We start from the raw sequence: 288358 nt of genomic DNA, 5'->3' as shown, positions 1-288358 counted from the left end.
TCTTCTACTCAATATGGTAGCTGTCACACCCACTTTACAAAGTTTTTTCTAAAGTTATAATTTGCGCCAAAACACAAACCCAATCATCATGTTTCATCCCTTTTTTCATATTTGGTATAGAATTATGGCACTTTTTTCATTTTTCAGAATTTTCGATATCGAAAAAGTGGGCGTGGTCATAGTCGGATTTCGCCTATTTTTAATACCAAAATAAAGTGAGTTCAGATAAGTACGTGAACTAAGTTTAATAAAGATATATCGATTTTTGCTCAAATTATCGTCGTGTAAAAAAAGTGGGCGTGGCTTCAACCGATTTCGCTCATTTTTACAGAAAACAGTTATCGTCATAGAATCTATGCCCTTACCACAAGGATTGGTAAATTTTTGTTCGAATTATGGCATTAAAATTATTCTAGACAAATTAAATGAAAAAGGCCTTAGCCACGCCCATTTTGAAATTTTCTTTTATTTTTGTATTTTATTGCACCATATGATTACTGGTATAGAATAAATTACTTATATACTGTAAAGATATTCAACTTTTTGTTAAAATTTTACTTTTAAAAATTTTTTTTTTAAGGGCGGCCGTGTTCGCCATGCGATTTTGCTAATTTGTATATAGAACACATATAGTAAAAAGATAAACGTTCCTGCCAAATTTCATCACGATACCTTCAGCGACAGCCAAATTACAGCTTGCAAAACGTTTAAATTACCTTCTTTTAAAAAGGGGCGGTGCCACGCCCATTGTCCAAAATTTGAGCAATTTTCTATTCTACGTCACAAGGTCAACCCACCTACCATGTTTCATCGCCATATCGGTCTTTGGTAATGAATTATCGCACTTTTTCGAAATATTCGATATCGAAAAAGTGGGCGTGGTTATAGTCCGATTTCGTTTATTACACACAGCTGTACTTGTACACAGGGTATTATAACTTTGATTGGTTGTAGAGGTATAAAGGAATCGAGATAAATATAGACTTACATATATCAAAATCATCTGTATCGAAAAAAAATTGATTGAGTCATGTCCGTCCGTCCGCCCATCTGTCCGTTAAAACGATAACTTGAGTAAATATTGAGATATCTTTACCTAATTTGATACACGAGCTTATCTGGACCCAGAATAGATTGGTATTGAAAATGCGCGAATCGGATGATTACCACGCCCACTTTTTATATATATAACATTTTGAATGATTTATCAATAGGCCGATAAAAACAAAAACAATTGTTAATAAACCATGAGCACTTGGGAATGTCAAACAAAGTAATTGACAATAAACAAAAATCCAGCATTATCAGTGATTTGCACCAGATGGCGCAACACTGAATAAATATAGTTGGTAAAAAGGAATAGAAGTAGCAAATTTGCCAGTTAAACAAACCACCGCTGTATAGTTAAATGGTTAGCGCAGCATGCCTAAAGCGTACTGATGATGAAGGCTTAGCACCCTTCGAAATGGATCTATCTGCGCAGCTATGGCAGGTTGTCTTACTATTCCAAAAACAAAATACAATTTTTCAAATTTAGAAAAATTAAAAAAAAAAAAATAACAATAATTCTCATTAGAAAAAAATTATTGTTCTGGCCTTGAGCTCGATTCGAACCTTGAATGATTTATCAATAGGCCGATAAAAACAAAAACAATTGTTAACAAAAACAATTATAACATTTTTGAAAACACAAAAACCTGATTATTTAGTAAATTATACACCTAGAATATTGAAATTTGACGTGTGGACTGATATTGAGACTCTTCATAAAAATTTGAAAACATTTTTTTAAATGGGCGTGGCACGCCCACTTGTGACAAAATTTTACAAATATTACTAATCATAAATCAAAATACGTTAAACCTATCGTAACAAAATTCGGCAGAGAAGTTGCCTTTACTATAAGGAATTTCTGGAAGAAAAATTTAAGAAATCGGTTAAGGACCACGCCCACTTTTATATAAAAGATTTTTAAAAGGGTCGTGGACGAATAAAATAAGTTATCTTTGCAAAAAGGGGCTTTAAATCAATGATATTTCATTTCCCAAGTAGATTTATAACAATAAAAAGGAAAACTTCGAATTTAAAAAAATTGGCGTGGCACCGCCTTTTTTATGACTAAGCAATTTTGTATGTTTCGGGAGCCATAACTCGAAGAAAAATTAGTTCAGATTAGAACCATATATATAATCATTATTTCGCAGTCTTGTAACAATATTAAGCACAAACAGCAACAACATTTCAAGTGTACAGCTGGGTTCGGTTCGGTTTCATCCGAACTTAGACTTCCTTACTTGTTGTTAACAAATATTACTCTATTTGTTTATAATAAATAGAAAAAGTTTTTTGTAAATTCGAACAATCTCTTCAAATATAGAAATTTACCTTTCGTGCACAAAAGCGCACCATCTGTAGGACCAATTATGTAAGTGCTCTAAGACACAAACCTATGCGCTGAGTTTGAAATTCGAAAAGCTGAGTAGTCGTGTTGCTCAAATATTTCACCTACATACATATGCGCACGCGCCAAGCGGTGAGATAACTACACCCTCACTCATTTTCAGTTCGAATAAAATATTCAGGGTTGTCATGGAATCCAAGTCGGTTTTGCGTTTTGTCGGAATTACAAACCAATATTTATTGAAATTGGTGTCATTAAAGCGTATTGGTTTTGCTCTTTTCGAATGTAAACAAAAGCGATGTTCGAACCAGCTGTTTTGCAGTGTTATCGGTGCACCGGGAATTTGTATGTAAATTTTTTTTGGCAAAATTTTATAAAATAATTGTTTTGTGCATCTAAACATAAATTTACAAATTTGTAAGGTTCCATTTCGGAACCTTTGGAAAAAAAGGGTTGTTCTTGTGTGCACACACCCTACTGCGCGCACGCTCCACTTATTCACTAAACAAAGTATTTTAGTTCCAGTTTTTGTTTCTTTATTTAGGTATGTATGTTTAAAGTTTCCTTGTGTAAATAAATGTTTTTAAATTACTTTACACTATACTTAGTTCTAATTTATAGGTTATACAATTAAATATTTTAGTTTTACTTTTGCACGCAATTAGTTCACCTTCTTTCTTCTTCGTCCAAAATTTATATTAATGGCCGGTCTTTTTCTGCCGAACCGAATTGCTCTGTTTCCAAGTTGTCCCAACACCTGTTGTTCGTTCACAGTAGACAACGGGCGTTGCAGCAATTTGGAAACAGGGTGACATTTTCATAATTTGTTAAGGCTGCTGTTACATCATCCTTTTTGGGGAAAAGAAGAATTGACAAAGTGATCAGTTTTGTCACATTCTTCTTTGGCCAAAAACTTATAAAAATTGTTGCGAACAAACGAATATATATTTATATTAGGGTGTACCTCCCCTTTTTAATTCGCTGGTTCGGAACCATTTTTATTATTAATTGAAAAAAAGAACTTAGAACTAAAATACTTGAATTTTAGTTACATTTTTGTTTAAAATATTCTGTTTGTTGTTTGTGTTTTTTTTTTTTTTTTTGTTTGAATTTTTCTTTGTACAATATGTATATTTTAATATCAACTTAAAGGTTTTTTTTGTTTGTAAAATATTAATTTGTTACATGTATTCTTGTTTTTGTTTGTAGCTTGGTAAATACAATTTGTTCGATAATAGGCTAAGCTTTTGTTAAAAGTTTTTTTTTTTTGCTTGTACTATAATTTTGATAGATTACATTTTTCATTTGAATGTACAAAATTTTTGTGCTATTTTTTTTTTTTTTTTATATATAATTTGTGCCTTCGTGGCTATTGAAAAATGAAGAAAATGAAACTATTGCTAGAAAGAAATTTTAGATTTTTCTTTAAACCCAATTTAAGGTTTAATCCGGGTATTGAATTAATGTTAATTTACTTTACTTAGGCGATTCTTATGTATTATTTTTTTTTGTTTTTAGCTTCATCGAAAATAGTTACGTTAGGTTCGTTAATTTTAGTTATAATAAACGGACCTTGATAAATATTTTCGTGTTTATGATGTGGTTCTTTCTGTAAAAGTATTTCGTCTCCGATTTTGATAACTAAAGGTCGTGCCGTTTTATTATACATGTTTTTACTTTGTAACTTATTTTTATTAGTTAGGTTTTGTGCCATTTTGTGCGTTTTCTGCATTCCATACTTAACTTCTTTGACATAGTTTTCGACATTATAAATTGGGTAAATTTTTTCTTTTGTTAATTCATTAGGCAAAGTTGCTTTTTTCCCAAAGACCAACTCGTAAGGCGAAAATTGATTGTCGAAAACTGTGCTACTCGTAGTATTATGTAGGAAAGTAAATTTTAAATAAACATCCCAATCAGAAAAAGTATCTTTTAAATATGCACGTAAGTATTCATTAAAAACTCTATGATTACGTTCAATCGTGCCAAAAGTTTCGTGACGGTATGCAGTTGAAAAAGTATGTTCAAAATTTAGAAGTTTAGTTAATTCTTCAAATAATTCATTTTTAAATTCAGTACCTAAATCTGATTTTATGGCATTCATTGTGCCGTATGTTAAAATGAATCCTTCAAAAATTGCTGAAGCGATTGTTTTTGCCGATTTGTCTGGCACAGCGACTGTTACCAGGTATTTAGTCATGTCGCAAATCATGGTAAGTGCGAACTTGTTACCATATTTGGATTCAGGTATGGGTCCTAATGTGCCAATTACTAGTATATCAAATGGTTTGCAATGAGTTGGTGTTAAAACAAGTTTTTCTTTTGTTTTAGGTTTAACCTTTTTTAAAAGACAATCTTTACAACTTTTGATATATTTCGATATATCACGAGTCATGTTCTTCCAATAAAATTTTGTTCGCAGTTTTGCGTAAAGTTTTTCACTCCGCAATGTCCACCAGAAATGGGATCATTATGGTAAACTTTCATTAGTTTTAATTTTGTATCTTCATCTGTGCTGTCTCCACTGGATCTGTTAAGATAATTTCTAATGATTTTAAAATTTTATTTCCAATATTTTTGAAATTTTTAATAGTATAATGTTCGAACATAATATCGTTTTTAGGCCATTCAATCTGCTTAATTTTGCGTTTGCCGGCTTCTGATTCAAGTCTTGAAATTTCTCTAAAGTCATTATTTCGTTAACAAGCTCAAAACTAACTAAATCGAGTTTCTTATGTTTAATATGCGCAAAAATTCATAAATTTGTTGTTTTATTATTTTTATCGTAAGTAATTTCAGATCTTATTCGTGGAATCTTTTTTGAAAAATTAAATGAAAATTTTTCGTAGACATGTAAAATGAGTTGTTTTTCGTCGTTTTTGTCTGTTTTCCTATGTAAATTTTTGTCGTTTGCCTTTTTTGTCATTGCTCTTGTCTGTACTGCCAAAATTTGTTTGTTCGATTCCTTGATCTCATCGATTGTAATACGCGATAGTGCATCAGCACCAACGTTTGATTTCCCTTAATATATACATTAGTGAAATTATATTCAGCTAGTTCTAGTCTTATTCTTGAAAGTTTTGAAGATGGGTCTTTCATATTGAATAAGTATACTAGAGGTCTATGATCTGACTTTACAATGAAATGGTTGCCATAAACGTTTGGTCGAAATTGCTTTATTGCGAAATAAATAGCTAAGAGTTCCAACTCTATAATTGGTTTTTTCTGCTCTGCTTTATTAAATGCTTTAGAAGCGAAAAAATTGGTAAATCACTACCTTGCTGTTCTTGACTTAAAAAAGGCCACATCCAGTTGTGGAAGCATCAACGGTAATAATGAATTGTTTAGTAAAATTTGGATATTGAAGTAATTTTGGAGAAAGCAACGCTGATTTCAAAGATAAAAATGCCCTTTCGCACTCAACATCCCATACAAATTCAACTCTTTTTCTGCTTAATCGGTTTCGAGGCGCTGCCAGAGACGCAAAATTAGGTATAAACCGTCTGTAATAGTTTGCAAACGCGACGAATCGTCGTACCGCGTCTTTGTCAGTCGGTTTTATATACTTTTTAATTGCTTTTATTTTAGAGTCGTCTGGCAACAAACCTTTGGCTGAACATTTGTGACCTAAAAATGTAACTTCTGGTCGTAAAAAGTTGCATTTATTTGGGTTAAGATTGAGATTGAAAGACCTACAAGTATCGAAAACTTTTGAAAGATTTTTAATATCGTCGACGTATAAAAAAGCGACGTTGGGTGGTGTACCCGAAAAAGCTATTGCCATCATTCGTGATAATGAAATTGGTGCTATATTTAAACCGAATGGAAGCATTTTCCATCTAAATGCACCTCGGTCAGTGCTGAAAGACGTAATGTCACGTGAGTCTGGATGCAAGGGGATTTGATGAAATCCCGAAAAAAGATCTAATGTCGAAAACTATTTTGCTCTACCGAGATTATCTAAAATATCGTCAACTATAGCTAGTGGAAATTTATCAGCAATGAGTTTTTTGTTTACTGTGCGAAAATCTACGCACATACGATAAACTTTTTGACCATTAGTATCCTCCTTTAGGACTACAATCAAAGGACTATTGTAATTCGAATAACTGGGTTCAATCAGATCGTTGTCTAACGATTCGTCGTTGTCTAGCGATTTCTTTCTTCGCGTTGAAAGTACGGCAATCGATAGTTTTTAACATATACCGGCTCGTTGTCTGTCAGTCTTATTTTTTGCTCGTAGAAGTCGTTAAGAGTCATTTTGTCCGTGTCAAGAGCGAAAATGTCAGCATAATCTATACAAAGGTCAATTTATTTACTTGGAGCATGTTGAGGTATTTGATTTTTTAAAATTGAAATAAGTTTTTTCGTACGTTTGTCTTCTATTTCTGTCTTATTAATTGTATAAACATTATAATTGGAAAGTTTTTCTTCCCGAATACTGTTTCTTTTCACATACTTGACATCATCCGTGGTGTTTATGACTTTAATTATTGGGTTACCGGAGTTAACAATGCACCTAGCTGTGAAAACACCTTTTTCAATTTCCTGCGAGTCCACCAAAAGTGGCTCGGATGAATCTGAATAATTTAAATTTAAACAGTATATGCCTACTGGTGAAGGAAATTCGCTTACTCGCTTAGTTCGTCCTCCCTCAGTGTTCGCTCCCGAGGGGCACTCGCGTTTAAAGCGCGTACATTTGCATTTCTACCTCTACCGTTGGATGATCTTGCATTGTTACTTCTATTGTTATTATTATTTGGATCTGAGTTTGAGTTTGAGTTTGAACGTGTATTGCTATTGTTACTATTTTGGTATCTATTTCTATTGTCATATTGATATCGCTGACTATTGTTAGCGTTATAGTTGCTATTGTATGAAAATGAACTATTATTTCTATAACCAGTATAGCTGCGATTTGGGTAAAAACCACAATAACTACCACGTGAATTTCTGAATGTATTGTTACCACGTCAACGAAAAGCTAAAACCTGACGCTCTGTTACTTCGTTATTTTGTTCTACAATTAATTTTGCTACCACGTATTTCGGATCTGTAAATGCCGTTGAGGCTAAAATGGTTTTGACTAAATTTGATTTTCCGTTTAAACGACACACGTTAACAGTTTGTTCGACTGCCATTTCATGAGCTTTCGCTTGAGTGATCCCTTCAATAATAAGAGACCGCTCAAGCGAGTCAGCTAAATTTTCAACTTTTTTGTCAAAATCTGTATAATAGTTGTTATTAACGTGCACCGCTGCAATTTTTCCCTGCTACAACTTTCGAGTTGTCTGGTTTGATCCTACTACGTAGAGCTACTTTGATTTCATTGACTGAAGTTACTTGCCTTGGTATTGCTTCGCGGGCTTTATCCCCTAGTTTAGATTTTAAGAATGCTATAAAAGTATTAGTTAAATTTTCATCATCGAACTCTTCAAGTAATTCGATTTTGTCTATAAAAGTCTCAAGTGCTAGAGGATCACCGCTGTAATTTTCTCTAATAGAATTTGCACACATGTTAATGAAGGTTTTCTTTTCCTCAGGTGTTGCCATGATTTGATCGTTAAGATCTTAAGCTGAATAAGAAGAAGGTGAGGCAACGTTTGTACTAATTGGATCGTTAAGATCTGGGTTAACGTTAGAAGAAGGGGTAACTAAGTTTGTACTATTTGAGTCGCTAAGCTCTGATTTTAAAGTAGAAAAAGTTGAAGTTAATTTTGCACTATTTGAATCGTTAAGATTTGAAGCTAAATTACAAGTTAAATTTTTACTGGAAGAATCTTCGAAGCCTGAAAAATCTGTTGACAAAGATAATCTATTTTCCTGGTTTGTGACTTCTTCGGTCGAAGATGAAGCTAAACTTTCGTAGCTTGAGGCTGAATTATCGGAATCGGTTTCTGAGTCTAAATTTCTTTGCACTTTCTTACCACTTCTTAGGTTCATATGTAGTTATCAGAATAGCAAAAATAATTCAGTTCAAACTATGAAATTAATGAAGCACTTGTTTGAATGTCTAATTTTATATTTGAATCTGAAATGTTGAAGAAAGAGAAAGAAAATTGTAAAAGGGAACTGATTTGCAGGTGAATAGTCGCTATAGAAATATTTAACACTTTATTGGAAGAATTAATTGAAACTGCAGTATACTTGTATGAAAAATCTGTAAAAAGTAATTGAATTTAAAGTTTGCACAAAAGTATATAGATATGAGTTGGTAAAAATCTCAAAATTGTGGTACATTTGTTCAAAAAAATTCATTTATATTCACGCTTTGTTCAATAAAATTCGTATATTTTCACGGACGCACCGCTTTATAAAAACAATCTCACTTGGCTTTTCACGGAACCACCGTTTATATCAGAAAACAATTTTTATTGGTTTTTAACGGAACCAGCGCATATTTCAAAAAAAAATTTTAATTGGTTTTTAACGGAACCACCGCTTATATCAAAAAAAAAATATCAATTTTATAGGGTACTTGTAGACTGTTTATCTAGTTCACTCAGTCTTATATGGTGATATTTTGTTGAAAAATGAATGTATTGAAGAAATTCTACCGGGGGTGAGAGAAATCTTTAAATGGAAGATTTGTGAAATAATGATGGATGCTTGAAAATATGAGAATTTGTAAAACGAATTGATAAATTTTTAAATTAGAAATTTGAAAATATGAAAAATTTGAAGAAAATATAGATTTGTAAAAATGAGTTGAAAAATTTGAGGCAAAATAAAAAATTCAAAATTGAAATTGTTGGTACTTATAAAATGGTTTGAAAATTTTTAACACTTGTTGCAAACTGTGGAAGTATTAGTGGTTAAGTTTAGAATTTAGACGCACGCACGGTTTTTAGAAAAAAATCCAGGTGTTTTATTAACAGACGCCCCTTTGTAATCAAAATCCATAATATATTATGCGAGCGCACCGCATTTAATTAAGATTGCAATATTTCGTATACATACATATGTGTTTAATAAAAACAAAAGTAAAAAAATGTAATACATACATAAATATTATATACATATTTCCTTCTGCTGGGCTTTGCTGATTTCTACTGGTGCTTGTGCCTTGAAAATATGCCACTTACTGTGTTGTAGTGTTATGGACTAAAATCGGCATCCCAAAAATATTTGGTAGAATGAATGTAGCATGAATTTCAGTTTAAGTTTGTGAAATGGTGATATTCAGAATTTGATGATATTGTGAAATTGTGAAAAAAATCAGGTGTAATGCCACCATTTTGTATTTCGCGTGGCGTGGTTTCGATGTCACGGTCGCCATATTGCGCCCGGATTCGCTAGCCGAGCAAAAAATAACTCAGCCGTGGTTACTTGGGATTAAATCCCATGGTATCGTTTTAATAGTGCCGATTCTTTCAATAATAAAAATGAGCCCCTTCGTTGGGTCTGATAATTAACTTTATTTAAATATTTTTTATTTAAATTCAAAATCACAGCTACTATAAAAGTTGCCTCTAATCACTTGGTTGTACGAGTATGGAATGATGGTGGTGAAATATACAAAATGCCGATGGCGCTATTGCCAGTCGTCATTTTTATACTCAGTTGAGCAGAGCTCACAGAGTATATTAACTTTGATTGGATAACGGTTGGTTGTACAGGTATAAAGGAATCGAGATAGATATAGACTTCCATATATCAAAATCATCAGTATCGAAAAAAAAATCGATTGAGCCATGTCCGTCCGTCCGTCCGTCCGTCCGTCTGTCCATTAACACGATAACTTGAGTAAATTTTGAGGTATCTTGATGAAAAATGGTATGTAGGTTCCTGGGCGCTCATTTCAGATCTCTATTTAAAATGAACGATATCGGACAATAACCACGCCCACTTTTTCGATATCGAAAATTTCGAAAAATCGAAAAAGTGCGATAATTCATTACCAAACACGGATTAAGCGATGAAGCTTGGTAAGTTAGTTGAACTTATGACGCCGAATAGAAAAATAGTAAAATTTTGGACAGTGGGCGTGGCTCCGCCCACTTTTAAAAGAAGGTAATTTAGAAGTTTTGCAAGCTGTTATTTGGCAGTCGTTGGAGATATCATGATGAAATTTGGCAGGAACGTTACTCTTATAACTATATGTCTGCTTACTAAAAATTAGCAAAATCGGAGACCGACCACGCCCACTTAAAAAAAGTTTTTTTTTTTAATTAAAATTTTAAAAGAAAATTTAATATCTTTACGTTATATAAGTAAATTATGCCAACATTCAACTCCAGTAATGATATGGTGCAACAAAATACAAAAATAAAAGAAAATTTTAAAATGGGCGTGGCTCCGCCCTTTTTCATTTAATTTGTCTAGGATACTTTTAATGCCATAAGTCGAACAAAAATTTACCAATCCTTGTGAAATTTGGTAGAAGCTTAGATTCTGCGACGATAACTGTACTGTGAAAAAGGGCGAAATCGGTTGAAGCCGCGCCCAGTTTTTAAACACAGTCGGCCGTATGTCCTTCCGCTCGGCCTTTAACACGATAACTTGAGCAAAAATCGATATATCTTTACTAAACTCAGTTCACGTATTTATCTTAACTCACTTTGTATTGGTGCAAAAAATGGCCGAAATCCGACTATGACCACGCCCACTTTTTCGATATCGAAAATTACGAAAAATGAAAAAAAGCCATAATTATATACCAAATATGAAAAAAGGGATGAAACATGGTAATTGTATTGGTCTATTGCCGCAAAATATAACTTTAAAAAAAAACTTGGTAAAATGGGTGTGACACCTACCATATTAAGTAGAAGAAAATGAAAAAGTTTTGCGAAATCAAAAGCCCTTGAAATCTTGGAAAGAATACTGTTCGTGGTAATACATATATAAATAAATTAACGGTACCCGACAGATGAAGTTCTGGATCACCCTGGTCTACATTTTGGTCGATATCTCGAAAACGCCTTCACATATACAACTAAGGGCCACTCCCTTTTAAAACCCTCCTTAAAACCTTTAATTTGATACCCATATCATACAAACACATTCTAAAGTCACCCCTGGTCCACGTTTATAGCGATATCTCGAAAAGGCGTCCACATATAGAACTAAGGCCAACTCCTTTTTAAAATACTCATTAACACCTTTCATTTGATACCCATATCGTACAAAAAAATTCTAGAGTCACCCCTGGCCCACCTTTATGGCGATATCTCGAAAAGGCATCCACCTATGGAACTAAGGCCCACTCCCTTTTAAAATACTCATTAAAACCTTTCATTTGATACCCATATCGTACAAACAAATTCTACGGTCACCCCTGGTCCACCTTTATGGCGATATCTCGAAAAGGCGTCCACCTATAGAATTAAGGCACATGCCCTTTTAAAATACTCATTAACACCTTTCATTTGATACCCATATTGTACAAACGCATTCTAGAGTCACCCCTGGTCCACGTTTATGGCGATATCCCGAAAAGGCGTCCACCCGTAGAACTAAGGCCCACTCCCTTTTAAAACACTTACTAACACCTTTCGATTGATACCCATATTGTACAAACGCATTCTAGAGTCAACCCTGGTCCACTTTTGTAACGATATTCCGAAAAGGCGTCCACCTATAGAACTAAGGCCCATTCCCTTTTAAAATACTCATTAACACCTTTCATTTGATACCCATATAGTGCAAACAAATTCTAGAGTCACCCCTGGTCCACCTTAATGGCGATATCTCGAAAAGGCGTCCACATATAGAACTAGGGCCCACGCCCCCTTAAAATACTCATTAATACCTTTCGTTTGACACCCATATTGTACAAACGCATTCTAGAGCCACCCCTGGTCCCCTTTATGGCAATATCACGAAACGGCGTCCACCTATGGAAATAAGGATCACTCCCTTTTAAAATACTCATTAACACCTTTCATTTGATACCCATATCGTACAAACGAATTCTAGAGACAACCCTGATCCACCTTTATGGCGATATCCCTAAATGGCGTCCACCTATAGAACTATGGCCCACTCCCTCTTAAATTACGCTTTAATACCATTCATTTGATACACATGTCATACAAACACATTCCAGGGTTACCCTCGGTTCATTTTCCTACATGGTTATTTTCCCTTATGTTGCCACCATAGCTCTCAACTGCGTATGTAATGTTTGGTTACACCCGAACTTAACCTTCCTTACTTGTTATATTTCATTTTACATAACTACTTTGCATACTGTCTTACACATTGTATTACAGTAGCTGACTTATTAAATTACGATTGAACATGTTTCTTACTCTTTCTTACAGAGTGAACCATTCACAATGACACATCTTGCCTTGTCAGCAATGGCGTTGCCAGATGTGTCGCTATGTATTAAATTGGGGAATTTTATCACTACAGACAAATGGAGAACCAAAAAGAAATAATGAATAAGAAAATAATAACTGGACGACTATGACATATACTGGAAAAGCAACATATAAATTGGCAAACTTCTTTAAAAAATACATCGAACAATCTAGGGCGAAAATTAAGAACTAGCACTAACTCAGAGATCCGTTTAGCGGCCACGGCGTATAAAAGCTTACCTCCGGATGCCAACATAGTTACATAGGACAAACAGGATGGCAAATAAGAACGAGGTTTAGAGAACATATTAGAGATTACAACAAAAAAGTAGGGAATCCAAACATTATACCAGAGTCTAACTTCGCGAATCACATAGTCGATACAGAATGATCCTCAGCAAACATCAATAAAACAGTTAGGGTTCTTCACATACAAGCAAAAGGCCGACGTGTCAACGTAATCAAAAACATGGAAATCTACACACAGAAAACATTCGACGGTAGAATAATAAACGAACAGATAAATACAATTTCTGACAAAATATTCGAGCCTTTAAAACTTTTTTACAAGAAGCAAAGTAATAAAAAGTACAACAGACAAACACACAACAACAAATAAACACAAAACAATTAACGCACCATAACAACAAACCCACAAAGAAGGTAAAACGACTAAAATTACAGTCAGCCACACAAATGGATCAGTAAAACCACCCTCAGTTCTGAATGAACACACAGCACACACACATAACTAAATATACACAAAGCATCAATTTTGACAATACCTGCTCATGTATCTACGAACTATAAATGCAGGACATACGACAACAACAGATCAGAACGAAAATCGACACTGATGATGGCACAACGCCGAAACCGGTTTGTCTCAAAACCAAATTTGACAAGGGATGACGGAAAATCGTTCCAATATACACCGAGGTAAGAATCTTTAAGTCAGAAAAAAAATCTAGTCATTCGACAAAACGTTTAAGAGTTTTGTAAGAAAGTTCCTAAATTCAGCAGATCAATAAATAACCTTGTTTGTACTATAACACAAAAATTTTTCGATTTTAGCTCATATGCTAAACAAATTATAGGTTACAAATATTTGGGACTTTTGAACAGTGACGCCCTAGTATGTTGTATAGGTTCAAAATTAGCTGAATCGGTTAAAGTGAGAGGTAGCCTTCGTAACCACACCACGTCCGTGTACACCGCCGACTGAAATAAACAATTTGTATATGGAAAAATTTATTTGAATATAAAGTTCGAGTAAAAATAAGAAATTATAGAGTTTCTTTTTGTCCCAAGTATGAAGCAGTAAATTATTCTTGGAGCAGAGTTTTGGGTTAAAGTCAAAGTATTACCTCAGGTTATATCCGAGATTTCTTTAGATACAAAGCTAGATAAAAATTGTATTTCTTTCAGTAAAGAGTAAAAAAAAGAATTAGAGCGAGTGAAGAATAGGTTTCCAAGTTTTGAGAAACAAGGGCTGTGAAAAACTTCACTTATGGAGTACCAGACAGAACTCCAACCAGATGTCCGTCCGATCAAGCAGCGATACTTCCATATATCTCCGGCCGTAGAGAAACTTGTTCAAGCGGATATAGATGAAATGATTAAAATTGGTGTAATCGAGGAGGCTCCGGATAATCCATGATCTAGTCCGATCGTCTTAGTTAAAAAGCCTAACAAAGTCCGTCTGTGTCTAGACTCACGAAAAGTTAATAGCGTAACCATTAAGGACGCTTACCCGCTACCTCATATTGATGGTATTCTCAGTAGAATACCAAAAGGCTCAGTTTATAAGTTCTCTTGAGTTTCGACGTGCCTTTTGGCTAATCCTCCTCGCAAACACTTCTCGCGATTACACATGTTTCACCTTGTGGACGGTCTTATAGATATTGCGGTCCGCTTTATAGATATTGTGTTATGCCATTTGGCTTATGCAACGCCCCACAAGCTTTATGGCACTTGATGGATCGCTTAATTCCACCTAAATTGAAAAATCAAGCTTTTGTTTATTTATATGACTTATTAATAGTGGCTGAAGAATTTAAAAGTCACATGGCCGTTTTAGCCGAAGTTGCTTACCAATTAAGGAAAGCTGGTATTACTATCAACAATCAAAATACTAATTTGTAGTTTTCTTTATTTAGTTGTAGAATGGTTTATTTTTTTATTAATGTAAATATTAACAGAAATTATTCAAAAGAAAATATTATTGATATCTTTATGATGTAAAATTGAATAATTAATAATAATTTTTGAAAATTAAAAAATCAATATTGAAAATTAAAATATTGATAAAACATTTACAAAGTTTAAATTAACTCATACACAAAATTAAATAAAAATATTTTAGTCAATATAACTTAAAACCCTACATTACTCCCCCTTTCATAGAATTAACATTAAATAAATTAAATGTGACTTTCTTTGTTGTTCCAATGTTATTGTGATAAGAGTTAGAGTTGTTAGGTAACGTTTCAATAATCGCTGATTTTAGCCTCTCAATCGCAATAGTTTTGATTTCATTATCAATTGCAATTTTAAAATACTTCTTTTTTTCAAGTACTTTGTATTTACCTTCACCTTGTTAAGAACGCTTATTAATTAAACGAACAAAAACATATTTACATGTTTATAAATCTCTCGGAACGTAAATACCAACATTGGAGTTCTGATGATTTAAACTCGAAGGAACATTTCTAAATTTTTTACGTAATTTACCCAAAATTTCATTTGACGATGAATTTTCAGATGTTGGAACAATAAGCTCACCGGGCAACCGTAAATTTTGTCCAAGAACCATTTCAGCCGGTGTAACCGAAATATCTTCTTTAAATGTTGTTCGCAAGCCTAACAGTATTAGAGGTAGCTCACCATACCAATCTCTGGTTCCATTTTTAGCCATTAAAGAAGATTTCAATTGCCTATGAAATTTGACGGCTACCCAATAACTTTGTTAATTCTGTAAACAATTTTGAAGTAAATTGAGCACCCTGATCAGGAGTTATTTCTAGAGGTATACTAAGCCGAGGTATAGATTCACGTAAACATTTATTTGCAATTGCTTCTGCAGAAATTTCCCTTAATCCGAATGCTCCTGGCCAACGTGGGATAATAGTTAAAACGTCGATAATGGTTAAAATAGAGCGATGTTCCTTTAAAATAGGTAAAGGCCGTATAATATCTAAATGAATATGTTCGAATCTCTTGTTCGGTATTGAAATTTTACTAACTGGTGACTTCGTATGTCAATAAACTTTAGATTTTTGACAACTAATACATTTTTTGGACCATCTATTAATTTTTTTTTTGATGTACGGCTAAAACTATTTTTTTATAATTAGACGGCGAGTAGCTTTAGTACACGGATGCACTATCCCATGTAACTTATCAAATACTGTTTCGCGTAAATTATTTGGAACGAACGGTCTACGACAATCTTCGGATGATTCACACCATATATTGAAATTTAAAACAGGAATTTAACTAGTTTTAAATTTTGAAATGATTGTTGAGATAAAAGATTGCTTAGTACACCATCTTGTTGCTGTGCTTTTCTAAAATTTTAAAATTAAGCTCTAAATTTCGAATTTCCTCTATTTCAAATGCCCTAGATAAAGTATCGGCTACCACATTTGCTTGACCAGTAATATGCTGAATATCACTTGTAAATTGTCCAATAAATTCAAGATGTCTAGTTTGTCGTGGACTACATTCAGTTTTTTAATAGAGAGCGAAAATTAAGGGCTTATGATCAGTAAACACTGTGAATTCTCGTCCTTCTAATAGGTATCAAAAATGTTTAATATTAAGAAAAATTGCTAATAATTTTCTATCAAAAGCACTACATTTCATTTCAGCTGGAGAAAGTTTCTTCGAATAAAATGCGAGAGGCTCAGACTTACTGTTAAAATTTTGTTGTAGAACACCACCGACTGCCGTATATTCGATGCATCTACAGTTAAAGTCAATTTTGCATCTTTGCTAAAATGATTTAACACGACCTTAGATGCATTCAAATGCTTAAATTGATTTATCATCTCAAAATAGAGTTTTGTCTCGGTTTTTACTTGATTTACCATACCAATAAACTTTTGTGTTTGTTTAATGGATTTTGGTAGTTCAAAACCTCGAATTCATGAGCTTAAAACCGGCTTATAATAATTTAAAATTTAATTATTATATTTTTCTAAGAGAAACTGAAAGGAAAGAAAGAAACATTTACTGAAACTGCAGTTGCCTTAACCATGTGATTCGAAGGTCGGATCTCGGTGAAACCTTTGATAACATTACGAAATTGCCTGATGATGATTACGTGGCGGTTTTCGAAATGGTACCATCGCAGTATGTCAGTAAATGTTTCTTTCTTTCCTTTCAGTTTCTCTTAGAAAAACATAATAATTGAATTTTCAATTATTATAAGCCGGTGTTAAGCTCATGAATTCTTAATAATAAGTATAAATTGAGCACACCATTAAAACAAACAAAATCTAATTCACCTAAAAGTTCATTGATGAATCTTTGAAAAGTTTGTGCTGAGTTCCTCAAGCCGAAAGGCATTCGAATGAACTCAAACATGCATAAAAGAGTAGTTACCGCCATTTTATAAATATGTTTTTCTGCCATTGGAATTTGGTGATACGCTCTAACAAGATCTAATTTTGAAATTAACTTTTTATACTCAGCTGAGCAGAGCTCCCAGAGTATATTAACTTTGTTCGCATAACGGCAATCCGTAACGGCATAAAATAATCGAGATAGATATAGACTTCTATATATCAAAATAATCTGGGCGAAAAAAGAAATTTATTCAGCCATGTCCGTCCGTCCGTCCGTAAACACGATAACTTGAGCAATTGTGAGGTATCTTGATGAAACTTGGTACGTATGTTCCTGGGTACTAATCTCAGATCGCTATTAAAAATGAACGAAATCGGACTATAACCGCCCACTTTTTCGATATCGAAAATTTCGAAAAATTCAAAAAGTGCGATAATTCATTACCAAAGACGGATAAACCGATGAAATTTGGTAGGTGGGTTGATCCTATGACGTAGAATAGAAAACTAATAAAGTTTTGGACAATGGGCGTGGCATCGCCCACTTTTGAAAGAAGGTAATTTGAAAGTTTTGCAAACCGTAATTTGGCAGTCGTTGAAGATAACATGAAGAAATTTGGCAGGAACGTTACTACTGTTACTATATATGTGCTAAATAAAAATTAGCAAAATCCGATGAGGAACACGCCCACTTTAAAAAAACAAGTAAGGAAGGTTAAGTTCGGGTGTAACCGAACATTACATACTCAGTTGACAGCTATGGTGGCAACATAAGGGAAAATAACCATGTAGGAAAATGAACCGAGGGTAACCCTGGAATATGTTTGTATGACATGTGTATCAAATGAAAGGTATTAAAGAGTATTTTAAGAGGGAGTGGGCCATAGTTCTATAGGTGGCCGCCATTTAGGGTTATCGCCATAAAGGTGGATCAGGGTTGACTCTAGAATTTGTTTGTACGATATGGGTATCAAATGAAAGGTGTTAATGAGTATTTTAAAAGGGAGTGATCCTTATTTCCATAGGTGGACGCCGTTTCGAGATATCGCCATAAAGGTGGACCAGGGGTGACCCTAGAATTTGTTTGTACGATATGGATATCAAATGAAAGGGGTTAATGAACATTTTAAAAGGGAGTGGGCCTTAGTTCTATAGGTGGATGCCTTTTCGAGATATCGCCATAAAGGTGGACCAGGGGTGACTCTAGAATGCGTTTGTACAATATGGGTATCAAACGAAAGGTGTTAATGAGTATTTTAAAAGGGCGTGGGGCTTAGTTCTATAGGTGGACGCCTTTTCGGGATATCGCGATAAAGGTGGACCAGGGGTGACTCTAGAATGTGTTTGTACGATATGGGTATCAAATTAAAGGTATTATGAGTATTTTAAAAGGGAGTGAACCTTAGTCCTATAGGTTTTCGCCTTTTCGAAATATCGCCATAAAGGTGGACCAGGGGTGACTCTAGAATGTGTTTGTACGATATGGGTACAAAATTAAAGGTATTAATGAAGGTTTTAAAAGGGAGTGGTGGTAGTTGTATAGGTGGTCGCCTTTTCGAGATATCGCGATAAAGGTGGACCAGGGGTGACTCTAGAATGTGTTTGTACGATATGGGTATCAAATTAAAGGTATTAATGAGTATTTTAAAGGGAGTGGACCTTAGTCCTATAGGTGGTCGCCTTTTCGAAATATCGCCATAAAGGTGGATCAGGGGTGACTCTAGAATGTGTTTGTACGATATGGGTATCAAATTAAAGGTATTAATGAGTATTTTAAAAGGGAGTGGACCTTAGTCCTATAGGTGGTCGCCTTTTCGAAATATCGCCATAAGGGTGGACCAGGGGTGACTCTAGAATGTGTTTGTACGATATGGGTATCAAATCAAATGTTTTAATGAGTATTTTAAAAGGGAGTGGACCTTAGTTCTATAGGTGAGATATCGCCATGAAGGTGGACCAGAGGTGACTCTAGAATGTGTTTGTACGATATGGGTATAAAATTAAAGATATTAATGAAGGTTTTAAAAGGGAGTGGTGGTAGTTTTATAGGTGGTCGCCTTTTCGAGATTTCGCTATAAAGGTGGACCAGGTGTGACTCTAGAATGCGTTTGTACAATATGGGTATCAAACGAAAGGTGTTAATGAGTATTTTAAAAGGGCGTGGGGCATAGTTCTATAGGTGGACGCCTTTTCGAGATATCGCGATAAAGGTGGACCAGAGGTGACTCTAGAATGCGTTTGTACGATATGGGTATCAAATTAAAGGTATTAATGAGTATTTTAAAAGGGAGTGGACCTTAGTCCTATAGGTGGTCGCCCTTTCGAAATATCGCCATAAAGGTGGACCAGGGGTGACTCTAGAATGTGTTTGTACGATATGGGTATAAAATTAAAGGTATTAATGAAGGTTTTAAAAGGGAGTGGTGGTAGTTGTACAGGTGGTCGCCTTTTCGAGATATCGGCATAAAGGTGGACCAGGGGTGACTCTAGAATGCGTTTTTACAATATGGGTATCAAACGAAAGGTATTAATGAGTGTTTTAAAAGGGAGTGGTAGTTGCATATGGGAAGGCGTTTTCCAGATATCGAACAAAATGTGGACCAGGGTGACCCAGAACATCATCTGTTGGATACCGCTAATTTATTTATATATATAATACCACGAACAGTATTCCTGCCAAGATTTCAAGGACCTACAAGTATCGAAAACTTTTGAAAGATTTTTAATATGGTGTGCTTCACTACAACCGATGACGATAATATCGTCGACGTACAGAAATGCGACGTTGGGTGGCATACCCGAAAAAGCTATAGTCATCAAATGCACCTCGGTCAGTGCTGAAAAAAGTAATGTCACGTGAGTCAGGATGCAAAGGGATTTGATGAAATCCGGAAAAAAGATCTAATGTGGAAAAATATTTTACTCTACCGAGATTGTCTAAATTATCGTCAACTCTAGCTAGTGGAAATTTATCAGTAATGAGTTTTTTGTTTACTGCGCGAAAATCTACGCACATACGGTATGCTTTCTGACCATTAGTATCCTTCTTTGGGACTACAATCAAAGGACTATTGTAGTTCGAGTAACTGGGTCCAATCAAATCGTTGTCTAACAATTTATCTATTTTCCTTGTTTGTGACTTCTTCGGTCGAGGAAGAAGCTAAATTTTCGTAGCTTGAGGCTGAATTATCGGAATCAGATTCTGATTTTTTTTGCACTTCCTTACCACTTCTTAGGTACATATGTAGTTATCAGAATAGGAAAAATAATTCAGTTCAAACTATGAAATTAATGAAGTACTTATTTGAATGTCTGAATTTATATTTAAGCTGAAATATTGAGGAAAAAGAAAAAAATTTGTAAAAGTGAATTGATTTACAAGTGAATAGTCGCTAAAGAAATATTTAACAATTTATTTGAAGAATTAATGAAAACTGCATTATACTTGTATAGAAAAATCTTTAAGAAGTAATTGAAATTAAACTTTGCACAAAAGTATATAAGTATTAATTGGTAAAAATTCCAAAATTGTTGTAACTTGTTCAAAAAAATCCATTTATATTCAAAAGCGCACCGCTTTGTAAAGAAAATTTCACTTGGCTTTTCACGGAACCACCGTTTATATTCAAAAATTTTAATTGGTTTTTAACGGAACCACCGCATATTTCAAAAGATTTTAATTGGTTTTTAACGGAACCACCGCATATTTCAAAAAAATTTAAATTGGTTTTTAACGGAACCACCGCATATTTCAAAAAAAAAATTTTTAATTGGTTTTTTTTTTGTTTCAAACACCGTTTATATCAAAATTCCAAAATTTAAACGTTACAAACTGCTTATCGAGTTCAACAGTCTTATAAGGTGAAAATTAATATTATGCTTGAAACCGAAGTAGTTAAATGTAGAACGCACCACTTTAAAAAAATCCAAAATGTATATATTATTATAACGCACCGCATAAAAGGAATTTACTGTTTTCTATGCATACATATATATGTGTTATAAAAAAACCGTAAGCAAAAATTTGTTAAATGCATATATATATATTATACTTATGACTGCTGCTGCTCCAACCGTGAATGCAGCTGCTGCCGTAAACGCTGCCGCTGTTGTCGCCAATGCTGCTGATGCCCGAGTTGTTTCTGGTGGTCTTCGCTGGCGCTGCCGCTGCTGGTCTTCGATGTTAATGCTGGTGGTGGTGGTGGTTAAAAAAATGGCGATGATATGCCGTTGGTTAGTGGCGTGGATTATATACACATATATATATGTGCCTTTATTCAATGGCGTTGTTATAATCGTACACAATTTTCTGTTTTTGACTTTATATTACATTTGTATTATATCTGTACCGTTTATTTGTAGTTTTAGCACATTTTGTTATTTAAAAGAATTGTTGTATTATTTCTGTTTAATTTAGTCGTAGAATAAGTTTTGTTGTATTAAAGTTTTTCTTTTATTCAATTATATATTTTCACTGCCACTGCCACTTTAGACCACCACTCTCGCCCAAAATGTAAAGTGACCGGGCTCCGTCCTGTCACGGTCGCCATGTAAGGTTCCATTTCGGAACCTTTGGAAAAAAAAGGGTTTTTCTTGTGTGCACACACCCTACTACGCGAACGCTCCACTTATTCACCAAACAAAGTATTTTAGTTCCAGTTTTTGTTTATTTATTTAGGTATGTATGTTTAAAGTTTCCTTGTATAAATATATGTTTTTAAATTACTTTACACTATACTTAGTTCTAATTTATAGGTTATACAATTAAATATTTTAGTTTTACTTTTGCACGCACTTAGTTCACGTTCTTTCTTCTTCGTCCAAAATATATATTAATGGCCGGTCTTTTTCTGCCGAGCCGAATTGCTCTGTTTCCAAGTTGTCCCAACACCTGTTGTTCGTTCACAGTAGACAACGGGTGTTGCAGCAATTTGGAAACAGGGTGACATTTTTATAATTTGTTAAGGCTGTTGTTACAAATTTATTGACATCAAAATGGTATCAGCAGTTATAGCATTTATGTTATTGGAAGAATAAAGTTGCGAGAAGGTCAAAAGGAAAGTTTTGAGAGATCGCAGCAATCCATTTGAGTTGCCAGAAATATTTCTCAATGTGGGTTTCTAAATATGTATTTAAAGTGTATTTGCAGTTGAATTGCATACTATCGCATAAACAAAGAGGCTTTCCGAATATTATTGGGCACCATTTAAGGACGCTTACCTTGCTCGAATGTTCTGCCAGTGCTGCAACAACAGGTACGTTACGATTTTTAGCTGAAGGATCCTATCAAAGATCAGTTAGCAAGGATTCTAGCATGAGTGTAGGTAGAAGCACATTGCCAACGATTTAGAAGCTTCGTGAAGCCCTTCGCAATATCTGGATGTTTCTCCATAAACTAAAATAAAATACTATTTTGCATTGAATTTTTATGCTTTCCCCTGTTATGAATGAAAATATATTTATTTATTTATTTGTAGTCATACATGACGGGAGTGCACTTATAGACTAACGACAAAACTTTGTATTTTTTTTTTTTTTTTGCTTAGTATAAATAATAAATGTTAAGTGATCAATATAAATATTACGTGATTATACAATTACAACATTAATCAAAACTTACATGTAGTGAAGCTACAAATTTGGCTTTAGAGCTAAATAAATCAGAGGTAAAAGAAGCCGATGGAGTATTAAGTTCCCTTAAAGCTCTATAGATAGGTGCATTGCTAGCATAAGTACTTCTGATTTGTTTTAAGAAAAAAAGATCGTTATTCCTAAGACAATGCTGCGGGACATGGAAAAATATACGTTCAAGTAAAAGAGGGCAATCTATTATACCATTTATAATATCGAACACTTTAGAGAGGGAGAGAATAGTTCTTCTGGAGTTTAACAATTTCAGGTTAATTAATTTGCATCTGGCAATATATGGTGGAAGTGGGTCTATAAAATTTAATGAGCGTAGAGCATAGTGTAAAAACACCTTTTGAACACGTTCAAGTGGTTTGATATGACAACCAAAATAAGGTCTCCAAATGAAGACCGCATATTCAAATTTTGAGCGAACAAGTGACGTGTATAAGAACTTCAGCGTATACGGATCACTAAAGTCCGAACTAAACCGACGAATGAATGCAAGAATGGCATACGATTTTGTTATAGTGCTGTTGATATGGCTCAAGAATGAAAACTTAGCATCGAAAATAACACCCAGGTCGTACATGTAAATTTACATTTATTTTTATAAACTAAACCTTTATTTACTTACATTTTTAGGAAATATTCAACTGCAAGAGAAAAACAAATATGAAAAAATGAAATCCAACGGCATTTAACTGATTGGTTTGTTTCCGATAACAAAATCGATATTATCGGATTCTGTGACATTTAAAACCGACACTAATTCCAATTCGAACATTAAACAGATAACATTGGATTTCATGACACCAAAGTAATTTTTTTGTCGTTTTTACATCCGATTTCGACAACAATTGGATTCGATGACAGCCCTGATTGTTTCCACATTGTTGCCACTTACTTATAGTGGCCTGTTCCAAAATCGCAAAAAAATTGTTCCAAAATAATTTGTAGCGTACAAAAAAACTTAAATAGAATTAATTTTTGATCGGCCCATTCTTTGCGACAAATTTCACTTACACGTAAAAACATAGGCCTTTATTTAACAGATTCTTTGCATTTTAATTTTAGTTGCTTTCAAAAAAAATTAAATCACAAATAATGAGTTAACTTTTGTTTAAACTAATTAAATTTTACACTAATTAAATTTATTTATAACAATTAATGGCAAATTTGTCGGAAATTGTTTTTGCACTTGCAGATGTAATCATCATTTTAGATAAAGTACGTCTTATACTGAACAACAAAAATTTTTTTTGCTACAAAAAATAACATAAAATTTTTTATATTGTCTTTTGTCCTAATTTATTTTATTTCTTATTTTTTTTTTTTATTATATATTCTTTTATTTCGGCCACCGTGGTGTGATGGTAGCATGCTCCGCCTATCACACCGTATGCCCTGGGTTCGCACCCCGGGCAAAACAACATCAAAATATTAGAAATAAGGTTTTTCAATTAGAAGAAAATTTGTCAAAGCGGGTTCGCCCCTCGGCAATGTTTGGCAAGCGCTCTGGGTGTATTTCTGCCATGAAAAGCTGTCAGTGAAAACTCATCTGCCTTGCAGATGCCGTTCGGAGTCGGGCCAATTTGTAGGGAAAATCAAGAGAAGCACGACGCAAATTGGAAGAGAAGCTCGGCCTTAGATCTCTTCGGAGGTTATCGCGCCTTACATTTATTTTTTTTCTATTTTATTCTTTTATTTCAACTTAGTTTATTATTTAAATGCAACTTGACTGAGTCGGAAAATTTGACGTTGTATATTAAACAGAAAAAAAACGTCCCAAAAACGTTTTTGATTTTAGGTCAAAACGGTATCATAGCGGCCGTATTGCGTATCGTGTGTTACCTACTATCTATATATAAATACGCTAACAAAATTTCCATACAATCAATTGACAGGCAGTTTCGCATACTTAGCATACGTCAAATCATATACGTATGGATCAGCCGCAGTGCATAGGCCTATTTTTATTAACAAATATTACTCTATTTCTTAATAATGAATAGAAAAAGTTTGTGGACAATTTAAGAAAATGCAATCAAAAAGTATAACGTCTTAGGTCAAATTCAAACTTTTAATGAAAAATTTAAGCAATTTAGACTAGTTTGCTATATTTCCAGGCACTGCTTAACTATAAACGCATTATTGCACTACCCCTAACACTGGATGCATATAACGAGTTGAAAAAATACAAGTTAGTCGAATTTCGACTACAGGCGATACTAGTATTTATTATTAGCCTAACTTTGTTGGATTATATACTCATTAATCGGATGCTTAGATCCCATAACCCTGATTTGTTTATGTCGTTTAAAGTTATGAAATTAATTTTATTTTAGTTAGTATGTTGGCGTTAATAATTTCAATGTTTTTGTTTGTTCTTCTTTTCTTTCTAATTTATTCTGCTTTGTTATATCTTAGTACTAACTTTATCGTTCACAGACGATATTTTATGGCAGATATGGTCATATATATTAATGAAATGGAGTGTTTAGTAAATTTAATATAAATTAATTACGTACATAGATCTCAATTGGAGTTCAAACATTAAATATTCGAACATCAAATATCCGGAAAAATTCTAAGTACACTTATTGCGTTTTTATATGGAACTATTTATTCATTTCACTTAATTTTTTCGCACTTTATGTACTTTATTTTTTTTTCTTTCATTTTAGTTTTTTTAGTAAACTCTGCCTTCTTTCCAATTACATAATTTTTTATATTTTTATTTTATTTTTTATGAAGGTATCCTCTATTCTCTTCGAAATTTTCGTTTTGTGTCACACTTACACATTACATAGGTATTTATACAAAATTAAACTAGGTAAAGCGCCAATTGTATACCTAACGGGTGTTGTGAAATAGGCTAAATTCCTTTAGCACATTTCTTCGTTTTTAACTAAAAGTTTTTTTGTTTTTTGAATTATGACACTATTGAAGTAAATGGGTGATATATGTATACTGAAAGAAATGGTGCTAGCAAAATCAACAAATCTGTTCTGTTGTTCTTGACTTAACGGAGATTCGGTGAAATTGATCGAACTACGGTTAATTCGGCCGAGTTCTTTGTCAAGCGAACAAATTAGTTTAGTCACTTCAACAGAACAGAAATTGTCGCTCTTAAGTTAGCAGAATTCTGTAAAATTGACAGATTCCTAATCAATTTAACTGAGTTTTTTGTTAACACAACTGATCTCACTGGTCATTTCAACTGCGATCAACAGTCAATAGATGAGCAAACTTCAAAGAGAATTTTACGCTCCCTACGCTCTCTACTTTGTATTTATGACGATGGTGCCACTTGTTAAAAAAAACACCAAAATAAGAAAACCACCAAATCGAAAAAAACACACAAAATGAGAAAACAACAAAATACTAGTTTTTCAGATATCAATACAAAACGAAAAACCCATTTTTGAATTTATTGTGCAAAAAATTATGAGATACCGGGACACCTATTTATCGGGTACAATTTTGCTACTTCTCCTCCAAGCGAAATGCAAAATTGCGCCCTATTGTTGGAAAAGTTTTGTTTGTACGAACAAACAGTAGTAACATTTTGTTCAAGTTTTTACGAATTTTCACTCACGCGAACGCATCTAATAAGATAATAAAAAACATTCTTTTTTAATGTTGATTTTTCCGCCAATAAAAAAGTTTGAGTTGCTTTGGAATCGTTTCAAATTAAATTGTTACGAAAATTAAACTTGACGAATTACATGTAAAGTTACTGCAGTGGTGAATTACCTTCCAGCTATTTGATTCTTAACTTTTCTATAACTTACAAGTTCTCTATTTAAAATGTTTTGTCAAACATTTATACTAAAAAATTGGCCGGACGAGACCTACATGTTTTATGCCGACTCCGAACGGCATCTGCATGGCAGATCAGTTTTCACTGAGAGCTTTTCATGGCAGAAATACACCCGGAGCGCTTGCCAAACACTGCCGAGGGGCGACCATGCTTAGACAATTTTTCTTCTAATTGAAAAACTTTATTTCTAAAATTTTGATTTTGCTTTGCCCGGGGTGTGAACCCATGGCATACGGTGTGGTAGGCGGAGCATGCTACCATCACACCACGGTGGCCGCCAAGCAATGAAGTGAAAAAGAAAAAAGTTCTTAGTTGCCCAAGCGGTCAAAATTGAAAGAATAAAAAGTGCTTAATAGACCAAGAGGTCAAAAGTGAAATCCTTTAATATTAAAGGAAGTGAATAAAGAGACCAAGCGGTCCAAATTGAAAATTAAAAAAGTTCTAAAGAGACCAAGCGGTCCAAAGTAGGAAATTGACGAAGCCGTTCTCAGTGAACGCCCGGTCTATATTTGATAATAAGAACTGTCGTGTATTTACACTAGTTTCCGTCTTATTAAAGACAAAGACGATTTTTAAGGGTTTAAATAAATATGAATACGAATGTTTTATTCATTGAACTATAAAAGTATGTAGTTTGTTTTAAAATATATCAATTTTCCAAAGCATCGTCTTTTCACTCCGCCGTTCACTACTCTCTACGGGTTGCCGTGTTAATCAGCAGGGCTGTACTTTTGTGATGGTGGGAGCGTTGCCATCTGAGGTGACAGTCCGGCCAATCCTGCAGGTAAATCGACCAAGATTTCATCAACGAGACCATTTTCGTCAAGTTCAGGTGCGCTACTGCACCAACGTTTCATTTCAATACAGAAAAAAATTTCTTTTGAACTGCTCCCCGGTATATCCTCGATAACATAGCGGTCATTGCCGAGAACTTTGGCTACGATGTAAGGGCCACGATATATCGGTTCTAGCTTACGAGATTCACCTACAGCGGACGGTTCGTTTTCGATTACTACAAGGTCATTCTCATTGTAGACTTATGGCTTAGCGTGTCGTTGGTAAAATCGCAATTTCCATTTGGCTCGTTCATCGTTAATATTCATTGCGGCTTGTTCGCGTCTCTGCTCTATCGGTATGGAAATGCTTGAGTCAGTTACGTCGCTTTAAAAGGCGGCAAGTAATCGATTTTGCACAGTATCACGTAGATTAAAATTGAAAACTAATTCATTCGGACAAAATCCTGTAGTTGAGTTTCGTTGCGTATTAATTGTCCATTGAAGGTCTTTTGGTTTGAGATCCCAGTCTTTCGGATTTTCCGTGGTTGTACAGAGAAAATTTAGGATAATCTGGTTGGCGCGCTCAACTTGCCCATTAGAGCGCGGAGTACGGACGACGGTTTTGGTGTGACGTGAATGCGCTTCCTCTATCTCTCACAATTTGGTCGGGCAAACCAAAATAACTCGATACTTCATTGAGCGCGTTAATAACCGGCGAAGTTTTAGTATAGCGCACGGCTTTTACGATTAAAAATTTGGAGAACGCATCAGATACTGCAAAAACGTTACAGTTACCACATTTACTGCGATATGGATGACGCGGAACGGGATTGGCTCGATCGGACTGAAATGCATACTACCTTCAATTTTTCAAGGCCGATGCTTTTGATAGCAACGCGGTATGCACGTGGTGATATAACTTTTTACATAGCGTCGCAAGTTAGGGAACCAATAAAGTTTTTTTAATTCTTTCGATTGTCTTTTCAAGCGCGGGATGCTCGGCGCCATTGTGGCGGCATGATTTAACAAAACTCTAGCGCACAGCTTTTGGGACAGCAATTGCTAACGCATCCACTTGTTTTCGAATTAAGCGTTGATTTTTAATTTGGTAGTCGGTACGGATTTGTTTTTCGCGTTCGTATTTTATTTCACCATTAAAATTTTAATGATCTCCCGAAGACCGTCGTCTTGTAGTTGCATCGCTAAGAGCCAGTTGCGCTGATCGGCAGTCACATTTAGTACGAACCCAACAGGTTCTATTTCTTTCGGCGGTTCTACTGGCATGCGACTAAGCGCATCCACGTGCGACACAGAGCTACCCTGGCGATGGACACACTCAAAATCAAATTCGAGTAGCCTTAGCCACCAACGCGCAATATTCGGTTTGAGTTCTTTATTTCCTTTTACTTACGCGATCGCGGAATAATCTGTTACGAGGCGGAACGGTTTACCGAGTACGTATATGCGGAAGGTCGAGCGTTTCAACAGCGGCGAGGGCTTCCAACGGGTAACAATGATAGCGGTTTTCTGCGTCAGTATAATGTCGGCTGTAGTAAAATACTGGTTGCCACTTCTTGACATCAGCTGATTGCAAACATAACTCCTGCAAGTGCAACATTTGAAGCATCGGAGTGAAAGAAGCGGTTCGTTGCATAACCTTCATATTAATTACGTAAATGATCGTTGCTGCACTTCACCCCATACAAAATTTGTTTGTTCCTCTTTACGTAAAAGTTGCGTTATTGGTTTCGCGATAAGCGAATAATTAGGTAAAAATTTTCGGAAAAACCCGGTAAGTCCTAAAAAGCTTCGGACTTCAGTAACGTTCTTAGGGGGCGGAAAATCGGCGATCGCGGCTACTTTTCCTTTACCCGGCGTTATCCCGTTTCTATTAACTATATGGCCCAAATATTCAATTTCAACTTTAAGAAATTTACATTTGCCCATGCGCAGTGTAAGTCTATTTCGTTTTAATATTTTTAAAAATTTTCGAGTCGTTTTAGCCCTTCATCGACGTTTTGCTTTGTTTTTGATAACATCATCCAAGTAGGCTAGCACTTTCCCACGCGGCATTTGTGCAACTATTTTGTTCATAATACATTGGAAAACAGCAGGCGCGTTTACAAGACCAAACGGAAAGCGGTTGTATTCGAAATGTCCGTCGGTAGTTACGAACGCGGTATATTTTTTTGAGGATTCGTGGATTTCAATACGATACGAAGGTCAAGTGTTGTAAAAAAATGTTTCCCGCAAGTTGCGCAAATTGTTCTTCGATGATCGGCATGGGATAGGGTCTTTTTACGGTAACCTTATTAAGACAGCGATAATCAACACATAAGCGATGTTCGCCATTCTTTTTCTCGACAAAAACTACTGGCGCGGCGTATGACGACTCACTTGCTCGAATTATATTACTCAATAACTCTGATACGATTTCCGATACGATAGGGCGTTTCGCAAACGGAATGCGGTACGGTTTAAGACAAATTGGTATATCAGTAGAGAGTTCGATATTCATTTTAGAAATGTCACACTTACCAATTTCGGATAATTTGCGTGCAAAATGTCAGAATGTTGTTTTAATAACTCTGATAGATTCTGGCGATCGGTTGGACTTTACTCATTGGTAACGTCAATTTTATTTATTTATTCTATACGACACTTATCTTGTTCAATAACTAAGCGATTACCCGCGCGGCGCAATACATCTCTTCCTAACAGCACGGATTCATAAAAGAAATCATCTTCGATGACAGATATATCAGTTGAATTATTATTCCCGTCAATCTCTATAATCACACTTACAACTTCGGTGCTAGTATATTGTCCACCCGCGAAGCTTCTTAATGTGGTAAGATGTTCACACATTTCCCCGATTTCCTGCGCGAATGTTTTTCGAATGAGAGTACGACTGCTACCGGTGTCAACAAAAGCTACTATTTCTATTCCATTTACTTTAATGGCTTTTAGAATCTTGTCGTCACATGCGCGTTGATCGATTTTATTAAGGCAGTTACAGTTGTCGCCTTACAGTCTGCGGTTTTATATATCGCGGATTTCGTTGCTGCTTGGTACAATTTATGGAATAATTTCCAAGTTTAAAACAGTTATAACACTTAGCTTTTTCGAGTGGTACCGATTTCGACGAATTTTCATTTTCCACGACCGGAGATTCTCGATTAGGCTGTTTTTCTATCGGCGCGTTTACTTTAGTTATCGGCTTAGGCGGTGCGCTTTTCACATCGATATAAGTGCTGAAATTTACAATGTCACACAGTAAATCTTAACATCGCGTATAGTTATAAGAAATTTTTTACGTAAATCCGAATCATTTATGCCGTTTATAATATGGCGCGCAATACTTGAGTCAGATAACCCCCTTTTGCCCCCAGCGCGAGCATACGGTAGTAAAATTCTTGAGTGGATTCGTTGTTTAAACGTTTCATTTGTGCCATGTTGAGATGTACATCGGCTTCGTTTTCGATACACGGAAACTTTGTTATCAATCGTCTTCAATAAAACAAAAAAAATAATAGAAAGAAGAGTACAAACAACAAAAGCAAAAAAAAGTGACAATAAATATCTAAATTATTAATAAATCTGTTAGATACATATTTGCCCCCAATAACTTAAAATACAGAATCATGAAAAGAAAAAGCTGATCGCTTTGATCCAACTAAAGTTGTTTGTGTAAAGTGCAATCGCATTTCTCAAGGCTTATGTGTCAAAATAACTGCAGCGGAGATCGAATATATGAAAGCCTCGAATGCTAAGTATCCGTGCGATTCGTGCTCCTCTGCGCGCAGAAGCTCTTTACACCGAGATGCTTTGCCGTCAACTCAGCTTTTACAACAACAATTTAAACCCGCAAATCTCAACCTGCAGAACAATAGTAAGCCAAAGACACCAGGCACAATCAGCTTTCCAAATGATCTGCAACAACAACAACATAACACCGTGCAGAGCAATGCTGATAACATGTCTAGCAGCAAATACTCGGAAATCGAAAATGCAGTAAATAGCGTGGAGAGTGATAAAGTAATAACTCTTCAACTCTTGTATAAAGAGATCATTAACCTTAAAGCAACTAACACTGACTTTTTGCCGAAAATAAATAGTCTAAAAGGGGAGAATGATGCGTTAAAAGAGAGAGTCGCTAAGCTGGAACATAAGCTGAATTGGAGTGAGCAGAAACACATGGAGAGGGACATTGAAATTGTTGGTTTGCCTAACTTAACTAACGGTAAAATTGACGAATATCTTGAACAAACAGTTGTGAGAGCGGTAGGTGTTTCTGTGTCGCCTGGCCAAATCGAGAGGCGATACATAAAAACGGTCAATGGCTCTTCGTCATCACCACGTAAAGTCGTCTGTGTTCGGTTCTCTTCATGGAAGTAAAGCGCAAAGTAATGAGTTCAAAATCTAAGGCAAAGAATAAACTCGCTACCGGGTTGTTTTCAGGCACCAACAATAAACAAAAAATTTACATAAATAATAGCTTAACGAACTACAATAGAACATTGTATGCTGCTGTTAGCAAAATTAAAAAAGAAAAGGGTTGTAAATATGTTTGGTTTAGCAATTCAAGTATAATACTAAGGAAAGCTGATAATGATAAGGTTGATTTTGTGCGTTCTTTTCATGACTTGCCTGGGATTCCAGACTAGTTTTATTTTTAAATATTATTATTATTAAATTATTATCTTTAAACCAATGGAAATTAACGACATCAGCACCAACAACCTCATCATTAACAACCCTTTAAATTCTGTAGATCAGGTTATTTCTGATAGAAATGTTCTTTATATTATTCATCAAAATATTCCTAGTTTACGGCAGAACTTCGACTCATTACTGTGTAACTTAGAAACATTTCCAGTCTACCCAGATGTAATATTTGCATCAGAAATATGGATATATTCCCATGAGACGAATTTTTACAATATTCCTAAATACGATTTTTTTGCTAATTATAATGATGAATATTCTGCAGGTGGGTACGCAATTCACTGGATTGTAAATTTTTTAAATATATTTTAGCGAGCGCAGATATCTTGAAAGTTTCAATAAAATATGATAAAAAGATTTTAGCCCTAATTTGCGTTTAAAGGTTTCACTCTGAATCTAGTCAATCCTTTCTGGAGGAATTCTCATACCTTTTAATTAATGGAAAATTGAGTGTTGCAGTTATACTAGGTGTTTTGCGTTTAGATATTTTACAATTAAATGAAAGTTCTGAGAACTATCTAGCATTAATGGCGAGTTACGGATTTATTTCCTATTTAAACGAACCAACTAAGATTTCTTCTGGCACTTGCTTGGATAATATTTTTTGCCGTTCCAACAGTTTGTGCGCCTTCACTGGTATTAATCTGGATCTGAATAGTACAGACCACTTCATAACTGGTGTCAAGATAGGATTTCCCTTTCAAGAAATAAAAGGAGAAGCCGAAAATAACAAAAATTAACTATTCGCTACTAAATGAAAAATTACGTCAAGAGGATTGGGTTGATGTTTATTCGGAGACTGATATGTCCAAGGCGTACTCTACATTTTTAAATTTGCTTCACAATTATATAAAGTTTGCTAGCTTTACCCGCGTTTCACGAAAAAATAAAATTAAACTTAAACCTTGCATAAGTTTTGACCTTATCAAGAAGACAAAGATAAAGAATAGACTGGGTGCAAAGTGTAGGAACACCCAAATAATCAAGAGCTCCATTCCAGGTATAAAAAGTTGTGTAAGCAATTACAAAAAAATATTAAGTTGCAGCGAGATATTTATTTTCGTAATAGGTTATTGGAATGTAGCGGCAACACCAAGAAGGAATGGAAGATTGTTAATAGTATTATCAACCAAAACGGCATCTGTGGTGAGAAGACTATTGATCTAAGTGATCATGGCAACATCATTGACGACTCCTCTGCTGTATCTAATATATTTAATAATTTTTTTGTTTCGGTCGGGCAATCTAATGCCTCTCCCTGCAATTGTGTGATATCAGGTAGGGAAGGAACTACTTCGGCAATAGTTTTTTGTTTGAACCTTTCTCTGGCTTTGAGATCCTAACAATAATAAAACAAGTTAACAACTCCGGTTCTTGTGGTTATGATGCTAATTCCAACCAATTGCTTAAAAATATAGCCCTTAACCTACCAGACATTCTGAAACATCCCTTCAATGCTAATGTTACACAGGAACTTTTCCAGAAGACTTGAAATGCGCGATTATTATTCCTCTATTCAAGAAGGATAACAGGGAAAATAAAAACAATTATAGGCCCACTTCATTAGTACCTTCCATTTCTAAGGTTTTCGAGAAAGCCCTTAAAAGCCGTATTTTATTTTTTCTTGAAAGCAAGACCTTTTTCAGCCCAAGGCAGTTCGGATTTAGAGTCAACCGGTCAACCGAGAATGCTCTATTAGATCTATATATATAAAAATGAATGCCATTTATCGTTGTGATTTTATAACTCAAGAACGGGCTCACCTATCCAAACCAAATTTTTAGGCTTTGTTCTGACTATTCAGTAGATGGTTTGTGTTTTGAAATTTTAAGAATCGGATACCAGGACCTCGAGATATAGGCCAAAACGTGGACCCGGGTAACCCTAGGATGTGTTTATAGAATATGGATATCAAATTAAAGCTGTTTATGAGTGCTTTAGTAGAGGGTAATTTTCATACCCCTGGGTAACTAGGGTCTCGAGATGAAGACCAAAACGTGGACCCGGATAACCCTAGGATGTATTTGAACCACACGAGTATCCATTGTAAGGTGTTGATAAATGCTAATGAAAAGAGGGCTTTTCTTTTCGCTAGGTAGCTAAGGACTCGAGATATAGACCAATTGGGAACTCGCCTTCAGGTTAAGAGATTGCATTCTTATGTACTACAACCAGTTAAAATGGTATATTCAATCACATAAAAATATAATCTTTTTACCTGAAGGTGCTGAAAAGCGCTCAATGTATGGTGAATTTATTTTGAAAAACACACCAAAAACCCATTTGTTGGTAAGATTCATCCCACTTAGCCAGCGGATTATACGTTTTCATATTAACATACATACATCAATAAAAGTTTAATCATTTACTAAACGATTTGTTATCTACTTAGCTACGCTGTTTCGCTCTAAAATTTATGTACTTTCGTCTTAACTAGCTTACTTATTATTCCCACCTACAAACTTACTTGCATTATATTTATATCAACATGTATGTATGTAGCAGGCAGATCGACAAACAAAGTAAGCTTTGAAAAGACATCGAACAATATTACAGTGCATTTTTTTTGCATAGAAAAATAGATGAATATTTTGTATAGATAGGTATATAGAGCTTTGGACCTTAGCATTAAGAAAGTTCAAATTAGGAGAATAAATAACATTGGAGTGTAAACATCGCTGGAGCGTTTAGCAGAATAAGCGAAGCAGCCCAATACGTTCAGTAGTGTCTGAAATTACCGCGGTGCAAATTATTACTTAAAAATGCAAATAATGTTTTTGTTTAATAATTATTGAAGTTTGTGTGAATTTGTGAAAAGAAGAAATATAGCGCAAAGCGAATTTCCGAGCAAAAAACGGTAAGTTTTGAACTGTTGAAGTGAATTACACGAATGCATGTGTGTTTCCATATTTGAAAAAACATATGATGTACCACTATTAATGTAGACATATTTTAAATTAAATTTATTCTTTTTTAATTGAAAGAAAAATGCCACGACCCACACGAGGAAATATAGGTCGCCGAACGCGTCATGCAAATGCTGCGGCATTACAAAGGCGATCACAGACTCCAGATGAACGAGCACAAGGTAATGCGTCGCAGCGTGAACGTAATGCACGAAATAGATCTGTTGTCCCTGAAATTATGCGTGCTGCTTTTAATTACAACAGTCAGATGGATTACAGTGTGTACGGATATATTAGAATAATGGACGCAATATGTCCACATTGTGATGCGGCTAAATTTCCAGGTGAAACGCCCAGCATGTGTTGTGCTAATGGCAAAGTGAGACTGCCAGCTTTAGAAACTCCACCCGAACCATTGTATTCATTAATTTTTGGGACTTCTGAAAATTCGAAGCACTTTTTGAGTCGTATTCAACAATACCATTCGGCATTTCAAATGATTTCTTTTGGTGCTATTAACATTATTAGAGATAATTTTATGCCGACGTTTAAGGTAAATACTTAAACAGGATTGTACCATTCAATTTGAATCATAAAAGTATTCTATAGTTTTAAAAATTATTATGCAACATATTATTATGCAACATATACATGAAAGTCTGCCAAAGAACCTGAGGGAGGTAATGACTCATGCATCGGCACTGAGACGGCAGAAGCAGTTACCGTCGGTGTTTTCTATCCGTGGCAAAATTTTTGTTAGACATAAACAAGGGGAAGAGTCGAAGCTAGTAAATAGCAAAGCTGAAGTCAATGCAATTATTGGAAGAGGAGCGCTGATATAGTCGTAACATATTATTTACGTACATATGTTTGTTTTAGCAATGTTTTGTTCTTTGCATATGTATTTTAGATAAAATGTTAACTTCGCTATAGGTTTCTCTTTTTGCCTTACTCCCTTAATTCTAAACCTATCGATTTCTCTTACTATGAGTTTCAAACTAAATATTAATTGTTATTTGTTTAATTATATCTTCCTACTTTTCTCTCGCTTTCTATATAATGTAACTCGTTTTTGCATGAAATTGCATATGCGTTGCAGTTTTTGTGCATTTAGCATTTTTTGTGTTGTCTCCTTTTCCAACCTATGGTATTAAGCCCCTGTGAGAAATCTGCCTTTAGCATTAGCGAATGCCACAAGACTTTAATAAATATTTTATGCAAGCAATCGTTTGGACTTAGCGCAGTGCACTTTAATGCTTGAAGGATATATTTTCGGAATCAGATGTTGATGTTATCTGTGTCTCAGAAACCTGGTTTTCCTCTGACTTATCTGATGCCTACTATAGTATCCCTAACTATAGACTAACACGTGTAGATCGATTAGCTAGAAGGGGAGGGGGGGGGGGGTTGCAATATATTGCAAGGCTTCCTTAAAGATTAATGTGTTATCAGTGTCTAAAAATAGTGAGACAGAGTTTATTATAGCTGGAATTTCTGATAACATAAATAAAGTGCTAGTATCCTGTGTATATAACCCAAATAGATGTTACTTGTTAGATTCCTTTTTTGCTGAGTTATCTTCGTTTTTAATAGACTTCGAATATTTTGTTATTTGTGGTGACTTCAATGTTAATTTACTCTTAAATGACTTATATGTAAATAAACTACTTGACCATATTTCAACTGCTGGCGTTACTATAGTCAACAAACATGTACCAACACGATACGCACATAATTTGACTCCATATTACAAAATTTGACCAAATCAGCTTTATTTCTGACCATGATTTAATTTTTTGTTCACTAGATGTTACGTTCAATCGTCCTGTTGACACTGTTACCACTGTTTATCGTGATTTTAGGGCTGTTAATGTGGATGCTTTGTTTGTTGATTTGTGCAATGTTGATTGGTCTTTGTGTTGGTTTATTATTACTGTGGACGGCAAACTTGAATTTCTAAATGAAAACTTGTTTAAGCTTTATGAAAAGCATGTCCCTTTACGTAGAGCTCGGGCTGATATCAATTCTGTTCCTTGGTATAACTTTAAATTCAGGTCTGCTATAAGAGAACGAAATAGACTTTACGCGAAATGGAAGAGGAGGCAAACTGAGTCTGCTTGGTCTTTATATAAAATCGCCCGAAACAAAGCCACCGATATCATAAGAAAATCGAAGCAGATGTATTGCAATTATAAATTAAACCCGTCACTTCCGTCAAAAGATATATGGCGAAACTTGAGGAGTCTTAACGTGCATGGGAAGTGTCAAAAGGACTGTCAAGTCGACCCAGATATCCTAAACGATTATTTTATTAGGTCAAGTGAGTGTCGAGACAGTCATATACCTCTGGACATTATAAGTCATTTTGAGCCAGTGATTAAATTTGAATTTAAAGCAGTATCAGAATTAGAAGTTTGTAAAACAATTATGACCATCAAATCTAATGCTATTGGGGATGATGGGATCTCTTTGAAGTTCATCAAACTCGTTCTGCCATTCATTTTAGGAACTCTCACGCATATTATTAATCATTGCTTCACAACTTCTTGTTTCCCTGGGGAGTGGAAGAAGGCGTTAATTATTCCTGTCTCCAAAACATATAATGCTCTTGAACCTTGCAATTGTAGGCCAATTAGCATCTTAGCTGCGTTTGCTAAAGTGTGTGAGTCCTTGATGGTGGGTCAAATTTCAGCTTATGTTAAGGAGAACAACCTGTTGAGTCCAGTGCAATCTGGATTCAGACCCAAGCACAGTTGCTCTACTGCAATGATCAAAATATTTGACGACATAAGAACTAGTTTTGAAAAGTGACCTAACCCTTTTGTGCCTCCTTGACTTTTCTAAGGCCTTTGACTCAGTGCAGCACAACCTCCTTTGCAAAAAACTGGAATACTACTTGGGGTTCTCCACTACATCTGTTGAGCTTATGGCCAGTTACCTGGAGGGAAGGACCCAGAAGGTAGTTTGCAAAAACTCTGCATCCAAATGTCGTGTTGTCCCTACTGGTGTGCCACAAGGCTCTGTGCTTGGTCCTCTTTTGTTTAGTCTTTTTGTCAATGATGTTTTCTCAGTGTGTCAGCACGTAAATGTCAACGCATATGCTGATGACATCCAGTTATACCTATCTAGTCGTGTTGGCCTTGTCGAAGATTTATGTTATAAAATAAATAGTGACTTGTCTGCAATCTGGAAATGGGCTTGTGAAAACTGTCTATGCTTAAATGGTGAAAAGTCATATGTGTTGCCCATAAGTAGTAGCGTTGTACATGTTGAAGATATTCCAAAGCTCTTTGTTGGAAATAGTGCCCTCTCGTTTACTGAAATGATTCGAAATTTGGGTTTTGTGATAAACTCCAAGTTGACCTGTATTGACCATGTTAATAAAATTCTAAGCAATGTTTATTCTATTTTGCGCCGTTTAAGAGCTTCTGCTTCTTTTACACCTTTGGAGACCAGAAAAAAGTTAGCTATACAATTGATTGTGCCGCACATAACATACTCTGAGCTTGTCTACAGTCAATTAGATTCTGCTTCGAGCCATAAAATTGATGTTGCATTTAATAATATAACGCGTTATGTCTATGGCCTTAAAAAGTATGACCACATCTCCACATGGAGGTGTAAAGTTCTAGGATGCAGTATTTTTGATTATATTTGTGGTTATATGAAAATATGTTGTTTAGACTTTCCGTGTAACCACTAGGCGTATACGCAACTTTCTCGTACTGAATGTACAGATCTGACTAAATTAATAAATTTCTATTTAATATATATTGTTTTATAAAATGTAATTTTTATTTTGATAGATATTTATCTTTTATTAAGTTTATATTCAACACAATTTCTTTTTGTAATGAAAATTTTTGATAATCACAAAATCAATATTGAATATTAAAAATTGGTAAAACATTTCAAAATTACAAAATTCAAAGTAACTTAAACACAAAGTTAAATGAAAATAATAAGAATCCTACATTACTCCCCCTTCCAGAGAATTAACATTAAATAAATTAAATGTGACTTTCTTTTTTGTTCTAATGTTATTGTGATGAGTGTTAGGGTTGTTAGACAACGTTTCAATAATCGCTGGTTTTAACCTGTCAATCGAGATAGTTTTGATTTCATTATCAATTTCTTTTTTAAAATACTTCTTGTTTTTTCAAGTACCTTGTATGGACCTTCATACGGTTGTTGTAAAGAACGCTTATTAATTAAACGAACAAAAACAAATTTACATGTTTGTAAATCTTTCGGAACATAAAAACCAACATTAGAGTTATGATGATTCAAACTCGAATGAACATTTCTAAATTTTTCACGTAATTTACCCAAAATTTCAATTGACGATGGATTTTCAGATGTTGGAACAATAAGTTCACCGGGTAATCGTAAATTTTGTCCAAGAACCATTTCAGCCGGTGTAGCCGAAATATCTTCTTTAAATGTTGATCGCAAGCCAAACAGTATTAGAGGTAGCTCTCCATACCAATCTCTGGTTCCATTTGTAGCCATTAAAGAAGATTTCAATTGCCTATGAAATCGCTCTACCATGCCATTCGCTTGAGGATGATAAGCTGACGTTGTAATTTGATGATTGCCTAATAACTTTGTTAATTCTGTAAACAATTTTGAAGTAAATTGAGCACCCTGATCAGTAGTTATTTCTAGAGGTACACCAAACCGAGATATATATTCACGTAAAAATTTATTTGCAATTGTTTCTGCAGAAATTTCTCTTAATCCGCATGCTTCTGGCCAACGTGTGAACCTATCGATAATAGTCAAAATATAGCGATGTCCCTTTGAAATAGGTAAAGGTCCTACAATATCTAAATGAATATGTTCGAATCTTTTGTTCGGTATTGAAATTTTACTAACTGGTGATTTCGTATGTCGATAAACTTTAGATTTTTGACAACTAATACATTCTTTGGACCATCTATTAATTTCTTTATTCATGTTTGGCCAAAAATATTTTTTTATAATTAGACGTCGAGTGGCTTTAGTACCCGGATATACTATTCCATGTAACTTATCAAATACTGTTTTTCGTAAATTATTTGGAACGAACGGTGTAGGATAATCTCCAGATGATTCACACCATATATTGAAATTTAAAACAGGAATTTTAACTAATTTTGAATTTTGAAATGATTGTTGAGATACAAGGTTGTTTAGTTCATCATCTTGTTGTTGTTCCTTTTGTAAAATTTTAAAATTAAGTTCTGAATTTTGAATTGTTTCTATTTCAAATGCCCTAGATAAAGTATCGGCTACCACATTTGCTTGTCCAGTAATATGCTGGATATCACTTGTAAATTGTGCAATAAATTCAAGATGTCTGGTTTGTCGTGGACTACGTTCAGTTTTTGAATTTAGAGCGAAAATTAAAGGCTTGTGGTCAGTAAACACAGTGAATTCTCTTCCTTCTAATAGGTATCGAAAATGCTTAATATTAAGATAAATTGCTAATAGCTCTCTATCAAAAGTACTATATTTCATTTCAGCTAGAGAAAGTTTCTTCGAATAGAATGCGAGAGGCTCAGATTTATTGTTAAAATTTTGTGGTAGAACACCACCGACAGCCGTATTGGATGCATCTACAGTTAAAGTCAATTTTGCATCTTTGCTAAAATGATTTAACAAGATCTTAGATGCAAATTTATCTTTAAAGCATTCAAACGCTTTAATAGATTTATCATCCCAAACTAGAATTTTGTCTCTTTTTTTACTTGATTTGTTAATTAAATCATATATAACTCCAGTAAATTCTGCTAATTGTGAAATATATCTATGGTAATAATTAACCATACCAATAAACTTTTGTGTTTGTTTAATGGATTTTGGTAGTTCAAAATCTCGAATAGCTTTTATTCTATCTTCAGATGGACGTATTCCTAACTCAGAAATACTATACCCTAGAAAATCAATTCTAGTAACACCAAAAATACATTTATTTGGTTTAACATTCAAACCATATTTAGACAAACGTTCAAAAAGTATACGTAGATCTTTAAAATGTTGCTCCTCACTCTCACTTGCAACTAAAAGATCATCAATGTACGTGAAAACAAAATCTAATTCACCTACAACTTCATTGATGAATCTTCCTCAAGCCGAAAGGCATTCGAATGAACTCGAACATACCAAAAGGAGTAGTAATCGCTGTTTTGTAAATATCTTCTTCTGCCATTGGTATTTGGTGATACGCTCTAACAAGATCCAACTTTGAAAATATCTTTTTATTTCTTAGATTCATATTAAAATCTTGAATATGTGGTAAAGGATAGCGGTCAGGAACAGTAACAGTATTAAGTCTTCTAAAATCACCACAGGGACGCCAATTATTACTCTCTTTTTTTGGTACTAAATGAAATGGTGATGCTACAGAGTTCTAGTTTTAGCTACATTAAATTTGATTGGGTCTAAACGTCTGGGTTTTGAGAAAGGAAGATTACCTCCTGTAACTAATCTATGAACTGTGGTATGTTTAACTGGTTTTGAATAATTTGGCTCTTCTATAAGAGAAGGAAATTCTTTCAACAATTTTGTGTATTGATTTTCTACTGAAAAAAATATTGTAAGAGAGATGTTACAATAGTACGAAATTGTGTTAACTGATAAATTTGTTAATGGATCTATTAAACGTTTGTTTTTAATATCAATAAGAAGTCCATATTTGCATAAAAAATCTGCACCTATAATTGGTTTTGCTATATCAGCGATCAAAAATACAAAAGGAAATTCTCTCCTTAAACCTAAATTAACATTTATAAGTTTTTTTCCATATGTAAAATCGTTGAACCATTAGCTGCTGTTAAGATAATATCAGAAGATTTTTTTGTACACGAGAATTTTAAAACTGGAAGCACTGAAATTTCTGCTCTACTATCAATCAAAAAATTTAATTTATTTTCTTTGTCAAATATAAATAAACGACGAGTTGATACTTCTGAAATTCCATTATTCGTCGCTGCAACAACGGAACATTTTAGTTTTTTGGAGTACTATTTTTCACAAACGCACACGGTTCTTCACATGTCCTAGCTTTATTTCCTAATTTGTAGTGATATCTACATAACCAGTTGGGATTATCACGAGATTTTGAACGATATCTAACAGGACTTCTATAACTATTTCTACTTGTTGAACGTGATCTTGAATAATTCTGATTAATTTCTTTCCTAATTTCACTTAATTCCAAAGATAATTTTTGAAAATTTTCACAAATTAAAGATGTTGTCTTTACCAAATTAGTAATAATAGCATTTTCTCATTTAGAATTTTTAGAATTGTTTATCAAAGCAACTTCATTTTTACTGATAACTTCCCAAACGTTATCAGCTAATTTTGTTAGATCATTTATGTCATTGGAATTTGAACTTGTTAAAATTACATTCAAGTTTTTGGGTAATTTTCGCATCCAAAGTTTCTTTAAAACTTCTTGGCTAAAATTAGAACCAGAAAGTAGAACTAAAGATCGGTAAAATTCCGAAGGTTTGCGATCACCCATTTCAGAATCAGGCAACACTTTATCTAATTTCGCATTCTCACTTATGGAATGCCTTTCAATCAAAATTTGTTTTAATGCAGAATATTTATTTGTTTCTGGTGGATTTTGAATAAAATCTAAAATGGTCATTATGACTTCCTGAGGTAATGCAGTAATAATATACTCATATTTAGTTGTTTCTTGAGTAATTTTTTTGGTATTAAACTGCATTACAGCATGTATTAACCATGCTTCAGGACAATTTGTCCAAAATTGAGGGAGTTTTACTGAAGTAGAAAAAATTTCATTATTGTTTTGATTCGCATACGGATTTATTAGATCACTTTGTGAAGAACCATCTTCTAAATTGATAAGCGAATCGTTAATTTGATGTGTTGATGTAGATGAATGTCCGTGGTGTGTTGGTGTATGATACATAATAAATTATATTAATTGAAATAAATTCTCAGAAATAGATGTTATTGGTGATAATTAAAAATAATATTTAAGATCTCTGGAAAAGAGCGTTTACAATTTAAAAATTTTTACCAGATAAAAATAAATAAATCTTTATTATTGACCAAAAGAAAAATTAATAGTATGTAAATTTATATTTGAGTAATTGAATTACGCAGAAGTGATATTAAATTAGAAAAAGAATAACATTAATACATAAATGATATTATAAAACAATATTAAATATGAATACCAACGTTTCACTACCACCAATCTTTTACGCAAACAACGTTCAATGTTTGTGTTTCTTTTTCTGTGTTAAATGTAATTTTTATTTTGATAGATATTTATCTTTTATTAAGTTTATATTCAACACAATTTCTTTTTGTAATGAAAATTTTTGATAATCACAAAATCAATATTGAATATTAAAAATTGGTAAAACATTTCAAAATTACAAAATTCAAAGTAACTTAAACACAAAGTTAAATGAAAATAATAAGAATACTGTAGGAATCTTATTATTTTCATTTAACTTTGTGTTTAAGTTACTTTGAATTTTGTAATTTTGAAATGTTTTACCAATTTTTAATATTCAACACAATTTCTTTTTGTAATGAAAATTTTTGATAATTACAAAATCAATATTGAATATTAAAAATTGGTAAAACATTTCAAAATTACAAAATTCAAAGTAACTTAAACACAAAGTTAAATGAAAATAATAAGAATCCTACAATATTGCTGCACGAAACTGTATATTTATGTTCAAACTTATTGAATTCAAAACACCAAATTATCTTAATGAAAAACTAAAATTTTCCAAGTCTTCTAGACACCGCAAGCTAATAATACCACGATATTTATATTTGTCCTCATCGAGGCTGTTTTTTTGTTAATGCTGTAAGGCTCTGGAACTCCATTCCTGACTCTCTCAAGGCTGATATGGGTAGGAGCAACTACAGGAAGCTAATTCATAGTTACTTCAATTCAGTGTGATTAATGTGGTTACAACATAATTTCATCTATATTCTATTCTTTCTTTCTTAGTATACTTAAGCAATTTCATGTTCTTATCAAACGTGTATTCTAGGTTAGGTATTAAAGTTGTTATAACAACTTCAATTTTAAATTATTTATTTTGTTTTTAAAACTTGCTGATGTACTTAAAAAGACGTTGTCTTACAGATACAACCACTATGTCAAATAAATAAATAAATATACCTAAAATTGCATACATGTTGCAGATTCAGGGCCAAATTTATCATCAAGCTGGTTCGTTATTGCTATACCCCGTCGCTGATTATACATTTTTGCAAATTTATTTTATTGGTAATGAAAATCGTGAATTGGATCAACGTTGTGCAATTGCTTTGAATACAAGACGAGAAATTTTGTGAGCTACAAAGGTTTTTCCATCAGCATAACGCATTAGTTCAATTGTTCAAAATTGCTCTCGATCGTATGCCATCTGATAATCACAAAATCGTAATAAGGGCTGATAGAACACCTTTTTGAGAGCATGAAAGGCGATTAAATGCACCGACAATTGATGAGGTTGCAATTATAATTCTTGGTGATCAGTTTATATCCCGTGATATTATACTTTATCGCAGAAATGAGCAACTGCAACGTGTTTCGGAACTTCATCGTAGTTACGACGCATTACAATACCCGATATTGCATTGGAAAGGTGACGATGGCTACCATATCAATATACCAGTGATTGATCCACGAACAGGTAAATAATATTTTCAGTGTGTTGACATTTCATCATTTGTATAAATTTCTTAAGTCACATTTTGCACTTATTTTCAGGTCTACATGTACAGAAAAAAGTTAGTGCCATGAATTTTTATTCGTATCGATTGATGGTTCGTCCACAAGAACAAAATTATATATTGAGATGTGGTAAACTATATCATCAGTACATCGTTGATATGTATGCCAAAATAGAAACAGAACGTCTTAATTTTATTCGTTTCAACCAAGCAAAATTAAGATCTGAACAATATATTCATTTGCAAGATGCGACAGTGAATGATGCTAATATTAATGACATCGGACGTTTAACTATATTGCCATCTTCGTATATTGGTAGCCCACGGAATATGAACGAATATGCACAAGACGGAATGTGTTATGTACGAAAATACGGTCGACCAGATCTGTTCATTACATTTACATGTAATCCGCAGTGGGATGGCATCAAAAATAATTTATTTGCAGGACAGTCGACAACCGATCGTCATGACATTACTGCGCGTGTTTTTCGGCAAAAATGTAAAGCAGTTATGGATTTAATTATGAAATTATATGTGTTTGGGGAGGTGCGTTGCCATATGTACTCCATCGAATGACAGAAATGGGGATTGCCGCACGCACATATACTAATTTGGCTGGTACATAAAATAACTCCGGATAAAATCGGTAACCTTATATCAGCTGAAATTCCTGATCACACTGCTGATCATGAGTTATTTCAAGTTGTCGTTAAAAATATGATACATGGACCGTTCGGTGAACTAAATGTGAACTCACCATGTATTATTGATGAAAAGTATTCGAAACGATACCCAAGGCAATTTACTTCAGACACAATAACGGGCAATGACGGATATCCGTTGTATCGACGTATATCACCTAATGATAATGGCAAAACGGCAACCATTAGAATGCATTACCAGGAAGTTGAAGTTGATAATCGTTGGGTGGTTCCTTATTGTCCATTATTATCGAAAATATTCAATGCTCATATAAATGTGGAATATTGTAATTTTGTCAAATCTATTAAATATATTTGCAAGTATTAAATATATTTGTAGTATGTATATGTGGCAATTTTCGGTGTTGCTGGTGATAATACAAATGATGCAATTACTCAGTATCAAATGGGGCGCTATATCAGTAGCAATGAAGCTGTCTGGAGGATTATTTCGTTTCCAATGCACGAAAGACATCCTGTGGTTGTTCACTTGGCTGTACATCTTGAGAATGGTCAACGTGTTTATATTAATGTAGCAAATGAGTGGAAAGAGCAGCACAACCACCAGCAACTACGTTAACAGCTTTTTTCAAATTATGCGAAACTGATACATTTGCGATTACTTTGTTATATTCTGAAGTTCCTCAGTATTACACAACAAGGAACAGCAGTTCATGGGCATCCTGGTATTTTTCAAACAGATGCAATTGGGAGAATATATACGGTACATACAAACACTGTTGAGTGTTTTTATTTGAGATTGTTATTAGTTAAAGTGAATGGCCCAAAATCATTTCAAGAATTGAGAACAGTCAACGGTCATTTGTGTCAATCATACCGTGAAACATGCCAACTTTTGCATTTGTTGGAGGATGATGCACATTGGGATTCAACACTTCATGATGCATCTATTTCGGCTCATCCTCAACAAATACGAATGCTATTTACCATTATATTATCAATATGTATGCCATCAAATTCACTTGAATTATGGAACAAATATAAAATTATATTGCAGAAGATATTTTAATTCGTATGCGTCATCATGCAAGAAATTCTGATTTGTTGATAACTTTGGAAATGTACAACGAAGATTTGATAATAATTGAAGATATGTGTATAACGATTGCAAATAAAACATTAGTACAGTTGGGTATGATCGCACCCAATCGTGAGATGCATGATCTGTTTGATCGTGAATTGCAACGTGAGCAGGAAGTCAATTCTAATGATTTGCGTTTATTTGTACAATCGAATATAACCAAAATGAATATTCAGCTAAAACATGTATATTACACAATCATGCAAGCCATTTCCAATAATGCAGGTGGATTATATTTCTTGGATGCACCTGATTTTAGCGACTATTCGATCGGAACAGAAAATTGCATTGCACTTGCATCTACGGGAATTGCTGCTACATTATTAGAAGATGGTCGGACAGCACACTCTGCATTAAAATTGCCATTGATTGTACAGGTGATTGAAATTCCAACTTGCAATATTTCAAGAAATTCTGCTATGGCAAAAGTTCTGCCCTTAAAGTCAATTATTTTATGGGATGAGTGTACAATTGCGAATAAAAAATGACTAGAATCATTTAATCGAACAATGCAAGATTTACGTGGTAATCAACAGGTGGTGCTTTGATATTACTGTCAGGGGATTTTTGACAAACATTGCCTGTCATTCCTCGATCAACTCTTGCTGATGAAATAAATGCATGTTTGAAGTCATCAGTTTTTTGAAGATATGTGCAAATATTGACGCTGAACATTAGTATGCGTATTCACCTACAAAATGATCCAGCTTCCCATGAGTTTTCAAAACAATTGTTAGAAATTGGTGATGGCAAAATACATATCGACAGAACCAACGGATTGAACAATTTTTGTACAATTACGAAATCAATAGATGAATTGATTGAATGTGTTTTTCCAAATATTCTTCAGAATTACAGAAATCATGATTGGTTGAGAGAACGCGCCATTTTAGCACCGAAGAACATTTATATCAATGCCATTAATTTTCAAATTCAAGCAAAACTCCCAGGTGTAAACACGACATATAAATCAATTGACAGTGCTATGAAGCGGCTGGTATCCCACCGCATTGTTTGAATCTGAAAATTGGTTCTTTGGTTATATTATTTCGAAATATTAATCCACCAAAACTGTGTAATGGCACCAGATTGGTAGTGAAAAATTTATTGCCAAATTTGATTGAAGCTACGATCTTAACTGGTAAATCAAAGGGAGAAGTTTGTTTAATATCGCGTATCCCTATGATTCCAACTGATATTCCATTTGAATTCAAACGATTACAATATTATGTGCCTTTATCATTTGCGATGTCCATCAACAAAGCCCAAGGCCAAACACTTAACGTTTGTGGTGTGAATTTGGAAGAATCATGTTTTTCACATGGCCAAAGTTATGTTGCCTGTTCCAGAGTCGGTACCCCCAGCCGTTTGTTTATTCATGCTCAAAATGGAAAAATATAAAATATTGTTTATCCAAAGCGAAGCACGTACCGGGCCGCTAGTTTTTGTATATTTATTCACCAAGAGTTGTAAAAAAAATTGCGTGAGTCTTTTCATTGACATCACAAAAGCTTTTGATACTGTGGATCATGTAATTCTACTTGATAAATTATATCATACTGGCTTTGGAGGATTTATACATGAGTGGTTCAAATCGTATCTTACTGGAAGAGTACAACGCGTTAAAGTTTGCGGAACCCTCAGTAGCTCTAAACCAATTAAAGTTGGCGTTCCACAAGGTTCTGTCCTCGGTCCTATTTTATTTCTGGTTTACGTAAATTAAATTTTCGACAAGCCATTCTTGGGGAAGGTCACTGCATTTGCAGATGATCGCTAGGATAGCTTATGGCTCATCAAATACGTTCGACTTGATAAGTAGCATAAATCATGATGTACATATTTTAAGAACGTGGTTCGCTAAACACAAGCTCATTGTTGGCAATAAAACCAAACTAATGTTTTGTAGCTTGAATGCAAAAATAAGACCAGACATAGACATTGTTTCCCACTCCTCTAGTTGTGAGCGTCTCGCTCTGCACGATAATTCGTGCCACATGGCTCAGTATGGTATTTTTAATCTGCTCGCTACTTGTAATAACGAGTGTTTTATAATTGATGTTGTTCAATTTCGGTATCTAGGTGTAACTGTAGATCAAAATATGAACTGGGGCATACACATATCCCGCCTAAAGCATTATTCCAATATTCTTTACGTTGTTTCTATCATCTCAGAGTTTGCTGCTATAACTATACCCTTAAAATAGTTTATTATGCACTTTTTCATTCTAAATTGTTATATGGTATCAGCTGTTCTCCTTCAATAAAATTCAGTCTATATTAGTTTTACAAAAATTTGTTATTCGTAAAACATCTAATGTAAATCGACTGCATCCCTCAAGAGAGCTTTTTAGAGGTCTAGTGATTCTTCCAATAAGAAACCTTTATTATTTTGAAGTTTTACAAATCTTTTTCATTAGGTGTGGTTATCTGCATAGTATGAGGTCGGAAACTTATACCTCAGGATAAACTTTCATCCTACAGTTATTGTACCTCCTTCCAGAACCACCCATTAAACAAATTTTTATACCTTTTTATCCAAGAAACTCTTCAACATACTACCCTCCGAAACTCGTGCCATGAGGATTTTTCTACAATTTTCAAAACGTGTGAAATCCTTTTTTCTGAGTTTCTCACATAATGAAATCGAAGTTTTGCTACGACCTATTCAATAAGCAGCTTAATAACAGAGACCAAAAGAAAATAGTAGTCGTAACTTTCTTTATTTTATTTTATATACCTACACCATTATTTCTTCTTTCACTTAATTTTAGCTTTTCCAATAGTAGCATCTTGTAAGTAGGCTAAAAATCATATGTAGGTTTTAAAAAAATTATAAATAAATTTCAATATTTAGCAGTCACCCCACTGCAATAATGCACTAATGGTTCAATATTTTTGATAGATATGACATTTGTCACTATGTTAAGCTTAACATAAAAAATGTCTAATCTTTTTCTTATATCTACACGATCTCATACACATATGTATTATGCATTCGTTAGTTTATACTTCATAATGTTAAACTTTTTTATTTTTATTTTGCTATTGTAAATTTGCTACATATATAAATATGTAGGTATAAGAAAAATGCTCAATAAAAACTAATGAATGAAAATGAAATCTATCAAACATTTTTTTTTAACGAATTCTGGCCACGAAATAAATACACTGCAAATAATGCTCCCAGTATTTAGCTGGTCCCCGCATCTTTTGTTGTACGGCAAACAAAAGTGTATCTCTCCATCCATATACATTTTTAAGGTTTTCGACTCGTTTTACGAATTGTTGCGAATTTAGCGAGCGATCGGAGGATGGATCGAAAAACGGCAAGAGTTCAACAATATCGCGCACATTCTCGTATGGATTATAATACTACCGGCGCGTCGCAGCGGCGCGCGAATGTGATCGAACGTATATGGTGTGGATGGATTATGGTACGTTGTATACGGTGCGGCCGTCGATGGCGGTACGAATCTCGGCGGCACGAAGGACGGTGGTGGTTGCGTGTGAGCTTGCGAAACATATGCGTTTGATTGTGGCACAAACGCGACAAGTCCTTGTTGAGATAATTCAAGAAAATTATTTACGTTGCTGTGCTCTTGAGCAGTTGTCCACTGCGAATTTTGATTATTATACGCGGTCGGTACGATTTGCGGATGTACTACTGTATACGTACTAGTTACAGTGGGAACCGAATTTTCTATTGTCCCTAAATTAACCGGCGAAGACGATATTGGCGGTCCAAAATTAATTGATGTGTGTAATTTCTGTTTTTGCAGCGACACTAAATCAGAAATAGTTTTTTCTAATGACGATAAACGAGTAGCACGACAGTTTGACTATCACTTTCGGAATCGGACAAATCATTTTTATTTCATGTTACTGGTAAACCAGCATCCAGGCACTTTTTGTTTAACTCACATACTTTTAGGCTGCGAAATGGCATTTTGATTCATTCTAATTTTCGACTTCGAATTTTGGTGAGACTTTAAATTAAACGTATTCTTTGTTCCCCTCAATCTTGGTGTTTTTTTTCCTTTCGGTGATTCACGAGCCGACGTGTTCGGCTATCACTTTGATATTTTCGAATTGTGCAACAACAAAAAACACACGGAGTCTCAAATTTGTGCAAAAACCAAACAAACGCACGAATAGCAACTTACGATTTTAGCGGAGTCTTAGGCGTTTGTTCACATTCACTTCTGAGAATTGTCGTGTGCTTACAACCGTTTCCATTTAATTAAAGACGAAGACGATTTTTAAAGGTTTAAATAAATATGAACACGAATGTTTTATTCATTGAACTATAAAAGTATGTAGTTTGTTTTAAAATATATCAATTTTCCATAGCGTCGTCTTTTCACTCGATCGTTCACTACTCTCAACGGGGTGCCATGTTAATCAGCAGGGCTGTATTTTTCTGATGATGGGAGCGCTGCCATCTGAGGTGACAGCTCGGCCACTCCTGCAGGTAAATCGACCTCGATTTCATCAATGAGACCATTTTCGCCAAGTTCAGGTGCGCTACTGCACCAACGCTTCATTTTATCTGAACTAAATACAGAACAAAATTTCTTTTTCGTGATCTGCATCCCTGGTATATCCTCGATAAGCGGTCATTGCCGAGAACTTTGGCTACAATGTAAGGGCCACGATATCTTGGTCCTAGCTTACAGGGTTCACCAACAGCGGACGGTTCGTTTTCGATTACTACAAGGTCATTCTTTTTGTAGACTGATGTCTTAGCGTGTCGTTGGTCAAATCGCAATTTCCATCATTCATCGTTAATATTCATTGCGGCTTGTTCGCATTTCTGCTCTATCGGTATGGAAAGCTTGAATCAGTTACGTCGCTTTGAATGCCGGCAAGTAACCAATTTTGCACAATATCACGTAGATTAAAATCGAAAACTAATTCATTCGGACAAAATCCTGTAGTTGAGTTTCGTTGCGAATTAATTGTCCATTGAAGGTCTTTTAGTTTGAGATCACAGTCTTTCGGATTTTCGGTGGTTGTGCGGGGAAAATTTAGGACACTTTGGTTGGCGCGCTCAACTTGGCCATTAGCGCGCGGAGTACGGACGGCGGTTTTGGTGTGACGTATTCCGTTTTCGTCGCAATAGCTCTCAAGCGTTTTGAACATGAACGCGATTCCTCTGTCATTTACAATTTGGTTTGGCAAATCAAAATAGCTCGATATTTCATTGAGCGCGTTAAAAACCGGCGAAGTTTTAGTATCGCGCATGGCTTTTACGATTACAAATTTTGAGAATACATCAGATACTGCAAAAACGTAACAGTTACCACGTTTACTGCGAACGAATGGACCCACAAGATCGATATGGATGACGCGAAACGGGATTGGCTCGATCGAACTGAAATGCATACTACCTTAAATTTTTCCATCCGGTGCTTTTGATAGCAACACGGTACGCACGTGGTGATATAACATTTTACATGGCGTCGCAAGTTAGGGAACCAATAAAGTTTTTTAATTCTTTCGACTTCTGTGTGTATTAGTGATCACATATGCGGGTGGTAGTAAACGAAGGAAAATAAACTAAAGAAAATTATGTTAGGAGGGGGTGGGGGGCAATTTTTAGGCCTGTGACCTAAAAAGAAGTTATTAAATATACGTACGTGGATTTGAATTCCGTGCATATTTACTTAAATACATATAAGATGGCGCATGTGTGAGGCGTGAAAATCGGATACCTGCGTTAGAATTGCGGATCTGCTAGCCGCATGAATATAAGGCGGACTCAAGCGATAGGGGCCTTTGACCACTGCGGCTTGAGTAGTGACATGCGTCGATGACCCGAACATGCCGCGCAGAATAAGGGTGCATTTCCCTGGTCCTTGGCGCTCCAATTGTAAATCGCGTACCAGCTCTGCATGGACGATTGTGCTGGTGGCACAGGGATCGATGATGGGACGAACTAGGTGTAAATGCCCACGCGATTCGATGCGCACGATGGCCGTCGGCGCAATGGGTACGAAAGGCCGCATGATGGGCGATGGTGTAGCCTGAAGAAGCCGAAAAGTCGGAAGCCTTCCGGAGTGTCGCGCGATATTGCTCTTGCGTCAGAAATATATGGCGTCGATTTCTTTCGCCGTTGCTGCCTTGCGAGTTTGAACGATTTAGTGGAGCTTCGATGGGGTCCGACGTCACGGTGCCGCCAATTATTTTGTTGGTTTCGAGCTTTTTTACTTCCTCCGCATTCCGTTCTTACTGCAACAGCGGCCGGAAACTACGCATCCCATTCCTGCTCGTTGAGGGTCTTATTTCCGTTTTTGCTCGCTCTTCCTCCGCTTTCGCTCTCTCCTCTTCCATTTCCTCTTCCTCCACCTGCTGAGCCCAGGACTTTGTCGGCCCCATTAGGTGGATTGACAACGTGTCGTCTGCAATGGTTCTTGCATCATCAGTTCAGATTAACGCTCATCTATATGGATCGTGGTGTGGTGCTTTTGCTGGCACCGTTTGCAGCGATATTTACTTTTGCACTTGTCCACGCGATGAAAGGGCGACAGATAATTCGGACAATATTTATGTATAAGCACGGCTCGCAACCTCTCCTCTGGGGATTTCTTCCTATATTCTGCGCAGAGTCTAAGGCTATTATCCCTGCCACAGAGCTCGCAAGCGACGTCGAAGCGCTTTTTGCCTCCCTTTGACTTCGCCAGTAAAGTTCGGTAACGGGTCATGATCTGAGAGAATATTGGTATCATTGATCATGCCCAAATTGAGGTTGGCGGAATGTTGTTTGGGTGACGTAAACAAAAAAATATTAAACTAATATATTTTTGCAAAAGAAAAGCAGGAAAATTTAATTGAAATAAAAGATTAAACGCCACAAGTAAATGCTTATGTGCGCAAAGAATGAAAAACTGATTTGAGCTTTGTTTTCACAATAAGTGGCCTGCTACCACACGTAACGGTTCGCAACTTGGGTCAAAGGGTATAAAATGCAATTGCCTTTTCACCATTCAACATTATTTTCGACGTGTATTGTCGATAATGTTGAAATTCGTGAAACTAAGTATCTCAAGTCTCGACCCAATGAGTGATGGGTAGAGATATGTATTGCGAGACATGTGTGGCGTGCAGCGCGTGTAATTCGCATTGCGCATGAGGCCTAATGTCGGTATTACCTTGCATTGACTGTCAGAAGTAAAGTGTAAAAATTTGACATTTGCTACGCTTTTTCACTTCCTGAATGAAAAAAAAGTCATTGATATAAAACACGCGGCGGTGAGTACGGAAGTTAATAAATTGTACTCTTTGTTATTAATTCATTTTTGTCTTTTTATTTTCAGGAAATCCACAGTTAAAGGCGGTTTATATTTATATGTTTGTCGTATTTATGTACGTCCAGTGTGGTACGTCAATTGCAAAATCTCCGGCAAATCGTTGATGCTGCTCGTCAATATGAGATTGAGGAATATAAGCGTGAGATTAAGATGATATTGATCTAGTACCGTAATACGCGTAATAATGGTATTGGAATTGGTAGAATTTTTTTGTTTTTACCTTGCGCAATCAAGAATTTGTAGGAGTGAAATTGCTGCACAACGGAGTGTTAAGTACTTCCGAAAGCTAAAATGTTTAACTACTGAGGTTTTTAGCAAGTTTCTCTCTATTTTTTTCTTTTCTGCGGCACTGAGCTGCCTATAAGGCATGAAATCGTTCCACCGCATTTTATATGTGGCTGTCTGGCGTTATATCAAGAATCGGCATATGTCACCTGGCTTTACGTTTATTGTTGCAATTATCAATTTTTGTTTTACTTGGTCTTGCTAAACTTGCTTCATATAAATATAGTCGTGTTGCATGCGGATGCCACAGATAGGAACCAAACGTTTTCATGACAGCACCAAACCAAAATGTGTGATTATTTTTAACTTCAAAAATTGGCGAAAATTTCCTCATAGTTGGACATGGGTTTTGCGCCGAATAAATGCTCTTGGTATGGTAGTGTTGCTGGTGATACCTCTAATATATAGTAATCTATTAACGGAGGGCATCGCGGGGAACGTATATAACTACCAGGATTTTTACCACCCAAACTCTTATAATTTGTCGATTAATCAGGATGGAAATGGCACTAGGGGCGCCAGTATGATTCGTGTCTTTAGGTTTCAAAATTTCGAGCCGCGGTTTTTGAATGAACATACTTGGTCAGTAACAGAGGACATTAACATGATCGACAGTAAGAAAAGTGATCGTAGGGAGCAGAAATCTACGTCCGAAAAACGAAAGGTGCATGGCATACACTTCAAAGCTGGCGGAAAAGATCTTTCTGTAAATTTGGAGTTCATTGTACCATTCTTGCGTGTGCCCGTAATTCGCAGTTTTGAACTTACACAAACAGTTTTTCGAAAGTTGGCAGATCTTAAGGTGAATGCCATACTGTTCGGAGGTGGCGTTGTGATTGCCGCGGCTGTGGTTGTCGCTTTAGTAAAAACGGTGAGCGCACCCACATTTTATGATTATGGCAAAAAAAGTACGCGTCCAGAAAATTTCGTGAACGATATCGATTGTATGAGCTCTTCTCCATTGGTACATGACGAAAATCGTAAAGCGGCAAAGCCCGTAACTCTGGAAAAAAGACTGTATGCGGATAATATAAATGTAACATCTTGAGCGCAGCGTGGCGTCTGCAATTATTTTCAGAGAACTACAAAATTCATACAGATAGGAAAGAAAACGCCGACTGAACGCATTATCGATGGACTCACCAACTTTAATGTGATCAAAGTGGTTTTGAATGGCACGGCGTTGGTGCATGCTATAGAATCCGGACGAGATAAGGACGCGAGTGGTTGTGAGTATTGTTTAAGCCGCCTCCAATAAGAGTGTGCGGCGAGTGGAAAGGCGCAAATTCACAAGCACTGCCATCGTCAGCAACGATCCTTTTTTCAACGAATTAGTCAAGTACTAATAGCCGGCAACCGCGGACGCGCCCCTTTGCATAGTTATATACGAATACTTTTATATACATTTTTTGCATACAAAGTTTGTGGAAAGTTATTGTTTAAACTCAAAAGTTCAAATAATAAAAAAGGTGCATTTTACAACGTTTTATGAAAAAACTAAATAAACATCTTTTATTGGTGCGTTTGAGTGTAGCGAAGAGAGACCACCATTTATTCAGGGTCCTTCGCAGCTATCCTTGGCCCACCCTTAAATTAATGTAAAACAAACAATTTTTCATTAAATCGAATATTCGTTCGTACAAAAAATAAAAAAAATACACAAATGTGCAAACAGTGGGTGTTCAAAAATATACAAAGAAACATATAAATTTAAAACAAAGGAAAACTGGGTGGAAAAAATATATATACATATATAAATTGGAAAAAAAATTTTTTCCAACAAACATAAGAAATAAAAAATATACAAACTTATGGTTTGAAGGTTTTCAAGTGACAATACAAATACAAAAATACAAAAAAAAGGAGAAAATACATACATATATAAACAATTTGAGTGCTTCAAAAAACTTAAATAATCAAAAACAAAGTTTGAAATAATTTAAAGAAAAAAAAGTTTTTGAAAATTGTGGGCGCACTCATCATAAGTGCCGTTTTGGTAAAAATTTGTCAAGTGTCACAGAATTCTCAGCATCATACCTTGCGTGGGTGCATTTATTTTTCAAAAAATTCTTGTATACTTATGTACAAGAGATACAAACATATATTAATACAAACACTTATATGCACGCAAAAATTGTTTTTGAAAAGAGAAGAAGAAATTTTTTAAAATCAAAAAATAAAAAGTTTAAAATCATCTTTACCCAGCAACAGCCAGCTAAGCAGCAACATCAACCAGGTTATCATCAACAACAAGCGACCAGGCAACAGTAGCAATATAAAGACCAACAGAATACAGGAATCGGTGAGTAGGCAGTTTTTTTATTTTTCATAAAAAACAGAAAGTACTTACATACATGTACAAATAATTTCAAGTTGCTTTTCCAATATTCATACTTCTCCACTCTGAGAACATCATGCTGATCTGATTCTCGTGCATACGTTCGCACAAACAAATATATACATGCACGTACATTTGTACTTATTCTGGCGTACAAAACTAAGTTGAGATATTTTCGTCCCTATAGAAACTTTCAAAAAAATATCCATACAAACTTCAAGTACATATTATTATTTTCTAATATATACATACCTATATATACCAGTAATTTACAAATACACGTTTATTTCCACACGTACATTTACACGTATATATAATTGAAAAGTGTTTGTGATTTTTTTTTATTTTATATTTTTTGTTTTTACAAAACATTATACATACTATTAAATTCCGAATTTCGCGGATTTAAATCATTTAAGGAACGTCCCGTTGTCCGTGCTTGACTCTATTATTAAAAAAAAACAAACACAAACACCGCCACCAATTTAAATTCCCTTTTTTAAATTTCTGTGGCACCAAGAGTTTTCCATGTTCGAATTTTGCGAACGTTCTCTGAGGGGACAAATATTTTATTCGGTTTTTTTTTGGTGAAAACCCAAAAGTTTGCATAAAATACCTCTCAGTCCCCCAAAAACGTCCGAAACCGGGACAAAACCAAAAGGTGGCCCAAAGGAAGAAACGGCCAAGGAAAGGTCAACATCCCCCGCCGGAAATCCAAATCAGTTGACCCATCCTCGCAAAAGTTCATCGCGGAAAGTGACAATCTAATGAGATACTGTGCAAAATTCAACGAAGCACCGATTCAAGATCACACTGTATCGTATCTCATGATAAAGGACAAATCATTAGATGATTATTGGGCACGACTTCAATCGGTATACGATCTGGTATTTTCGAAACCAGACGAAAGTTTCCCTGCAGACTTTAAAAGTTCAGTACAAGGCAAACAATGCGCCTGCCTTAATACGTATGAAGTGACAAAAGCAAAGATTGCCGATCAACTTTCGTTGATCAAAATGATGGCAACGCCGAATCCACCACCCCGCGTGGAACAACCCCCGGCTGAGGCAAATATTTACCTCAAAGTCCCAGCATGCGACACGGAGACCTTTTATGGTGGCTATGAAGAATGGCCCGCTTTTCGTGACATGTTCACAGCGGTGTACATTAACCACCCAAGGTTCTCCCGTGCTCAGAAATTGTACCATCTCCGGTACAAAACGCAAGGCAAAGCCGGCTCCATCGTCAAACAATATGCGTTGAGCGATGATAGCTTTGACCTTGCCTAGGAAGCTTTACGGTCACGATACGATAACAAGCGTATCTCGGTTGACAACCAGATAAAATCCTTACTGACTCTTGCCACTATTCCATCCGAAAACAGTGAGCAACTTCAGAAATTGCAAAATACAATCAACAACTGCCTATCCGTACTTCACTCCCAAGGAGTTATGACAGACAGTTGGGATCCGATTCTGGTGTACATTTGTTCACCAAAGCTCCCAGAAACAACCCTGTCACTTTGGGAACAATCTCTCTCTTCTCGAAGAGATCTACCCTTATGGTCACAAATGAACGACTTTCTCACCTCGAGATATGAAGTCGTTGAAAGGGTCAATAGGCTTCAACCAAGCAAACAAAAACGAGTCGCTCATCAAAATTCTGCGCAAAACAAGTCCTTCAACAGGACGCAAACCCTTGTGGCAGAATCTAAAAAGGAAACTTGCCAATGTTGCAACTCCCCGCACCTTGTTAGATTCTGTCCACGTTTCAAACGAATGTCTGTGCAAAACCGGACACAATTCGTAAAACAAGCTAAGCTGTGTACAAACTGCCTTAGCAGCACTCATATCATCAATGAGTGCACGAGCAAGTGGTCATGTTCGACATGTCATCAACGGCATCACACTCTGTTGCATGCGAGCCCACAAGCTCAACGTTCACCCCGCGAACGAATGCATCAAACGTGCAGCACATAACTGCTGAGTCAACATCTCCCGTTCGACAAACGCAGAATAGCTCCGATTCTAGCGAGCTACCGTGTTGTTCAAAACACGCACCGGTTCAATCATTGCATGCAGCCAATGATAACCAAATTCTCCTTCCTACTGCTATGGTCGCAGTCGAACACGAAGGGGAATTATTTCTACTGAGAGCCCTTATTGATCAGGGCTCGGAAAGAACTTTCATTTCCTCGAAAGTTCAAAAACGGTTGAAACTTCCATTCGAACATTCAAAGTTCGAAATCTATGGCATGGGTTGACAAGTCGTACAAACGTCCTCCAAGCTTTGTCCTTTGGCACTGGTTGCATCCAAGGCCATGAAAAGGATAAAGGCTCATGCCATTGTGTTGCCGCAACTGACAAAAAAACTGCCAACATCCACCATTAGTCGCAAAATCTGGCAGCAGTTCAAACTCCTTGAGCTCGCTGATCCCAGTTGCCACAAACCGGGTCAGACTGACATGGTCATTGGCAGCGGCATACGTCCACAAATTCTGCTGGAAGGTATAAAAAAGGTCTGCGGTAGCATACTTGCGCAACAAACCATTTTTGGTTGGATCCTCAGTGGTCCAATAACTGAAAATGTTATGTCATTCTCGACGCAAGTCCAAGCGTCAAACGAGACACTCAGTTCTCAACTGAGAAAATTTTGGGAAGAGGAGGAAATTGCACAACCTCCACAGATATCCCCCGACGATCAAGCGTGTGAGCAGATATACGTAACAACCACGACCCGTGCACCAAAGGGTCGATACATTGTGCGACTTCCATTCAAGGAAGAGTTTCCTGAAAAACTCTCCCTCGGCAAATCCCGCCCGACTGCTCTGCAGCAGTTTTTCAGCATGGAGCGATCGCTTCAGAAAAAGGGGAGTTAGGTACAATGTACAACAATGTGTTGCAAGAATATCTCGACCTTGATCACATGGAATCTACCGACCCATGCGAAATAACTTCGAATGGCAAGGTCTTCTCATTTTACTTACCACATCATGCGGTAGTCAAACCAGATAAGGTCACCACCAAAGTTGGTGTGGTTTTCAACGCCTCCAAAAAATCTGGGTCAGGCAAATCCCTGAATGCCGTTTTATACACTGGTCCAACTCTCCAACCAGATCTCATGCTACTAATTCTACAGTGGTGCATGCATAAGTATGTGTTCAATGGAGACATTGAAAAAATGTACCGTCAGATCCTTATACACGAGGACGACAAACTCCAATGTTAGCGATTTCAATCTAAAAACGGTTACATTCGGCGTCAATTGTGCACCATATCTCGCTATTCGTACGTTACATCAACTATCCGATGACACGAAAGAGACATTCCCGTTGGCTGCAACAATTCTCAAGACGCAGACGTATGTCGACGACATCCTATCAGGAAGTAACACCATCGATAACGCCACTGAATCACTCGTTCAAGTGATTAGAGCCCTAAAATCAGCTGGTTTCATACTAAAGAAATTAACGGCTAATCATCCGGCCATATTAGAACAGTTTCCGAAGGAGGATCTTCTAGACTCCAACTTCTTAAAATCTGAGAGCACTTCCAACACCAAAACTCTTGGCATTCGATGGAACGCGCTCACGGACAAATTTTCATACACCATTCTGCCGGAACACACCCAAAATGCGGTCACAAAGCGACAAATTTTATCCTCTGTTGCAAAACTTTTTGACCCGGCAGGATGGCTGTCGCCAGTTATGATCCAGGCCAAGATGCTTCTCCAAGAAATCTGGCTGGATGGCAGCGATTGGGATGAAAGCGCCAAGCCCGCAACATTATCAAAATGGCAACATTTCGCAGAAAATCTGCCAGCCATTTGCCACATCGAAATCCCTCGATGGGTTAATGTCGTTCCAGGGCAAGACACCCAAATCCACGGGTTCTGTGATGCCTCGGAAAAAGCATATTGCGCAGCGATTTACATCCGCACACATGTGGGCAACCAAATAAAATCTTCAAGTTTGGTTGCGAAAGGCAAAGTTGCCCCATAAAAACCGTAAGCTTACCCCGCTTAGAGCTATGTGGTGCAGTCCTACTCGCCAAACTGGCTTCAACTGTTCGAAAACAGCTCGACTTACAAGCATGCAACACATTCTTATGGTCAGATTCTGAGATTGTACTAGCCTGGCTAGAGAAATCTCCATCGACCTGGAAGACTTATGTGGCCAACCGTACCTCTCAAATTCGAGAATATCTTCCCAGCGGCACCTGGCGCCATGTATCTAGCCAAGACAACCCTGCTGATCTTGGCACACGTGGTTGCAAGCCGCATGATTTGATAGGCTCTTCCCTTTGGTGGCACGGACCACAATGGCTGTCTTGCCACATTTCGGCATGGCCAAAGCGGAAAGCAGGCAGCGCTTCTCCACCCGAGAAACGCAAGGTCGAAGCATATCACGCACTCGAGGAAGAGGACGACATTCTTCAACGTTTCTCCTCATACTCTCGAACTCTCCGTGTGATTGCATACGTGTTCCGCTTTGCGAACAATGCCTGCAAGAAATCCAAATCGGTGGCAACAACACATAATCCCCATCTGACGTTCAAAGAGTTGCAACATGTGAAAACGCGGCTTGTGGCAATGGCACAATCTCGCCATTTCGGGACGGAAAAGAGCGCCTTACAAAACAATATGCCAATAAGCAAAAAGAGTTCCCTTCTGGCTCTTGACCCATTTCTGGATGGATACGGGCTCCTACGTATCGGTGGAAGATTGGAACATTCCACAATGCAATACAACGACAAGCATCCAGTAATCCTTCCTCCGGATTCAAGGCTCTGCCAGTTGTATCTGGAGTTTTTACACCGCCTGCTTCTTCATGCAGAAACGCGGTTTATGCTCCAAATGGTGAGGCAAGGGTACTACATACCAAAACTAAAGCCTCTCATTAAAAAATGCATTTTTCAATGCAAATCTTGCAGGCTTTTCAAACAGAAAACGCGCACGCAAGTAATGGCAGCTCTACCACCTGAGCGCTGCAATTTCTCACTCCCCTGTTCCACAACAGGAGTAGACTTTGCAGGTCCATTCCAAATAAAAGCATCGGTTCTGAGGTCGACCACTATCATAAAAGGCTACGTGGCTGTATTCATCTGTTTTTCCACAAAGGCAGTACACCTTGAGCTATGCTCGGACCTTACCACCGAAGCCTTTCGCGCAGAATTCGCCCGATTCGTTGGCAGACGAGGTTATACCTCAAAAATGATGAGCGACAATGGTAAAACGTTCATTGGCGCTCAGCGTGCACTCGAACGCGACTTCGTTAAATTTCTTAACGAATGCTTCGCGGACATTGTGCAGAAATATGCCCCCAGGGAATAAATTGGCAGTATATTCCACCCAGTGCCCCTCATATGGGCGTCTTGTGGGAATCCGCAGTAAAAAGTTGCCACAGTTGCCACAAACCGGGTCAGACTGACATGGTCATTGGCAGCGGCATACGTCCACAAATTCTGCTGGAAGGTATAAAAAAGGTCTGCGGTAGCATACTTGCGCAACAAACCATTTTTGGTTGGATCCTCAGTGGTCCAATAACTGAAAATGTTATGTCATTCTCGACGCAAGTCCAAGCGTCAAACGAGACACTCAGTTCTCAACTGAGAAAATTTTGGGAAGAGGAGGAAATTGCACAACCTCCACAGATATCCCCCGACGATCAAGCGTGTGAGCAGATATACGTAACAACCACGACCCGTGCACCAAAGGGTCGATACATTGTGCGACTTCCATTCAAGGAAGAGTTTCCTGAAAAACTCTCCCTCGGCAAATCCCGCCCGACTGCTCTGCAGCAGTTTTTCAGCATGGAGCGATCGCTTCAGAAAAAGGGGAGTTAGGTACAATGTACAACAATGTGTTGCAAGAATATCTCGACCTTGATCACATGGAATCTACCGACCCATGCGAAATAACTTCGAATGGCAAGGTCTTCTCATTTTACTTACCACATCATGCGGTAGTCAAACCAGATAAGGTCACCACCAAAGTTGGTGTGGTTTTCAACGCCTCCAAAAAATCTGGGTCAGGCAAATCCCTGAATGCCGTTTTATACACTGGTCCAACTCTCCAACCAGATCTCATGCTACTAATTCTACAGTGGTGCATGCATAAGTATGTGTTCAATGGAGACATTGAAAAAATGTACCGTCAGATCCTTATACACGAGGACGACAAACTCCAATGTTAGCGATTTCAATCTAAAAACGGTTACATTCGGCGTCAATTGTGCACCATATCTCGCTATTCGTACGTTACATCAACTATCCGATGACACGAAAGAGACATTCCCGTTGGCTGCAACAATTCTCAAGACGCAGACGTATGTCGACGACATCCTATCAGGAAGTAACACCATCGATAACGCCACTGAATCACTCGTTCAAGTGATTAGAGCCCTAAAATCAGCTGGTTTCATACTAAAGAAATTAACGGCTAATCATCCGGCCATATTAGAACAGTTTCCGAAGGAGGATCTTCTAGACTCCAACTTCTTAAAATCTGAGAGCACTTCCAACACCAAAACTCTTGGCATTCGATGGAACGCGCTCACGGACAAATTTTCATACACCATTCTGCCGGAACACACCCAAAATGCGGTCACAAAGCGACAAATTTTATCCTCTGTTGCAAAACTTTTTGACCCGGCAGGATGGCTGTCGCCAGTTATGATCCAGGCCAAGATGCTTCTCCAAGAAATCTGGCTGGATGGCAGCGATTGGGATGAAAGCGCCAAGCCCGCAACATTATCAAAATGGCAACATTTCGCAGAAAATCTGCCAGCCATTTGCCACATCGAAATCCCTCGATGGGTTAATGTCGTTCCAGGGCAAGACACCCAAATCCACGGGTTCTGTGATGCCTCGGAAAAAGCATATTGCGCAGCGATTTACATCCGCACACATGTGGGCAACCAAATAAAATCTTCAAGTTTGGTTGCGAAAGGCAAAGTTGCCCCATAAAAACCGTAAGCTTACCCCGCTTAGAGCTATGTGGTGCAGTCCTACTCGCCAAACTGGCTTCAACTGTTCGAAAACAGCTCGACTTACAAGCATGCAACACATTCTTATGGTCAGATTCTGAGATTGTACTAGCCTGGCTAGAGAAATCTCCATCGACCTGGAAGACTTATGTGGCCAACCGTACCTCTCAAATTCGAGAATATCTTCCCAGCGGCACCTGGCGCCATGTATCTAGCCAAGACAACCCTGCTGATCTTGGCACACGTGGTTGCAAGCCGCATGATTTGATAGGCTCTTCCCTTTGGTGGCACGGACCACAATGGCTGTCTTGCCACATTTCGGCATGGCCAAAGCGGAAAGCAGGCAGCGCTTCTCCACCCGAGAAACGCAAGGTCGAAGCATATCACGCACTCGAGGAAGAGGACGACATTCTTCAACGTTTCTCCTCATACTCTCGAACTCTCCGTGTGATTGCATACGTGTTCCGCTTTGCGAACAATGCCTGCAAGAAATCCAAATCGGTGGCAACAACACATAATCCCCATCTGACGTTCAAAGAGTTGCAACATGTGAAAACGCGGCTTGTGGCAATGGCACAATCTCGCCATTTCGGGACGGAAAAGAGCGCCTTACAAAACAATATGCCAATAAGCAAAAAGAGTTCCCTTCTGGCTCTTGACCCATTTCTGGATGGATACGGGCTCCTACGTATCGGTGGAAGATTGGAACATTCCACAATGCAATACAACGACAAGCATCCAGTAATCCTTCCTCCGGATTCAAGGCTCTGCCAGTTGTATCTGGAGTTTTTACACCGCCTGCTTCTTCATGCAGAAACGCGGTTTATGCTCCAAATGGTGAGGCAAGGGTACTACATACCAAAACTAAAGCCTCTCATTAAAAAATGCATTTTTCAATGCAAATCTTGCAGGCTTTTCAAACAGAAAACGCGCACGCAAGTAATGGCAGCTCTACCACCTGAGCGCTGCAATTTCTCACTCCCCTGTTCCACAACAGGAGTAGACTTTGCAGGTCCATTCCAAATAAAAGCATCGGTTCTGAGGTCGACCACTATCATAAAAGGCTACGTGGCTGTATTCATCTGTTTTTCCACAAAGGCAGTACACCTTGAGCTATGCTCGGACCTTACCACCGAAGCCTTTCGCGCAGAATTCGCCCGATTCGTTGGCAGACGAGGTTATACCTCAAAAATGATGAGCGACAATGGTAAAACGTTCATTGGCGCTCAGCGTGCACTCGAACGCGACTTCGTTAAATTTCTTAACGAATGCTTCGCGGACATTGTGCAGAAATATGCCCCCAGGGAATAAATTGGCAGTATATTCCACCCAGTGCCCCTCATATGGGCGTCTTGTGGGAATCCGCAGTAAAAAGTTTTAAAACCCACTTCAAAAAAACCGCTGCATCCCACAAGTTTACTTTCGAAGAATTCACGACGCTGTTGGTGCGTATTGAAGCAGTTCTCAATTCGAGGCCTCTGACCTCACTATCCCAGGACCCAGCTGACTTCACAGCGCTCACTCCTGGTCACTTCCTTCGAGGTGCACCGCTATTAGCCATTCCTGATCCAAACGCGGAAGACCTCTCCTAGATAAATCGATGGGAAAAACTTAAATCGCTTCATCACCAATTCAGTCGGCGCTGGAAAGAGGATTATCTAAAGGACCTTCAGAAGCGCTATAAATGGTAAACGCCACAGCGAAATACTCAACCAGGCGACCTCGTCGCAGTTAAAGAAGATTCGCTCCCACCCACCGAGTGGCGTCTGGGACGAATCGAGAACGTTCGCCTCGGACCTGACAACCATGTACGGGTTGTAGAGGTTCGCACCCAAAATGGGCTTGTCATGCGCCCCTTAGTTAAACTGTGCTTCCTTCCAGTGGAGCACTCTTCGAGCACAGCGCTCTAAACTGATATAAGTTTCCCCTGTATAATTAAATTTCCGTTTATCATCCGCTGTATCCAACTACTTCTCGTTTCTTTGTCTGCTCTTATACTTCCAGGACGACATCCATCTGGCTCTCACGGCAGAGACCGACAACTGCCTTCAGTGTCGGCTCTGCCTCCACTACCACGCGCAGCGGACCGATCGAAGAAACCAGCGGCAACCCCTAAACCGGAACATATGGCCAAGCGCACGATCACGCGCACCCCACGAGGCCTGCCAACGACGTAATATAGCCAGTCGCGCCTCAAATATCACCATCCGCGCCTTGCAGGAACTGCAGAAGGTCCTTACAAGCACCTCCCTGCAGGGCGGGCAGGATGTTTAAGCTGCCTCCAATAAGATCCAGACGGCGGCGAAATTCTTATGCGCAGCCGTGCGCGGCGAGTGGAAAGGCGCAAATTCACAAGCACTTCCATCGTCAGCAAAGATCCTTTTTTCAACGAATTAGTCTTGCACTATCAATCGGCAACCGCGGACGCGTCTTCTGATATATACGTTTATTTTGAGTTTACCTCTTGTATATAATTTTAAAAGTTAATATCGCGAAGTTGTGAAGAGCGAATATCTAATTTCAATATTTATGAAAACTAAAAGGATAACCTTAATTATTAAATAATATTAAAGAAATTTATAACGTTTTAAGAAAAACCCTAAATCTTTTATTTAGTGAAGAGTGTAGCGAAGAGAGGCCAATTGTTCAAGGATATTTATAGAAGCTGTAACTGGAATAGATTCTCTTTTTTTGTAATGTTGTACTCAAAGTGGTGGAGCAAAGCTTTTCCAAGACCGTCGAACAATTGACTATCGTAACATAGAGGATAGCCGAATTAGTCGAACTGACGGCGGTCATTCATGATGAGCTTTTATATCATAAAACCGGAAACGGAGATTATTGAAGTCACATTATTTAATTAATAATTAATAGATTTATTTGTGAAGGTAAATGGTAAATGTTTATAAAGGAGAATGGTTTGTAAAACGGCGGAAGGGGAATTTTCTTCACAATATAGAAACCTTTGTCTCTACGCGATGAGAAAAAAACTATAATGTACTCAAAAAGATAAAATGAAACGCTTCTTGTAGCTAACTCAGAAGAAAGCAAGGAATTGCTTTCTAGTATTTTAGTGGCGAAGGGGAATTTTTTTATTGGGAACATTGCTGTATATATGGTTGTTGTTTTTGCTGATTCAATGGTATTCTTGTCCAAAGAGTAAACACATGACTCCAAAGGTAATTTTAATGTATAATCATTTTCCATTCAGTTTTCCGAGTCTTTTCTTATTATCTTTGTTGACTGAATCGTCAGTATTCTACTTGTTAAAATTTTACTTCTCATTGAAGATCTTATTTTGCACGATATATGAAGAATAAATACACATAATCGTATCCGAAGATCATTCATAAATTTCAACCAAAACAATTGAAATATGTTCACGAATATGATCTGAAAATGACTGTGAAAAGCAGTCAAATATTATTCCAAAACGATTAAAGTTCACCTTTACAGTGATATTACTTATGACTAAAGCGTATCGAAATATGAATCATAAATGATTATTCGAGAATAGTGACATTTAAGGTACATTTTCCTCCCGGCGATACATTAATTTTTTAATCGAAAATACTTTAAAATTTGGACGTTTAGTTCATATGGGATATGCTATTTGGGGGATGTAATTGCTAATTTAATTGCATATTCTGTGGCAGATAAAGAATCTGCGTTAGGGTATGTTGGCCCCGTTCAGAGGAACGAGAGCAGGGTTCTCGGTGTTGGCCTCCTTTGGGGCGAACGAGAGGTGGGTTATTTGGGATAGGGGAATATGGACATTAAGAATATTAAAGTTCGTTTTCCTTGTCGTTGGGCGGAAGTAGTACCAGTTTCGCGATTGGTCTGGTAATTTGTCCCTTAATTGTATTGACGTCAACAACACGTACACGGTTATCAGAACCTGGATGTGTGTTAACGATTCTCCCCATTCTCCACTCGTTTGGTTGTAGGTTATCCTCTTTTATGACGACTAGGTCCCCGGGTTTTAAGTTGGACTGTGGATGTTTCCACTTGAATCGTTTTTGGATTTCCATGAGATATTCCGATTTCCATCTCTTGCAGAATGTTTGATAAAGGGCTTTCATCTTTTGCCATCGGTTTACGATTGAGGCAGGATTTTCACTACAATCGAATTCAGGTGGGGCTAAAAGATGTCCACCCACGAGAAAGTGGCCTGGAGTAAGCGGCTCCAGGCCGAGGGGTCATTGGATGAGGGACTGAGATGCCTGGAGTTGAGGCAGGCCTCAATTCGACATAAGAGGGTCGTAACCTCTTCAAGAGTATATTTATGATCGGCCGCGATCTTTTTAAAATGGGTCTTAAAAATGTTTACCACCACTTCCCACAAACCTCCCATGTGAGGAGCGCTTGGCGGTATAAAATGCCATTCTAAAAGGAGATGGCTATATGTATTCAATGTGTCGTCCCTTGCTTCACGCAGAAATGCCTTAAACTCGGATCGTAAAGATCGCGAAGCTCCGAACAAATTAGGTCCGTTGTCGGAATAAACGTTTTTCGGACAGCCTCGTCTGGATACAAATCTGGCGAAGGCAGCTAGGAAGGACCCGGTACTAAGGTCGTTTGTCGCTTCTAGATGGATGGCTTTCGTCGAAAAGCAGACGAACAGACAGACATATCCTTTTGAAATTCGACATCCCCTCCCTCGGTAGGACTTTATATCGAAAGGTCACGCGAAATCTACGCCAGTGTTGGTGAAGGCCGGTGGTGGGCTCTTTTGAAAGGATTCCCATAAGTTGCATTTGTGTCCGCTTCCTGTAAATAGTAGAGACCTTTCCGTTGTGGATAACAGACCTTATCATGATTTTAATGCGTGGGATCCAGTACTGAGTGCGGATATGACGTAGCATCATCTGGTTCCCTCCATGCAGGGTGGCCTTATGGGAGGATTGAACTATAAGTCTGGATAGGGAGCGTTTCATTATTCTGTATTACAAAATTCTGGGTGACGAAATTCTGTAAATTGCGAAAAAAATCTGCTTAAACAAAATTCTGCTTTTTTAAAATTCTGCTTTTTAATATTCTGCTTTCTAAAATTCTGCTTTTTCAAAATTCTGCATGTTTAATTCTGGAAGTCAAAATTCCGGAATCATGGCATGGCGTAGCCGGTGTTGGATCGGGTAAGGGTTATTTTTTTAAAGAGCGGCCGAAGGCCGCCTACGCAGAAGGACATCACCGTGGCGGTAGCCACGGTTATACCACACACCCGGACTTGGCATGGCGTAGCACAGGGTTATTTTTTATAAGCGCGGCCGAAGTCCGCCTTTGCAGAAAGGTGTTCTACGCAGAATTACTGTGCATGGCGCACTTTTTAAAAATAATTACATGACCTCTTTAACATTGTTAACATTATATTTTAATACAGAATTTTGTAATACAGAATTTTGTAATACAGAATTTTGAAAGCAGAATTTTAGAAAACAGAATTTTGTTTTTAGAACTTTTGTACATACAGAATTTCGACACCAACCCGTCTGGATAACCTGCAAGTGTAATGGGATGACTTTCGTTATGGGACATGTCTTTGGATGCCCCAGTCCGGATCCAGGGGTAGAATCTCACTCTTAATGTTTATTAGTTTTCCTGACTTCAGATTTGCGTACTCTTCTTAATAGTGTTGCCTTTGGCATATTTTTATCAATCTTTGTGTTGTTTTTTCTATTTCGTCAGGGGCTTTCGAATGATATTCCCTTTTAAAAGAGGCTTTAGTTTTTGGGTGCGTTTTTTGGAAAAACCGAAGAATATAAGATATAACCCGCAAAGTCCTTGATAAATCGGAAAACCTATCCAGAATATTAAAGTTATTTTTGACTGATGTTGTATGAACTTTCACCCTCTTTTCCAAAATATTCGTATTGTAATCCATCTCTTGAGTTGGCCAAATTCCTTGTCTTCTTGTAACCAAGAAGGCCCCTGCCACCACAAAGAATTGTGGACTAGATCCGGAGCGGAAGTCCTCTGCTCGCCAAATCTGCCGGATTTGACGCTGAGTCTACGTGTCGCCATACTTTACTTCCCACTTTATCCACAATTTTTGTTATTCGGTGTGTCGCGAAGGTTGATCACGAACATGGTGGCTTTCGGATACAAGCCAGCACGATAGTCGAATCTGTCCCGAGGGTGACCTTAATATTAGAAAGTTGCATATTTTCAATGGTCGACTCTATAATTTCGGCAAGTAGGACTGCGCCGCAGAGTTCTAGTCGTGGTAATGATATAGTTTTGACCGGAGCTACTCTTGTCTTTGCAATTAACAAATTGGTGAATTCTCGATCCTTTGTCTGAAACCTCAGGAAAACAGTGGCGTCGTATGCTTTTTCCAAAGCATCACTGAATCCATGTATTTCGACGCTGTCCCTTGGAGTAAAATGATCCCATCGCGGTATGCGGATCTCGTTGGTTTTTTCTTGCATAAATGCTGTCCAACCGTCTAGAGTAGTTTGTGATACTTCTTCGTCCCAACCTGTGCCTTCCAACCAAATATTTTGCATTATAATCTTGGCTACAATTATCACTGGTGCCAGCCAGCCAAGAGGGGCGAAAGCTTTGCAATCGCAGAAAGTATAGCCCTTTTTGTGATGGCGTTGCTGTTTTTAAAGGGTTTAGCGGTAAAATAGAAAAAGTCGGAATGCGCGTTCCACTTAATACCTAGAGCTTTAACCATACTAGTATCTTCAAACTCTAGAAAGTCCTCTGTTAATAAATGTTGCTTCGGTATACCCTGCAGAATTTTCTTACAGTTGGACGTCTACTTCCGTAATGGAAAACCTGCCGATTGTAGTGCTTCTTCTATTTCATCCCTGGCCTGAGGCGCAGTTTCGATGATGTGCCCCCCTGCGAGTACGTCATCAACGTACATGCAGTTTCGGAGAATATCCGCAGCCTTTGGATGTGAGGTTTCCACGTCATCAGCTAGTTGGTGTAGTGTCCTAATCGCAAGGTAGGGAGCGCAATTCACTCCAAATGTTACTGTTTTCATTTTATAAAGGTTGATTGGATCCTTGGGGCAGTTGCGAAATACGATTCGCTGAAATTTTGTTTGATTTTCATTAACCCATATTTGGCGGTACATTTTTTCTATGTCGCTGTTAAATACGTATTTGAACAGCCGCCAACGTAGTATAAGGATTGTTAGGTCAGATTAGAGTATTGGACCTGGGAATAGGGCATCATTTAAACTTTTTCCGTTGGTGGTAGGACATGATGCATTAAATACGACTCTGACTTTTGTCGTTATACTTCCCTCCTTTATAACAGCATGGTGAGGTAGGAAGTAACAGTCGGTTGAGTCTGGCGGGATATTATTGAAATTGTTTCATATGCCCTAAGGTTTCATATTCAGACACAACTCTATTGTATTCTGTTTGTAGGTCGGGATTTTTAGCTAATCGTGTCCATTGCGATAAAATTGAGAACACGCACTTTTTAGAGAGGCACCTAAGCTACATTCTTTCCTAAAGGGTAAGGAGACTACGTATTTGCCATTTTTGTTCCGATCTGTTGTGGATTTGTATAGCTCCTCGCAGTAAGTGTCATGGTTATTGATGCTCCTCTTCTTTGGAATTTCCTCTGCCTCCCAAAAAGCCGCCAGTTGTTTGTCTAAAGTGACCTCGTTGAAATATGAAACTAGGGTTTATTTGTATCAACAGCATCGGTACGGCCCATCATAATCCAGCCGAACACCGTTTCCTGTGCTATTAATGTGTTTAGCACATCTTTTATAATACCGCCTAGCATAATTTGGGGGTAATGTCTCCGCCCAGAATTAGATCGACTGGCACATTGACAAAGAATCTTTTGTCAGCCAGTACTAAGTCAGGGAATCCTTGCCTAGTCATTGCGTTTATTTGGCAAGTTGGGAGGTTCCCTGTGTGAGCGACGGCAACTTTGCCAATACCACACCAACTGGCAGCGCTACCACAACTGTCAAACAGCTGGATACATAAACGAGAGAAGAAGAAGAGAGTTAATATTTGGATAACGAACGTGTCATACACCACGCCTTCAATATATTTCTTTTATTTTATTAAATTTATATCTATATTCATGTAAATTACAAAACTTTAATCAATAAAACTAATTTTGGATATCGCACAAACAATTGTATGCCTACAGTTTCAGAGTGGGATCAGAATCCACTTGCTTCGAATTAGAGTCGTGCATGAATGCATTCACACGTGAATGTACAATGAGACATACTGATACTGTCTCAGTATCCATTGTACTACACGCCAATGAGTTTGTATTGTTTGAGTGATCGTATGCAAAGAGAAGTTGTATGTACCCGCATTTTTTCTGCGTTGTACATCCGCGCATTCATATCATTTCCAAAGTAATTCATACATACACATGTCTCATCGAGAAGTACAATGAGATAAACGTTGTACAAGTTCCCTACAAAAATCGTTGGATCATGTGGTCCACTGGAGTACTTACCATTATACTCCACTGTAATGCAGCAATGGACCAACTATGTTTCTACACGAGCACATTGTAAGCCGATCATTGCTCGTTTTTAACGATTGTAATCACTACACGATGTTTATTGGACTGTGGGTACTCCATGGATTACTCTGATGTAATGCGGAGCTGGAGTATATGGTCCAGTCCTAGGACATCGCAATGTTAATTGGACCATATTTTTTGTATGAATTGTGGTTAATTTTGGAGTACTCGGTTGGTCCATAGCGAGTACTCCATACATGCATGCATGGGGTACTCGCGATTTTTGCAGGGTTGTACCAATGAATATACTATGAGTACTAAGTACCTACTGTTTTCGTTCTAAAATGATGTGTGCATTTATGAAAAGTTAAATGTTTGCGTTGAAACTATGAAAAACGTAACAAAAAATATGGATATTTTTAAGTGGCGAATGCAAAATTTTTTTAATAAGAAATAAAAATACTAAATATCTTTTCTTAAGAGCTAATAAACGTTTACAAATCAGCCATTCTGGAGAAATTTGCAATCCCGCCTTTCATACAAAAATTTCAAAAATTAACAAAACCTCAAAATATATATTGCGCCGTTATCTCTAATCCTAAACACCATACATACACTTGTATGATGATAGACACTTGCCTGCCTGAAGGCCATCGATTATGGCCTTAAAAATGGGTTAGGATATATTTATGTATATACATATTGCATTGTAGAAAAATATCATTATATATTTCTTTAATTATTTATATAATTAAACGAACTTCAGTATACATAGAATACATGTACATACGCTTTGAAATAAAGCGCGGAATAGAACTATATAAATAGAGAAATTAACTGAAGAACGATCATACCAAAGGAATAACTACATTGGAATATCACCAACTAAACCACAATACATTTTCTGAAGCCTTTTAATATTTAGTGCACAAATATATACATATATCATGGACCAATTAACATCAGCCAATTCACCTATGTCCGTAAAAAATCGCCAGTTTGCCGAAATAAAAGAAAAAATTGTCAAGCGAGACTACAAAATCATTGTAACTGCCGAAAAAAGCAAGCTTTGGAATATTTTCGGCAAAGTAGATATTGGCGGCAGCTTTTTGGACAAAGTAGTAGCTTGCAAAAACTGCAGTAGCGTTTTAACCTTTACAAAGAGCACATCGAATTAAGTCAAACACAAGTGTTACAAAACTTTTACAGATCGAGTTGACAATAGGCCCCGAATAGATGTTGATGACGAAACAAGAAAGGACGTTGTCCGATCTGTTACAGGATGGGTTGTAAATAATTGCCGATCGTTTCAAATTGTCGAGGATGAAGGCCTGCAGGAATACACAGAGCTAATGTTGTCAATAGGAGCCAAGTATGGTCCAAATGTAGACGTCGAAAAATTGCTAACACACCCTACCACTGTATCCAGAAACATAGACAAGCTCTAAAATTGCCTATGATGAAATGAGAACAGAACTAAAGGAATTAAGTGGCGGATTTCTTGGACTCACTTCGGATATATGGACAAACATTGTTTCAAAGAATTCCTACTTATCTAACGGTGCACTTTATCACAAATGAAAAATTAGTCACAAAATTGCTTGCTTTTAAGTCCATGGACTCTGAGCCCAGTACCAGTAAGAATTGCCCATTTCAATAACCTGCTGAATACACTGATTGTTTTTTGACGAACTTTTTCACAATAGATCAAAGAATTCTGCAAAAAGTGACGGAAGCTCTGGACGAATTTGATTGCTCCTTGGATAAAGCCATTATTGTTACGGATAGAGGAACTAACATGAAAGCCGCTTTCCAACATCATAACCACATATTTTGTATTACCCATTTATTGCACAACATCGTGGAAAAATCTCTTAACGAGTCAGCCGATATTAGCGAAATGAAAGAAAAATGTTCGCATGTCGTCAGGTATTTCAAGAAATCTGGAGCCAATGCACATTTGGCAACAACCCTTAAAAGTATTTCTCCGACAAGATGGAACACAGTTTACTACATGCTACAGTCTCTCAAAAATAACTGGGTTGACGTTGGAAATATTTTGGAGGAAAATCGTCAACTGGGCCGTATTAGTGGAATAAGCTTAAATACCTTAACAGATACCCTTAAAGTGCTGGTTAAATTTGAGGAAACATCAAAAGAGCTGGAAGGCGACAGCTATCCAACCTTACATTTATTAATAGTACATGTTTACTACTTAATGCGGCATTGTGAATCAACAAGCGATGAGTCAGAAGGCATACAAGATTTGAAGCTACGGCTGCGCACATTGCTTAAGGACACTGTACTTAGTAATTTAACAATGATTCATAAAATAGCTCTATTTCTGTTCCCACCGACTAACAATCTCTCCCAGTTTACTGCTGTTGAGAAAAATGGAGTCAAAGAACATTGTAAAACTTTGCTCGGAAGGCTAATAAATGAAGACAGTTTGATAAACAATGAAAACTGTCAACAGAATTCTCTTTCAAACAAAAAAGAATGCCTATTTTCCGGATTTCTCCAGCCTCAACACATTCCTAGTAGCATTGACCGAGTACAACAAGAATTGATGCTATATGAAAATATTTCTGAGGTCATGCACAACGATTTTGACGTTCTAAAGTGGTGGAAGTTTAATAAACTTAAATATCACCTGTTATTCCAGCTAAGCCGAAAAATATTTTCTACTCCTGCTAGTAGTGCCCCTTCAGAAAGAGTTGTCAAGCATTCGTGAGAGGTATACTAGATTCCGACACGAAACGAGCAGCGTACTCAACACCGAAAGGAACGTTTGCTGAAACAGTATCTTTTTCATTGACGCAAGAGACAGCAGCTCTTCTGAGCAAGCCAGCACACAAAGTTCATCAGATTGAAATTGAAAAGTCCAACTCCTTGGAGGCAACCATAAAAGATGTAATACAAGAGACCTTATCTAAGTTTAACCGGCGCAGCAGTGCGGATATCAAGTGCTATAACTGCGGGATGACTGGCCATATTGCCCGATATTGTAGTACAACACGAGGCCAATCCAAGGTGTGCTTGGGGGAAAGAAGACAAAGCGGTGGAACTAATAATGGGGATATACCAAAACAGCAGCCGTTAAACTGAAACGAACCACCTCAAAGGAGCTTGAGTTGGTTCCCACAACAGAATGCTCCATAGTTCCCGTTTCGAATATTGGACGGGAAAGCAATAACTTGTCGGTGAGGGGAACTGTCAATGGTCGATGCATGGTACTTACTTTGGACACAGGTGCAACGAATTCAATCATCCGGTCAAATATGGTAAAGGGTATTGTACAACCATTAGTTGGGTTCAAGCTCCGAACTGCTACAGGTGAGGAAGCTGCAATTTCCGGTAGGGTAGTTTGCAATATTATTATTGGAGCTTTGACAGTTTATCACACATTTTTAGTAGCTGAAATTGTGGATGAACTTATAATTGGCGTAGATTTTATGCTGCATATACATTGGATTTGAAAAGGAAACTGCTATTGTGTCAAAATATTGAGATACCTCTTATAACCGGGTGTGCGCACAGTGTTCAGGCACGGAAGGTCAGCCTAAGTCATCGTCAACGGATTCCCCCAAAGTCCGAAGCAGTTGTATGGACTAATGTGGAAGGAAGCTGCGGAGTGGGCGAAGTTTGCGTTATTGAAGCTGCTGAAGGAAACACAAGTGTAGCCATTCCAAGAACGCTGGTGCATACTGGAAACGGTATTCGGGTTCCGGTAAGAGTACTAAATAATTTTAATTCAACAGTTATATTGAATAAGGGGATTGTAATTGGGAAATGCCAGCCTGTGGAAGCCATAGTGAATTGCGAGAGCCCTCAAACAGGATGCGACGGATTCCAGGAAGCAAGCGGAGAGGCTTCTAGCTTTTTAAAGACTTGGCTGCTTGGTTTGAAAGAAAATTATAGGGTAAAAGCTAAGGGATTGTTGGAAAAATACAGCAGCATATTTGCTGTAGGCAGTGGGAAACCTGGTAGAACTGCCATTGTGAAGCATCGAATAGATACAGGAGATTCAAAACCAATTCGCCAAGCTCCACGTAGAGTTCCACTAGCAAAACGTGAAGAAGCAAAACAAATTATACAGGACATGCAGGAAAATAGAGTAATTGAGCCATCAGTAAGTCCCTGGAGTTCACCTGTTGTGTTGGTTAAAAAGAAAGATGGTAGCACTCGGTTTTGTGTTGATTACCGGAAACTTAACGAGGTCACGAAAAAGGACAGCTACCCTTTACCACGGATAGATGATACTCTCGACACATTATCCGGCGCAAAATGGTTTTCAACACTGGATCTAAAAACCGGTTACTTGCAGGTGGAGATTGAGGATTGCGACCGTGAGAAGACAGCATTCAGCATTGGTGAAGGGTTGTGGCAGTTTTCCGTAATGCCATTTGGTTTATGCAATGCCCCAGCAACCTTTGAGCGCCTGATGGAGAACGTGCTGAAGGGACTCCATTGGAAAACGTGCTTAGTCTATTTGGATGATATCATCGTTATGGGTAAAAATTTCAATGACCATTTGGAAAAGTTAGAAGAAGTTTTTCAGCGCATAGCATCCGCAGGACTACGATTAAATCCGAGGAAATGCTCATTTTTCCAGTCAGAGGTCACGTATCTTGGACATAAGGTGACAACTGAAGGTGTTCAGACAGATCAGGATAAGATACAGTCAGTAAAAGATTGGCCTCGACCGGAAAACGTGCATGAAGTTCGAAGTTTTCTAGGACTGTGTACGTACTACCGACGTTTTGTAGCTGGATTCGCCAATGTTGCTCGAAGTCTTCACAATCTCACTAAGAAAAATTGCACCTTTGTTTGGCACAAGGAACAAGAGGAAGCATTCCAGCGACTGAAAGAACTACTTTGTACCGCGCCTATGCTAGCTTATCCGGTGCATGGAGAAATGTTCGTTTTGGATACAGACGCTAGCGCATATGGGATAGGAGGAGTATTATCCCAGATAATAAATGGTCAAGAAAAAGTGATCGCGTATTATAGCAGGGTTCTTGGAAAGGCAGAAATGAATTATTGTGTGACTAGACGGGAACTGCTAGCTGTGGTGGACTGTGTAAAACATTTCCACAAATACCTTTATGGACAAAGATTTCATCTTAGAACGGATCACGCAGCATTGAGATGGCTACTCCAGTTTAAGCAACCAGAGGGACAAGTTGCACGTTGGATTGAAAGGCTGCAAAATTATGAATTTGATATTGAGCATCGTAATGGGGAACAACATGGAAATGCTGATGCGCTATCGCGACGACCGTGTGCCATAGAGTGTAGGCATTGTTCCAAAGTTGAAAGGTCCGAAGGCAAAATAGACATAAGGCTAATGCAAATACAACCCGATGATGAATGGACTTTCAGCGCAATAAGAAATAGTCAACTGAGTGATGTGGACATAGGAAAAATGATGGAAGACAAAGAAGCTAGAGATAGACCATCTAAAACTGCAATTGCACCACAAAGTTCTGCGGCTAAGGCATACTGGGCCCATGGGATAACCTTAAAATAATTGATGGAGTTCTTCATCGCGTATGGGAAAGTGAAGACGGAAAACATACTCGTAATCTCATCATAGTTCCAAAATCCAGAGTTAAAACCGTATTAGAGGAATTCCACAACGGGTCTAGTGGAGGTCATTTGGGTGTGACTAAAACCCTGGAGAAAATTAAACAGCGATTTTACTGGGTAAACTGTAGAAAATCAATGGAAGAATGGATTCGAAACTGCGCACGGTGTATGGTAGCGAAGGGTCCACACACCAGAAGTCGAGGTAAATTACAACAATACAATGCGGGGGCACCGTTTGAGCGAGTGGCAATGGATGTTGCAGGTCCGTTTCCAGTTAGTGACTCTGGCAACAAATATGTATTAGTCGTTATGGATTACTTCAGTAAATGGCCGGAAGTTTACGCGTTACCAAACCAGGAGTCAAAATCCATTGCAGAGGTTTTCGTGCAAAACTGGGTAGCCAGGTTTGGAGTGCCAATTGAGATGCATTCAGACCAAGGAAGAAACTTTGAGAGTGCAGTATTCAGTGAGATGTGTTGTTTGTTGGGAATTAAGAAAACGCGCACAACACCTCTGCACCCACAGTCAGATGGAATGGTTGAAAGATTTAACCGTACTTTTGAAGAACACTTACGAAAGGTAGTGGGGACGTGTCAACAAAATTGGGACAAACACATCCAAATATTCCTATTGGCTTATCGCTCCGCTGTGCACGAGACTACCGGACAATCGCCTGCAAGAACACTTTTTGGTAGCGATTTTAGGCTTCCGTGTGATTTAGTATTTGGGAAAGGTGTTGCCCCTGCAATGGGAGATAACAGTTATTGGGAAATGGTGCAGGGTAAAGTGGATGAGTTGCATCGTAATGTGAGGGAACATATGCGGATAAAGAGTGACAGGATGAAAGATCGGTTTGATAGAGCTGTAAATTCAGATGGGTTCAAAGAAGGTGACTTGGTACTACTGTATAATCCACAGAGAAAGAAAGGCATTTATCCAAAACTGCAAGCATCGTGGGAAGGTCCATATAAGGTTATTAAAAGATTGAACGACGTTGTGTATCGTATAAATCGAAGCCAGCCCGGACAAGGAAAAGCCAAAGTAGTTCATTTGGAAAGATTGGCACCATATGGGTCGAAGAATTGTATGTCTAATCGGGACGATCAGACTTAAGTGGAGAGCAGTGTAACAAACTTTGAATAGGGCACTACTACTTGCAGCGTTAAACAATTTTTTTTATACTTTTAAATTTTTATACTTGTTATAATTGTATTCGATTATTTTAGTGCTCATAGATTTTAAATAATTTGTAAAACGCTTTTTCTGAAATAAATGTCAGTTAGAAAATAGATATCGTAACAATATCTAACAAAAGAAAACGCATTAATATGAAAAATCCTAAAATGGCACATTTATGCACTTTGTTTTGTTATAATAAATGGGTTTTACACGGGCAACTAGTGTACATTTTTATAATTCCTTAAAATTCACCAAACTGTAGCTGTATATACAAGTATACCTGCGATACAAGAATATACTGAATATACAAGCTGTACTAGTGAATATACAAGTTGTACTACACACATGGGTTGACGCCATTGGGTGTAATTGTGCTGCATGAGACGAGACCGTGCAAGTACTTGTATATTTTGCTACTCACAGCCTTTTGTACGCATACACATAAGTTCTCATGCCAATGAATTGAATGAGTGCTTGTACAAAATTTGTGTGAATGTATTCATAGGCATATTTTTGTGCATTCATGCAGGGGTCTACTTCGAATAACAAAATCAAAAGCGTATGATTTTGTGGCAGCGCATGTGAGTACATGCAAAACGGCAAGTCACCTTTATTTTCTTGCAACGAAATAAGAAATGTGCAGCGACTGCGCATAGTAACTGCGACGCAGCAGTGACGGAACGAATAATAAGTACCACTTACTAACGTAAAGCAGTGGACTTAAAACGAAAGGAATGGAGGAATCATCTGAAATGTTAACGATATCCCAGCTACAGCAAGAAATGAAGCATCTTCGTGAAATGAAGGCGCAGTTTTTGCAAACGCGAAACGCCAACGCTAGTAAAAACACCTCAAAAGTAGCAGAGCAGCGCGCAGAAAGTGACAGCACGGTAGCAGGCGGCGAGAATGCAAACGAACGTAATAGAAACGAGGAGATTGTTCTAGAAGACGATGACAGCGCAGTGTCAACTAATGTTGGCGCAACACTACGAAATCAAGGAAATCCAAATTTTTCAAACGGAAATATGAGGCAAGCATCGGTCAAAGAAATTTCGCATACCCTGCCGGAATTTGATCCGACAAACAACGCAAGCATTACCGTAGAGGAATTTATAGATAGGGGCAATAAAGTTGTACAGGCCTATCGATGGGATGAAAGAATTTTGTTATTGGCTGTATACACCCGATTAAAAGGTGCCGCACGTATGTGGTTGGATGCATCACCCACAATGCACACACTTGGAACGATTTTACCAACTCTTTGCAATGCGAGTTTGGCTCAGTAAAAGACGAAGCGGATATTCACTTTGCCATGGCTAATGCGACACGACGACCACAACAGACCGTGAAGGAATATTGTTTCCATATATCAGGACTAGGTATTAGGTACAAGCTTAGTGAAGCAGCAGTCATCAGATACGCTAGGTCGGGTTTGAAACACCGTGAGCTCCAGCACAGTATAGCAGCAATGAAGTTTGCAACGATGAAGCACATGCGCGATGCAATCGAGGATTATTTCATTAATCGTGGCGAGGCCAGTGAGCCGCATGCAAATCATGTAATCAAACGATATGAAGCAAAAACAAAATTGTACGCTGTAGAGAAAGGCAACGAGACGAAACCGCAGCTGAAATGCTACAACGGCAACGAACCGGGGCATTTCTCAAACAATTGTCCACTACCACAGAAACGTCATCGCTATACAACGTGCAACAAAGTACATCCAAATGGAGGAAATTGCGATAAAACGACGGCAGCTACAAGACGACTTGGAGCAAATAATTTAGATGGATGTTTCCACAAAACAATTCACATACAAACGCTCCTGTATATCGCCAGTGCAGTATCATACGTAAATCAGTGGCAAATCTTATAAATGCAAAACGTAAAAAGTGTTGCATGCAAATAAAATATTTGTGGGGCAACACGAAATTTTCAAACTTTTGTCTAATTTCAGAGTTCCAACTGAGCAAGTTAAAATGCAAAATCTTTTGACGAGTTAACAAGATGTTTTCTTTAACGGGTTAAGTGGCATCGGCAGAACTGACGTGGTCGAAGCGAGCATCGAACTGGAGAACGGTCAGATTGTATCCCAACCTCCATATCGAATTCCAGAGCCGAAAATAGGCATCGTCAATATTATGATCGACGAGCTATTAGAACATGACATCATCACGAAATCCACATGCGAGTATGCTAGCCCAGTCGTACTCGTGAAAAATAAAAATGGAAATGATCGATTATGTATCGATTACCAACGCATCAACAAGTTAACGAAAGAGGAGAACTTTCCGGACTCACACTAAACGTTAATAAGTGTGAACTGTTCAAACAAACTTTCACATTCTTATGACATCAACCACATCCTACAGGCATCAGTCCAGGAGAAGTTAAGACAAATGCAATCGACAACTTTCCGCCACCACGAAAAGTCACCGAAGTACGCAAGTTCTTAGGTCTTAGCTAGGCTATTTTCGCAAGTTTGTCGTCGGCTATTCCATCATATCCGAACCGTTACGTAAGTTACTACGCAAGAATACAAAATTCGTATGGGGAGAACAACAAGAATCAGCTTTTAACAAATTGAAACACATGCTCGTATCAAAACCGACAATGGTGAGCTATTGCATTGATGCCGATCACGAACTATATACGGACGCCAGTTTCATTGGCCTTGCAAGCGTCCTAATGTAAGCAGAAAAGGGCAACTCCAGCCGATTGCATACTTTGGTCGATCCACTACGGATAACGAGAAGCGTTTCCAAAGTTATGAGCTGGAAGCTTTGGCGGTCGTGGAATCATTGGAAAGGTTCAAGTATTACGTATATGGATAGAATATTGGAGTCACTACTGATTGTACCGCTCTGCGGACTACAATGGAAAAACGAGAACTGATACCACGTATAGCCCGATGGTGGTTGAGAATCCAGGAAATCGACGTTGAGATCATTCACCGACCAGCTTACCGTATGGAACATGTGGATGCACTCAGCCGTATGCCATATGAGTGTGCCCACGAGATGGAAATCGCTGATCTCGAAATTGCTAAAACAATCATCAACAAGCCGGATTGGTTGTTCAGAATCCAATTGCAAGATGATAAACTCAAGAACATCGTCGACAAGATGAGGAATGGTACAAATCCAGAACACTCGGATTATGTCATCGACTTAGGACGTTAGTACAACGACAACCTTCTATGGGTAGTCCCGAAGCAAATACGACATGTGGGGCTACATGAATGCCACGACAAAGCAGGTCACATGGGCGTCGACGAGAAGGCCAGTACCATTACGACAACGTTAAACCGATACCATTTACTATAACTCACGTCGACCATTTAGGGCCGTTTCCGAAAAGTTCCAAACGCAACGAGCACATATTGACCATTGTCGAGTCATTCACGAAATTTACCATAAGACGCGCAGTAAAGAGGACAGCAAGAAGTCACGAAATCCAGGTGTTATTAGAAGTAACGAGCTACTTGGGAATGCCTGAGCGTATCATCTCCGATCGCGGAACGGCTTTCACGTCGAAAACGTTCCAGAAGTTTTGCAACGACAACAACGTCAAACATGTTCTCAACGCCATCCGTACTCCATGGGCAAATGGTCACGCCAATCGAATGAACCGCATTATACTATCAATGCTATTACCGACAACCGAAAATGAAAACCTATGGGACGACGATCTACGCCGGATCCAATGGTGCATCAACACCATGCCCAACAAGAATACCGGTTGTGCCCCATTCCAGTTACTCTATGGGTATACGCCACGAGATATCCTGCACAACCAGCTCATCCCAGAGCTCCAAGATGATTCCAATGACATGATGACCGACACCGAATTACAGCAGCTACGAGGAGATGTAGCTAATCGCATCGACAATATTCAAGCACACGCAAAAGCTCTGTACGACTCGCAGCACCCCAGGCCGAAGACGTATAACGATGGTGATCTAGTGCTTATCACGAATGAACCCATGAGCACGGGTACATCACTTAAGCTGGAACCTCGATACAAAGGTCCTTTCATTGTTAGCAAGGTATTACCAAATGACCGCTACGTGATAGAAAATCTCCCTCATGCTGAAATAACTCAACGCCACTATACGTCCGTCTTTGCATTTGATCAAATACGGCAATGGTATCAGTTACCACCTGATGATCTTGATGACGTCAGTGACAACGAAACCAGCATTTCGAGCGAGGGCGCTACGAATGGTCAGGAAAGCCGACTGTGAGCGACGGCAACTTTGCCAATACCAGAAACGGTATAATATAAAGACATTGCATGGACGAAAAATCGTGTGAGGCAAGCTTCACAAAATTCTAGTAGGTCACATTCACCACTTACCACAGCAGAATTTGTTAAACTACCACTGTCTGTATTTGTTATTTAACAATTATTTGTACACTTTTTATTCAGCTAATGTGTTCAGAATTCACATTTTTACTCTCCAAAACTCCAAACAGTGTATTTCGGTGCTTAAATTGTGTTAAAAGTTTTGTTAAAGTTTTTGGTGTGGTGAAAGTGAGCTACTAGAATTTTGTTACGCTCCTCTGCTTTCGCGCATGCAATATCTTTATATTCAAAAATTTTTGCCAATACCACACCAACTGGCAACGCTACCACAACTGTCAAACAGCTGGATACATAAACGAGAGAAGAAGTAGAAGAGAGTTAATATTTGGATAGCGAATGTGTCATACACCACGCCTTCAATAAATTTCTTTTATTTTATTAAATTTATATCTATATTCATGTAAATTACAAAACCTTAATCAATAAAACTAATTTTGGATATCGCACAAACAATTGTGTGCCTACACCTGCTATTTGTGGTAAAACCAGCATGATCGTATCGATTTCGATTAATGGGTCTATTGGTGACTGCAGTTGTATGTTGCACGCTTCTTTTACTTGTGCATACATTGTATTATTGATGCCCGAATCTTGGGCATGCAGGTGTTTGGATGGCCCGCTTGAGTTTCTTGGTAATGAATGAACATTCAGATTCTCCGCTTGAGTTTCTCGGTAATGAATGAACATTCAGATCCCAAGTCTATTAGGATTCTCGCCGAATATTCAACACCATTAAAATGAATATTAACCTGAGCTGCCCTAGTAATACCCCTTTACTTGTATTAGCAAAACATGAGTTCACATTATTAATCGGAGCATTTTCTCTTTCAGCATTGCGTCATAATTAAACTTCTCGTTGTGGGTTTTGGCTGATTCGAAATACAGTGAGTGTCACCTTATTTAATGCAGCCACAAAAATTACATTTAAACGCCTATAACTTTTGAACCAATAAAGATATTTGGAACAAGTAAGGAAGGTTAAGTTCGGGTGTAACCGAACATTACATACTCAGGTGAGAGCTATGGTGACAAAATAAGGGAAAGTAACCATGTAGGAAAATGAACCGAGGGTAACCCTGGATTGTGTTTGTATGACATGTATATCAAATGAAAGGTTCTAAAGAGTATTTTATGAGGGAGTGGGCCGTAGTTCTATAGATGGACGCGATTTAGCGATATCGCCATAAAGGTGGATCAAGGTTGACCCTAGAATTTGTTTGTACGATATGGGTATCAAATGAAAGGTGTTAATGAGTATTTTAAAAGGGAGTGATCCTTAGTTCCATAGGTGGACGCCGTTTCGAGATATCGCCATAAAGGTGGACCAGGGGTGACTTTAGAATGTACTTGTACGATATGGGTATCAAATTAAAGGTATTAATGAGGGTTTTAAAGGGGAGTGGGCCTTAATTCTATAGGTGTACGCCTTTTCGAGATATCGCCATAAAGGTGGACCATGGGTGACTCTAGAATGCGTTTGTACGATATGGGTATGAAATTAAAGGTGTTAATGAGGGTTTTAAAAGGGAGTGGTGGTAGTTGTATAGGTGGTCGCCTTTTCGAGATATCGGCATAAAGGTGGACCAGGGGTGACTCTAGAATGAGTTTGTACAATATGGGTATCAAACGAAAGGTGTTAATAAGTATTTTAAAAGGGCGTGGGGCTTAGTTCTATAGGTGTAGGCCTTTTCGAGATATCACCATAAAGGTGGACCAGGGGTTACTCTAGAATGTATTTGTACGATATGTGTATCAAATTAAAGGTATTAATGAGGGTTTTAAAAGGAGAGGTGGTAGTTGTATAGGTGGTCGCCTTTTCGAGATATCGGCATAAAGGTGAACCAGGGGTGACTCTAGAATGCGTTTGTACGATATGGGTATGAAATTAAAGGTATTAATGAGGGTTTTTAAAAGGGAGTGGTGGTAGTTGTATAGGTGGTCGCCTTTTCGAGATATCGGCATAAAGGTGGATCAGGGTTGACCCTAGAATTTGTTTGTACGATATGGGTCCTTTTCGAGATATCACCATAAAGTTGGACCAGGGGTGACTCTAGAATATGTTCGTACGATATGGGTATCAAATGAAAGGTATTAATGGGTATTTTAAAAGAGCGGGGGCTTAGTTCTATAGGTGGACGCCTTTTCGATATATCGCCATAAAGGTGGACCAGGGGTGACTCTAGAATGTGTTTGTACGATATGGGTATCAAATTACAGGTATTAATGAGGCTTTTAAAAGGGAGTGGGTGGTAGTTGTATATGTGAAGGCGTTTTCCAGATATCGACCAAAATGTGGACGGGGGTGACCCAGAACATCATCTGTTGGATACCGCTAATTTATTTATATATATAATACCACGAACAGTATTACTGCCAAGATTTCAAGGGTTTTTTATTTCGCCCTTTTTCTAAAGTTATATATTGCGTCAATAAACCAATCCAAATAGCATGTTTCATCCCTTTTTTCGTATTTGGTATAGATATATGGCATTTTTTTCGTTTTTGATAATTTTCGATATCGATAAAGTGGGCGTGGTCATAGTCGGATTTCGGCCATTTTTTACACCAATACAAAGTGAGTTCAGATAAGTACGTGAACTGAGTTTAGTAAAGATATATCGATTTTTGCTCAAGTTATCTTGTTAACGGCCGAGCGAAAGGACAGACGGCCGACTGTATATAAAAACTGGGCGTGGCTTCAACCGATTTTGCCCTTTTTAACAGAAATAAGTTATCGTCCCAGAATCTAAGCCCCTACCAACAAGGATTGGTAAATTTTTGTTCGACTTATGGCATTAAAAGTATCTTAGGCAAATTAAATGAAAAAAGGCGGATCCACGCCCATTTTGAAATTTCTTTTATTTTTGCATTTTGTTGCACCATATCATTACTGGAGTTGAATGTTGACATAATTTACTAATATACTGTAAAGATATTAAATTTTTTGTTAAAATTTTACTTTAAAAAAATTTTTTTTTAAAAGTGGGCGTGATCGTTATCCGACTTTGCTAATTATTATTAAGCTTATATATAGTAGTAGGAGCCAAATTTCATCATGATATCTTCAACGACTGCCAAATTACAGCTTGCAAAATTTTAAATTACCTTCTTTTAAAAGTGGGCGGTGCCACGCCCTTTGTCCAAAATTTAACTAATTTTCTATTCTGTGTCATAAGTTCTACTCACCTACCAAGTTTCATCGCTTTATCCGTCTTTGGTAATGAATTATCGCACTTTTTCGGTTTTTCGAAATTTTCGATATCGAAAAAGTGGGCGTGGTTATAGTCCGATATTGTTCATTTTAAATAGCGATCTGAGATGAGTGCTCAGGAACCTACATACCAAATTTCATCATGATACTTCAAAATTTACTCAAGTTATCGTGTTAACGGCCACCGTGGTGTGATGGTAGCGCGCTCCACCTACCACACCGGATGCCCTGGGTTCAAACCCCTCAAGTCGCTTGCCGGCAGCACATGGGGAAAAGATAAAGAACCGTTTCTAACCACATACAAAGCAATTGGCCGGCCGCTCATGAGCTACGCGTCACCAGTCTGGTCGCCTGGTCTTAAAAATACACACTGGAAAGGCTACAGGCCTGTCAAAATGCCGCTATCAGAACTGCCACCCGATGTCTCCTTATGACTCCCGAACACCATCTACATAGCGAGGCCAAAAAGCTCAATATCAAAGGGCACAATGAAATGCTGAACAAACAGTTCTTGCTTAATTATCACAAACCAGGACATCCTAGCAAACAACTGCTTGACTTAGCACCGCTTCCACGGGGATTAAGGGAGCATTTCCTAGAGCACTATGACGAGATCCGGCACCTGCCAACACTGCCTTTGATCCAGGCAAACATAAGCATGCCCTTAGCCAAATACACACAGAATCGGTAAACGCCTTTGTCAGGACGCGCCCGGTGAACCCCGTTATTAATATACAATATCCCACCCTTTCAGAAGAAGAAAGAACACTACCAAGGGAAACACGAGCTACCCTGGCCCAACTTCGTTCTGGATACTGCAACAGGTTAAACTCTTACTTGGCCAGAATCAACCCCGACATACGTAATGTATGTCCTGCATGTGATGTGTCCCCACATGAATTAGTTTCTATACCAACCATCTTTTAAATTGTAATGTGGAACCTACGCTTCTAACACCCTATATCAACATTCAAGTTGATATTTTAAAAAAATCTTTTATTTTCGGTTTGAAATATAAAAATTTATTTTTGTTTATTTTTGAGTTTAAATATTTTCAAACTAATAAGAAATTTCTTTTTTTGAAGTTATTCAAAAATTTTAAGTTAACACGAAAACTCAATTAAAAATTATTTTAAAAATTCAAGTAAAGCATACAAAGTAGTTAACACTATATTTACTCCCCCTCCAAGAAAATTTGAAACAAACAAATTATTAATTAATATTAAATGTAACCTTTTTTTGTTTTTTGTTGTTTAATGTATTTGTATTTAAATTAGTGTTAATAAGTATGTTTGCTGGTTTAAGTAAATCAATTGAAATATTTTTAATAGTATTTTTGTATTGAATTGTAAATGTTTTTTGTTTCTTAGAGATAACTTTAAAAGGTCCTTCATAAGGTGATTCTAAATTAGATTTACGAAGAATTTTAACAAAAAAATACTCACAATTTTCTAATTTTTTAGGAATGAAAAAGTTTTCTTTGTTATGATGAGAAACTTATTTCTTATTTGTTGAAGAAAGTCATTAGAAAAATTATGATCATTATTACTATTTGAAATTAATTCACCAGGTATTCTAAGTGTTTGGCCATAAACAAGTTCAGCAGATGAACATTTTAAATCTTCTTTAATAAAAGGTCGTAAACCAAGTAGAATGAATGGTAAAATGTCAGACCAATGAACCGAGTCGTTTGATGCTATAATTGCTGCTTTTAAAGTTCGATTAAATCTCTCTATGCTGCCATTTGCTTGGGGTTGGTAAGGAGATATATGAATTTTATGAGAACCTAAAAGTTTAGTTAATTCTGTAAAAAATGTTGATGTGAATTGTGAACCTTGATCTACTGTAATATTTAATGGTATACCAAATCGTGGTATATAATTTTGAATAAAAGTTTTACTATAGTATTTGTTGAAATATCTTTAAGTGGATAAGCTTCAGGCCAACGTGAAAATCTGTCAATAATTGTTAAAATATAACAATTTCCATTTGAAACTGGAAGAGGTCCAACAATATCCATATGAATATGTTCAAAACGGCCTGATGGTATTTGAATTTTTTGGATAGGAGATTTAATATGTCTTGAAATTTTGGATTTTTGACAATTGATGCAAGATGAAGCCCAATCGTTAATCTCTTTACGCATGTTAGGCCAATAATATTTATTTTGAATTAATTTTCTAGTTGTTCTTATACTTGGATGAGATAATGAGTGAATTTTGTCAAATATAATTCTTCTCATAGAATGTGGAACATAAGGTCGAAAAGGTTGTAGAGAAACATCACACCATATGTTTAAATTAATAACTGGAATATGAATTTCTTTTAAATTATTTTTAGAATTTGGATCAGAAATGGTTTTTTGTAAAAATGTATCAGTTTGTTGTTCTTTATATAAAGTTTCTAAATTTATATCTTGAGTTGAAATTGCATTTATTTCTGGAATACGGGAAAGTGTGTCGGCAACTATGTTGTCTTTTCCACGTATATATTGAATATCATTTGTAAATTGAGCAATATATTCAAGATGACGTAGTTGACGAGGAGATCTATCTACTTTAGAATTTAGAACATGAATTAAAGGTTTATGATCAGTATAAATTGTAAAAGTTCTACCTTCAAGAAAATGTTTAATTGAATTATAAATTGCCAAAAGTTCACGGTCAAATGTTGAATATTTAGTTTCTGTTGTAGTTAATTTTCTTGAAAAATAAAGGTTCTAGTATATTATTGCTAGTTTGTTGAAGAACTGCTCCAATAGCAACATTTGATGCATCTACTGCTAATGATAAAGTACCATTTTTGTCGAAATGTGTAAGTAAAGTATTTTTAGCAAAAAGTTTTTTAACATTTTCGAAAGCTGTTGTGGTTTCATTTGTCCAATTTAATTGTTTGAGTTTGTTTTTAATTGCATGTGTTAACATTTCATGAAGAGGATTAAGTTCTGTTGCTAACATTTTAATATATCTGTGATAGTAATTTATCATACCTAAAAATTTTAGTAATTTATTTATAGAAATTGGTTTTTCAAAATTTGTTATGATTCAATTCTATCTAAAAATGGTTTAATACCTTCGCCTGAAATTTCGTAACTTAAGAAATTTAATTTATTTACACCGAGAGTACATTTTGAAGGTTTAATATTTATATTCTTCAAGTCTTTTGAAAACTGATTTTAAATGATTTATATGTTGATCTTCATTATCACTGGCAATAAGAATGCCATCAATGTATGTAAATACAAAAGCGAAATCAGAAAATACTTCATTAATAAAGCGTTGGAAAGTTTGAGCACTGTTTCGTAAACCGAAAGGCATTCTTGCGAATTCAAACATTCCAAAAGGGGTAGTTATTGCAGTTTTATAAATGTCTTCTTCTGCCATTGGAATTTGGTGGTAAGCACGCACGAGATCAATTTTGGAAAAAAATTGTTTGTTTTTTAAATCAATTGTTAAATCGTGAATATGTGGTAAAGGATACCGATCTGGTGTAGTAATAAAATTAAGTCTTCGATAGTCTCCGCAAGGTCTCCAATCATTTGGCTCTTTTTAGGAACGAGATGAAGTGGAGATGCAATAGGAGACTTTGAGGGTCTGCATATACCCGTTTTAACTAAAAATTCAAATTCAGTTTTAGCAATTTTAAGTTTGATTGGATCAAGACGTCTGGGTTTCGAAAATGGTAAAATACCTTTTGTTTCTATCCTGTGAACCGTATGGTGTTTAACTTTTTTAGTATAATCTGGTTCGCAGGTAATAGATGGAAATTCATTAAGTAATTTTGAAAACTTATTTTCGACAATAGGAATTTTGAGTGAGAAAATATCAGAAAATCCAGAAGATCCAGCAACTTTAATTTTTGTAGTAGAATCCATTATTTCTTTATTTTTAATATTGACAATAATTCCGAATTTTTCTAAAAAGTTTGCTCCTAAAATTGGTGTATCAATATTCGCAATAATGAATGGAAATTCAAAATCTCTTCTTAAACCTAAATCAATTTTAAGTAGTTTTGTACCGAAAGTTTCAATTGAAGAACCGTTTGCTGCAGTCAAAGTAAGATCCGAATTTCTTTTATAAATTTTAATTTTAGAAAAGGGAATAACTGATACAACTTCACCGGTATCGATAAGGAAATTAAGTTTATTGAATTTATCAAATATGAATAGGCGACGAGTAGGTTTAATAATAGTTCCATTATCCGTCACCGTCATAATGGATCGTTTCAGTTTAAATTTTGTTCGTAATTTGAATTATGATTTTGATTGAAATTGCATGGGGGTATAGATTTGAGAGCGTTATTCTTAAATTTTTTGTGATACCAACAAATAGTTGTTTGTGAATTAAAATTACGATTGTTTGAAAAATTTCTTGATCCTGAAAAATTTCGAGATTTAGATCTATTTCTATCTTTAGATCTTGAACAGATTTGTAATTGATTAATATCATTAGAAATTCTATTTAAATTTTGAAAAATAGCTGTGGTTAATTCAGTTAAATTTTTAACGCATTGTTCTAAAATATTATTATTTATACTTGAGACTACAGGAGATTTGGAAAAATGAGGATTATTGATTAAATCAAAAAGTTTGTCAGCTAAAATAATAATTTCATATCTGTTTTGATTATTATTGGAAGTCAAATGAATTTGTATTTCTTGTGGTAATTTACGAATCCACAATTTAAAGAGTAATTCTTGGCTAACTATGGAGTCAGAACCTATAAGTGATTTCATAAATCTTAATAATTCAGATGGTGAACGATCACCAAGTTCAGTTTTTGAAAATAATTGTTCTAATCGTTTTTCTTCGTTAAGAGAAAATCTTTCACATAGAATTTTTTTGATTGTATCATATTTATTAAAAAGAGGAGGAGGGTTAATAACATCTAAAATTTTAGATATAGTATCTCGTTGAAGAGTAATTAGAACATTTTGAAATTTTAAATTATCATCATTGATATTGTTAATTTCAAATTGTCCTTCAACAAGCAAAAACCAGGCATCGGGAGATTTTTGCCAAAATTGTGGAATTTAATAGATTTAGTAGAAGAAATATTTGTAAAGTTATCTTGTGTTGAAGTATCTTGTGTTATATTAGAGATGTTGTTTTGTGTTGTATTAATGTTAGAATTTTGAGTTGTATTGTGAGTCATTGTGTTATTTGAATAGTTGTTGTTTTGATTTTCCGAATTTGTAAACTTACGGGTTCGTATTTGTGAACGTAGAACCATATGAAAAAAAAAAAAAAAAAATTTAATGAAAAATTTGAAATTTAGAAAATATTTAAGATTTTTTTTGGAAAGGGAGTTAACAATTTAAATAAAATATTTAATTTTATATAAAAAATAAATAAATTTAAATAATTTATATTAAAATTGTTAAAATATAAAAATAATCTTAAATAAATTTGAAAGTTTAAAAGGTTTAAAATTTTAATTTAAATTATAATTGGAAAATTTGTAATATGATATTAAAATAAAAATTATACTTACATAAAATTAAATTAGTAAAAAAAAATATTAAAATTAATAAGTATTTGATTGATGATTGTAGAGGTTTTGAGGGAATAAATGGCGTTTTTTGGACGTGATAACAATTAAATTCATTGCTGTTGCTGTTTATGCAATGGCTTTGTTGTTTCCTCTATAAATCTCATCATTTTCATCGTGATGTCTTATACTTTAAATCCGTTCTTGTGTGTATTTTGCGTAAAATTGTTGTAATAGCTCTTGTTGTAGTGAAGTGGAAAACTTAACCATTGTTTTAAGCGTATTATGTTGTTTTTAGAGTTCTTTATTAATTAACGATTCGTAGAAAAATTTTATTTTTATTTATGTTGCATAAAATTTATAGCATGTCTACTAGTAAATTTCTGCTATAAGTACTTTATATTTTTATTTGATTGTCTGCACTTATTTTTTGTTTTTGTTTCGTATATAGAATTTACAGCGACTGTTATATGCAATTTGCGCAAAATATTGTTTATTAATTGAAGTATATTTAAGTAAAATTTTTTTTTTTTAAATCGATGTGCGATTTACAATTATGGTAGTATGATTTTACTTTTTAATTTTTTTATTGTTTCTTTAAAAGTTTTAACAATTGGTTAAACTATTTTGTTCATCAAATCTGCTAAAATTTTGTTTCCGTTTTCGGGTGTTTCCACACAGTCACATCTACGAATGTCTATGGACTTTCACTTATTTTCACAATAGTATATGTTTTAGGCACTTTCAAAACGAAATACTTTTAAAGTTAATTATAGCTTCGTATTATAATCACTAAATTCATAATTTTTTGTTTCTGTTTTCAAGTGTTGATTCTCAAATAATTTTTGTTTTTTTTTGATGCCGAATGTATTTCCAAATTGGATTTTAAGTAAACAAACTGATAGCTGTTCGTTTAGTCTGTTTCGCACAACTATTTAAGTCGTTGTAAATATGACGGGGTAGTTACTTTAAAATTGCGAAATTTTTTGTTCAAAAAATCATTTATTACAAGCACGAGGTATTATATATACAAGCACGGACAGATATGGATTCAGATAATAAAAGCATTTTAATTAAAAATTAGCGAATGGAAATTTTCGTAATCATTACAATCATTAATAAAATAAAATATTTGCGCAGGATCGTTGGTAGGATCGTCAATATATCAACATTCAAGTTGATATTTAAAAAAAATCTTTTATTTTCGGTTTGAAATATAAAAATTTATTTTTGTTTATTTTTGAGTTTAAATATTTTCAAACTAATAAGAATTTTCTTTTTTTTAAGTTATTCAAAAATTTTTAGTTAACACGAAAACTCAATTAAAAATTATTTTAAAAATCCAAGTAAAGAATACAAAGTAGTTAACACTATACACCCATCTCCCTATGGTCCGCCCCTGTTGAAACAGCCAGTTTCCTTGTACTCTCGTTAGAGGATTTTGACGACAATTTGTGAGTAGTCATGCCCATTGAATGGGGCGAAGCACTGTTAATACAACAACAACAACAACATCCGACCCAATTTACAGCAAAAGTTATCTTTATCCCGCATGCATGAGAGAAGAGGTCGATAGACAGATGAACGAATTACTTAAGGAAGGTGTTATGCGGCCATCAAAAGGTCCCTACAATTCCCCAATATGGGTGGTTCCTAAAAAACCTAAACCTGATGGCGAGAAACAATACCGCATGGTCATCTATTACAAAACATTTAATGCCGTCACGATCTCAGATACCTACCCAATTCATGACATAAACGCAACTTTGTGCAGTTTTGGCCAATCCAAATACTATACCACTGTTGATCTGACATCTGATTTCCTCCAGATACCTATGAAAGAATCTGACATCCCCAAAACTGCGTTCTCGACGATGAACGTGAAATACGAATTTTTGCAGCTTCCCCTTGGGTTGAAAAACGCCCCGGCAATCTTCCAACGAATGATCGACGATATGCTCAAGCAATATAATGGCAAAATTTGCTATGTGTACACCGAAGACATCTTCTGTTTGGAAAGGACATGGAAGACCATATACAAAACATAGAAAAAGTATTTTCAAGATTGCGCGAGGTTAATCTGAAGGTTAACTTGGAGAAGACGCGTTTCCTCGAAACTGAAGTCGAGTTCCCCGTATATATTATTACACCCGAAGGTGTTCGCCTTGACCCAAAAAATGTTGAGGACGTGAATTTAATTTTGCCCCCATTTAATTTGAAAGATTTAAAAAGTTTTCTAGGAATGGCATCCTACTATCGAAAATTCATTTGCGACTATACGAAGATAGCCAAGCCACTGACGAATCTAACCCATGGAGAAAATGCACAGATTAAGGCTAATGCATTGAAAAAGGTTCCAATAACACTTAACTCTTCAGCTTTGCAAGCCTTCAAGGATTTGAAGAGGATGATTACTTATGCTGATGTCCTCACTTTCCCAGACTTTGAGAAGCCTTTTAATCTGACAACTGATCCTTGGAACTAAGCAATTGGCGCTGTCTTGTCCCAGGGGGACATAGGTAAAAACAAGCCAATAGCATTTATTTCTCGCTCGTTAAACAAGACGGAGGAGAATTAGGCGACAAATGAAAAGGAGATGTTCGCAATCGTGTGGGCTCTCGATAATCTAAGAACATATTTGTATGGGGCGAAAAAAATCAGAATATACACTGACCAGCCTATAACCTTTTTCTTGAGTTGTCGGAACTACAACGCCAAGCTGAAGCGCTGGAAAGCTCGCATTGAGGAATATAATTGCGAAATCGTATAAAAACCAGGTAAATCAAATTTAGACGCGATGCCCTTTCTCGACTCAAACTGAGTGTAACATATTGACTGATTCTGTTATCGCTCAGCCTCCTTCTGTCTTAAGACAAGACACTCATACAAATGCTGAGGATAAGGTAGGCCGAAGTTGACTCAGCAACAAGGCATTCTGCTGATCAGGACAGTTCGGATCTAGTTCCACATGTAGAGGCCCCATTTAATTTGTTTAGGTTAGGTTAGGTTTAAGTGGCCGCCGTCTGCATGAGCGGCACACCTGGCCTTTATAGGCCCATTGTGAAACCACAAGGATTTGTTCCTACTCTTCTAATCAAACCAGTTCGTTGAGTTTGTGTAGCTAACTAAGCGTCGTGTATTGACCTCAGCAATATCAGTCAGATCAACGAGAAACATCTTGCCCATAAAACGTTGTCTTCTTCTACCGAGCGCTGGACATTCCCAGAGTAGAAGCCTAACAGTTTCAGGCTCTTCTTCGTTGCCGCAGCTTCTACAATAATCACTAAATGGAGCGTCAATCCTTTCCGCATGCGGTCCAATACAAACGTGACCAGTGAGAAGATCTACAACTAAGGAAAGATCCCTCTTGCGGAGGGTGAGAAGCTCTCGCAATCTCTTCTCATTCCATTCCGGCCATGTGAGTTTTGCCGTGTGGCATCTATCATGATGCTTCCACCTGGCTTCCGCTTCCATTAGTAGAGCCTTCTTTATCTTGAGCTTGCAGGTGCAGAGCGGCATGCCCAACCTCTTCCAGGATGGCGAAAGTGGAAAGGAGGTACCCCTTCATGCAAGCTCATTCGCCATCTCTTTACCTGGTATGCCCTTATGTCCCGGAACCCATACCAGATGCAGAGTAAACTGTTCAGTCATCACGTTAAGTTATCTACGACAGCCTACTACAGTTTCAGAATTAGTTGTGAAAGAGTCAAGGGCTTGCAGTGCTGCTTGACTGTCTGAGAAAATATGAATGTGCTTCTGAGAGACTGCCTTCTGCCTATGGATGAGGTAGACGAGTTGTAGCCGTCCAACATATCCGGCTCACTCCCATCTGCCTTCATATCTACGTCCTCGTCGCTCTCTTTTTCTGGCTCCACCACGGCTGCCAAATTTCTAGCGGCATTGACGTCATTACTATAGATCTTTATGATGACAGTGTCTAGACCATAGTTAATTTCTCCTCCGGTTTTCTTCAATACCGATAGCGATTCCTCGTTCAGTAGGAGGACAGCCTGACGTGTGGCTCTGTCCCCTTTCTCCACCTTCCAGTTGGCGGCTGGCAGCGTCGCGTTGAGGATCCTTATCCTTATCCAAGATAGACTTCACCCACGGATTCTATCGCCTCTTTGTAGATAGATTCGGACCTCTCGTCTCCGCATACCACAACCTTAATGCTGCCATGGAACCACTCGGCATCCTTGCATACCGGTGGTGGTTCAAGATGTAATGTTTGAAAGCTCGCTCTTCATCCATTTCCATTTGTCCTTGACTGCGCCGTCTCTCTAATTTTGTCCTTGACCACTTCTGCAAAAGAGAACCTATGCACCTTCGGCTTCTTTTATTTGGCAGGCACTACTTCCGCCGATCTTGCCCATTTGGTTGCGCTTGTGGCTCCCTCCCTTCTACAAGACGAAAGTCCGGTATCACCTCTTTCGCCCATTTGATTTCTGTCAGGATTTCTCCCACGTTGTCGCTTTCCGCTCTACTCACGAGCTCTGGAATTCGTGCGGATCTGGTTAGAATCCTTGCAGCCGCTCTCCTGTGTTTGTATCCAACGTCACTGGAGTGTGTCCGCTCATTTGGCTTTGTGAAGGCGGTGGGTGTAGGGGGTGGAGCACGCGGGCCTGCTTCAACTGAGGCTGAATTATGCACACCTACTGTGTCTCTGCACGTGCCAGGAGTATCCCGGAAAACACCCCTGCCTCACTGCCGCAAGTTTTGTTGAGGAGAGGGTTCTGACCCAGCATCGCCACTGGTCCTGAACCATCCCCTTTTTTGGCCATCGTCTGGCGGTTAGAATGACCCTGCATCGCACTGGTCACCGTTGTGGTGGGCAGAAGCCCTCTCGGCTTTTGAAGAGCGCCGGTCTCTATTTGTTTTGTTGCGTTTTTTTTTTTTTTTGTTTTTGATTCATGTTCCCACGAGTAGCGGGGAAAGGAATGTCCACCCGCGCAGAGATCCGCAATACCCGGGTAAGGTCTTCATACAACCTGGTACGATCTGGTACCAGGAGGGCTCCATTCGCGACTGGGCTATTTAGGGGCCCAGCCGGGCTGATCCTCGGCACGGAAACCCATAACGCTTTGATCCAGCCCGAGAAGGAAAGGAAAAAGCAAAGAAAGAACAGAGAGAGAAAAGTAATAGAAAGAGAGAAATATATCCCAGAGACCATGATCAAGAATCATTTACGTATAACCAGGCCATTAATGAGTCAGGCATACAGCACTGATTCCCTGATCTTAGCTGAACACCGTCCTGGCATCGCACAGGCTTAATACGGTAGTGTCCATTACCAGTCGGCACCCTCTTGGAGGGTTCAGTTGGGGATGTGTGCCAACCACTTAGCGTGTTTAGAATTCAAATAATTTTCAGGGACGGGGATCGCCCTCAATGCCTCGAACATCCTCATTCAGGTTATAATAGACTTTACGTCTCATTTCCTGAATCAGACAACGCCTCATTGGTTTCTATTTTGAGAGAATGTCTCAACCCTAATAAGATAAACGGAATAAAAATTCCCAAAAGGTTGCTTGCCTCTTTACAGGATGTTTATATAATGTTATATAACTGGCTGTTGGGGTAAGGCAGAGGTGGCATGTTGCGTTGTGGGAAGCCCCTGCTAGATCGTCGGGTGGGGTGAGTTTTTGCTCACCAGCCTTACCTACAGCTATTAACAACATTTGAGTTCATGCCAAGAAAAGGAAACCGTGAAGAACTAGGGAAGGAAAGCTACAAGGAAAGGCCTGTCCATGTCAGGTGGAGACATCCCTGCCAATCTGCATAAAAACTCAATGCAGCCTTGCACGCCGCTGTGACTCCTAAATTTAGCAACATCCCCTTAGCCTGATATGTGTCCGTCCGTCAATGTCCCGTGTCCCTAATCTGGAACACCTACACCAATTTTATGCCTAATTAGCCTGACATTTCGAAATGACTTCAACCCATAAAATAAGGTTTAAATAAAAAAAGACTGGTAAATTCAACTTGTGATTCAATAATGTTTATTTAGAAAAACGAAATTAATTGGCCAATAAAATTCAAGAAAAGAGGAAATCCAATAAAAAAATATAATAAAAAATATTTACAATCCAAACAAAAACTATGTTTATCAATGAAATTTATTTCTAATACCTAATTCAATTTCAACAAATTTAATCTAAATAATTCAAATAAAAAAAGAAAATAATTAAACTAGAACAATTTCTATATATACGTATATGTAGGTCCGACGAGAGGGGGGCGGGAATGGGGGATTCCCCCGGCCCGGGGTTTCTCAGGGGGCTAGAGATTTAGAGGTACTAAGACATTTTTTTTAATTCAGGAGAGTTTTTAGTTGTTCCATGTGCAAATTTTAAGCCGAATTTCAAAAGTAGCGAATATTGATAATGATTTTTTGCCTGCGCCTGAGGAGAAAATAAAACCATCAAACAAAAATGTATGTTTATATGAATCCGAAATCGTAAAGTTTTCGTGGTGACACTGAAGAAGGTTCATCTTCAAAAAGTCTTCCAACAATACCACCAACTTTGTATCAAAGTCCAGATTATTTAAACGACTTCGATATCGGTACAGTGAATAATGAGTTTTTGCGATCTGAAGAAGTCAACGAAATAATTCGGCGAGGTCATCAAATGTGCCCTGTTATTTTTCCACGTGATTGTCATGACGAGGCATTTCCTACCTCGTTGTTAAACAGAATCTTGCCAAATGGAGAGAAAGTGGAGCGTGACTAGTTAGTGTGGAGTGCCAGTAGCAGGTCGTAGCAACGGAAGAGGGGGGAAGGGGGGGGGGGGGGGAAGGAGGAGTGGGGTTTAAACCCCCGCCCCCTCCCTCTTGCCTCAGGATCATTTGATTTTTTAGGTCGTTACAATTCAAATATTTGATGTTTTTATGTCTATGTTAATAAATTTCTTTATAATTCTGCTACGTATTTACTCTGTTGGCGATATTATATTTTTAATATGCAAGCATATGTATGTACGAAGTGAATACTTATATTTTAATCATATTCTGTTTCATAATAATTCTGCAATTTATTAAATATACAAATGTACCTGTTAACTTTTACTATAATTTCATAAAGAAGTTTCCTTGTAAACTAGTCTAACGACCATCTACATACATATCAGAGAACAGCAAAAATCGAACACAACAACGTTCGATTACATTGGGCAACATGATCGTGTTCAATGATCAAACTTGCTTAAACGAACATAATCGACATTGATTTAAAATCAATTCAGGCATTTGCTCGTTTGTCTTAACCGCGATTATATTCATCGGAATGAAGGGCGAATTAATGGTGACTTATGAACATAAAGCCTTAACCAGATAAAACAGCTGATCACACCTACCTTATGGAAATCAATGTATCGATTTAGCGTTATGGTATGGCACCATTAATCGATTACATTGATTTCCATAAGGTAGGTTCGATCAGCTGTTTTATCTGGTTATGGCTTTATGGTTATAAGTCACCATTAATTCGCCCTTACAAAGACAAATATAAAAACTCCTTGCGTCTGAATATTTGCATGATTCTTCTGCCCTTACGTCACGGCGACAAGCTACATATAAACATATATATAAACATTGATTACGATTCTGTTTGTTTGCCGAATTAACGATACTAATTCTCGTGCTTTGATTTTATTCTCCACATTTAAATAATGTTAAATTTACAGCATTTTTTCGAAGTACACATTTCCTATTTTGAAATATAATGCAACTTTGACATTTCAAAAATGTAAAATTCAAATTATTTGATAAATGAAAAAAATAAAATGTAAAAAACACATTACTGCTTTTTCCGTGTAGATATGAATTTTTTGAATCAAATTTTTTTCTATTCGATCAATTAGATCTCAAAAAGCATGTATTCTACTTATTCCTGAAGGAGGTACTTCGGTTTTTTTTTTATCAATTTATATATGTGTACGCTTCCATTAACAACGGCAACGAACGAGAGATCGTTTTCAACTCTTAGGCTGATTAAAAACTATTTGAGAAACACGATGAGTGAAAATCGATTGAATGGCTGTACATCACTAAGCATCCACCGTGATCAAAATGTTACCGTTGATGAAGTTTTAGATGAAATGGCAAAAAAAAGCCAACGCATGCGCTTGAGTTTTTAATGTAAACTTTTTCATATCATATTCTAAATGCACGTACTTTAATGTTAAAGAAACATTTTTTTTTTTAATTATTTAAAAAAAAAACTGAAAAAAAAACTAGTCATCAACCTACAAATTCCTCCGATCGTGTTAAAAAAGTTCTTTCACTTCAGCATCATCATGTTTAAATGAAACAAGTTTGGAAGAATATCACTCACACGATTTAGGCTTTTGTGTTGGACGATTATCACAGATATCAACTACTGATGAGATAGAATTACCGTCAGAAAATTACAATTTTAATGACGGCGTCGAAGATTTAGGCCAAAAATTTAAATGGCTGAAAATGTATTCTCCTTGGCTTCAGTATTCGAAAAAACTGAAGGGCGCATTGTGTTTTTATTCAGACCAATTCTAAATATTCTCGCGGAATTTTGTTCTCGCGGATTTTTTTATTCCCGCGGAAAGATTCCTCCAATTCTTTTCTCCTAGTGAGAAGAATAATTGGGGAATAGGAGTTTCGAATTTTCGAAGTCAGCTGTGCTGTCAATTGAAATTTCGTTGTGCATTTCTTATTTTGTTTAAAAAATTTTAAAGTTTAATTATTGTTGCCAATTTGTTTGAAATTAAGAAATAAGGTATAAACAATGCACATTATTGCATTTCATGTGGTATTCACTGAAATGAGTAATGAATTGGTGCCACAGCAACATCAACAGAGGAGCATAAGAAGAAGACCGGTGGGATAACACAAATCCGCCGGAGTTGCCTGCATTCATTCTGCAAAGCAATTTTCTGGCGGCCAAGTCGAGTTGAGTTCCCCTTTCGCCATATGCCAAATCTATTTAAACCTTCTTAAAAAATCCTTGCCCAATTTCTGGATGGCTGCATCAAATATGCGAAGATCTCTTCCGTTGCTTATGATATACTTTTCGACTTAAAATAAAGAATATTGTGGTTGTCGTTGTTGTTGTATTAACAGTGAGAATATTGTGGTAGAATGTAAATACATATTTTAGCACAAATTTGTACAAGTAAGTGTTCTTTCTTAAAATAACCAATTTCCTTTAACCATTTTGATGCATTCCCTTTAATTTAACTAGTGAAAAAACTACTATGAAATGGCAGAGAAATCTCCCTCTCCCTACATTCATAATACCTACTTTTCTCCCATAACCGTTTGCTTTTTCGAACATTGTTCAGAACAGGAGGAAAGGGAGAAGTGAAAAAACTCACAAGGAATTTTTATTTAGAACACGAGGAATGAGGGAAGGGAAAAAACTCGCGCAGAATTTTCGTTTAAAATTGGGCTGATTGTGTTCTTTTTCCGCCGAAAAATGTTGAAGGTGTTCTAGGATCATTGATAGAAAAACCTTTCCAACATTATAAAAACATGCATGAGTATTGCAAAAAGCACTCTACATGTCAATGGTACCTGGGAGTAGTCAGAAAAGCAAAGAAAATTTTGGAAATAACACCAATCAACTTGTCATTACAAATTGGGTACGAGAAAATAGTGGAGGAGAATAGAAAATTCATATCGTCTATTATAGAAACTGTTATATTCTGTGGCGTCCATGATCTGCCACTGAGAGGAAAGAGCAATGATGATATTACCTTCACATTGTGAATTTTATGTAGAAGGTAGATGTATTTATTTTTAAACAAGCACCAGTTTTAAAATCATATGTAAAATTTTGATTGTGACAATATTCATAAGCACGCCTCTCGCAAGCAAATAATAATACAAGTATCATTTGAGACTTGGTCGTTCTAAATTAAGCGCATTTGGATTATCCTGTTCAGTAATGCGCACTTTGCAATGCATTTGAATTATGGAGATCAAAACTCATCCAGTGAAGCTTCGTAAATTACAGATTTATATAGAATTGTGTAACTTCACTTCAGCTAAATATAACTTTTCATTTTCAGTTGTGATAGAATAGAAGTGTTGTAAATAAGACAAATCTGAATATTACTGCTCAAAATATATTAAACAAAGTAATAGTGAACTTGACAGTTCTTCCTTATGACTTGTTGTTTCAAATGAAAAAAATATTTAACACGTTGACTTCCGAAAAATTAAATTTTTTTTGTAAACACACAAAATTTTCAATCTGAATACTTTTGTTGAAAAAAAAAAACAACAACGGGCCTTCGTAATAAGTGATATCCTGGAATAAATAAGTGTGGGAAGACATTCATAAGTTGTACTGTTTACGGAGTTACTCAGAATATCAGTTGTTCAATTCTTTAAGGCATCTAGTTCAGATGAAAAGCGACTCCATGGGGCTCACGTTAAGGAAGTTTTCTCATATTTCCGGCCAAGCTGGTTATATTTTTTTGTGAAACCTGGTTGCCAAAGTGACGAAATATTTAGTTTGAAATCTACAATTTTCTGAAAACCTACTCGTATTTACGAATTTGCTAGCACTACTACTACTACATACTACTTTAAGCCCTTTTCTATTACAATTTCTGCTGAGGAAGATATAATTTCTCCTCCTTTTCCATGCTAAGTAAAAGCAACCCATACTGATTTTTGATTTCGAGTGCTTCAGTTGTCAATTCTACCTTGTTTAATTTGCCTTGTTACTGCTTATCGTTTCAAAACTTTTACTTCTATCCTCATATCTCATGATTTGGAGCAAACTTCGAAAACTATTTTATGCTTTAAGGTGTATTTTATGACCTAATCGGCCTCCAAACCAAACCAGGTGATCAGCATCTTAAGCAGCATTTTTAAGGGAAAAAATGCTACTTACACTTCGCCCCAAATCCAGAATGAAATCATCACTTTTTGTTGACAGCTTATTCAAGATGACATTATAAACGATGCAAAAAAAAGCTACAGGATTCAGTCTTATGGGGAAAGAAAGCCGTGACATAGCAGGAAATGAACAATTATCAATTGGTATCAGGCTCTACGATGAAGAAAAGCAGTTATTCGAGAAGAATTTGTAGGTTTTGTTGAACTAGACGCTATGGATGCCAAAACAATTTCCAGCGCGATAGATAATTTTATCACTGAAACAGGACTTGATCCTATGAAACTTAAAGGACAAGGGTATGACGGTTGTTCAACAATGTCAGGAAAAGAAAATGATGTGCAAGCTATTTTGAGGGAGAAATATCCTCAAGCTGTATACTTTGAGGAACCATTGGGAAACAATTTTAAACGAATGCAAAACAGTTGCTTTCCAATTGAACATCTCGCCAAAGTTTCCGGACATTCGAAAGAGAAACCCCAAAAGAAGTTCTGAAGATAATTTAAATGAGGTGATTACGGATGATTCAGAGTCTGATTTTAAAAACAATACATTCCTGGTGATCGTTGATTCGGTAATCACCGGCATTACTGAACGATTTGCAGCTATGAGAAATTTGAGCGAGACGCTTTCCTTTTTGTGGCAATTTGAAGACATGGATGAAACTTCGGTTCGGGCGAGCGCAGCAAAATTTGTCGAAAAATACAAGTCGGACATTTCTCAAAGCTTAGAATACGAAATAATTCACTTGAAACACATCTACGAAGCAAATTTTGATAAAGGTCTGTCACCATTGGAATTGCTAAATGCCGTCTACATATGTTCAAAATCTATATTCAATTTTCCCCAACATTTGTGTTGCTTTACGTATCTTTTACACTATACCTGTCACTGTAGCTAGTGCAGAACGTCCCTTCAGCATCCTTTCAAGAATCAAAAACTTTCATAGATCGTGTTCATCTCAAGAGCGAGTTTCAGGACTTGCCACGCTTTGTGTTGAATCCGTTTTGGCAAGACAGTTAAATTTTGATATCATTATAAAAATTTTGCAGCGAAGAAAGCAAGTAATCAAGCAAGCCACCCTTTGATATCCGAACTTTCTATATTGAATAATTAAAATTTATAATCATTAAATTTATCAGAAATGTAGGTATTAAAATGTTACCAAATAACTAGAAAAGATTATTTGAAACAATATGTGGCTGTTAAAAGAGAATTGTATTTCTACGTTACAACAAAATAATATAAATAGTAAATATTCTGTGTAATTTTATTGTAAAAAATCATTTAGTTGATGTGGCAAAAATTTTTGCTGATGTAATCCATCAATAATGATTCCTGAATGAGATGTCATTAATTCAAGTTAATCAAATGTATTAGTGGGTTTTTTATAGGGGCCCGTAAATTGTTTAGTCCCGGGCCCGGATTTTCTCTCTACGGCCCTGCGTATATGGGTTAGTATATGTATGTATATACAGCTTTGTACTTTTATATATGGAAAAAAGTTCAGGATAAAAATATAACAAACAAAAAAATAAAGGGATTAAGATAATAAAAATTCCAGGGTAAATGTTTAATAGGAAAAGGAAATTGCCAAAGAACCAAAATCAAATGTCGGAATTATCGTACCGCCACTGTTATGCAAACACTCAGTTGTATGGTATATATGTGTTTATGTATATATACATAAACATATATATATATATATATATATATAGATATATATATGTACATATACATAGTGTAAGAAAACATTAACATAATTTAATAACTAGCACTCATCGATCTCTCCAGCAACGAAGGCGCCTGCGTCGAAGAAACTGGCTGAAAAGTTAAAAGTGCATACATAAACTGACATATACCTATGAGCGGATTCTATGTTGGAAGTTTTTCCAACCTACCAGTGATAGTGGGAGAGGAGATATTTTTATACTTAGTTGAGCCGAGCTCACAGAGTATATTAACTTTGATTGGATAACGGTTGGTTGTACAGGTATAAAGGAATCGAGATAGATATAGACTTCCATGTATCAAAATCATCAGGTTCGAAAAAAAATTTGATTGAGCCATGTCCGCCCGTCCGTCCGTTAACACGATAACCTGAGTACATTTGAGGTATCTTGACGAAATTTGGAATGTAGGTTCCTGGGCACTCATCTCAGATCGCTATTTAAAATGAACGATGTCGGAATATAACCACGCCCACTTTTTCGATATCGAAAATTTCGAAAAATTGAAAAAGTGCGATAATTCATTACCAAAGACGGATAAAGCGATGAAATTTGGTACGTGTGTTGAACTTATGACGCAGAATAGAAAATAAGTAAAATTTTGGACAATGGGCGTGGCACCGCCCACTTTTAAAAGAAGGTAATTTAGAAGTTTTGCAAGCTGTAATTTGGCAGTCGTTGAAGATATCATGATGAAATTTGGCAGGAACGTTACTTCTATTACTATATGTATGTCTAATAAAAATTAGTAAAATCGGAGAACGACCACGCCCACTTTAAAAAAAAATTTAATAACTTTACAGTATATAAGTAAATTATGTCAACATTCAACTCCAGGAATGATATGGTGCTACAAAATACAAAAACAAAAGAAAATTTCAAAATGGGCGTGGCTGCGCCCTTTTTCATTTGATTTGTCTAGGATACATTTAATGCCATAAGTCGAACAAAAATTTACCAATCCTTGTGAAATTTGGTAGGTGCTTAGATTCTAGGACGATAACTGTTTTCTGTGAAAAAAGGCGAAATCGGTTGATGCCACGCCCAGTTTTTATACACAGTCGATCGTCTGTCCTTCCGCTCGGCCGTTAACACGATAAATTGAGCAAAAATCGATATATCTTTACTAAACTCAGTTCACATAATTATCTGAACTCACTTTGTATTGATATAAAAAATGGCCGAAATCCGACTATGACCACGCCCACTTTTTCGATATCGAAAATTACGAAAAATGAAAAAAAATGCCATAATTCTATACCAAATACGAAAAAAGGGATGAAACATGGTAACTGGATTGGTTTATTGACGCAAAATGTAACTTTAGAAAAAAACTTTGTAAAATGGGTATGACACCTACCATATTAAGTAGAAGAAAATGAAAAAGTTCTGCAGGGCGAAATCAAAAGCCCTTGGAATCATGGAAGGAATACTGTTCGTGGTATTACATATATAAATAAATTAGCGGTACCCGACAGATGATGTTCTGGGTCACCCTGGTCCACATTTTGGTCGAAATCTCGAAAACGCCTTCACATATACAACTACCACCACTCCCTTTTAAAATTCTTATTAATACCTTTAATTTGACACCCATATTGTACAAACACATTATAGAGTCACCCCTGTTCCACCTTTATGGCGATATATCGAAAAGGCGTCCACCTATAGAACTAAGGCCCACTCCCTTTTAAAATACTCATTATCACCTTTCGTTTGATACCCATAATGTACAAACGCATTCTACAGTCAACCCTGGTCCACATTTATACCGATATCCCGAAAAGGCGTTCACCTATAGAACTAAGGGATACTCCCTTTTAAAATACTCATTAACACCTTTCATTTGGTACCCATATCTTAAACAAATTCTAAAGTCACCCCTGGTCCACCTTTATGGCGATATCTCGAAAAGGCGTCCACCCATAGAACTAAGGCCCACTCCCTTTTAAAATACTCATTAACACCTTTCGTTTGATATCCATATTGTATAAACGCATTCTAGAGTCATCACTGGCCCACCTTTATGGCGATATCTCGAAAAGGCGTCCATCTATAAAACTAAGGCCCACTCCCTTTTAAAATACTCATTAACACCTTTCTTTTGATACCCATATCGTACAAACAAATTCTAGAGTCGCCCCTGGTCCACCTTTATGGCAATATCTCGAAAAGGCGTCCACCCATAGAACTAAGGCCCACTCCCTTTCAAAACACTCATTAACACCTTTCGTTTGACACCCATATTTTACAAACGCATTCTAGAATCACCCCTGGTCCACCTTTATATCGATATCCCGAAAAGGCGTCCACCTATAGAACTAAGGCCCACTCCCTTTTAAAATACTCATTAACACCTTTCATTTGATACCCATATCGTACAAACAAATTCTAGAGTCGCCCCTGGTCCACCTTTATGGCAATATCTCGAAAAGCCGTCCGCCTATAGAACTAAGGCCCACCCCCTTTTAAAATACTCATTAACACCTTTCATTTGATACCCATATCGTACAAACAAATTCTAGAGTGACCCCTGGTCCACCTTTATGGCGATATCTCGAAAAGGCGTTCACCTATAGAACTAAGGCCCACTCCCTTTTAAAATACTCATTAACACCTTCCATTTGATACCCATATCGTACAAACAAATTCTAGAGTCACCCCTGGTCCACCTTTATGGCGATATCTCGAAAAGCCGTCCGCCTATAAAACTAAGGCCCACCCCCTTTTAAAATACTCATTAACACCTTTCATTTGATACCCATATCGTACAAAAAAATTCTAGAGTGACCCCTGGTCCACCTTTATGGCGATATCTCGAAAAGGCGTTCACCTATAGAACTAAGGCCCACTCCCTTTCAAAACACTCATTAACACCTTTCGTTTGACGCCCATATTGTACAAACGCATTCTAGAGTAACCCCTGGTCCACCTTTATAACGATATCCCGAAAAGGCCTGCGCCTATAGAGCTAAGGCCCACTCGCTTTTAAAATACTCATTAACACCTTCCATTTGATACCCATATCGTACAAACAAATTCTAGAGTCACCCCTGGTCCACCTTTATGGCGATATCTCGAAAAGCCGTCCGCCTATAGAACTAAGGCCCACCCCCTTTTAAAATACTCATTAACACCTTTCATTTGATACCCATATCGTACAAACAAATTCTAGAGTGACCCCTGGTCCACCTTTATGGCGATATCTCGAAAAGGCGTTCACCTATAGAACTAAGGCCCACTCCCTTTTAAAATACTCATTAACACCTTCCATTTGATACCCATATCGTACAAACAAATTCTAGAGTCACCCCTGGTCCACCTTTAAATCGATATCTCGAAAAGGCGTTCACCTATAGAACTAAGGCCCACTCCCTTTTAAAATACTCATTAACACCTTCCATTTGATACCCATATCGTACAAACAAATTCTAGAGTCACCCCTGGTCAACCTTTATGGCAATATCTCGAAAAGGCGTCCACCTATAGAACTGAGGCCAACGCCCTTTTAAAAAACTCATTAACACCTTTCTTTTGATACCCATATCGTACAAACAAATTCTAGAGTCACCCCTGGTACACCTTTATGGCGATATCTGGAAAAGGCGTCCACCTATAGAACTACGGCCAACGCCCTTTTAAAATATTCATTAGCAACTTTCATTTGATACCCATATCGTACAAACAACACATTCCATGATCAAATAAAATAAAAACATGTAAGAAAGGGGTGTAACTCTGTTTGCAGACAATATAAGGGAAAATCTCCATGTAGGAAAATTAACCCTGGAATGTGTTTGTATGACACGGGTATCAAATGGACGCCTTTTCGAGATATCGCCAAAAAGGTGGACCAGGAGTGATTCTAGAATTTGTTTGTACGCTATGAGTATCAAATGAAAAGTGCTAATGAGTATTTTAAAAGGGAGTGGGCCTTAGTTTTATAGGTGGACGCCTTTTCGAGATATCGCCATAAAGGTGGACTAGGGGTGACTCTATAATATGTTTGTACGATATGGGTATGAAATGAAAGGTGTTAATGAGTATTTTAAAAGGGAGTGCGCCTTAGTTTTATAGGTGGACGCCTTTTCGAGATATCGCCATAAAGGTGGACCAGGGGTGACTCTATAATATGTTTGTACGATATGGGTATCAAATGAAAGGTCCTAATGAGTATTTTAAAAGGGAGTGATCCTTAGTTCTATAGGTGGACGCCTTTTCGAGATATCGCCATAAAGGTGGACCAGGGGTGACTCTAGAATGTCTTTTTACGATAATGGGTATCAAATGAAAAGTGCTAATGAGTATTTTGAAAGGGAGTGGGCCTTAGTTCTGTAGGTGGACGCCTTTTCGAGATATCGCCAAAAAGGTGGACCAGGGGTGACTCTAGAATGTGTTTGTACGATATGAGTATAAAATGAAAGGTTTTAATGAATATTTTTAAAGGGAGTGGGCCTTAGTTTTATAGGTGGACGCCTTTTCGAGATATCGCCATAAAGGTGGACCAGGGGTGACTCTATAATATGTTTGTACGATATGGGTATGAAATGAAAGGTGTTAATGAGTATTTTAAAAGGGAGTGGGCCTTAGTTTTATAGGTGGACGCCTTTTCGAGATATCGCCATAAAAGTGGACTCTAGAATTTGTTTGTACGATATGGGTATCAAATGAAAGGGTTAATGAGTATTGCAAAAGGGAGTGGGCCTTAGATCTGTAGGTGGACGCCTTTTCGAGATATCGCCATAAAGGTGGACCAGGGGTGACTCTAGAATGTGCTGGTACGATATGGGTATCAAATGAAAGGTGTTAATGAGCATTTTAAAAGGGAATGGGCCTTAGTTTTATCGGTGAACGCCTTTTCGAGATATCGCCATAAAGGTGGACCAGGGGTGAATCTATAATGTGTTTGTACGATATGGGTATAAAATGAAAGGTGCTAATGAGTATTTTAAAAGGGAGTGGGCCTTAGTTTTATAGGTGGACAACTTTTCGAGATATCGCCATAAAGGTGGACCAGGAGTGATTCTAGAATGTGTTTGTACGGTATGGGTACAAATGAAATGTTTTAATGAGAATTTTAAAAGAGAGTGGGCCTTAGTTTTATAGGTGGACAACTTTTCGAGATGTCGCCATAAAGGTGGACCAGGGGTGACTCTAGAATGTGTTTGTACGATATGGGTATCAAATGAAATGTGCTAATGAGTATTTTGAATGAGAGTGGGCCTTAGTTCCGTAGGTGGACGCCTTTTCGAGATATCGCCATAAAGGTGGACCAGGGATGACTCTAGAATGTCTTTTTACGATAATGGGTATCAAATGAAAAGTGCTAATGAGTATTTTGAAAGGGAGTGGGCCTTAGTTCTGTAGGTGGACGCCTTTTCGAGATATTCACAAAAAGGTGGACCAGGGGTCACTCTATAATGTGTTTGTACGATATGGGTATGAAATGAAAGGTGTTAATGAGTATTTTAAAAGGGAGTGGGCCTTAGTTTTAGAGGTGGATGCCTTTTCGAGATATCGCCATAAAGGTGGACCAGGGGTGACTCTAGAATGTGTTTGTACGATATGGGTATCAAATGAAAGGTGCTAATGAGTATTTTGAAAGGGAGTGGGCCTTAGTTCTGTAGGTGAACGCCTTTTCGAGATATCGCCATAAAGGTGAAATGAAAGGTTTTAATGAGTATTTTAAAAAGGAGTGGGCCTTAGTTTTATAGGTGGACAACTTTTCGAGATATCGCCATAAATGTGGACCAGGGGTGACTCTAGAATTTGTGTGTACGGTATGGGTATCAAATGAAAGGTTTTAATGGGTATTTTAAAAGGGAGTGGGCTTTAGTTTTATAGGTGGACAACTTTTCGAGATATCGCCATAAAGGTGGACCAGGGGTGACTCTATAATAAGTTTGTACGATATGGGTATCAAATGAAAGGTCCTAATGAGTATTTTAAAAGGGAGTGATCCTTAGTTCTATAGGTGGACGCCTTTTCGAGATATCGCCATAAAGGTGGACCAGGGGTGACTCTAGAATGTGTTTGTACGATATGGGTATCAAATGAAGGGGCTAATGAGTATTCTAAAAGGGATTGATCTTTAGTTCTATAGGTGGAAGCCTTTTCGAGATATCGCCATAAAGGTGGACCAGGGGTAACTCTAGAATGTGTTTGTACGATATGAGTAAAAATGAAAGGTTTTAATGAGTATTTTTAAAGAGAGTGGGCCTTAGTTTTATAGGTGGACGCCTTTTCGAGATATCGCCATAAAGGTGGACCAGGGGTGACTCTATAATATGTTTGTACGATATGGGTATGAAATGAAAGGAGTTAATGAGTATTTTAAAAGGGAGTGGGCCTTAGGTTTATAGGTGGACGCCTTTTCGAGATATCGCCATAAAAGTGGACTCTAGAATTTGTTTGTACGATATGGGTATCAAATGAAAGGGTTAATGAGTATTGCAAAAGGGAGTGGGCCTTAGATCTGTAGGTGGACGCCTTTTCGAGATATCGCCAAAAAGGTGGACCAGGGGTCACTCTATAATGTGTTTGTACGATATGGGTATGAAATGAAGGGTGTTAATGAGTATTTTAAAAGGGAGTGGGCCTTAGTATTAGAGGTGGACGCCTTTTCGAGATATCGCCATAAAGGTGGACCAAGGGTGACTCTAGAATGTGTTTGTACGGTATGGGTATCAAATGAAAGGTTTTAATGAGTATTTTAAAAGAGAGTGGGCCTTAGTTTTATAGGTGGACAACTTTTCGAGATATCGCCATAAAGGTGAAATGAAAGGTTTTAATGAGTATTTTAAAAAGGAGTGGGCCTTAGTTTTATAGGTGGACAACTTTTCGAGATATCGCCATAAAGGTGGACCAGGAGTGACTCTAGAATGTGTTTGTACGGTATGGGTATCAAATGAAATGTTTTAATGAGTATTGCAAAAGGGAGTGGGCCTAAGTTTTATAGGTGGACAACTTTTCGAGATATCGCCATAAAGGTGGACCAGGGGTGACTCTATAATGTGTTTGTACGATATGGGTATGAAATGAAAGGTGTTAATGAGTATTTTAAAAGGGAGTGGGCCTAAGTTTTATAGGTGGACAACTTTTCGAGATATCGCCATAAAGGTGGACCAGGAGTGACTCTAGAATGTGTTTGTACGGTATGGGTATCAAATGAAAGGTTTTAATGAGTATTTTAAAAGAGAGTGGGCCTTAGTTTTATAGGTGAACAACTTTTCGAGATATCGCCATAAAGGTGAACCACGAGTGACTCTAGAATGTGTTTGTACGGTATGGGTATCAAATGAAATGTTTTAATGAGTATTTTAAAAGAGAGTGGGCCTTAGTTTTATAGGTGGACGCCTTTTCGAGATATCGCCATAAAGGTGGACCAGGGGTGACTCTATAATGTGTTTGTACGATATGGGTATGAAATGAAAGGTGTTAATGAGTATTTTAAAAGGGAGTGGGCCTAAGTTTTATAGGTGGACAACTTTTCGAGATATCGCCATAAAGGTGGACCAGGAGTGACTCTAGAATGTGTTTGTACGGTATGGGTATCAAATGAAATGTTTTAATGAGTATTGCAAAAGGGAGTGGGCCTAAGTTTTATAGGTGGACAACTTTTCGAGATATCGCCATAAAGGTGGACCAGGGGTGACTCTATAATGTGTTTGTACGATATGGGTATGAAATGAAAGGTGTTAATGAGTATTTTAAAAGGGAGTGGGCCTAAGTTTTATAGGTGGACAACTTTTCGAGATATCGCCATAAAGGTGGACCAGGAGTGACTCTAGAATGTGTTTGTACGGTATGGGTATCAAATGAAATGTTTTAATGAGTAGGTGGATGCCTTTTCGAGATATCGCCATAAAGGTGGACCAGGGTTGACTCTATAATGTGTTTGTACGATATGGGTATGAAATGAAAGGTGTTAATGAGTATTTTAAAAGGGAGTGGGCCTAAGTTTTATAGGTGGACAACTTTTCGAGATATCGCCATAAAGGAGGACCAGAAGTGACTCTAGAATGTGTTTGTACGGTATGGGTATCAAATGAAATGTTTTAATGAGTATTGCAAAAGGGAGTGGGCCTTAGATCTGTAGGTGGACGCCTTTTCGAGATATCGCCATAAAGGTGGACCAGGAGTGACACTAGAATATGTTTGTACGATATGGGTATCAAATGAAAACTGCTAATGAGTATTTTGAAAGGGAGTGGACCTTAGTTCTGTAGGTGAACGCCTTTTCGAGATATCGCCATAAAGGTGAAATGAAAGGTTTTAATGAGTATTTTAAAAAGGAGTGGTCCTTAGTTTTATAGGTGGACAACTTTTCGAGTTATCGCCATAAAGGTGGACCACGAGTGACTCTAGAATGTGTTGGTACGGTATGGGTATGAAATGAAAGGTGTTAATGAGCATTTTAAAAGGGAATGGGCCTTAATTTTATCGGTGAACGCCTTTTCGAGATATCGCCATAAAGGTGGACCAGGGGTGACTCTATAATGTGTTTGTACGATATGGGTATGAAATGAAAGGTGTTAATGGGCATTTTAAAAGGGAATGGGCCTTATTTTTATAGGTGGACAACTTTTCGAGATGTCGCCATAAAGGTGGACCAGGGGTGACTCTAGAATGTGTTTGTACGATATGGGTATCAAATGAAATGTGCTAATGAGTATTTTGAATGAGAGTGGGCCTTAGTTCCGTAGGTGGACGCCTTTTCGAGATATCGCCATAAAGGTGGACCAGGGGTGACTCTAGAATGTCTTTTTACGATAATGGGTATCAAATGAAAAGTGCTAATGAGTATTTTGAAAGGGAGTGGGCCTTAGTTCTGTAGGTGGACGCCTTTTCGAGATATCGCCAAAAAGGTGGACCAGGGGTCACTCTATAATGTGTTTGTACGATATGGGTATGTAATGAAGGGTGTTAATGAGTATTTTAAAAGGGAGTGGGCCTTAGTATTAGAGGTGGACGCCTTTTCGAGATATCGCCATAAAGGTGGACCAAGGGTGACTCTAGAATGTGTTTGTACGGTATGGGTATCAAATGAAAGGTTTTAATGAGTATTTTAAAAGAGATTGGGCCTTAGTTTTATAGGTGGACAACTTTTCGAGATATCGCCATAAAGGTGAAATGAAAGGTTTTAATGAGTATTTTAAAAAGGAGTGGGCCTTAGTTTTATAGGTGGACAACTTTTCGAGATATCGCCATAAAGGTGGACCAAGGGTGACTCTAGAATGTGTTTGTACGGTATGGGTATCAAATGAAAGGTTTTAACAAGTATTTTAAAAGAGAGTGGGCCTTAGTTTTATAGGTGGACAACTTTTCGAGATATCGCCATAAAGGTGAAATGAAAGGTTTTAATGAGTATTTTAAAAAGGAGTGGGCCTTAGTTTTATAGGTGGACAACTTTTCGAGATATCGCCATAAAGGTGGACCAGGAGTGACTCTAGAATGTGGTTGTACGATATGGGTATCAAATGAAAGGTGCTAATGAGTATTTTGAAAGGGAGTGGGACTTAGTTCTGTAGGTGGACGCCTTTTCGAGATATCGCCATAAAGGTGAAATGAAAGGTTTTAATGAGTATTTTAAAAGGGAGCGGGCCTTAGTTTTAGAGGTGGACGCCTTTTCGAGATATCGCCATAAAGGTGGACCAGGGGGGAGTCTAGAATGTGTTTGTACGGTATGGGTATCAAATGAAAGGTTTTAATGAGTATTTTAAAAGAGAGTGGGCCTTAGTTTTATAGGTGGACAACTTTCGAGATATCGCCATAAAGGTGGACCAGGGGTGACTCTAGAATGTGTTTGTACGGTATGGGTATCAAATGAAAGGTTTTAATGAGTATTTTAAAAGAGATTGGGCCTTAGTTTTATAGGTGGACAACTTTTCGAGATATCGCCATAAAGGTGAAATGAAAGGTTTTAATGAGTATTTTAAAAGGGAGTGGGGCTTAGTTTTAGAGGTGGACGCCTTTTCGAGATATCGCCATAAAGGTGGACCAGGGGTGAGTCTAGAATGTGTTTGTACGGTATGGGTATCAAATGAAAGGTTTTAATGAGTATTTTAAAAGAGAGTGGGCCTTAGTTTTATAGGTGGACAACTTTTCGAGATATCGCCATAAAGGTGGACCAGGGGTGACTCTAGAATGTGTTTGTACGATATGGGTATCAAATGAAAGGTGCTAATGAGTATTTTGAAAGGGAGTGGGCCTTAGTTCCGTAGGTGAACGCCTTTTCGAGATATCGCCATAATGGTGAAATGAAAGGTTTTAATGAGTATTTTAAAAGGGAGTGGGCCTTAGATTTAGAGGTGGACGCCTTTTCCAGATAACGCCATAATGGTGGACCAGGGGTGACTCTAGAATGTGTTTGTACAGTATGGGTATCAAATGAAAGGTTTTAATGAGTATTTTAAAAGAGAGTGGGCCTTAGTTTTATAGGTGGACAACTTTTCGAGATATCGCCATAAAGGTGAAATGAAAGGTTTTAATGAGTATTTTAAAAAGGAGTGGGCCTTAGTTTTATAGGTGGACATCTTTTCGAGATATCGCCATAAAGGTGGACCAGGAGTGACTCTAGAATGTGTTTGTACGATATGGGTATCAAATGAAAGGTTTTAATGAGTATTTTAAAAAGGAGTGGGCCTTAGTTTTATAGGTGGACAACTTTTCGAGATATCGCCATAAAGGTGGACCAAGGGTGACTCTATAATATGTTTGCACGATATGGGTATCAAATGAATGGTCCTAATGAGTATTTTAAAAGGGAGTGATCCTTAGTTCTATAGGTGGACGCCTTTTCGAGATATCGCCATAAGGGTGGACCAGGGGTGACTCTAGAATGTGTTTGTACGATATAGGTATGAAATGAAAGGTGGTAATGAGTATTTTAAAAGGGAGTGGACCTAAGTTTTATAGGTGGACAACTTTTCGAGATATCGCCATAAAGGTGGACCAGGAGTGACTCTAGAATGTGTTTGTACGATATGGGTATGAAATGAAAGGTGTTAATGAGTATTTTAAAATGGAGTGGGCCTAAGTTTTATAGGTGGACGCCTTTTCGAGATATCGCCATAAACGTGGACCAGGGGTGACTCTATAATATGTTTGTACGATATGGGTATGAAATGAAAGGTGTTAATGAGTATTTTAAAAGGGAGTGGGCCTTAGTTTTATAGGTGGACGCCTTTTCGAGATATCGCCATAAAAGTGGACTCTAGAATTTGTTTGTACGATATGGGTATCAAATGAAAGGGTTAATGAGTATTGCAAAAGGGAGTGGGCCTTAGATTTGTAGGTGGACGCCTTTTCGAGATATCGCCATAAAGGTGGACCAGGGGTGACTCTAGAATGTGCTGGTACGATATGGCTATCAAATGAAAGGTGTTAATGAGCATTTTAAAAGGGAATGGGCCTTAGTTTTATCGGTGAACGCCTTTTCGAGATATCGCCATAAAGGTGGACCAGGGGTGACTCTATAATGTCTTTGTACGATATGGGTATGAAATGAAAGGTGTTAATGAGTATTTTAAAAGGGAGTGGGCCTAAGTTTTATAGGTGGACAACTTTTCGAGATATCGCCATAAAGGTGGACCAGGAGTGACTCTAGAATGTGTTTGTACGATATGGGTATCAAATGAATGGTCCTAATGAGTATTTTAAAAGGGAGTGATCCTTAGTTCTATAGGTGGACACCTTTTCGAGATATCGCCATAAGGGTGGACCAGGGGTGACTCTAGAATGTGCTGGTACGATATGGCTATCAAATGAAAGGTGTTAATGAGCATTTTAAAAGGGAATGGGCCTTAGTTTTATCGGTGAACGCCTTTTCGAGATATCGCCATAAAGGTGGACCAGGGGTGACTCTATAATGTCTTTGTATGATATGGGTATGAAATAAAAGGTGTTAATGAGCATTTTAAAAGGGAATGGGCCTTAGTTTTATAGGTGGACAACTTTTCGAGATGTCGCCATAAAGGTGGACCAGGCGTGACTCTAGAATGTGTTTGTACGATATGGGTATGAAATGAAAGGTGTTAATGAGCATTTTAAAAGGGAATGGGCCTTAGTTTTATAGGTGGACAACTTTTCGAGATGTCGCCATAAAGGTGGACCAGGGGTGACTCTATAATATGTTTGTACGATATGGGTATGAAATGAAAGGTGTTAATGAGTATTTTAAAAGGGAGTGGGCCTTAGTTTTATAGGTGGACGCCTTTTCGAGATATCGCCATAAAAGTGGACTCTAGAATTTGTTTGTACGATATGGGTATCAAATGAAAGGGTTAATGAGTATTGCAAAAGGGGGTGGGCCTTAGATCTGTAGGTGGACGACTTTTCGAGATATCGCCATAAAGGTGGACCAGGGGTGACTCTAGAATGTGCTGGTACGATATGGCTATCAAATGAAAGGTGTTAAAGAGCATTTTAAAAGGGAATGGGCCTTAGTTTTATCGGTGAACGCCTTTTCGAGATATCGCCATAAAGGTGGACCAGGGGTGACTCTATAATGTCTTTGTACGATATGGGTATGAAATGAAAGGTGTTAATGAGCATTTTAAAAGGGAATGGGCCTTAGTTTTATAGGTGGACAACTTTTCGAGATGTCGCCATAAAGGTGGACCAGGCGTGACTCTAGAATGTGTTTGTACGATATGGCTATCAAATGAAAGGTGTTAATGAGCATTTTAAAAGGGAATGGGCCTTAGTTTTATCGGTGAACGCCTTTTCGAGATATCGCCATAAAGGTGGACCAGGGGTGACTCTATAATGTCTTTGTACGATATGGGTATGAAATGAAAGGTGTTAATGAGTATTTTAAAAGGAAGTGGGCCTAAGTTTTATAGGTGGACAACTTTTCGAGATATCGCCATAAAGGTGGACCAGGAGTGACTCTAGAATTTGTTTGTACGATATGGGTATCAAATGAAAGGGTTAATGAGTATTGCAAAAGGGAGTGGGCCTTAGATCTGTAGGTGGACGCCTTTTCGAGATATCGCCATAAAGGTGGACCAGGAGTGACTCTAGAATGTGCTGGTACGATATGGCTATCAAATGAAAGGTGTTAATGAGCATTTTAAAAGGGAATGGGCCTTAGTTTTATCGGTGAACGCCTTTTCGAGATATCGCCATAAAGGTGGACCAGGGGTGAATCTATAATGTCTTTGTACGATATGGGTATGAAATGAAAGGTGTTAATGAGCATTTTAAAAGGGAATGGGCCTTAGTTTTATAGGTGGACAACTTCTCGAGATGTCGCCATAAAGGTGGACCAGGCGTGACTCTAGAATGTGTTTGTACGATATGGGTATCAAATGAAATGTGCTAATGAGTATTTTGAATGAGAGTGGGCCTTAGTTCCGTAGGTGGACGCCTTTTCGAGAAATCGCCATAAAGGTGGACCAGGGGTGACTCTAGAATGTCTTTTTACGATAATGGGTATCAAATGAAAAGTGCTAATGAGTATTTTGAAAGGGAGTGGGCCTTAGTTCTGTAGGTTGACGCCTTTACGAGATATCGCCAAAAAGGTGGACCAGGGGTCACTCTATAATGTGTTTGTACGATATGGGTATGAAATGGAAGGTGTTAATGAGTATTTTAAAAAGGAGTGGTCCTTAGTATTAGGGGTGGACGCCTTTTCGAGATATCGCCATAAAGGTGGACCAGGGGTGACTCTAGAATGTGTTTGTACGATATGGGTATCAAATGAAAGGTGCTAATGAGTATTTTTAAAGGGAGTGGGCCTTAGTTGTATAGGTGGACGCCTTTTCGAGATATCGCCATAAGGGTGGACCAGGGGTGACTCTAGAATGTGTTTGTACGATATGGGTATGAAATGAAAGGTGTTAATGAGCATTTTAAAAGGGAATGGGCCTTAGTTTTATAGGTGGACAACTTTTCGAGATATCGCCATAAAGGTGAAATGAAAGGTTTTAATGAGTATTTTAAAAAGGAGTGGGCCTTAGTTTTATAGGTGGACATCTTTTCGAGATATCGCCATAAAGGTGGACCAGGAGTGACACTAGAATATGTTTGTACGATATGGGTAACAAATGAAAGGTGCTAATGAGTATTTTGAAAGGGAGTGGGCCTTAGTTCTGTAGGTGAACGCCTTTTCGAGATATCGACATAAAGGTGAAATGAAAGGTTTTAATGAGTATTTTAAAAAGGAGTGGGCTTTAGTTTTATAGGTGGACAACTTTTCGAGATATCGCCATAAAGGTGAAATGAAAGATTTTAATGAGTATTTTAAAAAGGAGTGGGCCTTAGTTTTATAGGTGGACAACTTTTCGAGATATCGCCATAAAGGTGGACCACGGGTGACTCTAGAATGTGTTTGTACGGTATGGGTATGAAATGAAAGGTGTTATTGAGCATTTTAAAAGGGAATGTGCCTTAGTTTTATCGGTGAACGCCTTTTCGAGATATCGCCATAAAGGTGGACCAGGGGTGACTCTATAATGTGTTTGTACGATATGGGTATGAAATGAAAGGTGTTAATGAGCATTTTAAAAGGGAATGGGCCTTAGTTTTATAGGTGGACAACTTTTCGAGATGTCGCCATAAAGGTGGACCAGGGGTGACTCTAGAATGTGTTTGTACGATATGGGTATCAAATGAAATGTGCTAATGAGTATTTTGAATGAGAGTGGGCCTTAGTTCCGTAGGTGGACGCCTTTTCGAGATATCGCCATAAAGGTGGACCAGGGTTGACTCTAGAATGCCTTTTTACGATAATGGGTATCAAATGAAAAGTGCTAATGAGTATTTTGAAAGGGAGTGGGCCTTAGTTCTGTAGGTTGACGCCTTTACAAGATCTCGCCAAAAAGGTGGACCAGGGGTCACTCTATAATGTGTTTGTACGATATGGGTATGAAAAGGAAGGTGTTAATGAGTATTTTAAAATGGAGTGGTCCTTAGTATTAGAGGTGGACGCCTTTTCGAGATATCGCCATAAAGGTGGACCAGGGGTGACTCTAGAATGTGTTTGTACGATATGGGTATCAAATGAAAGGTGCTAATGAGTATTTTGAAAGGGAGTGGGCCTTAGTTCTGTAGGTGAACGCCTTTTCGAGATATTGCCATAAAGGTGAAATGAAAGGTGTTAATGAGTATTTTAAAAGGGAGTGGGCCTAAGTTTTATAGGTGGACGCCTTTTCGAGATATCGCCATAAACGTGGACCAGGGGTGACTCTATAATATGTTTGTACGATATGGGTATGAAATGAAAGGTGTTAATGAGTATTTTAAAAGGGAGTGGGCCTTAGTTTTATAGGTGGACGCCTTTTCGAGATATCGCCATAAAAGTGGACTCTAGAATTTGTTTGTACGATATGGGTATCAAATGAAAGGGTTAATGAGTATTGCAAAAGGGAGTGGGCCTTAGATTTGTAGGTGGACGCCTTTTCGAGATATCGCCATAAAGGTGGACCAGGGGTGACTCTAGAATGTGCTGGTACGATATGGCTATCAAATGAAAGGTGTTAATGAGCATTTTAAAAGGGAATGGGCCTTAGTTTTATCGGTGAACGCCTTTTCGAGATATCGCCATAAAGGTGGACCAGGGGTGACTCTATAATGTCTTTGTACGATATGGGTATGAAATGAAAGGTGTTAATGAGTATTTTAAAAGGGAGTGGGCCTAAGTTTTATAGGTGGACAACTTTTCGAGATATCGCCATAAAGGTGGACCAGGAGTGACTCTAGAATGTGTTTGTACGATATGGGTATCAAATGAATGGTCCTAATGAGTATTTTAAAAGGGAGTGATCCTTAGTTCTATAGGTGGACACCTTTTCGAGATATCGCCATAAGGGTGGACCAGGGGTGACTCTAGAATGTGCTGGTACGATATGGCTATCAAATGAAAGGTGTTAATGAGCATTTTAAAAGGGAATGGGCCTTAGTTTTATCGGTGAACGCCTTTTCGAGATATCGCCATAAAGGTGGACCAGGGGTGACTCTATAATGTCTTTGTACGATATGGGTATGAAATGAAAGGTGTTAATGAGCATTTTAAAAGGGAATGGGCCTTAGTTTTATAGGTGGACAACTTTTCGAGATGTCGCCATAAAGGTGGACCAGGCGTGACTCTAGAATGTGTTTGTACGATATGGGTATGAAATGAAAGGTGTTAATGAGCATTTTAAAAGGGAATGGGCCTTAGTTTTATAGGTGGACAACTTTTCGAGATGTCGCCATAAAGGTGGACCAGGCGTGACTCTAGAATGTGTCTGTACGATATGGGTATCAAATGAAAGGGTTAATGAGTATTGCAAAAGGGAGTGGGCCTTAGATCTGTAGGTGGACGCCTTTTCGAGATATCGCCATAAAGGTGGACCAGGAGTGACTCTAGAATGTGCTGGTACGATATGGCTATCAAATGAAAGGTGTTAATGAGCATTTTAAAAGGGAATGGGCCTTAGTTTTATAGGTGGACAACTTTTCGAGATGTCGCCATAAAGGTGGACCAGGCGTGACTCTAGAATGTGTTTGTACGATATGGGTATGAAAAGGAAGGTGTTAATGAGTATTTTAAAAGGGAGTGGTCCTTAGTATTAGAGGTGGACGCCTTTTCGAGATATCGCCATAAAGGTGGACCAGGGGTGACTCTAGAATGTGTTTGTACGGTATGGGTATCAAATGAAAGGTTTTAATGAGTATTTTAAAAGAGAGTGGGCCTTAGTTTTATAGGTGGACAACTTTTCGAGATATCGCCATAAAGGTGAAATGAAAGGTTTTAATGAGTATTTTAAAAAGGGGTGGGCCTTAGTTTTATAGGTGGACAACTTTTCGAGATATCGCCATAAAGGTGGACCAGGAGTGACCCTAGAATGTGGTTGTACGATATGGGTATCAAATGAAAGGTTTTAATGAGTATTTTAAAAGAGAGGGGGCCTTAATTTTATAGGTGGACAACTTTTCGAGATATCGCCATAAAGGTGGACCAGGGGTGACTCTAGAATGTGTTTGTACGGTATGGGTATCAAATGAAAGGTTTTAATTAGTATTTTAAAAGAGAGTGGGCCTTAGTTTTATAGGTGGACAACTTTTCGAGATATCGCCATAAAGGTGGACCAGGAGTGACTCTAGAATGTGTTTGTACGATATGGGTATCAAATGAAAGGTGCTAATGAGTATTTTGAAAGGGAGTGGGCCTTAGTTCTGTAGGTGAACGCCTTTTCGAGATATCGCCATAAAGGTGAAATGAAAGGTTTTAATGAGTATTTTAAAAGAGAGTGGGCCTTAGTTTTAGAGGTGGACGCCTTTTCGAGATATCGCCATAAAGGTGGACCAGGGGTGACTCTAGAATGTGTTTGTACGGTATGGGTATCAAATGAAAGGTTTTAATGAGTATTTTAAAAGAGAGTGGGCCTTAGTTTTATAGGTGGACAACTTTTCGAGATATCGCCATAAAGGTGAAATGAAAGGTTTTAATGAGTATTTTAAAAAGGAGTGGGCCTTAGTTTTATAGGTGGACAACTTTTCGAGATATCGCCATAAAGGTGGACCACGGGTGACTCTAGAATGTGTTTGTACGGTATGGGTATGAAATGAAAGGTGTTATTGAGCATTTTAAAAGGGAATGGGCCTTAGTTTTATCGGTGAACGCCTTTTCGAGATATCGCCATAAAGGTGGACCAGGGGTGACTCTATAATGTGTTTGTACGATATGGGTATGAAATGAAAGGTGTTAATGAGCATTTTAAAAGGGAATGGGCCTTAGTTTTATAGGTGGACAACTTTTCGAGATGTCGCCATAAAGGTGGACCAGGGGTGACTCTAGAATGTGTTTGTATGATATGGGTATCAAATGAAATGTGCTAATGAGTATTTTGAATGAGAGTGGGCCTTAGTTCCGTAAGTGGACGCCTTTTCGAGATATCGCCATAAAGGTGGACCAGGGGTGACTCTAGAATGTCTTTTTACGATAATGGGTATCAAATGAAAAGTGCTAATGAGTATTTTGAAAGGGAGTGGGCCTTAGTTCTGTAGGTTGACGCCTTTACGAGATATCGCCAAAAAGGTGGACCAGGGGTCACTCTATAATGTGTTTGTACGATATGGGTATGAAATGGAAGGTGTTAATGAGTATTTTAAAAGGGAGTGGTCCTTAGTATTAGAGGTGGACGCCTTTTCGAGATATCGCCATAAAGGTGGACCAGGAGTGACTCTAGAATGTGTTTGTACGATATGGGTATCAAATGAAAGGTGCTAATGAGTATTTTGAAAGGGAGTGGGCCTTAGTTCTGTAGGTGAACGCCTTTTCGAGATATCGACATAAAGGTGAAATGAAAGGTTTTAATGAGTATTTTAAAAAGGAGTGGGCCTTAGTTTTATAGGTGGACAACTTTTCGAGATATCGCCATAAAGGTGAAATGAAAGGTTTTAATGAGTATTTTAAAAAGGAGTGGGCCTTAGTTTTATAGGTGGACAACTTTTCGAGATATCGCCATAAAGGTGGACCACGGGTGACTCTAGAATGTGTTTGTACGGTATGGGTATGAAACGAAAGGTGTTATTGAGCATTTTAAAAGGGAATGGGCCTTAGTTTTATCGGTGAACGCCTTTTCGAGATATCGCCATAAAGGTGGACCAGGGGTGACTCTATAATGTGTTTGTACGATATTGGTATGAAATGAAAGGAGTTAATGAGCATTTTAAAAGGGAATGGGCCTTAGTTTTATAGGTGGACAACTTTTCGAGATGTCGCCATAAAGATGGACCAGGGGTGACTCTAAAATGTGTTTGTACGATATGGGTATCAAATGAAATGTGCTAATGAGTATTTTGAATGAGAGTGGGCCTTAGTTCCGTAGGTGGACGCCTTTTCGAGATATCGCCATAAAGGTGGACCAGGGGTGACTCTAGAATGTCTTTTTACGATAATGGGTATCAAATGAAAAGTGCTAATGAGTATTTTGAAAGGGAGTGGTCCTTAGTTCTGTAGGTTGACGCCTTTACGAGATCTCGCCAAAAAGGTGGACCAGGGGTCACTCTATAATGTGTTTGTACGATATGGGTATGAAATGGAAGGTGTTAATGAGTATTTTAAAAGGGAGTGGTCCTTAGTATTAGAGGTGGACGCCTTTTCGAGATATCGCCATAAAGGTGGACCAGGGGTGACTCTAGAATGTGTTTGTACGATATGGGTATCAAATGAAAGGTGCTAATGAGTATTTTGAAAGGGAGTGGGCCTTAGTTCTGTAGGTAAACGCCTTTTCGAGATATTGCCATAAAGGTGAAATGAAAGGTTTTAATGAGTATTTTAAAAAGGAGTGGGCCTTAGTTTTATAGGTGGACAACTTTTCGAGATATCGCCATAAAGGTGGACCAAGGGTGACTCTAGAATGTGTTTGTACGGTATGGGTATCAAATGAAAGGTTTTAATGAGTATTTTAAAAGAGAGTGGGCCTTAGTTTTATAGGTGGACAACTTTTCGAGATATCGCCATAAAGGTGAAATGAAAGGTTTTAATGAGTATTTTAAAAAGGAGTGGGCCTTAGTTTTATAGGTGGACAACTTTTCGAGATATCGCCATAAAGGTGGACCAGGAGTGACTCTAGAATGTGGTTGTACGATATGGGTATCAAATGAAAGGTGCTAATGAGTATTTTGAAAGGGAGTGGGCCTTAGTTCTGTAGGTGGACGCCTTTTCGAGATATCGCCATAAAGGTGAAATGAAAGGTTTTAATGAGTATTTTAAAAGGGAGTGGGCCTTAGTTTTAGAGGTGGACGCCTTTTCGAGATATCGCCATAAAGGTGGACCAGGGGTGACTCTAGAATGTGTTTGTACGGTATGGGTATCAAATGAAAGGTTTTAATGAGTATTTTAAAAGAGAGGGGGCCTTAGTTTTATAGGTGGACAACTTTTCGAGATATCGCCATAAAGGTGGACCAGGGGTGACTCTAGAATGTGTTTTTACGGTATGGGTATCAAATGAAAGGTTTTAATGAGTATTTTAAAAGAGAGTGGGCCTTAGTTTTATAGGTGGACAACTTTTCGAGATATCGCCATAAAGATGGACCAGGAGTGACTCTAGAATGTGTTTGTACGATATGGGTATCAAATGAAAGGTGCTAATGAGTATTTTGAAAGGGAGTGGGCCTTAGTTCTGTAGATGAACGCCTTTTCGAGATATCGCCATAAAGGTGAAATGAAAGGTTTTAATGAGTATTTTAAAAAGGAGTGGGCCTTAGTTTTAGAGGTGGACGCCTTTTCGGGATATCGCCATAAATGTGGACCAGGGGTGACTCTAGAATGTGTTTGTACGGTATGGGTATCAAATGAAAGGTTTTAATGAGTATTTTAAAAGAGAGTGGGCCTTAGTTTTATAGGTGGACAACTTTTCGAGATATCGCCATAAAGATGGACCAGGAGTGACTCTAGAATGTGTTTGTACGATATGGGTATCAAATGAAAGGTGCTAATGAGTATTTTGAAAGGGAGTGGGCCTTAGTTCTGTAGATGAACGCCTTTTCGAGATATCGCCATAAAGGTGAAATGAAAGGTTTTAATGAGTATTTTAAAAAGGAGTGGGCCTTAGTTTTAGAGGTGGACGCCTTTTCGGGATATCGCCATAAAGGTGGACCAGGGGTGACTCTAGAATGTGTTTGTACGGTATGGGTATCAAATGAAAGGTTTTAATGAGTATTTTAAAAGAGAGTGGGCCTTAGTTTTATAGGTGGACATCTTTTCGAGATATCGCCATAAAGGTGGACCAGGAGTGAAACTAGAATATGTTTGTACGATATGGGTAACAAATGAAAGGTGCTAATGAGTGTTTTTAAAGGGAGTGGGCCTTAGTTCTGTAGGTGAACGCCTTTTCGAGATATCGACATAAAGGTGAAATGAAAGGTTTTAATGAGTATTTTAAAAAGGAGTGGGCCTTAGTTTTATAGGTGGACAACTTTTCGAGATATCGCCATAAAGGTGAAATGAAAGTTTTAATGAGTATTTTAAAAAGGAGTGGGCCTTAGTTTTATAGGTGGACAACTTTTCGAGATATCGCCATAAAGGTGGACCACGGGTGACTCTAGAATGTGTTTGTACGGTATGGGTATGAAATGAAAGGTGTTATTGAGCATTTTAAAAGGGAATGGGCCTTAGTTTTATCGGTGAACGCCTTTTCGAGATATCGCCATAAAGGTGGACCAGGGGTGACGCTATAATGTGTTTGTACGATATGGGTATGAAATGAAAGGTGCTAATGAGCATTTTAAAAGGGAATGGGCCTTAGTTTTATAGGTGGACAACTTTTCGAGATGTCGCCATAAAGGTGGACCAGGGGTGACTCTAGAATGTGTTTGTATGATATGGGTATCAAATGAAATGTGCTAATGAGTATTTTGAATGAGAGTGGGCCTTAGTTCCGTAGGTGGACGCCTTTTCGAGATATCGCCATAAAGGTGGACCAGGGGTGACTCTAGAATGTCTTTTTACGATAATGGGTATCAAATGAAAAGTGCTAATGAGTATTTTGAAAGGGAGTGGCCCTTAGTTCTGTAGGTGAACGCCTCTTCGAGATATTGCCATAAAGGTGAAATGAAAGGTTTTAATGAGTATTTTAAAAAGGAGTGAGCCTTAGTTCTGTAGGTTGACGCCTTTACGAGATATCGCCAAAAAGGTGGACCAGGGGTCACTCTATAATGTGTTTGTACGATATGGGTATGAAATGGAAGGTGTTAATGAGTATTTTAAAAGGGAGTGGTCCTTAGTATTAGAGGTGGACGCCTTTTCGAGATATCGCCATAAAGGTGGACCAGGGGTGACTCTAGAATGTGTTTGTACGATATGGGTATCAAATGAAAGGTGCTAATGAGTATTTTGAAAGGGAGTGGCCCTTAGTTCTGTAGGTGAACGCCTTTTCGAGATATTGCCATAAAGGTGAAATGAAAGGTTTTAATGAGTATTTTAAAAAGGAGTGGGCCTTAGTTTTATAGGTGGACAACTTTTCGAGATATCGCCATAAAGGTGGACCAAGGGTGACTCTAGAATGTGTTTGTACGGTATGGGTATCAAATGAAAGGTTTTAATGAGCATTTTAAAAGAGAGTGGGCCTTAGTTTTATAGGTGGACAACTTTTCGAGATATCGCCATAAAGGTGAAATGAAAGGTTTTAATGAGTATTTTAAAAAGGAGTGGGCCTTAGTTTTATAGGTGGACAACTTTTCGAGATATCGCCATAAAGGTGGACCAGGAGTGACTCTAGAATGTGGTTGTACGATATGGGTATCAAATGAAAGGTGCTAATGAGTATTTTGAAAGGGAGTGGGCCTTAGTTCTGTAGGTGGACGCCTTTTCGAGATATCGCCATAAAGGTGAAATGAAAGGTTTTAATGAGTATTTTAAAAGGGAGTGGGCCTTAGTTTTAGAGGTGGACGCCTTTTCGAGATATCGCCATAAAGGTGGACCAGGGGTGACTCTAGAATGTGTTTGTACGGTATGGGTATCAAATGAAAGGTTTTAATGAGTATTTTAAAAGAGAGGGGGCCTTAGTTTTATAGGTGGACAACTTTTCGAGATATCGCCATAAAGGTGGACCAGGGGTGAATCTAGAATGTGTTTGTACGGTATGGGTATCAAATGAAAGGTTTTAATGAGTATTTTAAAAGAGAGTGGGCCTTAGTTTTATAGGTGGACAACTTTTCGAGATATCGCCATAAAGATGGACCAGGAGTGACTCTAGAATGTGTTTGTACGATATGGGTATCAAATGAAAGGTGCTAATGAGTATTTTGAAAGGGAGTGGGCCTTAGTTCTGTAGGTGGACGCCTTTTCGAGATATCGCCATAAAGGTGAAATGAAAGGTTTTAATGAGTATTTTAAAAGGGAGTGGGCCTTAGTTTTAGAGGTGGACGCCTTTTCGAGATATCGCCATAAAGGTGGACCAGGGGTGACTCTAGAATGTGTTTGTACGGTATGGGTATCAAATGAAAGGTTTTAATGAGTATTTTAAAAGAGAGGGGGCCTAAGTTTTATAGGTGGACAACTTTTCGAGATATCGCCATAAAGGTGAAATGAAAGGTTTTAATGAGTATTTTAAAAGAGAGTGGGCCTTAGTTTTATAGGTGGACGCCTTTTCGAGATATCGCCATAAAGGTGGACCAGGAGTGACTCTAGAATGTGTTTGTACGATATGGGTATCAAATGAAAGGTGCTAATGAGTATTTTGAAAGGGAGTGGGCCTTAGTTCTGTAGGTGAACGCCTTTTCGAGATATCGACATAAAGGTGAAATGAAAGGTTTTAATGAGTATTTTAAAAAGGAGTGGGCCTTAGTTTTATAGGTGGACAACTTTTCGAGATATCGCCATAAAGGTGAAATGAAAGGTTTTAATGAGTATTTTAAAAAGGAGTGGGCCTTAGTTTTATAGGTGGACAACTTTTCGAGATATCGCCATAAAGGTGGACCACGGGTGACTCTAGAATGTGTTTGTACGGTATGGGTATGAAACGAAAGGTGTTATTGAGCATTTTAAAAGGGAATGGGCCTTAGTTTTATCGGTGAACGCCTTTTCGAGATATCGCCATAAAGGTGGACCAGGGGTGACTCTATAATGTGTTTGTACGATATTGGTATGAAATGAAAGGAGTTAATGAGCATTTTAAAAGGGAATGGGCCTTAGTTTTATAGGTGGACAACTTTTCGAGATGTCGCCATAAAGATGGACCAGGGGTGACTCTAGAATGTGTTTGTACGATATGGGTATCAAATGAAATGTGCTAATGAGTATTTTGAATGAGAGTGGGCCTTAGTTCCGTAGGTGGACGCCTTTTCGAGATATCGCCATAAAGGTGGACCAGGGGTGACTCTAGAATGTCTTTTTACGATAATGGGTATCAAATGAAAAGTGCTAATGAGTATTTTGAAAGGGAGTGGTCCTTAGTTCTGTAGGTTGACGCCTTTACGAGATCTCGCCAAAAAGGTGGACCAGGGGTCACTCTATAATGTGTTTGTACGATATGGGTATGAAATGGAAGGTGTTAATGAGTATTTTAAAAGGGAGTGGTCCTTAGTATTAGAGGTGGACGCCTTTTCGAGATATCGCCATAAAGGTGGACCAGGGGTGACTCTAGAATGTGTTTGTACGATATGGGTATCAAATGAAAGGTGCTAATGAGTATTTTGAAAGGGAGTGGGCCTTAGTTCTGTAGGTAAACGCCTTTTCGAGATATTGCCATAAAGGTGAAATGAAAGGTTTTAATGAGTATTTTAAAAAGGAGTGGGCCTTAGTTTTATAGGTGGACAACTTTTCGAGATATCGCCATAAAGGTGGACCAAGGGTGACTCTAGAATGTGTTTGTACGGTATGGGTATCAAATGAAAGGTTTTAATGAGTATTTTAAAAGAGAGTGGGCCTTAGTTTTATAGGTGGACAACTTTTCGAGATATCGCCATAAAGGTGAAATGAAAGGTTTTAATGAGTATTTTAAAAAGGAGTGGGCCTTAGTTTTATAGGTGGACAACTTTTCGAGATATCGCCATAAGGGTGGACCAGGAGTGACTCTAGAATGTGGTTGTACGATATGGGTATCAAATGAAAGGTGCTAATGAGTATTTTGAAAGGGAGTGGGCCTTAGTTCTGTAGGTGGACGCCTTTTCGAGATATCGCCATAAAGGTGAAATGAAAGGTTTTAATGAGTATTTTAAAAGGGAGTGGGCCTTAGTTTTAGAGGTGGACGCCTTTTCGAGATATCGCCATAAAGGTGGACCAGGGGTGACTCTAGAATGTGTTTGTACGGTATGGGTATCAAATGAAAGGTTTTAATGAGTATTTTAAAAGAGAGGGGGCCTTAGTTTTATAGGTGGACAACTTTTCGAGATATCGCCATAAAGGTGGACCAGGGGTGACTCTAGAATGTGTTTTTACGGTATGGGTATCAAATGAAAGGTTTTAATGAGTATTTTAAAAGAGAGTGGGCCTTAGTTTTATAGGTGGACAACTTTTCGAGATATCGCCATAAAGATGGACCAGGAGTGACTCTATAATGTGTTTGTACGATATGGGTATCAAATGAAAGGTGCTAATGAGTATTTTGAAAGGGAGTGGGCCTTAGTTCTGTAGATGAACGCCTTTTCGAGATATCGCCATAAAGGTGAAATGAAAGGTTTTAATGAGTATTTTAAAAAGGAGTGGGCCTTAGTTTTAGAGGTGGACGCCTTTTCGGGATATCGCCATAAAGGTGGACCAGGGGTGACTCTAGAATGTGTTTGTACGGTATGGGTATCAAATGAAAGGTTTTAATGAGTATTTTAAAAGAGAGTGGGCCTTAGTTTTATAGGTGGACAACTTTTCGAGATATCGCCATAAAGGTGAAATGAAAGGTTTTAATGAGTATTTTACAAAGGAGTGGGCCTTAGTTTTATAGGTGGACATCTTTTCGAGATATCGCCATAAAGGTGGACCAGGAGTGAAACTAGAATATGTTTGTACGATATGGGTAACAAATGAAAGGTGCTAATGAGTGTTTTTAAAGGGAGTGGGCCTTAGTTCTGTAGGTGAACGCCTTTTCGAGATATCGACATAAAGGTGAAATGAAAGGTTTTAATGAGTATTTTAAAAAGGAGTGGGCCTTAGTTTTATAGGTGGACAACTTTTCGAGATATCGCCATAAAGGTGAAATGAAAGTTTTAATGAGTATTTTAAAAAGGAGTGGGCCTTAGTTTTATAGGTGGACAACTTTTCGAGATATCGCCATAAAGGTGGACCACGGGTGACTCTAGAATGTGTTTGTACGGTATGGGTATGAAATGAAAGGTGTTATTGAGCATTTTAAAAGGGAATGGGCCTTAGTTTTATCGGTGAACGCCTTTTCGAGATATCGCCATAAAGGTGGACCAGGGGTGACGCTATAATGTGTTTGTACGATATGGGTATGAAATGAAAGGTGCTAATGAGCATTTTAAAAGGGAATGGGCCTTAGTTTTATAGGTGGACAACTTTTCGAGATGTCGCCATAAAGGTGGACCAGGGGTGACTCTAGAATGTGTTTGTATGATATGGGTATCAAATGAAATGTGCTAATGAGTATTTTGAATGAGAGTGGGCCTTAGTTCCGTAGGTGAACGCCTTTTCGAGATATTGCCATAAAGGTGAAATGAAAGGTTTTAATGAGTATTTTAAAAAGGAGTGGGCCTTAGTTTTAGAGGTGGACGCCTTTTCGGGATATCGCCAAAAAGGTGGACCAGGGGTCACTCTATAATGTGTTTGTACGATATGGGTATGAAATGGAAGGTGTTAATGAGTATTTTAAAAGGGAGTGGTCCTTAGTATTAGAGGTGGACGCCTTTTCGAGATATCGCCATAAAGGTGGACCAGGGGTGACTCTAGAATGTGTTTGTACGATATGGGTATCAAATGAAAGGTGCTAATGAGTATTTTGAAAGGGAGTGGCCCTTAGTTCTGTAGGTGAACGCCTTTTCGAGATATTGCCATAAAGGTGAAATGAAAGGTTTTAATGAGTATTTTAAAAAGGAGTGGGCCTTAGTTTTATAGGTGGACAACTTTTCGAGATATCGCCATAAAGGTGGACCAAGGGTGACTCTAGAATGTGTTTGTACGGTATGGGTATCAAATGAAAGGTTTTAATGAGCATTTTAAAAGAGAGTGGGCCTTAGTTTTATAGGTGGACAACTTTTCGAGATATCGCCATAAAGGTGAAATGAAAGGTTTTAATGAGTATTTTAAAAAGGAGTGGGCCTTAGTTTTATAGGTGGACAACTTTTCGAGATATCGCCATAAAGGTGGACCAGGAGTGACTCTAGAATGTGGTTGTACGATATGGGTATCAAATGAAAGGTGCTAATGAGTATTTTGAAAGGGAGTGGGCCTTAGTTCTGTAGGTGGACGCCTTTTCGAGATATCGCCATAAAGGTGAAATGAAAGGTTTTAATGAGTATTTTAAAAGGGAGTGGGCCTTAGTTTTAGAGGTGGACGCCTTTTCGAGATATCGCCATAAAGGTGGACCAGGGGTGACTCTAGAATGTGTTTGTACGGTATGGGTATCAAATGAAAGGTTTTAATGAGTATTTTAAAAGAGAGGGGGCCTTAGTTTTATAGGTGGACAACTTTTCGAGATATCGCCATAAAGGTGGACCAGGGGTGAATCTAGAATGTGTTTGTACGGTATGGGTATCAAATGAAAGGTTTTAATGAGTATTTTAAAAGAGAGTGGGCCTTAGTTTTATAGGTGGACAACTTTTCGAGATATCGCCATAAAGATGGACCAGGAGTGACTCTAGAATGTGTTTGTACGATATGGGTATCAAATGAAAGGTGCTAATGAGTATTTTGAAAGGGAGTGGGCCTTAGTTCTGTAGATGAACGCCTTTTCGAGATATCGCCATAAAGGTGAAATGAAAGGTTTTAATGAGTATTTTAAAAGGGAGTGGGCCTTAGTTTTAGAGGTGGACGCCTTTTCGGGATATCGCCATAAAGGTGGACCAGGGGTGACTCTAGAATGTGTTTGTACGGTATGGGTATCAAATGAAAGGTTTTAATGAGTATTTTAAAAGAGAGTGGGCCATAGTTTTATAGGTGGATAACTTTTCGAGATATCGCCATAAAGGTGAAATGAAAGGTTTTAATGAGTATTTTAAAAAGGAGTGGGCCTTAGTTTTATAGGTGGACATCTTTTCGAGATATCGCCATAAAGGTGGACCAGGAGTGACACTAGAATATGTTTGTACGATATGGGTAACAAATGAAAGGTGCTAATGAGTATTTTTAAAGGGAGTGGGCCTTAGTTCTGTAGGTGAACGCCTTTTCGAGATATCGACATAAAGGTGAAATGAAAGGTTTTAATGAGTATTTTAAAAAGGAGTGGGCCTTAGTTTTATAGGTGGACAACTTTTCGAGATATCGCCATAAAGGTGAAATGAAAGTTTTAATGAGTATTTTAAAAAGGAGTGGGCCTTAGTTTTATAGGTGGACAACTTTTCGAGATATCGCCATAAAGGTGGACCACGGGTGACTCTAGAATGTGTTTGTACGGTATGGGTATGAAATGAAAGGTGTTATTGAGCATTTTAAAAGGGAATGGGCCTTAGTTTTATCGGTGAACGCCTTTTCGAGATATCGCCATAAAGGTGGACCAGGGGTGACGCTATAATGTGTTTGTACGATATGGGTATGAAATGAAAGGTGCTAATGAGCATTTTAAAAGGGAATGGGCCTTAGTTTTATAGGTGGACAACTTTTCGAGATGTCGCCATAAAGGTGGACCAGGGGTGACTCTAGAATGTGTTTGTATGATATGGGTATCAAATGAAATGTGCTAATGAGTATTTTGAATGAGAGTGGGCCTTAGTTCCGTAGGTGGACGCCTTTTCGAGATATCGCCATAAAGGTGGACCAGGGGTGACTCTAGAATGTCTTTTTACGATAATGGGTATCAAATGAAAGGTTTTAATGAGTATTTTAAAAGAGAGTGGGCCTTAGTTTTATAGGTGGACAACTTTTCGAGATATCGCCATAAAGGTGAAATGAAAGGTTTTAATGAGTATTTTAAAAAGGAGTGGGCCTTAGTTTTATAGGTGGACATCTTTTCGAGATATCGCCATAAAGGTGGACCAGGAGTGACTCTAGAATGTGTTTGTACGATATGGGTATCAAATGAAAGGTGCTAATGAGTATTTTGAAAGGGAGTGGGCCTTAGTTCTGTAGGTGAACGTTTTTTCGAGATATCGCCATAAAGGTGAAATGAAAGGTTTTAATGAGTATTTTAAAAGGGAGTGGGCCTTAGTTGTAGAGGTGGATGCCTTTTCGAGATATCGCCATAAAGGTGGACCAGGGGTGACTCTAGAATGTGTTTGTACGGTATGGGTATCAAATGAAAGGTTTTAATGAGTATTTTAAAAGAGAGTGGGCCTTAGTTTTATAGGTGGACAACTTTTCGAGATATCGCCATAAAGGTGAAATGAAAGGTTTTAATGAGTATTTTAAAAAGGAGTGGGCCTTAGTTTTATAGGTGGACATCTTTTCGAGATATCGCCATAAAGGTGGACCAGGAGTGACTCTAGAATGTGTTTGTACGATATGGGTATCAAATGAAAGGTTTTAATGAGTATTTTAAAAAGGAGTGGGCCTTAGTTTTATAGGTGGACACCTTTTCGAGACATCGCCATAAGGTGGACCAGGGGTGACTCTAAAATGTGTTTGTACGATGTGGGTGTCATATGAAAGGTGCTAATGAGTATTTTGAAAGTGGGTGGGCCTTAGTTTCATAGTTGGACAACTTTTCGAGATATCGCCATAAAGGTGGACCAGGGGTGACTCTAGAATGTGTTTGTACGGTATGGATATCAAATGAAAGGTTTTAATGAGTATTTTAAAAGAGAGGGGGCCTTAGTTTTATAGGTGGACAACTTTTCGAGATATCGCCATAAAGGTGGACCAGGGGTGAATCTAGAATGTGTTTGTACGGTATGGGTATCAAATGAAAGGTTTTAATGAGTATTTTAAAAGAGAGTGGGCCTTAGTTTTATAGGTGGACAACTTTTCGAGATATCGCCATAAAGATGGACCAGGAGTGACTCTAGAATGTGTTTGTACGATATGGGTATCAAATGAAAGGTGCTAATGAGTATTTTGAAAGGGAGTGGGCCTTAGTTCTGTAGATGAACGCCTTTTCGAGATATCGCCATAAAGGTGAAATGAAAGGTTTTAATGAGTATTTTAAAAAGGAGTGGGCCTTAGTTTTAGAGGTGGACGCCTTTTCGGGATATCGCCATAAAGGTGGACCAGGGGTGACTCTAGAATGTGTTTGTACGGTATGGGTATCAAATGAAAGGTTTTAATGAGTATTTTAAAAGAGAGTGGGCCTTAGTTTTATAGGTGGACAACTTTTCGAGATATCGCCATAAAGGTGAAATGAAAGGTTTTAATGAGTATTTTACAAAGGAGTGGGCCTTAGTTTTATAGGTGGACATCTTTTCGAGATATCGCCATAAAGGTGGACCAGGAGTGAAACTAGAATATGTTTGTACGATATGGGTAACAAATGAAAGGTGCTAATGAGTGTTTTTAAAGGGAGTGGGCCTTAGTTCTGTAGGTGAACGCCTTTTCGAGATATCGACATAAAGGTGAAATGAAAGGTTTTAATGAGTATTTTAAAAAGGAGTGGGCCTTAGTTTTATAGGTGGACAACTTTTCGAGATATCGCCATAAAGGTGAAATGAAAGTTTTAATGAGTATTTTAAAAAGGAGTGGGCCTTAGTTTTATAGGTGGACAACTTTTCGAGATATCGCCATAAAGGTGGACCACGGGTGACTCTAGAATGTGTTTGTACGGTATGGGTATGAAATGAAAGGTGTTATTGAGCATTTTAAAAGGGAATGGGCCTTAGTTTTATCGGTGAACGCCTTTTCGAGATATCGCCATAAAGGTGGACCAGGGGTGACGCTATAATGTGTTTGTACGATATGGGTATGAAATGAAAGGTGCTAATGAGCATTTTAAAAGGGAATGGGCCTTAGTTTTATAGGTGGACAACTTTTCGAGATGTCGCCATAAAGGTGGACCAGGGGTGACTCTAGAATGTGTTTGTATGATATGGGTATCAAATGAAATGTGCTAATGAGTATTTTGAATGAGAGTGGGCCTTAGTTCCGTAGGTGAACGCCTTTTCGAGATATTGCCATAAAGGTGAAATGAAAGGTTTTAATGAGTATTTTAAAAAGGAGTGGGCCTTAGTTTTAGAGGTGGACGCCTTTTCGGGATATCGCCAAAAAGGTGGACCAGGGGTCACTCTATAATGTGTTTGTACGATATGGGTATGAAATGGAAGGTGTTAATGAGTATTTTAAAAGGGAGTGGTCCTTAGTATTAGAGGTGGACGCCTTTTCGAGATATCGCCATAAAGGTGGACCAGGGGTGACTCTAGAATGTGTTTGTACGATATGGGTATCAAATGAAAGGTGCTAATGAGTATTTTGAAAGGGAGTGGCCCTTAGTTCTGTAGGTGAACGCCTTTTCGAGATATTGCCATAAAGGTGAAATGAAAGGTTTTAATGAGTATTTTAAAAAGGAGTGGGCCTTAGTTTTATAGGTGGACAACTTTTCGAGATATCGCCATAAAGGTGGACCAAGGGTGACTCTAGAATGTGTTTGTACGGTATGGGTATCAAATGAAAGGTTTTAATGAGCATTTTAAAAGAGAGTGGGCCTTAGTTTTATAGGTGGACAACTTTTCGAGATATCGCCATAAAGGTGAAATGAAAGGTTTTAATGAGTATTTTAAAAAGGAGTGGGCCTTAGTTTTATAGGTGGACAACTTTTCGAGATATCGCCATAAAGGTGGACCAGGAGTGACTCTAGAATGTGGTTGTACGATATGGGTATCAAATGAAAGGTGCTAATGAGTATTTTGAAAGGGAGTGGGCCTTAGTTCTGTAGGTGGACGCCTTTTCGAGATATCGCCATAAAGGTGAAATGAAAGGTTTTAATGAGTATTTTAAAAGGGAGTGGGCCTTAGTTTTAGAGGTGGACGCCTTTTCGAGATATCGCCATAAAGGTGGACCAGGGGTGACTCTAGAATGTGTTTGTACGGTATGGGTATCAAATGAAAGGTTTTAATGAGTATTTTAAAAGAGAGGGGGCCTTAGTTTTATAGGTGGACAACTTTTCGAGATATCGCCATAAAGGTGGACCAGGGGTGAATCTAGAATGTGTTTGTACGGTATGGGTATCAAATGAAAGGTTTTAATGAGTATTTTAAAAGAGAGTGGGCCTTAGTTTTATAGGTGGACAACTTTTCGAGATATCGCCATAAAGATGGACCAGGAGTGACTCTAGAATGTGTTTGTACGATATGGGTATCAAATGAAAGGTGCTAATGAGTATTTTGAAAGGGAGTGGGCCTTAGTTCTGTAGATGAACGCCTTTTCGAGATATCGCCATAAAGGTGAAATGAAAGGTTTTAATGAGTATTTTAAAAGGGAGTGGGCCTTAGTTTTAGAGGTGGACGCCTTTTCGGGATATCGCCATAAAGGTGGACCAGGGGTGACTCTAGAATGTGTTTGTACGGTATGGGTATCAAATGAAAGGTTTTAATGAGTATTTTAAAAGAGAGTGGGCCATAGTTTTATAGGTGGATAACTTTTCGAGATATCGCCATAAAGGTGAAATGAAAGGTTTTAATGAGTATTTTAAAAAGGAGTGGGCCTTAGTTTTATAGGTGGACATCTTTTCGAGATATCGCCATAAAGGTGGACCAGGAGTGACACTAGAATATGTTTGTACGATATGGGTAACAAATGAAAGGTGCTAATGAGTATTTTTAAAGGGAGTGGGCCTTAGTTCTGTAGGTGAACGCCTTTTCGAGATATCGACATAAAGGTGAAATGAAAGGTTTTAATGAGTATTTTAAAAAGGAGTGGGCCTTAGTTTTATAGGTGGACAACTTTTCGAGATATCGCCATAAAGGTGAAATGAAAGTTTTAATGAGTATTTTAAAAAGGAGTGGGCCTTAGTTTTATAGGTGGACAACTTTTCGAGATATCGCCATAAAGGTGGACCACGGGTGACTCTAGAATGTGTTTGTACGGTATGGGTATGAAATGAAAGGTGTTATTGAGCATTTTAAAAGGGAATGGGCCTTAGTTTTATCGGTGAACGCCTTTTCGAGATATCGCCATAAAGGTGGACCAGGGGTGACGCTATAATGTGTTTGTACGATATGGGTATGAAATGAAAGGTGCTAATGAGCATTTTAAAAGGGAATGGGCCTTAGTTTTATAGGTGGACAACTTTTCGAGATGTCGCCATAAAGGTGGACCAGGGGTGACTCTAGAATGTGTTTGTATGATATGGGTATCAAATGAAATGTGCTAATGAGTATTTTGAATGAGAGTGGGCCTTAGTTCCGTAGGTGGACGCCTTTTCGAGATATCGCCATAAAGGTGGACCAGGGGTGACTCTAGAATGTCTTTTTACGATAATGGGTATCAAATGAAAGGTTTTAATGAGTATTTTAAAAGAGAGTGGGCCTTAGTTTTATAGGTGGACAACTTTTCGAGATATCGCCATAAAGGTGAAATGAAAGGTTTTAATGAGTATTTTAAAAAGGAGTGGGCCTTAGTTTTATAGGTGGACATCTTTTCGAGATATCGCCATAAAGGTGGACCAGGAGTGACTCTAGAATGTGTTTGTACGATATGGGTATCAAATGAAAGGTGCTAATGAGTATTTTGAAAGGGAGTGGGCCTTAGTTCTGTAGGTGAACGTTTTTTCGAGATATCGCCATAAAGGTGAAATGAAAGGTTTTAATGAGTATTTTAAAAGGGAGTGGGCCTTAGTTGTAGAGGTGGATGCCTTTTCGAGATATCGCCATAAAGGTGGACCAGGGGTGACTCTAGAATGTGTTTGTACGGTATGGGTATCAAATGAAAGGTTTTAATGAGTATTTTAAAAGAGAGTGGGCCTTAGTTTTATAGGTGGACAACTTTTCGAGATATCGCCATAAAGGTGAAATGAAAGGTTTTAATGAGTATTTTAAAAAGGAGTGGGCCTTAGTTTTATAGGTGGACATCTTTTCGAGATATCGCCATAAAGGTGGACCAGGAGTGACTCTAGAATGTGTTTGTACGATATGGGTATCAAATGAAAGGTTTTAATGAGTATTTTAAAAAGGAGTGGGCCTTAGTTTTATAGGTGGACACCTTTTCGAGACATCGCCATAAGGTGGACCAGGGGTGACTCTAAAATGTGTTTGTACGATGTGGGTGTCATATGAAAGGTGCTAATGAGTATTTTGAAAGTGGGTGGGCCTTAGTTTCATAGTTGGACAACTTTTCGAGATATCGCAATAAAGGTGGACCAGGGGTGGCTCCAGAATGTCTTTGTACGATATGAGTATCAAATGAAAGGTGCTAATGAGTATTTTAAAAGGGAGTGCGCCTTAGTTGTATAGGTGGACACCTTTTCGAGACATCGCCATAAAGTTGGACCAGGGGTGACCCTAGATGTGTTTGTACGATATGGGTATCAAATGAAAGGTGTTAATGAGTATTAGACTGGGTTGGTCCCCATACAATAACAAAAAGGTGCTAAATTCCGCCCTTAAATTTGAAGATTATGTTGAGAGGGTTTCGGAAAAATTTTTTTTAATTTTTTTTATCTTTCGAAATACAGCCAAAAAGGTTTTTTCGTTATAACTTGGTTATTTGACGTCCGATTTTTAAAATTCATATGTCCTTATTTTGGCCTTGAGAAGCTTCACATTTCCGTTTAATGTCCTTTTAAGCTATGAAGTCTTTTTCACATGATTAGGTCAGTTAAAAAATTTTACCCCCCTAATGTATGTTTTTTCCCTTACCAAACGAAAATACTTGAAAATTCAAGAAAATGGTGCTTTGAAACCATATTACTAAAATAATAAACAAAGAAGTTATAGCACTTTCAATATTTATTGAAACTGTTATTTTACCTGATTCTTATTATACTTAGACCTGAAACTCGTGATATTTTTGTAGGAAAAATTGCAGGGTTTCCATTGAAAAGTTAATAAAAATATGCCAAATATCAGGAATAGGGGAAGTCAAAGGAAATATGTGAGTCAAACCTGTAGTTTCGTATTTATAATAATAACGCTATGCGACAAAATCAGCTTTTTTTCTGGGTATTGGACAAAACCCACTTTTTTATAGAGATTGAGGCTTAAGTATACAAAGTACTGTCTCCTTTTTTCAAACTTAGCCTCCAAAAAATAGATATCGGCTTACGAAATTCGAAGTTCGAAATTCTACATTTCGAAATTTTATTTTATATTTTTGTTAACGCGTTCAGCAAATTGAACAAGTAAAAATGTGGGCGTGGTCCGCCCTTTTGACTTATTAGAAGGGCTGGATTCTCTTTTTGAGAAATTAATTATAACAGCTGTTATACGAGGTGAAAAGTCAGACTCTGACTTCTGAATACGACTTCTGACTTTTCACCTTTACTTTTTCAATTTGCTGAACGCGTGAACAAAAAAATAAAATTTCGGTTCGAAAAACGGATATAGTACTTTGTTTACTTAAGCCTCAATCTCTACAAAAAAGTGTGTTTTGTCCAATACCCAGAAAAAAAGTTGATTTTCTCGCATAGCGTTATTATTATAAATACGAAACTACAGGTCTGACTCACTTATTTACTTTGACTTCCCCTATTCCAGATATTTGGCATATCGTTGTTAACTTTTCAATGCAAAGCCTGCAATTTTTCCTCAAAAATATCATGAGTTTCAGGTCTAAGTATAATAAGAATCAGGTAAAATAACAGTTTCAATAAATATTGAAAGTGCTATAACTTCTTTGTTTATTATTTTAGTAATATGGTTTCAAAGCACCATTTTCTTGAATTTTCAAGTACTTTCGTTTGGTAAGGAAAAAAACATACATTAGGGGGGGGGGTAAAATTTTGTTAGTTGACCTAATCATGTGAAAACGACTTCAAAGCTTAAAAGGACATTAAACGGAAATGTGAAGCTTCTCAAGGCCAAAATAATGACACATCAATTTTAAAAAGCGGACGTCAAATAACCAAGTTACAACGAAAAAACCTTTTTGGCTGTATTTCGAAGGATCAAAAAAAAATTTAAAAAAATTTTTCCGAAACCCTCTCAACATAATCTTCAAATTTAGGGGCGGACAATAGCAACTTTTTTTTCGACCCAGTCTAATGAGTATTTTAAAAGGGAGTGGGCCTAAGTTTTATAGGAGGACGCCTTTTCGAGATATCGCCATAAAGGTGAACCAGGGGTGACTCTATAATGTGTTTGTACGATATGGGTTTGAAATGAAAGGTGATAATGAGTATTTTAAAAGGGAGTGATCCTTAGTTCTCTAGGTGGACGCCTTTTCGAGATATCGCCATAAAGGTGACCAGGGGTGACTCTAGAATTTGTTTGTACGATATGGTTATCAAATTTATTTATATATTTATTTATTTATTTATTTTATTTATTTCTTTATTTAAAATTATAGTCGACTCAAAAACAAAGCGGTCGACTGCTAAAAATTATAGGCATTACAATTTCTATTATACAGAAAGTAATGCTATTAAGGATTAATATAAGTGTCCCCAGGGGCTGAGCTCAGGCCAAGGGGGTCACTGCTGGCGGGCAGTGAACGGCCTATTAATTAGGTTAGCTGCGAATATCAAATAAGCAGCCTTCGACCTAGAGCGGCTGGTGAGGAGGGTTTGGCTTAAAAGGCCTAAAGCACCCTGAGAACCTCCAGTGGCAGGGCGAGTAGATGCCGCCCTGAATTAAGCATCCACAGCCTAGTACGGGGTTGCTTCGGGGGAATACCTACCCAAGATAGGGAGGCAACTATACGACGTGGGATACACTTAGAAAGGTAAAGAGGTAAATTATTTGTAAATTTAAGGTGATTGTCACATTAAGACTGAGCCCAGTAAGGTCTGTTTGTTAAGGGCTGGCGAATGTGGCATTCGGAAATCTCAGTACACGGCTTGACACACCGTCGAAATGACTTTCCGGTTAATGTCCCATTCGTCTCCGTCCCGTTAAAACCTTGGCAGGCCTTGGGGTACGTTCAAAGTCCGTCATAATTAAGTTGGTGGTGCAGGTTCGGTTGAGATCCTCCCGATTAATACTGATCTGGCTCTGAACGCAGTCTTCATGAGGGACTGCGTCAACCTTCACGTCGCCTCCCTGCCTTCGCATAGACAACCACGGGATCTATATAGGTAACTGCACACTCGGACGAAGATAGCGGCCTCAAGTGGGGACCCAATTAAATAAATGATGAGCAACAACAATACTAAAATAAAAAACCAAACACAGGAGAATGAAATGGCGTTCAATCCATTTGTAGGAAGGAAGCTAACTCGCTCTCCAGAAGGGCGTGGCCCATCGGCTGGAGGCCTTAACAATTCGTCGCAAGTGGTATAGAAACCCAAAGGAGCGGAGGCCGAAAGCAAGCAAGGAGTGTTGTCGCCGGGTGCTACACCGAAGCTTTGCAAAAAGAACTCCGACAGCAAGGCTCAAACGGGCACACCATTATTAAGTGAGGTAATTAAGCAGGCGTCAGCTGCGTTAAATCAGCAAAACCCCCTGGAGAAAAAAAGATGACCAAGCTAGGCAAGGCGATTGAGGACATGATGCAGTTCTTCATAGGGCGTAATAATATACACGCGGAAATCAAGCGCTTGGCCTCCGTAATAAAAGTGCTGTACATCTAGTTGTTGTTGTTGTAGCAATGCTCGCCCCACCTAATAGCCGCGACCGATCACAAATTGTCATCAATATCCTCTAACGGGAGTCCAAGGAAACTTGCCGTTTCAACAGGGGTGGACCATAAGGAAAGGGGTGTTAGAGGCGTTGGTTCCACATTACAATTAAAGAGATGGTTGGTGTCATGTGGGGACACATTGCAAGCAGGGCATACATTTTGTATGTCGGGGTTGACTATGGATAGGTAAGAGTTACTGTATCCAGAACGAAGTTGAGCAAGAGTGACATGCGTTTCCCTGGGGAGTATGCGTTCCTCTTCTGCGAGTTCTGGATATTTTTCTTCAAGTACTGGATTCACCGACAATTCCCGACATAAAGGTCCGACGCCTGTCTATGGAGTTCACCAAGGACCTGCTTGTGTTTTTCCGCTTCATACGGCTGGGTTCTCAGGTGCCGTATTTCCTCAAAATGCTTACGGAGATGACTCCTTAGGCCCCTAGGCGGTGCTGGTTCGTCAATCAGATGTCTGTTGGGATGCCCAGGTTTCTGGGTATTCAACAGAAACTGTTTGGTCAGCATCTCATTTCTCTCCCTGATGGGGAGTATTCTCGCCTCATTATGCAGATGGTGTTCTGGGGACATAAGAAGACAGCCCGTGGGGATTCTGAGAGCAGTATTTTGGCAGGCCTGTAGTTTCTTCCAGTGGGTGGTTTTTAGGCTTGGCGACCATATAGGTGACGCGTAGCACGTAATCGGCTGGCTAATTGCTTTGTATGTGGTCAAGAGCGTTTCTTTATCTTTTCCCCAGGTACTGCCAGCAAGGGATTTGAGGATTTTATTACGGCTCTGAATTCTTGGAACAATTGCGGTTGCGTGCGCACCAAAATGTAGATCCTGATCAAACGTCACACCCAAGATTTTGGGGTGTAGGACAGTCGGTAGCGTAGTGCCATCGACGTGGATGTTCAATATGGTCGACATTTGGGGCTTCCATGTTGTAAATAAGGTCGCGGAAGATTTAGTCGGTGACAATGACAGGTTTCGCGAGGCGAAAAAACTGGAGAGATCAGGGAGATAGCCGTTTATTTTATTGCATAGCTCATCGATCTTTGGGCCTGGGCCTGTGGCCATTATTGTGCAGTCATCGGCGTAGGAAACGATTGTGACTCCTTCCGGTGGTGAAGGTAGCTTAGATATGTAGAAATTAAACAAAAGCGGGGATAGGACACCACCCTGTGGCACCCCTTGTTTAATTCTCCTTTGTTTTGATGTTTCGTTTCTGAATTGCACCGATGCCTGCCGACCACCCAGATAATTTGCGGTCCACCTTTTAAGACATGGGGGAAGGGTAGACCCTTCCAGGTATTGCAGTAACGAGCCATGGTTGACCGTACATCTAGTCGGCCCTAGAGGTAAAGGATTTAGAACATAAATTGCGTGCAAGCGAATGTGCCAAGGATAGAAGTCCATCACCCCCAGGAAAGCGACCGAGGAATAATTCGTACTCGACCAAGGAGAACAACGTGGTAAAACCCACTACTACACTAAAAGACGTCTTGCCAGGGTACGTGGGTGGTCACAAACGACGGCGAGAAACGCAAGAGAAGACGGAGCGGAAAGAGGAAACTACAGCCCAAAAGACGGGAGAGTGGCAGTCAGCTAAAAAGAAGAGCAAGAAAAAAGCACTTAAGGCTAGGCCGGATGCAATCATCATTTCCAAGGCGGGGGATGCGACGTACGCCGACATATTGCGTAAAGTGAGAAAATGCGACGAATTAAAATTCCTGGGTGATGACGTCAATACGATTAGAAGAACGGCGAAAGGAGAGCTGTTACTAGAGCTGAAAAAATCGCAAGATGGGAAAACAAGCGCGTACCAAGCAGAAATTGAAGCGGTACTAAAGGACTCGGCTAAAGTTATAACAAAGTCCCAAATGGTCACGCTACAGTGCAGAGATCTCGATGAGATTACTACGCCCGAGGAGATTTGCAACGCCCTCCACCAGCAATGCAACATCAAACTTCCAGATGTGGCTGCCATAAAAAGCATAAGCACAGGGTACAGTGGCACGAAGTCGGCACTTATAATCCTTACAGCGGATGATGCCAAGGCGGTTCTTAATATGCAAAGGAATCCGGGTAGGATGGGTTTCCTGCCGAATTAGAGAGCTCAAGCTAGAGAAACGCTATTATAGGTGCTGGGGCTACGGGCATATAGCTCAGAAATGTAAGGAGACTGTAGATAGGTCTAGCCTATGCATGAAATGCGGCCAGGAAGGTCATAAGGCTGCAAGTTGCGAAAACGCGCCGAAGTGCGCGCTATGTGGGGGACAACATTCAGCAGGCAGTTTTAAATGGCCACAACGAGAGGGCAGCAAAATGACTGTCTCATGAGGGTATTGCAGCTCAATTTAAACCATTGCGAGGTAGCCCAAGAGCTATTATCCCAAACAGTCTATGAAGGAGGATATGACATAGTGGTACTATCTGAACAATACAAAAATCGCCAGGAGCAGCGTTGGCTCTCAGATTCAACAGGGAAAGCCTCAATTTGGGCACCAGGGAAATTTCTCATACAAGAAATTATGACGCCAACGGTAGCAGGTTTCACGTGGGCAAAAATCAACGGTATATACGTCTTCAGTTGCAATGCCCCTCCGAGCATGACCATCGCCGAGTTCGAAGACATGATATACGGGATCACCATTGAAGCACGAGGTAAACACCCGCTTTTAGTGTGTGGAGACTTCAATGCATGGTCATCTGTGCGAGGAAGTAGACGAACCAACGAAAGAGGGAGAGTTCTCCTCGAAAGCCTTACTTCTTTGAGGCTAGAACTCCTAAATGAACCAGGGATATATACCTTCGATACAGGTACCAGACGATCCATTATAGATCTCACCTTCGCTAGCAGCGAAATAGCACGAAACTCCACGAACGGTAGCGGGAAGACATCGACAAAGTAGGAAATGGAAACAGCACCTTTTCGACCCACAAATATATGACATTATCTGGAAGGACGCCATAGTACGAGAATCGCGGAAGACCAGTCGGTTCAAATCACTAAGTTGCTATGTATGGCATGTGATGCTGCCATATCCAGAAGTCGCGGAAAAGCACAGCGCACTCCGGTATATTGGTGGAATGAGGAAATTGCGGAAGAGCGTAGAAAATGTCACAAAGCACGAAGAATAGCGCAGAGGGCACTCTCATCACCACGATATGCGGAGCTACAAAGCACCTATGTCGCACAAAGAAATGCACTTAAAAATGCCATAAAAAAAGAGCAAGAAGTTATGCTTTAGGGAACTGCTGGATAATGTCGACCTAGATCCTTGGGGATCAGCCTACAGAACTGTGATGGCCAAAGTTAAAGGGCCGATATCACAGCAACCTACGTGCCCGATACTGATGAATATTTTTGTTGAAACACTTTTCCCGGCGCAAGATCGCTGGACTTATCCAAGCGAGGATCTAGAAAGTACGGAAATTCCGCAAATTACAGAGCAAGAGGTGCTGGACGCTGCAAAAAGAGTTGCTGATAACAAATCCCCAGGTCTCGACGAAGTTCCAAACATAGCCTTTAAAGCCGCGATCACAACTAGGGCTACATTATTTACTGATCTTTTTAATGCCTGTATGCAAGAAGGCGTGTTCCCTCGCCCGTGGAAACGACAAAGACTTGTCCTATTGCTGAAACGTGGTAAACAGCCGGACCAACCATCCTCATATAGGCCACTTTGTATGCTGGATTCCCTAGGGAAGATTTTCTAGCGTATAATTAGTGAGCGCCTACAGCTGACTCTAGAAAGACCAGGTGGCTTATCGAATAGTCAATATGAATTTCGCAAATCAAGAGCCACCGTAGATGCAATACAAACAGTCGTCAATATAGCTAGAGAAGCTATCTCTGGAGGCCAAAATAAAAGGAAGTTCTGTGCACTGATTATGTTGGACATCAAGAATTCTTTTAACACTGCGAACTGGATGCAGATAATGGCAGCGCTGCAAAGCTTCAGCACTCCAGCTTACTTACGCAGAATTATAGGTTGCTATCTTAAAGACAGAGTACTTCTTTTTGACACGGATCAAGGAGCAAAAGAGTACAAAATCACAGGAGGCATCCCACAGGGATCTGTTCTCGGTCCAACGCTTTGGAATGTAATGTATGACGGGGTGCTAAAGATTGATCTACCAGAAAACCCGCAAATTGTGGGATATGCTGATGATATTGCAGTGGTAGTAGTGGCCAAGAAACTGGACCTGCTTAAAGCATTATGTAATGACGCCGTAGCAAGAATAAAGGAATAGCTGACCAATACGGGACTGGAGTTGGCTAGCCAAAAGACGGAAGTCGTATTAGTAAGCTCCAAACGGTCGGCGAACGAGTTAGTCTTAACTGTCGGGGATCATCAAATCACCTCAAAGGATTCCTTAAAATACTTAGGAGTGCACATTGACTCTAAGTTAACTTTCATAGAGCACTTCAGAGCGGTGGGGGAGAAAATTACCAAAGTTAATGGATCACTTATGCGAATAATGCCTAACATTGGTGGTCCGAGCGAAGCTACACGTCAGCTATTGTCCACAGTAACCAGCTCAATAATACTATACGCAGCACCAGTGTGGTATGGATCTAAACAGACCCATCAAAAATATATATTAGCAGCGTACCGACTTGCTTCTTTAAGAATAGCAAGTGCTTATCGGATGGTGTCTGACGACGCGATCTTGGTTCTAACCCGGAAAATCACAGTGGACTTACTGGCAAGTGAAATGGCCGATCTGTATAACACTAATATCGAGCGACCATCTGAAGAAAACAAGAAAAGAGCAAGGACACAAACAATAGCTAAGTGACAAGAACGATGGGAGACCTCGAGTAAAGGGCGTTGGACTTTCACACTAGTTTGGAACGTAGCTCAATGGAATGAGCGGAAGCACGGCGAACTGAACTACCATCTCACGCAGATAATGAGTGGACATGGCGGTTTCAAAGAGTATTTATGGAAGCGTAGGATAGAGGAAGATCCTCATTGCCCAATGTGTACCACGGAGTTAGAAAACGCAGAACACGTCATGTTCCACTGCCCCCGTTTCCACGAAGAAAGACTCACCTTGCATGGAGTCTTTGGGGAGGAACCGACCACGAGAAATTTAGTATCACATATGTGCAACAGGAAAGAGTGCTGGACTGCAGTGGGCAAAATGGCATTTATAGTAATGACACGCCTGATGGATGCTGAGAGGCAGCGCAGAGAAATGCGCATGCGAAGCAGTGGCGATTAAATTGACACTCAGAGCAAATAGCGGGAACCTGGACGCAGGGACAACAGTAGACTCTTAAAAAATGAGAAATATGGAACGCCACCCTGAAGTAATGCGAAAGTGGTGCCGGGGTGGGCGACGGTTCCAGAACGGGGCTGTTTTTTAGTCTAAGGACACACGGTTGCTGCGACGGCAGCAATTATGGTGCATTAGGCATTTTTCAGCCTCCCCGCAAAAAAAAAAAAAAAAAAAAGTGTCCCCACCAGTGGCGGGTCATCGTGAGGAGCTCAGAAGGGAGCTTACGCGAGATGCTCAGGAAGGAGCTTGGTGCCCATAAGGGGGCTGACGCGACGCGTCCATAAAGGAGCCGGATGCCTAGTAGGGGGAACCCGCGAACTGTTTGAAGTACATGTATCTAATGCATCCTTATACAATATCGTGCCTGTTTTCTACGGAAGAAATAATAATTCCATCTTTTAAAAAATAAATTGGCTTGTATCTCTAGTTTAGATAGGAGAGTATTGCATTACGTATAGTGGCAAAAGTACATTCAAGACTGATACAGCTATACAAGTCACTGTAGTGCGAGCACCAGATAAGCAGATGATTATTTTTAGCAAAGTTTCGACGACAAAGGGGTAAATAAAACGAACGTAGTGTCTGGAAACCCTAGGAGGAACTGCAAAAAACAATCGGCTGAGAAGGTTAGCAGAATCAATTTGTCCAATAATGAACAATACCCCCAGTAATATTATCCGGTTTTCCAGAGTGGGTAAGCTAATAAGAAGTCTATTCCTGTATGGTGGAAGGTGGAGACTTGAGTCTCTGTTAAGGCCACGTAATGCGAATAGCCAGACAAGCATGGCGATGGAATCTACAAGGAAGCCGACGATCTGGTGCACCTGCGAAAACTTGGCGCAGAACTGTTAATAAAGAACTCGAAGACGCAGGATGCACGTGGAATGATATCACAAGAACTGCACCTACCAGAATAAGATTTAAGTCGGTGGTCGAAGCCCTATGCTCCAATAGGAGTTGAGGAAGATGATGATGATGATTGCGAATATCAAAAATTGCTTTTGACGCTTATATGATTTTGAGAAACAGGGCACCAAACGCATGAGCAATAATCGAGTATTGGACGGACCAGCGATGTGTAAAGAATCTTAGTGAGGTACGGATCATCGAACTCTTTAGCCCATCTTTTAGCGAACCCAAGTACACCCTACGCTTTGTTCGCAATAGATGAAATATGCATTTTGAAACCCAGTTTCGGATCAAAAAGAAGACCCAGATCATTTACAATAGATATAAGCTCCAAAGGGGTACCATCTATTACATACGGTTTCAAAACTGGTTTCACTCTGTGAAATGTCATATGCTTACTTTTAGAGTACCAACAATGGAACGAGTCTAAGTCGGCCTGAAGAAGATCCAAGGAACTCAAATCGGTAGGACAGTAAGTGTAGCAAAGTTTTACATCATCCGCATACATTATAATATGGGAATGTAATATTATCTGTGGCAAGTCGTTTATGAATAGGGTAAAGAGCAAAGGGCCTAGATGACTTTCCTGAGGTCTACCGGAGGAAACTCCAACTGATTCCGAGAGATCGCACTTGAACAGGACTTTTTGGGTCCGGTTAGGAAGATAGCTTTTCAGCCACATTAATAGGTTAAACGGAAAGCCCAGTAAATCAAGCTTATGAATAAGTAACTCATGGTTGATGGTATCGAATGCTTTGCTGACATCAGTATAAATGACATCCGTTTGCTCGTTCGCTAAAAATCCTTCCATAACTAAAGAGGTAAATACTAGCAAGTTTGTAGTGGTTGACCTTTGACGAATGAAGCCGTGTTGGCATGGAGATAAATGGGAGGAGCACTGATATTGAAGTTGACTGGTAACAATCTGTTCAAAAATTTTAGGAATAGCCGAAAATTTAGCAATACCCCTGTAGTTCTCAACTTTTGACCTACTACCTTTTTTATACAGGGGTATAATAAAAGACTGTTTCCAATGTGACCAGAATGACGCAGATCCCAGAGTTAGTTCAAATAATTTTAAAATAGGCTCATATATGTTTTCAGCGCAGTATTTAAGCACACAATTAGGACACCATCTGGTCCCGGAGAAAAGTTTCACTTCAAAGATTGAAGACTCTGAAGAACAATATTACCATCAATAGCCGGATTCCTAATGGAGTTCGAGCTATCTAAGCCATAGGGGTATTGACCGGAATGAAACCCACTGGTTGAATACGTGGACTTAAAGAACTCAGAAAATAGTTCAGCAACGTCGTCATCAGTGCAAGCTTTTTTACATCCAAAATTTAATGAAGAAGATTACCCAGAAGTTTTCCGGATTGAATTTACGAAACTGTAAAACTTTTTTGGATTTTAAAAAAAATTTCTTTACAACAACTTAAGTAATCTTTATAACAAAGCTGATTAAGACGGTGAAAGTTAGAACGAACTATTAGGTATTTTGAGAAGTTTGCAGATGTTCTAGGTTTCTTGAATCTCTTATAAAGCCTAGATTTGATGTTATTAAGTCTGATAAGTTGCCTTGAAAACCAAGGCGGCTTATTCGAACACAGGGTATAGCGAGCAGGAATACAGGTATCAAAGAAGCCGTCAAGTGTACTGTAAAATATGGAGATTGCCGAATCGACATCAATGCATGCATAGAGATCCGACCAATCATGGGAAGCCAACAGGTCAATAAGCATAATGAAATTCGCTTTGTAGAAACATCTAGAACGGGGTCGACCCTGTACTTGAATCCTGCGGGATAGACTGATATCTAGTGATACCTCAAGCGTACGGTGCAGAGGGTCTTATGGAAGGGATAAAGGTGGAATTTGAGTAAGGGCAGTACCCACCGAGCCATCCACAAATACTAAATCCAGCATTTTGTTTCTAATATTTGGAACGTTGTTAATCTGAAGAAGAGATGAGTCTAACAGGCAATTGAGAAAATCGTAATGAGTAGTAGGAGTTAAAAAGTTTGAATCACTCACATTAACCCAACTAACTGCTGGCAAGTTAAAATCACCAACAACAACAAATCGATCATTATCACCTATCTGCGAATACAAATCGCAAATGGCCGAGCTATGACTAGCATAAACGTCCATATCCGAACAAGGTGGAATGTACGAACAGCAAACAATTACGCTATAGGTACCGAATGAAGGCCTAACTGCTATGAATTCGATATGAGAGATATATTCCAGCAAAATCAACTCAGATAAGAGGTTAGAATCAACGGCAATAAGGAAACCTCCCGCTCTAGAAATGCGGTCACGCCGAACGGCATATTTATCTGAAAATACATCAGAATTGAAATTATCAGGCTTTAGCCAGGTCTCCATAAGGGCGACTACTTGGAAAAAAGGGGCGAGTTTTGATCGTAGGCCACGAACATTTTGGTAATTAATGATGAGATGGGACAAATCAATAATTACCTTTGTGTTGTTGTTTCTGTGTTCGACATTTTGTTTCTTGGATTTGTATTAACCGCTATAACAAGTTCAGCCCTCGACTTCCTGGTAAATAAGTGTACCACCGTATGTACAGGCCAAAAAAAGGATCAAGCACCTTGTTGAAGAATGCATCAGAAACAGATATTTTAAACGAAGAAATGTCTCTCTCATACATAAAGTTAAATTTATAAACATTGATGTTACTGGTGGGCGCGACACCAAGCTTAGAGCAGGCATAATTAGCAACGTCTTGTTCAGTTAGAGATGCATATAGCCGTGACACAAATATGGCCCTACGAGGTGGCACAGCAGTCACCTGCGTAGTAGTAGCAAGTAGCACACCAGAAGATGGAGCTACTGTAAGAGAAGAAGAGGCACTTAACGCGCTGGTTGGCCTAGCGTTGTTGTTCGAATCAGTCAGTAACGTTTGGTTGTTATCAGCCACAATTTTTGCCAAACTGTCGGTTACTGTGGTTGTAGGAGGTAAACAGGTGGAAGCGAAGGTAAAACTATGGAGGTTAATAAAATTAACAGTGGTGTCGTGGGGGCAGTAGCTACAGAGGTACTACTGCTAGTTGGAACGGTGTTAACATGGCTAGAAATAACCGTAGCATCGCTAGAAAGCTGGGCAGACAGTTTAGGGGATTTCTGAGTAATATTAATTTGATATGTCTGTGATGTTCGAGGTACAGACGTATGAAGACAACCTTGTCCCAGAACCGAAGCCAAATTGGTGTTATTATTGGGCATGCATTTTTTGCGTTTTGGTGACTCGGAAATTACTTTAAATTTTTTGAAATGAGTCTCCATCATTTTAAATCTTTCGTACAGGTCACGAAAGTCAATGAAAATATTATTAAACTCTTTCTGAGTTTGTCTCTTGAAAGCGCGCATGTCATTTTCTACTGTGCGGCAATCATGACAGGTCCAGTTTAGCCCAATTTTGCTGGATATCAAGTCAACAACTAGACCACCTATGTGTGAGAATCCCGCGCACGAAACGTGAGCCATGTTTTCACATAGCCAACAGCAAACAAGTGTCACCTTGCGATATTTTCCCAATTTCTTTGTCTTGTATTTATTCCATGGGCATCATAATTATCCTTAATTTGTTCTTAAGTATTCAGGTAAATTTCCGGTTTTTGTATTGTAAATAAACTTCATCGTATAGAAAAATATTTGTTGCTTCACGCTCATCCAATTTAAACTAAGTGCATATCTTTTATTGTGGTATCATCAAGTTTGTTTAAGATTAATCGCATAGCTTTATTCTGCATTTTTTGCAATTTATCGATTTGCGAATCTTTCATAACAAATAAAATTGTAGAGCAATATAAAAGTAAGGTTCAGCAATAGATCGATATACTTTAGTTTTATAGTAATTACTTTGGTTTTGCAGGTTCTTTGCATAAACCATATTTTAAATTTAAAAAAAATGTAAGGCGCGATAACCCCCGAAAAGATTTTAGGCCGAGCTTCTCTTCCAATTTACGTCGTGCTCCTTTTTTTTAATTTTTCCTACAAATTGGCGGGACGGGACCTACTTGTTTTTTGCCGACTCCGAACGGCATCTGCGAGGCAGATGAGTTTTCACTGAGAGCTTTTCATGGCAGAAATATATTCAGAGTGTTTGCCAAACAATGCCGAGGGGCGACCCCGCTGAGAAAAATTTTCTTCTAATTTAAAAACTTTATTTCTAAAATTTTAATGTTGCTTTGCCCGGGGTGTGAACGCAGGGCATTCGGTTTGGTAGGCGGAGCACGCTACCATCACACCACGGTGGCCGCCATAATCCATAAACCATATTTTAGTTGCTATTTTATTTGTTATATAAGCGACATGGGCGTCGAATTTTAATTTACAATCTATTACGATACCAAGGTATTTAATAGTATCTATGCTTTCAATTTCTGAATTGTTTATTTTGAGAGTACAAACATCGGAAACATTCTTTATAGTTATTAACATATGTTTATTTTTTTCGATATTAACTTTAAGTTTGTTAGCGCACAACTAAATATAAATGGCGTTTAATCACTTTGTAAAATATTTCTTAAATCATTTTCGTTTCTGCCACTTATCGAAATTAGTGCATCGTCAGCAAACAATTTTATTAAATTAAATTTCAAAACTGAATTAATATGTACTAGTACTTTCCGATCAGTTTGATTAATTTATATGTAGTTTTTCAGCTTTACTGATCCATTAGGGTTAAGTGCAAATAAAATGCGATTTATTCCACCATTTAGCCCTGGGCTGCCGACTTGCATTTTTGGGTTAAAGTGCTTCAATTGGATAAAAATATACCACAAATTTGTATCGATTTCTTTATTATGTTTAACGCAGTATTCAACTGAATCACGTACATAAACAAAAACGCCCCAGTATGCCTACTATGGGAGTCACAACGTACTAATTTGTAGGATTCTATTTTCAACTCTTGATTTGTTACGACATTTGTGGTACATGTTTCAGCGCAAAATATTATCGGTGGATTTTTAATCTCGATCAGTCTTTCTAATTCATTTTTATTACTTACAATACTATTTATATTAAGATAAAGACAAATTAGATCGGATGAAGAACACGCCCACTTTTAAAAAAAGGTTAAAAGTAAAATTTTAGCAAAAAAATTAATATCTTTACATTATATAAGTAGATTATGTCAACATTCAACCCCAATAATGATATGGTGCAACAAAATACAAAAATAAGAGAAAATTTCAAAATGGGCGTGGCTCCGCCCTTTTCCACTTAATTTGTCTAGAATAATTTTAATGCCATAAGTCGAACAAAAATTTACCAATCCTTGTGAAATTTGGTAGGGGCATAGATTCTATGACGATAACTGATTTCTGTGAAAATTGGCGAAATCGGTTGAAGCCACGCCCAACCGACCGTCTGTCCATCCGCTCAGACTTAACACGATAACTTGAGCAAACATCGATATATCTTTACTAAACTTAGTTCACGTACTTATCTGAACTCACTTTATCTTGGAATAAAAAATGGCCGAAAACCGACAATGACCACGCCCACTTTTTCGATATCGAAAATTAGAAATGCCATAATTCTATACCAAATACGAAAAAAGGGATGAAACATGGTAATTGGATTGGTTTATTGACGCAAAATATAACTTTAGAAAAAACTTTGTAAAATGGGTGAGACACCTACCATATTAAGTAGAAAAATATGAAAAAGTTCTGCAGGGAGAAATCAAAAGCCCTTGGAATCTTGGCAGGAATACTGTTCGTGGTTAAATAAATTAGCGGTACCCGACAGATGATGTTCTGGGTCACCCTGGTCCACATTTTGATCGATATCTTGAAAACGCCCTCACACATGGCACAACTAAGGGTCACTCCCTTTTCAAACCCTATTATTTAATTTGATACCTATATCGTAAAAACCAGGGTTTGAAAATACTGAACTAATTTTCAGTATTACAAAATTGCTTGAATTTAAATTTGGATAATATTTCAGCAACAGTAAAAAGCAAAGAAAACAAATTTTTTGGATGGATGCGAGCTGTCGTCGTCAGCAAAAAAAAACTTGAATATTTTACTGTGCTTTGAAGCTATAAGTATTTCATGATCAACTATTTTTAAGTAAACATTTTTCAGTTTTTCCACAGCCGAAATTCTGGTTTTGAATCGCTTGCTGAAAATAAGTAAAAGTAATTTTTTTTTTACAATTTCAGCAGAACTATTTGATTTTCAAAGGGACATACAAATTTACATACAAATTGTACGATGTATTGATCGTAATAGCTTTCATCTACGAGTAGGTATTTCTGGTTTTTATGTTGTTTTAACACCCGACACACATATATACGCATGCACCTCCAACGGTAGCTTGGTATATGTACTGGAGTTATTCGGGGCTTTTTCCGGGACCAAAGCATGGCATTTCAATGTAGCATGAACCAAATTTCTCGCGGATCGTTAAAAATTTGTCATCCAATGAGTAGCTCCTTGTGGAGAGACTGTCCTTCATTCGGTCCTAGAGCCTAGCACTACCGCGTCTGCCGAAGAAATACATATTTATAAAACGGGCACATATATGTCACATGCAAAAATCGATGTTTTAGGCTACCCCCTAATATTTGTTGTCGACGCGATTTCTTTAAAACATGTATGGCTCCTTTCTGTTCACAACCAAGAGCGATTTACGCCAAGTTTAAACGCACGTCCGTTCCTTCCTCATCTACTAGCACCAAAGCTGGTCTGATAGCCAGACAAAATTCTCGTTTGTTGCTAATTTTTGTAATGAAATTTGTCATGCCGCTAATTTCGAACACGAGTAAGGTTCCTACAAGAAGTGGCCGTAATTGGTATATAGCCACGCAGAGTTTTTATATATATATATCAGATAAATCCTGTAAATTGACTTTTCGATATTAAAATACCTAATTGAGCTATTGCCTTCAAGTCGGGAGCAATATCTTCAGATATTCCTATTCAAGGAGGAAGTGATCAAAAAAATACAATCGGCAGACAACTACGTCCACTTTCTTTATAAAAATAGAAACATATACATTTAAATAACGTATTTTACAAATTTTAAAAACTGGCGTGACAACGGCTTATTGGCCCATGTATAGTATTGTACTTATTCTGACGACCATGACACAATGTCCCTTAAAAAATTAAAAAAATCAACATAAGGCTTGGTCAGTGATAGCATATGTAGGAAGTGGGGGTTGGAGGGGGAAACGATCGAGCACGTTCTGTGCTCGGGCCCTGCACTTGCCAGGCTAAGACTTCAGCTATTAGGAGTGATACAGCTGTCAGATCTATAAGCAGCAAGTGGCTTAAGTCCTAGGAAGCTTCTAGTATTTGCCAAGAGAACGGAGTTATTTTATAACATTGGTGGGTTTTTCAGTTTGGTCGTTAAAACAAACTTCTGGTAACACTACGGACTCAATCAGTCTATGCGAGGTCCTCATGGACCGGCCAGTTCAACCTAACATAACATAAGGCACGATATACCTTCGAGGAGATTTAGGCCGAGATTCTCTTTCGATCTGCGTTGTTTAAACCCATTCCGCACGGAATCTGCGAGAAAGACGCATTTTCGCTGGAAAGCTTTTCATAGCGGAAATACACTCTGAGTATTTGCGAGCCCACTGCTAAGGAGCGATAAAAAACAATGCTATTACTTATGTTGCAAAAATATAATTAACAATTTGTGGTTCTCTAACTGGACTCAAATGTAAGATTTTCACGAAAATAAAATGAAGTATATATAATTTAAAAATAAATAAATGTGACGCGATAACCTCCGAGGAGATTTTAGGCCGAGAAGAAGAGAAGTAATTTGCGTTGTGCTCCTTTTAATTTTTTCTACAAATTGGCGGGACGGGACCTACTTGTTTTATGCCGACCCCGAACGGCATCTGCAAGGCAGATGAGTTTTCGCTGAGTGCTTTTCATGGCAGAAATACAGTCGGAGTGCTTGCCAAACACTGCCGTGGGGCGACACCCGGTAAGAAAAATTTTTTTTTTTCATGGTCGTCAGAATAAATGCAATAGTATACATGGCCCAATAAGCCGTTTCCACGCCAGTTTTTCAAATTTGTAAAATACGTTATTTAAGTCATCATTACGAGGATGTTCCCCTTAATTTTTAAGATTGCAGCTCTTCGTTACAGAGATATCTTATATGTATATGTTTGTATTTTTATAAAGAAAGTGGACGTAGTTGTCTGCTGATTGTATTGTTTTTTTTTGAACACTTCCTCCTTGAATGAGAATATCTGAAAATATTGCTCCCGACTTGAAGGCAATAGCTCAATTAGGTATTAAAATATCGAAAAGTTAATTTACAGAATTTATCTGATATACATATAAAAACTCTTCGTGGCTATATACCGATTACAGCCACTTCTTGTAGGAACTTTACTCGTGTTCGAAAGTAGCGGCATGACAAATTTCATTACAACAATTGGCAACAAACGAGAATTTTGCTATCAGACCAGCTTTGGTGCTAATAGAAGAGGAAGGAACGGAGGTGCGCTTAAATGGGGTGTGAATCACTCTTGGTTGTCGTCAGAAAGCAGCCATACATGTTTTAAAGAAATCGCGTCGACAAAAAGTATTAGGGGTTAGCCTAAAACATCGCGTTTTGCATGTGACATATATGTGCCCGTTTTATAAATATGTATTTCTTCGGTAGATGGGGGCAGTGCTAGTCTCTGGGGCCGAACGAAGGGCAGTCTCTCCACAAGGATCTACTCATTGTGTGACAAATTTTGAACGATCCGAGAGAAATTGAGCCATACTACATTGAAATGCCATGCTTTGGTCCCGGAAAAACCCCGAGTGACTCCAGCACATATACCAAGCTACCGGTGGAGGTGCAGATGTTGTACGTATGTATTTGTCTTTTTTTCAGTAGAAGCATGCGTATATATGTGTGTCGTGGGTTAAAACAACATAAAAACAAGAAATACCTACTCGTAGATGAAGGCTATTACGATCAATACATCGTACAATTTGTATGTAAATTTGTATGTCCATTTGAAAATCAAATAGTTCTGCTGAAAAAGTAAAAAAAATTTAAAATAAATAAATGTAAGGCGCGATAACCTCCGAAGAGATCTAAGGCCGAGCTTCTCTTCCAATTTGCGTCGTGCTCCTCTTGATTTTCCCTACAAATTGGCCGGACGGGACCTACATGTTTTACGCCGACTCCGAACGGCATCTGCAAGGCAGATGAGTTTTCACTGAGAGCTTTTCATGGCAGAAATACACTCGGAGCGCTTGCCAAACACTGCCGAGGGGCGACCCCGCTTAGAAAAATTGTCTTCTAATTTAAAAACTTTATTTCTAAAATTTTGATGTTGCTTTTTCTGGGGTGCGAACCCAGGGCATACGGTGTGGTAGGCGGAGCACGCTACCATCGCACCACGGTGTCCGCCGTAAAAAAATTTACTTTTACTTATTTTCAGCAAGTAATTCAAAACCAGAATTTCGGCTGTGCAAAAACTGAACAATGTTTACTTAAAAATAGTTGATCATGAAATACTTATAGCTTCAAAGCCCAGTAAAATATTCAAGTTTTTTTTCTGCTGACGACGACAGCTCGCACCCATTCAAGTAATATCTGAAGTAAAATGAAAAAAAAAAAATGTGTTTGCTTTGCTTTTTTCTGTTGCTGGAATATTTTTCAAATACAAATTTAAGCTGTATACAAAAATTCCAAACCGACAAAAAACTCATTGCTGGTAAAGCCAAAAATTTTAAAATTTTACTATTTTTCAGTAAGCAATTCAAACCCTGGCACAAACACATTATAGAGTCACCCCCGGTCCACCTTTATGGCGATATCTCGAAAAGGTGTCCACCTATAGAACTAAGGCCCACTCCCTTTTAAAATACTCATTAACACCTTTCATTTGATACCCATATCGCACAAACACATTCTAGAGTCATCCCTGGTCCACCTTTATGGCGATATCCCGAAATGGCTTCCACCCATAGAACTACGGCCCACTCCCTTTTAAAATATTCTTTAATACCTTCCATTTGATATTCATGTCATACACCCACATTCCAGGGTTACCCTAAGTTCATTTTCCTACATGGTGATTTTCCGTTATTTGGTCTCCAAAGCTCTCAGCTGAGTATGTAATGTTCGGTTACACCCGAAGTTAGCCTTCCTTACTTGTTTTAATTTTAACTAGTTGTTGTTTTTTTTTAGCTGTTGTATTGTTGTGGAAATTCCATGTTCATTTGCTTAAAGCTCATATAAGGGATGAAGAGTCACTTTGCTTTCCGTAAAATTATTATTTCTTGTTTTTACCACTTCTTTCTCTGTTCTGCTCGCGTTCCACAGTTGTCGGCTATTGGCTATCAGGTGTTCGTGTGCTTGTTACCTTTTGAAACATTTTTCTTCGCTATTATACTGCACTTGTTACATCGATATTTTCTATTGTTCGCATTGAAGAACTCAATATCGGCAGCTTTTAGGTTCACACATTTTCAATGCGAATAGTTTTTGCAATCAGAGCAGTCGATTTTATGTGAACTATTACATTCAATTCTTTCTTTGCCTAGGAAGTAATTCATTTTATTTTAATTTAAATTCTCGATAATAGAATTTTTAAGTGAGCACCCGACGATTTTCAAGTTTTACACCACGAGTGGTGAAGGGGTTGTGTAGCGCAATATATAGCTTCTCTAACCCAATTGTCAACCTCACCTCCGCGCCGAATCCTGTTTCATTAACAGACGAGGCTCTGGCGACCCCAAGCTCCTCATGGAACTAGGGAGTGGGGAGGGAGGAATGGCCTGAAGGCTTAATGTGGTCATATAAATCGTTCCCGAAATGGTCGGGATAGTATCTTAATAGTGCTATGTTACCGGAGCGTACCGGATCTATATCCGGCAAAGAACCGATAACACTACTCAAACACTACAAAACACTACCCAAAGCCTTCGGGGAGAAACCTAATCGCTACAATAACAACAACCAAAACTCGACCCAATGTAATAATAATAGAACCCATGCATTTCATACGGAGTTCAATAAATTAGAAATTAATCGGTACCGGACCGAATCAAATTTGTGAGAGAAAATAGTTACTGCGAAAATTATTTAGTAACGTCACACCCCAAGAACTAATGTAAAAGTAGTTTCTCGTGCGTATATTGCCAAAAGCGACTTTTATTTATTAAGAGTCCTTCCTTAATAATAAATATCTCCTTTCCCAATATATTACATTTCTTTAATTTAATTTCTTTACAATTGTTTTTGTTTTTATCGGCCTATTGATAAATCATTCAAGGTTCGAATCGGGCTCAAGGCCAGAACAATAATTTGTTTCTAATGATAATTATTGTTATTTTTTAATTTTTCTAAATTTGAAAAATTGTATTTTGTTTTTGGAATAGTAAGTAGAAAATTGTTCAGACAACCTGCCATAGCTGCGCAGATAAATCCATTTCGAAGGGTGGTAAGCCTTCATCATCAGTACACTTTAGGCATGCTGCGCTAACCATTTAGCCATACAGCGGTGGTTTGTTATTTCTTCATTTTATATCCTTCTTCATGTATTCAAGTTTCTTGAAAAACTAACTAATTCCAATGACATTTTCAAATCATATTTTTCTATTTTCCCAACGTATGTTTTCAAAATTAAAATTATTGAAACAATTAAAGTTTATAGGAAACCAGTACATAAATAATAATAGAACAATACAACACAGAAGATTTAAACAACGAACTTAATAATATAAACATGTATATATAACTCGCCCTCTTCATATAATTCGAGTCCCTTCGAATTTCAATTCAAAATCCACAAACAAATTATTTTTAAATTAACAAAAATAACAAACGGAAATTATTGCTCTGTAAATTGCCTCAAAGGTCTTTTGTGTTTGACAAATTTTTTTGCTATTTTTTGTCTGGGTTTCTTCGGATTTCTAACATAAATATTGCCTGTATCGAAATTTAGTATATTCTATCTTTTTATTAATTTTGTTTATAACATATTTCTTTTTTGGCTCATTTCATAAGCGATTTTATTGTAATCAATATCTGATCTATTTAAAAAATCGATTGATTTTAGTTTAGTTGTACTATGGATCGTATTGTTATAAAATCCAACTCCATTAATTACTATTTCTTCAATATCTTCAATATCGTCTGATTTTCTCAAAATCCTAATATGCTCTAGCAGAGTTGAATGAAATCTTTCAACACCTGAATTACCTCTATGCGAATTTGGCGTAGTAAAATGCACTTCAATCTGTTTTTCTCCACAAAACATTTTAATTAAGGCGTTATTAAATTGGTTATCCATTATTAAAAGTTTTGGAGTGTCTAGTATTGCTATTCTTTCCTCTAATTTAATCTTAACAGTACACATATTATTATCAAAAAATTTATGAACTGAAGCTAGTTTCGTAAATCTATCGATTGAAGTCAAAAAATACCTTTTATAAACTTGAAAAATACCTATATGTACAATTTCGTTTGGGCCATTTGGAGTCAATGTATGATTAAATTTTTTTTTGAAAGGTTGACGGTCGTATTTATTTTTAAAACAAATAATACAACTATTAATATATTTATTAATAATTTTTTTTTAATTTGGATAGAAATATTTTAATTTAATTTCCTCAAAATTTTCAGAAATTCCCCTATGATTGCTTTCATTATGGATACGTTCTATTATTTCAAAAATATCTTCCTTATTACAAACATCGATTGCCAATTTATTACACTTTGTGAATTAAATTTTTTTTTATTGGAAAATAATATAATTAACATTTCCTTTATAACGTTGTACTCACAATCATCTAACTCAGAATATATGCCTATTGTTCCTTGTTTCAAATAACGCCGAAGCAAATTATTCAAAAAATGTGTTTTATGTATATCCTGCTGAGAAATAGAAATAATTTTATTGTGCTCAATGTTATTTTTCTGTGGTATACGACTTAAAAAATCAGCCACCTTATTTTCTCTACCTTTTAAATATTCAATTTCGAATTCATATTCACTGAACAATATTTCCATCTTATTATACGTGAGTTTGGTTCTTTTAAAGAAAACAACCATTTCAATGGTTGGTGGTCAGTTTGAACAAGAAATTTTCTACCATAAAAATAAGGCCTAAAATATTTAACTGACCAAACGATAGCAAGTAATTCTTTTTCTATTGCGCTATAATTTCGCTCATGTCCATTTAATGTCCTACTTGCAAAACAAATTGGCCTACCACTTTGACTAAGCACTGCACCAATAGCTGAATTTCTGGCATCTGTCGTAAGAACAAATTTTTTAGAAAAATTTGGAAATGATAAAATAGGAGGTGACACTAATATTTTTTTAATTTATTAAACGCTTGTATATAATCCATATTATTAATATCAACCTTTGGCCCTTTTCTTCAAACAATTTGTAATAGGAGTTGCTATTAAGGAGTAATTTTTAATAAACTTTCTATAATATTCATTTAATCCCAGAAAAGACTTTATCTCTTTAACAGCTGCTGGTATATCCAACTTATTTAATGCAGAAATTTTATCTGGATTGGGCCTTATACCTTGCTGAGTAATTTTATGACCTAGAAATCTGTTTCTTTTGATAAGAATTTGCATTTGTCAAATTGAATCTTCAAATTATGTTCTTTAAGACACTTAAAATTTTTTTCCATATTTTCAAAATGTTCTTCTATTGAAGTGGAAAAAACCAAAATATCATCCATGTGAACAACCATGAGAAGCTGAATGATAAGGTGTACCACAAACAAACGCTTTCGCGGGAGCATCACATACAATTGACCTTATCAGAACTTTTAACAATTTGCCACCTAGTTCAATGCCATTTTCCATGATATTCTCCATTTCCGTAACAAAAGGATTTAAAAATTCCGAAACATCGCTTGGCTTTTTATTTCCAACATATATACCGACGGGAAAAATACAAATTGAACTAAAATCAACTAGCCGCACCAATATTGGCCACAATTGAATGCGAGAGCTTCTGAATAATGGCAACCCATCAATGTTGATGTCTATATAAACAGTGTCAATTTCTTTAAATATGTATGTATGCAATTTCTCCAATTGCTTGCTCAAACCAACATGGCAATAAAGTCCTGGTGGAATGGATTTAGTAACTGCGATTTCTCTTCTTTTGGCATAGAGTGTTTCGGCGCTTCTTGGTACATCTAGATTCTCTTCTTGTAAAATACTAAGAAGGCTCTCAAATGCTCTACGTGATGGTCTAAAAGTAGTAAACCATTCAAGGATTTTTTCCTTAAAGGAACGCTGGAGTTTGCCTATAACAGAATTTCCACTATCTACATTAATAGCTCCATCAGAACAATCACTTTCCTCACATTCGTACTTAGTAGGCAAACTCCCTTTATCGCCAACTCCACTTATGCTAGTACCACATTCCTCCACAGAGGATTTTGATGGCCCTGATTCATCATTACTAGAAACTGGTCTAAACAAAGTCCTAGCATACATTTCCCTTTGCTTCTTGAAAAGTCTTCTCATATTACGTTTGCTACTCATTGTTACATGCAATTTTCAACTTACCAAAATCGCAAAACACAACAAAATTTATATTTTTAGTTTTATTTTTTATTTTATATTATTTTTATAAGGCACGAGCAAAATTTTTCCACTTTTCCGTACACGCTTGATAATTTGGAATGTATACTGAAAAAGTTAGATGTGTATACGCAAGCCGTTTATCGATTATTGCGATTGCCACCTATAGATCGAAAATATGTAGTCGGCTGATATGATCGTCCGTGCTCGTGTTACTTATGTTTTTCTTAAAACAGCTGTTGTTATACTACAACTCTAACAAACTTTTTATTGAATAGCCACAATATTTTGTTTTCCAAATAATATATAAAGCTTTACATGTAAAACCACCAATGCGGTAACGACAGATAGCAAATCGATGATAGGTAGAATATAGCAGCAAAGGCACAAAGCAAAGCAACGCGAGCAAAAAATTCACATGGATCGTCTTTCTGCGTTGATTTTGAACTATGAAACGTCTTGCTGCTTTAATACAAGCACACATTTAGCTGCACTACATTACGCGGCAAAATATTCATTGCATGTATTCTTATGGGCAAAGTCCAAAAAGGTAGCGCCATTGCTGCTACATGTCGCGCAAGTAAGTCCGCCTTTACTTTTATTGACGACATATCTGTACCGTTTTCACTATTCAACGCGAATCCATGCATAAAAATTACAATCGCCTTTTAAGTGAAATTTCTATACAAATTTTTGAACATCAAATTTTTTTCACTGAACTGGAACTAATTTACACACAGTCGTATTCTTAAAATTTTGAACAGTATACTTTTACGGGAACCCAAAACTTAATGGTTTTGGGTAATATAAGGCAGCGCGTAAGATTTAAAGTGCGTGCATACTAAGCGGCGCGACACGTAGCGGCAGCTGCGCTTCACTTTTTTGCCTATTTGATCAACATTGCTGCTCATGGCCGCGCCGCGCAGTGCTGCTGCCGCTAGGTGTGAATTGCTCGATAAGAATACATGCAAATAATATTTTGTAGCGCAGTGTAGTGCAGCTCAATGTGCTCTTAGCTTTAGAAATGCTTAATCGCACAAATAACCTACCCAGATTGCGCATTCACAAGTTCAAAATTGCTTCGTTCTGCGCATCTACGTCACAGTTGCCTACTTAAGCGAATGAAAGAGGAAAAAAACAAGAGCTAAAGGAAAATGACGTAATAATTGCCCATAAAAATCAGCTGAAATAATGGCAATGCGCCACCTTCTATAATTCCATAATGCTTATATCGCTATATCAAAATCGATAGTTTTGTATATCGACCATCTTTTGTCATCGTTGACATTTACATACATATAAAAAAAAAATAGCCAACCTTCAACAGGCTAGAAAAAGTAATTCTTCAACGAATTGAATTACAAAATCTGAAATAGAGTAATACCAATTAAATTTATAAAAAGGAAATTGACGATCTTACGCAACAACTAAATAAATCTAAAGCTTTAATTGTAGAGCTCAATGAAAAGTTAACGGTAATCGAAGAACAAGAAACGCTTATACGCGAGCTCAAAGCCAAAGCTGCACGATTCGAAGAGCACATCAAATATAGAACATCCGAATATAGTTCAGCTCCACCAAAACAAGCATCACCAAAGCAACAGGCTGCCAATGATGCTGACAACAGTAATGGGCAAGAAAATAAGCACTTGCACACAACTGAGATAAAGCAAATTGAAGCGCGTGTACGCGATGAAATGTCCAAGTTATTTGCCATCGAAATTAAACGTTTTCAAATAAAACTTAAACTGAAGAGAAAAATATTTGTTTACAACGTGGATATGAACTTGCGCGTAAAGTCCTACAACAGCGACAAACCGAAGTGGAGTATTAAAGCAAGCTATCCTAGTTGAACGTGAACATATCGCAGAAGTACTAAACAAAAAATGTTCTGAAGCGCATGCGATGATTGAAACTGCCATATTGCATAAATGTCGTGATGAATTATTAGCAAAAAATCAACATGCTGTTCAACTATCTAAAGAATTAGAAGAACGGCAAACGCAAATCGAAGCCTAGCGTCAATCGATGAAAGCTGAAATGATGCAATGGGAGGAGCAAATTAAACATGTCGATGCTATAGAGAGTGAATGGAAAGATAAGGTACAAACTTTCGAGCGAGCGCACCGAAAGGCGTTGACAGCATGGCAAAAGAAATACAATTCAGCAAAACATACAGCAGCGAATTATAAACGTTACGCTGAAGATAAAGAAACACATATGTTGCGAGAATATGATCGACTTAAAACAGAATATGATGTTTCACTGACAAAGATCAAAACTTGTATGAAGGATACCCTGGAAAAACGGAATCGTGAGATGAGGGAAACTATAGCTGCAATAGAGAAACATCATGAGTTAGGTTATGACAACGAAAATAGAAAATGAAATTAAGAGCTTCAGTCTGTATTACGAACGATAGTTCAAACGATTGATTCGCCTCCAAACGATTGCGTCTAGCAATGGTATTCTTCGGTCTTTACGTTTCTTACTTTATGTCAAACAGGAAGGCGAAAGCAACTATCAAATGATATGTTGCCATCGTTTACAATTGTGCAAATATACTGGCGATTCGTCTCTGAGGCGAAACGAACGTTCTTTTTGTATATAGAATGGAGCCCTAAATAATTGTTTTAGACAGTGGATACGAAGGGCATTTATCATTTACATTTTATTACATTTTATTACATTTATTTTAATATTAGTTTATAGTCTTGCTATTATCATAATGTTCAAATAAATTCTTTTTTTTAAAAGCTGAAATTAACGGGTAAATTTTTATGATCTTGAAATTTAATGGTATGTTGATCTTATACATTTGTAAATTTTAATGAGTTATAGACGCCTTTCATAATAATTTGTTTGCATTGATATGTTATATTAATCTATTGCATCGAGCAAATAAAGTAAACAACAATACATAAAAAATAAAATAAATAACATAAATTTCGATAGACATAAACTCTTTGATTTTATCTTCGGATTCGCGTTCCAAAACAAGTATTTTGATACCTCTCCAAAATTTTAGGACGTGTATTAAGGGTGTCTTGCGGCCTTATAGTAATACCTTTGTATGCATATTACAATTAAGTTGATGTATATTGAACTAGAGAGATATTAAATTAGATAGATAATCAATCATTTTTTAACTAATTTATCCATTGAGGCTCCACACGCTTTTGCCATTATTATGCAGCTGTCGGCATAAGAAATGATAGTAACTCCTCCTTTATAGTTCTCCTTGATTTTCAAGTTTCGTTCCTAAACTTTGCCGACTTTGGCCGGCCACTCAAAAAGCTTGCACGCAATCTACTCAGCCAACGGAACGAAATAACACTTGGCGATTTTGTAATCGATCAGCGGAGAGCGGATCATATCCTCCTGATATGTGACGGAATCTCAAGCCAAGAGAACCTTTAGGGTACATCCTTTGAAGAGGTGGTGTGAAGGAGGTCGCAGCGCAATAAATTATCTATCCATGTAATGGAGAAGGAACGAGCCAGTTGTTGTTGTTGTAGCCGTGTTTCGCCCCATTCAATAGGTGCGACCCATCACAAATTGTCATCAATATCCTCTAACGGGAGTCCAAGGAAACTTGTTGTTTCAACAGGGGTGCACCATAATGAGAGGGGTATTAGAGGCGATGGTTCCACAATACAGTTAAAGAGATGGTTGGTGTCATGTGGGTACATATGTTTTGTATGTCGGGGTTGATACTGGATAGGTAAGAGTTTAACCTGTTACAGTATCCAGATCGAAGTTGAGCTGGAGTGACGCGCGTTTTCCTACGGATAGCGCGTTCCTCCTGCTAGTTCTGAGTACTTTTCTTCGAGTACCGGATTCACGGGGCAACTCCTGGCATAGAGGCCCGACGCCTGTTTGTGGATATCATCCAGGAACTGCTTGTGCTTTTTGGCATCATACGACTGTGTTCTCAGGTGCCGTATTTCCTTAAAATGCTTACGGATATGACCTTTTATGGCCACTGGGCGGTGTAGTCTCATTAATCAGATGTCGGTTTGGATGGCCAGTTTGTGGGTATTTAAGAGAAACTGTGTGGTTAGCATTTTATTTCTCTCCCTAATGGGGAGTACTCTCAACTCATAGTGTAGATGGTGTTCTGGGGACATAGGAAGACAGCACGTAGCGATTCTGAGGGCAGAATTTTGGAAGGCCTGTATTTTCTTCCAGTGAGTAACTTTTATTTAACCTTGGCGAGCATAGCGGGGACGCATATCATGCCGGCCACTTGCGTTGTAAGTGAAAAAGCGTTTCTTTGTCTTTACCCCAAGTGTTGCCGGCAAGACGTCATTCCCAAGATTTTAGGGTATAAGACAGTCGGTAGCGTAGTGCCATCGACGTGGATGTTCACAATGGTCGACATTTGGGACGTCCATGTTGTAAAGAAGGTCGCGGAGGATTAAGTCGGTGATAATGCCAGGTTTCGCGAGGCGAAAAAACTGGAGAGATCCGGGAGGTAGCTTATTCTGATGCAAAGCTCATCGATCTGTGCGCCTGGACCTATGGCCATTATTTTGCAGTCACCGGCGTAGGAAGCGATAGTGTCTCCTTCTGGTGGTGATATGAAGAAGTTAATCAAAAGTGGCACCCCTTGTATAATAATTTTCTGGTTTGATGTTACTTTCCTGAATTGCACCGATGCTTGCCGATCAGACTTGGGGGAAGGGGAGACCCTTCTAGGTCTTCCATTAACGTGCCGTGGTTGACCATATCAAAAGCTTTTGAACGAGCCAGTCATGGTTGACAGACCAAGCAGCACCAGCACCGTCCTATGATGAGTGTTAATGGAGTTCAGTAGTGATATGCACTTTACGGAAGTCTGGATAACCGAAGAATTTCGTTTAAATGAGTTACTGACTAAAGGGATAATATCGGTAGATACTGGTTGGGTTTCCGGTTTTTGGTAGGGGGTTTATCCTTGCCATTCTCCGTTATTTTGGAATGGCAAGTGCTTTTAAAGATAAGTAGAAAAAATGTGCGAGGCTGCAGATGCCCTCATGGTCAAGGTGTTTTGGCATCGGCATAGGTATTCCGTCTGGGACGTTTGGGAATTCTAGTCCATTAAATCATTCAAATACTAACTAGTATGAATAACATCACAAAATTATAGTCAATAAACTATTCTAAAACTGACTAGTATGATGAATCCCATGAAATTCTAGTCAGTTAACTACTCATACACTAACTAGTATGAATCACACAACAAAATTATAGTCAATGAACTACTCAAAAGCTGATTAGTATGATGAACGCCACAAAATTCTAGTCAATGAACTAGAATGTTCGCTGACTACTTTGGCTTTTGACTGCAGGGACGTTGTGTATCTGAAAAGAATCTGATAAATCTGTTACCTATCAGTTGTGTGTGTATCTGATAAGAATCTGGTGTGGTATATTTCTTTTATAGATGTATAAAATTATCGAACCCCTTTCGATATCGATCTCTATTTATAGGATCTGAAGCCGTCAATACATTACAATTCTGAGCAGAAAGAAAAAATACAACACAGTAATATGTGGTCAATTATGTTTAAAATTTTTATTTAATAAAAATAAATTATATAGAATATAAATTTTGCTTTTTCTTAAATGTATTACAGTAAAGTACTACTAGAAGGTTTCGAAATGACCATAAGCATAAGTATCTATATGATTTTCTCGTAAAATTCGCTTATCATCCATATTGCTTAGAGCTACTTTATAAATATTTTGTGTATAAACCGTATGTAATATAGATCTAAATGTATACATTGATGCATTATACAATATATTTTCCAACAGACATTTTCTAAAATCACTTAAACTCAATGTAGAAGTTACACACTTTTTTATTCCCTTAATTTTTTAGTTTCATTTATATCGTTATCAATTTTAAATGAATACATTTTTGCTCTTAAACCTATAAACTCTTTTATTAACTTCCCATTACATTCATCCTTCATCATACCTAGAACCTTCTTATTCAACTGAGGAAAATTAAAAATATTTTCTTTTGGATATGAGGATGTATCGAAAAATTTTGAAATATCATCACGAATATCATTATAAAAGTCATCAGTTTGAATATCATATATGAATGAATCAGTATCCTATAATTCAAAGCAATATTATTTTTATATTTCTCTTTGATATAATCATAATGAAAACTATACATTTTAAATTTAGAAAGTTCTAATACGGTAAAACCAATATGTATCGGTTTATTGTACAGAGTTGACACTTGTTTCAATTGAATCGCTATTAAATTATTAGAAAATTTGCTTAGACTATGGAAATTTGGTTTTGCTATTAAGTCCCTAGCACCTAATTTTTTCCTACCTCTTCCCCCAATACTACTATTTTCCCAATTATCACGATGGCATATCTACTTACGTTTGTCAGAGTTCCGAATAATTAATTAGACGCACGCTAGTTTATTTAATGTTAAATGAAGAAAGTATTATTATTAGAAATAATGAATATACACTTTAATGTATTATAAGCGAATTATGATTGTGTTAAATACGACGTTTCGTTCTCAAGGTTCGAGACAGACTGCTTCGTCTCGCTCATTTCATTTCTCTCCTCAAATCGTCTTTTACTTAGTTAGAGTTGCCATGTCGGCTGACACAATCTTGTACTAATTTAACATCTACTCTTTTATCTACATTTTCCATAGTTTTCCCATAAACAGCATTATTCAATAATTTAAAGAAATTTTCCTCAAACTTATTTGCTGCTAATGTTCTCTCTGGCTAACTTCCGCTAGGTGGCGCATAAGAAAAAGCTTAATGGTGTATAAGAAAAAGCTTAGAGATGACGGCATATAAATTATATATATATATACAAAATACATACCGACACAGACATACCCATCCATATACCTACATTTAGATAAGGGCTACCTGTCTCAATGCATATAAATTGGACATCTTTTGAGTAAAAAATGAGGATCGTTAAATGGGGGTCCTACATTTTTAAACGGCCGCAAATTTTTAAATGTCCCCTCATATTTCTGATGAGTGCTAGACTTCACCCGAGCCGGTTTAAAGAGTCCCATAGATTTCTTATCTAGCGACTGCTCCCCAATCCCCCCACCCACCCGCCTTTTTTCTCGTCTACAAAAAGTAGCAGTTGGACACCTGTAGTATCGCCCAACCCTAACCCCAACCCCCAACCCCCAACCCAAACCCCCAAACCCCGAACCCAAACACGAACCCAAAACACCTTGGCCTGGGCATCAGTTTCCAGAATAACAGAGAAAGACCAGAACCCAGCCAGTATCTACCGATATTATCCCTTTAGTCAGTAACGAAAACGTTTAAAGCCGTTATGATTCCTTCAATTAAATGAAATTGTTCGGTTATCCAGGCATAAGCTTGACTTCGGTAAAGTGCATATCACTACCACCATTCTTAACTCCATTAACACTCATAACAGGACGGCGCTAGTGCAGCTTGGCCTGTTTTACACAGTCAACCACTACTGGTTCGTTCCTTCTCCATTAGATAGATAGATAATTTATTGAGGATTGCACTGCGACCTTTGGTCAGCACCTCATCCCATCCGACTTCCATGATGAACCCTAGCAGTTCTCTTGGCTTGAGGGATTTAAATTGGGAATGTTCTGGCCATGGTGAACCCATAAACTTAGCCCTACGCCTTGAGATTGCGTCACATTCTTGTGTTATTCCGTTACTTTTTAGTTTTCATATATATGTACGTATTTTTATTAAAATTTATTCCAAAGTATAATGTATTGAAGTGATAAATTTTAAAGTTATATACATACCTTTTATATATAAAATAATATGAATAACATAAATTTGAGCTAATTTATCAATTTTCAAGTAATTTTTCAACCCAACTGAGACTAGTATATTAAATAGTAGGATGCTGATGCAAATATCGACTAGTATGTCAACTGTTATTACATTGATGCATAGACTGAGTAGTATACCAACGGGTATGTTGATTTTGAATACACTGACTGGTATGTCAATTGGTATGAGTCTGATGGGTATGCTGACTAGTATGTCATCTGGTATGATGTTGGTGTATATAATGACTAGTTTGTCAATTGGTATGATGCTGATGCAGAGGCTGGCAATTGATATTTCGTAGGACATCGCCGTGTTAAAAATACCAGTTGCTAATATCGAAAAAAGACAGAACTCATACTAGTTGAGATTTTTGGGAAACTAGTATTCTTCTAGTATACAACTAGTTGGTTTGACTGCAGGGTACTTACACATATGATTGTACATGGGAATATCAACAAACTACAAAATACATGCAATATCATCATATGGATATATAGTGGAGTTGAGGTGAACTTTAACATCCAATAAGTCACAATGTGTAAATTTATTTTCATTTTGAAATCCTAAAATAATATAGCGAGGTCTTTCATGTTCACCAACCAGTTCGACATTCCATAAGATATTAGTGCTTTCCTGTAGAGACGGGTTATGATAAACATCCCAACTTCTAAACGAAATGTTTAGTGGTTGTTTGCTATTAATTGTTCTCAACATAGTTAACCGATACGAGTCTGAAAGTTCAACATGTGGCACTTTCCATGTAATATTTAAAAGTTTTAATAAAAGCTTTTCCGACGGTGTAGTTGACGTCATAACAGCATCATCTTCTTTGGCTCGTATTAAGATTAATTCATGTTTACAATTAACAATAATTTTATCAAAATCTTCAGCGAATCCAAGCAGTTTTTGCAACGGTATACAAAAATTAAAATGTCCAGTCTTTAGGCTAATATTTTCAAATGGACACCACCCTGCATTTTTCAGATTTTTACTCTCAAATTCGTTATGTGATACATAATTTTTCATTGCTGTTGCAATACCCAACTTTCTAGTGCGATCAATTTCTATTCCATTAATTTCATATCGAATCTCCTCGAATAAATACGCCATACAATTATTAAGCAGCTGCACAGTTTTTGGAACTTGCGAATTACTATTTGATATGAATCCCTCAATGTATAAAATACTCTCACTAGGTAACACATATAGGTCTTGATTTTGTATAGGGATCCGAATTTCATCGTTGTTTTGAAACGATTGCAGATATGGTATGTAGCTATGGTAATCCTTTTTTATTATACTATTATCAAATATGGGTTTGGACAAAACGTTTATTATATCATTCATTTTGCAAACTAAATCCTAGACTTATTAGGAACTCCTTATCCGCGGGGTTAAATCAATTTTATGTTGAACAGGAGATTTTACTTCTTTAGAGTGTAGATTTTTTTTAATTTTTGTAGCCAATACTTTTGAGGCTGATTGAAAACTATTCAAAAAATCTGTATGTGGTGGCTTTTTATTAAAAATTATCTTTTTTTAGATAGGTTTTAAATGCAGTCTGATTGATATGTTCTCTCCACGAAAATTAACCAAGCTACCAGTTTGATCAACAACTCTATGAACTAGAGTGCTTATTTGACGTGTGTTAACCGGTAAATATATAACATTAGCAGGTGTTTCTGAGATTTTATATCCTGAACTAACTCTAAGCGAAAACTGATGAATTGTATGCACAGATAGTTCATTTATATATGGTCCGTTGATGATATTACATTCAACAAATATCGTGTTTATTTTTGTTATATCCACTGGAATGTCGGAATAATGAACAATCCCCGGCTTCAGTACTCTTCTACTGAAACCTAGTAATGGACCAATTGAGCATTCTTTATCAAAATTTAATTTTAAAGCTCATAATTTCAGTTCGAAATGTATAAGGGTTAGCGCTTATATCAATATACCCTTTATTTGAAGGGTCATATATTTTAGTAATTGTCTCAACTATATCATCCATTTCATATGTTCCAACAGGTATCTCAATAACATTCGATCAATTGTGAAACAAATCGTTTTCTTTGTCCACATTTGGAATTGTATGATATGAGTCAAAACTGATTAATCCACAGACATAATCTTGTTTGAGTTCTATGGGAGGGAAATAATTTGCAATCAGTATAGATGAATTACCACTTATTGTTAATGTAATCGACATGTTGATAGGCTATCATTAAGTACTTAACTGAAATAATTATTAAAACACTTTTCTATTTATTTGTTTATTTATTTACTTTATTAATTTAAATCATTAACATCCACACAGGGATTGTGTTCAGAAGAGAATCCTAACCATTTAACATAAACTCTATTGTTTCGACGTCTCAAAACTTTTTCAATTAAATATACATGAGGAAGTTTAGTTTTCAAAAGTTCATATTCGTAAAATCATCCCTTAATAGCATTACCTTGATAGTCTTCAAGTATATATGTTGTAGGGTTTGTGTTTTAATTGACTTTATTTTAAAAACTTCTGTTGTCCAATTTGGTGTATACCCTTTTTCAAATAAATGTTTATATTTACTTATTATAAACCCATCATTAACTTTAAATGTTGGTCTATGAAAAACTTTTAAATTGTTGTATGCAGTGTCCAATAAATGTTGTTCATTCGAGGAATTTACCTCATTTGGAGTCATTTTGATGGTCCTGTGAATAGTATTATTATAATCATTGACTAAATTTTTATAGATATCAATCCATTTATAAGTTCCCCGAAAACTAAATTCTTTCCACTTCATTCCTTTTAATGTTCTATTGAATCGCTCTATTATAGATACTTTTAATCATGAAAATGTTGAATAATGATTTATATTTTTTTTTTAATAATCTCTTAAAGTTAGTATTGTAAAATTCCTTTCCATCATCTGTTTGCAGGTTTTTCGGTATTGGGTTACTTGAATTTAAAATCTTAGCCATTGCATTTGTGACATTTTCTTTAGTTTTATATTTAGCTGCTTCAGCCCATGCTTTTTTGGAAAATGCATCGATTACAGTTAATAGATACTGATGATGATTATCACTATTTGAATACTGAGTCATTACCACCAAGTCAGCTTTCCATAAATCATCGATTCCTTTAATAATAACACGTCTTCGTTTAAAATTATTTCTAACTTGTTTATGTAATTCTTCTACAATAGCTCTTTTGTTATTCATTTTGTTAATGCTTTTATAGTAGGGAACTTTATTTTTAGCACTTCTACATCTTTTTCCGTGGGATGTTCTTTCAACACAACGAAACGCATCAAATAATCCTCAATAATAGATAAATAGTTGTTTATATTACTTAATTCCTCCCCACATTCACTTTTTTTCGCCGATCTATTAATTCCTCAATAATCGATACATCATTTTCAATACTATTATTCAGGATTGTATTTATTTCTCTGATTTGATGTTCTAATTTAGTTTTTATCTTATTTCACTCTTCGAAAAGAATACTTTCGAAATGGCATCATCGTCTTCTACAGGAGCAGCTATGTTAATTATTATTTTCTTGTTTAAATTAAGGTTTTTATTTCGGCCTAGCATTGTTTTCGTTTTCGACCGACTATTACCAAATGAGGAATGCCCAAATTTATTTATACTCATATTACTTAATAATATTTGCTGCTAGCAACTCTTCAATAATTGATATAATCTCGTTTTGATGGTTGTTATGACCAGTACTTGTTGAAGATATAAGCAACCTCAATCTGTCCACCAACTCATTAGGATTATCCCAATATTGATAAATATTTTCACGACAATCGATTGATTTCAATAAACCTCTACCTCTTATGAACGAGTGTGGATCATAATTGAATAATTTCCTGATAATATGTAGATATTTATACGATTTTGTCCCCTTAATTTTACTATCTGGGCTATAGTTACGCTTGTGAGCATTTGTATCTAATAAAATCTGTCGATAGGTGTGCAAAACACCCTTTTTATAATGTTGTGGTTTTCTATGAAATATTAACTCGAACAGACCTGGTGTCATTTTCCATTTATCTCTACCAATCTGTAAAACATTTTTAGGACTAAATTTTAATGTTTTGAGTCCAAATCGCCATTGTGCATTTGAATCTCTATTCAAACCATACAATCTATCAAGCATTTTAATATCTTTAAGCAATTTTATATTGTGTAACAGTAAATTGGGGGGGGGGGGGGGGTGAGTAATCTTAACCCGTTTATAATCTTCATTTAGTTGATTTTTACTCTGACATTTTACAGGTTTATGTCTTTTCGATTGTTCTTAAAATGTCTTGTTCAGTTAGAGTAGTATTATCATTTAAAGTTTCAGCTTGATTTTGACTTTCTACAGCCTTGTTTAGTAATTGTTCATCATTTAGTTTGCTGGGAATGTGTGCGGCTGGTCGTTCGCAATTATTCATATAATTAATTTTTCCTTTAACGCCGATAACATTATCTAATTTTTGGGTTTTATCAAAACATTGATCATTAATGATATCACCAGATTTTCGCTTTTCAGGTTTTCTATCGATATCTGATTCAGTTTTCATTACATTGCGTTGTACAGCTCTTTTTATTAATTCGTCATCATGAGGTTTACTTGGAATATACGAAGCTGATCTTTCACAGTTATTCATGAAATTTATTTTTCGTCTAACGCGAACAAAATTATCTGTTTTTTGTTTTTTATTAAAATATTGCTCATTAATAATATCAATAGGCTTTCGCTTCTTTTTTGTAGGTTTCTTCATCGCTTGCCTCTCAACATTTTCTTTCCGAGAACTATCTGTAGAATATTCTAAATCTGCATCGTTCGAATAAGTGTTTGTTTTATTATCAAGATAAATATCATTCACATAATTTTCAAGGGTTGGCAATGTATCAAATTCTATGCCTTACTTTCTTTTGCACTGTCCACCTGCCAAATTTCATCATCATCATCATCACCATTATAATTGGTAACATTGTTTTTAATACTAGAGTTTTTCAAATTATCAACCAATTCATTTAATGGTTTCGAAATGGGTTTAAATGTATCCTCCAACAAGTTGATTCTATCCAATTCTCCCAATTTCATTCTTTTAAGTTTTTCTTTTAATACTTTCCTGATCTTAACAAGATTTGCTAATACGGTCATATGATTATTTGACATGATTTTGATAAATCTGTTACCTATCAGCTGTGTATCTGATAAGAATCTGGTAAATATGTTACCATCAGCTGTGTATCTGATAAGAATCTGATGTGGTATATGTCTTTTATAGATCTTTTATAGTTGTATAAAATTATCGAAACCCTTTCGATATCGACCTTTATTTATGGGATCATCTTTACTTATAACAACAAAACCGTATTCATTTCTCCAAGACTCTATACAAATTTTTAAAAATGTTTTGTATGACATATATCCGATAAAATGATCATTATAGATATGCATAAGACTCATTTCATCTTGTTTGAACACAATAATCATATTTGCATTATCACGAATTAAGTGTTTAGGAATTTTTGTATAAGTTTGACATAAATAGAAAGAATCAATATTCTTATGACGACCCATACAAAAATAATCTGGTATTGTACTTTGTTTTCCAAATATTACATCATCGAATATAAAAATTGAGTCTGGTTTAGGTTCAGCGGGTTTGATGACATCAACATAACTGTATAAATGTATAAAGATTTATTCCTTTTATCGGCTCAATAAGCCTTTTTGGATAGATATATTTTGGTTGATATAATGATTTTGAATAAATGTATATATTTCGGAAATTAAGCCCGTTTGGGCTTTCAATTAAACTGAGCATAACATCAGTTTTTCCACAACTTGACGGTCCCACAATCAGCGCTCGTATGGAATTTGGTAAATGGGGACTATGTCTGGCAACATTTTTAACATTTATACAATTGTCGGCATTATTAACCTTAAGTTGGGGACGTTGTTTAACAACTTTCATTTTTTTACTAGATTTATAACAATATAAACAAACAATCGCTTTTATAATAAAATTACCATTTAATTATAACTCGCCCACACTCACTTTCATTATTATTGAGAAGAAGAAGAAGAAAACAAACACTTAATGGGACGTATACGTAAAAAGGCTGGCCAGGGTTTTGTAAATAGTTTGATTAATTCTTTACCTATTGAGCTTCATTTACCTGGATATCAATTTTGTGGTCCTGGAACGAAACTCCGACAACGGATAGAAAGAGGAGATAGGGTATAAATCCTTTAGATGAAGCCTGTAGAGAACATGATACTGCATATTCCGAATCGAAAGATATAAATAAGAGACATCAAGCTGATAAAGTTTTATCTGTGAAAGCCTGGCAACGTGTAACATCTAAGGATAGTGATTTCAAAGAACGAGCAAACGCTTGGTTCGTTACAAAACAATGAAAGCAAAACTCAAATTGGGAATGGGTACAAAAAATAAGAAAAGAAATTCATCTAAATCTAAAAAACGGAAAAAGATGAAAACTCGTAAAGTATCATCAAATAAAAATTTTTTGATGACAGTTAAAAAAGGTATCAACATACTTAACAAAAAGAAGCCGCAGTCATTTAACGAGGCTATAACATTTCTAAGAATGCTGTAGAGTCTAGCTTTAAAAATAAAGAAATTAATATACCGAGAATAATTCCAGTCCCAAAAATTGGTGGAATTTTACCACTACTTCCTATTTTAACAGCGTTGGGTGCACTTGGTGGTATATCATCTGGTGGATCAGCTATAGCAAAAGTTTTGAATGATATCAGGAATGGAAAGAAGCAATTGGCTGAGGCCAGGCGTCATAATAGATATATGGAATCAATCGCTATGGGGAAGGGACTATTCCTCAAACCGTATAGAAGGGGATATGGTTTATTTTAACGACCATATCCAAAAAAGAATAAAAAGCCTACCCAAAAGACCGTTAACAGACATAGATTTAATGAAATATTGCAAACATCTTAAATATTTCAGAGGAATTTTTATGCGAAATACCCTACCGAATATACCGAATGCTCAAGAATGTGGAATTCTTAATTTAGACGATGCTAATAGTCCTGGCACTCATTGGGTAGCATACTATAAAATCAAAAATTATAAAGAATATTTTGATAGTTTTGGAAATTTGCAGCCACCGATTGAACTGATTAATTATCTGAAGCCACCAATACATTACAATTATGATCAGAAACAAAAATACAACACAGTAATATGTGGTCAATTATGTTTAAAATTTTTATTTAATAAAAATAAATTATATGATATATGAAATATAAATTGTTTATTTTATTTTTAAATATATTACAGTAAAGTACTATTAAATATAATAATTAACAACTTTTTTATTCTGTATAAAATTCAAATAATGGTGAGTAAATTTTTCACCAGGTTTAATCAGTTCTATATAAAATGTATTTTTATTTATTGTTTCAATAGTTGAATCTTCTAAGGAGTTGTAGGAATTCGGAAGAAAAAGAACATTATCATCCAGTTCTATCATTAGCTTCTCCCCAAACTTTGTCCTCACTCTTAAAGCTTTTACTATTTTTAATTTTTTATTAATTGGTACATCAATCACCTTCAGTTTTGGTTTTTGAAAATTTTCCTTTGAAATTGATTTTAAATCCTTAAGAGCTTGATTCATAATGTGGAATATGTCTATAATCAGCAGCGGTGTTAGAGATGTGCCGATGTATAAGTAGTATAGGTTATTACTGTTTATTAGAAGTGAGCCTGGTTTAACACAGTTGAAAATCCTTATAAGATGATTATTCTTGAAATATAGATGAGTACTGAACAGCTTTAAACAATTTACTACATTTTTTACCGAAAAGATGTGCAATTTATATACATTGTGACAAGTAGCTCTTATCTTGCTAAATGTATGTATATGGATGCATGTGTCTGTGTCGGTATATATATATATATATATATATGTATATAATATATATATATATACCTTGGAACAAGTTTCCCATGGATAGATGTATCCATCTATATGTATTTTGTAGTTTGTTGATCGTTATATCGTACAGTTTCACATTACTAGTAGAGCGACATAATTTGTAATTCAGTATCCACAATAATTCAGTATCCACAATAAAAAAGAAGAAAATGTTGTACCATGGGTACATGAACACTTCAGCACCAACCATACTTTCCACCTTTTCATTTAATTTTTTTTCTTTTTATGCTTTTGATTTTTCTTATTACAAGTTTCATGACTCTGTAACACTCTGTATTATCTAACACTAGTCTAAACTCAACTTCCGTCCGTCTGTCAATGCTTCCATATGATTTTTGATAACAAAATGCATATATCGATAACCAAGACGTCAATGATAACCATATGGGTCTTGAGCGATTTCCGGAGCTCAGCTCTTTCTTTTCCTGAGGAACTACCGTGCGGTAAACATTTGGTGCAGAAATTTAAGTCCGGGTCGAGTGTTCAATTTTAAGTTAAACCTAGTAAGGCGTCTAAATTCGCGAGTGTTTTCGTAGGACGTTACCCACGGTAGATCGAACATACCAACACAAAATCATCAATTCCTGCAAAAGATCCGGCCCAGAAATTGGGTAAGAACGCAGTGACATCCTATAACATAGTGTCCGTGTAGTTTAGTGCTGACGGGTAGTGTTAGCATTTTAAACAACGAATGGGAATTAAAATTCGGCACCCTTGCAGACAAATACCTACTGCGCATACACTGGAGAAGATTAGCGAGCGGAACGCTGGAAGACGGGTGCAGGAGCCCCCATCGAGTTACATGCGGCTAACCCTTCAAAACCCGATCCAATTAGGCGCTTGAAAATACATAAAGTTGTACATTCGCAAATTATGCAACCGAATCACACATAAAATAATAAAATTAAAATTAGTTCCCATAATTCAATGTTCTAGCGTTGCGTGGTCGCTAGAAAAGAAGTAGGACAGTAAATAGATTTAGAAGTGCATATGCATCTAGAAAGATGGTTAGCATGCTGATCTAAAATGATCCTAACCTAATTTAACTTAGTAATACCTACCTTTGAACCTAAAGTCTGAGTTCCCTTGTGTAAAGCTAGCTAAAAAGACCTATTAGTTTGTAACTATGTTGCTGCATGTTAATTACACATGTGGATAGGTATAACCATATATTTATCAAAAAAAAAAGGAAAAAACGAATTTAAAATTTTACTTAAGCTGAAATGAATTTGAAATTAAATATACGGTTAATACATTAGTTTACTACTTACCCTTAATATATACCAAGTATATTCATACTTCCAGTTAAGCTACTCTTTATACTTACCTTCAACCTAGATCTCAAATTTGCCATCGGATATTTAATTTGATTAAGAAAATTTTTTTTTATATGCAAATATGTTAAACAACCTGTTATTAACAGAATTATTCTATGTACGTTTACATAGAATACCATATGATCGCTGCTAAAACTGACCTAGTTCCACAAAATGTCATAACTTTTCATTCCATTTACCCACTTTCTGTTTACTTTTTCGAGAGAAAACCGAAAGGCACATTAAACTTACTAAAACTCTTACTTTGACAAAAACTTGGAAATTCTCTTAGAATCTCTCAGTTTTTCATTTGTCTGCGCTCATGCCGGCGGCGATTAATCTTTGATACTTTTTAAGCAACCTTCGCACACCAGTCATACAATGCATGGCCTAAAAATAGCCCCAGTCGGTTTTTAAGATTAATTATATCGCAGGCTTTTTTTTGTTGGTTGGATGAAATCTTCCCTATCCCTAACGATTCTTCCATAGGGTTAAGCTTACGATCGCGTACCAGCCGCTTCATACAAAGCAAGGAAGGCCTTCTTCGCTTCGTGGGACAGCGTTGGACTAAGCAAATGGGTACATAACGACAAAAGCATGTAAGTGAATTTAAGTCATTTTGTCCACCAACTATTTTAGCATAACCAGAGAAGGAGGTGCTTAGTTACACATGTACTTACATACATATTAGTTATGTATGTACGTAGATGCATTATATTTTTGTTTTTTTTGCGTGCGCCAAATTGCACATAAGTTCATACATATCTATATATGCACGTCAACTTAGTTTTTTTTTGTATCATTAATTTCTATCTTTGAATGGATTGCTGAGATCTCTGCTTAGCAACCCAAAGGGAGTTAGAGTGGGTTTTTCTTCCCTCTCTATTATTTTTTTTCTGAATAAGCCACAAGTCTACGAGAATGACAAGGTCGTTAGCCTATGGAATACCTTATGTATGTATGGTTGAGGTAGGTTGGTTTTGGTCAGCTGATTGATACCCCCAAACAAATAAATGTTAGTACTTTAGGATTAATTGTAATCTTAGTGTTAGCATTATACCTATTTTGAAGCTTCTATTAGAATATAAGAAGAATGAATTGAGCTTTAATAAATATTTGTAATTATGGAATTTTAAACTTAATTGCGTTGGTCTGATTCCATAGTTAGTGTGGGTGGAATTATTGGGGCTTTATAAACAGCTTTAAAGCCATGGTAGGGTGGGTTAAGAACAGCCGCCAAAATAAGATACGCGCTGCTAGGTATGGGGTTTTCCAGGCATAGTGGGTGGTACTCAGGCTTTCCGGTAGCTTTTCGTTAGTGTGCAACCTTTAAGTTCTTGTTCGGCCCCCGAGCTGACAGATGGTGGCTTGGTTCGGTAAAAGTGTTTCTAACCCTCCCCAGGCTGAAGCTCCCGTACTAACGCCAGTGCACACACCACTTTTACTAACATGCTAAGCAAGCCCATCTCAAGTAAGAGGCTGAAGGGGCTCGTAACAGAAAATGGCGCCCGAGCAGGGACCTGACTGACCGACGACCGGAGGCGTACTAGGTTTTCGCCGAAGTCTTTTGGTCCCTACCAATTATTCCCTCTTGGAATATTCGTTTTTTTGTCTGTTCGTTTTCATGAAAAATTCTATATGATCTTTTTTATTTTTTTTTGTGAACCAAAGTCGATTGATTGGAAGCGCGAAACTTTAGCTAAATGCTTTTTGTTTTGACCAATTTAATTGATAGTTTTTCGAAGCCATGTCTAGGTAGTCAGAGTAGCTCAGGGCTGACGCTGGAATTGCAGAACCCTAAAGGCTTGATGTCTACGGATCTGACCGCTGAAGCTACTGTACCTATTCGAAGATACCTTATAGGAGTTAAGATTTTGCTGATTTCATGAGCGTTTGGATGTTAGCTATCTGGAACTGTGGTTTTGGCTCGTCTGTATGTCAGCAAACCAACCGATAGTGTAATTATCTAACACCTTTGTGAAGTTCTGGCAAACTAGTTTATCTCAAAATCCATTTTCCAGTGTTTTTCTAATTTTTGATTTTGTTGTTTCCATGCCGAAAGCTTCGAGTATTCATTTTCGATTGACCTGGAATGCCCCTACCAAACTGACCGCCACACAGCTTGGATGTCAGACCAACCATATTTTTGATGATTTACTTTACTTTGTAGATTTGACAAATTTTTTTTGTAGTTTCACGAATATTAGGAAATACGCAAACTACCAATCTTATATTGGTAAAACCATACATATACACCTTGATTGAGCGAGATACGTATGTACAATATATATAGGTGCATATGTGCATACAATTTGAATATATAAAACGCTTATTTTTTTTTTCATTTCCTTTTTCAAATCGATTCATTGTTGTTTGAATTTGATATTTTTTTTAGTTCCCAAACCTCCGCATTACGGGCATTGAGGAATTGGGTTGTGGTCCTCAGCATCGGAGTTTTTTTGAAGCATTTGCTTTTCTTTTGATTTTCGATTTTTAATTTTTTTCTATTATGGCGTTTAACCAAGGGTCTGTACGGGTGACACTTCAGGGGAATAGCTGTATAATCTGTCAAGAAACCCTTTAAGCTACCGACGACATCTTAACAACGTCTTGCTCCCATACCTTTCACCGAGCATGTTGAACTGGTTGAAAAAGAACAATTCATGTCCTCAATGCAGAGCCAGGTGCACTAGCAGGGAATTTAAAAAGAACAACAATAAGAACACAGAGCTGCCCCGCAATGAGCAAGGTCACGTTGAAGACGGTGCTCAGAGTTTACCTATTTCTGCACCAGATACAGGTAGTAGAGACGAGGAAGGGCGGATCAGAAATATAGTTGCGGCCGTGATTGCGGCTAGACAGGCCACTGTAGTTGATGACCTCGAGAACCGAGTAGCCCACTTGATCGAGCAAAGACTCGAGAGTACCCTGACCACGGTCCTAGCCAGGCTAAACCTGAATAGGGAAAATCCGAATGAGCCGCCAGCTCCACCAGTAGAGAACCATAGTCCGGTAGTCAACAATATCCCCTTAGGTCCGCCAAACAATCATTCGACTGGATTTTGGCCTAGGGACATACCTCATTTACCCAATAACTCCAACCAAACTTTCCATCGTGCAATTGACCAGCTTCGCTTTAGCGATATGTCGAGTGTACCCAATTCAGGCAGAATTGCACACCTCATTTCGAGTTGGGGTATCACGTTCGATGGGTCAACGCGGTTATCGGTCGATAGCTTTATTTACCGTATCGAATGCCAGGTAATAGATACCCTCGGTGGGAATTTCAACCTCCTTTGCGAACATGTCCAAAGTTTATTTACTCACGATGCGAAAGATTGGTACTGGAGGTATCGACGTTCAGTGGAACGCGTCACTTGGATTTCCCTGTGTCAGGCTCTCAGAACTAATTTCCAACAACACAAAAGTGATTTTGAGTTGAAGGAGCACATTAGAGGCAGAAAGCAGGGTATGACCGAGAGCTTTGATGAGTTTAGGAATTCTGTTCTCAAATTGGCTGAACCCTTACATGTACCACTGACAGAGGCCGAACTGATAGACATTTTGCAACACAACCTACGTCCCCGCATCCGACAGCAGTTGCTATATGTACCTGTTAGCTCTCTCGCCGAACTACGTAGACTATGCTTGAAGGGTGAAAGCCTTGCAAGCGAAATTACAAAGTCCTGTACTCCACTACCATCCGCAAATGCGCGACAAGCACCCCGTAGATATGCTAATGAGCTGCAGTACGAAGACGAAATACCCGAAACTGCAGAGTGTGAAGTGGACGAGGTGACGAAACGGTCGTTCGACGCGTCGAAATTAGTGTGCTGGAACTGTAGGAGTGAAGGTCACAGGTATATGGATTGTCTTGAAGACCGAAGTGTATTTTGTTACGGCTGCGGCAAGCCAAATGTTTATAGGCCGAAATGCGAAACGTGTTCGGGAAACTTGCAAGCGGGCGAGGTTTCGAAGTTGAACCCTCGCAAAGACCCAAAACCGAAATAATAAATCCTTTGATTTCCCGCGCAGAAACAGGTAGCCACTCTGCGAAGACTAGTCCATTTGACCATGAGATTGTTCCCTACGATGTCCGCCTGAAAAATTATAATGAAGTCCGAAACCGAATTTTTTCTGAAGAAAATAAGTCTATACCCGTTAGAAGTCGTTCGTCCGTCCGCATTAACGAGTTTTGGCGAGGTATTAAGGACAAACGAAGATCAATTAAGAACTTTATGTGCTCTTTGACCAAGAAGTCATCTGACCTAAGGCCCTATGCTAAAGTAACGATTTGTGGTGTAGATCATTTAGGATTGCTAGACAGCGGAGCCCAAGTCTCATGTATAGGATCCTCACTTGCAGACGAGATTCGCAAAGAAAAGAAGCTGCGAGAACATAAAACTGCAGTTTGTACCGGTGATGGTAAAACGCAAGTGGTTTTCGGGATTATAGACTTGGAAGTAAAATTTGAGGGTAGGAATCAGTTGATTTCGTTTTTTGTCATACCTAGCATGTCTCAAAAAGTTATATTGGGAGTCGATTTTTGGATTAAATTCCAAATCGCGCCCCACCTTATATCCGGGATTGCCCTTGATGTAGAACCGAGTGGTAATGCCATGTTCTTAACTGACGAGCAAACCGTTCACTTAAATATGATTAAAAACCGATTTCCGAACTGTGATAAGGAAGGCTTAGGGAAAACGTCTTTTATGGAGTACGTAATAGAGCTACAGCCCAACGTCCGTCCGATCAAACAAAGATACTTCCCCATTTCCCCTGCGGTAGAAAAATTAGTTCACGCAGAAATCGATGAAATGCTTAAGTTAGGAGTGATCGAAGAGTCCCCTAACAGTCCTTGGTCCAGTCCGGTCGTTCTAGTGAAGAAGCCAAATAAGGTCTGTCTGTGTCTTGACTCCAGAAAGATAAACAGCGTAACCGTTAAGGACGCTTACCCCCTCCCGCATATAGATGGTATACTAAGCAGGATACCAAAGGCAAAATACATAACTTCACTAGATTTGCGTAGAGCCTTTTGGCAAATCCCCCTGTCCGAGAACTCTAGGGATTATACTTGTTTTACTGTCCCCAACCGTCCGTTGTATCGATACTGTGTAATGCCCTTTGGCTTATGCAACGCCCCTCAAGCACTTTGCCGCTTGATGGATCGCGTCATTCCACCCAAATTAAAAAAATCAAGTTTTTGTGTATTTAGATGACCTGCTTATACTGTCCGAAGATTCTGATAGCCATATGTCCGTTCTGTCCGACGTTGCTCACCAGCTAAGAAAAGCTGGATTAACCATTAACGTGGAGAAGAGCAAGTTTTGCATCAGTGAGGTGAAGTATTTGGGATATATTGTGGGTAATGGCACTCTTCGGACCGACCCGGAGAAGATTTCCGCAGTTACCAATTATCCAGTACCCACTACCGTTAAACAAGTTCGGCGATTCCTTGGAATGGCCGGGTGGTACCGTCGGTTCGTAGATAACTTTGCGTCCATTGCCACCCCCTTGACTAACTTATTAAAGAAAAACAAAAATTTCACTTGGAATGATGAAGCCCAGAAGTCGTTTGATACTTTGAAACAGGTATTATGTTCTGCCCCTGTCTTAGCCAGTCCTGACTATACAAAAAAAAAATGTAAATGTAAGGCGCGATAACCTCTGAAGAGATCTAAGGCCGAGCTTCTCTTCCAATTTGCGTCGTGCTCCTCTTGATTTTTCCCTACAAATTGGCCGGACGGGACCTACATGTTTTATGCCGACTCCGAACGGCATCTGCAAGGCAGATGAGTTTTCACTGAGAGCTTTTCATGGCAGAAATACAATCGGAGCGCTTGCCAGACACTGCCGAGGGGCGACCCCGCTTAGAAAAATTTTCTTCTAATTGAAAAATCTTATTTCTAAAATTTTGATGTTGCTTTGCCCGGGAGTTGAACCCAGGGCATACGGTGTGATAGGCGGAGCATGCTACCATCACACCACGGTGGCCGCCGCTGACTATACAAAGCCATTCATAATTCAATGTGATGCCTCTAAGCTTGGTGTTGGTGCGGTTTTGGCGCAGCAGAATGAAGAAGGTATCGAAGTCCCAATTGCATATTTCTCCCAAAAACTCAACAAGGCTCAAAGCAATTACAGCGTTACGGAGCTAGAATGCCTTGCAGCTATGCTCAGTTTAAAAAAGTTCAGAGCCTATGTTGAAGGGCAAGATTTTACAATTGTGACTGACCATGCCAGCCTTCAGTGGTTGATGCACCAAAGCGACCTATCCACCAGACTAGCACGATGGTCATTGAAACTTCAAGGTTATCGATTCAAAATAGAGCACAGAAAGGGTTCTTTAAATGTAGTGCCGGATACCTTATCCCGTCAAAATTTCGAAGAAATCAATGAGTTAGAGGTCCGTCCGATAGTTGATATAGAATCGTCCGAGTTTAAGTCCGAAGAGTACAAGAAATTAATAGTTCATATTAAAAACAATCAAAGTAGACTACCAGATCTGCAAATAGTTGATGTCCGGGTCTATAAAAGGACCGAATGTCCCAACGGTAACCCGGAGCGGGAGGTATACAACTGGAAACTATGGATCCCGAAAAGCTTGGTTGAGAACGTGATACAGAATGCTCACCGCCCGCCTAACAAATGCCACGGAGGAATAGCAAAAACCTTAGAAAGGCTTCGAATGAACTTTTATTGGCCAAACATGACGGCTGACGTAAAGGACTACATCCGAAGTTGTGAAACCTGCCAAACCTCGAAGCCATCAAACGCTACGCTGCGATCCCCTATGTCCGCACAAAACACCGTTCAGCGTCCTTTTCAAAAACTCTACGTCGATTTCCTCGGTCCATATCCCCGTTCAAAGCAAGGTAATATCGGAATCTTTATTGTTTTGGATCACTATACCAAATTTCCTCTTTTCAAGGCCGTAAAGAATTTTAATGCTCTTGGGATATGCGATTTTCTTCGGGAAAGTGTGTTTGCTGTTTTCGGAACACCCGAAATAATTTTAAGTGACAACGGGAAACAATTCAAGTCATCCCAGTTCAATAATTTGCTTGCTGAACGGGGTATCAAACATGTCTACACTGCCTTATACAGTCCTCAAGCGAATGCCAGCGAGCGGGTTAATCGGTCCATAATTGCAGGAATAAGGGCTTACTTAAAAGATGGCCAGGCTCCGTGGGACAAACACTTGCCAAGCATTGCCGAGGCATTGAGGAGTTCTGTTCACCAGTCCATAGGTTGTACCCCTTACTATGCCCTTTTCGGTCAGCAGATGCCGGCTCATGGTGACGAGTATCCGCTTTTTCGAAAATTGTGGTCCCTCGAAGGTATCGTCGTAGATAGATTAGACAAACTGGCGTTAATACGGCAGTCTATAGGTGAAAATATTAAAAAAGCGTTCGAATCGTCAGCAAAAAGATATAACTTGCGAAGTTCTGCAGAAAAATTTAAGGTTGGAGACTCGGTCTATAGACGAAATTTTGTGCTGAGTGACGCCTCAAAGAAATTTTGTGCCAAGTTTGCCCCTAAATTCGTAAAAGCAACCGTTGTTGCACAAACTGGCAATTGTTTATATGAATTGCAAGACGTAGATACAGGCAAACGAGCTATTTATAACCAAAAGGACATCCAAAAAGACAGAGGAAAGATACCAACCGCACCAACACTCTAGGTGGGGGGGTATATGTACCATGGGTACATGAACACTTCAGCACCAAACATACTTTCCACCTTTTCATTTAATTTTTTTTCTTTTTATGCTTTTGATTTTTCTTATTACAAGTTTCATGACTCTGTAATACTCTGTATTATCTAACATTAGTCTAAACTCAACTTCCGTCCGTCTGTCAATGCTTCCATATGATTTTTGATAACAAAATGCATATATCGATAACCAAGACGTCAATGATAACCATATGGGTCTTGAGCGATTTCCGGAGCTCAGCTCTTTCTTTTCCTGAGGAACTACCGTGCGGTAAACATTTGGTGCAGAAATTTAAGTCCGGGTCGAGTGTTCAATTTTAAGTTAAACCTAGTAAGGCGTCTAAATTCGCGAGTGTTTTCGTAGGACGTTACCCACGGTAGATCGAACATACCAACACAAAATCATCAATTCCTGCAAAAGATCCGGCCCAGAAATTGGATAAGAACGCAGTGACATCCTATAACATAGTGTCCGTGTAGTTTAGTGCTGACGGGTAATGTTAGTATTTTAAACAACGAATGGGAATTAAAATTCGGCACCCTTGGAGACATATACCTACTGCGCATACACTGGAGAAGATTAGCGAGCGGAACGCTGGAAGACGGGTGCAGGAGCCCCCATCGAGTTACATGCGGCTAACCCTTCAAAACCCGATCCAATTAGGCGCTTGAAAATACATAAAGTTGTACATTCGCAAATTATGCAACCGAATCACACATAAAATAATAAAATTAAAATTAGTTCCCATAATTCAATGTTCTAGCGATGCGTGGTCGCTAGAAAAGAAGTAGGACAGTAAATAGATTTAGAAGTGCATATGCATCTAGAAAGATGGTTAGCATGCTGATCTAAAATGATCCTAACCTAATTTAACTTAGTAATACCTACCTTTGAACCTAAAGTCTGAGTTCCCTTGTGTAAAGCTAGCTAAAAAGACCTATTAGTTTGTAAATATGTTGCTGCATGTTAATTACACATGTGGATAGGTATAACCATATATTTATCAAAAAAAAAAAGGAAAAAACGAATTTAAAATTTTACTTAAGCTGAAATGAATTTGAAATTAAATATACGGTTAATACATTAGTTTACTACTTACCCTTAATATATACCAAGTATATTCATACTTCCAGTTAAGCTACTCTTTATACTTACCTTCAACCTAGATCTCAAATTTGCCGTCGGATATTTAATTTGATTAAGAAAATTTTTTTTTATATGCAAATATGTTAAACAACCTGTTATTAACAGAATTATTCTATGTACGTTTACATAGAATACCATATGATCGCTGGTAAAACTGACCTAGTTCCACAAAATGTCATAACTTTTCATTCCATTTACCCACTTTCTGTTTACTTTTTCGAGAGAAAACCGAAAGGCACATTAAACTTACTAAAACTCTTACTTTGACAAAAACTTGGAAATTCTCTTAGAATCTCTCAGTTTTTCATTTGTCTGCGCTCATGCCGGCGGCGATTAATCTTTGATACTTTTTAAGCAACCTTCGCACACCAGTCATACAATGCATGGCCTAAAAATAGCCCCAGTCGGTTTTTAAGATTAATTATATCGCAGGCTTTTTTTTGTTGGTTGGATGAAATCTTCCCTATCCCTAACGATTCTTCCATAGGGTTAAGCTTACGATCGCGTACCAGCCGCTTCATACAAAGCAAGGAAGGCCTTCTTCGCTTCGTGGGACAGCGTTGGACTAAGCAAATGGGTACATAACGACAAAAGCATGTAAGTGAATTTAAGTCATTTTGTCCACCAACTATTTTAGCATAACCAGAGAAGGAGGTGCTTAGTTACACATGTACTTACATACATATTAGTTATGTATGTACGTAGATGCATTATATTTTTGTTTTTTTTGCGTGCGCCAAATTACACATAAGTTCATACATATCTATATATGCACGTCAACTTAGTTTTTTTTTGTATCATTAATTTCTATCTTTGAATGGATTGCTGAGATCTCTGCTTAGCAACCCAAAGGGAGTTAGAGTGGGTTTTTCTTCCCTCTCTATTATTTTTTTTCTGAATAAGCCACAAGTCTACGAGAATGACAAGGTCGTTAGCCTATGGAATACCTTATGTATGTATGGTTGATATAGGTTGGTTTTGGTCAGCTGATTGATACCCCCAAACAAATAAATGTTAGTACTTTAGGATTAATTGTAATCTTAGTGTTAGCATTATACCTATTTTGAAGCTTCTATTAGAATATAAGAAGAATGAATTGAGCTTTAATAAATATTTGTAATTATGGAATTTTAAATTTAATTGCGTTGGTCTGATTCCATAGTTAGTGTGGGTGGATTTATTGGGGCTTTATTAACAGCTTTAAAGCCATGGTAGGGTGGGTTAAGAACAGCCGCCAAAATAAGATACGCGCTGCTAGGTATGGGGTTTTCCAGGCATAGTGGGTGGTACTCAGGCTTTCCGGTAGCTTTTCGTTAGTGTGCAACCTTTAAGTTCTTGTTCGGCCCCCGAGCTGACAGATGGTGGCTTGGTTCGGTAAAAGTGTTTCTAACCCTCCCCAGGCTGAAGCTCCCGTACTAACGCCAGTGCACACACCAATTTTACTAACATGCTAAACAAGCCCATCTTAAGTAAGAGGCTGAAGGGGCTCGTAACAGAAAATGGCGCCCGAGCAGGGACCTGACTGACCGACGACCGGAGGCGTACTAGGTTTTCGCCGAAGTCTTTTGGTCCCTACCAATTATTCCCTCTTGGAATATTCGTTTTTTTGTCTGTTCGTTTTCTTGAAAAATTCTATATGATCTTTTTTATTTTTTTTTTGTGAACCAAAGTCGATTGATTGGAAGCGCGAAACTTTAGCTAAATGCTTTTTGTTTTGACCAATTTAATTGATAGTTTTTTGAAGCCATGTCTAGGTAGTCAGAGTAGCTCAGGGCTGACGCTGGAATTGCAGAACCCTAAAGGCTTGATGTCTACGGATCTGACCGCTGAAGCTACTGTACCTATTCGAAGATACCTTATAGGAGTTAAGATTTTGCAGATTTCATGAGCGTTTGGATGTTAGCTATCTGGAACTGTGGTTTTGGCTCGTCTGTATGTCAGCAAACCAACCGATAGTGTAATTATCTAACACCTTTGTGAAGTTCTGGCAAACTAGTTTATCTCAAAATCCATTTTCGAGTGTTTTTCTAATTTTTGATTTTGTTGTTTCCATGCCGAAAGCTTCGAGTATTCATTTTCGATTGACCTGGAATGCCCCTACCAAACTGACCGCCACACAGCTTGGATGTCAGACCAAAAAATGTCAGACCGAATTATGATGATTTACTTTACTTTGTAGATTTGACAATTTTTTTTTGTAGTTTCACGAATATTAGGAAATACGCAAACTACCAATCTTATATTGGTAAAACCATACATATACACCTTGATTGAGCGAGATACGTATGTACAATATATATAGGTGCATATGTGCATACAATTTGAATATATAAAACGCTTAGTTTTTTTTTTCATTTCCTTTTTCAAATCGATTCATTGTTGTTTGAATTTGATATTTTTTTTTAGTTCCCAAACCTCCGCATTACGGGCATTGAGGAATTGGGTTTTTTGGGTTGTGGTCCTCAGCATCGGAGTTTTTTTGAAGCATTTGCTTTTCTTTTGATTTTCGATTTTTAATTTTTTTCTATTATGGCGTTTAACCAAGGGTCTGTACGGGTGACACTTCAGGGGAATAGCTGTATAATCTGTCAAGAAACCGTTTAAGCTACCGACGACATCTTAACAACGTCTTGCTGCCATACCTTTCACCGAGCATGTTTGCTAAACTGGTTGAAAAAGAACAATTCATGTCCTCAATGCAGAGCCAGGTGCACTAGCAGGGAATTTAAAAAGAACAACAATAAGAACACAGAGCTGCCCCGCAATGAGCAAGGTCACGTTGAAGACGGTGCTCAGAGTTTACCTATTTCTGCACCAGATACAGGTAGTAGAGACGAGGAAGGGCGGATCAGAAATATAGTTGCGGCCGTGATTGCAGCTAGACAGGCCACTGTAGTTGATGACCTCGAGAACCGAGTAGCCCACTTGATCGAGCAAAGACTCGAGAGTACCCTGACCACGGTCCTAGCCAGGCTAAACCTGAATAGGGAAAATCCGAATGAGCCGCCAGCTCCACCAGTAGAGAACCATAGTCCGGTAGTCAACAATATCCCCTTAGGTCCGCCAAACAATCATTCGACTGGATTTTGGCCTAGGGACATACCTCATTTACCCAATAACTCCAACCAAACTTTCCATCGTGCAATTGACCAGCTTCACTTTAGCGATATGTCGAGTGTACCCAATTCAGGCAGAATTGCACACCTCATTTCGAGTTGGGGTATCACGTTCGATGGGTCAACGCGGTTATCGGTCGATAGCTTTATTTACCGTATCGAATGCCAGGTAATAGATACCCTCGGTGGGAATTTCAACCTCCTTTGCGAACATGTCCAAAGTTTATTTACTCACGATGCGAAAGATTGGTACTGGAGGTATCGACGTTCAGTGGAACGCGTCACTTGGATTTCCCTGTGTCAGGCTCTCAGAACTAATTTCCAACAACACAAAAGTGATTTTGAGTTGAAGGAGCACATTAGAGGCAGAAAGCAGGGTATGACCGAGAGCTTTGATGAGTTTAGGAATTCTGTTCTCAAATTGGCTGAACCCTTACAAGTACCACTGACAGAGGCCGAACTGATAGACATTTTGCAACACAACCTACGTCCCCGCATCCGACAGCAGTTGCTATATGTACCTGTTAGCTCTCTCGCCGAACTACGTAGACTATGCTTGAAGGGTGAAAGCCTTGCAAGCGAAATTACAAAGTCCTGTACTCCACTACCATCCGCAAATGCGCGACAAGCACCCCGTAGATATGCTAATGAGCTGCAGTACGAAGACGAAATACCCGAAACTGCAGAGTGTGAAGTGGACGAGGTGACGAAACGGTCGTTCGACGCGTCGAAATTAGTGTGCTGGAGCTGTAGGAGTGAAGGTCACAGGTATATGGATTGTCTTGAAGACCGAAGTGTATTTTGTTTCGGCTGCAGCAAGCCAAATGTTTATAGGCCGAAATGCGAAACGTGTTCGGGAAACTTGCAAGCGGGCGAGGTTTCGAAGTTGAACCCTCGCAAAGACCCAAAACCGAAATAATAAATCCTTTGATTTCCCGCGCAGAAACAGGTAGCCACTCTGCGAAGACTAGTCCATTTGTCCATGAGATTGTTCCCTACGAGGTCCGCCTGAAAAATTATAATGAAGTCCGAAACCGAATTTTTTCTGAAGAAAATAAGTCTATACCCGTTAGAAGTCGTTCGTCCGTCCGCATTAACGAGTTTTGGCGAGGTATTAAGGACAAACGAAGATCAATTAAGAACTTTATGTGCTCTTTGACCAAGAAGTCATCTGACCTAAGGCCCTATGCTAAAGTAACGATTTGTGGTGTAGATCATTTAGGATTGCTAGACAGCGGAGCCCAAGTCTCATGTATAGGATCCTCACTTGCAGACGAGATTCGCAAAGAAAAGAAGCTGCGAGAACATAAAACTGCAGTTTGTACCGGTGATGGTAAAACGCAAGTGGTTTTCGGGATTATAGACTTGGAAGTAAAATTTGAGGGTAGGAATCAGTTGATTTCGTTTTTTGTCATACCTAGCATGTCTCAAAAAGTTATATTGGGAGTCGATTTTTGGATTAAATTCCAAATCGCGCCCCACCTTATATCCGGGATTGCCCTTGATGTAGAACCGAGTGGTAATGCCATGTTCTTAACTGACGAGCAAACCGTTCACTTAAATATGATTAAAAACCGATTTCCGAACTGTGATAAGGAAGGCTTAGGGAAAACGTCTTTTATGGAGTACGTAATAGAGCTACAGCCCAACGTCCGTCCGATCAAACAAAGATACTTCCCCATTTCCCCTGCGGTAGAAAAATTAGTTCACGCAGAAATCGATGAAATGCTTAAGTTAGGAGTGATCGAAGAGTCCCCTAACAGTCCTTGGTCCAGTCCGGTCGTTCTAGTGAAGAAGCCAAATAAGGTCTGTCTGTGTCTTGACTCCAGAAAGATAAACAGCGTAACCGTTAAGGACGCTTACCCCCTCCCGCATATAGATGGTATGCTAAGCAGGATACCAAAGGCAAAATACATAACTTCACTAGATTTGCGTAGAGCCTTTTGGCAAATCCCCCTGTCCGAGAACTCTAGGGATTATACTTGTTTTACTGTCCCCAACCGTCCGTTGTATCGATACTGTGTAATGCCCTTTGGCTTATGCAACGCCCCTCAAGCACTTTGCCGCTTGATGGATCGCGTCATTCCACCCAAATTAAAAAAATCAAGTTTTTGTGTATTTAGATGACCTGCTTATACTGTCCGAAGATTCTGATAGCCATATGTCCGTTCTGTCCGACGTTGCTCACCAGCTAAGAAAAGCTGGATTAACCATTAACGTGGAGAAGAGCAAGTTTTGCATCAGTGAGGTGAAGTATTTGGGATATATTGTGGGTAATGGCACTCTTCGGACCGACCCGGAGAAGATTTCCGCAGTTACCAATTATCCAGTACCCACTACCGTTAAACAAGTTCGGCGATTCCTTGGAATGGCCGGGTGGTACCGTCGGTTCGTAGATAACTTTGCGTCCATTGCCACCCCCTTGACTAACTTATTAAAGAAAAACAAAAATTTCACTTGGAATGATGAAGCCCAGAAGTCGTTTGATACTTTGAAACAGGTATTATGTTCTGCCCCTGTCTTAGCCAGTCCTGACTATACAAAAAAAAAATGTAAATGTAAGGCGCGATAACCTCTGAAGAGATCTAAGGCCGAGCTTCTCTTCCAATTTGCGTCGTGCTCCTCTTGATTTTTCCCTACAAATTGGCCGGACGGGACCTACATGTTTTATGCCGACTCCGAACGGCATCTGCAAGGCAGATGAGTTTTCACTGAGAGCTTTTCATGGCAGAAATACAATCGGAGCGCTTGCCAGACACTGCCGAGGGGCGACCCCGCTTAGAAAAATTTTCTTCTAATTGAAAAATCTTATTTCTAAAATTTTGATGTTGCTTTGCCCGGGAGTTGAACCCAGGGCATACGGTGTGATAGGCGGAGCATGCTACCATCACACCACGGTGGCCGCCGCTGACTATACAAAGCCATTCATAATTCAATGTGATGCCTCTAAGCTTGGTGTTGGTGCGGTTTTGGCGCAGCAGAATGAAGAAGGTATCGAAGTCCCAATTGCATATTTCTCCCAAAAACTCAACAAGGCTCAAAGCAATTACAGCGTTACGGAGCTAGAATGCCTTGCAGCTATGCTCAGTTTAAAAAAGTTCAGAGCCTATGTTGAAGGGCAAGATTTTACAATTGTGACTGACCATGCCAGCCTTCAGTGGTTGATGCACCAAAGCGACCTATCCACCAGACTAGCACGATGGTCATTGAAACTTCAAGGTTATCGATTCAAAATAGAGCACAGAAAGGGTTCTTTAAATGTAGTGCCGGATACCTTATCCCGTCAAAATTTCGAAGAAATCAATGAGTTAGGGGTCCGTCCGATAGTTGATATAGAATCGTCCGAGTTTAAGTCCGAAGAGTACAAGAAATTAATAGTTCATATTAAAAACAATCAAAGTAGACTACCAGATCTGCAAATAGTTGATGTCCGGGTCTATAAAAGGACCGAATGTCCCAACGGTAACCCGGAGCGGGAGGTATACAACTGGAAACTATGGATCCCGAAAAGCTTGGTTGAGAACGTGATACAGAATGCTCACCGCCCGCCTAACAAATGCCACGGAGGAGTAGCAAAAACCTTAGAAAGGCTTCGAATGAACTTTTATTGGCCAAACATGACGGCTGACGTAAAGGACTACATCCGAAGTTGTGAAACCTGCCAAACCTCGAAGCCATCAAACGCTACGCTGCGATCCCCTATGTCCGCACAATACACCGTTCAGCGTCCTTTTCAAAAACTCTACGTCGATTTCCACGGTCCATATCCCCGTTCAAAGCAAGGTAATATCGGAATCTTTATTGTTTTGGATCACTATACCAAATTTCCTCTTTTCAAGGCCGTAAAGAATTTTAATGCTCTTGGGATATGCGATTTTCTTCGGGAAAGTGTGTTTGCTGTTTTCGGAACACCCGAAATAATTTTAAGTGACAACGGGAAACAATTCAAGTCATCCCAGTTCAATAATTTGCTTGCTGAACGGGGTATCAAACATGTCTACACTGCCTTATACAGTCCTCAAGCGAATGCCAGCGAGCGGGTTAATCGGTCCATAATTGCAGGAATAAGGGCTTACTTAAAAGATGACCAGGCTCCGTGGGACAAACACTTGCCAAGCATTGCCGAGGCATTGAGGAGTTCTGTTCACCAGTCCATAGGTTGTACCCCTTACTATGCCCTTTTCGGTCAGCAGATGCCGGCTCATGGTGACGAGTATCCGCTTTTTCGAAAATTGGGGTCCCTCGATGGTATCGTCGTAGATAGATTAGACAAACTGGCGTTAATACGGCAGTCTATAGGTGAAAATATTAAAAAAGCGTTCGAATCGTCAGCAAAAAGATATAACTTGCGAAGTTCTGCAGAAAAATTTAAGGTTGGAGACTCGGTCTATAGACGAAATTTTGTGCTGAGTGACGCCTCAAAGAAATTTTGTGCCAAGTTTGCCCCTAAATTCGTAAAAGCAACCGTTGTTGCACAAACTGGCAATTGTTTATATGAATTGCAAGACGTAGATACAGGCAAACGAGCTATTTATAACCAAAAGGACATCCAAAAAGACAGAGGAAAGATACCAACCGCACCAACACTTTAGGTGGGGGGGTATATGTACCATGGGTACATGAACACTTCAGCACCAACCATACTTTCCACCTTTTCATTTAATTTTTTTTCTTTTTATGCTTTTGATTTTTCTTATTACAAGTTTCATGACTCTGTAACACTCTGTATTATCTAACACTAGTCTAAACTCAACTTCCGTCCGTCTGTCAATGCTTCCATATGATTTTTGATAACAAAATGCATATATCGATAATCAAGACGTCAATGATAACCATATGGGTCTTGAGCGACTTCCGGAGCTCAGCTCTTTCTTTTCCTGAGGAACTACCGTGCGGTAAACATCTGGTGCAGAAATTTAAGTCCGGGTCGAGTGTTCAATTTTAAGTTAAACCTAGTAAGGCGTCTAAATTCGCGAGTGTTTTCGTAGGACGTTACCCACGGTAGATCGAACATACCAACACAAAATCATCAATTCCTGCAAAAGATCCGGCCCAGAAATTGGGTAAGAACGCAGTGACATCCTATAACATAGTGTCCGTGTAGTTTAGTGCTGACGGATAGTGTTAGTATTTTAAACAACGAATGGGAATTAAAATTCGGCACCCTTGCAGACAAATACCTACTGCGCATACACTGGAGAAGATTAGCGAGCGGAACGCTGGAAGACGGGTGCAGGAGCCCCCATCGAGTTACATGCGGCTAACCCTTCAAAACCCGATCCAATTAGGCGCTTGAAAATACATAAAGTTGTACATTCGCAAATTATGCAACCGAATCACACATAAAATAATAAAATTAAAATTAGTTCCCATAACTCAATGTTCTAGCGATGCGTGGTCGCTAGAAAAGAAGTAGGACAGTAAATAGATTTAGAAGTGCATATGTATCTAGAAAGATGGTTAGCATGCTGATCTAAAATGATCCTAACCTAATTTAACTTAGTAATACCTACCTTTGAACCTAAAGTCTGAGTTCCCTTGTGTAAAGCTAGCTAAAAAGACCTATTAGTTTGTAACTATGTTGCTGCATGTTAATTACACATGTGGATAGGTATAACCATATATTTATCAAAAAAAAAAAAAAGGAAAAAACGAATTTAAAATTTTACTTAAGCTGAAATGAATTTGAAATTAAATATACGGTTAATACATTAGTTTACTACTTACCCTTAAGATATACCAAGTATCTTCATACTTCCAGTTAAGCTACTCTTTATACTTACCTTCAACCTAGATCTCAAATTTGCCGTCGGATATTTAATTTGATTAAGAAAATTTTTTTTTATATGCAAATATGTTAAACAACCTGTTATTAACTTAATTATTCTATGTACGTTTACATAGAATACCATATGATCGCTGCTAAAACTGACCTAGTTCCACAAAATGTCATAAGTTTTCATTCCATTTACCCAATTTCTGTTTACTTTTTCGAGAGAAAACCGAAAGGCACATTAAACTTACTAAAACTCTTGCTTTGACAAAAACTTGGAAATTCTCTTAGAATCTCTCAGTTTTTCATTTGTCTGCGCTCATGCCGGCGGCGATTAATCTTTGATACTTTTTAAGCGACCTTCGCACACCAGTCATACAATGCATGGCCTAAAAATAGCCCCAGTCGGTTTTTAAGATTAATTATATCGCAGGCTTTTTTTTGTTGGTTGGATGAAATCTTCCCTATCCCTAACGATTCTTCCATAGGGTTAAGCTTACGATCGCGTACCAACCGCTTCATACAAAGCAAGGAAGGCCTTCTTCGCTTCGTGGGACAGCGTTGGACTAAGCAAATGGGTACATAACGACAAAAGCATGTAAGTGAATTTAAGTCATTTTGTCCACCAACTATTTTAGCATAACCAGAGAAGGAGGTGCTTAGTTACACATGTACTTACATACATATTGGTTATGTATGTACGTAGATGCATTATATTTTTGTTTTTTTTGCGTGCGCCAAATTGCACATAAGTTCATACATATCTATATATGCACGTCAACTTAGTTTTTTTTTGTATCATTAATTTCTATCTTTGAATGGATTGCTGAGATCTCTGCTTAGCAAACCAAAGGGAGTTAGAGTGGGTTTTTCTTCCCTCTCTATTATTTTTTTTCTGAATAAGCCACAAGTCTTCGAGAATGACAAGGTCGTTAGCCTATGGAATACCTTATGTATGTATGGTTGAGGTAGGTTGGTTTTGGTCAGCTGATTTATACCCCCAAACAAATAAATGTTAGTACTTTAGGATTAATTGTAATCTTAGTGTTAGCATTATACCTATTTTGAAGCTTCTATTAGAATATAAGAAGAATGAATTGAGCTTTAATAAATATTTGTAATTATGGAATTTTAAACTTAATTGCGTTGGTCTGATTCCATAGTTAGTGTGGGTGGATTTATTGGGGCTTTATTAACAGCTTTAAAGCCATGGTAGGGTGGGTTAAGAACAGCCGCCAAAATAAGATACGCGCTGCTAGGTATGGGGTTTTCCAGGCATAGTGGGTGGTACTCAGGCTTTCCGGTAGCTTTTCGTTAGTGTGCAACCTTTAAGTTCTTGTTCGGCCCCCGAGCTGACAGATGGTGGCTTGGTTCGGTAAAAGTGTTTCGAACCCTCCCCAGGCTGAAGCTCCCGTACTAACGCCAGTGCACACACCACTTTTACTAACATGCTAAGCAAGCCCATCTTAAGTAAGAGGCTGAAGGGGCTCGTAACAATGTCTTTCCCGCAATATTTAGAAACGTTTTTATCAAAATATGGTGACTTAATTGATGATGATCATGGGATATTTTTGTATTCTATGATAAATGAATTGAGATCATGTCTATCAGAACCATTTATATATTCACTCAATGGATTACACAAGATAGATTGTAATTTTGCTGATAATTCATATAAGGAAACAGAAGATATATGTAATTGTATTTCGTATTATTACAGATATAAAACATTAAAATAATTTATAATTTATATGCTGTCATATTTAAGGAGCCCAGATGGTTGTAATCAGTGTGAAAGCACGTTTTATTAAAATACAAAGCAAAAAACTGCAAAACTGTGCTCCAATAATTGTTTTAGATGTTACACATCAGAATGAATCTAAAAAAAGCGGTGCCATCGATATTCGGATTGAGCTAAAATTTCACAAGGTCGTATCTGCCAACACCGCTGCTTATTGTATACTCATTCATGATAAAATGTATGAATATATTCCATTTACAAATGTTGTCAAAAAGATTATTTAGAAAAATAGTAGTAATTTTATGAAGCTACACACACAAGTATATTACGCATTGCTAACCACACCAAAGTATGGAGAAAAATATAAATAAAAATTTTAAAATTTTAAATAAAAATTGTTTTTATTTTTTTTGAAAAAGATTTATTTGACAAAAAAAGTAAGTATTTACATTGGAACAAGTTTCCCTTGGATGGATGTGACCATCGGCATGTATTTTGTAGTTTGTTGATATTCCCATGTACAATCATATGTGTAAGTATGTACATACAAATAAAATGTTCAATAATGGAAAATAATGAGTTCCATATGAAGATAACCTTTAGTTAACAATCTGACCCTGATCGGGTGCCTGACAGGCCCGTTTTACAAACGAGAAAAAAGGGGGGCGGTACTACAAGTGCCCATCGACTCCTTTTTGTAGACGAGAAAAATGGGGGGTGGTGGGTTGGGGGGTTGGGGGTTGGGGTTGGGGGTTGGGCGGTACTACAGGTGTCCAACTGCTACTTTTTGTAGACGAGAAAAATGGCGGGTGGGTGGGGGATTGGGGAGCAGTCGCTCGATTAGAAATCTATGGGACTCTTTAAAACGGCTCGGGTGAAGTCCAGGACTTATCAGAAATATGAGGGGACATTTAAAAATTTCCGGCCCTTTAAAAATAGAGGGTCCCCCATTTAACGATCCTCATTTTTTTACTCAAAAGATGCCCAATTTATATGCATTGAGACAAGTAGCCCTTATCTAAATGTATGTATATGGATGGGTATGTCTGTGTCGGTATGTATTTTGCGGTTTGTTGATATACATATATATATATATATATATATATATATATAATTTATATGCCGTCATGTTTACGGCAAAGCTCTGCTAAAGGTAAAAAGCTCTAAACTTTTTCTTATACGCCACTAAGCTTTTTCTTATGCGCCACCTAGCGGAAGTTAGCCAGAGGTGAGCTCAGCCAGAACACAAACCGGAAGAACGGATGCGACACCTAGCGGTGTATAGATCGGTCTGTGGTGAGATTAGCCGGAAGTGAGAACAGCCAGAGATGAGAACAGCCAGAGGTGAGAACAGCCGGAGGTGAGAACAGCCATAGGTGAGAACAGCCAGATGTGAGAACAGCCAGAGATGAGAACAGCCAGAGGTGAGAACAGCCAGAGGTGAGAACAGAAACCGGAAGGACGGATGCGACACCTATCGGTGTATAGATCGGTCTGTGGCGAGTTTAGCCAGGACACAAACCTATTTCCTTGCACCATTTTTCCCATACAAAATTGGGCTAGAACCGGCATTTCCATACTACTGAAATTCATTTAGCCATGTCCGTCCGTCTGTCCGATAACACGATAACTTGAGTAAATTTTGAGGTATTTTGATGAAATTGGGTATGTGGTTCCTGGGAACCCATCTCAGATCGCTATTTAAAATGAACGAAATTGGACTACAACCACGCCCACTTTTTCGATATCGCATAAAGCGATGAAACTTGGTATGTGGGTTGACCTTATGACGCAAAATAGAAAAATTTGGACAATGGGCGTGGCACCGCCCACATTTAAAAGAAGGTAATTTAAAGCTTTGCGAGTCGTAATTTGGCAGTGGTTGAAGATTGCTTACTTACTTAATTGGCGCTTAACCGTCTAAACGGTTATGGCCGTCCAACGGGGCGCGCCAGTCGCTTCTTCGCTCCACCAAACGGCGCCAATTGGTCACACCAAGGGAGTTTAAATCGTTTTCCACCTGGTCCTTCCAACGGAGTGGGGGCCGCCCTCTACCCCTGCTTCCATAGGCGGGTTCCGATAGAAACACTTTCTTGGCCGGAGCATCATCATTCATTCGCATAACATGGCCTAGCCAGCGCAGCCGCTGCGTTTTAATTCGCTGGACTATGTTGATGTCTGCGTATAGCTCGTACAGCTCATCATTAAATCTTCTTCGGTACTCGCCAACGCGTAGAGGTCCATAAATCTTTCGAAGAACTTTTCTCTCGAACACTGCCAAAGCCTCTTCATCTGCTGTTGTCATGGTCCATGCTTCTGCCCCATATACCAGGACGGGTACGATAAGTGACTTGTAGAGTATGATTTTCGTTCGCCGAGAGAGGACTTTACTTTTCAATTGCCTACCTAGTCCAAAGTAGCATTTATTGGCAAGATTGATTCTTCGCTGGATTTCAGTGCTGATGTTGTTGCTAGTGTTGATGCTGGTTCCCAAATAAACGAAGTCTTTTACTATTTCGAAATTATGGCTGCCAACAGTAGCGTGGTTGCCAAGGCACGTATGCGCTGACTCTTTGCTGGATGACAGCAGGTACTTCGTTTTGTCCTCATTCACCATCAAACCCATCTCTACCGCTTCTTTTTCCAGTTTGGAGTAAGCAGAACTAACAGCGCGGGTGTTTAGGCCGATGATATCAATGCCATCAGCATATGCCAGTAATTGCACGCTTTTACAGTATATTGTTCCAGTGTGGTTAAGTTCTGCAGCTAGTATAATTTTCTCCAGCATCAAATTAAAGAAATCGCACGATAGGGGGTCACCCTGTCTGAAACCTCGTTTAGTTTCAAACGGTTCGGAGAGGTCCTTACCAATTCTGACTGAGCTGATGGTGTTGCTCAACGTCATTTTGCACAGCCGTATAAGTTTTGCGGGGAAACCAAATTCAGACATAGCGGCATATAGGCAGCTCCTTTTCGTGCTGTCGAAGGCGGCTTTAAAGTCGACGAAGAGGTGATGTGTTTCGATTCTCTTTTCACGGGTTTTTTCCAAGATTTGGCGCATTGTGAAAATCTGGTCGGTGGTAGATTTACCAGGTCTGAAGCCGCACTGATAAGGTCCAATCAGCCGGTTCACGGTGGGCTTCAATCTTTCGGACAATACACTTGAAAGGACCTTATATGCGATATTAAGAAGGCTGATTCCACGATAGTTGGTGCATTTTGCAGTATCCCCCTTCTTGTGGACTGGGCAAAGGACACTTAGATTCCAACCGTCGGGCATGCAGTCGTCCGCCCATATTTTGCTAAGAAGCTGCTGCATGCGCCTTACCAACGCCTCGCCACCGTACTTGAATAGCTCCGCAGGCAATCCATCAGCGCCCATGGCCTTGTTGTTTTTCAATCTGGTTATTGCTAACCTAACTTCGTCATAATCGGTCGGGGGGACATATATTCCATCATCATCGATTGCGGGATCGGATTCTTCATCTCTGCGCGGTGAATTGCTGCCTCCATTTAGGAGGGCAGAGAAGTATTCCCTCCATAATCTAAGCACTCTCTGGACATCAGTTACAAGGTCGCCGTTTTCATTCCTACAGGAGTTTGCCCCGGTCTTAAAACCTTCCGTCTGTCGCCGTATTTTTTGGTAGAATTTTCGGGCGTTATTCCTGGTGGCTAGCAGCTCAAGCTCCTCGCACTCACGCCTTTCTGCTTCTGCTTTTTTCTTCCTGAATAGGCGTCCCGCTTCCCTTTTCAACTCACGATAGCGTTCACACACTCCTCTTGTCGCGCTCGCTTTTAACGTAGCCCTGTAGGGAGCATCTTTTCTTTCGGTTGCAACGCGGCATTATTCATCGTACCAGTTGTTTTTTCGTGGCCGCCGGTAACCAATTTTTTCCTCGGCGGCAGTACGAAGTGCTTTGTAGATATGCTCCCACTGCTCCTGTATTCCTTCAGCCTCAGTCCGTTAGGAGAAGTTTCATTGTGTAGGCTGAACTTTCCGACTGGAGGGCCAAAAACACCTTCTTTGCCCACCCTGGCGTTAAAGTCGCCAAGCACGACTTTTATACCATGACGGGGGCAGCAGTCGTATGTGCGTTCTAATTGTTCATAAAAAGTGTCTTTCACCTCATCGTTTTTCTCCTCTGTCGGCGCATGGGCGCAGATGAATGATATTGTTACGAATATTAGCAAAACTAAGGGGTGCTGCTATCTCTAAGCCGATGCTAAGCAGTGACGTGAATTCACATCAATAATTCAATCATTATGTATCTGCATAAACGAAACAATAATTGCGTCTACACATATGTATGTACCATGTACGTATACGAGCAGCGGAGAATCAATGCGCAAACACATGCATATATCTGAGACACTCCTGAAAGTATGCAATGAGAAAAGCTATAAAATCGTGCAATTCTAGTTACAGCTGAGAAGTTTGAGAGCTGATGGACTAGTAGATTCTGGAAGCGCCTAGCAAATGCGAACGTTGAAATCAGAGAGTATAAAAGGCAACAAATGTAGGGGCGCTGGAATTCAGTTTGATTTGAGCTATCAAGCATTTTCGATTAAGACGCTATCTAGCGAGCCATAGCAGTATTATTTTGAATAGTAGAGTTTCATTTGAGCTATCAATCAGTTTGGTTATTAAGCCAGTATTATTATTGTGAAGTACTTTAATAAAGGCCATTTTTCCATTATTCAATATTGGAGTTATTTATTCAACAGTTTAGCGATACGAACTTAGCAAAAGGGAAAATAAGAGGATTTGCAGTAAATTCGTTATAATTGGTGTCAGAAGAGGAATTGTTGAATAAATTCCAGAGGACAACAAGGATATGGCAAAGTTCAGTGAATTGAAGATCCAGCAACTGAAGATGGAGTTGGAGAGCCGTGGATTGAATACAACCGGCAATAAACTCGAACTTCAGGCAGGACTACGAGAGGAAATGGAAGCAGAAGGAATTAACGTGGAAGAATATGTCTTTCATTTTGATGGCGACGAGACAACAACCAAAATTGAGGAGAAAAACGAAACACCGCAGACAATGGCGAACACAGACTTGAACACAATATTAGCTGCAATATCTGCACAAACCTCGACAGTAACATCCTAGATGGAAAAACAACTAGAATCGCAGGAGAACCGTATAAGAGCGAAGATTGAATCACAGGAGACACGTATAACATCGCAATTGGAAGAACAGAAGACATATTTGGCATCTCAACTGAAAGCGCAAGAGGCACGTATATCTGAAATGTCGGCACAAATTTCGGAACAGGTATCATCGCAGCTCTTTGTGAAACTAGACGAGCGGGATGCAAAAATTTTACAACTCGAGGACAAAATTAATGCCGAGATAGAAGCGTTAAAAGGTCGTATGGAGAAGTTACAACTAAACCGCCAGCTGTGCCAGCGAGCAATACGAAGGTAAAAACTCCATCTTTTGACGGCTCTGTTCCAGGTGTTTAAGATTCAGTTTGAGAAGACCGCAGCAGTAAACAACTGGAGTGCGGAAGATAAAGTTGCTGCACTATTCGTGGCATTGAAAGGCTGAAATCCTACAGACTATTCCCGAGGGAGAGCGGAACAACTACGAAACATTGATGAGCGCTCTAGAGAGGCGATACGGAAGCGAACACAGGAAGCAGATATACCAAATGGAGTTGCTGAACCGCTTCCAGAGGCCTGGTGAAACATTGCAAGAGTTTGCGTCGGATATTGCAAGGCTAGCACATTTAGCGAATGCGGACGAACCCGTGGAATACACTGAAAGGGTAAAGATTCAGTGCTTTATAAATGGCATACGGGACGCCGAAGCAAAGCGAGCTACATAAGCAAACCCAAATCTAACATTCGCAGAAACGATGTCACAATCTCTGATTCAGGAAACAGCGTCGCTTCTGTGTAAGCCAGTTTTCAAAGCACGCCGCGTGGAGGTAGAAAGGCCAGAGTGGGTAGACGCAATATTGGAGGCGCTGAAAGGATCGCAAAAGCGGAGTGAAAAAGTTATCAAATGCTTCAAATGCGGGAAGTCAGTGTGACCGGACGTCAATGCGATCTTGGTCCTAATAGTTCCAACAATGTGGGTGGCCGTAAACGCAAAGCTGGATGAGATGAGCAAGAGCGAGTAAGAGGTAGAGATCGAGAGCTAGAATGCCCTGTGCTATTTGTGTTGCAAATTGGTACAAAATCGAGCAGTCTTACCGTCAGAGGGAATGTGGATGGTAAAGAACGTGTACTGACTGTAGATACGTGCGCATCTCATTCCTTGATCCGATCTGACTTGATCAACAGGAGAATAAAACCGTTACCTAGAGCAAGGTTGCGTACGGTCACTGGCGAGTATAACCAAGTTCAGGGAGAAGTGATATGTGAAGTCCTAATTGCGAAGGTCATGGTTTTACACAAATTCGTTGTGGCGGAGATCGTTGATGAAGTCATATTGGGAGCGGACTTCTTGGTTGACCATGACATTAAGGTCGATATGCAGAAAAGGGTGATGCGTTATAAGAACCAGGATATACCACTTAACTTCAGTTTGCAGAAAGGATTCAGTAGTAATCGAGTACTGGTGGAGAAGACTCGTCAAAATCCACGGAGGTCAAAGGCTAATAGGTCGAATGGGCCAATTAAAGCAAAATCAAAAGTACCTGCGAGAGAAACACTGGCATTGACAAAACCTAAAAGACGCAGGAAAACGAAGCAACGAATTTGCGAGAAAGAATGCGAGGGTATTTTCAAGCCGGAGCGCACTACTGTTGTGAAACGTGGGAACGGTACTGATTATGCGAAGCCAATCCGTCAAGCGCAAGCTCTACGAAGTAGTTCATTGGCCAAGCAAGAGAGTGCGAGGGAACGATCCAGGAAAATGAGTAGTAAGATGAAACACAGGTACGACAAGGAAAATAATTTGGAAGGTTTCCGGGAGGGAGATTTGGTACTGCTATACAACCCCCACCGGCGGAAAGGTGTTCCATCCAAATATCGATGCAGTTGGGAAGGCCCGTACAGAGTTGTGAAGACGATCAATGATGTCATCTACCGCATACAAGCAATTGGGAAATCGCGAAATAGAAGAGTGGTACATTTGGCGATGCTAGCAGCGTTTAGATCGGGAGATTTGTCTGATCGGGACGATCAGACTTAGGTGGAGGGCAATGTTACGAATATTAGCAAAAATAAGGGGGGGGGGGTGCTGCTATCTCTAAGCCGATGCTAAGCAGTGACGTAAATTCACATCAATAATTCAATCATTATGTATCTGCATAAACGAAACATTAATTGCGTCTACACATATGTACCATGTACGTATACGAGCAGCGGAGAATCAATGCGCAAACACATGCATATATCTGAGATACTCCTGAAAGTATGCAATGAGAAAAGCTATAAAATCGTGCAATTGTAGTTACAGCTCAGAAGTTTGAGAGCTGATGCACTAGTAGATTCTGGAAGCGCCTAGAAGATGCGAACGTTGAAATCAGAGAGTATAAAAGGCAACAAATGTAGATGCGCTGGAATTCAGTTTGATTTGAGCTATTAAGCATTTTCGATTAAGACGCTATTTAGCGAGCCATAGCAGTATTATTTTGAATAGTAGAGTTTCATTTGAGCTATCAATCAGTTTGGTTATTAAACCATTGTTATTGTGAAGTACTTTAATAAAGGCCATTTTTCCATTATTAAATATTGGAGTTATTTATTCAACAGTTTAGCGATACGAACATAGCAAAAGGGCAAATAAGAGGATTTGCAGTAAATTCGTTACAATATATTAAAAAATTTTGCTTTTATTCGGATAGCGGCGAGACGCTCGTCCACAGACGTGAACGCCAGCACTTGACGACAAAGTCTCTCTCCTACCACGAATCCGAAGCCGAAACTGCGCTTATTCGTATGGCCACTCCAATAGATGTCACAATTTTTGATCTTCTTTCTTCCTTGCTTCGTCCAACGCATTTCTTGGATGGCGGTGATGTCAGATTTTGCTTTGACGAGGACATCAACCAGCAGGGCATTTGCACCAATCCCATTCAGGGAGCGAACGATCCAGGTGCATTCCCTCAGTTCATTGTCCTCCAAACGTTTTCCATGGTCGTCATCAATAGAGAGTGTATTTATCCGAGGCTTGTTGTTATATTTCATTACTTACTTACTTACTTAATTAGCGCTTAACCGTCTAAACGGTTATGGCCGTCCAACAAGGCGCGCCAGTCGCTACTTCGCTCCGCCAACCGGCGCCAATTGGTCACACCAAGGCAGTATAAATCGTTTTCCACCTGGTCCTTCTAACGGAGTGGTGGCCGCCCTCTACCCCTGCTTCCATAGGCGGGTTCCGATAGAAACACTTTCTTGGACGGAGCATCATCATTCATTCGCATAACATGGCCTAGCCAGCGTTGCCGCTGCGTGTTAATTCGCTGGACTATGTTGATGTCTGGGTATAGCTCGTACAGCGCATAATTAAATCTTCTTTGGTACTCGCCATCGCCAACGCGTAGAGGTCCATAAATCTTTCGAAGAACTTTTCTCTCGAACACTCCCAAAGCCGCTTTATCTGCTGTTTTCATGGTCCATGCTTCTGCCCCATATAGCAGGACGGGTACGAGAAATGACTTGTACTTTTCAATTGCCTACCTAGTCCAAAGTGGCATTTATTGGCAAGATTGATTCTTCGCTGGATTTCAGTGCTGATGTTGTTGCTAGTGTTGATGCTTATTCCCAAATAAACGAAGTCTTTTACTATTTCGAAATTATGGCTGCCAACAGTAGCGTGGTTGCCAAGGCGCGTATGCGCTAACTCTTTGCTCGATGACAGCAGGTACTTCGTTTTGTCCTCATTCACCATCAAACCCATCTTTACCGCTTCTTTTTCCAGTTAGGAGTAAGCAGCACTAACAGCGCGGGTGTTTAGGCCGATGATATAAATGTTATCAGCATATGCCAGTAATTGCACACTTTTATAGTATATTGTTCCAGTGAGGTTAATTTCTGCAGCTAGTATAATTTTCTCCAGCATCATATTAAAGAAATCGCACGATAGGGGGTCACCCTGTGTGAAACCTCGTTTAGGTTCGAACGGCTCGGAGAGGTCCTTCCCAATTCTGACTGAGCTGATGGTGTTGCTCAACGTCATTTTGCACAGCCCCATAAGTTTTGCGGAGGAATCAAATTCAGGCATAGCGGCATATAGGCAGCTCCTTTTCGTGCTGTCGAAGGCGGCTTTAAAGTCGACGAAGAGGTGATGTGTTTCGATTCTCTTTTCACGGGTTTTTTCCAAAATTTGGCGCATTGTGAAAATCTGGTCGATGATAGATTTACCAGGTCTGAAGCCGCACTGATAAGGTCCAATCAGCCGGTTCACGGTGGGCTTCAATCTTTCGCACAATACACTAGAAAGGACCTTATATACGATATTAAGAAGGCTGATTCCACGATAGTTGGTGCATTTTGAGGTATCCCCCTTCTTGTGGACTGGGCAAAGAACACTTAGATTCCAACCGTCGGGCATGCACTCGTCCGCCCATATTTTGCTAAGAAGTTGCTGCATGCGCCTTACCAACTCCTCGCCGCCGTTCTTGAATAGCTCCGCAGGCAATCCAACAGCGCCCACGGCTTTGTTGTTTTTCAATCTGGTTATTGCTATTCTAACTTCGTCATAATCGGGCGGGGGACATATATTCCATCATCATAGATTGCGGGATCGGGTTCTTCATCTCTGCGCGGTGAATTGCTGCCCCCATTTAGGAGAGCAGAGAAGTATTCCCTCCATAAGCTAAGCACTCTCTGCACATCAGTTAAAAGGTCGCCGTTTTCGTTCCTACGGGAGTTTGCCCCGGTCTTAAAACCTTCCGTCTGTCGCCTTATTTTTTGGTAAAAATTTCGGGCGTTATTCCTAGTGGCTAGCAGTTCAAGCTCCTCGCACTTACGCCTTTCTGCTTCTGCTTTTTTCTTCCTGAAAAGGCGTCTCGCTTCCCTTTTCAACTCACGATAGCGTTCACACACTCCTCTTGTCGCGCTCGCTTTTAACGTAGCCCTGTAGGCAGCGTCTTTTCTTTCGGTTGCAACGCGGCATTCCTCATCGTACCAGTTGTTTTTTCGTGGCCGCCGGTAACCAATATTTTCCTCGGCTGCAGCACGAAGTGCTTCGGAGATATTCTCCCACTGCTCCTGTATTTCTTCAGGATGAGTTGTGCTCTCAGAGAGCAGGTGTGAGAGTCGAGTTGCGAAATCATTGGCAGTCTGTTGTGATTGAAGCTTTCCTTGTGTTTTTTGTTCCTTAGTTTTAGCCGCGTTGAGGCGGGTGCGAATTTTGGCTGCAACGAGATAATGGTCCAAGTCGATGTTAGGTCCTCGGATCGTGCGCACATCTAAAACACTGGAGGCATGCCGTCCGTCTATCACAACTTGATCGATCTGATTGCGAGTATTTAGATCAGGAGACAGCCATGTAGCTTGGTGTATCTTTTTATGCATGAACCTAGTGCTGGATATGACCATGTTTCGAGCACCGGCAAAGTCAATCAGCCTTAGTCCGTTCGGAGAAGTTTCATTGTGTAGGCTGAACTTTCCGATTATAGGTCCAAAAACACATTCTTTGCCCACCCTGGCGTTAAAGTCGCCAAGCACGACTTTTATATCATGACGGGGGCAGCGCTCGTATGTGCGTTCTAATTGTTCATAAAAAGTGTTTTTCACCTCATCGTTTTTCTCCTTTGTCGGCGCATGGCCGCAGATGAATGATATATTAAAAAATTTTGCTTTTATTCAATAGAGAGTGTATTTATCTCAAGTTTGTTGTTATATTTCATTGCAGGTTGGTTTTTACGTGGCGGGTCCCAAGCCCAGCGCACAAACCGCTCAGCGGGGGTGAAAATATTACTTGCACGTTTATATAGCGAACCGCTTACTCCAAGACAGACGACCGTTTGCAGCCGCACCTAGAGGTGTACAGACGCTGCCGATGAGATCTCCCCCGTCTAGCCCTTAAACGGATTATGTCATAGTGGCCTAGCCAGGTTGTCGCCTTCTCACATTAGCTCACCGCTAAACGGATGTTTAGCGGCTACGCAGAGTATACTTGGCCGCAAGCGACCGGCAGTAGTGAGCTGCTTGAACCACATGCAAAAAATCGCTCTGGCCATTCCCACTTTCCCCACTTTCGTGAACTTCTACACACGGCTCCACCCTCCAAGTCGTCGTTGAAGATATCATGATGAAATTTGGCAGGAACGTTACTCGTATCACTATATGTGTGTTGTAGATTCGGCTATAAGTAGAACTTCTGCTAACGTTGGCTGGAATTTTTGTAATGCCGCAGCTTGGACGGTGTCATGAGGAGTGTGTAATATTATGATGTCACGTATCATCTCATCTACATATTCATAAGTGCAATTAGCACTTCTGCACACAAAGTTGCATTCTCTTGCTAAGCCGCGTAAATCAGCCACCCACTTTTTGTAGCGTTGATTTGGCTTCATACTACATTTATTGAAATTGTAGCGCGCAGAAATTATATGAACCTCTCTTTTAAAATGGTCTGACAATCTCGCCGTTAGGTCAGCATAACTGTAAGTTTGCAAGTTTTGACTGCCAAAAAACTTTTTAATAGCTTGAAAGTGTCGCTGCCCATCCATGATAAGAAGAAAGACCTCATCATTCTGCTGAAGTGACATTATATGCAATGAAATGTTGGCCTATCTGCTCCATATATGAAGCCCCCCTTTGGAGACCTTTATTAAATGCGTGGAAGGATGCCACCAAAGAGCTTTCTCCTGTCCCCTTAGCTTTGTCTTTTAGGACAGACTCCATCCATGTCTTTTGCGTAAAACTTTGCTGTTGCTCGAGGAGTTGCTTGAAAAATGCGTGTTCCGCCATTATTACGAGTTAATATAAAATAAGTTACAATTATATTTTATTTTTAAACACATGGGATTCGTATTTGAAATCTCGTCGCCAGTTGATCGTCCGAGTCAAAAGGCTTTTTTAATGCAACTAACATTTATTAAACTAAAACAATAACTCAAAGGTACGAGTATGATAATATGATGATGTACATATGTATGTACTCATACGTATACATATAACACATATTTAACTGACCTCATGTATGCTTAAGTATGTACACATATTATTTAAGAGTAATTCCATGTTTATGTAAATACATATATGTTAGGATTTATTTAAAGTGAGAATATGAATGGGCACTTGCAAATATATATCACCAGCCTTTGTACCTTCCCGATTCTCTGTTGATGACTCTTTTTGTCTAGTGCCTTCCACCAGACCAGAGTACCATATGTCAGTTTCGGTCGAATGGCTGTGCTGTACATGCCATGAATGACATATCGTGCCAGTCCTCAGTTTCGCCCAAAATCCCTTTTGCAGGCGTATTATGCTGCTAGAGCTTTCTTTGATCTCATCTCATTCTCCAGCTTAATTTGGGATCGATTACAATTCCAAGATATTTCTCTTCCGGAGATAGGTTTAACGTTGTGCCGTTAGCCTCGGTAAGTTAAAGGAGGGTATCTTTGTCTTTGTGGTGAACAGGACATTCGGTTTTTGTTGGGCTTACCCCCAGCGAATTTTGCCCTGCCCATCGCGAAATGTCGCAAAGTGCCGATTCCATGAGTTCGCTGATAGTTGGCAAGAATTTGCCTGTGATCAGAATCACTAAGTCATCGGCGTACGCAACTACCTTTCTTCCTTTTCTCCTAAAAATTTCAAAAATTTAGTTGACCACCAGTATCCAGAGAAGAGGCGATAGCACCCCGCTTGGGGAGTGCCTCTGGTGGTCATTTTGCCAATAGAACCAGTCCCTAAAGTCTCGTTGACAATTTTACTCCTAAGCATAGAGCTTTGGGTTCCATATCGTGTAAGAGTCTTGCAGATGGCCTCCGCCAGCACGTTGTTGAAAGCGCCCTCAATGTCGAGGAAAGCTGCCAACGTGTATACCTGGCAACTTATTGAGTTCTCGATGGCACTGGCTGCCTCACAAAGGACACTTTCAACTGATTTGCCTTTTTGGTATGCATGCTGAACTGCATCTATCTGCCAGAGATTGGCATCGTTTCTAATATGTAGATATAGATAGTATAATAGATATAGGTCTCTCCAGCGTTTTAAGGATAAAGGAGGATAGGCTTATTGATCTAAGTTCTTTGGCTTCCGAGTGGTTAAGTTTTCCTGCTTTGGGAATGAAAACCACCCGTACATTTCTCCAGGCTTCGGGTACAAAGCCATCTTGTAGGCATCTTGAGAAGATGCCGTGTAGATGTGGTATCAGTTTCTCACTAGCGGCTTGTAACATAGCCGGTATCACACCATCCGGTCCCGCCGATTTGTAAGCTTCGAATGATTTTATAGCCTATGATATTTTATCCCGGTCAACGATGTCGGTGACACCGGTTTCCGGAGGATATGCGCGGTTTTCTGGCATCGTCGTGCCTGTCGTATCCGTGCATCCCGGAAAGTGTATCTCCATCAAGAACTTTAGAGTTTGCTGACTGGAGACGGTCCATGAGCCGTCAGACTTCCTTATGCTACTAGGGGCTGAACTAGATCCTGATAGTATTATGCGAAGTCTTGGTGCCTCATTTGTCGTCGCCAAGTTCTCACAGTATTGTTCCCATTATATCCTTTTTGGCTTCCTGATGCAGTTTTTGTATTTGTTAAAGCTGAATCAGTAGGCATCGCAGTTCTCTTCCAGCCGGCTTTGTTTGGCTTTGTTGAAGAGTTTTCTTGTTGTTGACCTGAGTTGGCTTAGCTCTGTGTTCCACCATGTAGTTGTAGGTCTTACCCGCGGTTTAGTAAGGGAACAACGGAGTTCAAAAGTGCTTGTCAATATCGTTTTCAGTCGGCTTACTGCTCTGTCTATATTGTTAGCACCCCGCCTGACTTGCTTTTCCGTAGATGGCAGTTTGTGAGATTCTACTTCAGAATATTTGTTCCAGCCTCTTTTTCTTGGATTTCTATATGGCCGCAGAACTTCCACTTCAAGATCGATGTTGAAGAGTATCCTACTGTGGTCCGAGAAGGAGCATTTGTCTGACACTCTCCAGTCATCGATTCTTACAGTAGGAGATGGTGGCCAGGGTTATATCTATGACTGCGGATGATGGCAGTAGCTTGCGCACCTGCTTTTGTTCGCATACTACAGTGACGACGTCTCCGTTGCAGTGCTGTGTAGAGATAAATAGATTAATATTTTTCTTAACTACAATGCATGGTATAATTTTACCCTCTTGTGGTGCAAGTAGACGCTAGCCGTTCTAGCCCTAATCTGCAAACCCTATCCCTAACCAGCCAGGGTTCTTGGATTAGATCTATATCCACTCCGTTTTCTGCACTGTATTTCATTAGCAACGCACCGTTTCGTAATCCGTAATCCGGCTATGGGAAATAATAACCGCCGACTCCGTGAGACCACTACCACGCACAGTGTGATATATCATCAAACTAGCTGATATAAAGTCACGATTGGAATAAATAATTAATTTTTCTAGCTCTTCTCACTAACTAATGCTTTTACATAAAAATAAATATATTATTTGTAAACATTTATTATTATTTCACCACTTTTTAAGTTTTCATTGAGCTAAATAAATTAAAATTAAGAAAGGTTATATCGAAGTTAAAAAAATTCATTGGAGAAAAGGTATTATCGTGAAGAAAAGCAAATTTTTTTATGTAGTAATAAGTAATTGCAATAAACTTTATTAAATGTAATCAGAATCAAAAAAATCTAAGTCGATAATGTTAAGTTAATCGCGGAAACTTGAGTCGAACTCTTCATCTAGGTCTGAGATGTCGGAGCCTTGTTCAAAATTTGCTTCTGGGTTTGAGTTCTTTTCTGAAATAGAGTATATTAGGGGATCGACAAAACAAATATGGAATAAATCTTCCATTGTATATTCACGAGACATCTTTGTTATAATGTTTTGCCTGTGGCTCTTAAAATCTTTATTTCTATTCTCCAGTGGTTCCTCTGAGAGCTTTTCTGTTGGAAGTAATGCTTTATTAATAATATCTGCCCCATGAATCAAAACTTTGTGAATGCTCGATGGCATGTAATACCATGGGTACAAATCTACAAAAATGTTTGTGGTCAAAATGGCATACTTTCGAAATGCTTCGGACTCAACGGCGAATCCACATGACATTGTTTGAAGTATGAAAGCAAATCGCTTAATTATATTTTCGTCAACTCTCGTTATTTCCGCAGCATTTGAAGGGCATTGGAAAAACGTCTGGCTGTGCTGCCATCATTGGTCGTCCCAAAGCCTTCTTTTGGAAGATTTACTAATAACCCCATGTCTTCTTTAAATCTTTTTTTTTTTCTCTCTTCAACAATCTTTTTTTGGTTCCTTCAAGAGTTTTGTTCACCAACGCTTGCAGGTGGACTTCCGCTGACAGATCAGTTATAAGTATATATTCTTTTGGAGGATAGCATGCAATTTTTTCTTTTCTAAGGAATTCATAGGCTGGGTAAATGTCAGCATAACTTTATTTAGCCCCAGATCGTATTTTTAAATACGTTTTAACTGTAAACTTTCGATTTACGTATAGAGCTGCTGCCTCTTCTGGAGTATATTTACCTATCACTGAGGCTAGAGGTCAATTCACGTTCTATGAAGTGATGAAGTGAAAAAAAATTCATGCTCGCTGAGAAATAAATTTTTTCATTTTATCACCTCAGTTTTTTATATTAGGCGATTCGTGTTCTTTGCAATACTCGTTGTGAAAATCTAATAACGAGCACTGTGGTGAGTAAAAAAAATGATTTTTTCTGTCAAAATAAAAAAAAAGGTAGTAAATATTTTCAACTTTTCAATAAGAAAAGAATAAAAGGGCCAATATTCGCCTTTTGATTCCTTTGAATTCTCATATCCCTCTCGCGGCTGCATCCATCAGGATGTGTTCTGCAGTCTCATCTTCGCGATCACAGAATCGATAGAGGCTACTAGACGATATACATATGTACCTAGTGGCTCCTTAGCATGCAGTGACCTGTGAGTATGCCTGTTAAAATTCTAAGGCTGCTTTTTGGGAGCTTAATCATGGCTTTATATCGCTTATTCTCCTATCCTGGACTTTTGCGACTGTGTTGTTCAATGAGGCACGCTTCTTTTTGCCTGAATTCTTCGTTCGTCCTCCCGATCTCTTACTCTTCTCCATTTCCCTTTCGCTATACTTTTTAATTTTCGTTTCCGTTCCCTTTTCCTTCTCCTATGCCTTTTCTATCCTTATCTGTATTTTTGTAACTATTCTTATTTGTCGGATAGGGACCATTCCCAAGAAGTGGGTTTACCTGGAGTGGTATGCATCACTACTATATATATATTATACTAGCCTTTACCCGTGGCCTCGTCCGCAAGGAGAAAATAAAATGTATGGACTATTCACGTTATTTTGTTTATCAAGTTATTTGTTTTAAAAAAATTGTCTGTCTAATATATTTCATTTTTGTAATAGAGTAAAAAAAATAACTAATTGAGCTGATAACCTGATAGGATCCCCAAATGATCGAAATTATCCAGAAAAAGCCATGAAATTACCCCGACGGTATAATCCAGAAATCCTCCCGGAAGGGTCTCCAAATGGTCCCAGAATAGTCACAAAAAAGTCCCGAAATGACAACGACGCGATTCTAGACTGATCCAGATAACTACATAGAACTGATCCCTGAAGGGTGCCCAAATGATCCCGAAATAGTTTCGAGAAAGTTCCGAAATGACCCTGACGAGCTCCCGGATGGACCCCAAGCACCATCCGGGTGAGGCCCCTAAATTATCCCGAAATTACCCCGACGTGATCCCGGACGGATTCCGAAAACCATCCAAAAATGATCCCAAAATGACCCCGACGGGATCCCAGAATAGTCCCAAAATATACTCGAAATAGTCCCGAAAAAGTTCCGAAATGACCCTGACCGGATCCCGAAAATCATCAAAAAATTATGCCAGAAGAGTCCCAAAATGATCCCGAAATAGTCCCGAATTGACCCTGAGCGGATCCCGAAAACCATCCAGAAATGATGCCAGAAGGTCCCCAAATGACCCCGAATTAGCCCAAAAATGTTCAGAAATTACCCTGAAGGGATCCCGGACGGATCCTGAAAACTATCCAGAAATGATGCCTGAAGGATACCGAGAATGTCCCGAAATAACCCCGACGTGATCCCAGATGGATCCCGAAAACTATCCAGAAATGATTCCTGAAGGATACCGAGAATGTCTCGAAATAACCCCGACCGGATCCCAGATGGATCCCGAAAACCATCTAAAAATGATCCCGGAGGAATCGCCTAATATCCCTGACATAGTCCCGAAAAAGTCCCAAAATAACCCCGACGGGATCCCGGACGGATTCGGAAAACCATCCAGACGGGATAAAAAGTATCCTATGTCCGTCTCCTGGTTCTAAGCTACCTGTCGTACCAATTTTCGGTTCATCCGTTGTTGAGTTATAGTGTAACTAACACCACTTTCTTTTATATATACAGATTTTTCACGGGAAAATTCAACGGTGAAAAAATATTCGTTAAATGAAAAAAATTTGACAATAAATATTACTTTTTTTTTAAACTGAATCACATATCAGATGAAGTGGTGAAAAATTCTTTCACTTCACAACTTCATAGAACGTGAATTGACCCCCTGGACGAGTAAGGATGTGTTATATTTTAGTTGCGTCTGCAATTTTGGTGATAGCTTCTACCATTAATGCTGCATCCCGCTGACCTGATAACCTCAAGCTAGAAGCAGTTGCAAAAGCCAATTCTTCTTTTGAATAGGTTCTTATCAAATGTGAAAATTTTTTCCTTTTGGACTGATGACTAGTCTCCGAAAAAGATATCAGTGTTCATCCCTTCATCTTTAAAATATGTCTGCAACTTTCCACTCACAAATTTTGAAACGGCTTTTTTTATTGGAGTCAACTTTGAGCTGTCATTATTTTCTTTTGCGTTATTTTGCTTATTGAATCTCGAAAAGTTCGTCCTTTGAAATTGCCATATTTCTTGAAAACAAAGTATTACATGAAAGCCTGCATTTTCCAGCAGCTAAAGTTGTACTATTTTTGTTATACGAATAGCAAACAAGTTTAGATAAAAATTAAAGCGGATAAACACGGATAACGAGATTGCTGGTCTTATGAATTCAAAACATTTCAAAAATTTTACTTAATTTAACGTTATCCCACTATAACATGAAAAACTAATTCCTGTTCAATTAAAATCACAAAAATGTATATTTACGAAAATAAGCATACCTCATAAAATAAAAACAATATAATATTTTAGCAATTGAAGAATAACTCACAGCAGGCCAGCAATTTAAACTTTCACATTCAATGGCAAAAATTTGAGTTAAAATTTTTTCTCAATTGATATGCTTCCAAATAAAGCTCCGTTAGTTGATTCAACTTAGTTAAAATTTCCTAGTTTTTTATTTTTTCGCTTAATTAAGAATTTCTAAATAGATTTTCAAAAGAATTTTTGAAATTCAATAATAAGTATACTTTTTTTAATTAATATTTTCTAGAACATGAAAATAATACACTGTGCCGCGTTCCAATCAAAGAAACACTTGCCTCCTCGTCATGATGGGCAAATTTTCCAAGTGGGTGGAGTTAATCCCAGTGGGACAAGCAACAACGGAAAGCGTGCTGAAAGCGCTACAAGAAATGGTCATATACCGACTAGTTTGTCCGAAAACCTTCCTCACCGACAATGGGAAGCAGTTTTTCGGAAAAGCGTTAGCATCGTTCCATCGTAAAAATTTTTTTCGGGCTATATTATATCGATTACCGGATGGTCATAATGGAATCACAACCCGGGATAGATGGGAACAAGCATGGGTACGAAACCAAACAGAAGAAGAACGATGACAAGTTCTTTATAATTTTTATGAATTTTGCATTATTTTAATTAAATAGTCTGTTAGTTTTAAGAACAATGAAATTGTAATTAAACCTGATATGTAAACATATTTTTGAATTAACTTTGTTAGATATAAGTGGAATGACTCTGTATATTTTTGAGAAAAAAAATAAAAATTTAATAAAACTATACACGCATACACACCGACAAAGCCGGCATAACGGCATACATTGCATTGTATTGTATTGTATAGTCTTTATTTTCTCGTAAATATTTACAATTTCTAGAGTATTACAATATGAAATAAAAATACAAATAAGAAAATAGATAATGACATTAGATGCTCATTCAAAGAGCAGAGGAAATGCCATTTCATTCGTTTAGTATTATAAATGCTTATGGGGCGCATAATATTAACAAATTATAACTAACTGCTTACAATTGAAAAGATATAAATATGTATAAGGAAAACAAAAAATTCAAAAATTAGAGATGTCAAGGTACTTTCATTGAATGGAAAAAGAAAAAAGAAAAAAAAACACCTCGATGCTAATGGACACAGGTACTTATATTATAGGTCTCAAAAGAGTTTCAATGCCCTCATGATTGAAACCAAGTAGCCACTGTTCCACTTCCCTCAGAAACGCTGCTAGCCTTCTAATGAGTCGTATCTCAGCAGGTAGTTTGTTATATAGATTACGTGATACGATGGTGTAGAAGTTACGAAAAAGTGTGGTGTGAAAGCTAGGAACTTTTGTTTGAGATAACGTCTTATTTCTCAGATTATAAAGGTTATATATTGGGCTTTGCGTATACCCGCTCCTTATAAAAAAAGTTTTAACACTTTAAAATAGTATAAGTGCCGCACAGGAAGAATATTTAATTTTTTGAATAGCTCCATAGAGTGTGTTAAACGACCAGCTTAACATATTCTTCGGATTAGATACTTCTGTAGGATTAAAAGCGGATGGATCTTACTAGCGTAGGCACCACCCCAACAACTGACTCCGTATTGTAATTTTGAATGGATTAGTCCATGATACACCAATAACAATATTCTATTGGAACACAGTTTTCTTAAGTTATAGAAAGAACGAAGAGCTGATAACATATAAGATTTCATTGCAGAAATATGTGATGACCAACTTAGATTTTGATCGATTATAACACCCAAATATTTGAAATTAGAGGCGACTTCGATCTCAAAACATTTACTGTCACAGCTTATTTTCTCATCAAAACTGACAGTTTTGTTATTTTGAGTACAAGTAGTTGAACACAAACGATGCCACATACATATAGAACTGTGAAATACAACCTCGTTTTTAGGTATTTCCTTCCCGCAAAGGTTGAAATACATCAACTTCGTTTTGCTGCTTACCACGAGCTTATGCCTTGCGAACCAAGATCTTAAAAGGTAAACATCGTGATTAATATCAGCAAAAAGATTAAATTCATTTTTCGATCCATATGCGATGGCAATGTCATCAGCAAAAGCTGTTACTTTACCAATAAAAGGCAAGGAGAATATTGAATTAATGTATATTAAAAATAAGATTGGTCCAAGTACCGAACCCTGTGGAACCCCTAGGGTTATAGGCATGGGTTCACTTAGATTATTTTCAACTTTAACTCTCTGAACTCTATTCTCTAGATATGACGTATACCAATTAATAATGTTACCACATATAACAGCTAGGCCAGGCCTGGCGTGATACCCTTTTCTTCTCTCACAGCAGCTTTACTTCCGTCTACCAATGTATGAGGGGGACTGTATCGTAGCGTTACAATAGTACGACTCCCACTGCAACCCTTTTTCTCCTGCGCCTGAGATTATACAATACATGGAGTGACGAATATTACCATCACTATGCTGTTAGTAAAAAAATCATAACAACAAAAAAATGAAGCAGCCACTCTTATGTACATGTATACTTAAAGCTAGCAACACTTATATAGAAGGCAAGGAAGAAATATCGCACGCACACACATGTGGTCATCACCCGAATTAGTTGCTGACACATACACACGCATATGACTATGAGAAACGCAAAAACTACAAATATAAATAAATGTATATAGCTGGTAACCAAGCAGGAGGTTCTAAAGTGAAACGTCTAGACCTTTGGAGAAATATGCGGACGACGCAACAGAGAGTATAAAAACAGCTCAAGTTGGGGAATCAGTAATCAGTTTTATTTAAAACGAGCTATGAAGTATAATTGAGAAGAACTACGCCCAAAGTAATCTAAATAAAGACTAGTTTGCAATACTGAATATTGGAGTGATTTATTCAACAATTTAGCGATGCGAACGTTAGCAGAAAGTTTCAAATAAGCGGAATTTTCCACAATTCGTTACAATAGTATATTAACAGGCAGCCAACAGCAACAATTAAATACCGATGTATTCGAGTGGCATTCGGCGACCACACAGTAAATGGCAATTCACGGAAATGCCAAATTAGCGGTTCATTTCTTAAGCGCATCATAACAGAAGCAGTATAAAAGGAATGAATTTGCTGTTGGCACTTTATTCCTCGCAGGTTAGTCAGGGGAGGTGGTTGCTTTTTAAAGGCAGCCCGATCTCTTCTCCTGACTAGCTGAGTGGAAGGGGTGCTGCCTTAGCACGAGTCACACTTTGCTTGCGGGGACAGGGGGTCGCTTTATGGACACCCAACCCCTTCCCTTCCACCCGGTTCCGGCCGTAGACTGATTCACCAGCTAAAGGGGTTACCGCTGTGCCACCAGTGTGCACTTTCCCTCAGCCCATGGATCAACCTACGCAGTTCCGGCTGCTACAACTCAACGCCCAGCCCTGCCGTCATGCAGGCATGGAGGCGGTGGTGTCCGACTAGCGAGCCGGCACTAATATAATTCATTCCTTGCAGGTCTCCCTCGCCGCCGCCACTGAGATAGCGCCCGCCTCGCAGGAAGCTGCCATAACCGACAGCTACGCCCGTAAGAAGCCACCGCTGGTCATCCTCCTTAAAAAGGTAATAACGCCCACTGGTACGCGCTCTGTCGCCCGATTGCTGCCGTCGCTACCACCTCGCCGTTCGGCTGTTGCTGTGCCGATTTGTCGCTGCTGCTATTGACTGATCCCCTAATATCTACCTGGCGGGGAAAACTTCCGACCCGTCCATCCTCACCTACTCCGTCCATCGCGCACTGTAACGTAAGGCCATTTCTCTCCAACCACTGCCTTTGTACGGAAAGCTTGTGTGTGTGTTTATTCGTCAATAGCACATAAATACAGTGTTCTTATTAAGTGGGGGTTTGTGGAACCTCTACTCGACCCTGGATTGACTGAGTGCTCAACCTTCGACAAAACCCACCTCATATGGGATATTGATATAGTAAAACGTGAAAGGAGGCGCCGCAAAATCGCATACTTACACGAATAAATGACTTTAATTTTATATTTGGATTTCTCTTAGACATTGGAAATTTGGTCAACAAGGATAATAATGACTTAGAAAGAAATTGTAAGGACCTGGGTGAATTTTATAATACAGATTTCGATAGAACAGAACTTTTTATCGAAATAGGTGTCTGCAAATTATTAGTTCGCAAGAGAAAAGGAATTGAACCCAAAACTCTGTTAGAATTACTTACTTTTATAATCTCGTATGGAGAAGATGTTTTACCAAACTTGACTACCACAGTATCAATTGCTGGCTGCGAACGTTCATTTAGCAAATTAAAACTGATTCTGACATATTTACCATCAATGATGGAACAAGGTCGCCTAAGTGATCTAATATTATTAAGTGTGGAAAAAGAAAAATTTTGAATGATAAATTTTTTTGATATCATTGATATATTTGCTTCCTCAAAGTCAGCAAAATTTACACATAGATATTAGTTTTACTAATGTATATATAACCCAAAGAGGTTGCCAATGTGGAGGAACTGGAGGAGTCTGATGAATTCCTAACAAGGACGCTTATGACTGCGTATAACAAATCTCTCCCTCCGAAAAGATTCAGAGGAAAAGCAAAGCCGCCATGGTGGAGCAATGAGCTGAGTCTTCTAAGAAGACAGGTAAAAGAAATGTTTAACCCTTTACGGCTCCAGGTTTTAAATTTTATTAAATTTATATTTACTAGCTAGTAAACAAGTTGTTATCAATAAAATCAACAATAAAAATATATTTTTTTTTAATTTTTGATTTTTTTTTCACAAAAAACTGTTAGTTGCAGAAATGTAACATGGCATCAATAGTGCTACATGAATAAAATTAAAGTGAAGATGTGTGGAAATTGTTAAAACAGGTATTTTGTTTATTATAACACAAACTTACTCCGCGTTTTTGACAGCTTATTTGTGTAAAACTTTTACAGCCAGGAAATGTGCACCTCATTCACTTATCCATGAAAAGTTGCCAGTGTCCATATTGCTCCAACCTCACATCTTTCGGAGGAACGTGTTGAGCCGGGCCTTTCTTCCTTTTATTTTCAATGAGGAATTCAACATCAGTTTTACGTTTCAAACGGTTAACTGTCTGATATTTGCATAGTGTCTCTGCTATAGCTACTCTGAATTCCGCAGAGTTTAGGACTTTACTGGTACTATCTTTTTCAGCGATAATTCTCCGGTAGAAAAACCAAGAATTACACGTCGCAATGTCGAGGAAGTTGTAAAAAACTCGTATATACCAATGCTTACTACGTAGTTTAATTTTGTAGTGACTCATAACAGAACCTAAAAGGTCAACACCCCCCTTATGCCGATTATATTCCGCTCCGACAAGAGGACGTTCAATATGCACATATTGTTTTGCCGATTTATCCCATCTTCGTACTACAGATGTTGGGTGCTCTCCAGCAAAACTTGATGCCAGAGTAGCGATTTTATTATCTCTCCAAGCTACTACAGCTACGTCAACTCTATTACAGTTTCCCACGTATTCTATTGACGTTCCGCGAGGTTCTTTTTTTAAAACTCTCTCTGCACGGAGTACAAATTAGTCTGATCATTGATTAGATTGATAATATCCTCAGTAAAGAGACAGGAAAAAATCTCAAATTGAGTATCCAAGCAAAGGATCTCCGGCGGTAGCTTATCGTATCCACTAAAAAATAGTTGGTCGGCATTCAAGTTTAGATGTTTAGATTTCCATGTAATATTGGTCCTAGGTATTCGATTAGAGGTCCCCTGAAGAGCTTCGGGTATATCTCATAGCACAGCTGAGGCCGGATTTAAATGTGTTGCAGCAGCAATGGTTTCAGCGGACTTTGCTAGAGTGGTAGTATCCGGAACATCATTTTCTAAATCAAGTGGTAGGTTTAGTTCCTCCTCAGAAGTGTCATAATAGTTAGGTTCGATATTATACGTCGGATCAGTAATATCGTCATCATCAGAAAAATCAAAGTCCATCTTCACTGTCTGCGCATTCATCTAATATATTTTCCAGGTCCTTGGTAGTCAAATAATGCTCGCCACGTTTCATTTTGATCCTCAACACAAAACTTTGAATTTGAATAAAGCACTAAAAATGTCAACCACACAGCGCGGTGTTGCATATATGTAACAAAGGAAAATAATTAGATAAATATATAAAAAACACGGCTTTGCTAAGAAAATGTTACTGATCGTCAAAATATATTCTCTTACCTTTTTCTGAAACTAACTTTAACTGCAAAATATTATTTCTTCACAAATAAATCACTTATCGTAAATGTATTTTAAGAGCTTGAAACTGATTTGTATACGCGCCTCACTTAAATGCAAAAAAAAATGAAAACAATTCCATGTGGTCAACCATTCTGTCATTTTACTGTTACAATGCTTTGTTGCTAAACTACAACACAGAGCAAATGTGTTTTACCGTCGTGTCATATATTTTGATTTGGATTTCAATAGTATGTTGCAGAAATGCAAGAAGGCGCCATAAAGGGTTAAGCTTGCAAAGACCGCAGAAAGCGAAGCATGTCGGGACGATTACAGGGATCTACTGAGGATCTACAAGCGTGAAATTTCCAGCGGGAAGAGAACCTCATGGAAAAGTTTCTGTACGGACATAGAGTGCTCGAGCGAAACAGCACGACTGAAAAAAGTCCTAGCAAAGGGAAACATAATCCAGGGATTAATAAAAAAAGAAAACGGAAATGGTCACGTAATAGTGAGGAATCCCTTGAGGTGCTTCTCGATATACATTTCCCCTCGGGAGACGGTTTAGAAGAGTCAGCAGACATCACTCACACTTCGATCACGGAGCTAGTAGTGTCGGGCTTGGTGATCGATACCATGGTCGTATGGGAGGTGAAGACTTTTTCGAAGTGTAAATCGCCGGGCCCGGATGTTATATTTTCGGCCATGCTACAAGTTTCAAGTATAGCGGTCGTGGAATGACTTAAAACTATATTCGATGGGTGAACGGAATCATTTACCGTACTCTTGGAGAACTGCTCGTGTAGCTTTTCTACCAAAGGCGAGGAAGATCGATCACGTGTATCCCAAGGACTATAGACCCATTAGCTTAACATCATTTCTGCTCAAAACCTTTAAGAGGCTGATAAACGTGTACAACAAAGTCCAACGTGGATGAAAAACTGCTCTCCATAACACAACATGCGTACACCAAAGGCAAGTCGGTAGACACCGAATTGCATGGGGTGGTAATAAGCACTGGAATATAATGGATGGTCTTAATTACATTAAAGTACATCCAGCCTTAACCAGATGGATCACTGCATGTTAAATTGCAGGAAGATTACATCACAATGAGGATTGTACGAGGCCACGAAATCAGCGGACAGGGGCACGCCGCAGGGAGGGGTGCTTTCACCTCTGCTGTGGACGCTGGTCATCAACCAACTGCTCAAGCGATTAGATGAGGTACCCGAAAAACTTACGGCTTACGCAGATGACGTTGCAATTTTCAGAAGTGGAAAGTGCCTTCCAACGATTAGCTCTTTTTTGGATCGGGCGGTTCGGGATATTCATACCTGGGCATCTAATGTCGGGTTGAAATCCAACGCGGAAAAGACGGATATCTTAACAAAGAGGTACAAGGTTCCAATTGGGCCAGGCCTAAGGGATGACCTTACAGGAGAAACTTTGCACAAAATATCTAGGAATCATCCTAGACGGTAAGCGTCATGGAAGCTCAACGTGTAGGATAGGCTGAAGAAGGCCTCAACGGCCCTTAATGCATGTAAAAGAATGCTGGGGTGTACGTGGGGATTATCGCACTCTCTTTCTCATTGAGTTTTTAGAGCGATTATGAGCCCTATTCTATACTATGGAGTTTTTGTTTGGTGGAAAGCCATATAAAAAACAACCTACCTCAAAAAATTAGAGGGGTATGCAGATTATCAATGCTTAGCATTACGGGACCCCTGAAACCAACCCCGACGGCTGTACTGTATGCCATTCTGCACATTCCACCTATAGACCTGGTAGCAAAGAACATAACATTAATAACTGCTACCAGGCTCGGTGCCTCGTGGCAGCTTGAGCGCCGACCGTACGGCCATAGTAGTATAGCGTCATCAATCACAAGACGAACAGACTACCTGATTCCCTATCTGCGCTTCGAGGGCGATCTTAAGGCCACAATAGACGTGAACGGTTGGCGCATGGGTGCTCAAATGGCGGACGTGGCAATACATGTGTACACAGATGGTTCCAAAGTAGTGGAAGGAGTAGCGTCTGCGGTATACCGTGCTGATCCAGAAATCCGAAGGGGTCCCACGACCCTTCGAACAATTACTTTTCAATAATTTTTACACATTATAACTTTACGTTTACTGAACTTCACCAATATTACAAACTCAATAGGGCAAATAAGTCGAGGGCTTGCAAAGTGAGCAGTGACACCCGGGACGAATACGGGATTATTTTTGTACCGTTCCGGCATCATTTCTGGATGGGTTTCGGGTCCGTCCGGCATCCCATCGGGGTAATTTCGGGATGGTTGCAAAATAGTGGAAGGAGTATTGTGCTGATCCGAAAATAACCAGGCCCTACAGGCTGCCAGATTACTGTAGGGTTTTCCAAGCATAAATATAAAAAGTATTTACGTGGAGTACGGACGTGTTTTTTCTTTGCTCCGCTTTATGGTGAATTTTATCATAATAAACCGTCTTAAATCGCGTAATTTTGTGACCATTTGTCGTGCAATTACATATTGACTCTTTTGTATAAACTTTATTGGCGCTAACCGCTGTCAAGTTAATTAAATATTCATTTAATTTTAAAAATGCCTTGTTTGTGCAAACAAAAAGTTGATCGCATAGATCCAAAAATTCAGTGTGCAAAGTGCAAAGAAATTTTTCACTTGCATTGTGTTGGTTTTGTACAAGCCGATGTTGACTATTTGCTCTCGGCAGGTAAATCGTTTTTGTGTGAGAAGTGCATGGCAGAGCGTCGGTCATCTCTTCGCCCGCCTGTATCTCCCGTTGCATCGTGTGAACGACCACTGGAAAGTTCTTCATTGAACACAAACGATATAAATAATGTGAAACACACTGTGGAAAATGAACTCGATGGTTTGCATGCAGAAGGTGCTAATATGCATTCCTCTTTACGCTTCTTTCGTGATGACAACAAAAAGTTATCACGAAAGTTTGATGCTTTATGTGCCGAATTTAAATTATTGTCCACAAACCTACAAGAAAGAGATGCTGTTATAACTTCTCTTAAGTCGGAAATAGTAGATTTGAGAAAGGCTGTAATCGATTTGCTTAAGCTGGTTTCGGACAATGCTCTTAATGTAAACAAACAAAAAGAGTTGTTTGATAATGTTAATACTCCTGCTTGCTCTTTGGTTATGCGGGATGCTGTCGCTGCCGCTGCCGATGATGTTGCTGGCGTACCAAAATCAAATACTGTTGATACGTCTATTAATAGCATGACCATGCTGACAAATAACTCTCTCACTGAGTCTTTGCTAAAAGGTAATGCGACTGAACATAATAATGTCAGAGACATACATTTGCCGAATAATAATACCCAGCCGTGTATATCAAAGGGTGCTGATACTAAACTTGGTGTGAACCGTACTAACTCTAGTCCGACAGTGAAGGGTAGTAAGAAAAATAAAACTAAACCAGTATTAACGAATGCTTCCGCTTTTTCGGTGCCACTTTCTACTGCCTCTGTGTCTATCAACACTACTACCTCTTCTACTACTTGTGCCACTGGTACTAATACTTAGTTGCCAATGAGTTTCGCTCTGGTGGTAGCCCAAAATAATGACCCAACAACTGCAAATGTTGGACTGCGGGATGCTCATACTGTGAGTAACACGCAGAATAATGATAATGTTCCTGGACCTTTACCGGTAGGGAGGAGTGCCAAGAAGAATCTAAGTAAGCCACTGGTTCTTGGCGTAAATACCAACTCGGAACTGTGTGTAGCTTCGAGTATGAAGTGGCTGCATGTCTCATCGATCTTGCGCAAAGTGACCGAGGATGATATTTTAAGCTATGTCACGAAACATTCTGGCATTGGTAAAACTTATTTGAAATGCGACAAGCTCCTAAAAAGTGGTACCAATCTGTCCGAACTAAAGCGAGTCAGTTTTAAACTAGGCGTATCGGAATCTTATTACAATAAAGTTATTGATGCGAACATCTGGCCTGTTAATGTAATTCTACGGCCGTTCCGTTTTTTTCCAAGGGGCGGTGCAACTCAACAAGTGGTGTAGCAACATCCCTGAATGTCAAACCGAACTCTTTGCCGTTTAGTATATATTATGAAAATGCTTCTGGGCTTAGAACCAAGTCTAAAGCAGTATATGAATTTAGTTCACTTTTGGGTTATGATGTTTACGTTTTCGTGGAAACCTGGCTAAATGAAAATTTCTATGACAACGAATATTTTGATCCCGAAATGTACAACGTATATAGAAAAGATCGAGATACGTTAAAAACTGGCCTGTCCCGAGGAGGTGGTACTTTAATTGCTGTTCGGCGTAATAGGAGATGTGAGCTGGGCGCCAGTGGGTGAGAGTTTAACTTTGTACCCCAACAATGTAACTAGCTTTTCCGAAACGTATGTTGTTGACAACTTATTAAGCGTCAATCTTACCCAAATTAATGCAATTTTAAATTAACTGTTTAAAACATTTAATCTAATTTTTTTAAGTGAAGATATGAGTTTTTCTTTGGAAGAATGTCTCGACCCTCTGTCATGCCCCGGCTTGCATCATGTTCCTCTTGTCCTGCAACTGGAGTTTTACGAATTTAGAAATGTCGACTTAGATTTGCTACCGGATAATTACTGTTTCAAAAATTGCAACTTTAATGCCATTAGCGATAGAATCAATATGCATGATTAGGATACTATATTTTCTGGGAAAAGTGTAAATGAATGCTTTGATCTTTTCAAAGTTAAAGTCAATGAAATTTGCTCCACTTTAATTCCTCGAGTGAAAAGGAAATGTTACAAAATACCTTGGTATACAAGAAAGTTGAAAAGACTTAAAAATTTAAGGAATAAGTTTTTTAAAAGGTAAGTAGGTAGGTTGAACTGGTCGGTCCATGAGGACCTCACATAGACTGATTGAGTCGGTAGTGTTACCAGAAGTTTGTTTTAACGACCAAACTGAAAAACCCTATCAAAAACCAGGACCTATGTTATAAAATAACTCCGTCCTCTTGGCAAATACTAGAAGCTTCCTAGGACTTAAGCCACTTGCTGCTTCTAGATCTGACAGCTGTATCACTCCTAATAGCTGGAGTCTTAGCCTGGCAAGTGCAGGGCACGAGCACAGAACGTGCTCGATCGTTTCCTCCTCCAACCCGCACTTCCTACACCTGCTATCACTGACCAAGCCTAATTTAAAGGCATGCGACGCCAGAAGGCAGTGTCCAGTCAGAATACCCGTCATGAGTCTACAGTCCTCTCTTTTTAATGATAGAAGCAACTGTGTTAGTCTAAGGTTGTAAGACCTACACATAATCTTCGACACTTTACAGCCCCGCTCTCGAACCCACGCCTTTTCTGCTTGGTCGATCATGTGCACCTCTCGCATTCGCTTAATCTCGCCCAATTTAATTGGAACGTCTACGGAGCAAGCTTCAAGGGATGCGCCCTTTTTAGCTAATTCGTCCGCTTTTTCATTCCCATCTATTCCCATATGCCCTGGGACCCAATATAGATGTATGCTTCTCCCTGTCCCGATTCTCTCCAGAGACTGCTTACACTCTAACACGCATTTAGATGCTGTGCTATGCGAGATTATTGCCTTAATTGCTGCTTGACTGTCAATATAAAATTTAACACGGTTGCAGCTTAAGCTATTCTCTTCCAGGGTTTCTACTGCTTTGGTTACGGCTAATATTTCCGCTTGGAAAACGCTACAGTAATCCGGCAGCCTGTAGGATCTGCTTAATTCCGGATCAGCGCAGTATACCGCAGACCCTACTCCTTCCACTATTTTGGAACCATCGGTGTACACATGTATCGCCTCGTCCGCCATTTGCGCACCCTTGCGCCAACCGTCCACCTCTATTGTGGCCTTAAGATCTCCCTCAAAGTGCAGGTAGGGAATCATGTAGTCTGTTCGTCTTGTGACTGAGGACGCTATACTACTATGGCCATATGGTCGGCGCTCAAGCTGCCCCGAAGCACCGAGCCTGGTTGCGGTCGTTAATGCTTTGTTCTTTGCTACCAGGTCTACAGGTGGAATGTGCAGAATGGCATACAGTGCAGCCGTCGGGGTTGTTTTCAGGGCTCCCGTAATGCAAAGCATCGATAGTCTGCATACCCCCTCTAATTTTTTGAGGTATGTTGTTTTTTGTGTGGCTTTCCACCAAACAAGAACTCCATAGTATAGAATAGGGCTTACAATCGCTGTAAAAACCCAATGAGAAAGAGAGGGCGATAGGCCCCACGTACACCCCAGCATTCTTTTACATGCATAGAGTGCCGTTGAGGCCTTCTTGACCCTCTCCTCCACGTTGAGCTTCCATGACAGCTTACTGTCTAGGATGATTCCTAGATATTTTGTGCAAGGTTTCTCCTGTAAGGTCACCGCTCCTAACTTAGGCCTGGTCCAATTTGGGACCTTGTACCTCTTTGTAAACAAGACCATATCCGTCTTCTCCGCATTGACTTTCAGCCCGACATTAGATGCCCAGGTATGAATATCCCGAAGCGCCCCATCCATCAAAGAACTAATCGTTGGAAGGCATTTTCCACTTATGACAATTGCAACGTCATCTGCGTAAGCCGTAAGTTTTACGGGTCCCTCATCGAATTGCCTGAGCAGTTGGTTGATGACCAGTGTCCACAGCAGAGGTGATAGCACCCCTCCCTGCGGCGTGCCCCTGTCCACTGATTTCGTGGCCTCGTACAATCCCCATTGTGATGTAATCTTTCTGCAATTTAACATGCAGCCGATCCATCTGATTAAGGCAGGATGTACTTTAATGTAATTAAGACCATCCATAATCGCCCATTTTGCAACATTATTGAAAGCCCCGGCAATGTCCAAGAATACTCCTAGAGCATACTCCTTATATTCCAGGGATTTCTCTATGCTTATTACCACCCTATGCAATGCGGTGTCTACCGACTTGCCTTTGGTGTACGCATGCTGTGTTGTGGAGAGCAGCTTTCCATCCACGTTGGACTTTATGTACACATCTATCAGCCTCTCAAAGGTTTTGAGCAGAAATGATGTTAAGCTAATGGGTCTATAGTCTTTGGGATACACGTGACCGATCTTCCCCGCCTTTGGTAGAAAAGCTACACGAGCAGTTCTCCAAGAGTGCGGAACATGATTCAGTCTTATGCACCCATCGAATATTATTTTAAGCCATTCCACGACCGCCCTGCTTGAGAATTGTAGCATTGCCGTGAATATACCATCTGGGCCCGGCGATTTAAACTTAGAAAACGTCTTCACTGCCCACTCGATCTTGGTATCGGTCACCAAGCCCGGCACCACTAGCTCCATGATCGAAGTGTGAGTGATGTCTGCTGGTTCTTCTAAACCGTCTCCCGATGGGAAATGTGTATCGAGAAGCACCTCAAGGGATTCCTCACTATCACGTGACCATTCCCCGTTCTCTTTCTTTATTAGTCCCTGGACTATGTTTCCCTTTGCTAGGACTTTTTTCAACCGTGCTGTTTCACTGGAGCACTCTATGTCCGTACAGAAACTTTTCCATGAGTTTCTCTTCGCCCTGGTAATTTCACGCTTGTAGATCCTCAGTAGATCCCTGTACTCGTCCCGACACGCTTCGCTTTCCGCGGTCTTTGCGAGTTTAAACATTTCTTTTACCTGTCTTCTTAGAAGACTCAGCTCATTGCTCCACCATGGCGGCTTTGCTTTTCCTCTGAATCTTCTTAGAGGGCAAGCTTTGTTATACGCAGTCATAAGCGTCCTTGTTAGGAATTCATTCGAGTCCTCCAGTTCCTCTACATTAGCAACCTCTTTGGGTTGTCCCAGTTTCGTTTCTACATGTTTCTGGAATTTGGTCCAATTCGTTGCCCTAGGGTTTCTAAAGGTTCCTCCCTTCTCTACCCTCTTTAGTGGGATGCTGAAGCTTATATACGCATGGTCGGAGAAGGATGGTCTATCGAGAACCATCCAATCATACCTTGATATATCACGCTCGGAGCTCAATGTAATATCCAGAACATTGCTGGATGTTGGACCAATGTATGTAGGAACATTTCCCCCGTTGGCTATCTGCAAATTGGTTTGCAGGATGTAACAAAATAGAGATTCGCCTCTCTCGTTCGTATCTGCTCCTCCCCACGCATTGTGGTGCGCATTTGCATCTGCGCCTATGACCAACCGCCCTTTGCGCCCTTCCTCCTGTACTAGCCTTTTGCACTCCATCGGTGGAACCTCCGCAGCATGGGCCATGTAGCAGGACGGCAGGATAAATACCTGCTTATTCTTTTGCTCAACGGCCACCGCTACGAGATCCTCGGTGGTGTAATTAGGCAGCATATATGAATGCAGCTGTTTCCTTACCATTACTACAGCTCGCACCCGTCCTTCCGTTTGTGCGTAGTAAACGCCAAACCCGCGCGCGCTAAGTCCAGAAACCTTTCCTCCCGATGAGAGCCACGGCTCCTGGATCGGCGCCACGTCAAACGAACCCTCCTCAAGGGTTAGGAGGAGTTCGCTCGACGCCACTTTACTGTGTTGGAGGTTTATCTGTAGGACTCGCAGCACCATTGGGCTGTTTGTCCCCCTCCAGCACCTTCGTCTTGACGTCGTCGTCCTCCTCTTGCCCTTTTGGTTTAGAGTATTCGAGGCCCCCTTCAGCCCCTCGTGAATGTTGTGCCGTGTGTTCCTCTGTGCGAGTCACAGCACCATTTAGCGGTTGGTCCTCTTCTAGCACGTTCGTGGTGACGTTGGGGACCTCCACCTGTCTTTTTTCCCTTAGGCTTCTGAGGTCCTTTTCGACTTCGCCCACTTCCAGCGTGTTAGGATTTTTATCCTCGGGACTTCTTTACCTGAGTCGCATGTAAATTTTGCCAGTGCCAAAGGACATTTTCCCAAGCTGCATGTACAAAATATCCTCCGCCTGCTTGTTTATTTGGAAGATGTAGAACTGACCATCCTCGGTAGGCCGAGATACAGTAAGTACCTTCCAATCCTGTGTCGGTATGTTCGGATTCTGATTCTGCAGAAGTCGCAGTGTATCCTCCGACTTCATCACGCATGGTATCCATACCTTAACTTTTGGTACCGTGGGGATTTGCGCTTTATCCACCACCTCAAACCGCGCATTCGTGCCTTGCCTTTGGAGGTTTGGAACGACTTCCTCCAGCCACCGCAAGCTCGCGATGTTGTCACACGCTATCATCTTCACACCATTATACCATCCCCCGAATCAAAGGTTGGAAGGGGCTTACTTGGTTGTTCCCGCATCATCTTAAGCATTAAGCTAATAAGCTCCCTTTCCACAGATCTCCACCTTTCAGTAGTCATTTGTCCGAACGGACTGCTACGATCAACCAGCGCCACAGTCAGTGACTGCTTTGCCACATCACTCATCTTCTCGGGAAAAGTAGGAGTCTTAGTGTTATCTCCCTTTGGAACCTCCGAGAACACCGGAGTCTTCGCGTTAACTCCCTTTAGCGCCTCCGAGAAAGCCGGAGTCTTAGCGTTATCTCCCTTTGGCTTATCTCCTACTTCCGTAGTTGGAACTTCCCTCTGACTGGCAGCTTTCGAGGTAGTTGCTACCTCGCTATTGGAACCCATCTGTCTTACAGCTTTGGGCCTACTTGTCTTGTCTATGCGACTGCCCTGCCTCGCGGCTCTAGGACTGGGTCCTTTCTGCCTCTTGAAAGCAGGCTTGTCGCCTTCTGCCGAACGTTGCCTCTTCATTCTGCCATTCGACGCTTCTTCCTCCTCGTACCGGTTGCAGAACCGAGGATTTCTCGCAGCAAACCTTTTGAACTGCCTTCGACCTACTTCTACCGCTTCATGGGCCCATTCCAAGCGCTCGATCTCCACTTCTGTTGGGTCGACCACTGCTCCCAAGCGTTGTACAATTCTTAGTGCTGCACGGTACTGCGAGAGAGCTCTTTTACTTCCTCTGCTCCGTACCCTTCTCCACTCTTCTACTCCGTTTTCATTTGTGTGCTTCTCCAACACGGAGTTCATTGAATCAGCACTACTCTCGCTCCCCGAGTCCGACGCATCGCTTAATTCGTATTTGTCGTTCTTGGATTGCGACTCAGTCCTCCTCTTTACATCCTCCTTATTACATTCAGGTAATGAGTTGTTCATCTTGGTCGTACGACCACCTGCCCGACAAGGCGGGCTCAGCGGTCCAGTATTATATACGGGGAAAGAACCGTCCGCCACAGCAGCGCCCTTACTGCGGTAAGGCCATAACTACTTCCCGAGATGGTCCGGTATCGGGAAGGCTCCGTTCGAATACAGCCGAATTTATCCCCTGGCTGCAAATCGTCCAATAGGCACGGTCCGCATAACACCCTGGATTAGGGGGTTGGCAGTTCTTGGTCACCGACATCCCGCCGCCCTCCTCTGAGGCGAAACGGCGTAGATGTCAGTCCTAAACAGCTACGCCTCATAGTCGGGCGCTATGGAGTTCGGCTAAGCCCTCACACCAACGACAAGGTGCCTACCCTAGTGAGGGTTTTTAAAAGGTATAAATTATCGAAAATGCGTCTTCATAAGGATAAATATTTATTATACTCAAGTAAGTTTAAATCTTTGAGTAAGAAACTTCATAAAGAGTATGTTGCTAAATTTGAAAGGGATATTAAGTTAAACCCTAAATCTTTTTGGCGTTACGTTAAGGCTAAAAAGTCGTGTGCAAGTATCCCATCTCAAGTTTCTTATAATGGAAACTCTGCGTATTCCCTCGGCGAAGCTGTCAACCTCTTTGCTGATTTTTTCGGGGCGAATTTTGAGACTGAGACGTTTCTCACCGAGGAACTAGATACGGAAAATGACACCCCTATTAATTTTGGTCAATTGTTCCTGACTCTTGAAGATGTCGTTTGTGGAAATTCGGTGATCAAGTCGTCAGTGCAAATGGATGTAGATGGGTTCTGTTCTTTTTTGTTTAAAAATATTGCAGCAGTTGCCTATCCAATCTTATTAATTTTTAATAAATCTCTCAGGAATGGAGACATCATAAACGCTTGGAAGGTAACGTCTATTACCGCGATATTCAAGAGTGGTAATAAAAGCAATGTTGCCAACTACCGTCCTATTTCTAAACTTTCAACTGTTTCGAAATTGTTTGAAATTGTAGTTAAGGATAAAATATTATTCGCAGTAAAGACATTGATTTCACCTAATCAGCGTGGATTCATGCCTGGCAGATCAACTGTAACTAATCTAGCAGTATTTTCTGAATTTTTTATTTCTTCATTTAATAGGAGGGCACAAGTTGATACTATCTATACCGATTTTTGGAAGGCTTTTGACAAAGTCAACCATTCATTACTAATATCTAAACTTGCTGGCTTGGGCTTCCATTCTAGTATGCTATCTTGGGTGAGGTCTTACTTGGCAGATCGTAGCTGTGTTGTTGTGGTAGATGGTATTTGTTCGCGGTCGTTTACTGCCACTTCTGGTGTACCCCAAGCGAGTGTGTTGGGTCCCTTATTATTTGTTATCTTTATTAATGACATACGTCATTGTTTCATTTATGCTGAATTCTTATTGTTTGCTGATGACTTGAAAATGTTTGCATCAATCACGACTCAATCTGAGTCCACTATGCTCCAAGCTGATCTTGATAACGTAATGGACTGGTGTAGACGGAATCGTCTGCTTTTAAATATAAGTAAATGTTTTAGTATTACCTTTGCTAAAACTCGAAATGTTCTTCCTGTTTCTTATCATATTGGGGACTCTACGCTGAGGGTGGTTGATGAAATATCAGATCTTGGCGTAGTCTTTGATGCGAAGTTTCTATTTCACAGTCAGATTAATTATGTCATTGCGAAGTCTTATTCCACACTCTCGTTCATTCGCCGTTTCAGTATGGATTTTAGTGATCCTTATACTTTAAAACTTTTATTTACAACCCTAGTGCGGTCTAAACTAGAATATGCTGTTTTCATTTGGAGGCAGTACCATGCCTGCCATATAGACCGACTTGAGCGTATTCAAAAAATATTTTTGCGATTTGCCCTCCGGTCTTTGCGTTTTCACGATCCTGTTCCAACATACAGTTCTAGGTGTCTTTTAATTAACCTTAAATATTTAGTGAGTAGAAGATCAATGCTTTCATTGACATTTTTATATGATATCATCAATGGGACGGTTGACTCGCCCTATCTTTTAGAACGTATACGGTTCAATGTACCATCGCGAACCCTTCGATTTCACGATTTTTTCTGGTTAGATAGATTTAGAACGACTTATGCTTCCAATTCTCCAATTGCTAGGGCAATGAGGGAGTTTAATTTGCTGTATTCTATAGATATTGATTTTGCATTAAATAAATTTAGGTTTAAACTGCTATTGAATGAAATAATTTGAATATTTAATATTTAATAGTTAAGATATATTAGTAAATAGTCTGTAAGGAGGTTCTGATTGTCCTAGACTATAATATGAATAAATAAATAAATAAATAAATATTAGCCGTAACCAAAGCAGTAGAAACACTGGAAGAGAATAGCTTCAGCTGCAAACGTGTTAACTTTTATATTGACAGTCAAGCAGCAATTAAGGCAATAATCTCGCATAGCACAGCATCTAAATGCGTATTAGAGGGTAAGCAGTCTCTGGAGAAAATTGCGACAGTGAGAACGTACATCTATATTGGGTCACAGGGCATATGGAAATGAAAAAGCAGACGAGCTAGCTAAAAAGTGCGCATCCCTTGAAGCTTGTTCCGTATACGTCCAATTAGACTAAGCGAGATTAAGCGAAGACGAGAGGTGCACATGATCGACCAAGCGGGAAAGGCGTTCAAGGGCGGGGTTGTAAAGTGTCGAAGATTATGTGTAGGTCTTACAACCTTAGACTAACAAACTTGCTTCTATCACAAAAAACAGAGAAATGTAGATTTATGAAGGGTATTATGACTGGACACTGCCTTCTGGTGTCACACGCCTATGAATAAGACTTGGTAAGTTATAGCAGATGTTGGAGTGCGGGTTGGAGGAGGAAATGATCGAGCACGTTCTGTGCCTATCAGACCTGGAAGCAGCAAGTAGCTTAGGTCCCAGGAAGGTTCTAGTATTTGCCAAGAGGGCGGAGTTATTCTATAACACAAGTCCTGTTTTTTGTAGGGGTTTTCAGTTTGGTCGTTAAAACAAACTTCTGGTAACACTACGGACTCATTCAGTCTATGTGGGGTCCTCATGGACCGGCCAGTTCAACCTAACCAAATATATTATAATCATATTGTTGGGCTGCAAGCTTTTTTGCAGCTTATGGAATCCGATGGTATGAATGCGTGCTTGTTGGGTTGCACGCCCACACTCCAAAATGCATCCAAATGCAACCATTTAATACCGAAACAGATCCAAATAAACAAAAAACGCAAACCTTTGATGTTTAACACTGTATGTATTCTACAGAATTTATTATCATTTTAAAAACAATGTAAATTAAATTTTGGTTTGTACAATGAAATAAGTAGCCGCGAAAAATTATGTATATCAAGAAAATGTGCTTGCTAGCGCCACGAATATCAAAAAACGAATTGCTGTCGCTCGCCCATATGTTTTGCTTGACAACTGTCAACACATACTCATTCGAAGGTGTGTTCACTTAGGTGTCAGCAGCTGCTCCGAACATCCTCCCCCCGTTGAAACATTAGTGCTTTCAACACACTCTCTAACTGGAAGGACGCACAGCTTATTTACTGCTCGACGCATGAAACCTGCAAATGTACATAGAATGGCAACTTTCGCCGCACCATCCTTCCCAGTGATTACGTCAGTTACACGGCCGAGAGGCCATTTTAAGGGTGGAGAGTTTTCATCCTTGATGCACACAATATCGTTTATTTGAATGTTGGTATGTGGAGTGCGCCACTTGGCGCGCTGCTGGAAAAGACTCAGATATTCTTCACTCCACCTCTTCCAAAATAATTGTTGCAGATAGGTAACGCGCTGCAACTATCAAGTCGATTATAATTTAGGAGCGTAAGGTCAGGTACTGGGAGAGCTGTGAAAGGACCACCAATAAGAAAATGGTCTGGTTGCAATACGTCGAGATCGTCCGGATTTTCGGAAATTGGTACTAGAGGACGGGCGTTGATTACTGCAGAAATTTCTCATACTAAGATGCGTAATTCATCGAAGCTAAGAAGTGCAGATCCTATTGTGCGATACAAATGCTGTTTGGTCATCTTCACTGCGGCCTCCCATAACCCACCAAAGTGTGGCGAACGGGGTGGTATGAACCGCCAATGGATTCCATTATTAAGGCAGTGCGCGTAAACATCTTTGTGATGCCTTTCACTAAGGAATAAGCGACGTAAGCCCTTCAGCTCGTTATTAGCACCTACAAAATTAGTCGCGTTGTCGGACCAAATGCAGCTTGGTGTACCGCGAGTAGCAACAAAATGTTTTACAGCGTCGAGAAAGGCACTTGTTGAAAGATCCTTCACTAACTCCATCCAAACAGCCTTTGTCGCAAAACAAATGAAAAGACTCATGTAACATTTTTTAGGCGATGTATTGCGCGCTTCGGGCTTGTAATAAAAGGGCCCGCAGTAGTCAACTCCAGAAATGGTAAAAGGGCGCGAGACTTCGATGCGCTCCTTGTGTAAATCTGCCATGATATGCTCGACGAGTCGTGGTTTTGATCTGCAGCATATGATACATTTTCGTAGGGCGCGGGCCACCGTCTTTCTTCCACCTATGGGCCAATACTGCATGCGAATCGTAGCTAGAAGGGATTGGGGACCTGCATGATGATATTTACAATGAAAATGCATAATTATAGCAAAAGTTAGTGGATGATCTTTTGGTGGAATGCGTGGATGTTGTGCTTCGAAGCCGAGGGTTGAATTCCTGAGTCGGCCACCAACCCTAATTATTCCTAAATCATCCAAAAATGGTGCTAACTAAGCGATGCTGCTCGAAGGGTGTACATTTTCCTGATTCTTGAGTACGGCATACTCAGGCCAAAGTTGTGCCCTTTGAACCATGCGAATTAAAATTTGAGTTCCTTGATAAATGTTTTCATAGGTTAGCTGCGATGTTCCTCTGGATTTTCGTATGGTTAGAAACTTATGAACATATCCAAATATGCGCTGCATCTTGCCGAATGAGTTGATATACTTAAACGATAGCAAGAAGTACATTCGATTATTTGAAATAACCAGAGCCTTGTTACGAATTTCAGAGAGATTAGAGTTGGACGCGCTGGCCTGTGGCCAATCACGCTCCTCTGCTTGTATGAAAGGGGGACCATGAACCCAAAGCGTTGATCGGGACAGCTCAGCTGGTGAGGCTCCCTTTGACAAAATATCAGCTGGGTTAGCAGACGTAGGGACGTAACGCCATTGCATTCCCTTTGTACGCTGCTGTATGGTTTTGAACATAATAACTGAACTTGAAATGTATCATCTATTATTCAGCGTACGTAAATGCAAGCGCCGTATACATCAAGGCTGGCGTCACAAAATGCGTGAATTTCGTGTGCAGTTCCGATGTAACGTGGGAATGACAAATAATGAATTTCTGAAAAAGCTGTGCAGAATGTTGACCAAGCTGTGTCAAGAGATTGTGGTAGGCTCTCATCCCAATCAAGTTTGTCCCTCCACATTCGCTGCAATATAATTTTCGCTTCGGTCAAGGTCGGGCCAATGAGCCAAAGTGGGTCGTAACAGCGATCTATGGTGGACAATACAGAATGCTTCGAATTTTTCCAGGTGTGATTAGGGGAGTGAAAGCAAATAAAAAAGTATCCTTGAGAGGATCCCATGCAAGACCCAATGCCTTTGTAATGTTGCTGCTGCTATCGAATTTCAAAAACCTTTCACGGTCCCCATCAGGAATATCATGCAAGACGTCCGGATCATTAGAACACCACTTACGCAAGCGAAAGTTGCCTCGAGAGAGGAGATTTATTGTTTGCTTCCTGATTTCGATAGCTTCTTCTACCGTGTTCCCACCAGATATTAGGTCATCAATGTAGAAGTCCCGCGTAACGATTTTAGCGCCCAGAGGGAATGATAAGGATTCGTCCTAAGCAAGCTGATGCATTGCCCGAATGGCAAGAAAGGCGGATGGCTTGGTTCCATAAGTAACGGTGTCTAGTTCATAAACGCTAAGCTCATCCCCTGGGGAGTCTCGCCACAGAATGCATTGGAGCAGTTTGTCAGGTGGCGATACCTTGACACAGCGATATATTTTACAGATATAGCCAGTAAGCGCTATAGAAAACGAACGAAATCTAATGAGGATGTTGAATAATTTGGGCTGAATTGTTGGTCCTGCCATAAGGATATCATTCAATGATAAGCCCGAGGTTGTAGCAGCTGAGCCGTCAAATACAACTCTAAGCTTCGTTGTAGAACTATCTTCTTTGAAGACGCAGTGATGTGGAAGAAAGTATTTACGCTCATCCACAGCTGCCGTGGGGAGTAATGACATGTGATTTAAAGCGAGTTATTCTTTTATGAAGGCGCGATAGCTTTCCATAACATCAGGGTTCCGAAGTAGTTTGCGCTCAAGAGTTTCATATCGCCGTTTAGCCTGCATATATGAGTCACCTAAGAAGTGCGGATCAAGCTTCGTTGGCAAGCGAGCCGAATATTCGCCCGAAGGTAAGCGCGAAAAGTGTTGTGAAAAATGGGATTCGCAATCGAGCTCCTCCTTTGTAGTTTTAGATATGGGTTCAGCAATGTGTTCTACTTCCCAAAAACGACGTACCAAATCATCCAATCGATTATTTGGTTTGATGTCACTAATTGTTTTTTGATTTACGACGAAAGGCGAAAGTTTTGAATTGTGCTGCGCACCCCCTGAAAAAACCCATCCGAAGAGAGTCTTTTGAAGCACTGGCAATCCCGAAGCTAGGTGGATTTGCCCAACGCAAAGCAATTCGAAAAGAGATTGGCTCTGATGAGCAACTCAATACGCTGCGGTATGTTGAAATTAGGATCAGCCAGTGGAATATTGGATGGGACGTTCCAGTCCGCTGTATTCAAAGAAAAACTAGGTTGGTTATCTGTAATTGTTTTCACGACAACAGCCGTGATTTGCGTTACGAATTCTGAAGTCCGCGACTTCAGGTCAATATCAACAGAACATCCTTCTGTCAAAAAGTTGGCATCTCCAATGCCCGAAACTGCTGCCGAGCATTTCAATCTACGAAGCTGAAGCTGATTGGCAAGGCCATTAGTAACAAAATTAAGCTGAGAGCCCGAGACCAAAAGAGCACGACAGGGCACGAAGGTTCCGGCATGATTTTTTACGAGTATGATGGCAGTAGCTAGAAGCACAGCATCAGAACGAGACCTTGCTGGAAGGGCGTGGACAAAGACAGAGGGCGTTGCCACCATCGCGTTTGACTGCGAACTGATAGTTTGGAAGCTGGCAATTGATTGGTAGATGTAATTGTGGGTATGCGATCAAAGTGCAGAAGGGTGAGGTCCTACAAGAACCAGATTTGCAATCTTTCAGTTGGTGGCCTTTCCTAAGACAATTGAGACAAAGCGCAAGCTTTTTAGCCTCCTTTTGACGAAGATTTGGCGATACATTTGTAAAACGTTGACAACGCTGAATTTGGCGCTCTGAGCTATCGCAAAACATACACCTTGCTGTCGAAGCATTCGAAACTACAAATGATTTTCTTTGATTTGTACTTACAGGTTTTTCGGTTCGGTTGACTTGACCCTTGTGCATTTGCATCGCATGCTCCACATTCTCTAAAGTTCGACATAGTTTTTCTAAAAATGAGGCCAGCTGGTCCCACGAAGGCAGTTCGTTGCTTGACGAATGTTCTTCCTATTTGGCTTGAGTTACCTTGTCTAGTCTTTGCAATATTAGATGTACAATGACCCAATCTGCTATTTGCTCCCGTGATCCGAGTGTTTGTAACCCTCGTATATGCGATGTGACCTTGTCCGTTAGCTCACGCAACTTATTTACCTCTACCTTGTCCAGCCCGAATATCTCTCTGATGTGTGCCTGAAATATAAGTCTCTTATTATCAAAACGTTTACGTAGTAAATCTAATGCAATTTTGTAATTGGCTTCATTTATTTCCAGTAATCGGATGGTGTCTAACGCTGCACCACTCAGACAGGAACGCAAGTGCTGCAACTTGTTGACTGGTGTGAGGTCAGCATTCTTGTCAATAACAGAAGTGAACATAGAAAATAAATTGGTCCACTCGGTGTAGACCCCACTGAATTTTGGCAATGTGAGCAAAGGCAACCGATAGGGATTTGCATTTACGATAATTGACTGCGAATCGTTGGTGTTCATCTTGAATGTTGAACAATGTTGAGATACACTACGCTTACTAATTTCTCGTTGTAAAGTTGCTTTGAGGTTTACTAGCTTATCATCAAACTTGTATGGTAAATCACTGTTCAAGCTTTCGACATCTAGTTCCTCAAGACTATTATGCGCTGCTGAGAATGTTGACTTTAATTCGCCCAATGATTCGATCATTGCCGGCAGTGCATATTCATCCATGTTTTGCAGCTTATCACTGTTAATATCTGCCTCTATGCGCAAGAGACGATTAAATATAGCCATGGTTTTTAACTTTAAGAAGGTAACTCGATCAGGAGATACCACTGCAGGATCTCCCCCATTGGAAGAATCACCAGCCATTTTTATGCTTCTAAGTACAGAAAATGACTTGCGCAAAAAACATGAACGAATTGAAACAAAAAATGCAAAACGAAGTTGTTTTTGGTAGCAGAACTATTCAAGTATGTATATGATTTGCGAAAAAAAAACGTATGTATTCGCCAGAACCAAAAGTGAAATAACTTTAGCACTGTTATTGCTGAACAACAAATCCGAATTGACTAATGCCTTGTATTTGCATTACCACATTCCCACGGCTATCACGTCGGGGTCACCAAAAAATTTTAGGCTGTAAGCTTTTTTGCAGCTTATGGAATCCGATGGTATGAATGCGTGCTTGTTGGGTTGCACGCTCACACTCCAAAATGCATCCAAATGCAACCTTTTAATACCGAAACCGATCCAAATAAACAAAAAACGCAAACCTTTGATGTTTAACACTGTATGTATTTTACAGAATTTATTATCGTTTTAAAAACAATGTAAATTAAATTTTGGTTTATACAATGAAATGAGTAGCCGCGCAAAATTATGTATATCAAAAAAATGTGCTTGCTAGCGCCACGAAAATCAAAAAACGAATTGCTTTCGCTCGCCCATATGTTTTGCTTGACTACTGTCAACACATACTAATTCGAAGGTGTGTTCACTTAGGTGTCAGTTGCTGCTCCGAACACATATTGTAAAGAATTTTGGAAAATTCCGCTTATTTGAAACCTTCTACTAACGTTCGAATCGCTAAACAGTTGAATCAATAAATCCAATATTCAATAATGCAAAATTGGCTGTATTAGACTACTTTGGGAGTAGTACAATTATACTTCACAATTAAACTTCACCTCGCAACTGATGGCGTGTTTAAATCAAACTGATTACTGACTACTCAGCTTGCGCTGCTTTTCTACTTTCCGTTGCTTCATTCGCATATTTCTTCTAAAGTCTAGACGTTTTGCCTTCTAGAACTGCTGTATATCCTGCTTGGTAATTGAGCTACATATATGCGGGTGTATGTGTGAGCAACTAACTTCGGCTGATGACTGCATGCGTGTGCGTGAGTTATTCTTCGTTACCTTTTATGCACGTGTGTAAATGGATTAAATTCATGTGTTCATGTAAACAAGAGTGGCAGCTTTCTATATAGTTGTTGTGCCTTTATTTATTTAGTAGCAGCTTAGTGATGCTAATATTCGTCACACTGCCCTCCACCAACGCTGATCGTCCCGATCAGACAAATCTCTCGATCCAACCGCTGCTAGCCTCTCCAAATGAACCACCCTTCTATTTCGTGGTTTCCCAATTGTTTGTATGCGGTAGATGGCATCAGTGATCCTCTTCACAACTTTCTACAGGCCTTCCCAACTTTACCAAAATTTGGATGGAACACTTTTCCAACGCTGAGTGTTGTATAACCACGGCCGTAGAGAGAAAATCTGGGCCTGGGACTAAACAATTTACGGGTCCCCTATAAAAAATCCACTAATACATTTGACTAACTTGAATTAATGACATCTCATTCATGAATCATTATTGATGGATTACATAAAAAAAAATTTTCCCATATCAACTAAATGATTTTTGGACTAAGAGCTGAAAATAAAATTAACACAGAATATTTACTATTGATACTGTTTTGTTGTAACGTAGAAATAAAATTTTCTTTTAACAGCCACATATTGTTTAAAATAATCTTTGGTAGTTATTTGGTAACATTTTAATACATTTCTGATAAATTTAATGATGATTATAAATTTTAACTATTCAATATAGAAGGTTCGGATATCAAGGAGTGGCTTTTCTTGCTTTTTCGCTGCAAATTTTTTTATTATAGTATCAAAATTTAACTGTCTTGCCAAAACGGATTCAACACAAAGCGTGGCAAGTCCAGAAACTTGCTCTTCAGATGAACACGATCTATGAAAGCTTTTGATTCTTGATGGAACGTTCTGCACTCGCTACAGTGACAGGTATAGTGCAAAATATACGTAAAGCAACACAAATGTTGGGGAAAATTGTATACAGATTTTGAACATAGATGGCATTTAGTAATTCCAATGGTGACAGACCTTTATCAAAATTTGCCACAAAAAGGAAAACGTCTCGCTCAAATTTCTCATAGCTGCAAATCGTTCAATAATGCCAGTGATTACCGAATCAAAGATCACCAGTAATGTATTGTTTTTAAAATCAGACTCTGAATCATCGTAATCATCTCACTTAAATTATCTTCAGAACGCCTTTTAAGTTTTCTCTTTCGAATATCCGGAAACTTTGGCGAGATCTTCAATTGAATAGCAACTGTTTTGAATTCGTTTAAAATTGTTACCCATTGGTTCCTGATCAACTTCAAATCAGTTTATAAGGTATCTAGATGTCGGACCTCAACATCTATGGTGGCGTCTCTAGCTTGGAGGACCACGTTTCTTTCATTTATGGTAGTCAGTATTTTGAACCAAATTGAGGACAGCAAGATACATTCGAACTTGTTGATGTACTTGAGAATGCCGGTAACATCTCCATATGTTTGCGCAATCAAATTTGGCTTTTGGCTGAAAGACTATGAAAAGAGTTCGGTACATTTTTTTGAGGATGTCCCATCGTTGTGGAGTGCTGCTGAAAATAGCAAAACATTTTTGTACAAATCCGAAGAAAGTAATTGCAGCCCTACAACATTCTGCAGCATCAACACCTTATAAATTGAGACTGTGGGTTGCACAAGGCAAGTAATCAGCATTCGAGATTTTGTCGAGAATGTGACGAAGTGCTCCGTTGTAAATTGCTTTCATATTGGCGCCGTTATCGTACCCTTGTGCACGACAATCTTTTAATGGGATTTCATGTTTACCCAACTTAGATCAGCGATTTTCTGACCAGTTTTTTTGGTTACCGTTCTTGAATTATAAAATTTGTTCCTTTCGAATTGAAATGGAGTTAGCGAAAAATGAACGTAGTCAACGTGACTAGGATTAGGCATAGCATCAACGATAATAGCAAAAAAAAAACTGCGCTTTCTTGCCTTGATCTTATATAGTTTCCCTCACGTGCTTTGCACAAATTTCTATAAACTCGTTCTGAATATCTCTGGGGAAAGATAGTGAACTTGTAAACGTTTGTGCTGCTATTCTGAAATCCTAACTTTCTCCAAATGATCTCTAAATATCGGATCATAATGGCTTATGAGATCTTAGATCCCCAAAAAATGTTCATCGGTTCGTTAGCCAAGATATATACTTTCGCCGTTGAAAGCTAGGCCTCTTTCACCCAAAAATAAAATAATGTCCAAAATTCTATATAAAATTTCTTTCCACTTTTCAGTTTCAGTGATTAGCTGTTCATTGATAAGTGTATCAATTGTAGCCTCCGTTTGAATTAGATTTTGTAAAGATCGCCATTGAATATAACATTTAATGTGATCTTGAGTATTTTCGTGTGATGGCAGTTTATCGTATAGCTTCCTCCATACCTGGAATTTCGATTATCCGCACAACAAATTTTAGGTCGATTTAAAGTATTGGTGCTTAACAGACGACATGTTAGGCAATAAAAAGCATTGCTACTGGCACTCCACAGTAACCAGTCACGCTCCACTTTCTCTCCATTTGGCAAGATTCTGTTTAACAACGAGGTAGGAAATGCCTCGTCATGACAATCACGTGGAAAAATAACAGGACACTATGGATGACCTCGACGAATTATTTCGTTGAATTCTTCAGATCACAAAAACTCATTATTCACGGTACCGATATCAAAGTCGTTTAAATAATCTGGACTTTGATACAGAGTTGGTGGTATTGTTGGAAGGCTTTGTGAAGATAAACCAGTGTCACCGCGAAAACTTTCGGATTCATACATTTTTTTTGATGTTTTTATTGTCTCCTCACTGTTCGAAGGTCAGGCAAAAATTCATTATCAATATTCTTTGAAATTTGGCTTAAAATTTGCACATGGAACAACTATCAGACAACTTCGGTTGTCTTCTCCTACTCACCTTCCAATATTCCTGGTTTTGTTGCCTACGCTGCTACGCCATGTGGCGTTAACTTCTTTGGTGTTTAATTCCTCGGAGTGAGCCGCTTCCAGATGGTGGCCATTTGTATTTAATTTATAAAATTGCGGTGCGAATTCTTACGCCAAACACCCATAAATAAAACTTATTTTATTATTCAGAAAATTTGAGTGCCTTTTATTAAAATTAACTTCTTTTAATATTTCCGGAGAAAAAGTCGTTTAGTTCGTCACACTACCAAAATTATAATGATGGCGGTGAAATATGAAAATGGCCGAGGACACTATTTCCAATCGTCATTTTCATATTTCACCCCACATTTATCTTATTCTTTCTTACACGCTGTATTACAGCAGCTGAATACATAATGAACATACATTCTTTTATTCTTTCTAGAAATATGCACTGTTCACAATGACATATGTGTATTGTGAGCAACGATGTTGCCAGATGGTTTATAAAATATGGGGAATTTTACCCTTACATCACCCTTTTTGGGGAAAAGAAGAATTGACAAAGTGATCAGTTTTGTCACATTCTTCTTACCCATAAACTTATAAAAATTGTTGCGAACTAATGAATGAACGAATATGTTTACTATACATTAGGGTGTTCCTCCCCTTTTGGATTCGTTAGTTTGGAACCATTTTTATTACTAATTGAAAAAGATTTTATACTTAGAATACTCAAATTATAGTTACATTTTGTAGTTTGTTGTAAGTAACTTAAATAAAATCTATAAATATTAATAAAATTTGAATTTACTACAATGTATGTTGAATGTTTCTTTGTAAGTATTTATATTTTATATATTCAATTTAAAGTTTTACATTTTTATTACATATTAAATATGTTTTTTTTTGTTGTTTTAGCAATTAAGACATACAATTAAGAGATGCCGTTTTTTCTTGAATATACAAAATTTTGTGTTTTTTTTTTTTTTTCACATTTTTTGTGCTTTCGGGGCTGCTTAAATATTAGTACTAGAAAAAAAATTTTTTTTTGGATTAAGTTTAATCAAAGTATTAAAGTAATGTTAATTTACTTTACTTAGGCGATTTTTATGTACTACTTTTTCTTTGTTTTTAACTTCATCGAAAATAGTTAGATTAGGTTCATTAATTTTAGTTATAATAAACGGACCTTGATAAATATGTTCACGTTTATGATGTGGTTCTTTCTGTAAAAGTACTTTATCTCCGATTTTTACAATTAACGGATGAGCCGTTTTATCATAAAGATTTTTGCTTTGAAACTTATTTTTATTTATTAGGTTTTGTGCGATTTTGTGTGCTTTCTGCATTCTAAATTTAACTTCTTTAGCATAGTTTTCGACATAATAAATTGGGTCAATTTTTTCTTTTTTTAATTCATTAGGCAAAGTTGCCTTTTTCCCAAAAACTAACTCGAAAGGAGAAAACTGATTGTCGAAAACTGTGCTACTCGTAGTATTGTGTAGGAAAGTAAAGCATTTTAAATAAACATCGCAATCAGAAATGTATCTTTCAAATATGCACGTAAGTATTCATTAAAAACTCTATGATTACGTTCAATTGTACCAACAGTTTTGTGAGGGTATACAGTTGAAAAATTATGTTTAATATTTAAAAGTTTAGTTAATTCTTTAAATAATTAATTTTTAAATTCAGTACCTAATCTGATTTTATGGCATTCATTGTGCTGTATGTTAAAATGAATCCTTCACAAATTGCTGAAGCGATTGTTTTTGCCGATTTGTCTGGTACAGCGACTGTTACCAGATATTTAGTCATGTCGCAAATCATGGTAAGTGCGAACTTGTTACCATATTTGGACTCAGGTAGGGGTCCTATTGTGTCAATTACTAGTATATCAAATGGTTTACAAGGAGTTGGTGTTAAAACAGGTTGTTCTTTTGTTTTAGGTTTAACCTTGTTTAAAAGACAATCTTTAAAACTTTTGATATATTTCGATATATCACGAGTCATGTTCTTCCAATAAAATTTTGTTCGTAGTTTTGCGTTCGTAGTTTTGCGTACAGTCTTTTCATTCCGCAATGTCCACCAGAAATGGGATCGTTATGGTAAATTTTCATTAGCTTTAATTTTGTATCCTCATCTGTTAATGTCTCCGCTGGATCTGTTAAGATAATTGCTAATGATTTTAAAATTTTATTTCCACTATTTTTGAAATTTGTAATAGTGTAATGTTCGAAAAAAAAGTCGTTTTTATGCCATTCAATCTGCATAATTTTGCGTTTGCCGGCTTCTGATTCAAGCCTCGAAAGTAATTTCTCTAAAGTCATTACTACTACAAACTTGTTGTTTTATTATTTTTATCGTACGTAATTTCAGATCTTATCCGTGGAACTTTTTTCGAAAAATTAAATGAAAAGTTGTCGTAAACATGTAAAGTAAGTTTTTTTTCGTCGTTTTTGTCTGTTTTCCTATGTAAATTTTTCTCATTTGCCTGTTTTGTCATTGATCTTGTCTGTACTGCTAAAATTTTTTGTTCGATTCCTTAATCTCATCGATAGTAATACGCGATAATGCATCAGCGCCAACGTTTGATTTACCCTTTATGTAAACTATAGTAAAGTTGTATTCTGCTAATTCTAGCCTAATTCTCGAAAGCTTTGAAGAGGGGTCTTTCATGTTGAATAGGTATACTAGAGGTCTATGATCTGACTTTACAATAAAATGGGTGCCATACACATATGGTCGAAAATGCTTTATTGCAAAATATATAGCTAAGAGTTCCAACTCTATAATTGTTTTTTTCTGCTCTGCTTTATTAAATGCTTTAGAAGCGAAACAAATCTGTAAATCACTGCTTTGCTGTTCTTGACTCAAAATAGCGCCACATCCAGTAGGTTTGGTGAAAGTAATGCTACTTTCAAAGATAAAAATGCTTTTTCGCAATCAACATCCCATATAAATTCAACTCTTTTTCTGCTTAATCTATTTAGAGGCGCTGCCAGAGACGCAAAATTAGGTATAAACCGTCTTTAATAGTTTGCAAACGCGACGAATCGTCGTACCGCGTCTTTATCAGTTGGTTTTGTATACTTTTTAATTGTTTAAAGTCATTTTTTTGGAGTCGTCTGGCAACAAAACCTTTGCCTGAATATTTATGACCTAAAAATGTAACTTCTGGTCGTAAAAAGTTGCATTTATTTGGGTTAAGCACGAGATTGAAAGACCTACAGGTATTAAAAACTTTTGAAAGATTTTTAATATATTGTGCTTCACTACAACCTATTACGATAATATCGTCGACGTACAAAAATGCGACATTGGGTGGTATACCCGAAAAAGCTATTGTCATCATTCGTGAGAATGAATTTGGTGCTATATTTAAACCGAATGGAAGCACTTTCCATCTAAATGCACCTCGGTCAGTGCTGAAAGAAGTAATGCCACGTGAGTCAGGATGTAAGGTGATTTGATGAAATCCCAAAAAAACATTTAATGTGGAAAAATACTTTGATCTACCGAGATTATCTAAAATATCGTCAACTCTAGCTAGTGGAAATTTATCAGCAATGAAATTTTTGTTTACCGCGCTAAAATCTACGCACATACGATATGCTTTTTGACCATTAGTATCTTTCTTTGGGACTACAATCAAAGGACTATTGTAATTGGAGTAACTGGGTTCAATCAAATCGTTATCTAACAGTTTATTTACTTGGCGATTTATTTCTTCGCGTTGAAGAGTAGGGCAATCGATAGATTTTAAAATATACTGGCTCGTTGTCTGTCAATCTTAATTTTTGCTCGTAGAAGTTGTTTAAAGTCATTTTGTCCGTGTTGAGAGCGAAAATGTCAGCATAATCTATGCAAAGGTCAATTAATTTACTTTGAGCATATTGAGGTATTTGATTTTTAAAAATCGAAATTAGTTTTTCCGTACGTTTGTCTTCTGTTTCTGAATTGTTAATTGTATAAACTTTATAATTTGAAGGTTTTTCTTTCCGAATACTTTTCGTTTTACATACTTTATATCGTCCGTAGTATTTATGACTTTAATTATTGCGTTACTGGAATTAACAATGCACCTAGCTATGAAAATACCTTTTTCAATTTCCTGCGAGTCCAAGAAAAGTGGCTCGGGTGAATCTCCTAATTCAAAAAGTCTGAATATTTCACATCTGGGAGGAATGATACAACTGTCGCTTTCTGTTCCGTGCAGGATTGGTATCGCGACCTTTTCATTACCTACCCAAAGGAAATACTATTTCTTTCATAATTAATAATGCATTTGTTAATTTTCAGAAAACCTTTACCCAGTATGCCATCGGATGGAATATTAAAGTCTTCATTTACTACATGTAAAGTATGTTTAATAGAAAAGTTTGAAAAATTTAAATTTGCTGTAATTTTACCTAAAGTAGAAACTGAATTAGAAGTGACACCGGTAATGTTAATAATGTCGTTTGTATTTAAAGAAATATTACTATCTATATATGATATTTTTATTAAAGAAATATCTGCTTGGGTGTCTACTAGGAAAGAACAAAATTTTTGTGACTCGTTAAGTTGTAATTCTATGAAATCCGAATAATTTAAGTTTAAATAATAGATGCCTATTGGTGAGGGAAATTTGCTTTCTCGGTTAGTTCGTCCTCCCCCAGTGTTCGCTCGTGAGGGGCACTCGCGTTTAAAGCGCGTACGTTTGCATTTCTACCTCTACCGTTTGATGATCTTGAATTGTTACTTCTATTGTTACTGCTTTTTGTATTTGAATTAGAATTTGGACGTGTATTACTATTGTTGCTATTCTGGTATTTATTTCCGTTATAATTTCGATATCTCTAATTATTGTTACCGTTACGGTTGCTGTTGTATGCAAATGAACTATTGTTTCTCTAACCAGTATAGCCGCGGTTTGGGTAAAAGCCACGGTAACTACCACGTGAATTTCTGAATGTATTGTTGCCACGCGATCGAAAACCTAAAACCTGACGCTCTGTTACTTCGTTGTTTTGTTCTACAATTAATTTCGCTACTACGTCTTTCGGATCAGTAAATGCCGTTGAGGCTAAAATAGTTTTGACTAAATTGGATTTTGCGTTTAAACGGCACACCGTTAACCGTTTGTTCGACTGCCATTTCATGAGCTTTCGCTTGAGTGATCCCTTCAATAATAAGAGACCGCTCAAGTGAGTCAGCTAAATCTTCAACTTTTTTGGCAAAATCTGTATAATTATTATTATTAACGTGAAACGCTGCAATTTTCCCTGCTACAACTTTCGAGTTATCTGGTTTGATCCTATTACGTAGAGCTACTTTGATTTCATTAACTGAAGTTACTTTCCTTGGTATTACTTCAAGGGCTTTACCCTCTAGTTTTGATTTTAAAAATGCTATAAAAGTATTAGTTAAATTTTCAGTAGCGAATTCTTCCAGTAATTCAATTTTGTCTATAAAAGTATCAAGTAGTTGAGGATCACCGCTGTAGTTTTCTCTAATAGAATTAGCACATGTGTTAATGAAAGTTTTATTTTCCTCAAGTGTTGCCATGACTTGATAATTAAGATCTGAAGCTGAAATGGAAGAAGGTGAGACAACGTTTGTACTACTTGGATCGTTAAGATCTGGTTTTATGTTAGAAGAAGTGGTAACTATTTGAGTCGTTAAGATCTGACTTTAAAGCAAAATAATTTGAAGTTAATATTGCACTATTTTAATCATTAATATTTGAAGTTAAATTAGAAGTTAAATTTTTACTAGAAGAATCTTCGAAGCCTTGGAAATCTGTTGACCGTTTGACGGTTTGTGACCTTTTCGGTCGAAGATGAAGCTAAACTTTCGTAGCTTGAGGCCGAGTTATCGGAATCGGATTATGAATCTGAAGTTTTTTGCACCTGCTTACCACTTCTAAGGTACATATGTAGAGACCAGAATAGCAAAAAAATTCAGTTCAAATTGCTATGAAATTAATGAAGTACTTATTTGACTGTCTGAATTTATACTTGAAGCTGAAATGATGAGGAAATAGGAAAAAAAAATTTGTAAAAAGGGAACTGATTTACAGGTGAATAGTCGCTAAAGAAATATTTAACAATTTATTGGAAGAATTAATTGAAACTGCAGTGTACTTGTATGAAAAATCTGAAAGAAGTAATTGAATTTAAAATGTCACAAAAGTATATAGGTATGAATTGGTAAAAATCTGAAAAATGTGGTAATCACGGGCGCACTGCTTTATTCAAAAAAATGTTAATTGGTTTTTCACGGTACCACCGCATATATCAAAAATATTAATTGGTTTATAACGGAACCACCGCATATATTAAAAATGTTAATTGGTTTTTAACAAACCACCGTTTATATAAAAAATATTCAATTGGTTTTTCACGGAACTACCGCTTGTATCAAAAAAAATCCAAAATGTATATGAAATGCGAAATTACTTTAATTGAAATGCGAAGGGCACTGAATTTAATCAAATTTTTAATATACATACATATATACGTTTAAAGAAAAAAACCCGTAGGCAAAAAAAAAAATGTTAAGTACATATATATATATATATAATATTCTTATTGTACTGCTTCGCTGCTGGTAGGATGATGGCTGCCGCTGATGTCGTCAATGCTGCTGCTGCCGGAGTTGTTTCTGCTGCCGAAGTCGCTGCTGATGTTTGCGTTATACTGCTGATGTTGTTGCTGAGTGCGTGGAGTGGGTAGTTGTGTGCCGTTATGCGCGTTAGAGTTTTATGGCGTCACAAAATGGACCGTTGTGTTTTTTCGTGGTACAACACCGCTCAATTTTTATTACGTTTGTTTTAAGTAAAAATTCGATGTTTTCTAAATTAAGAATTTTCGTTTGTTTGTGCTTAATAAGCTTTATCTCCGTTTTAGTTAAATTTTGTACCGTTAAGTTTTAATATTATTTGCATTTGTCTCAGTTTTATTTCTTGTAATTATCTCTGTAGTTTTTAATTTGTTTCATATTATATGTTTAAGTATTGTTTATTACTTCTGCTTCCGTTTAAAAAATTTTTATTATTAAGTTGCGATTTAATCAAAATGTCTTTTTTTCAATTTTATTACTTCTGCTTCCGTTTAAAAATTTTTATTATTAAATTACGATTTAATCAAAATTTCTTTTTTTTAATTTTATTACTTCTGCTTCCGTTTAAAAATTTTTACTATTAAGTTGCGATTTAATCAAAATGTCTTTTTTTCAATTTTATTACTTCTGCTTCCGATTAAAAATTTTTATTATTAAGTTACGTTTTAAACACGTTTTTATTACTTCTGCTTCCGTTGAAAAATTTGTATTATTAGATTTCGTTTAAAAAATTAAAAATTATTATGCTTCCTTTTAAAAAAAATTTTATTATTAGATTACGTTTCAATCAAAATGTCTTTTTTTTATTTTTTAAATCACGCTTTACATATATGTATATACCCACTGCCACAGCACTATGTCTTCACTCCACTGCTGCCAAAATTGAAAGAATGAGGCTCCAGCCTCACGGTCGCCATATCATAAAACTTCGGTTGTCTGCTCCTACTCACCTTCCAATATTCCTGGTTTGGTTGCCTACGCTGCTACGCCATGTGGCGTTAACTTCTTTGGTGTTTAATTCCTCGGGGGGTGCCGCCTCCATATGGTGGCCATTTAATTTATAAAATTGCGGGGCGGTCTCTTACGCCAAACAACCATAAATTAAACTTGTTTTATTATTCAGAAAATTTTAGTGTATTTTTATTAAAATTAACTTCTTTTAATATTTCCGGAGAAAAAGTCGTTTAGTTCGTCACACTGCCAAAATAATAATGATCGCGGTGAAATATGAAAATGGCCGAGGACACTATTTCCTATCGTCATTTTCATATTTCACCCCACATATATCTTTTTCTTTCTTACACGCTGTATTACAGCAGCTGAATACTTAATGAACATACATTCTTTTATTCTTTCTAGCAATTTGCACTGTTCACAATGACATATGTGTATTGTGAGCAACGATGTTGCCAGATGGTTTATAAAAGATGTGGAATTTTACCCTTACACAACTAAAGACTCTCCTGAATTAAAAAAAATGTCTTAGTATCTCTAAATCGCGGGCCCCTGAGAAACCCCGGGCCCAGGGGGAATCCCGCCATTCCCCCTCCCATCTCGTCGGGCCTGTGTATAACAATACCAAATCTCCCTCCAAGAGACTTTGCGAGTTGTTGTTCTTGTCGTACCTGTGTTTCATCTTACTACTCATTACCCTGGTTCGTTCCCTCACACTCTGTTGTTTGGCCAATGAACTACTTCGTAGCGCTTGATTTTGACGGATTTGCTTTACATAATCAGTACCATTTTGACGTTTCACAACAGTAGTGTGCACTGGATGGAAACCACCCTTGCATTCTTTCTGGGAAATTCTTTCCTTCGTTTTAGTGCGTCCATTTGGGTTTGTCAATGCCAGTGTTTTTCTCGCAGGTACTTTTTATTTTGATTTGTTTGCCCATTCCTTCCATCAACCTTTGCCCGATCTACTACCCTTGACTTTGGTGGTGTTTGGCGAATCTCCTACACCAGCACTCGCTTACTGTTGAACCCTTTCTCCAAACTAAAGTTAAGTGGTACATCCTTGTTCTTGTAGTGCATAATCCTTCTTTGCATGTCGTTCCTGGTTAAGTTCTCGATCTTTACATCTGACTCGCTCTTGTTCATCTCCTCCAGCTTTGCACTTAAGACCACCCATGCTGTTGGAACCACTAGGGTCAAGACCGCAATGACGTGCAATGTGACCCATTCCGCATTTGAAGCATTTGATTACTCTGTCACTCGGCCTTTGCGATCCTTTCAGCGCATCCAATATTGTGTGCGTATGTAGCTCGCTTCGTTTCCACGTCCCGTATGCCATTTATAAAACTCTGGATTTTTTATCCTCTCGGTGTGTTCCACGGGTGCGTCCGCAATTGCCAAATGAGCCAACCTTTCAACATCCGAAGCAAACTCTTGCAAAGTCTCATTAGGTTTTTGGTAGCGATTTTGCAACTCTATTTAGTATATCTGCTTTCTGTGTTCGCTTTGTATCGCCTTTCTAGAGCTCCCATCAATGTTTCGTAGTTATTTCATTCTCCCTCTGGAATGGTCTGTAAGATTTCAGCAGCAGGTCCTTTTAACACCACGAACAATGCAGCACCTTTATCTTCGGTATTCCAGTTGTTTGATGCTGCCGTCTTCTCAAATTGGAGCTTGAATAAATGGAAAGTAACAGAATCATCAAACGTTGGAGATTTTACCTTCAGAGTAGACGTTGAAGTGATTGGACGGCTCAATTGTAACTCTGAATCCGATCTTTCAAAGCACCCATTTCGGCCTCTATTTTATCTTGTCGTTCACTAAAATCCTCCAGCTGCGATGATAATTTTGTTTCCTGTGCCTCCAACTCTTCTTGTGCTTCGAGTTGTAATGTTATGCGAGCCTGTTGTTCTTTTAATTGTTCCCCAATTTGTGACTCCATGTATGTTTTCTGCTCATCCAATTGGGATGCCATTTGTGATGTCATATATGTCTCCTGTTCTTCGAGCTGTGTTGACATATCGTTTCATATTTGTGACAACATGTGCTTCAGCACTGCTCGTATCGCGTTAGTGTCTACACATGCTAATGGATTCGGGAGTCTTTATCTTCTCCTCTATTTTAGTTGCCCACTCTTCCACATCAGGATGAAAAGCGTGTTCATCAACGTCGATGCCTTCAGATTCCATAACTTCCCGTACTCGGGACTGTAGTTCGGATTTGTTGTCAGTAGTATTCAACCCGCTGGCTTCCAACTCCTTTCTAAGCTGCTGGGTCTTTAATTCACTTAATTTCGCCATGTCCAAGTTGTATTCAAAATCTTATTAATTTATTCAACAATCCCACTTCTGACACCAATCGTAACGAATTTTAAAAAATTCCGCTTATTTGAAACCTTCCGCTAACGTTCGAATCGCTAAACTGTTGAATAAATAACTTCGATATTGAATAATGCAAAATGGTCGTTTTAGACAACTTTGGTAGACAAAAGAGAATCGGCACACATCACCTCTTCGTCGACTTTAAAGCCGCCTTCGACAGCACAAAAAGGAACTGCTTTATGCCGCTATGTCTGAATTTGGTTTCCCCGCAAAACTTATACGGCTGTCCAAAACTCATTCAAAATTGCAACACCATCAGCTCAGTCAGAATTGGGAAGGACCTCTCCGAGCCATTCGAAACTAAACAAGGTTTCAGACAGGGTGACCCCCTATGGTGCGATTTCTTTAATTTGATGCTGGAGGAAATTATACTAGCTGCAGAACTTAACCGCACTGGAACAATATTCTATAAAAGCGTGCAATTACTGGCATATGCTGATGACATTGATATCATCGGCCTAAACACCCGCGCCGTTAGTTCTGCTTACTCCAAACTGTAAAAAGAGAGGGCGGCCCCCACTCCGTTGGAATGACCAGGTGGAAAACGATTTAAACTCCCTTGGTGTGACCAATTGGCGCCGGTTGGCGGAGCGAAGGAGCGACTGGCGCGCCATGTTGGACGCCCATAACCATTTAGACGGTTAAGCGCCAATTAAATAAGTAAGTAAGTAATATATTTTATTAAAATTATTCTATTCTCTTAAGTCTAAGCCTGGCTAATTAAAGGGCAGTGGAGGTGAAAACCACCCACTGATCCTTCCGGTTGATAGGGGTGAGAACCGCCCAACGACTAAGTACTCGTGAGGTGAAAGCCCCCAGGTGTACTATTCGCTGACCAGTTTAACCAGCCAACTACTATACCTAGCTAGTGCTATCTAACTACTCAATTTAAGGATTTGTCGCCCTTTTATACTAATTTGCGCGCAGGCAAACGACGATATTACAATAGCAATGCTTAACCACTAAAATTATATCTATTTAACATCTCTATTATGATGCATGCTCCTTTTGTCTTAATCTTCAGATAACTTCACTTAACATACATTTGCAATTTAACAGCGGTTAACGCTAATACCATGTGCCACATTCCCACAGCAAAACTCTGGATAATTTTATCCACACTCGGACACCAGACTAAACAATGCATTTTTGAGTATGCGCTTCTGTTTCGACATAATGAAACATGCCCACACTTAAGTTGGTCTTCCTACATATTCTGTTCACTGCTCAAAGCTAGTGAACTAATATTCGCGGAAAATGATGACGTTGCCAAATTCCCATATGAACATCTGCATGCATTACAGAGGGCGTAGATTAAGCTAACAGTAGAATAAGAAAATAAAGTAAATAATTTGTAAGCAATTGATACAAAACTAATAAGCCGATAATAACAACCAAAAAAATCCTTATAAAAGGTTTGAAAAAAAAAACACCAAGAAGAAATTGTCCATATCAGGGACAACATCACCCCGGAACGATTTTGGAATCCGGGTCAGCACATCAGCATACCGGCGTGGCAGCACATCAGCATACAGGCGTGGCAGCACATCAAAATACTAACACATGAGAATGGCGTACGGAATTATCGCTTCGTAAGCTTAATTAAGCACCAAGTAGTTACAACTTATAATATTTTTTAGTTTTGGTATAAAAAGAGATAAATAGGGGAAAAAGAAATTAAGGTTGAATTTTTATGAGTGTTAAAGAATTACGTGATCTAGAGGACATTATTGACACCTTATTCAACTTAACAATACAAACGATGGACCAAACTACAGTACCGACGCTGGTACAAACAGCCGTTGCGCAGGCATTGGACCAGAGTAGACAGCAATTTCAGGCAACCGTAGATAACCTAACAAGAAGACTGAACGTTCTTGAGGCCCCGTCCGCAGTAGGGGAGTATAAGGAAATTGAGATAGTTAACGGAAGAGAGTGTAATGAATCACTGGACGTGGTTAAGTCGGTACCCGAGTTTAGTGGACTTACGCTAAGATACGTTTCTTGGCGCCAGGCTGCCGTAACAGCGCATATATTGTGCGAAAAGTATAAGGGTAGTTCAAAGTACTACCAGGCAGTAGCTATAATACGCAACAAGGTAACTGGAAATGCCGACATGCTCCTAAGTTCTTATAATACGGTGCTAAATTTTCAGGTAATTCTGTCCAGACTGGACTTTGCCTATGCCGACAAACGCTCGCTCTATAAACTCGAACAAGAACTGTCTACCCTAAAGCATGGTTCCAAAACAATCAGACTTTTATGATGAAGTCGAACGCAAGCTAACGTTAATCACAAATAAGGTCATTATGACTAACGAGGGCAATCAACAACTGATCGCCTCACTGAACGCCAAATATAGGCACGATGCCTTAAGAGTCTTCATATCGGGACTGAAGCGTCCAATGTCTCACATATTATTCTCTTGCAAACCGAACGATATGCCCTCGGCCTTGTCTTAGCACAAGAATTAGAAACAAACCAGGTTAGGTATAATTTTGCCAATAAATTCTGGAATAACTCCAGAAAAAATCCAACACCCACATCCTCTCCTCATTATCCCGTTCGTCCACGCAACAACAAAACATAGCTGCACCACAGCGGGTACAGGGATTAGGGAATAGCAATACGAATATAAGACAGAATTCCTTCCCAGACCCTATGGAAGTAGACAGAAGTTTTAGGAGTGCCATGCAAAGCTTCCAACGGAAACAGCAGCCGCAAGCTCCTAAGAGACCATTGGAGTCGACCAAAAAGGTCGCTCCAAAAATTCTTAGGGTTAATAATATAAATGAAGACCCCATACCCGAAGGAATACATTTTTTAGGGTAAACTCGCTACTGCCATTTATCACTAAAACATTGAACAATAGGCTTAAGAAGCTTAAGATATTAGTGGATATCGGAACATCTAAAAATTACGTAAAAAAATTGAACAATCTAAAAAATATAACTAAACTTGAAAAAGCATTTAAGGTGAGAACGATAAATGGCGAAACTTACGTTACAGAAAAATATAAGGTTTCGCTTTTGGATCATATAGGCAAATTTTTTATCCTTTCAGGGTTGACAACCTTCGATGCCATTGTAGGGTACGACTTTCTAAAGGAAATTGAGGCAGAAATTAACATAAAGAATGATATTTTATGATATAGAGGTGGCAGGGAAGAATTAAACTTCTTTGGTTCCGAAGAAGTGAATAATTTCGAAATTGACTTTGCCACGGTTCCGCTAAGCGTTAGGAAAGTGTTCATGCAAATAATAGAAAAAAATAAATGCGCATTCGCGGAACTGGACAGGGCACTTCCCTATAATACAAACGTAGTTGTAAGTATCAGGACAACCACTAACGAACCTATTTATACTAAAACCTACCCATACCCAATGTCAGCAGCAAGCTTTGTTAATAGGGAGCTGGAGTCTTTGTTAGCGGATGGGATCATAAGGCCTTCGTGCTCACCTTATAATTCACCGATACATGTGGTGAAGAAGAAATGACTGGATGAAAACGGTGAGCCCAAGCTTCGGCTGGTAGTAGATTTTAGAAAGATCAATGACAAAACCATTGCCGATAAGTATCCGATACCCGAAACCTCAGTTATTTTGGGCAACTTCGGGAATTCAAGATATTTTTCTACTATTTACCTAAAGTCCGGCTTTCATCAGATACTGTTGGCAGTGAAGGATCGCCAGAAAACTGCTTTCAATGACAATAATGGCAAATACGAGTTCTGTCGTTTGCCGTTTGGACTTAAGAATGCCCCGAGCATTTTTCAAAGGGCAATAGACGATATTCTCAGGCCACATATTGGGAAATTTTTTCACGTCTATATCGATGACATTATAATATTTTCCTCTGTTGAAAAAACTTACCTGAACCATATAAATACAATACTTGGCGATTTGGCTAAGGCACATATGCAGGTTTCGGTCGAGTAGTCGAAATTTTTTAAAGAAGAAGTGGAGTTCTTGGGATTTGTAGTGTCCCAAAAGGGAGTAAAGACTTCACCAGAGAAAATAAAAGATATTGTGAACTACAAAATCCCTGAAACCCTTAGAGCCTTAAGGTCATTCCTTGGGTTATCGGGATATTACAGAAAATTCGTGAAATTATTACGCGGCAATAGACAAGCCTCTTACTAGATATTTACGTGGCGAAAACGGCCATATCCGGGCAAATAGGTCCAGAAACGTCCACATTGATTTGGATGAAGACGCGATAAATGCATTCGAGAAAAATAAGCAAATTATTGCCTCCGAAGATGCTTTGTTGCTCTATCCTGATTTCGGAAAGCCTTTTGAATTAACAACATACGCTTCGAGTCATGCACTGGGAGCCGTTTATCTCAGAACAACTATGATTTCCAGAACACTAAGCAAGACAGAGGAAAATTACGCTACAAATGAGCGGGAGCTTCTGGCTATTGTCTGGTCATTGAAGGCCCTAAGAAATTACCTTTATGGAGTGAAGAATATAAGGATCTTCACGGATCACCAGCCTCTGACTTTTTCTATAGGGGACAAGAGTTCAAATTCAAAAATGAAGAGATGGAGAGCTTTCGTGGAAGATTTTCCTCCACATTTTGTTACAAGCCTGAAAAGGAGAACGTCGTTGCCGACGCCCTATCGCGTCAATTCTTGAATAATATAACGGACAATGAATCTGTGCAAAATGCAGTACATAGTGAAATATCTTCCTCCAATGTTATAAAATCCATCAATTTCCCTGTGAATCAGTTTAGGAGTCAAATTAGCCTTACTGAGGGAAATGCAAATTGCAGAAAAACAAAAATTTTTTTTTCGGCAATATGTTCGACATACAATCGAATTTAACAGTATGGAGAGTTTATTTTCGGCTCTAAAAACGAGTGTAAGCTCTCAGGTGGTAAACATAATTGCAATTGCAAAAATACAGCACCGTGTCGGGGAAACATTCCCGTCTGTAAAATTTGTTCATACGAACAAAATTGTCATAGATCTCACAAATCCAAATGACCAGATTGAACCTGCTAATCGTGAACACAGCCGAGCACATAGATCTGTAAACGAAAAGTTTAAGTAACTGCTAGAGAGCTATTATTTCCCAAACATGAGAAAATTACTTAACTCTATAGTTAAAAATTGCAAAACTTGTATGGAAAATAAATACAATAGGAAACCCGCTGACACTATTATTTGAGAAACTCCTATTCCCGAATATCCCGGACAAATATTGCATATTGATGTTTTTTCCACGGACAAGCAACATTTCTTGACTTCTATCGATAAGTTCTCAAAGTTTGCGACCGTGATTCCGATTGCATCAAGAAATCTCATTGATATTAAAAATGCTCTCTTTCAGATGGTAAGTAGGTACAAAAAAAACAAACTAATAGTTTCAGACAACGAAAAAGCTTTTCAGGCAAATGCTATTCAAAGTCTATTGAAAAATTACTTTGATGCCGAGCAGTTCTTTGTACCACCTCTTCATAGCAAGAGCAATGGGCAAGTGGAACGGTTCCATTCGACCTTAATGGAGATTGCGCGTTGCGTCAGGGTTCAACAGGAAATTTCGGATACAATTGATTTGATTCTGATAGCCACGCTAAAATATAATGAAACTTATCATTCTCGGTCCCTGGTCCACTTCCCGAAAAAAGAATCGTAAATACTAATCTAGGCAAATTCTAACAAAAACCAAATTTCAAGCTCTACAGCTCCGTTGCTGTAGGTGCTGGGGATGTAGGGTCTCACGGCGGCACTGGTGATGATGATGGCGATGGTGGTGGGTTTCGGAGCACTCAGGAAGACCGGGGTTACTGGAGAAAAGAAACGCGTAAACTTTACGATAAATTACAAAAAATGCACACAATATATATATGTGTATAGAACTGTGTCTTATAGCGCGAATAATCCAAATTAGATTAGCGCAATAATATATGAAAAAAGATGTGAAGAAAAAAATGTCAACATGATTGTTTGACAGCTGATGCTCGTTCAGGCGAGCGAGTAGCGCACGTGTTGCCAACCACGTAGCTGAGGTTTTAGGTGTGTTCGCATGAGGGAGTAATTTAAGAACTACAAATTCAATGTATAAAGGGAAATTCAATATGTAAAAAAATAAATTCAAGGTGCGTGCGCTAATCGGCCGCTTGAACATACTGCCCCGCCTAGGCGCGTTAGCTGGCTAATGTCACTTTGAGCTGCTCCAGAGCTCTGATGGCCTCGTTCATGAGGATGTTTGCCACTTTTCTTCGGTGTGAAGCCGTCTGAGGGCCTGCTGCTGAGCACCGAACGGTCCGTGCTTTTGGGATCGTGACTGTGGTTGGATTGTAACGACTGGTGGCGGCTTGTTGTTGTGGGCGTTGGCGGCGGCGGCGAGAGTTAGAGCGTGGTGCTGGTGTCGGAGGCACTTGGGGTGTTGGTGCGAGGTGGCTCGATGGTGTTGGTGGTGGTGGGACCCGGTGGAGCATGGTGTGGTGTGGAAGTGCACAAATGCGGCACATAATGGGCGACGTACGTTCACTCGTCGCGTGTGATAGCGCCAGACAATTGGTACAATACCCATGGGCTCGGGCCAGGAGGTATCGCTGCGACGGCTACATGCCCCGAAAGAGTGGACAAGTACGTAGCGTGTGATGGCGAGCGCATACGCGGCATTGCATGAAATTATTATTGGAGTTGTTGTTTTGGCGCTCGGCGTGATTGCTAGCCACCACCACCTGAGAGCGTATCGATGTTCTTGGCCTTGGAGTTGGTGTTACATCCATGTTCGCCTGAAACGAGTCGTATTCATATGACTTTAGTGAGGGGTATATTGATAATTGTAACTATGAGATGAAGCGGGATTTAAATTGTTGTTTTTGGGATTATGCGGATACGGTGATTTAACGGGATAAATATTTAGGACTCAGCGGTCTTGTGAGTGGGGTGGTAACGAAAATATACACGGTCGCTTGGGGGCTTGGCGAACGATCCGCCGGGGGAAGAAAACATAGTTTTACTATCGGCCGTGTGAGAATTCCGGATTGGGTGCGCACCTCGACGACACGAATGTGACCATCCGGGCCGGGGCGTGCTCGTTCGATGCGTCCGAGGCGCCATTCGGTGGGAGGAAGTGTGTCGTCCTTGATGAGGACACACTCACCGACTTTTGGCTCAATGCGGGTGTCTTTCAAACGATACCGTTTGTGGAGGTCCTTGAGGTAGTCCTCCTTCCATCGTCGGCTAAACTGGTGATGGAGAACCTTGACCTTTTCCCATCGGTTGAGCAGAGATAGGTTCTCATGGTCGGGTTCAGGAATCGCTAATAAAGGGGTTCCCCTAAGGAAATGTCCCGGGGTGAGCGCGGTAAAGTCAGATGGATCCTGAGATAGCGGGGAGATGGGGCGTGAGTTTAACACGGCCTCTATTCGTATTAGCAGGGTGGTAAATTCCTCGAAAGTGAATTTATGAGATCCGACTGTCTTCTTGAGGTGGGTTTTAAAACTTTTGACCGCAGCTTCCCATAAGCCGCCCATATGAGGAGCGCTGGGGGGTACAAACTTCCATTTTATGCCTTGGGCGGCGTATTTTTTGACGACTTCTTGGGATACTTCGTTGGAGAAGGTCACAAGTTCCTTTTCCGTAGCTCTTTTGGCACCTACAAAGGTTGTGCCATTATCGCTCATCATAGTTGCGGGATAGTCTCGACGTCCGACAAAACCGGCAAATGCAGCCAGAAACGCCTCAGAGGTGAAATTTGAGCACAACTCGAGATGTACCGCTTTTGTCGTGAAGCAAACAAAAAGGGCCATGTAACCCTTCACAAGGGTAGGCGATCTTAGCATGGATGCTTTTATCAAAAAAGGGCCAGCAAAATCAACACCCGTTGTGGTGAAGGGGGGAGCGAAAGTGGATCGTGCGTGAGGCAAGGCTGCCATTATTTGGGATCGCATTTGCTGCTTGTGGACGATGCATGTTTTACATTGAAGAATGCATTTTTTGATGAGTGGCTTAAATCGAGGAATGTAAAGTTCTTGTCTAATCGTTTGCTGCATGAGACGGACTTCGGAGTGCAAGAAAAGTTCATGCAGGAAGCGTAGGAAAAGTGCAGCATATCGGGATTTTTCCGGGATAATAATGGGGTGGGTTTCGTTGTAGGTTAGTTTTGAGTCAACTAGGCGACCGCGGACTCGGAGCAATCCATCTTCATCCAAATATGGATTAAGAGTGAGAAGGGTGCTACGTTTGTCGATGGGCCTTGAGGCTAACAACGATGCCTTTTCCTTGGGGAAATATCGCGACTGAGTTAAGGCGATTAGCTTGAGTTTCGTGTTTCGGAAGTCGTGGTGTGTGAGGGTTAACGGGGAAGTTGGTATGGGCCCGCGCGGGTTTTAAGGGTGCGTATGAAGCGCAACACGTGAGTTAAAACTCTCAGGGCACGCGGAAACGAGGAAAATATATCCAGAATGTCGGGTTCTTCTTCGCTGGAATGTTATGCTTCGATTCGGCGGACTTTGGGTGGACTTACGGAGGGGCGGCGCAAGTCTTTGGGCCATGATTCCGGGGGACTGCTGAACCATTCTGGGCCTTTCCACCACTGGGAAGAAGCTGCCAAATCAAGAGGTTTGCCTCCTCTTGTGCCCATGTCGGCGGGGTTATCGCAACTGCGTACATGTAGTCAAGAATAGAATATCTCACCCTGGGTAATATGGAAGAAACCACTTCCTACGAAAAATGCTCAGACAACAAATAATTGTCGTTCTACCTACCCCATCACGCGGTTATAAAGCCCGAAAAAAGAAATACCAAGGTACGTGTGGTCTTCAATGGATCAAAGAAATCAACTTCCGGTAGTTCTCCGAATGATGTTCTCTATACCGGTCCCACCCTACAACCCGATTTGATGCTATTAATACTCCAGTGGCGCATGTACCAATTTGTTTTCAACGGCGATGTAGAAAAAATGTACCGCCAAATTCTCTTACATGATGAGGACCAAGATTACCAAAAAATTATTCTTGCTCAGCCCCCAATGGTCTAATTCAATATTTTAAGCTGAAAACCGTCACATTCGGTCTTAATTTCGCTCCCTATCTTGCAATACGTACCTTGCACGAAACTATTCCCACACCAGACTTGCTGGATTCCCAGTTTCTCGAATTCGAAAAAGCAAGTACGGCGAAAACGCTCGGGATTCAATGGAATGTCATAAAGGACTCATTTTCGTACACCGTTGAATCAATCCCAGTAACCACCGCGAGCACAAAGCGACAAATTCTCTCTTCCGTCGCAAAACTTTTCGACCCCGCAGGATGGCTAACGCCGATAATGATTCAAGCCAAAATTCTTGACGGAACTGACTGGGACGAACAGGTGATACCCCTCCGCCTCGTAAAGTGGACGCAGTTCGCACATAACCTCCACGCCATAACAGGGATTCAAATTCCTCGTTGAGTCAATTATTCCCCTGACCAACCCACGGAGCTGCATGGCTTTTGCGACGCGTCGGAGAAAGCTTATTGCGCCAGCATTAATGTCCGAACGACGGTAGGACAAAACACAACCTCTCATCTCCTAGTCGCTAAAAGCAAAGTGGCACCCCTAAAATCCACAAGCTTGCCTCGGTTGGAATTGTGTGGAGCTCTGCTTCTAGCGAAGCTAGTCTCCGTCGTTCAATCCCAACTCAATCTCAACCCGCCTGGGCTCATATTGGGATTTAAGCTCGCCTTTTTTGAGAAGATTTCTCTCCATACTAAGAAATTTCTGGAGAGATGAGGTTCGGGATCTACCTAAGGCTACCTGTTCTGGGAAACTGCGTCTAAAGGGGAGTCCCACTACATAGCGACCGTCATCTCTGCGAGTGGTGGTGGACTGGTACAATTCTTCGCATATAGTGTCTTCAACATTAAGACACTTGGGGGTGTATACTTCTTCCAGTTCCCAGAATTTACTGAGCTGCGAATCGAGGGAGTTCGATACTTCCTCCCCCTGGTTTGAGAACGAAACTACTTTGCTAGGGACTTTACCACTAAGGATCCACCCAAATATGGTGTTTTCCGCTAGTAGGTTCGGGGAGATTTTCTCAACACCTTCTAGCATTATCTGCGGGATAAGGTCTCTGCCAATGACTAAGTCAATCTGGGATGGAGAGTGGCAGTTTGCATCTGCTAGGGTTAGATGCGCCCATTTTTCGCGCTGTCCTTGGGTGGGAATAAATTTGGGTAACACCTTGGTTAACTGGGGTGGGACAATAGCTTGTGCTTGGATCCTTGTGGTTAAATCGTTTGAGACTAGAGTTAGAGAGCATAGTTTGTTCGATGTTTGAACTACTCTTCCACCCATGCCTGAGATTTCGAAATAAGATGCTCGGTATGGTAGACGCAGTTTGATTTGAGCTTTGGAGGAGATAAAGCTCCGTTCTGACCCTTGGTCAATTAGGGCTCTGAGCTTGAAGAGTTCACCTCGGTGTTCTACTGAGACGATTGCCGTCGGGAGTAGTACTTTACTTTCATTGTCCGAGTAGAAAGATTGTACGTGGGCATTTTTTGAACACGTGGGTTGATCGCGGTTGTCTTCCGGATAGTGGGGAGTTGGGTGACTGACATCAGTGGGGGCAGTAGTTGTTACTTGGGATGTGGCTTTATGCATTCTGCGCGTTGATGATGTGCTAGAGGTCGCATCATCATGGAGAGCTGAGTTGTGTCGTTGTCGGCAGTGAACACACTTGAATGTGCTTTTGCAAGAACGTGGGACTGGGATAGGCAGTTAAAGCACATGTGATTGTCTCTCGCGAACGTGTTCCGATCGTGGACTGGCATTCTAGCGAATTTTGCACACCTGTACAGAGGGTGCTCGGAGGTTTTGCAATATGCGCATTTGTACATTGTGCGGTGTTCTGTAGCATGGGATTGAATCCTCGGATTGGATCTTTCGTGATTGTTGCCTCTAACTGCATAATTATTTTGTTTAGAGTAGCTTGTGCTAGCGGGGGCCGCTGCGGGTTTAGAGGGGCGCCATTGGTCTACTCTTTCTACCACCTCATAGCGAGTAGTCAAAAACTGGTTCATTTGGGGCCAATTGGGGAGATCTTTCCTGGAGATTAGAGACTGTTCCCACAGGGTTACCGTGTTCTCCGGGAGTTTAGAGGTGACTAGATAAATGAGGATTGGATCCCAACTTTCTGTTGAAACTTGCTGGGTAGCGAGAATTTGGAGGCAATTATTTACGGCTGATAGCAATTTCTATATATCCTCGCTATTTTCAATGGGAATTTGTTTTAAATTCATAAGGGTTTTTATTTGGTTGTCAACCAAAACCCTGCGATTTTCATATCGCGACCTTAGGGCTTCCCACGCCAGTTCAAAATTGGCATCACTGAGTGGGAACTGTTTGACTATTTGGCCAGCTTTGCCTTGTGTTTTATACCGGAGGTGGTATAATTTCTGGGCTTTTGTGAGTTTTGGGTGGTTAATATAGGCCGCCGTGAACATGTCACGAAAAGACGGCCATTGTTCATAACCCCCATAAAATACTTCTGTATCACAAGGCGGAATTTTTAAGCCGAAACCTGCTCCATCTCTGGGAAGTGATGCGGTGGGGGCGGCTATGGGAGTATTTGCTTGTTGGAGCAACATAAGTTGGTCCCCCATCTGGGCTTTTGTGTCCTCATAGATAATTAGACATTACCGGTATTTATTAAACGCGACCGGTTTGAAGTCATCTGGGAGATCTAGATCGTCTGTATCTAATACCGCGTCATGGATGGTTTGGACCCGGTCCCAAAACCTATCAAAATTGGTATCTTTAATTTTCAGGGACGATTCCGTATTTTCGTTAATCGGGGAGGACCTGAATCGAGCACAGTAGTCCGTGAAATTATCCGTTTCCGAGATGAATTTATTTGCCGTGAACATTTGCTTATTTTTTTTTGTGGTTTGGCGCGTTTGGCGTTGATCTTTGGAACTGCCTTGGGATTTTTCGTCGGGGCTTTTTGATTGGCTTCTTTGAGGGACACCTAACATAAAGTGAGCAAGCGAGGGAGAGAGCCTGAGAGTGAGGGAGAGAGCCTGAGAGAGAGAGAGTGAGTTGACGACTTAAAGAAAGATTTATCACCGTAATGCAAATTTCACGACAAGAGAACTAAACTTTTTGACCTTTTGAAATTATATTTAATAACGCGAACCGTGAATTCGTACCACTATACCCGCTTGAGAGAGCAACAAATGTAAAATTGTATCACCGTACAGCACTTTTATAAACGTGTGTATATATGAGTATATATGCGTATATATATGGGGTATTCCATCCCATTTCGACCAATTTTGAACCCGACCCCTTTAGAATTGGCTGAAAGTTTTTCTTCTTTTTCTAGCTTACGAAAGACGTTTTTCAAATGTTTTCATCCAACTCAAAAAAAGTTATGAATTTTTAAAAAAACACCGTTTTTGTTTTCAAAATGCTATAACTTTTTCAAAAATTTACCGTTTGGGATCTTTTTTTTTTTAATTTGTTTTTAAATGTACTTTTCGGAAAAAATACAAAAAAATTTTCAAAGTTTTTTTTTTAATTTTTCAGTTTTTCGAGATTTTTCGAATTTCGCCATTTTTTTTTCTCATAAAAAACTTCAATCAATTCTGCAATCATCCCCACTAATCCCGGAGTGGGCCGATTTTATTTTTTATATTTTTTTTTTTTTTAAATAAAATAAATGTAAGGCGCGATAACTTTCGAAGAGATCTAAGGCCGAGCTTCTGTTCCAATTTGCGTCGTGCTCCTCTTGATTTTCCCTACAAATTGGCCGGACGGGACCTACATGTTTTATGCCGACACCGAACGGCATCTGCAAGGCAGATGAGTTTTCACTGAGAGCTTTTCATGGCAGAAATACACCCGGAGCGCTTGCCAAACACTGCCGAGGGGCGACCCCGCTTAGAAAAATTTTCTTCTAATTGAAAAACCTTATTTCTAATATTTTGATGTTGCTTTGCCCGGGGTGCGAATCCAGGGCATACGGTGTGATAGGCGGAGCACGCTACAATTATCAATTTTATTTAAATAACAAAAAAATGTGATAAAATGATTTTGAAGTATTCTTTTCTTTATATATTATGGTAATGTATGTGTATACCGACCTAATGCAGTTGCCGGACAGCGAAAGCGAGTCATTTTAATCGTAGATTACCATAATATATAAAGAAAAGAATACTTAAAAATATTTTCTTACATTTTTTTGTTATATAAATAAAATTGATAAAAAAAAATTTATTTTTGAAATTTTTTTTTTCAATTAAATAAAAAAAATATAAAAAAAATCGGTCCACTCCGGGATTAGTGGGGATGATTGCAGAATTGATTGAAGTTTTTTATGAGAAAAAAAAAAATAAAAAATGGCGAAACTCGACAAATTTCGAAAAACTGAAAAATTAAAAAAAATAACTTTAAAATTTTTTTTGTATTTTTTCCGAAAAGTACATTTAAAAACAAATTTAAAAAAAAAACGATCCAAACGGTCAATTTTTGAAAAAGTTATAGCATTTTGAAAACAAAAACGGTGTCCAACTCAAAATAAGTTATGAATTAAAAAAAAAACGTTGTTTTTTCAAAATGCTATAACTTTTTCAAAAATTGACCGTTTTGGATATTTTTTTTTTAATTTGTGTTTAAATGTACTTTTCGGAAAAAATACAAAAAAATTTTTAAAGTTTTTTTTCAACTAAATAAAATTAAAAAAAAATTATCGGCCCACTCCGGGATTAGTGGGGATGATTGCAGAATTGATTGGTTTTTTATGAGAAATAAAAATGGCGAAATTCGAAAAATCTCGAAAAACTGAAAAATTACAAAAAAAAAAAAAACTTAAATTTTTTTTGTATTTTTTCCGAAAAGTGCATTTAAAAACAAATTAAAAAAAAAGATCCCAAACGGTCAATTTTTGAAAAGTTATAGCATTTTGAAAAAAACACCGTTTTTTTTTAAATTCGTAACTTTTTTTGAGTTGGATGAAAAAATTTGAAAAATTCTGAAAAACGTCTTTCGTAAGCTAGAAAAAGAAGAAAAACTTTCAGCCAATTCTAAAGGGGTCGGGCTCAAAATCGGTCGAAATGGGATGGAATACCCCATATGTATGTATTTATGAATCCTATTGGGAAATCCACAAATATCAAACTTTAATTAATAATGGGGAATATTAATTGTTTCAGGGAGGATTATTTGTTAAATTTGTGGGTTATTATTTGAAGAATTTAATTTTGTTTGTATGAAGGGTAGAGGGATAGAGGGGGCAAGTTAATCTTAATTTCTTTAATGCGTTTATCGCTATGAGGGCAAATGAATAATTGTATACATACATATAAGTATGTACAATATTCAAATGGAAAACTCCACAAATATTAGCTTTTTAATTATGTCGGGGCGTGAGCGGGGATTAAGAAATTTAATTTCTACTCACGATTTTTGGGATGCTTTCTCTTTAATTTTCCAACACTGGGTCCAAAAATGGCGACGAAGGACCAAATCTACAGCTCCGTTGCTGTAGGTGCTGGGGATGTAGGGTCTCACGGCGGTACTGGTGATGATGATGGCGATGGTGGTGGGTTTCGGAGCACTCAGGAAGACCGGGGTTACTGGAGAAAAGAAACGCGTAAACTTTACGATAAATCACAACGTTTATTTACTTCCAACTTATACGGGTATCGGGGAAAATGCACACAATATATATATGTGTATAAAACTGTCTCTTATAGCGCGAACAATCCAAATTCGATTAGCGCAAAAATATATGAAAAAAGATATGAAGAAAAAAATGTGAACATGATTGTTTGACAGCTAATGCTCGTTCAGGCGAACGAGTAGCGCACGCGTTGCCAACCACGTAGCTGAGGTTTTAGGTGTGTTCCCATGAGGGAGTAATTTAAGAACTACAAATTCAATGTATAAAGGGAAATTCAATATTTAAAAAATAAATTCAAGGTGCGTGCGCTAATCGCTCGCTTGAACAAAGCAAATCAAATTATTAACAGAACTTGTTCGAATATATCGGTCTTTGGCCGAAGTGTCGTGAATACGAATCTAAGCAAAGGGCTACCTATATACCAAATTTCAAGCAAATCCAACGAATCCCCGCTCCACTTTTCGGAAAAAAGTATCGCAGATACTAACCTAGGAAAAGGGCTACATAGATACTAAATTTCAGGCTAATTGAACCGTGAATAGAAATCGTTCGAATGGTCTCTGGTCCACTTCTTGGAAAGAATTTTTCTCTCCGTAAGGATCATCCTCGTACTTCAAGGAATATTCTAAAAAAGAAATAGCTGAATCGGTCCAACCGTTCTCGAGTTTTGCGCTTATCAGCGGCTCATTTTTATATTATCGACTAACGGACCCGGCAGACTTTGTTCTAATTTTGATCTATCTGCATAACTTTTAGGGAATTTTTATTCTTTCCAAAGTACGTCTCGTAACGCTATTCCTCCATTTGTCCCGCGCAAGAGTCTCCGTTTTGAAGGAGCACAGTTTGATTTTGTACTACCGACTGTTTTGTTGCAATTAGAGTTGTTAAAAGATCGGGTTTACAGTCTAATAAAGGAGAACGCAGTAATTTTTAGCCCTGAAGAAGACCACAATAAACCCGATCTTCCAACAACTCTGAGCACAGTTTGAATTTTCCGCAGTGACTGAGTACGATGTGGGTAAGTGTGTTTCGAAAATTAACTGTAATGCTGAAGGTGAATATGGTTTGCCAATCAAATTAATAAAACTAGTGTTACCTTACGTTGTTGGAACTCTTGCCCACATTATTAATAATACCATTACCACCTCTTGCTTTCCTAACCTGTGGAAAGTAGCAACTGTGTTACCTCTAACTAAAAAGAGGAATCCTTTTTGTCCGTCCGACTTTCGTCCGACTAGCATCCTGCCAGTTCTTTCCAAGATTTTTGAAACCATAATGCATGAACAGATCTCCCAACATGTCAACGAATATAAACTTCTTTCTCCGCTACAGTCTGGCTTTAGGAAAAATCATAGCTGCACTGCTGCGATGCTTAAGGTCTTAGATGATCTCAGAACTCCGTTTGATAAGAGTCACTTAACTTTATAATGCCTACTTGATTTTTCCAAAGCATTCGACTGCGTCAACCACTCATTACTGTCAAAAAAGCTAAAGTTTTATTTTGGTTTTGGTAAAAGTGCGCTACTCTTGATGAGTATCTATATATCGTGCAGATTTCAGCGGGTTCGATTTGTAGTAGATTTGTGACAACTACAAGCGCTCTTTGTTGGAGTACCACAAGGATTCATTCAGCTTATTCATTAATGAAATCTTTGTATTGTGCAAGCACGCGAGACTTCATGCTTATGCTGGCGACATTCAGCTCTATGTGTCAGACACCATGGAGCAAGCTGATCGCCTATGGTATCAGTGAAGACCTGTCAACCGTATCTTGTTGGACTACGGACAATGGGCTGTTACTTAATTGTAGTAAATCCTACGTTTTACCCATTTTCAATAGAGGTCTTAATTCTATTAATATGGTATCACCGGTACATATAAATAATGTAAACCTTAAAGGTGCCATATTAACTCCGTAATAAGCAAAGTATATTTAACCTTGCGCAACCTGTGACATTCCTGTCCGTACACCCCTACTTGCACCAGGCGTCAACTTGCTCTACAGCTGATACTCCCATTAATTACTTATTCTGAGCAGGTATATATAAGCTGGATAGTCACTCCGCGCACAAACTCCAGGTCTTGATGAATAACGTCACACGGTATGTTTATGGCCTACCAAGATTTGGTCCTATTTCTCCATGTCATAGTATTTTCGGTTGTGACATCTTAAACTATCTTAAGGCTAGAAACTGTATATTTTTATTTAAGTTTATGCTCTTGAGAACACCTACTTACCTATATAAAAAGTTGGTTTTCACCAGATCGGCACGTTTGACTGACCTAATTGTACCCCGTTATAATTCGCTTGCTTCAGCAAGACTATTCTTTGTCAACACTATACGTCTATGGAACTCTATACCATCAAAAACTAGGAATCAACTAAACAACGGCAACTATAAACAATTGCTTTACGCCAGTGCACGGACTTTTAAAAAGAGAATGTTGGTAGACGAAAAATGAAAATAGTGGGAGAAGTTGGTAGATTTTGTTTTCAAGAAAACAACAGCTACAGTTTATATTTGTACAAAACAATTCATAACGTATTGTATAACAAATAAAGCCATTTGAAGGAAATAACACGTTTAAAAAACATGTAAACAATACAAAAAAATACATGTAAATTTGTATATACATAGCTTATGCTTATATGATACTTGCTTTTTTCCAGTATTTCGGGCTTGAAATACTGACGAAAATTTACCGAAACTTATAATAACAACAACAATTTTAAAATGTACCAAAAATACTGCCACAAAATAACCGACTTCGAACTTTTTTTATTTTCGTTCAAAATTATTCACAAAAAACTGATGAAAATAGCGCAGGAAAATATTTGCGTGCTCATTTACTACATCTATTACATAAACAAATTTATTTGTTGTTTGAATTTGTGCACAAATTTTTCGAAATTGGTTAGTTTGGTTAGTGTCACCTCTTAATGTTATTTGGGTGTGCTCGGCAATTAAATACGTTTGCCTAATGATCGCAGTATTTGGTTTCAATGTGAATTTATTGAAATGTTGGTAGATTTTTGGGCTTTGGTGGTAGAAGTGGTAAAAAATGAAAATGGGCAAAAAAGTTGGTAATTCTACCAATAAAGTGGTAAAGTCCATGCACTGCTTTACGCACACTTTGGAAATCAAATTGCAGAGATATCAAAATAATGGCCAGCTACTATTACTGCTAATACTATTACTATTCTCTTTTGTTCTAACTATAGTTTCATATTTATTTTTATTTATCAATGTACTTTATTCTTTAACCATGCGCTCTTCTGAATTCGATTATTGTATCCATTTCATACATACATTTATGTATACCTTGCTGTTTTTTTTCATTGTTTTTTCTCTTTTAATTTAATTAGTATAATTAGATTAAGTATTTCTTGACATACAATTAATCATGTTTACTATCTTTATGATAATTATTGTTGTACTCGAAAAGATCTCAACATCTTATTGTACTAATATATTCTTTAATAAATACAATACAATACAATAATCTCCTTCTCCCCCATCCCCCCATTTCTCTATCCTTTTATTCACTCCTCTCTCTGCCTTTCTCTCTTTCTGGGCCCCTTTCTCCCCTCCGCTTTACCTGCCCTTCTTTTCTCCCTACCTCCCTCTCCTCACTTCTCCGCTCCATCTATCTTTTTGTGTATATCTTCATCCAAATCGATCCCTTTCTCAGTTTCTTTTCTTTCTTTCCTTTCCTTTCTTTTCCTTTCCTTTCCTTTCCTTTCCTTTCCTTTCTTTTCCTTTCCTTTATTTTCTTTTTTTCAGAAAAGCTCACCGAATACCTTTGCAACTATTTTGATATATGTACGCAATAATTTAAACTTTATTTACGAAAAATGTTGGTCACTTGTAACCATTTCGTTCGGGCTATTTATTTTTGTTTAAAAAATAACATTTTTGTTATGATAAAATTAATTCACTATGAGCACAGCTTACACAGATTACGAACAAATTTTTATAAGAAAATTCGTGAAAAAAACAACTTTAGTGCTGCCATGAAAAAATATAAAAAATAATACTCAGTCATTATGTATTCACGATCTGCATACAAATTAGAATTGGAGAGTTAAGTCTCCTTAGATCACAGACATTAGCATATACATACAAATATAGGTACCAAAAAATAGAACTTTTGTTTATAATTTGTAACGAAAGAGTATTTTTCAATAGATGTATGCATTTTAATTATTTACGTTGCATTAACTTGGCAACACGCATAAATATGTACACACATATGTCAAGATGATATGAAATGAAAATACATGCATACATCCACACATACCTATAAACCAGGCATCGGCAAAATCAAAATGCAGATGTGTTAGTGAGAGTGCGATAATCGCGCACATCACTTGATGCATCGGTTTGCCTAGTTCAGTCGCTTATTAGCAAACAGCAAGACAAGATCGTTTTTATAATCAGTTGAGCAGAGCTCACAGAGTATATTAACTTTGATTGGATAACGGTTGGTTGTACAGGTATAAAGGAATCGAGATAGATATAGACTTCCATATATCAAAATCATCAGTATCGAAAAAAAATTTAATTGAGCCATGTCCGTCCGTCCGTCCGGCCGTCCGTTAACACGATAACTTGAGTAAATTTTGAGGTATCTTGACGAAATTTGGTATGTAGGTTCCTGGGCACTCATCTCAGATCGCTATTTAAAATGAACGATATCGGACTATAACCACGCCCACTTTTTCGATATCGAAAAATCGAAAAAGTGCGATAATTCATTACCAAAGGTGGATAAGCGATGAAACTTGGTAGGTGGGTTGAACTTATGACGCAGAATTGAAAATAAGTAAAATTTTGGACAATGGGCGTGGCACCGCCCACTTTTAAAAAAAGGTAATATAGAAGTTTTGCAAGCTGTAATTTGGCAGTCGTTGAAGATATCATGATGAAATTTGGCAGGAACGTTACCTGTTTTACTATATGTATGCTTAATAAAAGTTAGCAAAATCGGAGCACGAACACGCCCACTTTAAAAAAAAATTTTTTTAAAGTGAAATTTTTACAAAAAATTTAATATCTTTACAGTATATAAGCAAATTATGTCAACATTCAACTCCAGTAATGATATGGTGCAACAAAAGACAAAAACAAAAGAAAATTTCAAAATGGTCGTGATTTGATTTGTCTAGGATACATTTAATGCCATAAGTCGAACAAATATTTACCAATCCTTGTGAAATTTGGTAGGCACTTAGATTCTAGGACGGTAACTGTTTTCTGTGAAAAAGGGCGAAATCGGTTGAAGCCACGCCCAGTTTTTATACACAGTATAAAAAATGGCCGAAGTCCGACTATGACCACGCCCACTTTTTCGATTTCGAAAATTACGAAAAATGAAAAAAATGCCATAATTCTATACCAAATACGAAAAAAGGGATAAAACATGGTAATTGCATTGGTTTATTGACGCAAAATATAACTTTAGAAAAAAACTTTGTAAAATGGGTGTGATACCTACCATATTAAGTAGAAGAAAATGAAAAAGTTCTGCAGGGCGAAATCGAAAGCCCTTGGAATCATGGCATGAATGCTGTTCGTGGTATTACATATATAAATAAATTAGCGGTACCCGACAGATGATGTTCTGGGTCACCCTGGTCCACATTTTGGTCGAAATCTCGAAAACGCCTTCACATATACAACTACCACAACTCCCTTTTAAAATTCTTATTAATACTTTTAATTTGACACCCATATTGTACAAACGCATTCTAGAGTCAACCCTGGTCCACCTTTATAACGATATCCCGAAAAGGTGTCCACCTATAGAACTAAGGCCCACTCCCTTTTAAAATACCTATTAACACCTTTCATTTGATACCCATATCGTAAACAAATTCTAAAGTCACCCCTGGTCCACCTTTATGGCGATATCTCGAAAAGGCGTCCACCCATAGAAGTAAGGCCCACTCCCTTTTAAAATACTCATTAACACCTTTCATTTGATACCCATATCGTACAAACAAATTCTAGAGTCACCCCTGGTCCACCTTTATGGCGATATCTCGAAAAGGCGTCCACCCATAGAACTAAGGCCCACTCCCCTTTAAAATACTCATTAACACATTTCATTTGATACCCATATCGTACAAACAAATTCTAGAGTCACCCCTGGTCCACCTTTATGGCAATATCTCGAAAAGGCGTCCACCCATAGAACTAAGGCCCACTCCCTTTTAAAACACTCATTAACAACTTTCGTTTGACACCCATATTGTACAAACGCATTCTAGAGTCACCCCTGGTCCACCTTTATGGCGACATCTCGAAAAGCGGTCCGCCTATAGAACTAAGGCACACTCCCTTTTAAAATACTCATTAACACCTTTCATTTGATACCCATATCGTACAAACAAATTCTAGAGTCACCCCTGGTCCACCTTTATGGCGATATCTCGAAAAGCCGTCCGCCTATAGAACTAAGGCCCACTCCCTTTTAAAATACTCATTAACACCTTTCATTTAATACCCATATCGTACAAACAAATTCTAGAGTCACCCCTGGTCTACCTTTATGGCGACATCTCGAAAAGCGGTCCGCCTATAGAACTAAGGCACACTCCCTTTTAAAATACTCATTAACACCTTTCATTTGATACCCATATCGTACAAACAAATTCTAGAGTCACCCCTGGTCCACCTTTATGGCGATATCTCGAAAAGCCGTCCGCCTATAGAACTAAGGCCCACTCCCTTTTAAAATACTCATTAACACATTTCATTTGAAACACATATCGTACAAACAACACATTCCAGGGTTACCCTAGGTTCATTTTCCTACATGGTGATTTTCCCTTATTTTGTCTCCATAGCTCTCAACTGAGTATGTAATGTTCGGTTACACCCGAACTTAGCCTTCCTTACTTGTTTATTATATTTTTAATGCGCACAATGGCAAGCAAAAGGTTTATACAATTAAATACGTTGTATTTGCGCAAAACGCTTGGTCAACATTAAATATTTTTCGCTTGTGCGCATTGAAAAAACTAACAAACGAAGAAATATTCCAATCGATCTATCGGTTTTGAATTTATAGCTGTGTAAACACAAATTTTTTGATTTACTACAAAAATAGAGCTTTTAGGCTTTTTTCGGCAATGTTTAGAATTTTTCTCTTCGTCAGAATAATCCCGTACTTTAAGGAATATTCTAAAAAAAGAATTAGCGAAATCGGTTCAACCATTCTCGAGATTCGCACCTATTTCACAATTCAGCGACTTATTTTTGTATTATAGATACTGTTTTGGTAATAAAAGGGAGGAAGTGACGCCAAAAAAATATTTTGCCACAAGCGCAAGAAAACCTCACGACGCCACTGTCTTCACTCCCAGGGGACCCTTCCTCGTTCTCCTTTATTTTTAGTCCCCGGATTATGTTTCCTCTTGCTAGGCCGATCCTCAACTGCGCTGTTTCGCTGGAACACTCCATGTCCACATCGAAAATTTCCATGACAAAATTTCAAAAATGTCCTTGATTATTCCTTCTCTACCCAGTGTATGGGGATGCTGAAGCTAATATACGCAATTGCTGCAAAGGATTGCCTATCTTCAATCATACTTTGCTCAATTGCTGGATGTTGGACCAGCATGTGAAGGGACACTACCCCTGTTGGATATCTGCAAATTGCTTTGCAGGATGTAGCATTTGTATCATCCCCTCCCCACGCATGTTGCGATTGTTAACTTCGCCTTTTCTTCCCAAGGTGTAAATGCTATGTTTGAGGTTGCTTCTTAAGACCCGCCACATAAATTTGCTACTTGTCCCTCTCCAACACCTTCATCGTGACGCCTGCGCCTTGTCCCGTTATTTTAAGGGTTTCCAGGTTCTACTCAGAATCTCGGGAGTCTATAGTATTGAGATTTTTATCCTTGGGACCTTTTTTCTGATTCGAAGATCAATTTTGCCTGTGCCCCAGAACATTTTCCTAAGCTGCATGCGCAGTATAACGTCCGACTGCTTGTTTATTTGGACAACGTAGTGCTGACCTTTCTCGGTATGTACACTCGGATTCTCACTCTGTAGAATACGCAGCGTATCCTCCGACTTCATAACGCATGGTATCCACACTTGAACTTTTGGTAATGTGGGTATCTGCGCTCTATTTACCACCTCATTCCGTCCATTGGAGATTTGGAACAAGTTCCTCTAGACCCCGCTAACTTTCGATGTTGTCGCCCATTATCGTCTTTATACCATTGTACCACCCCGCCGATTCACAGGTTCTTAAGTAATAAACTACCTTTCCTCACATTTCCCCATTTCAAAGAACATCTGTTCGAAAAGATTGCTGCGATCAAACAGCGCCAAAGGCAGGGCCACTTTTCACATGTTCTCTCTGACTTGCAGCCTTTGAGGTTGTTGCTTTCGTAGTACCTCCTACGTCACTATTGGGTTTCATCTGCCCTACAGCTTTAGACCCAATTGTCTTGTTAGTGAAGGCTTGTTGCCTTCACCCGAACGTTACCGCTTTATTCGGCTCGAAACTTCCGCCTTCTAGTACCGTTTGCAGTACTGAGGGCTTCCCGCAGCGAAACTGTTGAACTGCCTTCGACGTACTTCTGCCACCTAATGTTCTGTTGGGTCGACTACTGCTCCCAAACGTTCGAAAATCTCTAGTGTTGCATGTTACTGCCAGAGAGTTCTCTTACTCCTCTGCTACGTTTCCTTCTCCACTCTACTTCTCCGTTTGGATTCACTTCCCTTCCATCACTGAGTCCATTGACTCTCCACTATTTTAACTCACCTAGTTCGACGTATCGCTTATAGCGCTTTTGTCTAGCTGTACTTGCGACTCCCTTTTCCATCTCTCATTCTCGTTATTAATAAAAACCTTGAGTTGTTCATCTTGATCGTTCGACCACTTGCTGTGAGCGCGACTTATGAAATCGTAAAAGTCCACTCTAAAACTTTGTATCATTCTATGCATTTGATGGTAACCCTAATAACGATATTGCATTTTTGTGAAGTTTGTCAACGTGACAGCGGAGAGATGTCAAACCACCTGCACGAAAAAGAGCAACTTTTTACTTCCGCTGGGGAGAGCCTTTCCTTTTTAAGTTGGAATTGGAGCAGATAAGTTGGAAATTTTCTACGTTGGCGAGTAGTCGTGAGAAATCGAGCAAAGAACTAAAATTTTATTTTGTAAAGCGGGAAACTTTAAAAACAGTGATATAAACCGCATATATTTGTTTTGTTGTGTCTCCATAAACAATAAAAAATTTTACAATTAACCACATAACGAATTGTTGAAGTCGTAAAGGCTTACGCAGATATATTGCCTCCAGCAGGAAGTCAAGCACGCTGAAACTAAAATTTTTCAACCAGTTAAAAACAAATAACAATAATCAAAGTTCTGCATTCGGATGCACAAATTCCGCCGGAATAACACAAATGCAATCAAAAAATGTGGAATCTACGAGTTTGCTGCATCTTAGCACAAAAGTTAAACGACAGATAAGTTATGATAATTAAATATTTCATTCTAAATAGGCGGCCAAAGTGAATTTGATGGAAATTTACTAAGTATATTTATTTAATTAACTTTACGATGAAATATTAAAAAAAAAAAATATGGAGATAGCTTTCCAAAGCAAATATTTGCTATCGAACTAACTCTCTTTCATTCACTCACATGTTTGATCTATATTACATATAAGTTAAATCTTCGTTTCCAAACATATATATGTACAAAAGAGATATAGATGGAATATATCTTCAGATGTGCCCAATGTAATCAAATTGGTATCTCATGATTTATATTAATATTATAACTTGCATAACCCGTTGGTTATTTCATTTGCATAAATTTTTATTCAAATAAACTGGTTTAGTATTTATGTATTTTACATATTATAAGCCCATTAAAATCACCTTAGTTTTCTACAAGGCCAATATAGATTCAGATTAATTATAGTTTATAAACAAAAAACAAAATAAAGTTTGGTTTTCGTTAAAAGGCAAAAATGCAAAAAAAAAAAAAATTGAATAGTAGGATTCGCAATGTTCATATATATTTTTGTAGAAAGGATAAACACTATTGATATATGATACGATATAATATTTGCCCAATAGTTCTCTTCTTTCGATTCAATAGTATAATTTTGGGCAATACAACGAGATGCGTTTAAATATTATGCGTTAGATTAGATTTAATAATTTCTTTATTTTTATGCTTATCTGTATAGCGTATGATCGAACTTAAAACTGCTACTTCGTATTAAACATGTAGTTGTAGGGAAAATCTTAATTAGATATTTTAAAATTTTTTTTTTTTTTGTAACAAATATCCAATGCTCCCCTCTTATATATCGTTAGCTTAATGTGAAAATATGTTTTTTTTTTTTGAAAATTGTGTTTTAATGCAATTTTAAAACTGAATTCAAAATACATCGATCACAAAAAGAAAATATTTTTATTTTTTATTTTTACGTGCTGTGGGCAATGATGTGTACATGTGCTAAGTCGTCAGCTGTTAAAAAGAATGTGCTAAGTCAACCTGTCAATAATATCAATCTGAATTACTAGTCATTTCTTTGTGCGCGCATTTTATTTATTTACTAGCGGGACCCCGGTGTGCTTCGCTACAACAATAGAAATATTGGAAAAAGAATAAAATATCATAGAATTTTTTTAATCTTTATTTCAATTCTAATCCAAAACATTTGGATACACTACATTTTTCGTTTTTTCATCTGGAATATGAATAAACAAACAATTTGGAATGCCTACTCTGGAACAGGCAACGTATAGCTGTCCGTGCGAAAAGCATGGTTCCTGCAAATTCAATCCGCATAATCAAAGCGTTTGTCCTTGCGCCTTGTTGACTGACATAGCAAATGACAGGCGCACTGGAAATTGCAAACCCTTGAATTTAAATGGCATGTCTGTTGGTACCAGTGCGATTCGCGGTATAAGCACAATTTCACCTTTCGCTTTGCCGGTCAGTATTGTTGCTTCAATTAAATTCGTCATCAATTTTTTTACATTCAGTCTTGTTCCATTACACAATTTTGGTGCATTTAAATTCCGTAATAAAATAGCTGATGAGCCGACCTTCAAATTTAAACAATGCGGTTGCATACCAGACGGTTCCAATGAATTCAAAAATTCAACTGGATAATTCACTGCGTCATCTTGATTCATTGCGCTATCCACTGACTTGTATGTTGTCACCACACCTGGCGATTTTTTCAGAATGTGATGATTGATTTCATTAACATGCACATTTTTTGGTGCCAGTATTGCGTGCTCTCTCAACCAATCGAGGTTCATGTAATTTTGAACAATATTTGGAAACAATCGTTCAATTAATTCTTCTTTTGATTGGATAATTGTACAACAATTGTTTGGCAATGTAATCAAACCATTTGTTTTGCCGATTGGAATTTTGCGATTTCCGATCTCTAACAATTGATTCGAGAACTGCTCTGCAGACTGATCATTGTGCAACTGAACACGTATGTTTATGTGTAATGTTAATTTTTCACGTATCGCCACAAAAGGGAAGACTTCAAACGTGCATTGATCTCATCTGTCGGCGTTGATCGTGGAATAGCGGGCAATGTTTGTGGAAAGTCACCCGACAATAAAATTAAAACACCACCAAAAAGCCTTCGGTTTCCACGCAAATCTTGCATCGCTCGATTTAATGCTTCCAATGATTTTTTGTTTGCCATTGTACACTCATCCCATAGGATGACCGCTGCTTGTTGCAAAACTTTTGCCATCGCTGAATTTTTGGATATGTTACAGGTTGGAGTTTCAACCACCTGTATATTCAATGGCAATTTTAAAGCTGTATGAGCTGTTCGTCCTCCATCCAATAAAGTTGCAGCAATTCCAGAAGAAGCGAGTGCCAAAGCAATTTTCTATTGCGATCGAATAGTTGCTAAAATCAATGAAATCATAAATTTTTTTCCGATGCCGCCAGGTGCATCCAAAAAAATATAATCCACCAGTGTTATCAGAAACAGCTTGCGTGATTTTGTCATATATATTGTTGATTGTTCAATTTGGTGATGCTGGATTGAACAAATGTACGTAAATCGTCACAATCGATTTGTTGTTCACGCTGCAATCTCGATCAAATAAATCATGCATTGGACGATTTGGTGAAATCAAAGCTAATTGCGCCAATGCATTATTGGCAATCGCAAGACACATATCTTCAATTATTATCAAAGCTTCATTGTACATTTCCAATGTAATCAGCAAATCAGGATCCATTGCTCTACGACGCATCCGAATTAAAATATCTTCAGTCATGTAATCTTTATATTTATTCCACAATTAAATTGGCAAGCATGTTGATATTATAATCGAAAATAGCATTCGTATTTGCTGTGGATGAGATGAAATCGATGCATCATGAAGTGTTGCGTCCCAATGAGTGTCATCTTTTAACGAATGCAAGAGCTGACATTATTCGCGATATGTCAGACAAAAATGACCGTGAACTGTTCTTAAATCCTGAAATGATTTTGGTCCTCGAACGTTTACCAACAACATTCGCAAATAGAAACATTCAGTTTTGTTGGGATGTACCGTATACATCCTGCCCAAGGCATCTGTTTGGAAAATACCTGGATGACCATCAACTGGTGTTCCTTGTTTACGCCGTTGACATTTTTTCGATGATGCATTCCAGGTGTAATATTGAGGCATATCAACATATATCAAATTTCTGGCAAATGTGTCGATTTCCCACAACTGAAAAAAAGCAATTAAAGTAGTTGCTGGTGGTTGTGCTGCTCTCTGCTGTACATTCTCAGTTGTGAAATAAACTCGTTGACCGTCCTCCAGATGAACTGACAAATGGACAACAACAGGATGTTTTTCGTGCAAATGAAACGAAAAGATACGCCAAACTGCTTCATTACTGCTTATGTATCGCCCCATTGATATTGAGTGATTTCATCATTTCTATTTTCACCATCTACTCTTAAAACAGCCATATCACTTCCTTTATTCACATACTGAGTTACAGTACTCAACATTTATGTGAGCCTGAAAAACTTTTGACAGTATCGGTGAAAATGGCACGATCCAACCATTGTCAACTTCGATGTCTTGATTTCGCACTCTTATTATCGCCGCTTTACAATTATTTTCAAATGACCAACGTCGATACAATGGATATCCGTCATTGCCTGTTATGGCATCGGAAATTAATGATCTAGGATACCGCTTTGAACATTTCCCATCGAGCATACATGGTGAATTTATTTCACCGCATGGACCGTGAATCATGCTTTTTGTTACCGCTTCAAATAATTCTGGATCGATGATTTGATCTGGTATTTCGGCTGATATGACGCTATCAATCTCGTCCGGTGTTATTTTACGTACCAGCCATATCAATATTTGTGCGTGTGTCGAACCTCTTTTTTGCCATTCAATCGAGTACATCCAACATTGCACCTTTCCAAAAATGCTTAATTTCACAATTAAATCCATCAGTGCCTTAAATTTTTTGCCGGAATACACGTGCTGTAACATCGTGTCGATCTCTTGGTGCCTGACCGTCGTAAAAATTATTTTTTATATCGTTCCACATCGGATTACATGTAAAAGTGATGAAAAGATCTGGCCGGCCGTATTTTCGAACATACGACATATCATCTTTTGCATATTCGTGCATGTGGCTAGGACTACCAATATAAGAAGCTGGTAATATCGTCAGACGTCCGATATCATTCACATTTGCATCCTTCGCTATTGCATCTTGCAGATCGCAATTTGGCTTGATCGAATCGGATCAATTTCAATTTTTGCATACATGTCTACAATGTATTGGTGAAAAAGTTTACCACATCTCAGAATGTAATTTTGTTGTTGTGCAAGAATCATCAATCGATAAGAATAATGATTCATCGCACTAACTTTCTTTTGAACATATCGACCTGTAAAAAATTTGTTTATTCGATTTTAAATTTTAGTATTTATTTAATATCTGATTAATATAATTAGTATATTATTTACCGGTTCTTGGATCTATCATTGGTATATTAATGTGATAAGCATCATAACCTTTCCAATGTAGAATTCGATATTGTAATGCATCGCAACTGCGATGAAGCTCCGAAACACGCTGTAATTGTTCATTTCTACGATGAATTACAATATCGCGGGATTGAAACTGATCGCCAACAATTACAATAGCACTTCATCAATCGTCGGTACACTAAATCTTCTCGCATGCTCACCAAAAGGCGTTTTATCCGCTCTGAATATGATTTTATGATTGTCAGATGGCATACGATCGAGAGCGGTTTTGAACAATTTCACCAATTCATTGTTCTGATGAAAAAATCTTTGGGGATCGCCAATAATCGCTCGTTTTGTATGTCAGCCAATTGTGCAACGTTCATCCAACTCAGATTTTCATCTCCGATAAATATATTTGCAAAGAATTGATGGTTAGCGTCAGGAAATGGTAACAATGCACCCGCTCGATGATAAATCTGACCTTGAATCTGTAATGTGTATGCAACGTAATTTGATGTTGTATCAGAATCCTTAAAAATATTGTAGAAACTGTTACTTAGATCCACAGAACAATTAGATATTCCACATGAAGTAATCACCTTAAATTTCGGCACAAACCGTGCAAAAAATTTGATGAAAAACACAATAAAACACGTGCGCACGATTAGATACAGGTAAAATCACTAATTGTATTCTGTAAAATGAACGAGGAAAGAACATTTGAAATATTAAATTTGAAGAGAAAAACATGACACATCATTGCCACAATTTTCTACTATGTTTTTGTTTAACGATACGACATACTTACAGAAAGAATTCCCAATATGAATCGAAAACTACTTAAATATTGAAACACGTGTTGATTCTCCATAGTTCATAACAAAAAGTCCGAATGCAATATGCACCGAAAGTACGATGTGACAGATATGTCGTGTTGTAGTGTATCTCTCTCCATTGTATCCTATTGCTAAAATGGCAGCCATGTTCATTTTTCATACTCTTGTTCAAGAAAACTCGATCAGATGCAGATGAATCAGTACAACACATCATAAATACATTTCTTCATTACTTTTTTTTAAATTTTTTTATTCTTAAGGCATCAGAGTAAAAAAGTTAGTAAGTGTGTAGGAACAAAAATTGTCGGGACGCTGGTGAATATATTCGTTGAACTCGAGGAATCCATGACTTAGGTTACCAAATAGTTGTAGCGATATTGATTCGAAAATAGGTGGGCGAATGTTTCTAATGTTGACTTGATCTGTATTTCGAAGAAACATTGTATATATAAATCTTATGGCTATCAGATTTGGTAGTCGTAAATTTGCAAGTTGAATGGCAACAGTCAACGATTCTGTATATTCGTTTTCCCAATAAGTGATTTCTCGTCGTGAAAAAAGATTGAACACGTTGCGCCGAACCGTTGTTTATTGGGACAGTTGTGTAATGAAGAGATATTATAAATTTTCAGTAAGGAAGCGACCATTTGAAAAGAACCCGTTGAAATTTGCGGAATGTCGGGTTTTGATTTCGAGAAATCTAAAATATTGACCGAAATAATGCATCAGCGCTTCGTCGTAAATGCGATGAACTCGATACTCTTGAATTCTTGTTGCCAAAATCTCAGCCAAAAATGAATTTGCTGATGCGAAATGTATGACATCTTCATCGGAATGCAGTCCGTCAGCAATTTCCAAGATTATCTCAACTGAATTCATGGTTGTTTCTGAAGAAAAGCAACGCAATTCTATTACAATGTTGTTTCTTTGGCTCAACAAAATCACACTTAATAAATTTAGTGGGACACTACTCACCAAATTGAAGCACAGCATATACCGAATTTACTTGTGAAAAAAACAAAACAAAACAAATGACATCTTTTTTGTTTGGTTTTCACTTGAGAAATGCCGAACGTCAAATTATAAATATGAATATGAAATAACGCAAATATGCAAATAAGCACCATCTATTGTATGAAGCCATAGCTTGGTGTGATATATCTCATGAACCGCTCGACCAAATTCAATAAAACTTTACAGAAACCATCTACATGACAGCCCAAATGTACCGTAGAAATTTGGATGAATTTGGTGGAGCTGGCCTCAAGTTATAAAGTAACACCAAAAATGTGCACTTATTTTTATATATATAGGTTTAATTCATTCAGTCTAAAAGTACATGATTTGTTGTTGTTGTTGTATTAACGATAAAGACTCTCCCCGAAGGCTTCGGGGAGTGTTGCTGATGTTGATGGTCCTTTGCCAGATATAGATCCGGAACGTTCCGGTAACAAAGCACTATTAAGGTACTAGCCCGACCATCTCGGGAACGATTTATATGACCACATTAAACTTTCTAGGCCATACCCCCCTCCCCACCCCCTAGTTCCATGAGGAACCCCTTGAAATTGGATTCACCCAATTGAGACATGCCTTTGGTGTTTGATAAATGCTTTGCATTGACCATAATCTACTTCAATTCTTACATGTCGATAACTACATGCTTTCTTACAGACCAGTTAAAAATAGAAAACAATTCAAACTTAAACTTATATAAGCTGTTATTAAAATCAATAACACAACTGAATCGATTTGTTAGATGTATAGCCCTAGTTATAGGTTCGTTCATAGCATAATTCGCTCTATGAGTTATTATGGAATATATGGAATGAACAAATTAGATAAATCAGAGCAATTCGTGATAAAGTTTTATACATTATAGGCAAGCATGAGTGAGATAAAAGTTCTTCTGTGTTGCAAAGCCTGAAGACCAAGCAATTTGTGCCCTCTGGTATATGATGGGAGGTCGTCTTGCCAGTGAAGTATACGTAAAGAAATTTTTGTAAAAATTTTTGAACTTTCTCAGTTTTATAGGAGTTAGATTCATAGAAAGGATTGCATATTATTGAGCAATATTCAAGACCACTTCTGACCAAGGATATATAAAGTGCCTTCAACGTCATAGGGTCCTTAAAGTCACTGGTGTTACGTCTAATGAACCCAACCATTGCAAAAAATTTTGAAACAATGAAGTCAATGTGACTAGAAAAAGAGAGTTTGGAGTCAAAAATTACACCCAAGTCTTTACTCTCTTTAAAACGATTAAGAGATTTAGCATGTAGTTTGTAGATAAAGTCTGTGGTAGTTGTCTTCTTGGAATAGGACACAACACAGCATTTGTTTTAATTTAAAAATAAATTATTGTCTCCGCACCATCCGGCAAAGGAGCCCAGATTAGAGCCGTTAGAAATAGTTTGACAAATAAATAGCATTTTTTGTGAAATATATAGTTTTAGTGTTATATTTCAATCATTAAAGGTGAGGAGTGATGGGGAAGCATATAGAGTAAAAAGTGCTAAGTGAGGAGAAAAAATTTGTTTTGAGTGCGGAAATTGTGCTAAGTCATAAAATAGCTGTTGGGTTAGCATACATGTTTTTTATTTATCTTTTTCAAAGCTTCAACACTTCATTCGCGGTTTAAAAAAAAATGGTTATTTCAAAAATTATTCATTTTTTTCGTCTCCTGTAAAATTCGTATAAGTCGACTTAGCACATTTTCACATTAAGCTAACGATATGTAGGGTT

At 38.4% G+C, this 288358-nt stretch overlaps 1 long non-coding RNA gene across 1 annotated transcript; it reads left to right on the top strand.

The window, feature by feature from the left end:
* Positions 1-55343: 55343 nt before the first annotated feature.
* Positions 55344-218210, top strand: LOC137240275 (uncharacterized). Its single transcript, XR_010949673.1, has 2 exons — positions 55344-56578; positions 217684-218210. It is a non-coding gene; the product is annotated as an uncharacterized lncRNA (long non-coding RNA).
* The last annotated feature ends 70148 nt before the right edge of the window (positions 218211-288358 follow it).

This window comes from Eurosta solidaginis, chromosome 2 (assembly GCF_040869045.1).
Source record: "Eurosta solidaginis isolate ZX-2024a chromosome 2, ASM4086904v1, whole genome shotgun sequence".
NCBI classification, from domain to species: Eukaryota; Metazoa; Arthropoda; class Insecta; order Diptera; family Tephritidae; genus Eurosta; species Eurosta solidaginis.
Note: the sequence above shows the minus strand (reverse complement) of the source record. Positions and strands in the feature narration are given on the sequence as shown.